General features: G+C 39.8%; 1 protein-coding gene across 1 annotated transcript; it reads left to right on the plus strand.

Annotated features, from left to right (window-relative positions):
- Positions 1 to 36,385: 36,385 nt before the first annotated feature.
- Positions 36,386 to 243,382, plus strand: lrp5 (low density lipoprotein receptor-related protein 5). Its single transcript, XM_072592257.1, has 23 exons — positions 36,386 to 36,597; positions 70,492 to 70,885; positions 90,098 to 90,295; positions 111,834 to 112,030; positions 136,994 to 137,125; positions 147,586 to 147,982; positions 148,241 to 148,412; positions 197,638 to 197,854; positions 198,401 to 198,690; positions 201,571 to 201,797; positions 204,298 to 204,482; positions 205,544 to 205,867; positions 206,929 to 207,131; positions 211,454 to 211,665; positions 212,231 to 212,421; positions 217,590 to 217,799; positions 219,109 to 219,234; positions 221,873 to 222,109; positions 226,023 to 226,133; positions 227,372 to 227,608; positions 228,606 to 228,745; positions 236,887 to 236,984; positions 241,268 to 243,382. Exons 1-23 carry the CDS (start codon positions 36,543 to 36,545, stop codon positions 241,536 to 241,538), a joined length of 4,824 nt encoding a protein of 1,607 aa, XP_072448358.1. The 5' UTR covers positions 36,386 to 36,542; the 3' UTR covers positions 241,539 to 243,382.
- The last annotated feature ends 411 nt before the right edge of the window (positions 243,383 to 243,793 follow it).

The raw sequence follows: 243,793 nt of genomic DNA on the forward strand, positions 1-243,793 counted from the left end.
GAAAGGACGAGATAAATTAAAACTGAACAACTGAGGTTGGATTTCATAGTCTGCAGATTGCAAAAGGTGTCACATGATTTCAAAGTTTAGGGAAAAAGTGGCTCAAAATCGAGGATGATTAATGAGTCTCAGGCTAGACCACTTTGAGGGCAACACAAGACCATAGGAACAGAACTAGGCCATTTGGCTCATTGGGTCTGCTCCGCCATTCCATGAGATCATGGATGATCTGATGATCCTCAATTCCATTTGCCTGCCTTATTCCCAGAAGCTTTGAATATCCTCCTAATTAAAAATCCATCTACTTCAGCCTTGAATATACTTAACGATGCAACCTCTGGAGCCCTCTGCAGTAAAGAATTCTGTAGCTTCATTACCCCTCCCGTTAAAATTCCTCCTCATTTCTGTTTTAAATGAGCGACCCCTTATACTGAGATTATAATCTCTGGGCCAAGACTCTCCCAAAAATGGAAACAAGCTCTTTGCATCAACTCCCTGCCCTAGAATCTTGTATGTTTCAGAAGGTCTTGCCTCATTCTCCTAAACTCTAATGAGTATCACCGCAATTTACCCAACCTCTCCTCATAAATAAATCTCTCCGTGCCAGTCATCAGTCTAGTGAACCTTCTCCAGATTGCCTGTAATATTGGTATATCCTTCCTTTGCAAAGTGTGTTGGCCTTGCCAATGGCACTGTCATCCCTCAAAACAATGATCACATTATTATTTTAACCACAAGTTTTCAGTGGTTTCAGAGTGGGAGAACAAAATGTAGTGGGAAATCTGTAAAGTTATATCCAACACCAACTGCACACACACACATACATATGAACAATGATGAGATTTAGAAAGCATTCATTCACATAGAAGACATATTAAAACTCAGTCTAAATTGTTTAATAAAGGCGGACAACTTGACTACCTACTCCTACCTTAACTCCTACTTAACTATCTACATATAAGAATTTCCTAGCATAATTAGGTGTCACTTAAAAGGCAGGACTCTGGTTAAAGGGATGTTGAAATCAGACATTGAAGAACTCTAACTTTCTGGCATTTCTAATATTCATAATAATTTTACTTACTTTCTAATGTTTTTGACCTCAATATCAGTCAAGGATTTTCTTTTCAACACTTGAAGTTATGCTTCACCTCAGAAAACAAAATTATCTTACATGCTTGAACCAGTTCAAGACACCACGTTTATTGTTGATGCTGTAGCTGTGAAGATCACTCACCATTGGTCTGGAGTTTTATGCTATAGGTTTAGGATGTCTCTGGCGACATTAGCAATTTTTTTTCATGTAAGTGAGTCACCTCAGCATTAACTGCCAGAGCTATCCTGAAGATCAACCCGAAAAAAGCACAGTAATTTTACCATGTGGCAGCATCCCTTGAAACCCAATGACTGGACCCATATAGTGAAGTGTGACTCTTACATAATTCTGCTACCAACATCAATAAAAAAGGCTACAAATCTTTCCATGTCCAGCTCATAACAGACCAACAGTGCTGGATTATTCCTGGATGCTGCCAGAAGTCCTAGAAGGAGGAATGCAACTGATTAACCTTTTTTGACGGTATACCATTATTCATGAACAATCTTCTCGCTGCTCTGTTGTCCCTTGCTTTACTAACTGATAGAAGATATCTTGAAGACTGAAAAATTCATGTTACGAAACTACAAGGAAATTATTTTCAAAAACAAAAACAGAAATTGCTCAAAAAGCTCAGCAGGTCTGGCAACATCTGTGGAAAGAAATCAGAGCTAGTGTTTCGGGTCCGATGACCTATTGTCAAAAGAAAATTACTTTGCTGGCCCCATAAGAATATCTGCATGCAGTCATAGACAAGTACACTTTGGAATCTCACAATAGATATTGCCAATTGGAGCATCCTGTGGAAAGCTAAAGAGAATTTGGCACAGCAATATTTTGTTACTCTTTGATCCACTGCTGTTACTACTTTGTCAGACATGTGCTGCAAAATGATTCCAGTCACAATGTTCCATATTTGTTGTTTAATGATCTTCAGACCAAATTCTGGGTACTTTTCATGGTAGTAGTGGAATACACCAATCTTGTTCAATACTCCAAGGGTCACCAAAATGGCCGACTAAATACATTATCTATATCAGATTTTATTTTTTTTTTAAATCAACTAGGTTTCTGATAAACATATTATTAAAACAGAACTTATTCAATGAAGAAAACTAACAGACACTGTTAGTAAAATAGAAGTATACACACTTATCCCTCTAAATATCCCCATAATATGCAAACACTTCAGGAAAAGAAGGAATAAAAATAGATTTCTCTGGAGAGAGTGGCTTTCTGAAAACAAATTGTTTGGCCAATGCATTCTTCTTGCAGGTGAAAAGATAAAGCATCCAATGTTATGGTGTCCATTGCTTTAATGTTCTTGCAAGTGTGGTCAAGTCACTTAGTCATGTATGTTCATCTCTTGGATCTTTTAGGAATGGCAAGTTGAAGAAATGCAACGTTGAGACATTCCTCAAAATCACTCTTTCAGAAGCGCCAAGAAAGGAATTTCCCTATGTGGGCAATGGCGAGAATGAAACAAAAGTAACTTTCAGATCAAGAAAAAAAAGGTCTGATTTCCGCTTCAAGGTTTTAACAGTGAGATGAGAATCTCACAAGTCAGTGGCGAAGGTCCTATGTGCATGCATTAACATCTCATTATTGCCTAATCTCACCGTATTTTTGTGCAGGTTGCTATTTTCCCCAAGTACTGGTGAGAAACTATACAGTGACAATTCTCGACATTAACTTGAAAGTCAGAACGATTACCAAGTGGCTGCAAATCTTCTCCAGGTCTCTGTCTTGGCCAGCATTCCCAAAACCATTTGTATCCTCTGTCCACTGCAGTTGGTATCAGCAAAGCACCAGCCTCAACACATCATCATGGCTCATTTGAGACTAACTTGGTACAGCACTTTAGTACTGCACTTTGGAGCTCACCGACATCCTACATTGCAATATTGTGCTTCCAGGCTGTTTTGTGCACAGGTTACAGGCACGCATTTCATGAATTGCAACAGGTTCCATCTCAGCATTGTTAGTTTGCTTTCTTATCGCTCATTCACTATGTGCTAACTTAGATGTTCACTGAATCTTGTCTTAGCACAGACAAAAAAAAAGCAGTTTTGATATATTCACCAGCACTAAACATCCAAAGGGCAGGACATGTTGGTATACAGAACCATGCCATATCCACCCACAGCACATGGTAGCAGCTCACACTGCACAGGCTTTAAGCAAATGAGCATGTTTGAAAGTCTAAGGTAGTAGTCCTTAGTTCTGTCAAATGGAACTATGGTCAGTTAGAGAATGCTGCCACACTCGGTCAAAAGCTTCAGCTACAGTCAGTCAGTCTGAACAGGGTCCAGGGATCCATGTCCTTACAGAATATAGGTAGGGCCACAGTCAGTCCTGCAAATCGAGGGCAAGGGATTACTTGAAAGTTGGTCAGGGAGCTGTAAAATGTCAGTTGGAGGCTGTCCATCTTCAGTCAGGAAAGGTGATGAAGTATTCTGAGTGAATAAATATGAAGTTCAGATGGCAGGAATGTTTAATAGTTTGGTAGTGTTGTGTGTTGCGGGGGGATTGATGAGAGCCAATGAGGAAATATGTAATCACGGCTGTGGTTGACCATGATCCTTAAGAGGTAGGTGCAGTAACAGAGTTAGAGGCAGTGCGAAGTAGCAGAGAAAAGATGCTGGCACTTCCCTTGTGGAACTCAGACAATCATTAACTCACTTGCAGCATTACTGTATGTATCTCCTTACCATGAACATTGCACTGAGCTGGGTGGCTTCGTCAGACCAGGCTCTCATTGTCTGGTGCCATAGTCTTCTGTGGTAGACCTGAGGTAAGAGGATAACCGTCCTCTCCACCAACCCCAACCAAAAGAACCTTCAAGGTGCTTTCTGCAAAATGAAGTGCCAACTTGCCTCCTTCTGCCAAGTAAGTTCCAGTTGTATACCAACTATGGGGAGCTCTGGCTTGGCAGCACTTGAACTCCTGTCAGTAAGGTTTATAAATAGCATCTGTAAGATCCATGCACCAGCAAGCACTTCTGTCTCTGCTGAGCACAAGATCCACAAGAGCGTTGCCATGAAGGCTAGATGCATAATTAATAAGGGAGCATCAGAGAATCACATGAGAAAAGTTCCCAGGGTTCACAAAGGGAAGCCGTCATGAAAATTGATATTTAGTTAAAATATGGAAGATTGAACCCAAATGGTTCACTCTGATCTCAATTAGAGGGCTCTTTCAGAAATAGGAAAGAATCAACTGTGCAGCTCTTCCTCATAGACTTCCCCTCACAAACTAAAGACCACTTACCAAAACACTCTCCATTGAATCACTGTTCCAACACACCCAACATGGATCTACAGCCAAACATGCAGTTATCCACCAGTCATATAATTTCTAGGAAGTCTTGTTAAAACAAATCTCCAATGAGCATGATGATCTTTCAATAAACTCATTTAAAGAAAGTGCTTCAGCTATTTCCACAAAACTTGAAATAAATTCATTTTTCTACAGTCCTTAAAAACTTAGGTCCTCCAAGAAATGTTAGACCGGAACCATTTTCTCTGCCTGCATGTTGCCCTATGGAAAGAGTATCTGGAGCTGCAACATGCTGTGGAAGGATTGTTATAAATTGTGTCAGCATATCTCAAAATCACAAACCAAGGTATTGTGCAGGCAAACCAAAACTAACAAGAGTAGGATGTAATGATTTTAACTGGCTGTTACTTACATAAAGGAAAACATTGTCTAGTCTGTTCCCGTCTCTTTGAAAATGTATGTCTCATGTTTTCTCTGCTTTATTTCCAAAGTTAACGCTCTCTTTAGACTCTTGGGGAATAAATTGGATAGCCCTGAGAACAGATGTGACGTATTGTAATGTGCAGTAACCAGCTTCCATTCAATGTAAAGCAGGCAGTAAACCAACTTAATGCTGCCTTCTCATTTGAATGATTACGACATGCAGCTTATGCCAATTACACTGTTTGATGGCTGCATGCATCAGAAGGGGACTCAAAATCAAATAGAGGTACAGCTAACGAATGAGGTGCTGAAGTGACTTATAAACAGATTTCACTTGTCACTTTATCCCTCCCAAAGAGGTATTCATTAAAATATCCACAAACAAAAGCAATAGCCAGGCACTCATTTCATTTTGCATTAATGCCTTAATGATGTGGCTGTAAATGTAATTGTGTTGTCCTTGCTGCACTGCATAACAATTTGTCTGAGCCCTGCCTAACGGCAATGTGACTTTATTATTGATGTCACAGCACCTCAGCACCGGCACTGTCATCACTAGTTATTCGATTCTGGTGAAAACTCTTCCTTGTTACATGCACCAATACCACTGTACATCCTTTGCAGTAAGCTTGATGTAAGGTTTACACTTTGATGACCAAATTAAGCAAGAGCTTAGCTAAATAGTTTTAAAAATCTAATGAATCATTGCAATGCTTTCATACTACATCTTTTCTACGGCTCTTAGGTTATCAGGATCCACGTGAAGTCCTTTTGCTCTCAGTTCTTGACTTATTTACTCGGCTTCAGGCATCTTCAACTTTCTATTCACTGGTTTAGATTCATCTGGCAAGCTTTTACAAGCAGTTGAAGTAGATTCTGATCATGGTCTTCCATTGTTTCTCTACATCCATGGACTAGCAGATCATTGAAAATAGTTTCCATTCCAGCTGATCAGAGATTATCTGTTGCTGTCTGTGTTGATTCTCTTCTGGAGCAGTGGAAATGCCAAACAACATGCTCAACCATCAATATCTTCACAATACATGGTCAGAGAACTATTGTTTTTATCCAGCTTCACTTGCTGGTAATCATATTAACCCTAACCATTCATATTAAGGGTAGGAGAGCTTCAATTTGATAAGTTGTGAAAAAATGTTTTCAACATTGGTATGGGATTCAAAACCTTGTTGAGATCCTTTGGATCAATTTTCCAGGTCTTTTCACTACTATCATGCTGCAAATCCAATCCACGGAGTTATCACTTCTTAAGATTCTTTAAATTTGCTTTATTTTCTCTTCTTTTCCAGCACTCAATCTTGTTGTTCAAGAGTGAGAGTCTGCCCTCACGTGGTGGACAGTGAGTCAGACTTCTGACCATATTTAGGCAACCTGGGGAACATCCCAATGACCAACTGTTTCCCAAAGAGTATGAATTCCTGAATTCCATTTCAGTTTGATAGAAGGATTCAGAAGAATGTCTCAAACTGAGCACTGCAGTAAAAACTCAGATTGTGTCATGCAGCATAAATTTCTGCAAGAGCAGATTATTGCCAACATAGTTGTGGACACCAGTGTTCCACAGGAGCTTTCAGGGTTTTAGAGCAGTCCAGCTGTCAGATTAATAGGTCTGGGGCACCTCCCTGGGGCACTAGCAATTACTCCATTAAACTTAAACTTACTGTCCTCTTTCTCAAACTTTAAAGCAATCCTACTTTCCCATTACCTTTGCTTGTTTTCTTTCAGATAGTCAGGCTATCCTTGCCAGCCATTTTGAGTACAGTCTGAAACCTGGCACTGAGCTGTTTGAGATCATCAGTAATTTTCCCCAGTGAAAGCCAGTTATCTTCACCAGCCATGTTGCAGCTGCTGCAGGATCATGACATGGGAGCTCTTGGACAGCAAAGGCACATACAAGGTTGATACTAAAGAAATGCACCAAAGATGAAAAATAATATTTAGGTTCAACATTAATTATTTTAGATATAATTTGTTTTAGAATGTTTATTTTCTGTAAGGTTTTACTTTGGCATTATAGGAGAAAGTGAGGACTGCAGATGCTGGAGATCAGAGCTAAAAATGTGTTGCTGGAAAAGCGCAGCAGGTCAGTCAGCATCCAAAGAGCAGGAGAATCGACGTTTCGGGCATGAGCCCTTCTTCAGGAATGAGGAAAGTGTGTCCAGCAGGCTAAGATAAAAGGTAGGGAGGAGGGACTTGGGGGAGGGGCATTGGAAATGCGATAGGAGGAAGGAGGTCAAAGTGAGGGTGATAGGCCAGAGTGGGGGTGGGGGGTGGAGAGGTCAGGAAGAAGATTGCAGGTTAGGAAGGTGGTGCTGAGTTCAAGGGATTTGACTGAGACAAGGTTGGGGGAGGGGAAATGAGGAAACTGGAGAAATCTGAGTTCATCCCTTGTGGTTGGAGGGTTCCTAGGCGGAAGATGAGGCGCTCTTCCTCCAACTGTCATGTTGCTATGGTCTGGCGATGGAGGAGTCCAAGGACCTGCATGTCCTTGGTGGAGTGGGAGGGGAAGTTGAAGTGTTGAGCCATGGGGTGGTTGGGTTGGTTGGTCCGGGTGTCCCAGAGGTGTTCAGAGAACCAACCAACCCAACCACCCTGGGCTCAACACTTCAACTCCCCCTCCCACTCCACCAAGGACATGCAGGTCCTTGGACTCCTCCATTGCCAGACCATAGCAACACGACAGTTGGAGGAAGAGCACCTCATCTTCCGCCTAGGAACCCTCCAACCACAAGGGATGAACTCAGATTTCTCCAGTTTCCTCACTTCCTCTCCCCCCACCTTGTCTCAGGCAAATCCCTCGAACTCAGCACCGTCTTCCTAACCTGCAATCTTCTTCCTGACCTCTCCATCCCCACCCCCACTCCGGCCTATCACCCTCACCTTGACCTCCTTCCACCTATCGCATCTCCAACGCCCCTCCCCCAAGTCCCTCCTCCCTACCTTTTATCTTAACCTGCTGGACACACTTTCCTCATTCCTGAAGAAGGGCTCATTCCCGAAACATCGATTGTCCTGCTCCTTGGATGCTGACTGACCTGCTGCGCTTTTCCAGCAACACATTTTCAGTTTTGGTATTGTAGCCAAGTGGAGAATGATGGTCAGTGACAGGCAGAATGCAAAGTGTGGAATTATTCGTTTATGAGGAATTTTAATTGCAGTTATTGGTAACATAGTCAGAAAGGGCCTGTACATAATGTTTTCTTCCTTATCCTTTTGACCCTTTTCTACTCACCACATAACTGGTCCCTTTACAATGACAAGGAATACAGCACATAGTATGTTCTCGCTGTTTGCATGTCTTTGGCAAAAGAGAAATGTTGTTAGCTTTCATTGATTAAACAGGTTCAGTGACCTCCCAAATGCAACATTAGAAGGAAGTTGTGAGGGTGTGTAAATTTCTCCAGCTCCAACCATGAAGGAACCAGATGCATTACCGTGATTACCTTCCCAGCCACTGGCCTTATCTCATTTATTCTCTGTGTAATAGTGTATTCCAAAGGGAATGAGTAATGTACTCATGTCTGGGAGGAATGAGTTTGTGCAGTAGCTTGAAGTCAACAAAATACCCTTAAGCAATGACCACTGTAGACTTTGGCATTGTTAAACAACTCTATAAACTAATATAAACATAGCTTTGGAGCAACACGTAAATTAAATCATCCAGTAAGTAATCTGTAAATGGCTGATGATTCCTTTGAATGTGCAAGTTTGGGAAAAGTGGAGATAGGGGAGGAGGGAGGCCTAGAATCACTGCTAGTTTGCTGAGAAAAAGAGTTAATAAGGAGAAGAGAACAGGAGTTTAGAAAGCTGGCTGAAAGGACTGAAATTTTAAAAAAAAACAATAAGTAACATTATAACAGGACATGTTCATCATCTATTTACAGTTAAGAACACAAAAATAAATTAAAGTTATGACAGGACAGTTGGCTATATGGAATATCAATCCTTTGGCCTGTGCCAATGGTGGCCACATCACATGACCTAGACCAGCTGCAGAAGCCAGAGCTCCAGCATTCAGAACTTGAGTAGATAGCGCATTCACTGTAATTATACTGCAGCATAGGGGCATGCAGGCAGATAGGGAATGGGTGACCAACAGTTGTGTTCCCTCTAACTTTCTTTCTGGCTGCACAGGCTTCAGAGGTCCATGTGTGGTATCTGGAACTGGATACCAATGTTGCAATTGGTGTGCTGACGATTAGTACAGTGTAGTAATGGGTTAATGCAGGAATATCGTGAGATCCTGCACAAGTATCCATTTTCTCTTTTGGATTCTGGTGAGGAGATTGCCTTTCATGTGATTGCAACAAGCTTCAGGCCCATAGCGGTATATGTGGGCCAGGAGAGAAGGAAGAAGAGAAGAACAGTACTGATAGGAGATTCATTAGTGAGGGGAACAGACAAATAGGTTGTAGAGTATTATATCTACAAAGAAATTATGGAGAGGTGCGAGCAATATAGTTGTAATGGGGAGATTTAATTACCAAAATGCAGAGGGGATTAACAGTAGTATTAAGAGCAAGCATTCTTAGGTTGTATTGAAGAGAATTCTTTGTGACAGTAGGTGTCTAATTCAAACAAGAAAGGAGGCACTGCTAGACCTAGTTTTTGGGAATGAGATGGGCCATGTAGATCAAGTGTTTGTGAAGGAATATGAAGTGGGAAGTGATCGTTGTATCAAAGTTTAGTAAAATGTAAATTTAGTAAAATTTAGTATCATAAAATGGTTACAAAGGACAATGGGCAATATAGAGCAAGAAAAACTTATTTTGCCAAGCACTGACTTCAATGGAACAAGGTGGAGTCTGGGCTGAACAAACCAAAACCAAAGGTTGGCAGGAAAATCTGTGGCTGAACAATGGCTACCTTTAAAGAGATGTTCAGATACAGTCAAACGATATTCCCTTAAAAGGGAAAGATGTGATAAGCAAATCCAGAGCTCCCTGAATAAAAGAGAGAAATTAAAATAAACAAGAAAAGGTATTAGATGCAATTGAGAACCAAGCTAAACACAAAATGTTCAGAAGTGAGTTGAAAAAGCAAATGAGAGGCAAAGAGGGTTTATGAAAATAAGACTTGTGGCTAACATAAAGGGAAACCCCAAAGTCTTCTAAAGGCACAAAGACTGGTAAAAGAGGGAATAGGGCAGTTTAGGAACAAAACAAAATACACATGGAAGCAGGATGCAAAGCGTTGGTATTAGATGAATACCAATAATAAGGAAGCAGACCATGGTGACAAAGGAGGAAACTCGTCATTAAAAAGGTTTAAAATTGGATAAGCTGTTGGTACTTAACAGTTGACAATGTCATATGATCAAATAAGATGCATTAAAGAATATTGAAGGAAACTGGATTGGAAACAGGCACTAGCCATAATCTTTCAGTCTTTCCTGACTTGGGGTTGGTGCCAGAAGACTGAAAAATTGGAAATATTTCGCCTTTATTCCAAAAATGTCATAAGGATAAGCCGAGCAATTCAGTCAGTTAAAGCCTAGACCAATCAGTTAACCTTCTGTGATGAGAAAACTTCGAGAAACAATAATTCAGGATAGAATTAATAATTGCATGGGCAAATATTGGTAAACTGGGGGAAGACAGAATGGAGTTTTAAGGGGAAGATCATGTTTAACTAATCTGCTGAAGTTCTTTGAAGAGGTCACATTGAGGGTAATGCTGTTGATGTACATGGATTTCCAAAAGGTATTCAATAAGCACCATACAACAGACTTATGAGAATAATGGAATAAAAGGGAGAGTAGCAATGTGGAAATATAATTGACTGAGGGATAGGGAACAGAGCAATGGTTATTGGATTTTTTTTGGACAGGAGAGAAGTTGTATTGAGATCCTTGTTTTTCCTGATTGATATGAATGATTGAGATCTTGGAGTGCAGGGGATAATTTTAAAGTTTGCAGTGATGCAAAATTCAGAGGCATTATAAATGGTGAGGAGAACAACATGGAATTTCAAGGGAATATTGACAATTTGGTGGAGTGGGTGGAAAAATGGTCGATGGAGTTCAACGTGAATAAGTGTGAGGTTATTCATTTTGGTAGAAAGCATATGGAGAGACAGTCCAAACTAAATGGTACTGATACAAAGGGGTTGCAGGAACAGAAAGACTTCAATGTATGTGTGCATAAGTCATTGAGGGCACAAGGTAGTATGACAGGTGGAGGGTAAGATTAATAAAGCATACAGTAGCCTCGGCTTTATTAATAGGGACATCAAGTTCGAGAACAGTGAGATTATGCTGAACCAATATAAATCACTAGTTATACTTTGGCTGGAACACTCTGTTCTGTTCTAGGGGCCATAATTTAGAAAGGAAGTGAACACATTTGCAAGACTGGAGAAGAGATTTAAGAGAATGGCATAGAAGTGGTATGGAACGGTATTCCAGGGATAAAAAATTTGCAGTTATGAAGATAGATTGGAGAAGATTGGGACTCCTTGGAGAGAAGTATATGAGGAGATTTGCCTGAAATTTTAAAAATAATGAGAGGTCTGGATAGAGTAGACAGAAATGATTCCCGCTCATAAAATAATTTAAACAAAAAGGCACAGATTTAAAGCGAATTTGCAAAAGAAGTGAAAGTAAAATAAAAACAAAACTTTTCATATAACAAGTGGTTTGGGTCTGGAATACACTGGCTGCAAGTGTGACCAAGGCAGGTTCTGTCAAGGGATTCACAAGGACATTATAAGATTGATTAAAACTGAAGTAATGTGCAGAATTACGGGGAAAGAGCCCTGAGCCTTGATGCTCATTCAGAGTAAATATAGACACAATGGATCAAATGGCATACTCCTGCATTGTAACATTCTATGATAAGATCCCTTCATTTTATGATGTAATTTTCTATTAGTTGTTCACTCCTTTAGAAAGAGGCATAGAAAGTTATAGAAATGTACAACACGGAAACAGACCCTTTGGTCCAACTCGTCCATGCCGACCAGATATCCCAACCTAATCTAATCCCATTTGCCAACACTTGGCCCACATCCCTCCTAATCCTTCGTATTCATATAACCATCCAGATGCCTTTTAAATGTTGTAATTGTACCAGCCTCCACCACATCCTCTGGCAGCTCATTCCATACACGCACCACCCTCTGTGTGAAAATGTTGCCCCAAGGTCCCTTTTAAATCTTTTCCCTCTCACCCTGACCCTATGCCCTCTAGTTCTGGACTCCTGCACCAAAGGGAAAAGGCCTTGTCTACCTATCATATCCATGCCCCTCATGATTTTATAAGCCTCTATAAGGTCACCCCTCAGCCTCCAACGTTCCAGGGAAAACAGCCCTAGCCTATTCAGCCTCTCCCTATAGCTCAAATCCTCCAACCCTGGCAACATCCCTGTAAATCTTTTCTGAACCCTTTCAAGTTTCACAACGTCCTTCCGAAAGGAAGGAGACCAGAATTGCACACAATATTCCAAACGTGGCCAAATCAACATCCTGTACAGCTGCAACATGACCTCCTAATTCCTATATTGAGTGCTCTGACAAATACCAAACGCTTTCTTCACTATCCTATCTACCTGTGACTCCACTTTCAAGGAACAATGAACCTGCACTCCAAGGTCTCTTTTTGTTCAGCAACACTCCCTAGGACCTTACTATTAAATGTAAAATGCTCTGATTTGCTTTCCCAAAATGCAGCACCTCTTTTTTTTGTTTGATGACATTGGGCACTTTAGCATCCTTTTACCATTTAAATTGAAAGAAACTAGAGAGAAAATTATGCATTAGTGCACACAATTGAAACTAAAGATAATTTGATGGCCTTTACTTTATTCTACAGGCTATCATACAAAGGTAGGAGATATCAGCAACAAGATGTAACCTAACTCTGATCCAAATTCCACACTCTGGAGAAGGAGGCTGCTGAGTTTGGGGACATGTTTGAGCTGCAGATGAGTCATGTTTAGCTTCTCTTCTTATCATACCCTCTTTCAACTCTCCATGAAATATATTATAAAACCATTGTGCCATTCCTGCACCAAGTGATTTATGAGCTACACTCCTCAGGAAACCATTCAGATCTCTTTTCATTAGCTTCTGTTGGATATATTCAGTGTGTTGGTTAGCTCAGTTGGCTGGACAGCCAGCTGACAATGCAGAACAATACCAACTATGTGGGTTCATTAACTTCTCTTGCATACTTTCAGTGTGTTGGTTAGCTCAGTTGGCTGTGCCAGCTGGCAATGCAGAGTAATACCAACTATGTGAGTTCAATTCCCACACAGGCTGAGGTTACCATGAAAGATTTTCTTTCTCAACCTCTTCCCTCATCTGAGGTTATGGTAACCCTAGGGTAAACCACTACCCATCGTGGCTCTCTCTAAGGAGAGAGCAGCTCTATGGTCTGGTAGGAGTATGGCAACTTACTAACCTTACTTATGTATTCAAGTCCAACTGAATCCAGCACTGTCTGCATTTCAAAGAATGCAGTGTTACTCACTGTCTCAGTCCCAAAATCCAGACACAATGGAAAAACGAATGTGTAAATTAGGACTAGGAGTAAACTGAGTGATACAATGAAAATGAGTGCATAGGAACAGTGGTCATAGTGCAAAACAAAGAAGATATTGCTATCTTAAGGGTCAGGAAACATTGTTCAAGAGTCTAGAATTCGAGATTTTACAGATGTTACTTATAAAAGAACAGGATATCTGTAGTTGACACAGATACAGGAGCAGATATAGGACACTGTCCTAAAGAGTATTGTCCAGATTAGACAATCCACGAGCAGCATTTGTACATTGCAAATGGTAAACAAAACTCAAACTAGCATGGAGAATGTGCATGCACCACAGAGGTAGAACAAAGAACAATGCAGCACAGGAACAGGCCCTTTGGCTGTCCAAGCCTGCGCCAACACATTTTGCCCTTCCACATTAAAACTATCTTCACTTACAGGCTCCAGATCTCTCTATTCCCTTCCTATTCATGTAGTCGTCCAGGTGCTTCTTGAATGCTGTTCTTGTGTCTACTCCCACCACCACCTCCTCTGGCAGCGTATTTCAGGCACTCACCATCCTTTGTGTGAAAAATGTGCCTTGCCCGTCTTTTTTAAACATCTCCTCTCATACCTGGAACCTGTGTTCCTTTGTAATTGACCCCTCCATCCTGGGAAAAAGCCTCTTACTCTCCATTCTATCCATGCCATTCACAAACTTATAAACTTCTGTCAGGTCGACCCTCCACCTCCTGCATTCCAGTGAAAACAAACTCAGTCTAACCAACCTTTCTTTGGAGCTAAAATCTCCCATACCAGGCAACACCCTGGGAAAACTTTTCTGTACCCTCTCCAAAATATCCAAGGTCCTGTGACAGAGGAGCCAAGAGTAAGCTGTCCTCTCATGCACATTCAAACTCTCACAGAGTTAGATGTAAGTTAAAAAGTTGGGTCTCAAAAAAATGTTGAGATTACATGGCAGTCAGAGTACGTGGCTGGAGGAATGATTTAGAAGGGAGGGATTCAGACTCCTTCAACATTGGGATCAGTTCTGAGAAAGTGGGACTGGTACAAGCAGGATGGCTTGCATCTGGGGTGGGGTGGCATTCGCTGGTGCGATGAGGATGAGGTTAAATTAGAACAGGAGAGGAGTTAGAACCTAAGCAGGGAGACAGAGGAGGAAGAAACAAGGCTAAATATCAAAGACAGAAAGTAAGAAGCACAAGTGGAAGGCAGAAAAAATACAAGGGAAATCATAGTATAAAATAAAGCTCAAATGACTAACAAAATTAAAATAAGTCCAAAGGCTTTGCGTGTTAATGCACAAATCAGTTGCAATAAGCTAGATGAATTAGCCGCACAAATAAATATAAATGATATATTTACAATTTCAGAGACATAGCTGGAAGGTGACCAAAGATGGGAATTGAACATCCAGGGATATTCATTATTTAGGAATGATGGACAAAAAAGGAGATGGAGCAGCATTGTTAGAAAAGGATGTTTAGTGCAATAGTGAAGAAGGATATTGGCTCAGAAAATCATGATGTGAAATCTGTATGGGTGGAGATGAGAAACACCAAGAAGCAGAAAGTGTTGTGAAGTTGTCTATAGGCCCCCAAACATTACTGGAGATGTTAGAGAAGGCATTAAACCTGAAACCACAGATGCATGCGATAAGGGTACAACAACAGTCATGGGTGACATTTAGTTTATATACAAATCAGATAAACTAAGCTAGCAAAGAGGAGGAGGATTTCCTGGAGTGTGAATGTAATTTTTTTTTAAGACTAATATAAGGAAATGACCTGACAACAGGTTATTTCAGTCTGGAGACTGTGTAATGTGCAAGGATTATGGCTAGGGTCTCATTGTCTGGAGTCCTTTGGGCAAGAGCAACCATAATATGGCAAAGTTCTTCATGAAACTGGAGAGAAGTAGTTGAATCAAAATCTGAAATCCTGAATATAAATAAAGGGAATGAAGAAGGTATCTGGTACAAATTGGCAAGGATCAATATTGGAATCTTACTGAAAGGGTTGACGGTGGATAGGCAATGGCTAATGTTGTAACAGCATAGGTATGAATTGCAATACTTATTCATTCCTGTCTGGCACATAAAGGAAACAGGAAAGGTGGCTCAATCATGGTTCATAAAATAAATTGGAGGTAATAATAAATCCTAAGAGGAGAAATATAATATTGTCAGAATAAAACAGCAAGCCTGAGGATTGGGAGCATTTTAGAATTCAGGAAAAGAGGGCAAAATGTTTGATCAAGAGGGGGAACATGCAGCATGAGACTAAAAACTGCAGGAAACATTAAAACTTACTGTAAAAGTTTTTATAAATATGTGTGAAGAAAAAAGTCAGTGAAGGCAACTGTTAGTCACTTCAAGATATAAACCAGGCAAATTATAATGAGGAACAAAGAAATGACAGAAGAGTTTAACATACTTTGGTTCTGTTTTCATAAGAGAGTACAAAAAAAAGTCACAGAAATTAATGAGGAACCAAGGGTCCAGTGAGAGGAAGAACTGGAGGAAATCAATATTGGTAAGAAAACAGTATGAAGGAAATTAAAAAGGTTAATAGCTGACAAATCACCAGGGCCTGATATTCTACATGCTAGTGTATCAAAGGAAGTGGCTCCAGAGATATTAGATGCATTTGCGATCATCTTCCAAAATGCTATAGAGTCTGGAACAGTTCCTAGACTGGAGATTGGCAAATATAGTTCCACTATTTAAAAAGAGAGAGGAAAAAAAGCATTACAGATCTACCATCAGTAGTGGTGAAAATGTTAAAATCTATTATGAAATACACAATAACTGTATATTTGATAAGCATTAACGGGATAGGTGAAAATCAGCATGGATTTATGAAAGGTAAAGCATGCTCAACTGGAGGATATAACCAGTAGAGTAGATAATGGAGAACCAGTTGATGTGATAGAACATACAGCAGTACAGCACAGTACAGGCCCTTCGGCCCACGATATTGTGCCGAGCAGTTAACTTGATAATGTTGGATTTTCAGAAGGCTTTTAATAAGGTCCACATAAGAGATTAACAGGAAAAATTAAAGTACATGGAATTGAAGAAAATACATTAGATGCGAATAAGTTGGGTTTTTTTCCCAGCTCGTAGGCAATGATTAGTGAAGTACCACAAGGATCAGTGCTTGGGCCCAGCTATTCACGACATATACAAATGGGAACCAAATGCAAAATTTCTAAGTTTGCTAATGACAAAACTGGGCAGGATTGAGAGTTATGAGGAGGTCCTGCAAGGAGGCTTAAGGGGAATTTAGACAAGTTGAGTGAGTGGGCAAACACATTGCAGAGGAGGTACACAATGGCTAAATGTAAAGTTATACACTTAGGTGAGAAAAACAAAAAGGAACAGTATTATTTAAATAGTGACATCCAGCAACATCAGGTGGTTACTTGCTTACCATTGTGACTGACTCTTGGGAATAAAAATTGCAAATATTCACACAATCAAAGGCCACTTGACCCTTCAGCCTGCTCTGTCTGATCTGATTTTTACCTCAGTTCTACATTCCTACATATTCCTGACATTCATTCACTCCCTTGAATCTATAACCAAGAATCTATCTATCTCTGCCTTCAAAATATTTAAAAGCTCAGCACCCGCTGCCTTTTCGGACAGGAACTCCAAAGACTCACAACCTTATCATTGAGCATATGGGGCTGATGCTGACAATTATAAGACTTGCCATGTTGGGGTGTGCTGGCAAACATTTGAGAGCGAACAACAGGGAGGAGTACATGTAAGAAATTTAAAGGTAAAATACAGGACTAGCAGCAAACAACCCAGAACATGGAACAACTGCCTCAAATAGAGCAGTCCCATAAAACCTGGGACTGTTAGTCACCCTGTCACCCACCTCTGCCTTCACCGGATCAGCACACAAACATCCTGTTCATGTTCAATACCTATGGACCCAAGTATTTTCTAAATTTCAGGGCTCACTTTCTGCCCCTTGTTGTTGGTTCAGGGCTATACCCACAGATCCTTCAGGACTAGGTGGTCTTCTCTCCAGTCACCATTGCTGCCCACGAAGAGGTGGATCTCAGGACCCAAAAGCTACCTTTCAGCTGGAAACATTTTGGATAACTAATTATTTCGATGTTTGGATTTCCAGACTGAGGAGGTCAGTGTAGTTTGTTTTCTTCTGCAAATTACAAGAGAACAAACTGATGACTCAATCAAAATGGTTGCTGTGCTTCATGGAGTTAGCTTATATCATACCAACAATTATACATCTGATATGGGCATAGATTTCAAAGAATTACAGATATATTAAAATCACTACATAGTTAACAGGTTAAGATGAGAAAAACAAAATAATAGACAAAAGTTACTTTATTACTGTCTCAAATGACTGCTCCACTGTTATCTAGCATCAGCTTTCTCACTTTAATTATTTTACTTCCAACAAATAAATGTTCCTTTAATATTTTGAATTATTGGTCACACAATCACAAGTCATACAATGAAAACACAATACATATTTATATTCTGCACTGATTATACAAGTCACAGTTTGAAGCTGCCCACACAGCTATCCATCTTTCTCCCATTTTCTCCAGTAATCTTCCATTGTGTAAAGGCCCTTTTAGCCAATTTTCCATAAAAACATGATTGTATGTTGTTGAAAGACTATGCTTCACCAGATCTAGGTTTAAGTCCTAGTCTTCACAATTTAAGGAACAAGGTGTCTCTTGCTTGCTTCTATTATGTGTTACTTTTCTCAAAAGCATCTGTTTTATTTGTTTCACGATCTCAGAGCATTTATTTCAGAGAAACACCACAAGAAATATTCTCTCAGGAGAGTTCGTTTCATTCCAAATTGTGACATGTAACTTAGCCACATTTTTGCCATCAACTTGTTTATTAAATTTGGTCTTTTCTGTCCCACCACCCACCACTTTAACAGCACATTTATTCTAGTTTTCTGGGGAGCCCGCCAGTCATGGGACACCTATATTAATGCATAAAAATTAACATTCTACAGCTTCATCAGGATCCCAACTATTTTAATGCAAAATGACACAAGCATCCTGCAGTACTGATGGTGATAGTGAAATTGAGCAGTGTTAGTAATACTATTTAGAAGAACACTAAGCTGCAAGTAACTCATGAAACCTGTGTACCATCGTGTGGTTTGGATTGTCAGTAGATCTGCCCACTCCAGGTCACTTCTTCCTGCAAGATTTTGTCCAGCTTATCCTCATTAATTTCTTATTGTGGATGCCTGTTACATCTTGTTGTATTGTTTGTAAAGAAGCAGGAACTAGTTATTGAGGAGCCATGTAATTTTCCAATGGCCAACATTCACCGCTGCACTGGAGCATCAGGTTGTCTGCAATGTGTGTGTGTGAGACAGAGAGAGAGAGAGAGAGAGAGAGAGAGAGATATGAGCAGTGGCACTCCAAAGCTTCCCTGCTCAATGATGGACAGAATCTGAACATAGTGGCGAAGGCGCTGTGATTCTCTGACAGGGACCTTGGAGATCCTGGTGTTGCAAAAGACTGGTGTCCTCCTCCCAGAAGACTGGTAGAAGAGGCAATATCACCAAACCCTGGTCAGAGGTTGCCACTCAAGTCAGTGCCATCTCAAAGATGTAGGGTCACAGCCAGCAGTGCTATAAGTCAATGACTTTCTCTGCTCCAGCAGAGGCCACACTCTCCCCTCTACTCACCGTACTCTGCTACTGCAGCCACCTCCCCCAAAAGGCTCATGGTCTACCACTCTCACTATTGCCTTCGACTCAAGCTGCCCACCTCCCAATACCATTAACCCTGCATGCCCTCTGCACTGCCAACTCATTCCCTCATAGCGCTTCACTAACCGTTTTGCCACCCACTTTCATCTCACTCATTTCCTCCCTCTCTCTGACTCTAGAAGACAATCCACAATAAGACAGAAGGGGACTGGATGGGCAGAGGGATTTACAACATTAGAATCCTCAGGCCTCATGAGGAGAAAATCCTGGCTCTCCCAGGGGGAAATGAGAATCATTTCTTTGGCAACGCCGCACAATTAATTTCCCTTTGAACACCAATTCTAACCAACTGCTGCGATAACGTCAGTCTCTCTTTTGTCTCATAGGCACCACTGACATGACAATCAAGTTGGCGAAAGTGGGTACTGCAGATGCTGGAGATTAGAGTCAAGGTCAGAGTGGTGCTGGAAAAGCACAGCATTAAGATGACAATCAAGTGGCCAACTCTGCCAGAAGCTACCTTCTTGTACTCTGAGGATGAGAATACCAAAACAATATCAATAAGGCTTCTTCCTACAGCCCCATCAGCTCAGGTGCTGACATCTTGTTGGGAATGTTAGCCTGAGAATGTTTGAGAGCTCAAGCTGGTGAGCACCTCACTGAGACAGCTCTGCACCTAGCTGTGAAAGAGATGTCCCAGTCCAATGCCACTCACAACACTGCCAGAAACCAGGCAACTACTCAGCCTCAGGCAGGAGTGATATCAGCAATCATCTACATACACAGGGAGGAACAGGAGCTGCAAACAAGTATGTGGGATGCAATGGCCTCTATTGCCCAGTAATTAGAGCATAGAATCATAGAGATGTACAGCACGGAAACAGACCCTTCGGTCCATCCTGTCCATGCCGACTAGATAACCCAAACCAATCTAGTCCCACCTGCCAGCACCAGGCCCATACCCCTCCAAACCCTTCCTATTCATATAACCATCCAAACGCCTCTTAAATGTTGCAATTGTACTAGCCTCCACCACATCCTCTGTCAGCTCACTCCATACACGTACCACCCTCTGCGTGTAAAAGTTGCCTGTAGGTCTCTTTTATATCTTTCCCCTCTCACCTGAAATCTATGCCCTTTAGTTCTGGACTCCCCCACCCCAGGGAAAAGACTTTGTCTATTTATCCTATCCATGCCCCTCATAATTTTGTAAACCTCTATAAGGTCACCCCTCAGGCTCCGACGCTCCAGGGAAAACAGCCCCAGCCTGTTCAGCCTCTCCCTATAGCTCAAACCTTCCAATCCTGACAACATCTTTGTAAATCTTTTCTGAACCCTTTCAAGTTTCACAACATCGTTACAATGGGAAGACCAGAATTGCACGCAATATTCCAACAGTTGCCTAACCAATGTCCTGTATAACCGCAACATGACCTCCCAACTCCTGCACTCAATACTCTGACCAATAAAGGAAAGCATACCAAACACCTTCTTCACTATCCTACCTACCTGCGACTCCACTTTCAAGGAGCTATGAACCTGCACTCCAAGGTCGCTTTGTTCAGCAACAGTCCCTAGGACCTTATCATTAAGTGTATAAGTCCTGCTAAGATTTGCTTTCCCAAAATGCAGCACCTCGCATTTATCTGCCACTTCTCAGCCCATTGGCCCAGCTGGTCAAGATCCTGTTGTAATCAGAGGTATCCCTCTTTGCTGTCCACTACACCTCCAATTTTGGCGTCATCTGCAAATTTACTAAACTAACTATACCTCTTATGCTCACATCCAAATCATTTATATGATTGACGAAAAATAGTGGACCCATCACCGATCCTTGTGGCACTCCACTGGTCACAGGCCTCTAGTCTAAAAAACAACCCTCCACCACTACCCTCTATCTTCCATGTTTGAGCCAGTTCTTAATCCAAATGGCTCGTTCTCCCTGTATTCCATGAGATCTAACCTCACTAATCAGTCTCCCATGGGGAAACTTGTCGAACGCCTTACTGAAGTCCATTTAGATCACACCTACCGCTCTGACCTCATCAATCCTCTTTGTTACTTCTACAAAAAACTCAATCAAGTTTGTGAGACATGATTTCCCACGCACAAAGCCATGTTGACTATCCCTAATCAGTCCTTGCCTTTCCAAATATATGTACACCCTGTCCCTCAGGACTCCCTCCAACAATTTGCCCACCACCGCCATCAGGCTCACTGGTCTATAGTTCCCTGGCTTGTCCTTACCACCTTTCTTAAACAGTGGCACCACGTTGGCTAACCTCCAGTCTTCCGGCATCTCAGCAAGAGGCCCAACAATCACTTCTCTAGCTTCCCACAGAGTTCTAGGGTACACCTGATCACGTCCTGGGGATTTATCCACCTTTATGCATTTCAATACATCCAGCACTGCCACCTCTGTAATATGGACATTTTTCAAGATGTATCCATCTATTTCGCTACTTTTTATATCTTCCATGCCCTTTTCAACAGTAAATACTGATGCAAAATACTTGTTTAGTATATCCCCCATTTTCTGCAGCTCTTCATGAAGGCCACCTTGCTGATCTTTGAGGGGTCCTATTCTCTGAGGAGAAGGTGAGGACTGCAGACGCTGGAGATCAGAGCTGAAAATGTGTTGCTGGAAAAGCGCAGCAGGTCAGGCAGCATCCAAGGAACAGGAGAATCGACGTTTCGGGCATCAGCCCTTCTTCAGGAATCAGGGTATTCTGTGTGTCTGATGCCCGAAATGTCGATTCTCCTGTTCCTTGGATGCTGCCTGACCTGCTGCGCTTTTCCAGCAACACATTTTCGGCTCCTATTCTCTCCCTAGTTACCCCTTTGTCCTTAATGTATTTGTAAAAACCCTTTGGATTCTCCTTAATTCTATTTGCCAAAGGCATCTCATGTCCCTGTTTTGCCCTCCTGATTTCCCTCTTAAGTATACTCCTACTGCCTTTATACTATTCTCAGGATTCACTCGATCTATCCTGTCTATATCTGACATATGCTTCCTTCTTTTTCTAACCAAACCCTCAATTTCTTTAGTCATCCAGCATTTCCTATATCTACCAGCCTTTCCTTTCACCCTGACAGGAATATACTTTCTATGGATTCTCATTATCTCATTTCTGAAGGATTCCCATTTTCCAGCCGTCCTTTTACCAGTGAACATCTGCACCCAATCAACTTTTGAAAGTTCTTGCCTCATACTGTCAAATTGGCCTTTCTCCAACTTAGCACTTCAACTTTTAGATCTGGCCTATCCTTTTCCACCACTATTTTAAAACTAATAGAATTATGGTTGCTGGCTCCAAAGTGCTCCCCCACTGATACCTCAGTCACCTGCCCTGCCTTATTTCCCAAGAGTAGGTCAAGTTTTGCACCTTCTCTAGTTGGTACATCCACATACTGAATCAGAAAATTTTCTTGTGCACACTTAACAAATTTCTCTCCATCTAAACCCTTAACACTCTGACAGTCCCAGTCTATGTTTGGAAAGTTAAAATCCCCTACCATAACCACCCTATTATTCTTCCAGATAGCTGAGATCTCCTTACAAATTTGTTTCTCAATTTCCCTCTGACTATTAGGGGGCCTGTAATACAATCCCTTTCTTATTTCTCAGTACGACCCAAATAACTTCCGGGAATATCCTCCCTTAGCACAGCTGTAATGCTATCCCTCATCAAAAACACCACTCCCCCTCCTGTCTTGCCTCCGTTTCTCTCATAGAACATAGAACATAGAAGAATACAGCGCAGTACAGGCCCTTTGGCCCTCGATGTTGCGACGATCCAAGCCCACCTAACCTACACTAGCCCACTATCCTCCATTTGCCTATCCAATGCCCGTTTAAATGCCCATAAAGAGAGAGAGTCCACCACTGCTACTGGCAGGGCATTCCATGAACTCACGACTCGCTGAGTAAAGAATCTACCCCTAACATCTGTCCTATACCTACCACCCCTTAATTTAAAGCTATGCCCCCTCGTAATAGCTGACTCCATACGTGGAAAAAGGTTCTCATGGTCAACCCTATCTAAACCCCTAATCATCTTGTACACCTCTATCAAATCACCACTAAACCTTCTTTTCTCCAATGAAAACAGCCCCAAGTGCCTCAGCCTTTCCTCATACGATCTTCCTACCATACCAGGCAACATCCTGGTAAACCTCCTCTGCACCAGTTCCAGTGCCTCCACATCCTTCTTATAGTATGGCGACCAAAACTGCACACAATACTCCAGATGCGGCCGCACCAGAGTCTTATACAACTGCAACATGACCTCAGGACTCCGGAACTCAATTCCTCTACCAATAAAAGCCAGTACACCATATGCCTTCTTCACTGCACTATTTACCTGGGTGGCAACTTTCAGAGATCTATGTACATGGACACCAAGATCCCTCTGCTCTTCCACACTACAAAGTATCCGACCATTAGCCCAGTACCCCATCTTTTTGTTACTCATACCAAAGTGAATCACCTCACACTTACATACATTGAACTCCATTTGCCACCTTTCTGCCCAGCTCTGCAGCTTATCTATATCCCGCTGTAACCTGCCACATCCTTCCTCACTGTCAACAACTCCACCGACTTTCGTATCATCCGCAAACTTGTTCACCCAACCTTCTAGCCCCTCCTCCAGGTCAATTATAAAAATAACAAACAGCAATGGTCCCAAAACAGATCCTTGCGGAACACCGCTAGTAACTGCACTCCAAGATGAACCTTTACCATCAACTACTACCCTCTGTCTTCTTCCAGCCAGCCAATTCCTAATCCAAACCTCCAATTCACCCTCAATGCCATACCTCCGTATTTTTTGCAGTAGCCTACCATGGGGAACCTTATCAAATCCCTTACTAAAATCCATATACACCGCATCTACCGCTTTACCCTCGTCCACCTCCTTAGTCACCTTCTCAAAGAATTCAATAAGGTATGTGAGGCACGACCTGCCCTTCACAAAACCATGCTGACTATCCTTGATCACATTATTCCTATCCAGATGTTCGTAAATCCTATCCCTTACAATTCTCTCTAAGATTTTGCCCACAACAAAAGTGAGACTCACCGGCCCATAGTTACTAGGGTTATCCTACTCTCCTTCTTGAACAAGAGAACTACATTTACTATCCTCCAGTCTTCTGGCACTATTCCTGTAGACAACGAGGACATAAAAATCAAGGCCAATGGCTCTGCAATCTCCTCCTTTGCTTCCCAGAGAATCCTAGGATAAATGCCATCAGGCCCAGGTGACTTATCTATTTTCACCCTTTCCAGAATTTCCAACACCTCTTCCCTACATACCTCAAAGCCGTCCATTCTAATTAATTGTGACTCAGTATTCACATCGGCAACAATGTCCTGTTCCTGAGTGAATACTGACGAAAAGTATTCATTCAGTGTCTCCCCAATCTCTTCAGCCTCCACACGCACCTTCCCACTACTATCCTTAACTGGACCTATTCCTACCTTAGTCATTCTTTTATTCCTGACATACCTATAGAAAGCCTTTGGGTTTTCCCTAATCCTTCCAACTAAGGACTTTTCATGCTGCTCTTAGCTCTCTCTTCAGATCCTTCCTGGCTACCTTATAACTCTCAATCGCCCCAATTGAACCTTCATGCCTCATCTTTACATAGGCCGCCCTCTTCCATTTAACAAGGGATTCCAATTCCTTATTAAACCACGGCTCCCTCACACGACCCTTTCCTCCCTGCCTGACAGGTACATACTTATCAAGGACACTCAATAGTTGCTCCTTGAACAAGCTCCACACATCAATTGCGCCCTTCCCTTGAAGCCTACTTTTCCAAGCCATGCATTCTAAGTCGTGCCTCACCACATCATAATTTCTCTGCCCCCAGCTATAACTCTTGTCCTGCAGTGCACACTTATCCCTCTCCATCACTAGAGTAAAAGTCACCGAATTGTGGTCACTGTCCCCAAAGTGCTCACCTACCTCCAATTCTAACACCTGGCCTGGTTCGTTACCCAGAACCAAATCCAGTATGGCCTCACCTCTTGTTGGCCTGTCTACATATTGTATCAGGAAACCCTCCTGCATACATTGGACAAACACCGACCTATCTAACGAACTCGAGCTATAGCTTTCCCAATCAATATCAGGAAAGTTAAAGACCCCATAACAACCACCCTATTACTTTCACTCTTCTCCTGAATCATCCTCGCAATCCTTTCTTCTAAGTCTTTAGGACTATTAGGAGGCCTGTAGAAAACTCCTAACAGGGTGAACCCACCTTTCCTATTCCTAACCTCAGCCCAAACAACCTCAGATGGCGAGTCTTCATCCATCGTCCTTTCCACCGCTGTAATACTATCTTTGACAAGCAATGACCTCCCCCTCTTTTACCCCCACCTCTGACCCTACTAAAACATTTAAACCCTGGAATGTGCAACAGCCAATCCTGTCCCTGTCTCCGTAATAGCCACAACATCGAAATCCCAGGTACCAACCCATGCTGCAAGTTCACCTACCTTATTTCGAATACTTCTTGCATTGAAGTATACACACTTCAAGCCACTTTCCTGTTTACAGGCACCCTCCTTTGAGATTGATGCCATGTTCCTAACCTCACTACACTCCAGGTCCTGCACCCTAAAGCTACAGTCTAGGTTCCCATGCCTCTGCAGAGTTAGTTTAAACCCCCCCCAAGAGCATAGGCAAACCTCCCCCCAAGGATACTGGTGCCCCTCAGGTTCAGGTGTACACCATCCTGTTTATAGAGGTCCCACCTTCCCCAGAAAGAACCCCAGTTATCCAGATACCGGAATCCCTCCCTCCTGCACCATCCCTGTAGCCACGCATTTAACTGTTCTCTCTCCCTATTCCTCGACTCTCTATCACGTGGCACAGGGAACAAACCAGAGACAACAACTCTGTTTGTTCTAACTCTGAGCTTCCAACCTAGCTCCCTGAAAGCCTGCCTAACATCCTTAGCCCTCCTCCTACCTATGCCGTTGGTGCCAATGTGGACCACGACTACGGGCTGCTCCCCCTCCCCCTTAAGGACCGGGAAAACACGATCAGAGATGTCACGTACCCTTGCACCTGGGAGGCAACATACCAAACGTGAGTCTCTCTCGCCCCCACAAAATCGCCTATCTGTACCCCGAACTATTGAGTCCCCTATTACTATTGCTCTGCTCTTCTCCACCCTTCCCTTCTGAGCAACGGGGACAGGCTCCGTGCCAGAGGCCTGAACCCCATTGCTTACCCCTGGTAAATTGTCCCCCCCACAAGTATCTAAAACGGTATACTTGTTCTTGAGGGGAACGGCCGCAGGGGGTCCCTGCACTGACTGCTTCCTCCCAGTCCCCCACACTGTCACTCATCTGTCTGCAATCTTTGGAGTTACTACTTCCCTAAAGCTCCGATCTATGACCCCCTCTGCCTCCCGAATGATCCGAAGTTCATCCAACTCCAGCTCCAGTTCCCTAACAAGGTCTTGGAGGAGCTGGAGATGGGTGCACTTCCTGCAAGTGTAATCAGCAGGGACGACCATGGCATCCCTCACTTCAAACATGTTGCACGAGGAACATTGCACTGCCTTCACTGCCATCCCTCTAAAAGTAACCTTTTTTTAAAAAAACTAGGTCTAAAGAATAGAACAAGCAAAATGCAGCACTTACCTACTTACTACAACGGGTCTTATTATTAGGTTAGAGGAGGAGGGCGGGCGGGAGGCACTACCTCTGTAGTGCCTCGGGTTCCTCTCCGGCGCGCTTTTATAGGAAAAAAAACCTATAAGCTCACGCTACACCTGCTTCCGTGTCCCGGCTGCCCCTCTGGTCGTCGTCACTTCCCCCTGCTGCTCCCGCTCTTTCTTAGCTGTAGCCTTCCGGGTTCGTTTAAACTCAGCTGCTGCTCGCACTCCTTCCTGTTGCATTTGTATCCTGGAACATTAAGCTGCCAGTCCTGTACATCCCTGAGCCATGTTTCTGTAATTGCTATGATATTCCAGTCCCATGTTTTTAACCATGCCCTGAGTTCATCTGGCTTCCCTGTTTGGCCTCTTGCATTGAAATAAATGCAGTTTATTAGTCTTACCTTGTCCCTGTCTGCCCTGACTGTTGGACTCGCTTCTGTTCTCAACTGTACCAGTCTCAGATTGATCTCTTTCCTCACTATCTCCTTCTTGTACAGGTTACTTCTACCCCAAAAGAAATTCCAATGATCCAAAAATATGAATCTTGCTCCCATACCCAGTTCCTCAGCCAGGCATTTATCTGCTCTTTGCGACAGTGCAGCAAGTCATTTGACCATTTATCTGTCTTGATAGACAGGTTGATGTCTGCCATGGACAGCCAGACCAAGCAACCTCAGGGTTTGCTCAAGGAACACACACCAATACTTGATCACCACAGCCACTACTCCTTAGGACTGAAGGCATGTTAATGGAGAGAATAGGGAGCCTGGTGCACACTCCAAAACTCAAAAGCTTTTATCATCATGCTGATTACATGTTAAATGTGGTAAATGTAAATAATTTAACAGAACACATAGTAATTGCCTTGAATTTACTTCTTACCCAAATAGGTGAAAGTGAGGACTGCAGGTGTTGGAGATTAGAGTCGAGAGTGTGGTGCTGGAAAAGCACTGCAGGTCAGGGAGCATCCAAGGAGCAGGAAAATTGCAGTTTCGGGCAAAAGCCCTTTATCTTCTTGACTTCTTACATAAATGTCAATGCATGGCGCCACTTTTAAAAAGGTTTAGAAAACTCTGCAAAACATTTCCCCAGTGATCTCCATAAACCTGGAGAAAAATCACTGTTGAGACCCTATATGTGGCTTGTAACTTCTAGGTGGTCAGGTTTGTGAGAGGCTTGCTGCAGATTTTAGACAGTCTTACACTACACCAACATCATCAACTCACATTTATATACTGCATTTAATGTACTAATCAGTCCCAAGGTATTGTGGCACACACCAGTTGAATGAATGGCAAAGTTAGACATGTGCTGACATCATCCTCTGCAATCACTGTCAGAAAGGCTCCATGCCAGGCACACAGGTTCAACTTATTTACTTTATTCTGTGCAAGCTAAGCTATACAATCTTAATGATTCTTGGTTTGTAAAGAAAGCTCTGCAGGGTGCAAATTACTCTCTGATTTAGGCCTTTTAAAATATTATATCGGGATTCCAAATCTAAAGGTTTTGTAATCTTGCAGCACTTTAAAAGAATATAATAAACCTGTCAGTGATTTTCAAATCTTCAATGAAACTGGGGGTTCCTTGCTGTGTCATAAACCACAAGAATGAAGTATAGTCACATTCTAAAATTAAAGGCACTCCCATATATTTTGCAACCATGTATATTACTTTTAAATTACTTTTGTTTCCTTCTGTGGTGCCTCACTGTACCAGGTACACCCTCAAAAATGGATTGGAAGCTTCCAATATTCTCATGGTCTCTGTCAAGTTAAAAAAAGTTTCTATATTCTAACTGTTCTCAGTGTTATTGCACATAGCACTCTGAACACTGTCACGATACACTTTTTAAGAATCAATTCAAAAACTAAAATTAATGGCTTCCTTTTTTTACTAGACCAACCACTAAACCATTTGACCAATTTGACAAATAAATGACAAAATTTGCCCACAAGGGACAGTGTAACAATTACATAAAATGGGAGGGAACTAAATCAAATAGTGTCAGCAGAGATAATACATACTAGCCCCCATGGTGCCCACCTTTTTTTGAAAGGTCTGTATTTTTTAAATATTTAACTTGTTTAGGGATGTTATGACACACCTCTGGAGCAGGTCAGACTTGAACCTGAGCCTCCTAGGTCAGTCAAGGACACAACCAGAGTGCCACAAGGGCCCCACCTTCTATTGTTATGCAGCAAGTGGATAAATAGGTGCTTGGAAATGAACTGAAATTGAACTAGGTTAATTTAGGATATCTGGTGGGCATGGGCGAGTTGAACCAAAGAGTCTGTTTCCATGCTGTACATCTCTATGAGTCAAATGACTGGCCAGATATAAAGGGGAATAAGGGGAAGCTGGTATATGTGAATTAGTATTTAATAAATATTAATAATTTTGGCTTGATGAAGCAAGTGAGGAATGAATTACGCTCTGCATGAGTGTGATATGTTGTGAAAGTTTTCTGACAGGAAGAAAGCTATGTGGCCCAAATCAAATGTGAGATCATTGATTTATGGTGGACATGAGGTAAAAGGCTTTTTGTAAAAGACAAATCAATGTTTTAAAATGGTTAATTGCATTCTGATAAATTGGGCCCAGTATTCACAAAAATATGATTTTGCATCCAGAAAGGATACCGGATAAGATGTTTGATTGGACATTTAAACCGGTTGCGACTAGGATTAGACCTGATGCCTGTTAATGAAGTATGGGAATACATAACTATGATTAAAAAAATCCTAATTTCAGGGAGCCTTAAGAGCAAACAAAATATCAAAGAAACAAAATCTAGAAAAATGGACAATCTTTCTTTGTAGACATCAGTTTTCCCAGAAGATATAAACCTTTTAAGTGTTGCTTCACATGGCAACTTTTTGGATAGCTATTTGAGTATAGCGAGGTTTAACATAGGCTTGGTGGAAAAAAATAGCAAATATTTGTTGGTCTGAGAAACCAAGAAACTAAAATGCCTGTTCAATGTAATTTAGTTGCTGAATTAGCAGAAACTACATATACACAGGTGTATCTAATATTTTAACAGAAATCACAGATAAGGGGCAATCTGAGAAAGCTTCACCCACAGAGTGTTAAGTGGAGAACCATTCTTTTTGAGATAATGAATATTTGACAAAAGCTGTTGCTGAGAAAAAGAGTTGAAGATTTACTTTGTTGTACTTCTTCTTATGACCATGAAGAAAAGGAGATTTCCAAAAAAAAAGTGGGTAATGCATCTCATCTGTTGTCAGACTGTTATACAAAAAAGGTGTTTGCTGCAAGAAATTATTGGAATCTTTGAAGAGGGTAGTATGAGGAATTACAAACACACGGAGAAACAAAAATCAATTTTTGTTTGGGTTACTTTGTGGTTAAAGATCTATTTCGTATATAAGGTGGATTATGGAAAGTTGGTGTATGGAATAATAAGGAAAGATATTTATTTGGTATCATTATTTTTGTTGAAGGAATGTCTTGATGTCTACAAAGGGTTTTAAATTTTTTTTCTCCTTCTGTTTCCTATCTCCTCTTCTTTTTCATTTTTCTATTATTTTCTTCTATTCTTCCAAATCACCAATGTCTTTAGTTAAAATAGCAATTTACAAACACCGCTTTCAAAGTTTTATAGTTAAATTGGAGCATTTGATCATATAGCTGATAGTAAAATAAATTACTGGGGCTAATTTTTTCATTAATGGCTTGGATACATGTAAATGAGGAATTTGGGCTCTCTAGGCACAGTGGTAGTGTGCCTACATCTGAGCCAAGAGACCAAGTTAAAGTCCCATCTGCTCCAGAGATGAGTAAAACATCTCTGAACAGGTAGATTAGAAAACACTAGCATATAGAACGAACTGTAGTGAGTAAACCGTATCCACAAAGAAATGTCTTGGTTTCTATAAATTTAATTATAAAACTTGATTCAATTTGTTTTCTCAAAAAAATTATTCATATTCTCACTTAGATGATATCATGTTGTTCCTCTGCTTCTGAGCCAAAGCAGTAGGTTACAGTTAGTCTTTGACCTGTCAGTATTTCTCTTCAAGCTCTTCAGCAGCTTAGCATTCCCTTCCAATCACTCTATGTGCTTTTTTTCCGACTATTTTCAGCTTCCTTCTGTGCATGTTCTGCTTGGTTCATGCATTCGTATTTCCTCTTTTAATGGCTTAAGCACATCTTATAGTTTGATACTAGTCTCCAATAAATCATTTTTCAACTGTGACATGCTTTTAAGTTGCATCTGCAGTTCACTAATTTGCTGTCTGAACATAACAATACTATTATTTACGTTTTTCAAATTGTTTTTTTACATACTATCTGTTGACCATTTTGGTCTGAGGTCCAAGATCTCCTTCCTGGATGCCTCTTCTGCTAACTGTACAGGAGGCATATTTCCAGGTCAGTGGCTATGATGTTGGGAGTCTCCGGAAATCTCCTTCTTTAGTGGCTTGACTTTCCGAATATGCTCCTTTTGATTATGTAGTCAGTTCTGACATAACGTAATAGTTCTGTTCTTGTGCGATCTCGCGTTATAAGAAAATCACGCAATTGTCGTACCATTTAAACGACAATTAATCACGTTGTCGTTTAATTGTGACAACCCTAATCACGTTGTAGCCAATACAGCTAAGGAAAGTTTGCATTCTAGAAATGAAAGTCTAAGTTCTTCAATTGCATGAAAGAAACACGCATTAAAGCAGATCCCACTGTATATCAGGAGTGTTTTGTGTCTTTCAACAACATTGAGGTTTCCAATATCTGACTTCAACCCATTTGTTTGGCTTTGCACATTATCTCTCATAACAATTGAAATGACCTAATCTGTAAATTCTGTGACTCAAGAATCACCTTTCTGTTTCTGATGAATGTGGTTTTCACTGGATGCATTATCTTCAACCTTCAGAGAGTTTCCTTCTTCTTGTGGTTTACTGAGATTAACGGCAGTCCTTTGCAACTGCTCAACTGTTGGAAAGTAGGACCATCTGTTTCTGTGATGTGAACATGCAGTCGAAGTGTTTTGTGATTCCTTCTTATTGGAATTGTTCCTGTCAAATCTCAAATTTCCTATTGGCTCTTTGCATGATGTTGCTTTGTTTCAAAGCATCTTCCCTTGGGTAACAAGTTTCTTTTAAAATTTTAGAAAAAATAATCTGGTGTAGTCTGACTGGGATGATGTATTCTTTGGTTCAGATTTATGGTTGTGAGTTTGTTTCTCACTCTCCTCCTGATCTGAATGGTTATGTACATTTAATTTCTCTCAGGACTGTTGCATTCAGACATTTCATGCATTCGTATGGTTCCTATGATTGTCTTCTCGAATTTATAGGCACCTTCTATAGTATTAGTGTTTTGGGTTTTTTTAGTCATTTATCCTGCGTCTGACAGTCCCACTATCATGATATTTGTTTTATACATCTTCCCTCAGTGATTGAATATTCCACACGCTCTGCAGATAGATCCCTCCATTAGACCTGTAAACTAGTGAACTCAATGGTCAACCACAGCTCTTACACATATTTAAGTCCAGTCACATTCTTTTATTGTTGTTCTATTGAATCAATATTACTCCCATTAAACAAATCTGAATCTTTCTCTGCTGGCCACAACATGATATAGCCAATCCTTTTATCTTCACTGTTACCTTTTGGTAAAAAAAAAGAATGTCAATCTGCACTTACAGTTAAACTTCTCAAATATTTCTCTGACATCACCAATGTCCCAATTCATCCCCTAAATCTGGAGCTGTAACTTTATTGCTGTGCTAGTGGCTATTCTATTTTAGTATAATTCACACTTCTTTCACATCCACATTTGAGTTTACTTTTCTAAATCTAATTCAGCATTTATTTCATACTCACAAACATCTGCTGCCAGCATGTGAATTGAATTGAATTGAATTTATTGTCACGTGTGCCGAGGCACAGTGAAAAGCTTTGATGTCTCATGATTCACAGAAATTTGAAATAATCACACATTTAAACTCAAATGTTGGAGCTTAGGTTAATCTTTTTCACAGCTTAAAATATAGGCAGGAGAATTGACCATTTAGCCTCTTGAACTTGCTCATCATTCAACGAGTTTACAATTCTGCAACCAAAGTTTGCATATTCATCTTTGCCTATGTTCCTCAATTCCTTCAGGCAACAAGAAGCTAGCTAACTCAAAAGTAAAAATTAATAATTGATCTAGCATCAAGTGAGCTGATCTGACCAGTCTTTTATCCATTTCTTTGAATATACGCTTGTTCACAATGTTTCTCAATCTCAAGACATCTCCAACAGATTCCCCAGGCAGATGTTTTGGGCTTTGAAATTCAGACGAACTATAACCTCATCGCATATCTCACTTAACTAGCACTTGAAGGGAGGACCTACAGTATTTTATGAAGTACAAAGTTATTAATTTTACAGCATTTGGAGCACAAATTTGTTCATTTACTGGGAGCATGGAAGCCTGAGGGTCAAGTATGCTTTGTGTACTTCGCATAAGTAGTTTTTCCTGGGATATTAAAGATGGCCAGGGAGAAGAAAGACTACTGTCTTTAAAAACAAAGCCCAGGGAGGCCATGAAACAAGAAACAAAGCAAAGAAGGATGTTCATATTTAATTTTGAAGAAAATATTGCAATATTTGTGGCTAAACTTTGATATTTTCTCAGGTTTAATGGCACTTGTCATTTTTCTGAGCAATGTGAGACTCTTACATTTATGTATGTGTCAAAACTGCCAAAATCAAATTAAAAATGAGTAACAATAGTATCCTTTTGTAATCAGAACTATTCACATCTTGATAATGCTCATGTAATATGCCTTAGGTGTTTTACTCTGTTAAAAACATTTTCTCAATAGAAGTAGTAATTGCATTCCCACATGCCTCTCCAAACTTTGAGAGTCAACTAGGAAAACACCTTGTGAAACAAAGCCCCATAGGAATTGCTAAGGTATCTTATTTAATTTTTTGAGAAACTTTTAACTAAGTGAATCTGCTCTATATAAAACCTTGCTGCAATAGTATAGGATTTGGAATTAATTTTATTTCAGCACAGTACCTGATCACCTTACTGTACTTGGGAACTATTGTAACAACTTCCCTTCATGTAGCCAAACTCTGCTCTTGCAAATTTTTCTTTTAAGACTTGACTAAGTCTATGACCCTGATGTTCATGAGATCTTGAAATAAGTAGGCTGCCACAATGATGTGGGAAGTGGGAGTACGGAGTGTCTTCCCTCACCATGTCACTTGTCACCGGTTGGAATTTTGGCAGATTGCTGGCACCCCAGCTGGGATGATCAAATAAGTCATTTGTCACCTTAAGGCCACATCATGTCTCTGTGGCCATTTTGCTTCTGTCAGTTGGGCCCACTGACAGAGGAAAAAGAGTTCCCTGCGGCAATAAGTATTCCTGAGCCAAACTTTCTGCCACTAGCACAGGTGTCATTTACCCCCACTACAATTTCTGGGGTCTTCATGCCTGTCTTTGGCTTTCCCAACAATGCCCAGCCCATTTCAAAGAGCCTGGTTGTTATGGTGCTGGAGCTGCAGCCTGAGTAATAGTCACAAGTGTTGTTGCTGCTAAGCTGCTAGCCTTCAAACTGGGCTCATAGCTCTTGGTGATTGAACGCCATCTTTAATTAAATGGTAACACCAATACCAGCAACTAAAAGCTAACTGCATATAGCTGATCCACAGCTTCATATGGCAACATATGAACGGCAGTACACATTAAGTCCCTCAAGCATGTTCTGCCTTATGTAAATCTCTTTCCACCTAAATCACATGTTTCAAGATACAGATCAGTTTTAAAGGAGTAGGAATGGGTAACCAATGCTGGCCTCGTTAACAATGCCTACAGGCGAAAGTGAGGACTGCAGATACTGGAGATTAGAGTCGATAGTGTAGTGATGGAAAGGCACAGCAGGTCAGGCAACATCTGAGGAGAAGGACAGTCGTCGTTCTGGGCAAAAGCTCTTCCTGAGGTGTCTTTTGCCCGAAACATCAACTCTCCTGCTCCTTGGATGCTGCCTGACCTGCTGTGCATTTCTGGCACCACACTCTCAACTAACAAAGTCTACATCGTCATAACAAATAACGTAATATATATTTTAAAACAAAGGTAAAAGTGCAGAAGGAGTCTGGCTCACTAACATTTTTCATGGCTAGATAAAAGCAACAGTGACATCACTGGTGATCATATTGTGCCAAGAATGGCTTATTTCCCTGATCACCATCCCAGGCTTCCCACACAGTTCAGGTCCCCAATATCAGAAGTGGAAGCACTAACGAGAGTTGAGATGCTTTCCTTGGTGAGAAGAAAATTGGATGGTGTCTACTAATGCTCACTTCAGAAGCTGCCTGAAGCAAGAAAGCAGGAGAAAAACAGCCTATGACACTACAAAAAAGGTTTTACATTTTCTGAGACAATATCTGATCTCACGTTGTTGAATCTCAGTGTCAATCAGAAGACACTGATGTAATTGGCATTCAAACATTGTACTGTTAAATGTTTTAAAAGAAAACATGATCGTTTAACTCTCTGTTTAACAGCATTGTGGGTCTATCTAAACCAAATAAATTGCAGTTCAAGAAGGCAGCTCACTATCACCTTCTCAAGGGTAACTAGGGATGGGCAATATGTGCTGGCCTAGCTAGCAAAACCACTTCCCTTGAATGAATCAAAAGAATGAAAATCCGATCGGCTCGTCAACGCTAAAACACGTAAAACAAGGGCGCCCAGACAGACATGACATTTAGTTCTTTGTGGACTGCACAGTTTCATGACTACGTATACAAATTAAATGCACGTTCCCATGAAGCCACGGATACCGATAGTTCTTGCTACTGGATTTAGACCCAATCAAACCGCTCTTTTCAAATCTTCAGGTCTCCAAAATCAAATACAATTAACACAAGTGCAAGTTGAGTTGCCTTGATTTGAACGTTTCGATTGGCAGAGTTTGGGATAATCTATGCTTCAGGTTTGTTTGGCAAAAGGTCGCTAGGCACAAAATGAACATTGTTTAAAGTTAGGAGTAGTCCACGAAAATAGCCATGTTTACTCTATTCCACGTTCAATGGAATTACAGGAAAAGGGAACCATGAATTAAGTCGTGAGGTGCAAGTCACATAAAAACAAAGATCATTTGCTGTTTCCTTCGACACCAATTGGTGGCAGTATTTTTTCCATTTCGAGGCGAATCCCAGAGTAACCTGACTCAGTTTTGGAAACGCGATTTTGTACAGAATGATACCTTTGCTGCTTGTAAAGAACTGGCGGCAATATTCACAGCAGCTGGATTTTTAGTGCATGCTTTCGGTCATCAGAGAAACCTGTTTACTCAGAGAGAAAATTAAACACTGTTGCAGCACGATTTTCAACACACGCCTGTAAGACTAAGGTTCTCAAAACCAGGTACAGGAAACTTAGCAACAATGTACTTGAAGCGACACATTTTCGAAAGTCCTATGGCACTGATCCAATGCAAGAATTCTTCAACTTAGCCTGACTTCCATTGTATGGGAAGATCCCACCCCCTCTCGCTTTCTATTGGTCTGAGGTTGCTTCCTAATTTGACAACATGAAAGCTTCATAGTGCAGAGGCGCTCTGTTGATTGGTTTTGGAGAGCTGTCAATCAGAAGGTGTCCCGGGGCTTCCGCTAGCGAGTTTTCGGTCGTGGTTGGGGGGAGGGAGAAAGAGATAGAGAGGAACCAGCCGGGAAAGTACTGGCAGACAGGCAGGCAGGAGGTGGATTATACTGTCTGTATGGCGATACATTGTAACTATGGGGCCTGAGTGAAACATTTTTACTTCTTCATTCAGCTACAAATGGAGACTTTGTTACTAACGTTGATCGCTTTTAGTCACTACATAGTTGCAACAGGTAGGTGTGGGTTGTGGAAGGTGGTGGGTGACTGAGTGTTTGTTATCCACGATCGGACCGTGGGATCCGCGCTGTTGGCTCGTGTCGTGTGACTTGTAGTAAATAGGGATTTGAAGACAACCCTCTGTCGGATGTGTTTTCTGACAGAATACTCTTCAGACGCCTGTCGTTGCAGAGGGATTCGGTTTGGGGGGGGGAGGCGAAGAGTCGTGTGTCCTACATAAAAGATCTTTTCAGTCTAGACGACACTTCTTCGGTAGGCTTTCTGGATTTTGGAGTTAAAAATGCAAAAGTGTGCCTTTCGCAAATTGAAATCGGATGGCAGTATGAAAAGTGTACTTGGAAAACAAATTACAATAAGGTCACAAAGGCAAGAGTTTAAGACATGGTGTCAGATGTCACTTCCCCGTGCACTGATAAGTTTGTCAAAATCGAAGACGCGACCTATATGAACTCGCAATAAGTGCAATACAACCGTCAGCCAAATGTTACTGCTAGCAAATTATTTGGTTTAGCGAAATCAACAAATTTGCTTGTTTAAACGTGTGCATGTAAATGTGATGCTTTTGTTCGAGAAATTGAGAAAATGTGCAAGCGTCAAGAAGTTGCACGTTTCAAACCGAACTAAATTGATTAATAGATATTACCTAAGACAGGGCTGACAACCTGCAGGTTTTTTTCCCCAAGAAATCCGGCGAGGTAGTGAACACGTCGATTTTTTTTTCACAAATAACAACAGATTTTGAAAAGTGCACATTCGAAGGGATACACTAAGTGACTCAAATCATAGTTTCGGTCAGAGTGAGTACAGTACAAGGAATTAATATACCACTATTTCCTATTATCAACCCCATGTACATGATCTACGATCCTTTATGTACCTTAGAAAATTTTAAAACAGATATTATAACATTTTTTCGATATTGGAAAGTGATGGCTAAGGGTAGTTGATAGGTTCACCTGACACACTGTTCAATTTTTCTGTTAAGCTTCTTCAAAGTATGTGTGCAAATTTAGTTGGTTAGTTTTTAAATTATTGTATGTTAAGCTTTTTTATATGTTCTTGTAAAGACTAAAAATTCAGAGTCAACTTATATAAAAAAAAGTAACTTTTATCCAAAAACAGTAAAGACCCATAAGAGTTCCATCGTACTTCCATGATATCTGGGATGCAGTTTCACAATAAGAAGCCTCACATTTAAGATGGAGAGGAGGAGAATTTAATTTCTTAGATCAAGAGTGGCCAACCTTTTCACAGGAGTGCATATTTAAAGTTTTCTATTCCTCCGAGAGGCTGGGGAGCAAATTTCCGAAAGATGAGTTGTCACAACAGTAAACAGGAGCTTCATCAAGAAAAATTAAAAGTGCTAAACTAATAACATAAACGTGTTAATAATAGAAATGACCATTGAAAAGTGCCAAGCAACAAAGCTTAATACAGCCACCTTTTGCCTTTTTGACTAAAGAAGCAGAGCTCAAGAAAGAAACAGATTTAGCCCCAATTTATGATCACCAAGACAGACGTGGTGACAGGGCCAGGCTTGGGAGTTAGGTTTAACTAATGCTACCCTCAGATTGGCTCTGGAGAGGCATGCTCCAAGCTGGCCCTGGTAGAATTGACATGAAAATAGTTTGGAAGTGAGTTGACATTCAGCTTAGGGTTTTTCTCTTCTAACAGTCTGCTTTCCTCCTCCCACATTCACCCCTTTCCCTCTTCTCTAACCCATTTCTCTCTTTCTCACCCCTGGCCCCTCACCCTGCTCTGTTACCCCTCTCACTATCTGTCTACTCTATCTCTTTTGAGAAATGAATCTATGGGGCTCTTGTGCTGCAAAGATTTCCACTAGCATGATTGCCTCACTGGAAAAATTCTGAGTGAAATGAAAGTGGCTAAATGTTTTTAAGCTTAAAAGCAATTTGGTGAAAACTGATCTATTTTCAAGAAATGAAATTAAAGAAAAATTAGTGGGAGCAATTCCCTAGCCTATCATTCCAATCCCCCTCATCATCATAGTCTGCCTTACAGTTCTCCTCTATCATCCTATTTTCAGTGCCTTCTCTCTGTGATGTAACTGTCCTCTCCTCTCCTTCCCCTCCGCCCCAAGCCAAAGTCTCCTATTCGCAGACCTGACCTCAGAATCATTGCCATGGCATCTGACCTTCAACTGCTTGTTGCTCACCTTCACTTGACACCATTTTCTTCCTGGTATGATTCTTCTCTTGCAAAGTTATGTAATTCTTAATTATGGGAACCCGATGAGTGGTCTATAAATCCTAGAAGATCTCAGGCCATACGTGGCATGCAATAGATTGAGGGTTGCAAATCTGTGAAAATTCCTACACTGAGAGCAGTGAAGGCTGTATCATTGTAGATATTCTAGCTTAGAAGGATACATCTTTTCACCTACAAGGGAGTTATGAGTGTTTGCTCATGTGGGTCAGAAAACATAGAGGTGAAAAGGGAATCCATGCGAGATTGGATGGGGGAACCTAAGTTTATGGAGACTGGAAGATGGAAGGTTGGCCGAGAGAGCATTGGATTGTTTAGTATGATAGTAATTAAAGCCTGGATAAGTGTCCATCAGTAGATAGGTAAAGATAAACAATATCACAAAGAAAGAAGTAGGTAGGGAGATTGCTGAGGCTGGGGACAGTCTGGTTTGGCAAACATGAGGCTTGGGAAAGGCTGGAAAAAATGGCGAGCAGATGAAGTTTGGAGCGGAAATGTCAGTAATAGCTTCAGCCTTCCAAATGTTTCATTAGACAAGAGTTTGATTCATCCTGGATTGATGGCTAGTGGTTTGACAGCATGGTGGCATTGGAAAAGTTGAAAAAGATATTGGTGAGGTAGTGCTGTAAAAGGACAAGAAGATAAATAATTGCAGGCCATTCTCCTGTCACGGCTTTACAGGATTGATTGGACCTAAGCAAAGGCAATTCCACTCACTTGGATAATGGAGACGTTGGAAGAGGACAATGTTTGTAACAGTTTGTGCACCCACCCATCACTCGGACCTGTTCACATTGTTACAATAGCATATTTGTAATTTGGATTAGAGCCATCTTGGTGCTGTGACAGAGGTGGAAAATTGAGATTTGAAGTAACAACTCTTTCAAAGAGTTTACAGAAGGGGGAGTGGTAAAAAATAGGTGTTTGTTGTAATGTCAAGAAAGTCATAGGTGGCTTTTTGAGAAGAGTGTTGAATGCTGTTTCCTCGGAACCAAATACAATGTCAAAGCATGTGGAGGCCAGGAATATGGGCTGTAGTCTAGTGGGATTGGATCAAAAGAATGGCAGTTGTCTCATAGACAATGGGTATTCAGAGAAGGCATGAAGAACTGGAAGGGAACTAGGGAAAGCTGCTAGTACTCATCCACAGAAGAGGGAAGCTTCAAGGAAGTATTGATTTGGTGAGGAAGGAAGGGAGGAAGAGATGTGACAGAGTAACTGAACTGGTAGTCTCACATTTCATGACAAAGATGGCCATGAACTTTTTCTGTTCTGTTGAAGTATACTATGCTCCTGCACCTCTTTTCTGCTTTTCATGTTCGATGAAATTTTACATAAAGGCCCTTTCTTCTGTTCACAATTGACTTGTTCTCACAGAATGTGTTATAAGGATACATGTAATTAGACATTACTATTTTAAAATTGTTCATTTTAAAAGATTTTTAATGCCTCAGAGATTTAAGTGTGAGTTTATAAAACTATGGAACAACAACTTGCATTTAAACAGTGCTTTTAACAAGGTAAACCTATACCTGGGTTTTTCAAAACTGTTTGATGTAAAATGTTTATAAGGAGAAATTAGTATTGACAACTAAAAGCTTGGCAGAACTGATTTTAAGCAATAAGTGGGAGAGAGAGAGAGAGGTTTGGATGTTTCTGGATGAATACTTTTGGGGCCTTTGAAAGAGTGGACACCTGTGGTGGAGTTTCTAAAATAGAGGGTGTGCTAAAGGCTGGAATTGGAGCAGCACAGAGTTTGAAAATAGAGCAAAGGTCTTTGCTGAGATCACTGCAAGAAGATTTTCCTACATGTCAGTTTAATAAAAACATTACTTAGAAATAGCATTCTGATTTTTTTAAATGAGCGACATAGGAAAAATTATCTAATGTTCTGTGCTTGTATATTAAAAAATGTTGAATATTCTTATTAAGTTCAAGACATAAAGGAATTGTCTAACCACCAAAGTAAAACAAAACTGGCATATCAGCTGACACAAAGGAGCATGATGTTTATGGCAGGAAGAGGCATTTATAACAATCATCCCCTGTTTTAAAACCCTGATAGGTCGTCTTATTTTTGTAACAAGAAAGATGTTTATACATGCGGATTTTTTTTTTCTTTTCAATTATAATACCTGTAAAATTATAGGCCCCTTGCACTTCAAATTATTTTGTGTAGCAGCTGCTTTGAACATTTTGCATCTGTTGGAGTCTGTTCAAAAGGTACACGATTGATTTATTGCACTTCAGAAATTTAAATTAAGGAAATCCAGAGGATAAAGGAATGCTGTTTCTTTCATTTTTTTTGTGACCACCTCAGATTTTGACTTTTTTTATTCTAAGTAGTTTTGATTACTTGTGGTTATGATTACTCCAGACAGATCAGCTGTTCATATTTTCCTTGCAAAAACATTTGACACCAGAATCTCTTATTGACAGATAGAGATAACAGCCCCTCCATCTGCACTTTATTTGTAGGTTTGTTTTACTTAGAGATGCTAGGAATATTGAAACACGTGCAGAATACTTCATGTAAAACCTTGACAGCACAAGTATTGCTTACAGCTTGCAGTTAAATATTGTCAATGCAAGATTTGCTGAAACTAATGCTTCTTGTATCAACAGCTGACAGATGTTTCTAACTGAAACTGATAAATGATTAGTACTTTAGTGGCTGATCTATTCAAGCTATTATAATTATATTTTCTAACATGTGCAAAATAAACTTAGTGTTATCTCTGTGCATGTTTAATGTACCGTTTTCAGTATGTTATAGAGTCATTGAGTCTTACAGCATGGAATGTGGGAAACTAAACCTAAATCAATATACCTCATGGACTGTACCTTAAATTATACTGATCATTGTAAACACTTAACTTCACACACCTGATTTGTATACCCTGATATACTGTCCAGCTACCTGCCGTATTTGAAAAGAAAAATTTTTTTTTGGTAAGAATAAGAAATGTGTCTATCTCTATAATATATGAAGTTTCCTGCTTTCTTTGATAAGCAGGTGTTGATATCTTAAGACAGATTTTACAGTAGCAAGGCAATAGTTGGACATTAAAGAAGCATGGTCAGCAGCATTCCTGCTAGTATTTTCTTTTTTTTCTGCACAGACCTCTGAGGTCAGTGTGCAGCAATAGCTTCCAGTCAATGTTGTGCTTAACGTACTGACACTCATCGCTGGTGTGCAGTCCCTCCAAAGTAACTTTGTGCACACACAGCCCTGATGGAGATGTGAGACAAAATCAAGTGGAGTGGAGTGGGGGGAAGCCCAAAGAAGAGCTGGAAATCCGAAACAAAAACAAAAATTGTTGGAAAAACTCAGGTCTAGCAGTATCTGTGCAGAGAAAGCAGAATTAAGCTTGTTTTGGGTCCAGTTACCCTTTTTCAGAACCAAGCAAGTTATCTGGGGATTTGGTTCTAAGTGGGAATCTTCTGCATGGGGGAAGAGATGTTTCATTTACAGTCTACTTCTAGAAGTGTGTCAAGTTAGGAGTTCAGTGGAGGATAGAAAAGAGGATTTCTTTTCTACTCTTTTTTTTCAGTTTCCAGCATTTGATTTTTAGTTTTGTGTAGCAGAACAAGCAGGTGAATCATTAACTGGCATTATAGAAACTGTTGAGTTTAATCAATATTGTATGCATTGAGTTGTAAAGTTTACTGGCATTGCTTTTGGGTGGCATTGGTTGTATTAATTATAAATTAATTTGTTAGCAACTCCTAATAATTTCACATTTGCAGTGCAGCTGAGATACTGAGATTGCAGAATTTTACAGCTTCTGGATGCCAGTGTGATCAAGGACAAATATATTTGCAGTAAGTCCTTGCGGTTTCAAAATCTTTGGCTCAGAGTTATTTAGTTGGAGGCTGAGCTGCAGACAATGAGGATCATCAGGGAGAGAGAGGTTACCTTTATTTCAGGAGGTGGTAACTTCTGTTGGATAAGGTCTTTTGTTTGAGTCCATTTACAGGCACAGGATTGTGTGACTAAGTGAAACAGTTATGGAAACTTGGTGGGCAGGAGTCTCAGCTTTTGCAATTGTTCAACAAGTCTGATGTTTTCTCTCCTTGTCTGGGGGAGAGTGGAGACTGCAAATTGGTTGAGGTAATGAGCCACGGTACAAGAAGTGATACATGGTATGGGGCGGGAGAGGGGGGGGGTATGTTAAATTGTCCATAGTCTTAGATGCATTAGTCAGAGGGAAATGGGTCTGGGTGGGTTACTCTTTGGAGGGTCAGTGTGGACTTGCTGGGCCAAAGGGCCTGTTTTCACACGTAGGGAATCTAATCTAATCTAAATCATTTAGGAGTGGGGAGGGTAAGAAGGATTGTAGTGGTCATAAGGAACATCAGAGTAAGGGGTATTGACAGTGTTCCCTGGAGCAAAGAGTGAGAGATAGTTATGTTGTTTTCCTGGTGCCAGTGTTTGAGATATCTGAGACTAACTTTAGTGGAAAGGGGAAGAATCGGTGTTCGGATTCTGCTGAGGAAGTGTGAGAAGGTTGGTAATAAATTGAAGAGCAGCACCTCAAAATTAATCTCTTGCAAATTGACAAGGGATGATTAAGATTAGAGAAGTGAATGTGTGGCTCAAAGACTGGTATGGTTGAAGTGAGTTCCAATTCTTGAGGCAGTGGCACCAGTATTGAGGACCTATACTAATGGAGTGGTCTAGATGTGAATGGTACTGGGAGTGATGTTCTCATGAGCTGCGTAGCTAAGGAAATAGAGAAGGTGTTGAGGGCTTAAACTTGGGTGACCATAATAAATCAAGGGTTGGAGTCAAGGAAGAAAAGCAAAATACTAAAGGAAAACGAAGGTCAGAGTATGGCAGGAAGGGACTGAAAGAACAAAACTTCAAAATATACTAGATGCTGCAAAGATTTAAAAAAACGTTCTGTATCTGAATGCATATAGCATTTATAATGAAGTAAATTAATAACTAGTGCATATTAAAATAAATAAATATGATCTGATAGCCAGTTCAGAGATGTAGCTGCAGCTAAGGATTAGGTTTGGAATACAGTTGACCCCCTCTACCCACAGGGTTTATGTTCCAAGACCTATCGTAGATACGACAGCACGGTGGCTCAGTGGTTAACACTGCTGCCTCTCAGCACCAGGGTCTCAGGTTCGATTCTAGCTTCAGGTGACTGTGCAAACTCCACACAGACATTCTCCCCGTGTCTGCATGGGTTTCCTCCGGGTACTCTGGTTTCCTCCCACAGTCACAAAGATGTGCAGGTCAGTTGAATTGGCCATGCTAAATTGCCCATAGTGTTAGGTGCATTAGTCAGAGGGAAATGGGTCTGGGTGGGTTACTCTTCAGAGGGTCGGTGTGGACTTGTTGGGCCGAAGGGCCTGTTTCCACGCTGTAGGGAATCTAATCTAATCTAAAAGATGCCCGAAACTGTGGATAGTAGTGAACTCATTCATTTAAATAGGAAATTTACCTTCCCAGCAGCCTCCTAGTCCTTGGTTCTGGAATGTTCCATGTAATATGTTCGGGCCGCAGTATACCATGGGTAAGTGAAATCATGGAAATTGACTCTGTAGATACGGCAGTTGCCCTGTATTAATGAATGTTGGAAGCTAGGTAAAGGCAGAAGGGTAGCAACTGTTAATCAAGTACAGTATTAGTGCATTAGTTTAGAACTCACCTTGGATTTGGATGAGGATGATAAATATTAGGGGAAATATATAATTTGGGAGATTGATCAATTGACCCCCAAACAGTAATACAAGTGTGCAATGCTGCAGATTTGGTTTTAACAATAAAACAAGTTAAGATAAAACAGAATAGACTCAACTTTTTTTTAAACATATAACACAAATGTAAAGGTATCAAAACGCATGGCAAAATATAATCCTTTAGAGCGCTCACACCAGAAAGAATTCCTTCTTTATCGCATCTATGAGGTTTAACTTAACAGATGTTTCATTTCCTGGTCCTAAGAATTGATAAACCTTGAGTTTGCGATTTTGGAGAAGATTTGTAGCTCAGGTTGAGGTTCAGATTGTAAGTTTGCTCATTGAGCTGGTAGATTTGTTCTCTGATGTTTTGTCACCATGCTAGGTAACATCATCAGTGAGCATCCGATGAAGCGCTGGTGTTCTGTCCCACTTGCTATTTGTGTCTTGGTCTGTTGTGGTGGGCGATATCACTTCCAGTTCTTTTTCTGAGAGATTGGTAAATGGGGTCCAAATCAATATGTTTGTTAATGGAGTTCCGCTTTGAATGCCAGGCCTCTAGGAATTCCATGCTTGTCTTTGTTTACCATATCCCAGGATTGATGTTTTGCCCCAGTCAAACTGGTGTCCCTCTTCATCTGTGTGTTTGGATACTTGTGATAATTGGTCGTGTCTTTTGGTGACAAGTTGGTGCTCGTGTATCCTGGTGGCTAGTTTCCTATCTGTCTGTCCAAGTAATGTTTGTTGCAGTCCTTGCAGGGTATTTTGTACGTGATGTTCATTCTGCTGGTTTTTAGTACGGGGTCTTTTAAATTCATTAAGAGCTATTTCAGCGTGGTGGTAGGTTTGTGTGCTCCCATGATGCCTAGGGGCCATAGTAGTCTGTCGTCATCTCTGAGATGTCTTTAATGTATGGCAGGGTGGCTAGAGTCTCTGGGCATGTTATGCCTTATTGTTTAGGTCTTTTGTGTAGGAATCAGCAGACTGAAATCAATTGGGTACCCGTTGTTCCTGAATAGATTGTATAGGTGTTTTTCCTCATCTTCTTGTAGTTTCTGGGTGCTGCAATGTGTTGTGCTTCATTTAAGTAATGCACTGATGCAACTCCATTTGTGGGTGGTTGCTCCTGTTGAGCATCTGGTCAGTGTGTATGGCTTTCCTGTAAACACTGGTCTGCAGCTCTCTACTGCCTTTTCGTTCGACTGTGATATCTAGGAAGGTGGGTCTGTTGTTGTTCTCTTCTTCTTTGGTGAACTTTATACTAGTGAGGATGTTGTTAATGTGTTTGTGTGTTTCTTCTAATTTGTTGTGTTTCATAATGTCAAAGGTGTCATCCACATAGTGGACCCAAAGCTTGGGCTGGATCATGGGAAGGACTATGCATTCTAATTTCTGCTGAGTCCTGATATTGGTGATCCCATAGGCATCCTGTTGATTTATTTGTAGATCTTGTCGTTGAAGGTGAAGTGGGTTGTGAGACACAGGTCTACGAATTTGAGGATGGAGTTGGTGCTGCCAGGTGTTTGTGTCCTTGGTTTGTCTAGCAGTGAGGCCAATGTTTCTTTGGCCAGGGTGATGTTCATTGATGTGAATAGGGCAATCACGTCGCAGGAAACCATGACTTCGTCGTCTTCTACCTTGATGGCTTTGATAATGTTAAGGAATTTCTGGATGGAGTGGCTTGAGTCTTCTGCTAGGTGTTTCAGTTTGTGTTGCAATTCCTTTGTTGGTCTATATGTGGATGTACCAGGAAGTGAGACTATGGGTCTGAGGGGGGCCCTTGTTTATGTACCTTTGGTAATCCGTAGAATTGGGATGTGTGGGATCCTTCAGGTTTTCATTCTTTGGAGGTCTGTCTTATTCATTTCACCTGTCTTGAGAAGTTTCCTCAGGGTTACTGTAATACGGTTTTCTAGCTGTGGAGTGAGGTCTATTTCTACCTGTTGGTAGGTATTGGTATCTGCGAGTAGTGTGTTCGCTTTTCAATATATTGTGTTCTGTTCAGGATGATGGTCATGCGTCCTTTGTCTGCCGGTAGGATTACAATATTTCTGTCTTTTTTGAGTCCTTTCAGGGTTTTCCTTTCCAGTGTGTTGAGGGTGTTCCTTTCTTTCTTTCTGCTTTGTGTTGGTGCTACTGTCTGTCTGGATTCTGTGCTGCTAGGAAATACTTCTTGTCCACGTCCCTGTGGTTGAAGTTCATCCCTCATACTGGGACAGTGTTTTCCAAGTCTGTGAGTGGTCAGTCTGACAGGTTCGTTATCCAAATCCCAGAATTATCTGTGTTATTGCTGTGCGTGAACTTGGCCAGTAGTTCACTGACAAAGGAGCAGCACTCCAAAAGCTTGTACTTCGAAATAAGCCTGTTGCAAAAAAACCTGGTGTCATGTGATTTTTAACTTTCTTTGTCTTGCATATTCAGATCAACTAAAACTTCTGTACAACCTGCCAATTTAAGAGGTTTTCTTCCAGCTATGGGCGTTACCCCTAAAGCAAGAAAGCAAATTCCAGAAAAATCCTAATTGAAGCTAAATACACAACTGTTTACTTTGGTTCTTCATAAAAACACACCATTATTCTCCAGGCAGTATCACTGTTTTACTGTGTTTGAAAATAAAACATTATGACTGTAGAAGTACTTTTAAGTTGACTTATTAAATTATTTAATTGCTATTAATTTTTAAACCCTTTCATAGATATAGACCAAAATGAAATGCCACTAATTCAAAAGCCAAACTATAATAAATGACATTAAAATACTATCTCATATATATCTCAAGGGCAACTTCTAGCAATATGCTGCTAATGATTGCTAGTCAGCCTCTCTGGCACTGAAAATTAACTATGACAAAAGTGAAATGCCATTCCTTCAGATTTTTAATGATGACTGTTCAGATCCCATATAAACAATGAGATTAAGAGGCGCTTGCAAGGAACTAACATCCAAATTGAAGTTATACCATTTGTAATTCGACCTTTGAATATGTTCCCCAGGAAGCCATTTAAGGATCATGTTTGTACAAATTAACTTGGACGGTTGAGGGAGAATAAACGTCCACTGTGAATACAAGTATGCGTGCTGCCCATTAATGCTTTTCTAGTGTCATCATCAAATCTTGGAATGCTATTAAAACATAAATTTTCCTGAAGTTATTAAAGAAAAGTGGAAGATCAACTCAGTGGATGAAAAATAAGATGTTGAGGGATAATTCTGAAACCAAAAGTGCTAAATATGATCTAGCATACGATTCTTATAGTTGTGGCATAACCAGTGACCTGGAATTAATTTAGTAAATTATTTGCGTTGGTTGTTGAAGATAATGAATTTGATGGGTTTTAAATGTTTTGCCTTTAGTTAATATTAGTCTTTAATTTATTCAGTAAAATTGCATCACTGATTTAATTGAAATTACCAGTGTTAATTTTTTTTTTCACGTTCCAAAATGGCAAGCACCATTGGTGACCGACACTGATTATGTAGATTTTATACTCTGCGTAGAAGTCAAATCCCATTTTTAGACAGATTTTTTTGAGGCTTAAAACGTCACCTTTATACTATGATCTTTGTTACATTCTTTGCTTTGCAAAGCTATTTCTGAATGCAGCCTGCTGCTTTCTTTGTGTTTTTATGGCTGTATTAACTTGCAAAATGAATGAGGAATCTGTACATCCTGAGACCTATGCAGAGCAGATATGGTTAATTTTTAATCCGTATAAATTTCAGATTAAAATGAGTCTAGAAATTTAATATAAATGAATGAATGCCAAGATTAATTGATTTATTGAATAAATCAATATCTGAATGCAAAGTTTGAATCAGAGGTAGTGAAAATTGGTTGTAAAGGATGCCATCAGAGATTCAGTAGCAGCCAGTTGGGTGAAACCCCAGAGCCAGTCTCGTTTGTGCAGCCATATTACTTTTGTTCTCATTCTGGATCAAGCCACAAAGAAGGAGATGATGAATATTGGTGAAGAAAAAAAAAGTTCAAACCTCAAACTATATGCCTTGGTTAAAATTTGTTGAACAACGTGGATGTATGTATGTAGATGCCAGCAAGACATGGTATGCTTTGATAACAATTAAAGGAATAACAGTTGTGGTTATATTGCCCTTCAAAGTGATCTAAATGGAGAATAGATGAGAATCATTTGGGTATGATCTTCTAATGGGTAGCTTTGTCAGATAGAGGACCAGTAAATATATACTTCAAATACATCCGTCACTCCGAAAGCTAGTGTGCTTCCAATTAAACCTGTTGGACTATAACCTGGTGTTGTGTGATTTTTAACATTGTACACCCCAGTCCAACACCAACATCTCCAAATCAGTAAATATATACTAAGACTGTTGGGTGAAAAATATTACTTTTGTTCTCATTCTGGATCAAGCCATAGCCTAGGTGGGTGTGGGGTGGTGTGTGGAGTTGCCTTTGTGTTGTTCCCAGACCTTAGAGTCAAGTTCTAATGCAACTTGATTCCAATTCATGCTTACTTTTCTCGGTGCTCTATCATTTTTGAATTTTTGTGGGTGAAGTTGGCAGTTAAACATTAACATCCAGCTTTTTTAATGTCAGCTGTTTCAAATGTAAACAAACTAATGAGAAAATTGCAGCTCCTGTATGGCCCATGAAGTATTAAACTAGCCCACAATATGAGTGAAACAGTAATCCCAAAAACCTGATAATAAATCTTCCTGTTAGCTGGTCTTGCTGAGTCTGACTTTTTTTTTTAAATGGAAGCTGCTGGACATACATTTGTGGAGGTCGCTTTCTCAGGTCATTTACGTTTCACCAGAATTTTATATTGGACTTGCTATTGGTTCTGCAGTGAAATCTGATGGTACTCGTATGAAGTTTGTGTAAAATCCTGGTTTGATTTTTAAAAAAATCTTGAACCTTTAGAACTTGGGATATAAACCAGTATTCCATTTACTCATTGAAGTTCTGATTATTAGTTTAGTTGAGTAACACACCATTGGCTGTATGACATATCTTATATACTGTTTAAGTCACATGCTAGTTGAGCAATTAAATTGAAAACATTAATTATAAATTTTGATTGAAAGAGTAAGTGATTCAGGTGATCTTACTGTGCAACATGCTTTTTTGTATCCCATCACCCCAAATTAGCATTCTGGCTCTCAATTCTGATTTTTTTTCATAAAAGCCGAAATACTTTTATGCAAACAATGACGTGGTTGGAATGTTGGATTATTGAAAGTGAAACAAGTAACAGATTTGTTTATTTTGTATTAAAATCCTTACATGGAAATTAGCTAGGTCAGGAGTTGCTTCAATTTCATTTATTCATACAGTTACTGGGCCAAAATGATGAGTTTACACGTCCTATTATTATGTTGTATAAATGAAGTGGTGTGCTATGAATTGTGAATCATCACAATTTGCTGAATGATTTGCAACTTACTATGAGTGTCAAGAAATTGTTTGATTTGTACTGCAAATCCAAATACTGTATATCTGCAAATACTGTTCATCATGAAGTGTAGAATTTGAAAGTATTTTTCATGACATCCTGACATCTAATGCACTTCAGAGTTAATGGAGAACTTTAAGTGTAGTCATTGTTGTAAGGTAGAAAATGTGACTGCAAATAATGGTTAATCTTGATTGGCCAGGACGTTGCAGAAAACTCCTGTGCTTTTCTTTAGAAACAGTATCACTGGGATTTTATCTCCATCTGAGAGGGCAGAAGACACTTTGCTTTAATATCTGGTTTGAAAGTTGCTCTCCCTGATGAGTTTGAAATCTCTCAGTTGTTCAAACATCAACTTGGAAAACTTTCACTACCTCATTTTAGGAACAATACCCTAGGCTTGGAAAAATTCCAGCAATGATTTAAAAGGTCAGCAGGCTTAACCAAGGTGAAAACCTGGGCAAGCTTGAGCATTGTATCCAGGAGAGAAGAGGCAATCAGATATTGCCTGTATTGTTTTATTATTTGTGTCTTTAGAAAGTGTCCTCTGTTTAGAGGGAGATCCAGTCTGAGAGTACATAATGTTAATTTTAAAATTCAAACGGAGGTGGTTCAAAGCAAATTCACACAAAAAAAGTCTTCACATAAGACCTTTTAAGGTCATGGAATTTGTTTTCCAGAAGATGAGATGTGCAAAATAGTTGAGATATTTTTGAAACAAAGAGATTGATGCTTACTTAAGAAGAAAGAAAACTGAAGGATGTAGAATGATAACATGGTTTTCGTAATTGCAAAGATAGATTGTCCATGCCAAGCTGAGCAGACTCAATGAGCTGAATGGTTGGCAGCTTGTGGGCATGAATGCCAATCACTGACAGCTTGCCCAATTTGTCTATTATTCATTTATGAGTATCAGCAGATAAGTTAACTAAGGGAGCTTCACCTCTGAACTTGATGCTGGAATGCTTATATGTTTGTGAGCAGAAGGCCGAGTAGATTTCCCTCCTCCCAAATGCGGGGACATTAAGGTCCATTGTACCCTTGCTGTTACTTTGGATGACGTATGCAGAGCGTGGAAATTGAAAGGGAGATCTTTTTGATGTATGTGGCCCTAATACGCACCAATTAAGTTTTATGGGAGGCATTACTTAATCTATTAAATCTCAGATGCTTCTAATGCAGTTATATCCTTCCTTAAAAGAGGAGACTAGAACTGTACAGTACTCTAGTTGTGTTTTCACCACTGCCCTGTGAAGCTGTAAAAAAGAACTAATGGATGAAGCGTTTGTATTCTGATATAGATTAAAGGCACAAGTTGATAAACATTTATCAATGGAACAATAGTGATTGCATGTTAAAAGTAATCCAATAGATGTAAATGTTTTAGGATATCCTGTGGATCTGATGAGGGCCTGTTTAAATGCAGACGAATGCTTTATGTTGTGCCATGGCTGTGTGCTTCTGACAGCCTCCTAGAACAATGCCAGATGGGTGTGTTCAGAGGTGCATTTAAAGGTATGACACAATGTTATTTGTGCAGCTGGGAAATTGTTGCAGCTATGGGAAAACTGAACTTTTTTTTGTGAACTTGAACCTTTAGTGAAGGATGTTGAGAAAACATACCAAAAGCATGCTGTTTAATTTAAGAAATAAAAACCCTAAATATTTGACATCAAGACTTCAATAGTGTAATCCTGTTTACTTTAATTTTTATTGATCACCTGAAATAATCTTTTACTTTTAACTGGGAATGTGAAAAGAAAGTACATTCTTTGTGAAAAATAGAGTAAACATTAACTTACATTCTGACAAAGTCTTCAACAAATTGCAGAGCTAGCCTATCTCTATTCAGATTTTTCTTCCTAAATTGCCACAGTTCAAAAAGCTATTTGTGGTGTTATTAATTTTGAAAGGTACTGAATAAATTCATTAGCAGAAATTTTTTTTTGTTTTTGATACTTTACAAGTGGCCAGCTAATGAAATAAATATGTGTACCGTGGAGAGTGCAGACTACAGAAACAGGAATGTCAAAGTTTTTAACTGTGGCTTTTCACTTTTGTATCTCTGGCCATTAATAAAGTGTTGTCAATACTGTCCTTTAATCTGAAAGCCTGGTTAACACTTTGGATGTTAAGAGTCAGGATATGTCCCATGTAAGGGGTGAGGAACCGAATGCTGGGCAGTCCACCATCCATCTTTACTCTTTCTGCCCTGTTGTTGGCTGTTCTCCTGCTGGAATGAGAGGCAGGTTTGAAGAGAGATGAAAATAATTGACACATCTTTATTTTTGGTGCGGGTAGGGATGTGTCCCAAGTGAGTAGATAGCGGAAAGACCGCACAGGGTTCAGGACTGAGTTGGGTTACAGCAAGTGAGGGAAGATGTTGTAGGCAATAGTGAGAGTCGGAGAGCATGAGTCTTATTGGGAGATGGGTACAGTAGCAGTGTTAGTGAGTGGGGGCGGTCTTGGAGAGAGGATATTAGCACTAAGGCTGGCTTAAGAATGGGAAACATTATTGACTTTCTTACATTGTTGGTTATTCTCTAGCTGGCTGTGACTGCACTGATTTGAGTAGCAACCTCAAACTGGGCTGGCATAGTGTCATCACCTTCAGTGACTGTCTTGGAGGACGAGAGTCATAAACCTTTCAGCGTGGCATCCAGGTCCCTGCCTGCAAAATGGAGCATCAAATTTCCCCTGCCAGCCATGTCCTGGTAAATGTCAGGAATCAGATGGGGCAGCTGTGGACTGATGGTCTCATCTGGTTGCACAATTGATCTTTAAATTGGCATCAATGCCAGTCAATTCTAGGATATCCCAGCAGGTTAGAGTTGTTCTGGGAATGGCATGTGGTAAGATGGACAAGAGGGCTTCCATAGGGGAAGGGCAGGTAGTTAATGAGGTGAGTTTTATAAGATGAGGCCTTGTAGTAAAAAACCTTCCAAAAAAAAGCAACCAATACTTAGCCAAAAGAAGTAAGATTCAGACTATTATCATAGTTTTATTTCTACAGATGTGTGCAGCCCATTCATTGTTTAGTATTTCTGCCAGTTGCATTGAATTTTCTTCTTAAGATTTTTGTTGGGAATTTACTTTAAACCCCCTTCAATAACATGACCACAATACATTGAGTGGTAGTAGGTTTTTCTGGTGGCAAAGTCAAAATTAATCACATTGTGATCTTGTCGGATTAGCCTTTATTTGATAACCTTCAGTAGTCTGCTAATTCAATCCTGATACTGTAAAGGCTACAAATATGTGTGTTTCCTTCTAACTGAGGACACACCAAAGGTTAGTCTCTAGAGAATATTAGCCAAACCTGCCATAGGTACTTCAAAAGTATTCAATTCTTTTTTATACAGTCATTGAAGTAAGTAAAATTTCTTAACAGTGTGAATCTTGTTTTTGTAACTTTCTCTTTTTAAAAGTTTTCAATAGCACCAAAAGGGATGTAGCTATTTTTGACAGAATAAGACAGTTAAATTCTGTATTTTTTTGGAATGTGGTTCTTTAATCATGTAGAGAAGTGTGTAATGGCACTTGCAGACAGGACGTAATATATTTTTGTTTTTAAAGTTAGTCTGCTTTCAATCCAGATAGCTGTCTGAGAGAAAGCGTTGCCCTAACTATGCCAAAAAAGTACATGGGGAGAGCAAGCTACGGGACTTGGAAAAAGAATAGGATAATTATACAGCATTTGCTTAAAGATTAGCAACCGCTGAACTTTGTAACTAACCTAGGATTGGGCATGACACGTGGAGAAATACTATTGTGAGATGCCTTTTGAGGAAGTTCTAGTGAGAAAGATTTGGCAAGTACTAGGCTCCAAATTAAATGCAGAACTAAGTCTAAGGGCAGACACAATTAATAGAGAAAATGGTATTGGAACCAGTCCAGATACAATCCCAAGTTAGTTTTCAGGAGGCAGTGAACAGTTGAGAAGACTTTGGTTGGTGCCAAAAGGGAAAACCACACACACAAAAAAATTGCTTGATGTTCTATGAGGTGGTATGGCTGTAGGAAACTAAGATTATTAGTTGCAGTGCAAATCTTGTATGCACTTCTGTTGACAGACAGGAAAGGCCTATCTTGCCCTGAATAGTATGGCATTCAGTTTGCAAATTGTCTCCCTGACATTTTTCAGTAGGAAAAGTAAGGATGATTTTTGGAAGGAAACTACCTGAATCCCCAAAAAAGCATGTTAACATTCATATGGTTTACAAAATAATATATTATTTTTTTAAAATTTCAGAAACAATTTTTTTTAACTTTTGGCAACAGGGGTTAAAATAACCTCTTTTCAAGATTTCCTCAGGGGTTACCTTTTGAATTTCAGGAGCTTTTATCTTGGTTTGCAAGACTTTTCATTCATAACTCCTTTACGAGGTAATACAGTTAAGGAGTAGCAATGCCATTAGTATTTGTGTTGATGCATAGGTTTTTGGACTCTAAAGAAGCCGAATTAGAAAAATTTATCAATCGATAATCTTTAGCCCTGCATTAAACTTGAAGCCATAACCCACAAACAAATTATTAATTTCTTGGACACCACAGCTTTTACACTGACATAAGATCACAGAGATAAGTCAGCAACAACTCTTTTTTTTCCCAAAGAAGCTGAAGCACAAAAAACCAACAGCTTAAACAAGTCTTCTGCAGACTCGTGCAGACATAGCAAATGTGTTTCCAACGTACATATGCAAAACTGGAACATTTGGAAGATTGGAAAGGCAGTTCTTACTTTCTATTTACTGCATTTCTGGTCTGAATTTCAAACTTAAATGAGACAGTTAACACAATATTCATTTCAATAACACTCACTACATTTCTTTCCCATACTGATCATGTGAAGTTTTAAACTAGAAATTCCACATTCATTTGCAAGACGTTAATTATCACAGTCACTTCAAGTTTTCCTGGCTTTCATTTAGCTATGTTATTCCTGTGATGACATGTTTAAAACTGTTCACTTTGTAGTCCCCTTTTCTTCACCCTCCCTTTTGCCATTCTTTTTTTTTGCTGCCTCTTCTTTCTTCTTCTCCTCCCTTTGCAGCCTCTTCATCTAGCACTTTTAGAAACCCTTTAAAACCAATCTCATTTTAGATTATGTTTTACACCTCCTTATGTTGCCTGGAGTTGTTTTTGGCTTGACAATTCTCTTGTGAAAAGCTTTGAAATATTTTGCCACAATTAAAGGTGCTATACAAATGTTACAAGCACATGGTATTGTATGTCTTAGCATTTTGTAATGGGAGTTTCCATTTGTCTGGAATAATGCTTGCATGACTATAATAATTCTTGCATATGAAACATTTTCTTATGCATATGTATCACAATGTAATACACAAACTGTTGTTCCTCAGTAAGAACTATTCAGCTAGTGCATGTTGTTGCACAGGCTTCATTATGCATTGAGTTTCTGAAATCAGTTTTGATATAAACATGTTTATTTTTCTGTTCTCATTTTTGACATTTTTATCTTCACTCCACAACACTAAATCATATGCTGAGCTAACTTGCTGTATGTTTGACACATGAGTTGATTATTTGGAAGAGGAGGATGGTCATCTGTCAGATAATTATATTCCCATATAATATTGCTGTGATTCTGTTTATTCTTGAGCTATTTGGTATAAATTTGTGAGTCTTTATTGTGGACTTCTGAACAAAATATAGTTTTTGCTTCTGCCAAAATAAGGTGTTCTGATGGAGTTTGTTTTGTTACAAAACATAATGGTCTCCAGATGGTTCATGTCTCTGCTTTTATTAGGTGATTTTGGGCTCCTATTGACCCCCTCGGAGTTGATGAAGAGTTGGCTCTGTAGGGATTGACTGTGGAGCTCTGGATTCCATGAGTAATCAAGTGCTGAGGGCGCAGGCCAGGTTTTACTGTATTCTTCATCAGACTTTGGCTGTTGCAGAACATATGTCTGGTAGTGTCTACTGAGTGACAACCTCCTATAAAATTTGATCTCTCACTGCTGTTAGCCTCTCCATTATTTTGACGAACATTCCTACTTAATCACTTCACTCCAAAAAATAGTTTTTGTACATTTTGTCACAAGAATACCTTAATGTGTGAAATGAGCAGACAAGACACCAGATAGTGACAGGCTATCGTTGGTTTGTGCTTCCATTAATGTAGACTTTCTGACAGATTATTATTGATGTTTGTCAGATTTTCTTCATCTTTTAAAAGGTTCTTTAACTGTCAAAATCCTACACTGTAACTTTGGATTTTAATGGATGGTATTGTAAGGTTAAGCACAGCACGTAAGGACTTTGCAACAACTGTAATCCTGGAAAGATTTACATTTAGTTACAAGTTTAAAACTTTGCTTTATTATGCAATATAAACATTGTTACACATAAATCTATATTTATTGGCTCATAATGAATTAATGCAACTGTCCACCATTTTAATAATGTTAAAATTTACTTTAAATGATAAAACCTCTGCCAATATAACTGTGAATGTTGCTCTGCTAATAACTGCAACATTGAACTTTAGCATATAACTCATCAAGATCACAGTATATTTAAAAAAAGATGAAACTAAATTATTTGATTATGAACCTACTGAATTTAGTTTACTAAATCTTCACCATTGGTTTGTATGTCAATCTATCTTGTTACCATGTACTTGGAACCATAATTTATTCAGCTTTACACTCCCTTGAACCTTTTAAATGTTAAAATCTATTATTGTTTAGTACTTATTATAAATGAAACTCTTTAATTTTAACATTAAATTAGATATGTGGGAGTACCTGATATTTCTACAAATGACATTCAATTAAAGTGTCTTGGTGACTTCCTTTAATGTTTAGGAATAGTAGAGTCCAGATTAGTTGATGGCCTTTAATTACTGTGTGTGCCGGTTTTGTTTAATATAGATTATTACAGCTTTTCATAGGGGTCTTGGACATGCAGCGACTACCAGTATTGATGCCAGCTGTTAGTGTGCATCATGACTTTGTCATCATAAAATGTATGAAAGAATTATTGAAAAATAATTTGCAGTTGCCCATGTCGGCAATTCACAGCAGTGCTGAATTTTTTTGTTCAAAATTTAAACTTCCCTTCAATAAAAGTATATATATTTTTTAAAATTGAAAATTCCCATGGTGGTCTTGATGGATGTGCAAATTATGTGAAACTACTTGTTGGGATATTCCCCATTTTCTGTTTTGTTTTCTGTGTAGGGAGAATTCAGTAATATTATTGTATAAGTTTAGGAAACTCAAAATGTTTGCTGATGCAGTATTGGAGAGAAAGTCTTTTGGCATACTTTCTGCTGAGAGTTTAATTCTCGTTTAACTTGGACAGTTCAGTTAGTGTAACATTTCTTCCGTCTGAAAGCTATACTCTCAAGATTGCAAACTCAGACAGTTTGTTTAGTTTTTACTAAACAAAAGTCCACATAACAAAAACATTCTGGCATTTTATTCTCAAACTTGATATTATCTAACAAATGCAAAGCAAAAAAAAAGTTAGCAATGTTTATGTTACTAAGGCCTGAAACTGAAATGGAGGAAAAATGCTAAATTAATTCAAGTTAGTTCCAGTATGTGATTCTCTTTATGATTTAAATTTTCAAAAATAACACTTTTGCACTATAGTGTATTCAATACTGCATTTTCTTCATTTTTAATGATATGAAATATTAACATTTTAATTGTGGCCCAACAAAAAAGTTCATGGTAAGTCTTTTTAAAAGTTTTGGATAACGTTGTAGTGAACCTGTTGCCCCCCTAAAACACCCCTGGATCATGAACTTTTGCATAATGTCTCATAGCTTGGAACTCTGGATTGGCAACTAGGTGATGAAATGCCTTTCGTTTAGCCCCTTTTTGTCTTGTTTTGGCGTTTTAGTGAGACGATAGCTGATTAAGTGGATTAACTCTGTATATCCACTTTTGCTCCATATCCCTTCAAACTGTTGGTGAACAGAAATCAATTGCTCTCATATTTAAAATGAACAACTGAGCCAATACCAACTGTTGCTTGTGAATAAGAGCTCTAAACTGTTATTACCCTTTTCACGCAGAAATGTTCCCAAAATTCTCTCTTGAAAAGCATGATTCCAATTTCTTTTAGATCATGTCAATTCCATCTATCCTCTCCACCTAGAAATCTGAAATTTCCATCAAATTATCCTTTATCCCTTTCAATTCCCGGAAATGCACATAAAGTTTGTGTCATCACTCCTCATGACCTAACTGTTGGAGTCCAGATATAATTTCTGGTAAAACTATGTTGGGCAGAATGTAATTCCAATATAACATTGCCCCGAACTGCTCACCATACTGCAGAATTATGGTTTTCTACAACCTGTAATGTGACTTGTCTCAAATTCTAATCCTTAAGGTGTAAAGACTCCTTTAGCCTTTTATATTTGAGTTTGTATCTGTCTGTAACACTTTAAAATCTATGTATATGGATGCTAAAGTCTCCTACATTCACTGGCTTGCTGTTCACCATTTCGAAAGTAGTCTGATCAATCTGTTTTGGGCCCAATATGGATAATTCCAAACTTGGAGGTTGAAATACATTTATTACAGCTTATTCCATGAATTTAGAATCTCTCTAAATGATTGCTTCCATTTATACGATTACAATGCTTCCTTTCTTTTCCAACAGGGCTATATAGTTCTCCATCCTGCCATTTAAATTATGAATAAATATATTAAATATTTGAGACTGCGATATACATTCCTGCAAGACACCAGTAGTCACATTTTTCCAATTCACATGTCTACCCATTACTCCTACTCTGTCTCTTATCGCCATGATCTATTTCCTGACTATGTCAAAAATGTGATTTCAATTCCACAAGTTACAATTGTAATTAAGGCTCTTATGAAAGACTTGATCAAATGCCTTTTGAAAGTCCATATAAATCACATCCTTGGACAATCCCTTGTGCACTCTTTCAATCACATCTTCAAAAAAGGCAGAGAGCTTCTTTCCATGCCAGACCTCTTCCTGATCAAAAGAAAGCCATTATATCCTTAATTGTGGACTTTAATGGCTTATTCTGATAATGGTCTGTATATCTTTGATTTTCTTTCCCACTTCTTTCTTAAATAGTAGAGTGTTTTATTCAAAATCTAAAACATTATAGTTTAATTCCAGTAACTTTTAAAAGGGCTGCAAACTGAGGAAATTGTAGAAAATTGTCATAGTGATTAGTTTGGTAGCCTAAAAAAAACAGGAAAATTTCCATTTTCAATGCAATTGTGATAACTTGCAAGATTGTAGTTAGGCCACCTGCAAAGTTCCCACTTACTCTGTTTAAAACCCTTGGGTAGAAGCCATCTAGTCCTGTGGATTTGTTCCTCTTTAATGCCTTTTTACTCAACACTGTTAATTTTCTTACATTTAGGTAAATTACTATCTTTGATTCAAACTTTGTTTCCTTACGGTGTTCAGCATGATGTCCTCTTCCTCTACTGAAATCCTTTATTTTTTCATTCTCCCTTGTTGTAAATCTATGTGTTTTATTACCATTTGCTGCTCCTTGTATTTTTCCCATTCACCAGGATCTGTTCTTTTTATTTGTGTTTTCTTTTTAGTTCTGTTATTCCTTACCTTTTCAATTATTAATGGCTGTATGTTTTGGCAGTAGGAGCTCTTGCTCTTGCAAGCTTAAATTGTTTTGATATTAAGACCCCGCCCACACCCCTTTGGTTTTTACCCATTGGCACATTTGCCTAATTTACTGTGGACATTCTTAGTTAGACTTGCCATGATCGAGAATCTTAGCTAGTGTGTGTTTCTCCCTTTCAAACATAATATTGAACTCTGTTCACTGTTGGATAAATGTACATATTCCAATGAGTTATTCACTACACGTAACTTGTTATTAGACTTGATGTGTTGGACTGGGGTGGACAAAGTCAGAAGTTGTATGACACTAGGTTATAATTCAACAAGTTATTTGAAATCACAGGCTTTCAGAGCACTGCTCCTTCACCTGACAACAGAACAGTGCTCTGAAAGCTTGTGATTTCAAGTAAGGCCGTTGGATATAACCTGATGTTGTATGACTTCTGACATTATTAGACTTGCTTCTACAAATCTATTGTTAGTGAACATATTCAGTCATTCTACAGCTGCTGGCTTAATTTAAAAAAGATCCACTACTTTGACGAAGTTTTCTTCTTAGACTCCATGAATTGAATTCAGAAGTTGTTACTTGTATTGGACAGTTGTAATGTTACAGTCATTTTGTGGCCACAGTCTGTTCCGAGGTGCAGGAAAGGACCTGTTTCAAAGCATTAATTCTTTCTTTTTGAAAAAGTTAATACTGTTGACATTTTGCTTCAACATTTCTGTGAATTTCCTAGGGGAACATGTCCTTGTAGTCCCAACTGGCCTGGTCTGAGTTTCCTGCTAAGTTGCAGTGCTTTTTTTTTTGTCAGCATAGTTTGTCCAAATGTTGCTAAGCCAGCACCAAAAGCAGAAAAATTCAAATGCGGATTATATCCATCACGGAACAAATCTCCTGATCGCATGGGCTGTTTTTATATAAAAAAACACATTGGAAACTGGCCCAGCCCACAGAATTTGCCATGCCCTCAGATTAAGTTAATCACCATGGTGACTTTTCACTAATTACCCCATCTGCTGCCCTAAACAAATATTTCTAACGCTTCACTTGGCGCAGGGCACTAACATGCACCTTTTCAAGAGCCTTCAGGTATTAAAAACATTTAATTTTCTCAAGCTGACCACAGTATAACAACACAACTTTTCATTGTTTTGTGGAGATTTTTGAAGTCAGTTTCTGTTACTTAACGGCTGTGTTGCCCATAGTGGTAGCCTATATACTCTGATGAAAAGTGCTTAGTTTTTGCGATTAAACCCATTTTCAACTTTATTAATAAGTCTGTATTAGTTGGCACTCAGACATGCTTTAAGGCAAACTTCTAGAAAATTGTTTTCTAAAATGCTGCCAAATTAAAAGAGTTCCTGACTAGAATCCATGTTAAAGAAAGCTTCAGGGTAATCAGTGACTCAATTTGTGGGATTTTCCAAGGCTGTCTCTCATTGGCAGATGCTTTGTTGAAACTGTCTTTTTAAAATAAAGCTCCCCTGCTGCAAGCAGGGGCTCTTGAACTGAGGAATAACTTTAAAGCAGTAACCATCTTGTTTCAAGTTGTAGATTACTTGTGGGTACTCGTCCTGTATTGATATTCCCTTTCAATATAAGTTGTTTCCTTACCTGGTTCCGCTCTCTGTTCCCTCCTCTCCACCCCCGCCTCCCTATCATTCAACTTTAGAGCACTTATTTTGCTCAGTCTTTTTAATTTAAAAAAAGTCTATCTTTCTCCTAGTTTTCTTTCTTCTGTTCTAATGTGGAACAGATGGCAATGGTCTACTAAGATCTAACATAGTCAACAAATATTGCTGTGTTTATTTGTATACTTATCTGTTCAGGGGTGAGTTTATAATTGGAAGCTCTTGATGAAAGCACTTATTTTATGCTTCATAATACTATTGCCAACAAGCTATGTGAAATAAGAATTTTGGAGAAAATACATAGATCACCTGTTAGAACTTTGCAAAAATAATTATCCATTTTGTGAGTTCTTTTCCAAACCAGAGAGAATGCTGATTTAGAGCATTTTTGTCACTCCTTCACAGTCGCTGAGTCACAATCCTGGAGCTCTCGACCAAACAGCGCTGGGAATGTACTTAACACCTAAGATTGCAGTAGTTCAAGAAGGCAGCTCATCATCACCTTATCAAAGGCAATTAGGGATGGGTGATAAATGTTGACCCAGTCAATGATGTTCATGGCTCATGAACAAATGTTTAAAAATTACCCAGGCTCTTGTATCAGGATTTTCTGGACAGTGGTTACTGCAGGTTGTCTGGAGAATTATGGAAAGTGTCCAATAGCTTGCAGCTTATAATGTAGGTTACAGTGGAGTGAAGTAGCCTGGTATTGCTGAAACTGAAGCATAAGCCCATCTATGTAGAATAAAAGACTTATTTTTAAATTCACACTGATCACTTCTCACTGATACTCCTTTTTAAATAGAAAGGATGCTACAATTTGTTTTGTCCCCCTCATTTCCTGAAATTTATGATTACATTCGGAGGTATAATTTCTAGCAGTTATAATTGTGTTCTGGTGCTTCATGTAATTAACCCATCATTCATATAGGTTTTGCTTGCAAATGTTGGTTATTTGATGCCCAATCTTGTTATTGACCTGAATAGCATCAATTCATACCCAGCAGGACCGATTAGTATATGATGTAGGGTTGGGATCCTGGACAGTTTTGCCCTTACTTAGCATTGGGACATATCTAGTTACAGTGACAATATTCTGTTTCAGTTTAGAGATCAAGTAATGATCCCTCTGGTTGTTTGTTGTTCATGAGAACATAAGAAATATGATTTGGAGTAGGGCTTACACCACTCCATATACCCACTAGTCAATCTATCAGCAACAATTGTGGGAGGGAAGCAACCTATGAGGGGAGGAGCAACCAAGGCCAGGATGAGAGGCTGCATACAGCTAAAGTGGAGATCAGAATTTTTACCAGATCCAGGAGTTCTGTCTACTGCATCTGGGGTGGGGACATATGCAATTTAGGATGCCTAGCATGGTTGGCCAGGTATGGGGGTAAAGGGTATTGTGCAGAGAGAATGAGGCTACAAAATGGGTGAAGGGGAAGTTCAGGAGCTTCTGTGCTTGGGAAGAAAAGGTGGTGGATCCCTATTAGAATAAATGCTTAGTTCATTGTTAAATTTCAATCTGAGATGCAGTAGAAAGGATAATATATGCCTGTTAAAAATGTTCCTACTTTGTGCATAAGTAATGAAAATGCATTAACTGTGACCTTTTCAGTCCATGGAAAGTGTGTTTCAGGTGCAGGCTTTTTTTGTTTAGAAGTATGTGTGAGTTATTTTGGGGGAAAAAAAATTGCAAACTTATGCCTGTTGTCTTCTACCAATTGAAATACTGCAGTATCAGTTCATGTTTTCCTTGTGTGTTGTGGCTGTAAGTTTAAGCGAGAGCTGATTATTATTGAGGGTATTGATTAAATCCTCTGATTCTGTTTCTGTGTGAGTACAAATACCCAGTATTACAATATGAATCAAGGAGTTAGCAAGAGTAGAAAAAGTAGCCTCCAAAAATCAAGAAGTAGCCCTTTAGAAAATCTCAAGAGGACTCCTCAGGAGAAAAAAGTTATACATTTTTATCCTTGGAAAAAGCCAGATTGTTACAGTTGCTGTTTTACTTTCTCAATACCAATGGCATTTTAACCTTTAGGCGGCACGGTGGCAGAATGGTTAGCACTGCTGCCTCACAGCGCCAGAGACCCGGCTTCAATTCCCGCCTCAGGCGACTGACTGTGTGGAGTTTGCACGTTCTCCCTGTGTCTGCGTGGGTTTCCTCCGGGTGCTCCGGTTTCCTCCCACAGTCCAAAGATGTGCAGGTCAGGTGAACTGGCCATGCTAAATTGCCCGTAGCGTTAGGTAAGGGGTAAATGTAGGGGTATGGGTGGGTTGCGCTTCGGCGGGGCGGTGTGGACTTGTTGGGCCAAAGGGCCTGTTTCCACACTGTAAGTAACCTAATCTAATTTTTAGATTTGAGCAATCTATGTGGGGCAACCCCAAGTTCAAAAATACCAAATTCAGAAATAAAGAAGAACAACTTCCAAAAAAATGAAACCAGATGGACCCAACACACCACACTTCTATGGACCCAACACACCACACTTCTATGGATTACTCAAAATTCACAAACCAGGAGCCCCCCTTAGACCCATAGTCTCACTACCTGGAACACCAACTTACAGAATGGCCAAAGAGCTACATCAAAGATGAAGACACTTAGTAAAAGACTCATGCCACTCCATCTACTCCACCCAATAATTCCTGAAGACCATCAAAGACACTAACATAGAAGAGGATGAAATAATGGTCTCCTTTGATGTAACAGCCCTGTTTACATCAATCAACATTAACCTGGCCAAGGAAACACTGATTATACCTATTAGAAGACCCAAAGACACATACAGCAAACACCACTAATTTCATCAGCAAGGACACTATCGTCAAGCTAGTGGACCTATGCCTTACCATGCACTTCACCTTCAACAACAAAACCTACAGACAAACCAACAGAATACCCATGGGATCTCTGATATCTGTGTTCTTAGTGGAGGCAGTAATGCAGAGACTCAAACAAACAACTCTGCTAACCATCCAACCCAAACTTTGGGTCCGCTACATGGATGACACTTGTGTCATCACTAAATGAAACAAATTAAAGGAAACCTTCAAGACCATCAATAATACCCTTACTGGCATAAAATTCACTAAAGAGGAGGAAGTCAACAGCAAACTGCCATTCCTAGATGTCACAGTAGAGCGAACAGCCAATGGGGAACTTTAAACCAGCGTCTATAGGAAAACAACACATACGGACCAAATATTGAACTACAGAAGCAATCACCCCAACATCCACAAATGAAGCTGCATCAGAACATTATTTCAATGAGCCACCACACACTGCAGCACAGAAGAACTACGCAGAGCAGAGGAAAATCACCTATATCGTGTATTCAAAAAGAGTGGGTACCCAATGAATGCAGTCTGCCGATTTCTCATCAACAAACCCAAACAAGCAGACAAAACACGTCCAAAAACCCTAGCAACTCTTCCCTACATAAAGGTATCTCAGAAATGACTGGTAGACTACTCCGACCCCTTGGCATCATGGTAGCCCACAAACCCACCAACTTACTAAAACAGCAGCTAATGAACTTGAAAGACCCACTACAGACAACAAGCAAAACTCATGTCATTTACAAAATACCATGCAAGGACTGTAACAAATACTACACTGGACAAACAGGTCGAACACTAGCCACCAGGATACATGAACACCAACTAGCCACGAAATGACATGACCCTCTCTCACTAGTATCCTTACATACAGATTAGGAAGGACACCACTTAGACTGGGATAGCACATCCATCCTAGGACACGCCAAACAAAGACATGCACGAGAATTCCTGGAAGCATGGCATTCCAACCAGAACTCTATCAACAAACACATCAAGTTAGACCCCATCTACCACAGGAAGAACAGGAAGTGACTTCAGCACAGGAAATATCATCACCACAGGAAGTAACATCACCAATCCAATCCAAAGAAACCCAAACATATAAATAGAAAGCAGAAATTTTCAGCAGTGCTTTGCCTGAGGCCCACTGAAGATGTGACTTAGTAGGATGATGAAACGTCTGGAAATGAACCTTCTAGCTCAGCGAGCAAACCTACATCCTGAACCTCAATCTGAACTACCAATCTTCTCAAAACCCACTCAAAAATACCATAATCAGGGAGGAGCCAGAAGAGATCAAAAAGTGTTTAAGAAGTGCATTTTCTTTTGTGAAATTCTTGGAGCGTGAAGGCATACAAATACTCTGACTCCATCGAGAGCACTGACCTTGTCTCCCTCTCCTGTATCAACTGCCAGTCCCTTTCCCCTTCTCTTGCTTTATGCCAGGGATCAGTCCTTCTCTTGAATCCTTGGGCTCCGAATACAACTTTTCCAACTCTGACACCACTCTCACCAATTAATAAATAAGGAACTATGTGCTTAATTCAAAGAAAGCCAAGCTTACACCAACATGCTCCCCTCCATGCCGCCTCCCACCCCCACCACCACCACCACCTTCAAAGTTATCTTTTCTTGGAAATGCAGTTCTATTCCTTTTCCTGCTGTAATAGAGAGTTGGAAATGAATTTCCCATAAGAGCCTTTGTAAACCAGTTCTAAAAATAGGCAAGGAGCATGTCTATCAATAAAACTAAATTGATTGGGCTGTACATTGTTAGATTTGCAGCTTTACGTGAGAATATCAGAAATAGGGGGCCATCCAGCCTGCTGTGCCATTCAGTGAGATCATGGCCAATCTGATGAAAAACCGATGCTAATTTTTATGTAGTGTCTGCTGAACGTGAGATCTTGTTGTACGTGTCAGCTGCTGCTTTTTTTAATAATTATTTTTATTGAAAATTTAACGTTTTTACAAGTTTACAAAAGAAAATTTTTAAAAATCCAAATATAAACATTGATATACAGTTAAATCTTAAATAAATAATAACCAAAATCTATCAAGCAAGAAAACAGAAATACCAAGAGAAAAAAAGACAAAACTCAACTAACTACTCATCTAACTTACAATTAACCAGAGTGTATGATTAAAATTCTTACATTATTCCAGAGGAAAAAAAAACAACGGATAACACATAAATTGAGCAGTGATATACATGCTCGGAATGTGTTAACATCAAATCACAACAAAACCCGTACTCATGCGGGATTCCTCTCCCTGGGGGCCCAGGACCAGTCAGGTTCATCCTCTCAGTTAAATAAAGGCCCTTGTAGGATGACCGAGATATCTGTATTTGTGTAATTCAAGAAGGGCTGCCAGATTTTTATGGAATAATTTGGTTTCTCTCCTGGTGCACCATATTTGTAAGGAAGTCAGGGGGAGTAAATTCCATAATTATTCTGTGCCAACTCGAAAGTCCATGAGGGCCCTCAACCACCCAGCTTACCGAAATGTTTTTCCCTGCACAGAAAGAGAGAACGGAAAACAATCTCTTCCCTGTCGTAATTTCAGGTGTTCTTTATCCAATAAATGCGTCTCCTGTAGGAGAGCTATATCGATCCTCTCTTTCTTGAGGTTTGATAATATTCTCCTCCTTTTGATTGGTGAATTACTCCCCGTGACATTCCAGGTGCACCATTTAACCGACTGATCATCCATAATCACTGGGCAAGATCAAGACCCCCCGGGAGAAGGAACCCGATCCAAAACATCCCGAGCAGAGAGCATATAAAATTCACAAAAATAAAACCTCTTTAATACATTCAGATCAATATAATAGAAAACTATTTCTAAATAACAAAAAAAAGTATAAAATTTTAATGGGGATCTTCCCCCTTATTCCCAGGGGGCATCACTTCCTTTCCAAAAAAACCCATCATAACCTCTCCCAACCAGTGCCCCACCCTTGACCCAGGCACCCCACGATAGGATAAAGAAAATTCAAGTATACTACTGAACTAGAACTAAGAGTGAGTACCCTATCCCCCACCCCACCCCCCACCCACACCAATACCTGGATATATTTGGTAATGTTAATACCATCTATGAACATATATGACTATAAAATTATAGTCTCAGCAAATAATAATTAAATATAGTAATACAAAATAACAGGAAAAAACCCCCGCTCCCAAGGACAAAGATAAAATAGGATAAGGTAGCCACCTTCCCCCTATCTACATTAACTACACCCCCTGGCCTATATATATATATAATTTTTAAAAAAGGGAACGAAAATCGCTAAGTAAAGAATGAATAAATAAACCCTTCCCATCCCCCGGAGATAATGTTAAACAGTAAGGTAATGAAAGGAAATAAAAGGGGGGTAAACCGGGGTGGGAGTAGGGCAAGACAACATCAGTTAACTCTTATAATTCATCTAAGAGAGTCCAAAAGTTCCTCGGCCTTCTCCGGTGATCCGAAGTTATACACGGACCCTTCATGGCTGAAGTGTAGTATAGCTGGATAGCGCAAGGAGTATTGAATGTTTAAATCCCTTAAACGTTTCTTTGCTTCATCAAACGCCTTCCTCTTTCAGACCAGAGCTGGGGAAATGTCCTGAAATAACATAATCTTGGATCCTTTATAAGTCCCAAGATTTCTGGAGGCTTCCAAGAGCATCTGCCTCACCTTATAGCTCTGCAGCCGGAACAGGACCGGGGTGGGGGTGCTGTTTTGAGCTGGGCCTGCGTATTGCAACCCGGTAAGCCCATTCCACCCTTACCTGGCCTGATCCAGCCTCCAGATCTAAAGGCTGTGGAAGCTACTGTTCAAGGAATCTTGTAAGCTGGCCTCCTCCTTCCCGTTCGGGAAGGCCCAGCAAACAAATATTTTTCGACGACCTCGATTCTCAAGGTTGTCAATGCGATCCTCTAAGGTCCGGAATTACTGCTCAAGAGTCCGGACCCGATCCACGACCAATTCTGCAATGGCCTTGGAGGTTGCGGCCTTTAACTCCGCCCCTCTGACTCGGAACTCAAATTCTTCACTGTCTCGGCCGTGCGTTTGTAGCGCGGCCGAGAATGAATTCCATCGACTTCTGGACTCTTCAATGAAAGCATCGATCTTCGCATCAAGTTTGGAGATTATTTTCGCCACCGTAGGTAAGTCCCCTGGGGCAGCTGCAACACCTCTGCTGCAGCTGGAGAGGGTGGGGGAGGGGTTCCTGCCTGCTGAGAACTGCGGGCTCCTTTCCCCCTAGTCATTTTTACAGGAGACCAAACTGTTTAAATTTAGTACTGAACCACTAATTACATTAAGTAAGAACTATTTTAAATGATTTGGTGAGTGTGGTGGAGGAGGGTGGCCCACTTTGCCTAGGTCTTGGGAGGAGCACTATAGACTCAGACTTGCTGAGTCACCGCCATCTTGGATCTCCCGCTTTTTTTTTAACAGTTCAGAATATCTGTAATTTGTCTATTAAGCCCTTCAGAAAATGTAAAAGGGTCTATTTAAATTTCTTTGACTTTTTTTTTCCCAGCTCATCTTATTCTGAGTAATTTCTTTCAACCAGCTTTCCTTTTTTAGTGTTCAATATATCACTATGTTTTACTTTGTACAAGTTGAGTAGGAATTCCCCTGATGGACACCAAGCTGGAGAAGACTTGGTGCCCCAATTTTCTAATCAATTACTTTTCTTTTTCCCCATTTCGCTTCCCTCCCCAATACATGGAAATCATGGAAGGAATAGTGGAACTAGAAGAAAGTTGCCGAAAGGCAAATGCTGCTTACGGTTTTATTTCTATAGAGAGTGCTATATGCTAAATTGTGAATTGTAGCAAAGATTTCTGGTAAGCTGAGGACTGATTTATTACAGTTTTGCAGAAGTCTATAGAGACAACTTGAAAACTATATTGTGCTGCAGTATCCACTTCCTTCTGAAATAATCCAAGAAACCTTTCAGGGGAAGTGGTGGTGTAATGGTAATGTCACTGGGCTAGTCACCAGAGCCCCAGACAAATGCTCTGGGGATACAAATTCAAACAAGTGGCATTGTCCCTACCTCTAAACCAGGAGACCCAGTTTCAAATCCCTCCTGTCCCAGAGGCATACAATAATATCTCCAAAAAAGGTTTATTAGAAAAGATATTCAAATTCCACCATAACAGCTAATAGAATTTGAATTAAGTTCATTAAGCTGGAATTAAAACCTAGTCATCAGTAAAGGTAACAATTGTCAGTTGTTATGAAAACCTATCTGGTTCACCAGTGCCCTTTTAAGGGCAGTTAGGGGTGTACAACAAATGCAATCTTATTAGCAACACTCACATTCCAGGAAATTAGAGTAAATTGAAAACACTTTAGTTATGCAAAAATGTAATTGAATTTTCCTAATTTTATGAATTAGGAAATTGATGTTTGCTGATTTGAGTTGATATGTGGAGACTAATGGTAAGTACATCAGTAGCTGCGCTTTTAGATATAATTGGTGTTGGTTCCATTGCCAAATTCTTGAGTGTATCCAGAGTGTCATCCCGGCATTACTCACATTTAATAACACATATGGGAAGAAATGAAAACCTGAAGGTGCACTGTTTGTAACCTTTTTCACTAAATTGGTTTCGGGAATAAGAGGCTGAGTAACTTGGATCTTAACTCTGGCATTTAGACTAATGTGAGGTGATCTCGTTGAAACCTATGAGATTCAGAAAGAGCTTGACAGATTAGTCAAGGAGAGTTTGTTTCCTGTGACTGGGTAATGTAGAACAGGAGGTATAGTCTTATTGTCAATGCATATCCTTTACAACAGAGATCAGCAGAAATTTGTTTACTCAAAGGGTTGTGAACCATTGGAATCCGCAACCCTTAATGTTTGTGGATGCTCCATTTTTGAATACAACTAAGGCTGAAATTGACAGATGTTGAGTGTCTGTCAGAGGGAGACAGGGTGAAGTTGAGGCCAAGAATCAATCATGATCACATTGAATGACCAAGCAGGATCAGGGGGCTTTATGTTCTGCTTCTGCTTCCAATTCTAATGTAGTTGATTTATTTGTTTTTCATGAAGAATTATTTTATTTCTTGATCACATTGTTTGAACTTTTTAACTAGTATTTATAGTTCCATGCATTAAAGATCAGTTTGTTTAGGATGTGTAAAAATAATTTCTTATGTTATAGGGTGTGAACATGATTTGATGTTGCTGTAAAATTATGTTGAGGGAAAGGCTACTGAACCTGAGCAAGTTACAACAGCAGCATGGAAAGAATGTCAGAGGCCGTGTAGCGGTACATTGTTTTTCCTTGCTCCTGGACTGAAAATTATCGTGATTTAATGTTAAAAGGGTAGGGCAGGGGAAAAAAAAATCAAGCCACAATGATAAAACTTATTTTTAAAAAGCCCGTGAATGACCTGTATTATTTTTTTGTTTCTCCATAGCATCACCTCTACTGCTTTTCGCTAATAGACGAGATGTCAGATTGGTCGATGCAGAAGCAGTGCGACCTGAATCTACTGTCGTAGTCAGTGGCCTGGAGGATGCAGCTGCAGTTGACTTTTTATACTCCGAAGGCACAATTTATTGGACTGACGTAAGTGAAGAAGCCATTAAACAAACGTATGTGAATCAAACTGGGAATGTGCAGAAAGTGATCATCTCTGGCCTTGTTTCACCTGATGGATTAGCTTGTGACTGGTTAGGTAAGAAGCTTTATTGGGCGGATTCGGAAACTAATCGAATAGAGGTTGCCAATCTCAATGGAATGTCTCGTAAGGTCCTTTTCTGGGAGGATCTTGATCAACCAAGAGCTATTGCACTTGATCCGCAACATGGGTAAGTGTTTCACTTTTCTGTTGTTCCTTCATTTTGATGGCAAAGAGTTCATGATTTCTGAATTTTGGCATTAAGTAGAAATTTGATACTTACTCCCTGTCACCACCCCCTCCCCGACTTCTCAAAGGTATTATTTAACTTCCTGCAACTGAACAGATGTTCAGACTTAGCCAGAAATACTTAGTATTCTCCATAGAGTAAATGACAAACTTTTATTAAAAACTAAGTTGATGGTAATTTGTTATTTCCCCCTCCCTTATGGAAGTCTGTTTTCCTGTCACTGAACTCTGTTTTGAATATGATTTATTGCAGTCATTTGACATTTAGATTCAGTTTATTTCTAGGACAAGGTGCATTTTGGAAGAGGAAATTTATTTTACAAGTCAATTATTAATTTGTATAGGATGTCACAAGTTTGACTATATCCTTTTGGTGATTTGATTGTCTTCCATGATTAAGTATGTATTTCCTTTTGCAAATTAATGAGGTGTGTGCTGGCAATACTGTAATCTGACTTGTTGCGGCCTCTGTTGTAAACAGAAGATGTAAGATGCATTTAGCAATCAGCCTGTAAATATGGTAGGGTTTTGGAAGGCAGTTGGCAATGCAGAACTCTCTTATATTAGAAAATTGAAATAACTCCACAGAGGCCATTATCCCATCATCAAGTCACCTTTCATTTACACGTGGAAAGTCCTAGACACTGATCCAACTCTGAGTATCAGGATATCTGACATTTTGTTTTTATCTAACAGCCAGGGCTCCTTGTTTGGACCAGATTAACAACCCCTCTTCGAAGTCAACCTGGCTGATGTCTTCACAATCATTACAGAAATATTTTAAAGAAGTGGTAATATGAGCAAAAATGTTTTTAAAGTAAACAGACTTTGTCTTAAGATGTACATTGCCAGTGAATTAAGTAGTTGATAATGGTGAAAGCCTGACTAAAGGAAGGCGTAGGGAACATCTAGAAAGAAAGAAACCTGGACTATTCAGCATAAATTTCAAAAGAAAAATCATGTTTGCTCAACTTTGATACATTCTTTGAGGAATTAACAAGTGAGTAGACTGTGGTAATGCAGCAGTTGTAATTTACCTGGATTCTCAAAAAATGCCATCAGTAAGTTATCTCATAATAGACTAAAAAGGAGAGAGAATGTGGAGACCATCTTGCAGAATGCATTGCAAAATAGCTTTAATATAGAAAGTAAACAGTGATAGTAAAGGTTAGCACTGTTCACAGTGGTGATGGTTGAACAGTGTTCTAAAAGTATCAATGCTGGGACCACTGCTGTTCTTAATTTTTGGTCATGATTTCCACATTTTTAAAATGGCATCAACCTGTTTGGGTGGTGATGTGCATGGTAGTCAGTACTGAGGAAGACTGCACTAAAAAGAAAGACATTAATACACTTGCCGAACGCACAAATGACTGCCAACTGATTTTCAGCACAAATAAATCTGTTTGGTTGGATGAATGGGGAGGTCAGTTATTACTTAGAAGGTGCCAGTCTGTATAGGGCACAGGAACAAGAGGAACTTGGATTGCAAGTACACAATAAAGTTGCCCTACAGGTTTGCAAGGCCATAACATAGCAAACCAAGCGCTAATGATTGGAGAGAGTAAGAATTGAAAGCCTTTGTTTATAACAGTGATTCCAGAAATGTATCAGTCAACTGGCTTTGACCCAGTGACAGTAAAGGAGTGGCATGATAGTTCCGTAATGTGATGTGTGATTTTAAAAACGTTTTGAAAAAGTCTTTCACACAATCCTTCCTGTATTTAAAAAAAAATTTACACTTCAAGAAAATAAAAATGTAAATCACTTAGACCTTTTGAAGTATCAATAGCAGACATTGCAAGAACCTGAACGTTCTTATCTTTATGTAAATAAACATTGTCAAATTAATAGCAATGATTAGAGATCCAGCACCATCAATAACTTCGGGTCTTAGGAAGTCTGGTCTGTCAGCCATGCTTGTAGCAAAAGGAGATTCTGTTTTAAGAAAATAAAATGTATTCAAACATTTTAATATAACACACTAAAATAAACTTTTATCAGTATAGTATCTGTTACAGTGTACAGTGAGTGAATGGCCAAAATAAGACCAGAATAGCTATGTGGGCTTATAAGAATGGGTGGGGGACATAACCTGGAAAGGGGGTATGAGCTGTCATGGGGTTTCAGAGAATGCTAGCTCCTGGCATTTTCAAAAAACATGTTTCTGGAATGAAGGCATTGTTGTCTAGACCAGCTTTCATAAGTGGCCTGGAGAACGTGGTCATGACCTGCTTTCTTGAACCTCTGCAATTGTTTTTGGTGCAGTGCTATTAGAGAGGGAGTTTCAGGAATTTGAGAAAGTGGGAATGAAAAGCTGATATAGGTCCAAGTCACAATGGTGTGTTGCTTGGAGGCTAACTTGCAGGTGGTAGTGTTTCCATGCATTTGCTGCCGTTATCCTTAAGATGTTTAATACAGCCCAGAGCACAATGACAGAAATTGCTAGAGTACTTTGCATAAATTGGCAGAATTAGATTTCTTAATCTATGTTTACTCAATGAAGGTCATTGAAGTTCTGTTACAGATGCCAGCAGAGACAATTTGGAGTGTTGAAATTCAAACTGGAAGGTCCAGCACATCCTTTCACACCTTAGTGGTTATCAGATCAGCTGTGAAGTTACTGCCAGTCCAGCGTATGATAGCAGAAAGGTGTTTTGGTAAATAGAATACCACAGGGTTCAATCCTTGTAAATCTCTTCTGCACCATTTCCAATTTCTCATAACCAAGCACAGTACTATCAGCATTTGTAAAACAGTGAATATTTGGTTATTGTGCTTGAGATTCCAACTGGTTTGTTAAAATTCTTAATGTTCTAAAATTTGGATCGTTCAAATAAATAAATAATGGAAATAATAGTTACAAGTTTGTATTTAACCAGAACTGTTCATGATGCACAAGTGTGCACAGAGTGATTTTTAAAAATCCTGTTATAAAATAAGCACTCCTTTCAAATAATGTTATGGTGTAATGATCTATGCCTCTAAACCCATATATAGTCATAGAGACTAACAGCACGGAAACAGACCCTTCAGTCCAATTCGTCCATGCCACCCAGATATCCTAACCTAAAATAGTCCTACTTGCCAGCACCTGGCCCATATCCCTCCAAACCCTTCCTTATTCATATACCTATCCAGATGCCTTTTAAATGTTGCACTTGTACTAGCCTCCACTACTTTCTCTGGCTGCTCATTCCATACATGTGCCACTCTCTGTGTGGAAAAGTTGCCTCTTAGGTCTCTTTTATATCTTTCCCCTCTCACCCTAAACTTATGCCCTCTAATTCTGGACTCCCCCACCGAGGAGAAAAAAAACTCTGTCCATTTGTCCTATCCATGCCCCTCATGATTTTATAAACCTCTATAAGGTCATCCCTCAGTCTCCGATGCTCCAGGGAAAACAGGCTTAGCCTATTCTACCTCTCCCTATAGCTCATATCCTCCAACCCTGGCAACATCCTTGTAAATCTTTTCTGAACTCTTTCAAGTTTCACAACATCCTTCCAATAGGACCTGAAGAAAATGTATAGATTTAACATCTGTTCCGTAATGCCGGTGAAATTGTACACTTCAAACAACAGTTATGGCGGTTTGTTCATTTTTCCGATCGCCTTGTAGGTAATAGAAAACACAATGCATCATCTGTACAAGTAATACATTTGAAAAAAGTTTTGAAATGTAGGTATTTTAATCAAATTCTTTCAAGTACAGAGTAGTGTTCAGATCTATACTAGATGTATGTGGTGTAAATCTGTGAATGTGAGCACTAAGTTAAATTGGCTATCCATGATCAAGTTCTGAAAGAGTAAATATTGACAGAACAAAACGGGTGATAATCTGGTCCATACTATCTGCGTCTCCAAATAAGAGTGACTGTTGTTGGAGGTTGCGTTTTTGAGTTTGGGTCAACTGCTACCTTAAGTACTGTACTGCATTCTAGATTTAAGGTGGCTTTGTAGCAACATTGAAGGATAAAGTTAGTGTTTAGACTGAATTACAAAAGAATTCCATATTTATCATTCCAAAGTAAAATGGGTCATCTACATTACAGTTGTCCAGTTCGTCCAAGTTGTTAAAATAGGAGGAGCACAATGACTACCTACATGCCTAATTTAGCAATACTTCATATTCTTTCCAAACCTAAAATGACCTTAACTTCAGTAAAAGAATGTTAGTATGCAGATGGTGCTTATGTCTGTGCTCACTCCGAAACTGAGGACCAAGTTATTGTCAACTCCTTCTCCACAGTATGTGAAGTCTCTGTATCAACCATTTCCTATGGCAAAACACTTCCCCATGAACTAAGATCAACAGCAAGATGTCTAAAAAAAATACCCAATTTCCAAATCTTGGGGGCATCCTCTCAACAGGGGTAGACCTAGACAAACAAAATTCTTCATTGCCTCCAATTGTGCAAGTTCAGCCTTCAGTAAACTAAGAAAATACATATTTGTGAATCAGAATGTTAAACCCAAGTAGTATATTGGGCAGCAGTGATCCCTTAACTCAATAATACTTCAGAAACTTAGATAACCTACAGCAGGCACCTCAAATCATTGGAGAAATGCCATTGGCAATATCTTCACAAGATCTTCAAAATCCAAAGGCAAGATAGGCAGTCCAAGAGGCATACTCCCCAGGACTGAAGCGCTAATCACTCATAACCAGTTCTGTTGGATGGGACAAGTCGTTTGTATGCCTGACACCAGACTCCTTCAGCAACTGCACGGATCTTGACTGTAGCAGGGAACACAGAGGGTGGTAGCAGAAATGCTTTAAGGATAAACTTGAAACATCCAAAACAATGTCAAATGCCCCCACTGTCACATGGAAATCCCTGGTTTGTGGCCAACCAAAATGGAGCGGGATCATTTGGGAATGCACCAATCATGCGAAGAGACTACTTCAGGAACATGTAGAGATGCGATTGAGGAATTGGACAGAGTCACAAACCTCCAAATCTCCATCTTCTCATCAAATACCACCAGTATCAAATGAGGCAGTCTCTGCAATCACACATTGAACTTCTCAACCATGCTTAAAGCTCATCGAACTAGAGAAGAGGCAAACTATCTTCAATTCCAGTATCGTACATCAAAGATAGGAAAAGAATGGTAGACCAAATATACATTTGATATAGTAATATTTGATGTTTTCTCTGGATGTCAAAACTAAATAAATATTCCATGCTGAAGCACTCAATGGCCTCACCTTGATGACAAAATTCAAATCTGCCAGTTTAGGAAAAAAATACAATATTGTATTTTATGTAGTGAAGATCCAGTGGTCATTGTTCACCACTAATAGTATATATCGGGAGAAGGAAGTTCTCATTAGCTTGGCCACTGTTTGTCCCTCAACCCTCCTCACTAAAATAAATGACCTGATAATTATCTCATTGCTGTTGAAGACCTTTGTCATGTGCAAAGTTTTGTACATTGTAATACTGGTTGCACATGCATCATGCAAAACACTATATACATGTGAATTTGTTTTTTCTCTTTGAGAGCTTCTCTAATGTGTTTTGTGACAAAAGTTGAAGGATAGTTGTAATTATGAATTGGCTTAGGTACTGGATGTGCAGTTTAAAATGGAAAGTCCCTAATGAAAACCAACTATGCAAATCCTTAGGCGGTGTGTCTCTGAGGCTGTATAGAAATAGGAAGCAGATCTAATGAAACTGTTGAACTTTTGCCATAATCACTGTTTTAGAAAATTTGTTAAAATCTCTTTTTTTTTAAGAAAAACCTCATTCTTCCTCATGACAGTCTCCTGAATGGAACCTGCAAAAAGAGGATTATTAGTATTTTTAAGTTCAACGTGCAACACAATTTGGTCTGGCAAAGGGCACAAATTCATTTCTTGCTCATTTTTAGACTTTCCTTTATATAAACTAGGAAACTTAATCAGTTATTGTATGTTTGGAGGAAAAAACTGTCCTGAAATCTAGAGTAACAGTGTCATCAGTGGCATCATGGAATGTTACATGACATTTTGACAACAGTACATACTGGTGTTTTTCTACACAGCCAGAAAATTTAACCTTCTTTTCCTACTCACTCCTATTCTGTTTAAAATTTCCCTCTCCCACTCATTTGTAGATTTTCCTTTAGCAATACTCTGTGGTGGAGAATTCTGAAATAATTTGTGTATGTGATACTGAAGGCAGTTTTTATTTAACTATATGGTTTTTCAACATTGCATGGCCTTTTCCATGAAGACTTTGGGCAATCTTCCCATGCTCTGAATGACATGGGTGATGGTGAGCTGTGTGACAGAATTAGGCAAGATGATCAAGAATTAGCATCTTGTACAGTTTTTTTCAAGCATCGTGGTAAGATTTTCATTAGCAGCAGCAGGTTCCCAATTGATGCTCATTCTTGGTTGTTAAAGGCTTTGTTAACAATTCTGTTTGCCTCAGGTTTTACCAAACTCTTCATAAAAACTAATATTGAGAAAACGTGACATGGAAAGCAGAGCAACTTATTGGCATGATAAACCCGCCAGCATCCCTGATCCAATTCTATCTTGCCTATAGCCAAACTAAAGAGTAGGGCATGATCCATGAGTACTAGCCACACATGCCCTTTCACCATGGACGTTGGCACTCCACTTTGAGGGAGCCATTGCCAACATCCTCCAGAGTACTGCCACTGTACCCTGCAAGGGCAGACTTGTATGACTGAGTATGCTGGCAACAAGCAGTATACAGGTACCACATAGGGAAAGTAACCCATTCCACAGTGTGGACCAGGCTGCTTACCAGAGGAGCCCCCTTGCTTTCTCAGTGCACTCTCACCTGATGCCAATCTACAATGCCACAGCATGCCTACCTTACCTTGCCCAGCTATACCTTGCATTGGCAATCAATGCAGTCATAATCAGACAGGTGGCTTTACCATACAGAAGTCAAGAATATGTGCAAATTGTTGTATGTCAGTATACCATGTCTGTCTAGCACCTGTACTACACAGCCTTGGCATTTGTGTCAAACACACAGCATCAGCAGCAAGCAGTCTCAAAGTCCAAGTGGGGTGGACCGCTGTGAAATCTGTGGGGGCGCCTGTCAGTCAGGGAGTCCAGTGTGGTTTGTCAAGATCAGCTCTTATACAAGCTTTGGCAAAGTCAGGAGTCTGGTCAGGTTGGCCTTGCATAAGGGATTCATGCCTCCATGCTACAGGGAATGGTTCGTGATCATTCCTTGATCTCCACAGGGGCCCGTCCATGGGATAGATATGACACTCTCTGGGAGGAGTTTGGGCTACCAGGAGCTGAGGGCAGTGCTGGCAGGTCAGGCACGTCAGTGTGAGCCACAGTTGTCCTGTCACCTCCATTCACCGGAATTAAGGAGGAAGGGGTCCAGGGGAACAGACTGAGAGAAAGGGAATTGAAAAAAATTGGCAGTTGTAGGTGCATATACATAGATTGGGTGATGACCTAGAGAAGTGTGATGTCTGTGGGGGTTGACAGACTGGGCATCGAGAAATAAGAGGGTTCTGTTGGCAGTCTCATCGGTATATGTTGAGGCCAAGAGTCACTGGCAGAGGTCTACTTGCTCTTGTTCCAATCATAAAGCACGTGGATAGCACAATGTTGAGGAGAACACCTGTGCAGGGATTCGCAAGAACAGATTTGTGACTGAGTGATTCTGCAACTGTGTGCTGGGTATTAATGTGGGAACAACATTGGCTGCCAGAATAGGATATCCTCACAACCTACGCATGGAGAATACCTACTTCCCAGTCATTCTGCACCATTTCAATGTCACTGTCACAGCTGGGGATCTCCATCCGATTTACACTCCTGCACACATTGCCTATTGTTTGTTTGGCTGTTGTGAAGCAGTGGGTGGGGCTTAAGATGTCAGGCTGAGCTGATGCCTTACACACATTGCAGTCCCTGATTCCATAGGATATTTGGTGTTCATCATACACCTTCAACCACTGGGTCTCATTAAAGCTGAAGGAATGATGATAGAGCGCACACTGGATATCTAGACCTTAAAGCGACAAAAACTTGAAGGGTGAAAAGCAAGGGTTTTTGAAATAAAAAAATACTTTTCCACAGAAGTTTATTTAAAAATGACATACATAACATTGCATGGAAAACAAATTATTTACATGATATTTTTAAGTATTGCCTCCACATGGCCCTAATACAATTTTCTGTTCCTTTCCCTCTTCCTGCTGTGAGACACTAGTGGTGGAGGGCTTGAACACCTCTGTCAACCAAGTGAAGGCCTGTGTGTAGATATTCCTCCAGTTAAGTGTCTTGTGATGTGGGGGGTTACCTGGACTAGGTTAGATGTATCCTATCCATTCTTACTTTGCCTTTATCTTGAGGTACAGTAAATAGGGTAATGGAGCAATGGTGTTGGCGGCTCTCATACAGCCCCTTCAGGCTCCCCGGGCCTGTCATGGAGTCATGCAGCACAGAAACAGACTCTTCAGTCCAACTTGTCCATACTGACCAGACATCCTGATATAACCTAGTCCTATTTGCCAGCTTTTGGCTGTCAACCCTTTCTATTCATATACTCATCCAGATGTCTTTTGAAGTGTTGTAATTGTACCCACCACTTCCTCTGGCAGCTCGTTCTATACAGACATCACACACACACTCTCTCTCTCTCTCTCTCTCTCTCTATTTGAAAAAGTTACCCATCAGGTCCTTTTTAAATCTTTTCCCTCTCACCTTAAACCTATGCTGTCTAATTTTGGACTCTCCCACTGTAGTTAAAAGACCTTAGCTATTCACCGTAACCGTGCCCCTCCTGATTTTAAAATCCTGTATAAGTTCACCCCTCAGCCTCCAAAACTCCAAGGGGAAAAAAGCCCCAGTCTATTCAGCCTATCCCTTTTAACTCAAACTCTCCAATCCTGGCAACATCCTTGTCAATCTTTTCTGCACCCTCTCAAGTTTAACAGCATCTTTCCTATAGAAGGTCGGCCTGAATTATCTGCAGAATTCTAGAAGTGGCCTGACCAATATGCAACGTGACATCCCAACTTCTATACTTAGTTGTTCTGATCAATGAATACAAGGGTGCCAAACACCACCTTCAGCATCCCGTCTCCCTGTGACCATTTTAAAAGAACAAAATACTTACATCCCTAGGTCTCTTTGTTTGGCAACACTCCTCAGAGCTTTACCATTACCTGTATAAAGCCTGTTCTGGTTTGCCTTACCAAAATGCAAGACCTCACATTTATCTAATTAACCTCCATCTGCCACTTCTTGGTCCGTTGGCCTTATCTGATCAAGGTCCCGTCGTACTCTGAGAAAGTCATCTTTATTGTCCATTACACCTATTTTGGTGTCATCTCCAAACTTACTAACCAGACCTCCTATATTCCGATCCAAATAATTTATAAAAATTATGAAAAGCAGTGGACCTAGCACCGATCCTTGTGGCACACCATTGGTCACTGGCCTCCAGAAACAGGCCAGAATGAACCTCTAAACACCAGACCCATTCCCTTACCCTATAACTCCACATTTACCCCTGAATAATGCACCTAACCTACTCATTCTTGAACACTATGGACAATTTAGCATGGCCAATCCACCTAACCTGCACATCTTTGGATTGTGGGAGGAAACTGGAGCACCTGGAGGAAACCCACGCTGACAGTGGGAGAAGGTGCAAACACCATACAGACAGTCACCTGAGGCTGGAATCGTACCTGGGTCCCTGGTACTGTGAGGCAGCAGTGCTAACCACTGAGCCACCAAGCCACCCGCGTTGACTCCATGGCAACTGCAAACCTGTGTGTGGAGGCACACTGACATTCTCTGAACTGGCTGCAGTGTTGCAGAGTCTGGGTGATGGCAGGCTGTGCATTGCTCTAGCTTCTCCACTATGAAGACCAGTGCCTCCTGTTCATCTGCCTGTCACTGTTGCTCCTTCTCCCTGTGTGCAAGAATGAAATCCCTCATCACTGAAACCGCAGGGTCATCATCTGTCAGGGTTCAGCAGGTGCTTGGACTCTAGCAGTCTTCTGACTGCCAGTGGTTAGAGTGTTGCCAAACAAAGAGACCTAGGGATGCAAGTATTTTGTTCTTTTAAAATGGTCACAATTCACTAGAGTGTGATTCCACATTGTGTATCATCCGTGCTGCCAGGAGTCCAGGAGACAGAATTGCTGAGGGACCATCCGATGTCTTGGCATCCTCATCTGAGGAGATCATGGATGTGTCATTTGGTGTGAGGTTGGGCCATTCCTTGTGGCAGGGGAGGGATCTGGCAAGACACAAGAGGCAGAAGGCGTTGCAGCCAACAGTTACTGGTGGTAATTCAATGTCTGTCCTGTTAATGTGAGCATTAGAGAAGAATGACAAGTTGCACTGACTAAGGTGTCAGGACACTGATGTCTCCACATCCCTGCAGCAGTGATTCCAGGCTTCTGTAAGACTAAGTATCTTTTCCTCAGGAGCTGAGGATACCAACATCCAGCACCGCATCACCTTTTCTGGTGTCAAATCCCTTTGTTATCAGCTGCTTTAGAACATTTTAAGGTATTAAAGTAGCCAGGAACATCCAAAATATGATGAAATTTGGATACAATATTTAATGATTCAGCACAAGAGTAGATTGCAGCTGGATTTATGATATGATTGACCAACCATGTTATAAGAATCAGGATACAAATAACAAGTCTTTGAAAATATAATTTGAATTCTTTCTTCCCCTTTCTTGTACATTCATGTGAGAGTCTCGGTAAGCCATAATGAATCAATGTTGGATTACTTTTCATGACTTATTCTGCAAAATGAGCACCCAGGATGGGGGAAAGACTTTGTATCCTTTAAAACTATTGTCCATGTTTAGTCTAACAGGAACAAGAACATTTCCAGTTGTCACGAGAAGCAGTTCATTTCCAAGTACAATGCAATAAAGAAAAAAACCTGTAGTGAAATTCTGAACTGTGATTGGTTGTGTTGGAAGCATTTAGGGCTCTAAAAGTTTCAATAACATAATAATTTGCTACCTATCTGTGCTGCACGTAGAGATTGAAGTTAATTCACATTAATGTGATATATAGAACTGGTTTAAACTTCAAAATGAAATGCGTGTTTGTACAAGAAATCGAGCTCAAAAGGATTCAGTGAAAGCTAATACTGCTGGATTTGCTTTTGTAGAGACATTGAATTTGGTTTCAGCCGGAAATCTGTCATTTAAAATCCTTTCTTATATTTAGCTTATGAGAGAAAACAGATTTAAGGTGCACAAAACTAAGTGAAATTACAGCACGTAAGTTAGTAGCAGAAAAATCCCTGCACCCTCCAGTTATATTTTCAGTTTAATAATAGTTATGGATCAAAAAATATGTGAATGATCAGGAGCTATCTGAAACTACTGTTCATTACTGTCACCATGTTTAAATCTTTCAACCAGTTACTGAGATAAGTACATGCCTCTGAGTAAAGCATACAGGAATGAATTAATAGATTAAGAAATGGCCTTGTAATTTGGGAGGATTTTGAGTAATGTTAATAGTCAAATATGATTTCACTCCCATGTAAAGTGTTAATCAATTATAACAGTGCTGCATTGCTCAATTATTTGACTGTGACAATACAAAAATTTGAGTTGGCAAGAGTGCTGCCATTTGACCCCTGAACCTCTATTTAATAAGATCACAGATGATCAGACTGTAATCTGAATTCTAGATTTCTGTAAACCCCGATAACCTTTCATCCAGTTGTTTACAAAGAATCTATCTACTTCTACATTAAATAATTAAAAACCATTTCCACCAACTTATTCAGAAGTGAGTTCCAAAAATTTATTGCCCTCAGAGAAAACCTGTTTTCCTCATCTGTATTAAATTGGTAAACCCCTTATTTTAAAATGCTGATCCCTGGTTCCACATTTTTCACAAAAGGAGGTATCCTTTCCACATCTGTCCAGTCAAGAGCCTTTGATCTTGTTTCAATCAAGTCGCCTCTTACTCTTTGAAACTTCAATGGATACAAGCCTAGCCTGTGCAATCTTTCCTCATACGATAGCCTTTCATTCCAGCTATTAGTCTCGTAAACTTCTGAACTGCTTCTGATACTTTTACATTCTTCTTTAAATAAAGTGACGAACACTGTACGCCGTCAAATGCGGTCTTAGCAGTGTCCTGTAAAACTGAAGCATAACCTCCCTACTTTTGTATTCAATTCCGCTTGCAATAAACAGTAATGTTCTTTTAGCTTTCTTAATTACATGCTCTCCCTCAATACTAATCTTTTGAGATTCGTGCACTTAGACACCTAGATATCTCTACGTCTCCAAGCTCTACCACTTCTCATCATTTAGATAATGTGCTGCTTCTTTTACTCTTCCTGCCAAAATGGCCAGTCTCGTTTTCACACCTTATATTACATTCTCCCAGATCTTTGGCCACTCACTTAACCTACCCGCATTCTTTATGGCCTCCTCCTATCCTCTTTATAGCATATTTTTCTAACTTTGTCTGGCATTATCAAATTTAGGTCTTTTAATCCAAATCATTTATGTGAACATTGAAATATCAAAAGCATAATGATATATAATCTGGTGAAGCTACAGAACAGGACTACTTGCATACCAATCATCATAAGCAGCAAGAGGTAGATAGAGCTAAGCAAATCCATAACCAATGGATCAGATATGAGCTCTACAGTCTTTCATATTCAGTTGTGAATGGTGGTGGACATTTAAATAACTCACTGGAGGAGGAGGATGCACATATATCCTGATCCTCGATCATCAGCACAAAAGTAAAGCGAAAGCATTCTCAACAATCTTTAGCCAGAAGTGGCAAGTAGATGATCCATCATGACCTTCTCCCAGCATTTATTCTAGCCATGATTCCGCCTATTTGATTTGCTCCACATGACATTAAGGAACAGGTGGAGACACTGGATACTGCAAAGGCTATGGGCCCCAACAAAATTCCAACAATAATACTGAAAACATGCTCCAGAACTTCCCGTGCCCCTAGCCAAGCTGTTCTAGTACAACTGTAGCATTGCATACAACTGACAATGTAGAAAATTGTTCAGGTGTGTCTGGTGTACACATAAAGGCAGAAAGATCCAACCCAGCCAACTTCTGTCCTATTAGTCAACTCTCAATCATTAGTAAAGTAACAGAGGGTGTCAGCAATAGTGCTATCAATACTCAGCAATAACCTGCTCACTGGCTCTGGCAGAATTCAAAATGAGAATCAATCAGCTCCTGATTTCATTACAACCTTGATTCAAACATGGACAATTGAGGTGAATTCTAGAGATGAGAGTGACAGCCCTTGACATCAAGGCTGCATTTGAATAAGTGTAGCATTAAGCAAAATTAGAAACAATGAGAACCAGGAGAAAAACTTCCACTATTTGGAGTGGCATCTGGCATAAAGGAAGATGGTTATGGTCACGGGAGGTCAGTCGACTCAACTTCAGGATTTCAGTGCAGGACTTCCTCAAGGTAGTGTCCTTGGCTCAACCATCTTCAGCTGCTTCGTCATTAACCTGTACTCCATCATAATGTTAGAAGTGAGGATGTTTGCTGATGGCTGATGACTGCACAATGATCAGTACAATTTGTGACTGAAGCAGTCCATGTCCAAATGCAGCACGACCTGGACAATATCCAATTTTGGGCTGACGTGATGCACTGATGTTTATGTAATAAAATGATAAACAGTGATCAATTCTAACAAGAAAGAATGTAACAGTTGAAATTCAATGGCCTTACCAACCCTGAATCACCCACTACCAACCTCCTCGGTTTGTCATTGGCTAGAAGCTGAACTGGACTAATTACTGTGGCTACAAAGACAGGTCAGAAGCTAAGTATCCTGCAAAGAGCAATTCACCTCCTGACTCATAGAGTCATAGAGATGTCCAGCATGGAAACAGACCCTTCAGTCTAACCCGTCCATGCCGACCAGATATCCCATTGGTTAAGCCACTGTTGGAATATTGCGTGCTATTCTGGTCTCCTTCCTATCGGAAAGATGTTGTGAAACTTGAAAGGGTTCAGAAAAGATTTACAAGGACACTGCCAGGGTTGGAGGACTTGAGCTATAAGGAGAGGCTGAACAGGCTGGGGCTGTTTTCCCTGGAGCATTGGAGGCTGAGGGGTGACCTTATAAAGGTTTAGAGAATTATGAGGGGCATGGATAGGATAAATAGGCAAAGGCTTTTCCCTGGGGTCGGGGAGTTCAGAATTAGTGGGCAAAGGTTTAGGGTGAGAGGGGAAAGATATAAAAGAGACCTATGGGGAAACTTTTTCACAAAGGGGGGTACGGGTATGGAATGAGCTGCAAGAGGAAGTGGTGGAGGCTGGTACAATTGCAACATTTAAGAGGCATTTGAGTGGGTATATGAATAGGAAGGGTTTGGAGGGATATGGGACGAGTGCTGGCAGGTCCTCAAAGCCTTTAACCAAATCAGCAAAAGATAAGTCAGGACTGTGATGAATATTCCCCACTTGAATTCAATTCCACCAAAATCCAAGAAATTGACACTGTCCAAGACAAAGCAACCTGCTAGATTGGCAGCACACCCCTAAACATTCAGTTCCTCTAATACCGATGCTTATGAGAACCATCAACATAAAACATTGTAGAAATTCACAAAAGATGTTTAAACAAAACCTTCCAAATTATGATACTACTATCAAGAAGAACAAGCGCAGCAGATACGTGGGAACACCACCACCTGCAAGGTCTGCTCCAAGCCACTCGTCATCCTAACATGGAAATATAATTCCATTTCTGTTGCTGGGTCAAAATCCTGGAGCTCCCATCTTAACAGCATTGTGAGTCTACCTACAACCAAATGAATTACGGAAATTCCAAGAAGGCAGTTCATCACCTCCTTAAGAACAAGTAGAGATGGGCAGTAAATGCTGGCTGGGCCAGTAATCTGTACATTCCATGGATGAATGAAAAGAAAATGTAAAACATTGTGACCCAGCACTGATCCCTGTGGCATGCCATTCATTACGTCGTGCTAATCAGAAAATAACCCATTGGTCCATGTCTGAAATGAGCTACCAGAGGAAGTGGTGAAGTCTGGTACAATTACGATACTTAAGGCATCTGGTGGATATATGAATAAGAAGAGTTTAGAGGGACATGGCCAATGCTGGCAAATAGGATTAGGTCATATTGAGATGTCTGGTCAGCATGGACGATTTGGACCAAAGGGTCTGTTTCTGTGCTGTATGATTCTTTAAACCTAACCTGTTTCCTGTTAGCTACCTAATCTTCCATCCATGCTAATATGTTACCTCAACACCATAAGCCTTTATTTTCCACAATGACCTTTGATATGTTACTTTTTTAAATGCCTTCTGAAAATCTAAGTAAAGTACATCCACTTGTTCCCCTTTATCCACAACATGTTACTTCTTCAAAGAACTCCAGCAAATTGGTTAAATATAATTTCCCTTTCTCGCAAAACTGCATTTGCTGACACTGAATAACATTCACTGTATGCTGTAGGGAAATGATTATGATTAATTGAAATGTGTCTGCATGCATGACTTTGTCATTTGGGCTGGGGAGGAGAAGAGATCGAGGGGAAGGGAGAGAATGGATCCACTAGACTAGAAATAGTGTATGTAAGGCTTTCATTCAAGAAAGAAGGGAGACAGAAGGCAAGAAACTACGCCCAGTTAACATAACATCTGTCAAAAGGATTAAGGTATTTTTAAATATTATTTCGTCATACAATTCACTTAGGAAAGTTTAATGTCATCAGTGAGATTGTGAGAAGGCAGTTTTTGGTGACACCAAAACTTTGGGTGGGCATTCATGCTCACATGTTAATGTGCATCTGCACAGTTCCAATCCCTAATGTCATGTACAGATGTCCACACTCTGCATGTGCACAGAACAGGCACACAATCTTGAAACTGGTGCTGTGGGGAGTGAGGGCCATTCTCTGTTTTTCACAACTCCCCTCACCCCAGACCCCAACACCTACCTGTTGTTTCCCTCTAACAGCCATTCTACCATCCCTATCCATTCTTTTGTTGCTCTCACTCCCCAAAACACCCTCTGCATTTCTCCCCATGTCTCCATTCAGTTCCTATTTCAAAACTGTATGCCTGTTCTGTGCACATGCACAGTGTGGACATCTGTACATGACATAAATACATATAGGGATTGGAACTGTGCAGATGCACATTAACATGTGAGCATGAATGCCCAATCACCCCAAAGTTCTGGTTTCACCAAACACTGCCTTCTCACAATCTCACTGATGACATTGAACTTTCCGAAGTGAATTGTATGACAAAACAATCTTTAAAAATACCCTTTACCCTTTGACAGGTGTTATGCTAACTGGGCGTAGTTTCTTGCTTTCTGTCTCCCTCCCTTCTTGAATGAAAGCCACAAATACACTATTTCTGGTCCAATGGATCTTTCCTTGAAACTTAATCTTCATTTAAACCCAAGGATGAAGTCCAGGAGGGCCCAGGGATTTGTCAACCCACAGTTCCAACGATTTGCTCACTATCTCTTCCTTGATGAGTATAACTTTCTTTAGTTCCTCTTTCTATTCTGTTTCCAGTTACAGCTATTTGTAGATATTAGTTGTACATTCCACAGTAAAGATTGACACAAAATATCTCTTTAGTTCAGCTGTCAACTCTGTAGTTTTGGTCGTGAATTCTTCAGACTTGCCTTCTTTAGGATCAGAGTTCATCTCTTTAACCCTCTCCCTTAATAGATATCATTTTTAAAAATTCTCAATATCTTATTTTATATTTCTAGCTAACTTTGTAATATATTTTAATTTTTCCCTCTGTATTAATCTTTTAGCCATTCTTTACAGTTTTTAATATTCTATCTGGTTTTCTGACCTGCTACCCACATTTGAACGATTAAATGATTTTTCTTTAAGTTTGATATTATTTTTAACTTTTTCCTTAAACATGGATACTGGGTCCTCCCCTAGGAATTTTTCTTTCTCATTGGAATGTCTCTATTCAATGCCTTCTACTTCATTTTAATTGGTCCATTCATCAACCTAATTTTCCAGTTCACTTCTCTGCTGTTGTGGTCTCGAAGAATGACCTTATTTAAGTTGAAAATACTAGTCTCAGACCCATTTTTCTCTTTGCAGAATGGTCTGCATTTTACAAATTCCTCAGCTTTTGCCTTTCTAATCGTTTTTCCCAGTCTTGACATGTGAGTCCCCATGATTAAATAAGCTTCCATTATTTATTCCTTGTACTTCATCCACTTGGTGATTGCTGTTAGAGGGCCTGTATGTCACTCCCACAAGCTTTATCATTTCTCATTTTGAATTAATCTACTTCTAATTCTTGTTTTCCTCCCATTTGTGTTTAGTATATTTTATTTTTAAAACAATATTTATACGCAGGGAGTTCTCCTTCACTGGCAAAAGGAAATGTCTGTGTATTATGCCTGTTGTGAATGAAACAAAAGCATTTTTGACATAACTCCCTGCTGCATTCACACATAGCAACACATTGATTAAGCAGAGTAGATTTTCCAACCAGTTCTCTTTTCTCGTGCAGTTTATAAATTGTTGCTCAGTTTGAAATTTGCTATTCTTGCATCTGTCCTGATGAGTGCAGGAAGAAAATCTTCAACAACCTGAATTTTTTTCTTTCAGTCATAATCAAAATTAAGATTTGTCCATAAAATGTATTTTAAGAAAAGCCAATGGATTTTCCAGTGTTTCAACATGCCAGAACATGAAGTATTGGGACATGATTTATTGGATTGTTTCCCATTTGCTCTGACCTTGGGCAAGCTACTTTTTTGAGGAGGTGTGTGTGGAAGCACCAATTTGAAGAAAGGTATTTTCCCAGTTGGAGAGAGAGGCAGATGGAAAACAAGTAACCCAAACATCTGTCCTGTAGGTCCAATTGTTTGATTATCAAAATTGTACAGAAATTGCTTGAAGTTGCCTGTTCATTTAATCAATCAATCAGTGACGATTAATATAGCACAGCAACAAATAGGAATTTAGAATAACTAGCAAAATTTGAACATTTGATTTATTTTGTTTTGAAAGTAGCCCTTTATAATTTGATAAGCATTGTCTACTTTCTGTGACCTTGACCAATCTACATAGTATCATTAAACAGTTATGCAGATATCAAAATCAAGTGCTGCTTTTTCTCTCTTGTTCTATTTATGCTGCTACCTGTCTGTCTGTCTCTCCACCCACCCATTTATCTATCCATCCACCCACCTATCTACCAAAATGTGCATCTTCCTGTCTACGTCAGGCTTGGAAGGGAGCTAAATATATCTCCACTGGATGGTTTGCTGGTTCCATCCACTACGGGGCCATTTTAGCTTCTGTCTGGCTCAGTTAGGGCTACATGAGGACAAATAAAAGAGGTCAACTGGCATTTTCCAATCGGCTTCCAGTTTCCTATAGATAGTAGGATCTGTTGGTACCTAAAGGCAGCATCTGAACATCACGCCTGAGGAATGGTGTCCCTGCTATGCCTGCAGCTCTCCCTGCTTGCCTGGCTGCTGTAGCAGGCACAAACCACACAGCAGATGAGCTTCCCCTACCCCAAATATAAGAGTTGAACATGCTGCTATGGGACTAGGTAAAGATGAAGGATTTCCTTCCCGAAAAGATATAATGGAACCATATGAGTTTTTAACAACAAGCGATGATAATTGACATGGTTACCAGAACCAAGATTAGCTTTATTCTCCAGATTTATTAACTGCTTTAAATTTTGACCAGCTGCTGTGGTAGGATTTGAAAGCAAAATTTTGGGCTTTTGGTTACTATGTTCACTGACATTAGCACGCGGCCACCTTCTCCATTAATTAGTGAACAATTTTTGGAAAAGAAAATGAGTGATCCAAACTTAATTCCAATACCATTACTGTTTAGAATATTTAGTATAAACTAGGTATGCAAATAGTTAGAACGTGTACTTTGTACAAGATAGCTTTTCACCATTTTTATGGATAAAGTTGGGTAACTACTAAATAAGAATTATTTTAATGACTGTAATTCTGTTGTACATAACTTGTAAAATACGCAGTGTCTTTTCATGATGCTTTTTATATCTTGTACACTGAACAGAAATTGAGTAAAATTTAAAGCAGAAGACAAGACCTTATCCATTTGCAAGTTCTTATTTCCATTCTGTATATTTTTACAGGTACATGTATTGGACAGACTGGGGAGAAATACCAAGAATTGAACGAGCTGGCATGGATGGTAGCAGTCGTTCTGTCATTGTGGACACTAATATTTACTGGCCAAATGGACTGACAATTGACATAGAGGAACAGAAACTTTACTGGGCAGATGCAAAACTGAGTTTTATTCATAGATCCAACTTGGATGGCTCTTTCAGGTAATAATTTATTAGAATGCAATCCTTTATTATATGAGGAATTAATAGTTTTATAAAGAGATTAAGCTCTTCACAACATTCCTGATGAAGAGCTTAAGATCGAAACATTAACTCTCCTGTTCCTTGGATGCTGCCTGACCTGTTGTGCTTTTCCAGCACCATACTTTTTGACTCTGATCTTCAGCATCTACATTCCTCACTTTCTCCCATATAAAGTAACGTTTCTACTCAGGCTGGCCAAACTTGTTGAGGGTTAAAAGGCACAATTTCTCCAAATGTTACGTTGTAATGCCTGAAAGGTTTACTTGGGAGCCACCCTTTTTTAAATTTAACTATTTGAGGAATATCATTTTTTTTTCTGAGATTATTACTGGTAATTGTAACCAGGCCAAGATATTTCTTGGAAAGTTTTCTTCTATTATGTTTGGATTTTCATAGGATAAGGGTTTTGTTGGGAAGACAGGTACAAATTGCCCATTCACTATTGCACTATAGGAGGTGTTTATGCGCTGCTACTTGAAAATGCTGCAGTCCGTCTGATGCTATTGAGACTGTCGGTTTGCAACTAGAAGAAAAGTCTATATTTCTTACTGAGACAATTGACTGACCTGTCCAGGTACAAAAAAAGCACAGCAAGCTATATAATACATAGCTCCCACATTTGGATAGACTTAAACATGATTCCTCCAAAATCAAACAGTTCAAGAATGATCTCAGGGTCACAGAATTGGATTGTCACAGAACAAAAGGAGGCCATTCAGCCTACAATACCTTCGCTGGCTCTTCCAATGAGCATCTTATCCAGTGGCATTCTTCCTGTAAGTCTCCCATTGTTCCCATCAAATAACCAAGTAATTCCCCTTTGAATGTCCTGACTGAATCAGTCTGCACCACATTCTCAGGCAGTGCATATCAGACCCTAACCATTTGCTCTGAAAAAGGTTTTTCCTCCTATCACTTCTGCTTCTTTTACTAATTATTTTAAATTTTTGCCCTCTTGTTTTTGTTTCACAAGTGGTGACATGTTTTTCCTATTTACTCTGACAAGACTAGATTAGATTTACATGATTTTTTTTTAGATTAGATTTACATTACAGTGTAAATCGGCCCAACAAGTCCACACTGACCCACCGAAGCGCAACCCACCCATACCCCTACATTTACTCCTTACCTAACACTACGGGCAATTTAGCATGGGCAATTCACCTGGCCTGCACATCTTTGGACTGTGGGAGGAAACCAGAGCACCCGGAGGAAACCCACGCAGACACGGGGAGAATGTGCAAACTTCACACAGTCAGTCGCCTGAGGCGGGAATTGAACCCGGGTCTCTGGCGCTGTGAGGCAGCAGTGCTAACCACTGTGCCACCTTGCCGCCCACAAAGACCTCTCATGATTTTGAATGCTTCAATCAGATCTCCTTTCAGCCTTCTCTTTTCTAAGGAGAGCAGTCATGGCTTCTCTAATCTAATCTCATTACTGAAATTCCTCATTCTTGAAACTATTCTCTCTCTGTTGCCTTCACATCCTTCCAAAAGTCCAACACCCAGAACTGGACACATTACTCTAGCTGAGGCCAACTAGTGTTTTAGGAGTTCAGCATAACCTTACTGTTATACTGTATGACTATATTAATAAAGCCAGGTTTATTGCAAGGGTTTGAAAAAAAATTTCATAAGATTAGGGTTTTGTTGGCAAAGCCAGTACAGTACATATTGCCCATTCCCTGTTGCACTTTAGGAGGTGGTTGTGAGCTGCTGTCTGCTCCTGCTGCAGTCCCTGGGATAAGACCGCATCATAATGCTCTAATGTAAGACGTTTCAGACAGTTGACCCAGTAATGAAGAAGGACTGACCATATACTTCGTTGTGAGGGTAGTGTGTGGTCTGGGTGGGAAATTACAAATTATGCTGTCCCACTGCGACTGCTGTTAAAGTTTGTCCAAGGGTGGAGAGGTCACAGGTTTGGGGTGTGCTATCAAAGAAGTCGTGGCAAATAGCTGTGCTGCAGTTTGCATAATGTATTGCAGCTACAGTGTGCTAGTAGTAGAGGGAGTAAGTATATTATACGTCAGTGGGTGGTATTAGTCAAGTTGGGGTTGCTTTGTCCTAGATATTGTCATATTGTACAATCTTAGAGCCACACTTCATGCATACAGAGAGTATTCTGCCAGATTCATGACTACTTCCTTGTAAGTGGAAGAAAGATGTTGAGGAGTCAGAAGGTGAGTTTACTGATTCTGGAATACCTCTGACCACCTCTTGTAGCCACAGAATTCATGGAAGCCTGTGACTAGTGGAGTGCCTCAGGGGTCAGTGCTGGGCCCATTGCTGCTTATTATCTGTATCAATGATTTGGATGGAAATATACAAGGCATGATTACAAGGCATGTTATCTCAGTTTACAGATCACACTAAAATAGGCAGTTTCATGGACAGTGAGGAAGGTTATCAGAAATTGCAGCAGGACCTCAGTCAGCTGGGGAAGTGGGTCGAGAAATGGCAAATGGAGTTTAATACAGAGAAGTGTGTGGTCTTGCATTTCGGAAAGTCAAATCAAGGTAGAAGTTTCATGGTGAATGGTAGTGCCTTAAGGAGTGTAGTGGAACAGAGGGATCTTGGAGTTCAGGTTCACAGTACTCTGAAAGTGGAGACACAGGTAGACAGGGCAGTGAAGAAGGCATTTGGCACACTGGCCTTTGGAGCACTAAGTATAGAAGTTGGGAAGTTATGTTGCAGTTATACAGGACGTTGGTGAAGCCGCACTTGAAGTATTGTGTTCAGTTTTGGTCACCTTGCTAGAGGAAGGATGTTATTAAACTGGAAAGAGTGCAGAAGAAATTTACAAGGATGTTGCCTGGACTGCAGGGTCTGAGTTATAGGGAGAGGTTGGACAAGCTAGGCCATTTCTCTTTAGAGCTTAGGAGACTGAAGGGGGGACGTTATACATGTATATAAGATCATGAGAGAGACGAATAGAGTGAATGCACTCAGTCTTTTTCGCATGGTTGGGAAATTGAGGACTAGAGGGCATCAGTTTAAGGCCAGAGAGGAAAGAATAAAAGGGAACCTGAGGGGCAACTTCTTTACACAGAGGGCGGTACACATATGGAATGAGCTGCCAACAGAAATGTTTGAGGCAAGTACATTAACAACATTTAGAAGGCGTTTGGACAAAAATACGGACAGGAAAGGTTTAGAAGAATATAGGCCAAGTGCAGAGGAAAGGGGTTGGTGTTGGTAGACATTTTGGTCTCATGGTCCAGTTTGGGCTGAAGGGCATGACTCCATGCTGTAGGACTCTATGACCATATGTGCCTTGGTGTTACAATCTCAGCAAAGGCCATGAACTCTAAAAATGAAATTCAGTTTTTATCTGAAGAACAGCAACACATCATTTCACATCATAAATAAAAACATTTACTGTGCAAGAGTCCAAGAAAGCAAGTACAGGTGCACAATCCTTTGTCTGAAATGCTTGGGACCAGCTGGTTTTTGGAATTTAGAATTTTTCAAATTTCAGAATAAGTGACAGTTTGATGGTAAAATTTTTTAAAATCTTACTAAAGAACAGACTCACTGTGAGTAAAACGGGCTTTGAGACAGAACTGGGCCACACCTCTCCACATTGCATCTGAGTGAAACGCATCGAATGGGTGTGAACTTGGGTTAACTGTTTACAAGCCAAGCAACATTGTTAATGAGAAAAAACTTCACAACAAAACCTTTGGACTTTGGAGCTTTTTGGATTGCAGGATTTTGGATAAAGGGTTGTCTACCTGTACTACTAACTTAACACTATATTTGTAAAATCATGCTTTAAGTGCAAACATCTCAACAGAACACTCCCTATTATTTTTGTTTCCATCCAAGAGTTTTTCTATACTTAACAAGATGTTGAGGATTCCTTCATTTCTACTGGAAACAAACTAAGGTATGCTACAGCTCTCAGGAATTATCTGAGAGTCTCTTAAGTGATCCTGCTTTCCCCTGAGGCATGAGGTTCTTTGTGGTCCTTTCACTCGCATCTGGCGAGGTAAATCATCCAACTCTCCAACCTCTCAATTGTGAACTTCCCAGCTCAAACAGGGGCCTTACTGCATTCCTGCTTAATGACATCAATCAGAAAATAAACTGGTGTCTAATAGCCCTCTGCTTCTAAATCTGGTTGTTTTATTACTCAGACAGATCTATTCTTCTTGCCTGTCCCAAACTACCCCAAAAGTAAGACTAAGCCAACAGTATCTGTGTGATTCCTCATAGAAGCACCCTCTCCAAAGAATCAAAAGAATTTATTTCTATGTAATCTATTCCAATACCTAAGTGGCATGCTTGGCATACCCAGATGTTGGTTTTAAGCTAATTATCCCCAAACCATCTCTTTGTTCTGGGAACCATAGAAGTAACTTCTGTCCTTATTGAGGCAGGTATACACATCCCATCTCCGCTAAGAAGGTCAGAGGGGTAATGTTACGAAGGTAAAGGCGTGTTCTGTACCTTCAAGAGAAAGTGAAAGCTGTTTTGCACTGAGAGCTTGCAGGCACCTGTCATGTGACTGACTAGCAGTCTGAGTGTACTGGAAAATTGAAAATTTCTTTTGGCTGTGAAACAAATACCTGAGTTTTAGTTGCTTTTTTTTATAACAATTCGAAATGAACCAGTTAGTTTAAATTATGCCTCCGAATACTAAAAACTAATCGATTTTGAATTTATTGTTTTGCCAACATTGAACTAATGAAATGACCCAATGCTGGGGGTATAAAGAAGCAGACATTTGACAGTTAGAGTGAGACCAACTGCCATCAACAGAGTAACTGCCAGCAATGTACTCTCTATCAAAAGGTACCCTTTTCACATGAAACATCTTTGCAGCAAATGACCAAAGATGACCCAGGGAGCTCTACAGCCAGAGGAAGACAGAAACTGATTACGACAGCCACTGTAGGGTTTTGAAATTAAATTGATGTAATTTTAATATGAGTTTTTATCAGAACAGTATGTTGTTATAGAGTGGGAGATAGTTTTTATTTAAATAGCGGAATTTGGGAGTTCTCTGTCACTCATACTTTAACAGGTTATGAGACGAGGTCAGCTTTTCTGCGTGTTTGGTTTAATTAGCAGAGGGGTCACTGCCGTGTTGTACCAGTTTTCTTTTGAAAGAATGTCAATTTAAACTGGTTCAATTCGAATTGTTGTATAAATAGCAAGCAAAACTCAGGTATTTGTTTCATAGCCACATGTTACGTATTTTCAATTTTCCAGTACACTCTGAGACTGCTAGTCAGTCATGTGACAGGTGTCTGCAAGCTGTCCATGCAAAACAGCTTTCACTCTCTCTAAAAGGTGCAGTAATTGCCTTCACCTTCGTGACAGTAGCCCTTTTAGTTTCAAGTAACATCCACTATGACCTTGTAAAATAAAGTAAACCCCTTGGTTTGAGAAGCTCAAAAGCAAATCTGATGGAATTTCAAATCAAGTGTTTTATCTTGCATTTAAAAATGTCAATTCCCCTAAACTAAAAGTCATGTGTCTTTGAGATGCGAGCCATAAAATTAGATGTAATTTTAATATGAGTTTTTATCAGAACAGTATGTTGTTATAGAGTGGGAGATAGTTTTTATTTAAATTTAATTAAGACAGGATTTGAGGAGCATACGTTGGGAGCATAGGCTGTCAGGGAAGGATGTGGTGGAAATGTGGGACTTTTTCAAGGAGCAGATACGACGTGTCCTTGATATGTATGTACCGATCAGGCAGGAAAGAAATGGTCGTGTGAGGGAGCCTTGGTTGACGAGGGAGGTTGAATGTCTAGTAAAGAGGAAGAAGGAGGCTTACATAAGGTTGAGGAAACAAGGTTCAGACAGAGCAGTGGAGGGATACAGGATAGCCAGAAGGGACCTGAAGAAAGGGATTAGGAGAGCTAAGAGAGGGCATGAAAAATCCCTGGCGGATAGGATCAAGGATAACCCCAAGGCATTCTATGCGTATGTGAGAAACCTGAGAATGACGAGAACGAGGGTAGGTCCGATCAAGGACAGTGGTGGGAGACTGTGTATTGAGTCGGAAGAGATAGGAGAGGTCTTGAACAAGTACTTCTCTTCAGTATTTACGAACGAGAGGGACTGTATTGTTGAAGAGGAGAGTGTGAAACGGACTGATAAGCTAGAAGAGATACCTGTTAGGAAGGAAGATGTGTTGGACATTTTGAACAACTTGAGGGTAGACAAGTCCCCCGGGCCTGACGGGATATATCCTAGGATTATGTGGGAAGCAAGAGAGGAAATTGCAGTACCGTTGGCAATGATCTTCTCGTCTTCACTGGCAACTGGGGTGGTACCAGGGGACTGGAGAGTAGCGAATGTTGTGCCCCTGTTCAAAAAAGGGAATAGGGATAACCCCTGGAATTACAGGCCAGTTAGTCTTACTTCTGTGGTAGGCAAAGTAATGGAAAGGGTACTGAGGGATAGGATTTACGAGTATCTGGAAAGACACTGCTTGATCAGGAACAGCCAGCACGGATTTGTGAAGGGTAGGTCTTGCCTTACAAGTCTTATTGAATTCTTCGAGGAGGTGACCAAGCATGTGGATGAGGGTAGAGCAGTGGATGTAGTGTACATGGATTTTAGTAAGGCATTTGATAAGGTTCCCCATGGTAGGCTTATGCGGAAAGTCAGGAGGCATGGGATAGAGGGAAATTTGGCCAATTGGATAGAAAACTGGCTAACCGGTCGAAGTCAGAGAGTGGTGGTAGATGGTAAATATTCAGCATGGAGTCCAGTTACAAGTGGAGTTCCGCAGGGATCAGTTCTGGGTCCTCTGCTGTTTGTAATTTTTATTAATGACTTAGAGGAGGGAGTCGAAGGGTGGGTCAGTAAATTTGCAGATGATACAAAGATAGGTGGAGTTGTGGACAGTGAGGAGGGCTGTTGTCGGCTGCAGAGGGACTTAGATATGATGCAGAGCTGGGCTGAGGAGTGGCAGATGGAGTTCAACCCTGCCAAGTGTGAGGTTGTCCATTTTGGAAGAACAAATAAGAATGCGGAATACAGGGTTAATGGTAGGGTTCTTGGTCAGGTGGAGGAACAGAGGGATCTTGGGGTCTATGTACATAGATCTTTGAAGGTTGCCACTCAGGTGGATAGAGTTTGTAAGAAGGCCTATGGAGTATTATCGTTCATTAGCAGAGGGATTGAATTCAAGAGTCGTGAGGTGATGTTGCAGCTGTACAGGACTTTGGTTAGGCCACATTTGGAGTACTGTGTGCAGTTCTGGTCGCCTCACTTTAGGAAAGATGTGGAAGCTTTGGAGAGGGTGCAGAGAAGATTTACCAGGATGTTGCCTGGAATGGAGAGTAGGTCGTACGAGGATAGGTTGAGAGTTCTCGGCCTTTTCTCGTTGGAACGGCGAAGGATGAGGGGTGACTTGATCGAGGTTTATAAGATGATCAGAGGAATAGATAGAGTAGACAGTCAGAAACTTTTTCCCCGGGTACAACAGAGTGTTAGAAGGGGACATAAATTTAAGGTGAAGGGTGGAAGGTATAGGGGAGATGTCAGGGGTGGGTTCTTTACCCAGAGAGTGGTGGGGGCATGGAATGCGCTGCCCGAGGGAGTGGTAGAGTCAGATTCATTGGCGACCTTTTAAGCGGCATTTGGATAGGTACATGGATGGGTGCTTAATCTAGGATAGAAGTTCGGCACAACATCGTGGGCCAAAGGGCCTGTTCTGTGCTGTATTGTTCTATGTTCTATGTTCTATATGTTTGCAACAACGGTCCAAATAAGTTTTGGTCAACAATGAGTCCCAGTATCTTGATTATAGAGGATTAGGCAATGATAATGCCATTAATTATCAAAAGGAGGATGGAATCTCTGCTGTTGGAAATGCCTACTCTTGTATGTTTGCCAATTATTGTGTTGTCCAGATCTTAACGCATGCGGCCTGGATGATTTCAATATCTAAGGAGTTATGAAAAGTACCAAACACACTGCAGTCTTCAGCAAAAATTGCCCACTTCTGACCTTATAATGAAGGAAAAATCACAGAATCAGGGGAAGATAAGATGCAGATGAGGATTTTGAGATTACGACACTCCCTAGAGTCAGTCCCGCAAGGATGTTCTTGGTCTGAGAAAATTTGCTTCCAACAGCCACAGTTGTAATCCTTGTACTAGGTATGACTCCAACTACTGGAGATTTTTCCCGTCAACTTAGATTTTACTGGGACAACTTAGTGTTACACTCAGTCATGGGTAGTGACTCTTTACTCTTTGCTCTGGAGTTCCATTTCTGATGGCGCAAGGCTATCAAGAAACCTGGAGCCGAGTGGCCCTGTCAGAACGCAAATTTCATATCAGTCAGCAGACTAATAATAAATATAAAATAACATGGTAACGTCTCATCATGTGAAGAAAGAAGCCATGTTAACTTTTTCCATCAGTGACACTTTGTCAGAATCCAGTAAATGTTCCTTATAGCACTGTAAACAATGCCTAGCATGACATTGCTGCTGACAGAGTAGACTGATGAAATTGTAATTGGCTAGGTTGGATTTATTCTGTTTTATATACAATTTCCACTTTTGTGTCAATGCTGTAGCAACGTTGGGAGAGCCTGTTGACGTGCACCTAGTTCAACACAGAAGCTGGGATGTTTTCACAATCTTTGCTGTATCAAGAAATTGCTAAGTGCATTTGATCAATTGGAGTGAATTGAATTGACTGAAAACTGGTAACTGTTAGGGCCTTCAGGAAGAGGCCAGTTTGGATCATCCACTTGGTACTAACAGCAGAAGATGGTTGTGAAATCTTCAACCTTATTTTGTGTACTAAAATGCTGAACTCCACATTGAGGATGCTCAGCCTGGATTCTGCCAGGTCACCCTGGCTCCAGACCTCATTATATCCTTGTTCCAAACATGGCAAAAACAGCGGAATTCCAGAGGTAAGATCAAGGTGTCTCCATTTGACATCAAGGCAACATTTGACCATATGTAGTATTAAGAGGCCCGAGTAATGTTGAAGCTATGAGATATGGAAAACTCTTCATTAGCTGCTAATGTATACCTAACTCCCCTTTACATTAGTTGTTTAATTCATAACTGGATGTAATAGAACTGTAGAGCTTTGATCTGATCCTGGTTGTGGGATCACTTAATTCTGGCTACAGTATGCTGATTTCACTCTTTAACATGTGTAGCTTCAGTAGATTGGCACTTCATTTTTAGGTATACCTGGAGTTGCTCTTGGCATTCTGTTTTGCAGTCTTCGTCGAAACCCGGTTGATCTTTTGGCATGATGGTTAAGTGCGTGATCTGCCATACCATGAGATTACAGATCTGCTGCAGGTGGCCTGAAACATCTCACAGTGCCCTGTTCTGAGTGCTAGATTGGTTTTGAGTTTATCCCATTTACTACAGTAATAATGCCACATGTGGAAGGATATATGGAAGGTATTGCTGGTTTGAATTTGAGCCCTTAACTCCACTGTGATGGTCACTCCTAACAATTCTATCAAGTATAGATCATTCATCCTGAACATTTGCGGATAGTAAAAATAATTTCAGGATCCTGGACAATACAAGGATTGACTATGCAGCTGAATGACTAGATGTGGGCATGTACCTTTGTTTCAGACACAAATCTCAACTCACCCATCTCAAGGTTTCATTTATCAAAGGAAGATAATACACAAAATTAGTAGCCTGGGATATCATGTCCTGATTTTTAATGGTAAGTATTGGTTAAGACTTGAATTACCACTTGCATTTCTGTTCCACCCCCTTTCCCATCTGTTGATGCTATGTGACTTGTGGAAAAAATGAAATAGTCCCTTTTCGGGATTTTAATTTATACCTACTAGTTAAGGTATGAAGGTGATTATTGAAACTAAATTCAAAATTCAGGGGCAAGTTAATGGTTCCTCAGGGAAAAATTCTGAAGTTACTTGTGTGAGATTGTTGATATTTTTGTAGTGATGGAAACAAATGATACAGCCTGGTCAGCAGGACACTTTTTGTGAGATTGAGGTATGTGCTAACTTCCACCACACTCCTTCCCAAAAACAAACTGATAATAATGATTTGGGTGATCCTTCCTTTATGATAACACAGGAAGTTAATTGCCCTGCATTGATCACAATGTCCTGAAGAATTTTTCTTCAAGTATCTGTGGTAATGGTTCTGATATCTGTTATTTGTCGTTAACATGCACCAAATGAATTCTCTTTAAATAATTTGGTTGCCCTCTTGTATTATTTACATTGAATGTATTGATTCCAATGTTTACATCTTAGTCACTTGAAATTTATCTTGATTGTTCCAGACCTTTAATGGAATTGCTTCATGCAGCAGTCACCTGGCTAATTCTGACTCAAGTGTGAAGTGAGCAGGAAGACTGTTTCTGCCTTGTTCTATGCAAGCACTGATTTGCGGTCAAGAATTAAAGTAGTTTCCTTTCCCCAAAACTGGCAAGCATGTTGTGAGTGCTGATGAAGACAAACCTTCTATTCAGCATGCTTTATCACTGCCACTGGGGTTTAAAAAAAAACAAGCATGATGTGAGGGGAGAGGTGCTGTGGTTGTGTGGAAAGTGCAGATGGGTGCAAGGTTTTGATCATCTCTGCTATACAACCAGTGTCTTTGAAAGCCTCTTCAAAGGCTATATTTCCGTGCATTGAAGGGGCTTTGAAATGAAGACTGTAAAATGGATTGTTGGATTTTTTTTAGTTCAGTGTAAAGATTTGTTTGTTATTTCAAAGTCCAGTGAAAAGATGACTCAGTTGTGAATAAACAAGTGAGATACGCTTATTTTGCATTATAAAATTTCTTTGCATGTGAAAGATAGTGTTCCTAAATCAGTTCTGATTTGTACTTCTGCTTTAAAGAAAATGAAATTTAGTAAAATAGTTTCTGTGAGCCTTCAACTTGATACTTCCTTCAGCAAGATAGTTTTCTTCAGGCAAGTACACAAGGCTACAGACTGCAAACAGCATGAAAACCTTGCGATTAAAACTATTAGTTATAACAACATATTGGTACACTTACACAAATTGTTGCCATATGCTAAAAGAGCTATAGGGATTTATGAAGACATTAAAAAGCATTAGCAAAAATTATTTTGATTTTGAACTTTACAGATCATATCAAGCACACAAAAGACTTTTTAAAACTCCATTAATTATCTGGTATACACACAAAAAAAATCATGTTTGAATCATGAATCAGGCAATTGAGAAGTCTACTCCTGAAGAATGACTGATATGGAATGCATCCTCCCTGCATGTAAGGATGAATCTTTCTCTAAATGTTGAGCAAAAGTTGGCAGCATCAAGAACCTTTAGTGTACACAGGGGCCTTAGGTTAATTTTACTGAAGCCATGTAGCACACCATTGCAAGGCACTATTAAGCTTTCCACTGATCTGCCAATGAGAATCATGCTACTGTTAGCAAAGCTGTATTGCACACAGATTGGCTGCAGCCCAAGTGGAAAGAATCTCAGCCAACCTCATCACCCACCCTGGCCTGTTGTGATACCACTCCAGGTTTTGTTAAAAGCCAAACTGACTGGATAGTTACCAAAGTTATCAGCAATTCCCTTGAGGTACTGCAATATCCCGGGTTCAGTTATCTACTTGTAAATCTGCACAATTGATTGGTCGATACTGGCAGCAGAAGAGGCATATACTTTGCAGTGACTGATATTAAACTTAGGCCTTGTCCGTCGATTTTTGTTGTCTGTAGCCATGGCTAGTTGCTGCAGTGCATTTTGTAAATGGTGCACACTGCCACCAATGTACATCATTGGAGGAAGGAGTGTATATTCAAGATAGAGGATGGAGTGCCAATCACATTCAGAGCTACATCTTCGCCGAGAGTTCCTCCAGCGTTTGGGACTTCATTCCCTACCCTGTGATCTCTCGACCCCCACCATCTTCCCCACCCAAAAAAAAGCCATATACACTGGATTCTGCAATTGAATCTCATCACTAAATGCTCAGGCTTTAATTCAGTAAAGGAGTAAAGGTCCAAACTAGAGAGCTTTTGCCACTGAGGCATGTCCTGGAAAAACTTATAGCCTAGCAACACAGTCAGAGAAATCTAACTACCTCAGAGAAATTGCTGAAATAGAAACACAGCTATTTGAAGTCACTTAGCATTATTAAGCCAGAGAGAGGGTGTCCTACATTTGAAATGGCACAACAAAAGCAAGTAAACATATTGCAGGACAGGAGTGTATCAAAGTTGTAGCACATCTAAAGACAAAAAGTGTTGGCTACAGAGCAGCTATCAGAAGAAGGATCAACATTGGCTTTCACCTTTTACCTAGTAAACAACATAGTGGAGGATGAAATTTAGAATTTAATGTTTGTCATCTTTCTCTGTGGGATTTATGACAGTTCAGGAACTGGATGTTTGACTGTTGTATCAGTTTTTTCTTAATTGGTCTTCACTGCCTTTACATCTGAGTGCATCTAGAGTCACAGCTCACGTACAGCAATTGTGACAGGCTGCTATCCTCCTTCAAAAATGTGTTTGCTTTCCTACACATTGTCGAAGGGAACCAAGAACCCTCTTCAAGATTGATGATTTTGGCGAAAGAAGAATGGAATTAGAATCAGAGATGGCCACTGTAACTTGTTTATGAAATTAATAGTTGTGAGACAAATGTAAATTAAAGGTTAACTGTACCAATACAGTGACAATAACTACTGAGAAAGTATGTGCATAACTATGACATGAGGATGTCAGATCAGATTGAGATCTGATGGAATAAGACATGAGGAAAGCCCTGCTGTACCATGCTTATATACCTAGTTTATGCATGATAAATATTAACAATTTACACTAACCTTGTGTTCAATTACTATGATCCTTTCACTACTTAGTTCTGTTATTGGCTGCATCTCTAAATCAGTTGTCAGGACTTAAGGTTTTTTGGATGATCTTCATTTCTGAAGTATCCAGTCCACAAATCTACAAGCAATATTTTGTATCTTTCAGGTCCTATCCATAAAAATATGTTGTGGGTAATTTGCTTCAAGTCTAGTATTTTTCTGCATTTTACTGCTTGAATTATAAATGAAAAATTGAGCTGTGATTTGTGTTACATCATTCTGCCTTTAACAATATCATACGTGTTTTCATTGTTATCTTTAAGTGAGATGAACAGTCAGAAAATCCCAAATAATAGAGGCTGAGCTAAAAATGGATTTAAACATCACATGACCTTAGCTTTCATTGTCTCTTTGTCATTTTGTCTTTGTCTATCAATGGTGAAGAAAGGCAATAAATAAGGACATTCTGGTTTCGAGGTGACTGCTTAGGTGTGAGTACATTTCAAAGGAAGTTACAAAGAATTTCTGAATCACGAAGTTGCTTCACAGTAGTCGTTTTGAGTTTTTTTTTAGTATTGTCATCAGAATCTTGCTATCAATATCCTGCCGTATGTTCCTCGTACTTCAATATCTTAAACCCTGGAACATTTAGAGCAGAGAAGGATGTAGGAGTGCTGATATTAACTTCACCATTTCTGTAATCTGCAAATTCCTATCACTGGCTGCATGACTAGGTGTTAGGCATGAACAGGATTTGACTTGTGATGTCTATTTGTCAGATGACTCTTACTATTTTGCTCACATTTTGAAATGGTCACTTTAGCAACATGCTAATGTCAGTGTCTTTAAAGTAGGCAGGGATAGTATTTATGATGAAAGAAAACTAGTAATGATGTTCTTCTCTCAACATTAGGAATCAATAATTTCTTTTTAAAAGCCATTGATAGGAGAAAATAGTTTTTTGGATTTGAAATGGAAATATTTTGTCAATTTTTTTGTACTTTTGGTTAAAGCATTTGTATGTTCTTTTGAGTAAATCATTATGGTGGAGGAAGAATGTAGAAGCTTCCTCTCTACCTTGGCAGAAATTTGAACAGAGCATGCTTGGCTTAATTTTGTTTAGTATTGAACTCTCTTATGGCCAGCAAGGTTGAGGTTTTATGAAGAATCCAGAATGTTCTGTGATTATTTTCTGGGTCTGTACGTGTATTTTTTATACAGTTAGTTTGCTCTACAATTTCTAAGACAAAGTTAGTGCTTCCAAACTATGGATTAAAATTCCACCTGTCTGTTTTTAGGATAGATGGTTTGGGCAGCAATTATTTAATTTCTGCAGGTGCAGTGAGCTTTGTGTCGGCCTACATCAGCTGCTTTAAAAGCCTTGAAAAGAGATTCCATGAAACCTCCTTGAACGCACCTCACAAGCACAATATTTGAGAAAGTGCCATCAAAAGAATAATCACAGATGATGTATTATTGGGTTTTGATTTCAAAGTTGCAACATTGTATTTTGCCCAGCTGATTTTTGAAAGAACGTGTGTTAAACTGTGCACTGGAGGATAGGTGTGATAGTGCTGTTAAAAATCTATTAAGGCTTAGTCTTGCCTCATTGATGGCATTTCTCCTTTGGAAGGTCACACATTCTATCCCTATCCAGGATCTTACCACATCATCATGGTCGTTACTTCAATAGGGCATTAAGGACGCTCCAGCTTCCAATTTGTTCTTTCCGCCTCACTTGGAAGTAAGTGGTCCCATAACACTACGCAAAATAGAGCAGGGAACTCTCCTGCAGTTCTGACCAACATGGTTCTTCAACCAGCAATGAAACGAATTATTCACTCATTTTATTATTGTCATTTATGAGTACTTACTGTATTTCCCTATGAAACAACAAGAAGAGTTCAAAACTAATTCATTGGCTGTGAAGCATTTTGGAAATGTTGTTAGGGTGTTGCAGGTGCAACCTAAATGAAAAAGCAGTTTTTTGTAAAAGATAGGATAATGATAAATGGAATCCTAGATCAGCTCTGAATTTATTTTAATTTTAATCATTTATTTGCTTATGTTCTTTTCCATAAGGTCTCTATCATTAAACAGCTTGACTTCAAAATTTCAACAGAAGCATAAGTCATGTCTGTACAAAATGTTTTGTTCTTTGACAGCCTGCCAAATCTTAATTGCTGTACGTCAAGATGGTGCCCTTATAACCTGGCAATTGTGATGCCCGGAGCGAGTGCTGTGTAGCGGAAACTTGAGGTTTATAGTTTTTGCCAAGGTGTAGTTAATGTATGAAACAACCTGGAGTCTTGGGTCATGTGGAAGGAAAGGGTTAAATCACTTTTAGTGGTTCAAACAATGTTGCATACCATGAAATCAAACATCAATCCTTTTTATACAAGTCTTTACAACTCAATGGGCGTTGCAAGCTCTATAACTCATTTGTAAATAGAAGAATAAGATCTATGGTTGTTAGACTTTGATTTTTTTCAAAGTTTGCCTTGTTTTTCAACATGTAGTTGTTATTATTTAAATGTTTCTTCTTACAAGCTGTATACTACCACAGCTTGTTGAAGTGTAGGGAAAAAGGTTGAAATTTTTTTAGGTTTCTGTACTCCAGGTTGGTTTGCTCTTTTGTTTTGCAAATTGTGTCAGTGATGACTCAGTTGCTGGACCTCCAACCTTTTGTCTCACAAGGTTATAGGTTCAAGTTCAACTCAAGCAGTGGAATGCAAAAATTAGCTTAGCACCCAGTGCAAGATTGTTACACTGTTAGAGGTACTGTATTTTAGATGAGTTATAAGCCAAGATTTTGTTTGTGATCTCAAATGAACTTAAAACAAAATGCTTTGGCACTATTTTGAAGAAAAACTGGAGGCAGGGAGCGGTGTTATCCTGCCTGATATTTATTATCAATTGACCTTACCAAAGCAGATTATATAGTCATTATCATGCTCCGAAACATGAAGAGGTTGCTGTGAGCAAATTGGCAGCCACTTTGCCTACATTACAGCACTGACTACAGTCCAAAGTACAGTAAACATTTTATGAACCGCTATTTGATCAGATATTCCAGATAATCAAGAGGTACGCATAAACATGTACCTCAGTAAACTGACCGAGCACAACATCATCATCCCTCATAAAATCTGTGTAAAAATATCAACACGCCTCTTAAAATCAATGTAAAACACAGTTAGTAATAGAGATATAATGCAGGGGGTACATGCATCACTGTTATACTTTATTTAAGGGGACATTATGGTAAATCGTGGTATTTGAGGTGTATAATTTTTGCCTGTTTATCAGGAATAACAGTTGATAAGGTGCTAGTTAAAACAAAGTTTGCTGAACTTCATTGGCTGTAAAGTACTTTGGTGATCCAGTGATCATGAAGGGCACTATAAGAATCAGGTTTTTTTTCATTTAATTTCTTCGTTCCTCTCTCTTCCCTTCCTGCTGTCTGTCTGTCTGTCTCTCTCTCTCTCTCTCTCTCTCTCTCTCTCTCTCTCTCTCTCTCTCTCTCTCTCTCTTATGTACATGTTCTCTCTCTCTCTCTCTCTCTCTCTCTCTCTCTCTCTCTCTTATGTACATGTTCTCTCTCTCTCTCTCTCTCTTTATCAGGTTGAGGTCTGTTGTTCGGACCTACTTCAGAGCAATTTATTATGCATATGGATCATAACATTTTGATAAAGTCTTGCACCAGTATCAGCTATTTCATATCTTCATAAGTGAGCACATGGCATAATAAAGCGTGAATCAGAAATTTATTCACAGAGATACTTGAATGAGAAAAGAACTAACAGGCTGTACTGGCCACCACAGCCTATGTGCACTGTAGTGTGAGAATCTGTGCTGGCAATGTTATTTTGTAAAATGTACTTCATAATATTTGATTAGAAAGATGTTCTTGTCTTGAGTGGAAATAAACATGTTGTGGTCTTGATTATTATGTTTTTCTAAGACCCACTTCTTAAATTTTATTTCAGCACATAACTGTAGCACTGTAGACTTTGCTTGTTTGAAAGGTTGTTGCTTTTGAAACCACTTGAGATATTTCATAAATTATAGCCAGACCATTGTGGCTAACTTGACAGTCTTAAATAGATTTAAATTAGTTAGAAAATAAGTTTGAAATATGTGCTAGAATAAATAACCTAGGTGTTTAAAAATGTTTGGGAATTCAGGGCTGAAGTTTGTAGAAAGAAATGAGATGGGAGTAAAATCCAATATGTAAATGCCAGTCTTCGGTGTGTTACAGACCGCGAGAGATGATAACTTCTTGAAAGAGATGAATGGCTCAGAAACTAATGGGGTGGCTAGCCAGAAGACCTATTAGGTTTTACTGCTGTTACTTGGCATGGCGGGTATTGTCCCAATGGCAGGTGGTGGAGGTTCCTAATTAGCCATTAATTGGCCCCTTGACAGTACTAAACGAACCATGGATAGGCAAAGATAAAATGTCTACAGGATGGATGGGATATGGTCAGAGTACTGATTTTATGAGAGTGCGACAGGCAATACATCGAACATAGAACATTGCAGCCTGTACTGCGCTGTAGGGAGAATATTGCAAACAGTCCCAAGAAAGGTGGAGCATGAGCCTTGGTTCAGGTGGGTACAATAGGAAATGGCTGTCAGGCTGGTGGAATTGCAAAGGTCACTGACCTTCACCCTGCAATGCTTCAGCCAGATCATGGCGAATCTGTGGGACACTTTGCCATGGAGTGCTGTGGAGGACAAGTTATTAGTAATTATCTCCATCTTAAATACAGATTCTTGATTACTGAGGAGATCAAGGGATATGGGAAGAAGGCAGGAAAATAGGTAGAACATAGAACATTGCAGAGCATTATAGGCTCTTCGGCCCTCGGTGTTGCACTGACCTATGAAACCAATCTGAAGCCCTTCTAACCTACAGTATTCCATTTTCGTCCATATGTCTATCCGATGAACATTTAAATGCTCTTAAAATTGGCGAGTCTACTACTGTCACAGGCAGTACATTCCATGCCCCTACTACTCTGAGCAAAGACATCATTTCTGACATCTGTCCTATATCACTACTCAATTTAAAGCTATGCCCCTTGTGCTAGCCATCGCCATCCGAGGAAAATGGCTCTCACTGTCCACCCTATCTAACCCTCTGATTACCTTATATGACTCAATTAAGTCACCTCTCAACCTCCTTCTCTCCAGCAAAAATGGCCTCAAGTCTCTCAGCCTTTCCTCATAAGACCTTCCCTCCATATCAGGCAACATCCTCGTAAATCTCCCCTGGACCCTTTCCAAAGTTTCCTCATCCTTCTGTAATGCAGTGACCAGAACTGTACAATACACCAAGTGCGGCTGCACCAGAGTCTTGTACAGCTGCAGCATGACCTCATGGTTCTGAAAATCAATCCCTGTCCCTGTCCCAGAAGCTAACACACTGTGTGCCTTCTTAACAACCCTGTCAACCAGAATGGCAACTTTCAGGGATCTATGTATATGGATACCGAGAGCGCTCAGTTCATCTACACTACCAAGAATCTTCCCATTAGCCTAGTATTCTGCATTCCTGTTGCTCCTTCCAAAGTGAATCACCTCACACTTTTCCACATAAAACTCCATTTGCGACCTCTCAACCCAGCTCTGCAGCTTATCTATATCTGTCTGTAACCTACAACATCCTTCTGCAGTATCCACAACTCTACCAACCTTACTGTCATCTGCAAATTTACAAACCCATCCTTCTATGCCCTCATCTTGGTCATTTATAAAAATGACCAACAGCAGTGGACCCAAAACAGATCCTTGTGGTAGACCACTAACAAACTGAACTCCAGGATGAACCTTTCCCATCACTCACCACCCTCTGTCTTCTTTCAGTTTGCCAATTTCTGATCCAAACTGCAAAATCACCCTCCATCCAATACCTCCATATTTTGTACAATAGCCTACTGTGGGGAACCTTATCAAATGCTTTACTGAAATCCATATACACCACATCAACCACTTTACTCTCATCCACCTGTTTGGTAACTTCTCAAAGAACTCAATGTTCGTGAGGCATGACCTACTTTTCACAAAACCATGTTGACTATCGCAAGTCAACTTATTCCTTTCTAGATGATTATAAATCTTATAACCTTTTCCAGCACTTTAACCACAACCGAAGTAAGCCTCACTGGTCTATAATCACCAGGGTTGTCTCTACTCCCCTTCTTGAACAAGGGAACAACATTTGCTAACCTTCAGTCTTCAGGCACTATTTCTGTAGACAATAACGACATAAAGATCAAAGCCAAAGGCTCAGCAATCTCTTCCCTGGCTTCCCAGAGAATCCTAGGATAAATCCAATCCAGCTCAGGGGACTTAAGTATTTTTACACTTTCCAGAATTGCTAACACCTTGTGAACCTCAATCTCATCTTGTCTAGTAGCCTGTATCTCAGTATTCACCTCGCCAACATTGTCTTTTTCCAGTGTGAATACTGACGAAAAATATTCATTTAACGCTTCCCCTATCACCTCTGACTCAACGCACAACTTCCCACGACAATCCTTAATTGGCCCTAATCTTACTCTAATTATTCTTTTATTCCTGATATACCTATAGAAAGCATTAGGGTTTTCCTTGATCTTATCTACCAATGACTTCTCATGTCCCCTCCTGGCTCTTCTTAACTGTTTCTTTAGGTCTTTGCTGGCTAAACTGTAAATCTCAACCACCCCAAATGAGCCTTCACATCTCATCCTAACGTGCGCCATCTTCTTCCGCTTGACAGATTCAACTTCCTTCGTAAACCACAGTTCCTGTGCTCAACAACTTCCTCCCTGCCTGACCAGTACGTACTTATCAAGGAACAGCACAATTCTGGTCCTGTGGTATATACCTATCCGGTTCCGTTGCTAAAGATTGGAGAAACAGAACAGCTGTGATCAAATGGCAGAGCAGACACAATGGACTGAATGGCCTAATTCTCTTCCTCTATCTTATGGTTGAGTTAGAGGGGCCAACTTTCTACTGGTTGGAATCATACCTGGCAGGCAGGAAGATAGTTGTGATTATTGCAGGTCAATTATCAGATTTCCAGGACATGTTTATAGGAGTTTGTGCAATCATCAGCAAACATACAATGTTCAGTGCCATTTGTAACTCTTCAGACACTGAAGCAGTCCCTGAGAGATGACCTTTATAAAATCATGAGGGCCATGGAAAAGATGAATTGCCAAGGTCTATTTCCCAGGGTAGGGGAGTACAAAACCAGATGACATAAGTTTAAGGTTAGAGCAGAGAAATTTAAAATGGCTCTGAGTGGTAACTTTTTCACATAGAGCATAGTGTTTGTATGGAACGAACTGCCAGAGAAAGTAGGGGAGGCTGGTACAATTACAACAATTAAAAAGCATCTGGATGAGTACATGAATAGAAACAGCTTGATGGATACATGTCAAATGCTGGCAAATAGGATGATGTCAGATTGGGATGTTTGGTTGGCACGGAAGAGTTGGGCTGAAGTGTCTGTTTCTGTGCTGTATGACTGTGTGTTCAAATACAAGATTTGGACAATATCCAGGCTTGGGCTAACAAGTGGCAAATGACATTCATACAACACAAATGCCAAGTATTGCCAATAAGAGACCTGTCCCTTGACATTCAGTGGTGTTACCATGACTGAATCTCCCACTTTAAAAATCCTGACCAGATTTATTGACCAGAAACTCAGCTGGATATGTCACATAAACACAGTGGCTACAAGAGCAGGTCAGAAGCTAGGAATACTACCACAAGTAATTTACCTCCTCCTGACTCCCTAAATTTTGTTTATCATCTACAGGACACAAGTCAGCAGTGTGATGGAATGCTCCCCACCTGCCTGGATGGGTGCAGCTCCAACACCATCCAGGACAAAGCAGCCCATTTGATTGGCACCACATCCATAAACTTTGATTCCTTCCACCATCAGTGCTCAGTAGCAGCAGTGTGTACTATCTACAAGATACACTGCATAAATTCACAAAGGCTCCTTAGACAGCACCCCTTCCAAATTTATGACCACTTCCATCTAGAAGGACAAGGGCAGCAGATACATGGGAACATCACCTGCAAATTCCCCTCCAAGCACTCACCAGCCGACTTGGATATGTATCACTGTTCCTTCATTGGGTCAAAATCCTGAAATTTCCTCCCTAAGGGCATTGTGGGTACTGCAGTTGACATAGACTGCACTGGTGGAAGAAGACCACTCGCACTACCTTCTCAACGACAACTAGGGATAGGCAATAAATTCTGGCCAGCCAGTGATGCGCACATCCATATATATATTTAAAAATATCTTCATTGTCTCCCTTTCCTTTTCCAAGCTACCTGTTCAAATCCACATACCTGTTTCTTCAATTCTAGGTTACAGTCTCTTGCTCAAGCCTTCAGCTACACCTCAAAATTTTCTTTGGCAGACTCCCAAAATAACAAATACTTGCTATACCCCTTCATGATTTACTTCTTTACTCCTGCCTTCCTGATACCCCCCTCCCCGCCGGCCCCCAATCTAACTTGGTTGTCCTTAATCCTCTGTAAAGTACTCTGAAGTGTTCTTCTATGTGTCAGCTGATGTTGAAATGCAGCTTATTTTTCTGGTTGAGCAAGAAGGATTGTGTATGATCTCAATGCCTTTTTTTTCCCTTTTAATGGATTTGTTTTCTTGTTTGTCCTTTTAACAGGCAAGAGGTTGTGCAAGGTACTCTGACTCATCCATTTGCCCTGACATTGTTTGGTGAAACCTTATACTGGACAGATTGGCAAACCCGCTCAATCCATGCTTGCAACAAGAGGACTGGGGCAAACAAACGGGACATACTTGTCAGTATTTACTCTCCCATGGATATCCAGGTTTACAGTCAAGAGAGACAACCACACAGTAAGTTTGAGGATGGAAGTTAAGAGTAAAATTACAATATAAACCTTTTTTAATAATATTTTGATCAAGTTCAATGTATAAGATCAAACAAGGAATACAATTTATTATTAAATTTATCCATTTCTTACACACGGCACTTACCCTCTTAAACTTTTAAGAAAATCAAATCAAGAATCTTGATATCTTGATACAGTCACATGCATATTAATGAAACCCTGCTCCAAACAAATTAGAGAAAATGTCTTAAATGGGTTAAAGTATGGCTGTCAAATTTTAATTTTAGTTGTCATGGTATATTTGTTGAATCTAAATATCTTCATATTTAACTTCTATCCTATGATTGGAATACAATTATTCTTTACTTAATACTGAATTCCAGAAAAGGGCAACTTCAAATGAAATAACATGATTTTCCCATTACAACCAGTGTTAAAGCTGTAGTCAGGTTCTGTCACTGTCACAAAAGAAAATTATAAACCATTATGGGCTGTATTTTCAATTTATTTTGGCTGTGTAATTTGCAGGACTTTCATGGCAGGTGCCCTATCATGGCTTATGGTAACTTTTCTTACATTGTCTTTTGCTTTTCGCCTCACTAATTATACAACCAGCCTCTTTGTTGTTTCTCGCACAGTCCTGACAGGAAAGGCAAAATTCTGTGACCTTCCATAAAAACCACTGGAACCATGTTTAATACCCAAGTGCATCCCATTTCAGATGCTGCAAGCCAGGAATTGTCACCTTGGGAAACTGAAATGTTTCAGAATGAGAAGCTGGCACTCTGCTTTTCAGAAGGGATCTGGAGGTCCTGGTGGGCAAGGGGGTCAAAAGGAGGACTGAACAGACCTTGACGTGGAGGTGCTGCTGTTGGACTGGAATGGACAAGGTCAGAAGTCACGTGACACCAGGTTATAGTCCAACAGGTTTATTTGAAATTATAAGCTTTCAGAACCCTGCACTTTGTCACTTTGCCTTATGAAGGAGCAGCGTGCTGAAAGCTTGTGATTTCAAATAAACAGGGGATGAAACGTCTGCAACACAAATTCCCAGCTCGGCGAACAGAACCACAACGAGCACCCGAGCTACAAATCTTCTCACAAACTTTGATCAAATAAACCTATTGAACTATAACCTGGTGTCATGGTGTGAATTCTGACCTTACCTTACAGAACGCCAGAGGACACCTGAACTAGGCAGAGATATAGTGTTGTGGGTTAGTGCTGTCTCCACAGTAAGATGGAATGCACTACAGTGTCAGAAACTGTTCAGTGATCTTCTGTGCTCTGCACCGTAAGCCCCACCATCTTCTGTCTGCTACTTCACACTCAGTCTGTTCTTCCACTCCACACAAACCTCATCTATGCTCATGTGCTAAGAGTCAGACTGCTCTGCACAGCATCTCCACCTGATTGCTCCATAGCTACTAACTCTTCTTGTCCTCTGGTTAAATATCGATGCAATCTGCCAAGATTGTGAGGCTCCAAGTCAGTGTGAGTCAAGATTTGAGTGGTGCTGGAAAAGCACAGCAGGTCAGGCAGCATCCGAGGAGCAGGAAAATAGACATTTTGGTCTCCAAGTCCATGTGACCTGAGTGAGCATTACAAATTAAGCCAAAAGGCATAAGATGTTTGTGTAGATGCATGAGTTGACTGTTTATCCAAATACACAAAGTGATCTGGCAGGAGCATATGAGTCAAATGTATCTCTGAGCTCCAAAGTGAAGGCTGGAAGGGCTGAAATAGATTCTGAATTGATCTGAAATTAACCCTTATAAAATGATGAGGCAAATGATTTTCTGAAATGAGTTTTGATAGATGAATGCTGGACGAGGACATTGCCTATTGAGCATTCAAAGACATGTCAGTGAAGCAAGTGGTGAGCTGCATTCTCTGGATAACTGCTCAGGAATTGTCGTTGTTTAATTTCTAGCAGAAGGAGGAATTGTGAGCTGTATATAAATGAGATAGGATTGACTACTAATGAGATATAAATATGTCACCGCGTATTAATGATATTCAGAACTCTTCATTGAAAACTTCAGGAGAAAACTGAACTTCATTTATTGATGTTGAGATTCAGATTTTTTTTAGATATTCTCCTATTTTCTCACATTTCTTGCCATTGCCCAGACTGCTTGAGGGCATAGAAAATTCCAGCCTATTACTGTCAGTTTAAAATGATTGCTATTGTTAAATTACTATATTTGCAAATTAATAAATTTTAAAATATTAAAAGAAATATGCTAACTCTCTCTTTCTACTTATCCTGTTGTCAGTCATGCTCCTTGCCCTCCTTGTTCACCGCCTCTTCCACCTTTTAGCATTTTTGATCGACCTTTCTGCTTCCCACTCCCAAACTGTCACAATGAGACAGGTTCTGAAGAGAAGTAGAGACAAGCAGGAAGCAACCTGTGAGGTGAGAGCAGCTTGGAATTTTGAGACCACAGATGTAAGCTGCAAGCTGGAGAGGCAGAGGTTGGGAGTGTGGTAGGGTCAGTGAGCGAGGAGTGTCCGGACCAAGGACCCTACACCTCTGAGGTCACAGCTAACTTGAAGCAACATCAATGCAACCTCACAAAACCAAGCATGAACACTGCCCCCATTAAAAGCACATCAGTTAAGATGAACAGGAGACCAATAATCAGAGGGTTGGCCTATATTTCACTTTGGCATCCATCCCCTGGCAGACCCTGATGGCCAACTTTCCAAGACCATACGACATAGGAACAGTTAGACCATTTGGCCCATCAAGTCTGCTCCTTCATTCAATCATGGCTGATCAGTTTCTCAACTCCATTCATTTGCCTTCCCCCTTTCACCTTTCATTCCCATACTAATCCTTTATATCTGTCTTAAGTACACCCAATGACTTGGACTCCACAGCCCTCATCGGCAATGAGTTCCACAGCTTCACCACCCTCTGGTTGAAGAAATTACTTGTCATCTGCATTGTAAAAGTTGTCCCTTCACCCTGAGGCTGTGCACGAGGGTCTTTGCCTCTCCTGCTAGTGGAAACATCTTTGAGTCTGCATACTGGCCGCAACTACAGTGGCTTGCCAGCCTGGATCCTGAAGAAAATTTTAACCGTTTGACTGAGGTTTGGTTTTGTTTTTGGATTTTGCTTTGGGCTGACATGGAATCCATCTGTTCAGGATATATCCTGAGTGTGGCGACACAGTTGCCTTCACTCAAGTGATGTCCGAAACTCAGTGAGAGTCTCCACTTCCATTATAATACCTGCAACTCCTGTCCCACTTGTTTCATTTTCTGATGGTAAAGCTAGTTGTAGTGCCTATTTAAAATCCAGTTGGGCTGCGGCTAGGAGGCACTTTTACATGGTTACATCATTAACCCCACATAACAACTGGTTTCTTAGCATCTCATTAAGGGTTAAACCAAAGTCACATGCCTCTGCCAGTCATTTTAATCGAGTCAAAAATCTCAAAATGGATTCCCCTACTTGCCAAGTAAAAATGATAGCATCTCAGAATTAGAGGAGGCATGGGGTCATAATATTCTGTAACTAAATCCATCAATTCTTGAAAGGATTTAGTATCTAGTGGTCAGGCAAAGTTAGTTTCCAAATAACTGAAAATGACACCATTCTTTCCTCATGCTGGGTCCAGTCTTCATCAAGGTCGAACAAGTCAAGTTTTCTAAATAGCGCATGATGCCTGAAATGCTTACGCCAACTCAAAGATGACTGTTTTGAGTTGGTATTTTCAGGAACGTGCTTCACTCTCATCGCCACTGAAATAACTCCACAGTGGCTGGTATCTCATCACCAGGTCACCCTTTATATCCAAGTGGAAAGTCATTGATGGTGTTCTAGCTCCTTCACAGCCAGTTCTGAGTGTCAGAATGTCTCACGTAGAAATGCACAGCACAGAAACAAACCCTTCAGTCCAACTCGTCTATGCCGACCAGATATTCAGCAATATTCCTCCAAACCCTTCCTATTTATATACCCATCCCAGATGCCTCTTAAATGCTGTAATTGTACTAGCCTCCACGACTTCCTCTGGCAGCTCATTCCATACATGCACCACCCTCTGCATGAAAAAGTTGCCCCTTAGGTCCCTTTCAATTCTTTCCCCTCTCACCTTAAACCTATACCCTCTAGTTCTGGACTCTCCCAGTGCAGGGAAGACAGCTTATCTGTGTATCCTGTCAATGCCCCTCATGGTTTTTTGTCAGCCAGGTCTCCTTGATTGCATCAAATTAACAGCCCCAGTCGAGGAACTCATATTCTATGAGGCCCACCTGGCTGACCTCAATAGAATCACTATGCGCACCATTGTCCTTGCCAATTTCAAACTGTGCTACCAAATCATTTACCTTGTTTTGTATGCAATATGCATTTACGTACAACATCCTCAAGCCTATGTTGATTTGTTTCCCCTTACCTGCTGTATCTAAATTTAGATTCCTGCCCCTTTCCATGCTCTTTCTCTTAATACTTGTGCTCGAATCTCTATTAACTTCTCCTGAGTTCCCTCCCCTTTTAACTTTTTTTTCCAAAGTTTGCCATGTAACTGAACCCCCCCGCCCCCACACCCCACCCCACAGCTATTTACTTTAAAGCCCTATCCATAGCCTTAGTTATATGATTAGCCAGGACCATGGTCCCAAATGATTCGGGTGCAGTCTATTCCAGCAGAAAAGCTCTCTCCTTCCCCAGTACTGGTGCCAATGTCCCATGAACTCAAACCCATTTCTCCCACACCATCGTTGAGCTACGTGGTTGCCTCTTTTTAATCTTCTTGACTCTGGGCCAATTTGCTTGTGGGTCATGTGGCAATCTGGAGATTTTTACTTTTTTGGTTCTTTTTAATTTTGTCTGTAACTGCTCATGTTCCCTCAGCAGAACCTCTTTTGTCATTGGTATCTACATGGACCGTAACGACTAGATCTTTCCCCTCCCACTCCAAGTTCCTCTGCAGCTCAGATGAGATATTCTGAACCTGGGCACTAGGCAGGTGACACAACCAGGATTGGGAGTACTGAATGCTATAGGGAACAGTGTCTATTCCCTGAATGTACTCTACCAGATTACAGCTACATTTCTCTTTTCTCTCCACTCTTGAAGGGCTCCCTGTACCATGGTGCTATGGTTAATTTGTTCATCCTTACCAACTAATGAAGTTGCAGTTTTTTTCTGTGATGTCACTCAGCAAGCAGCCTTTCAGACTTTCTACAATCATTGTCCAGCAATTGTGGTCATTTGTTTGCAAAATTTTCAAACTTGCTTCTATTGTCTCTCGAGCCTGGCTGATATCCTTAACTGGACAGTGATTTTCACATCTAGCCACTAATTGGCCAATTGCTAAATGATGCTACTGTCAGGTGACAACTCCTGTCTTAGATTGGGATCTTGATCCAAAACTATTTGCTTTTGAATATGACTTTGAGAAAAATCTTGCTGGCACAGTTTTTTTTTGCAATTCTTCCAGCCGTCTGAATTTTGCTGCACAATATAAATGGCCTTCACAATATTGGATCACCAATATAGGCAAAATATAGAAAATCCTGATGTGATTGAAAAAGTCTCAAAGGAAGAACCATTTCTAGCAGCTTTTTTCCTTCGAGATCGGTGCAGTAAAGGCTTCAATCCTGCGACTATTAATGGTGTTGTACCATTGCTTTCTTTGTAAGATGTCTTCCTGATGCTCTGTGAAACATTGACTCCAAAATGTCAGATTCTATTAGGTACAAAAAAGCCTGATGCTAATGGGGTTAAATGTCAACATGTCATGACTCGGAAATATACAGACTCAATGGGGTTTCTTATAGCAGCTTTTGCAGAACATCTGCATTTGCTATGTCTCTGCTCAGTCACAGTACTTGTTTCCTGAGTTAAATGTGTTGGGGGCACGGCTTGAGTTTGGAATTATGGCTTCAGAATTCGGCTGTCGTTAGTTATTTTGTAATTTTTCTATCTCCATCTGATATTTTTTTCTTAATTTACGGGGAGCATCAGTGAATTGGATTTAAATTAAACCACAGAATCTCTAGATTTTTCAACAAAACAAAGGTGAATAAGATTGAAGGGAATGAGATTTACGAACAATAAAATGTTCTAAACCTAAGCTGAGAGCTGAAAAAGCCTTAAAATATGCTCACTTTGCAATAATGTGCAAAAGATAAAACATGTACTGTACCCTAATACATGCTCCTGCCCCATAAAAGCATTGAGTTGTTTGGACAATACACTTGAGACGACAAATACTAAATATCTTTACTGATTCTGGGGCCAGAAGTTGGCTTTCTTACCCTCCTGCTTTTTCCAATCTCAAGGGAAGTGATATATATCATTTTATTTTAAAAAGTCTAAAGAACAGTAAATGTACCTTTTTCTGAATTGGAAATAAACAGCTGCTGAGTCTGGATATCTTGTCCCAGATTTACTGAGCAGCGGTGATTACACTGAGATTGCCACTCTGCTCTTTTTAAACATTGAGAGAGCTCTACATCTCTGACCGGGAATTCTGATTAGGGCTCTTTCAGAAATGCAGAGCTGTAATTTAAGTCTGGATCCCTCGTAATGCATGATAGTCGGGAATACAATTACCTCCCTTTCTCACAGCAGTCACTCACCATATTCCGTGAGTTAAAGGTCCAGCGTCCCAGCCATTTTACCCATGCCTGTGAAAAGTACATACGTGAGATAGATATGAGGTTAGAGTGTGGGTGGATAGGGGAGTAGGGTGCAAGGTGCTAGGTGGGAAGGGAGAATTGTCTTGCAAGGTTTGTGAAGGTTTGTAGCTCAGGTTGAGGTTTAGGGTGTAGGTTTGCTCGCTGAGCTGTAGGTTTGATATCCTGACGTTTCATTACCTGGCTAGGTAACATCATCAGTGGCGACCTCCAAGTGAAGCGAAGCTGTTGTCTCCTGCTTTCTATTTATATCTTTCTCCTGGATGGGGTTCCTGGGGTTTGTGGTGATGTCATTTCCTGTTCATTTTCTGAGGGGTTGATAGGTGGCATCTAGATCTATGCATTTGTTTATGGCGTTGTGGTTGGAGTGCCAGGCCTCTAGTATTGTCTTGATTAGGAGTTCTGTTGGGTGTGAGGTCTGATAGTAGGGCGGAGTTTCATCTTGGGCATAGAGTGTGTGTTAGGATCTCGGGGAAGTGCTTGGTGAGTTGTTTATGGTAATTTGGGGGTCAGTTGAATACCTATAATTGAGTTTGACTAGTATTTAATAGCCTAATTTTTGCTAAGTAAATAATTACTTAACTGCAGCGGAACCATCCAGGTTCTCTGATTTAAATGAATATGTTCAGAGGGTTGCTAGCGCAGGAAGCACCTCAGCGGAAACTTCAGTTTTCCAGGCAGTTCCCCTGACGTCTGCTACAGCAAGGATTCTAGAGGGTCTCCATGCTCTTAATGTATGCAGAAATGACTGTTCATTGGAAAGTCCAGGCACACATGTCACTGAACAAAATGGTAGCTTTCAGAATTTGAAGTGTGTTATGGAGAGCAGCTGGCATTGTTTCTTTAACTAGGTGAGGGGATTGCAACATTCATAGATGTAACACTGAAGAAAAGGTAATTTAAGGTAATGTCCACGATGGCACAAATTTGCAAGTTCCATACTTGTTTGTTTGTGGTATTTTCAAAGGTAAATGCCAGAGGGTATAAGTTGTTTTCTTTGTACCTTTTATTGCCCACACCCGGTAAAAAAAATTAATATGACATATGGGGAAAAAAAACCTTTGCAAAAATTGTTTATTTTCTTTTCATGTTGCTACCCAGTAATTTAGTTTTTTATGACATGTTGAAGAATAGGAGTTCGCCTCCTGGAAAAAATAAATGGCTCGTTTGACTAGTATAACTACCAGTGTGGTAGGATTGCTGTTGGAAATCATTCATCAAGGCCCTGTGGTTCCTACAGGCGAGCTTGTTGATTTAAGAATGACTCAGAGCAATAGGGTTCAAAGTAACTTTAATCAAATTGCTGTGAATGTGCTGGTGTGCCCCTCAGAGAACATGTCTGTAAACCTGAATAAGTGTGAAGAAGAAACAAGTACAACAATCTTAAAAATCTGTAGAGAAACAAATACAGAGAATCAGAATGGATTGTCAGATGCATGAGTTACCAGCAGTCCTGCATTTCAAGTGCATATTTTGTATTGGTTACGTACTCAGCATTCCTTTCAGCTTACCGAATGCCTTCTCTAGCTTGTAGTTTCTACTTCAGTAGCAATGAAAATATATAACATAACAAGACCCACTGGCACCAGCTTAAATACCTTTACATTTTCCTGGAACAACATGGCTAATTTCCTCTTCCACAATCATTTTCCTCCTTCAGAACTTCTAAACAAAAATAACTGCAACAGAGTTTGCTATATTTCTAGTTGTTAAAATAAATCAGCTAAATTTAAGCAGCAAATGTTAAATCATTCAACAAATGTTTTGCAATGCTTCATGCAATATTAAGAGCATTTAGTTAATTTATAAATTCTAAATTAGCTTTTCACTTAAACTCACCACATTTTGAATTATCTTGAGCTAATTTGAAAAAAAAAGTTTGCATTTCCTTGTGACATCATTCCTAGCCTAAGATCATCCTGAAGTACTTTGGACGCATTAATGTATTTTACGATATGCAGTCATGACTGTAATACAGGAAATTCAACTGCACGTTTGCATTCCCAAGCACACCCAATCAGCAATAACCAGGTATTTCAGAGACAAAAGTGAAATACTGTAGATGCTGGAAATTTACAATTAAAATGCCTGATGCTGCAAATGCACAGCAAGTCCAGAGAGAGAAACCAAACAAAAGGTCAGAATCTTGTGAAGACAGTGGGGGTCTTGATCCTTGGTAGGCGAATCTGTAAGACCCCATGTTGCCACTTTCCAAGAAAGCTTGCTACATCTTATGCCCTCAAACACTTAACAGGTCAGTGATGTGCCATCCTCCACAATCAAGCATTGTCGAGGCAGAAGCCCTGCTTACTGAGAACTGCTAAACACTCAGTGAATCTCACTATCCTATGCTCAGCAGCTGAACTGGATTAGCCATGTAGGTAATGTGGCTACAAAAGCAGGCCACAGGCTAGGTATCCTGCAGAGTGTAACTTACCTCCTGACTCCTGTCATCTACCTGATACAAGCCAGAAGGCGGCTGAAGCACTCTCCACTTGCTTGGATGAGTGCAGCTCCAATAACTCTAATGAATCTTGACACAATCCAGGGTAAGGCAGCACACTTGACTGGTGCCATGTTCACAAACATTCACTCCCTCCACCATCAATACTGCACAACAGCAATGTGTACCATCTACAAGATGCAATTCAACACTTCTTAGACAAACCCACGACTACAAATTAGAACATTACAGCGCAGTACAGGCCCTTCGGCCCTCGATGTTGCGGGGACCTGACATACCAATCTTAAGCCCATCTAACCTACACTATTCCATGTACGTCCATATGCTTGTCCAATGATGACTTAAATATACTTAAAGTTGACGAATCTACTACCATTGCAGGCAAAGCATTCCATACCCTTACTACTCTCTGAGTAAAGAAACTACCTCTGACATCTGTCCTATATCCATCACCCCTCAATTTAAAGCTTTGCCCCCTCGTGCTCGCCGTCACCATTCTTGGAAAAAGGCTCTCCCTGTCCACCCTATCTAACCCTCTGATTATCTTATATGTCTCTATTAAGTCACCTCTCAGCCCAGTTCTGCAGCTTATCTATGTCTCTGTGTAACCTACAACATCCTTCATCACTATCCACAACTCCACCGACCTTAGTGTCATCTGCAAATTCACTAACCCATCCTTCTACACCCTCATCCAGGTCATTTATAAAAATGACGAACAGCAGTGGACCCAACACTGACCCTTGTGGTACACCACTGGTAACTGGACTCCAGAATGAACATTTCCCATCAACCACCACCCTCTGTCTTCTTTCAGCAAGCCAATTACTGATCCAAACTGCTATATCTCCCACAGTCCCATTCCTCCGCATTTTGTACAGTAGCCTACTGTGGGGAACCTTATCAAACGCCTTGCTGAAATCCATATACACCACATTAACCGGCTTACTCTAATCTACCTCTTTGGTCACCTTCTCAAAGAACTCAATAAGGTTTGTGAGGCACGGCCTACCCTTCACAAAACTGTGCTGACTATCCCTAATCAAATTATTATTTTCTAGATTATTATAAATACTATCTCTTTAACCTTTTCCAACACTTCACCAACAACTGAAGTAAGGCTCACTGCTCTATAATTACCAGGATTGTCTCTACTCCCTTTCTTGAACAGGGGGAAATCACATTTGCTAGCCTCTAGTCTTCTGGCATTATTCCTGTAGACAATGACAATTTAAAGATCAATGCCAAAGGCTCGGCAATCTTCTCCCTGGCTTCCCAGAAGATCCTAGGATAAATCCCATCCGGCACAGGGGGCTTATCTATTTTCACACTCTGTAGGATTTCTAATACCTCTTCCTTGTGAACCTCAATCACACCTAGTCTAGTAGCCTGTATCTCAGTATTCTCCTTGATAACATTGTTTTTTTCTAGAGTGAATACTGTCGAAAAATATTCATTTAGTGCTTCTCCTATCTCCTCTGACTCCACACACAACTTCCCACTACTATCCTTGATTGGCCCTAATCTTACTCTTGTCATTCTTTTATTTCTTAAATACCTATAGAAAGCCTTAGGTTTTACTCTGATCCTATCTGCCAACAACTTTTCATGTCTCCTCCTGGCTCTTCTGAGCTCTCTCTTTAGGTCTTTCCTGGATACCTTGTAACCCTCAAGCACCCTAACTGAGCCTTCACATCTCATCCTAACATAAGCCGCCTTCTTCCTCTTGACCAGAGATTTCACTTCCTTCGTAAATCATGGCTCCCTCACTCTATAGCTTCCTCCCTGCCTGACAGGTGCATACTTATCTAGGACACACGGGAGCTTTTCTTTGAATAAGCTCCACATTTCTAATGTGTCTATTGCCTGCAGTTTCCTTCCCCATCCTATGCTTTCTAAATCTTGCCTAATCGCATCATAATTGCCTTTTCCCCAGCTGTAACTCTCGCTTTCTATCACTAAAGTAAACATAACAGAATTGTGATCGCTATCACAAAGTGCTCACCTACTTCCAAGTCTAACACCTGGCCAGGCTCATTACCCAGTACCAAATCTAATGTGGCTTCGCCCCTTGTTGGCCTGTCTACATACTGTGTCAGGAAGCCCTCCTGCACACACTGGACAAAAACTGACCCATCTATAGTATTCGTACTATAGTGTTCCCAGTCAATATTTGGAAAGTTGAAGTCCCCCATGACAACTACCCTGTCTCTCTCACTCCTATCGAGAATCATCTTTGCTATCCTTTCCTCTACATCTCTGGAACTACTCGGAGGCCTATAGAAAACTCCCAACAGGGTGACCTCTCCTTTCCTGTTTCTAGCTTCAGCCCATACTACCTCAGTTGACGAGTCCCCAAACATCCTTTCTGCAACTGTAATACTGTCCTTGACCAACAATGCCACACCTCCCCCTCTTTTACCATCTTCTCTGTTCTTACTGAAACATCTAAATCCTGGAACCTGCAACAACCATTCCTGTCCCTGCTCTAACCATGTCTCTGAAATGGCCACAACATCGAAGTCCCAGGTACCAATCCATGCTGCAAGTTCACCCACCTTATTCCGGACGCTCCTGGCGTTGAAGTAGACACACTTCAAACCAACTTCCTGCTTGCTGGTGCCATCTTGTGTCCCTGAAACTTGATTTGGACCTCCCTACTCTCAACCTTTTCTATACTTGAACTACAGTTTTGGTTCCTATCCCCCTGCTGGATTAGTTTAAACCCACCCCAATAGCCTTCGTGAATTTCCTCCCCAGGATATTGGTACCCTTCTCGTTCAGATGAAGACCATCCTGCTTGTAGAGGTACAACCTACCCCAGAAAGAGTCCCAATTATCCAAGAATCCAAAACCCTCCCTCCTGCACCATCCCTGTAGCCATGTGTTCAACTCCTCTCTCTCCCTATTCCTTGCCTCACTAGCACGTGGCACGGGCAACAAACCAGAGACAACAACTCTGTTCATCCTAGCTCTAAGCTTCCATCCTAGCTCCCTGAATTTCTGCCTTAATTCCCCATCTCTCTTCCTACCTATGTTGTTGGTGCCTATGTGGACCATGACTTAGGGCTGCTCCCCCTCCCCCTTAAGGATTCCAAAAACACGATCAGAGACCGCACGAACCCTGGCACCTGGGAGGCAACACACCAACCGTGAGTCCCTCTTGTCCCTACAGAACCTCCTATCTATCCCCCTAACTATGGAGTCCCCTTTCCCTTCTGAGCAGCAGGGACAGACTCTGTGCCAGAGCCCTGTATCTACTGCAAGAACAAGTGCAGTGGGTACAATGCCACCTAAATCTGCCTCTCCAAGCCACTCACCATCCTGCTTTGGAAATACATAAGTATTTTCAGTGTTTCTGCAACAAAAATCCAGGAACTCCCACAATGTTTTAGAGGGGGTCAAAAAGACAGCTCACCTTCTCATGGGCAACTAGGGATGGACAATAAATAATACCCGTATCCCATTGATGAATAAACGAAAAATTACTCATCCTTTTTTGGTAATTTTGGAAAGCCTGGTTTAATTGGATCCTTTTTGAAACATAAATTTATTTGGAACTGGAAGAAAGGTATCCACAAGAGAAGGCATGCTTTTTGAATTAACCTTATAGCGACCACCAAAGGGGTCGATGAAGGAGGGAAGCCAAGGGAAGTTCGTCCCTCCCAACACAGAAGCTAATGGTTTGGGATATCCCATTTTGGAACTGGATTAAAATTGGGGAACCTCAAGAGGTCTGCACATAACACTACCATACACTGGTTATATGACCTTTTATTTTTCATATCAGTGTCCTTAGTCTTTGATTCCCAAAAGTAGACACATTGCATAATGGCACTTCTGTTGCTGGAATGTTCAATTATCATTTGAGACTAAACATTTTCTCTTTATTCTAGCTGGGCCAGCTTTTATTGTCCACCCCATTAAAATTGTCCAAAATGTTAAGCTAAGTATACTGTAAAATTAGGGCTAGTCTGTAGCACAGGTTCCATTTGTATAAACACTGAAGAGTTATTAGCTGTGATCAGAATGTGAAAGAAATGCTCCCTACTTCCACTTGTGAGTTTTCAGCAAAGCTATAACCCATGGTCAGTAGAAATACCTTCTGCAAATCTCCTCCTGTGGTTTTATCCAAAGAAATGCTCTGCACTCATGCTTGCCTAATAATTTCAAAATTGTCTGGTGCATAAATTGAATTGTGGCAAGACAAATGTGGATGTTAGAAGGAGATTCATATCTGCTTGCATCGTGTTTGAAAATGCGTGATGTTTATATGCGTGTGTGTATATTTTATACACACACAAGTCATTTCAGGTTGCAGGGCAGGTTTGCAAAGTTTTTAATAAAGAACACTGGATCTTGTGTTTTATAAGTAGGGACAGAGAGTGCAAAAGCAATTGAGTAATGACAAACTCATAAGAAACTCTGGTTCAGCCTCAACTGGAACATTTTGTTTTCAGAAAGGGAATGATGACCTCTGAGAGAAAAGCAGAATGAAACTGGCTCCAGGGATGAGGAACTTCAGAAAATTGGATTGATTGGAGATTCTTGGGTTGGTTTTCAAGGAGAGGAGGAGACTGAGAGGAGATTTGATAGTGATGTCCAAGATCAAGTCTGGATAGGGAGAAACTGGTCTTGTCCGCAACAAGCAGGAGGGTCTGTAGCAGGTCACTGGAAATGTTGGTTGTATCAGGTGTTTGCATAATTGGCAGTCATGCAGATGTTTTCTACATTATACGAATATCCAAATTGCACGATGATGGATGGGGAAGTGCATCTTGAGAATTTTGCCATTCACACCAGAAGTCTAGCTGACATCAGTCTGAGGGTATTGGTTGCGTTGTGTGATCATACGTTTCTCAAGATAAAAGGTGTGTGAGGGAGCTGGCTGGAAAGGATGGCAACGTGAAGACATACCAGTTGTACATCTCCGCATCTCCGTTCTCATTGAACAACAGGGGCCGTATTAGTTGTATTTTGCATATCCTAACATGGTTGCCATCATACTCTCACAATGATCTCTCTCTCTCTCTCTCACTCACTCACTCACTCACTCACTCACAATGATCACACATACACACACACACACACAGATCAACGTATCCTTCTTGGGTGCAATGACTAGTCTGAATTGTCAAGATGTAACAAATTGCTACATGAGTTTTAAATTATTCTTAGATATTGACAACAAGGTCTTCGCTATGACCCCTGCCATCTGTCTGGTTGCTTTGAGGTTGTTGTCAGTACTCCATGTGAGTGAAGCTCATCCAGCGTGGCTCTCTTACAGCATGATCCCTGAGCTATAAGGCTAGAGACAGACCCTGTGTTTCCATCTATATTTAAATCAGCTGGTCCTTCAGTTTACGATGAGTTAAAAGTTGTGACCTGAGCTGTGCCATCAGAATTTGGGCTCATTTTTGTGCATGTCATTGTCCCTTCAATGCATTAAGTTTTGGTATAAGTAATACCAACTTGAAAATCATGCTTGGGTAACTTATGAAGGTTTGATGTTGATGAGTTAAGGTAAAAATTGGAAACCTCTAAAAGTCTTCCTGGCTCTCTCCCCGTCTTTCTCCTTTTTTTCTCTTTTTTTTTCTCCTTTTTTCTCCTTTTAGTCTCTCTTTTTCTCGGTCTCTCTTTTTCTCGTTCTCTCTTTCTTTCGTTCTCTCTCTCTCTGTTTTTCTTTCTCGAGTTCTCTCTCTGTTTTTCTTTCGTGTTCTCTCTCTGTTTTTCTTTCTCGCTCTTTCTCTTTTTCTCTTTCTGTTCCTCTCTTTCTCTTTTTCTCTTTTGCTTTCTCTCTCTCTCTCTCTCTATCTCTCTCTCTCTCTCTCTCTCTCTCTCTCTCTCTCTCTCTCTCTCTCTCTCTCTCTCTCTCTCTCTCTCTCTCTCTCTTTCTCTCTCTCTCTCTCTCCCTCTTTATCTCTTTCTGGCTTTCTATAGTTTTTTATTTCTCTCTCTCTCTTTCTTTCTGTCTCTCTCTCTTTCGCTCTCTTTTCACTTTCTCTTCTTTCGCTCTTCTCTTTGTCTTTCTCTTTTTCTGTCTCTCTATCTCCCTCTCTTTTTCTCTGTCTCTTTCTCTTTTTTGCCCTCCCTCTCTTTCCCTCTCTTTCCCTCTCTTTCCCTCTCTTTCCCTCTCCTTCCCTCTCTTCCCCTCTCTTCCCCTCTCTTCCCCTCTCTTCCCCTCTCTTCCCCTCTCTTCCCCTCTCTTCCCCTCTCTTCCCCTCTCTTCCCCTCTCTTCCCCTCTCTTCCCCTCTCTTCCCCTCTCTTCCCCTCTCTTCCCCTCTCTTCCCCACTCCTTCCCCTCTCCTTCCCCTCTCCTTCCCCTCTCCTTCCCCTCTCCTTCCCCTCTCCTTCCCCTCTCCTTCCCCTCTCCTTCCCCTCTCTTCCCCTCTCTTCCCCTCTCTTCCCCTCTCTTCCCCTCTCTTCCCCTCTCCTTCCCCTCTCCTTCCCCTCTCCTCCCCTCTCTTCCCCCTCTCTCTTTCTCTTTTTTCTATCTTTTTTTGCACTCACTCTCTCTTTCACTTTCTTTTTATTTCTCTTTCTCTCTTTTTCTCTTTCTCCCTTTTTCTCTCTCTCTCTCTCGTTCTTTCCCTTTCACTCTCTTTATCCTTCTTTCTCTCTCTCGCTCTCTCTCGTGCTTTCTGTCTCGCTCTTGCTTTCGCTCTCGCTTTCACTCTCTCGCTTTTTTTCTCTTTCATTTTTTTTTCTCTCACTTTCTCTTTTTCACACTCTCTCTCTTTTGCGCTCACACTCTATCTCTTTCACACTCTCTTTTTATTTCTTTTTCTCTTTCGCGTTCTCCCTTTCTTTTTCTCTTTTTTTTTCTCTCTCTCTCTTTCTGTTTCCCTTTCTCACTGTCTTTTTCTCTTTTCCCTTTCTTTCTCTCTCTCTCTCTCTCTCTCTCTCTCTCTTTTTCTCCTTCTCTTTCTCTCTTTCTTTCTCTCTCTTTCTTTCTCTCTCGCTTTCTGTCTCACTCACTCTCTTTTTGGCTCTCTTTCATAGAGTCATAGAGATGTACAGCATGAAAACAGACCCTTCAGTCCAACCCGTTCATGCCGACCGGATATCCCAACCCAATCTAGTCCCACCTGCCAGCACCCGGCCCATATCCCTCCAAACCCTTCCTATTCATATACCCATCCAAATGCCTCTTAAATGTTGCAATTGTACCAGCCTCCTCCACTTCCTCTGGCAGCTCATTCCATGCATGTACCACCCTCAGTGTGAAAAAGTTGCCTCTTAGGTCTTTTATATCTTTCCCCTCTCACCCTAAACCTATGCCCTTTAGTTCTGGACTCCCTGATCCCAGGAAAAAGACTTTGCTTATTTACTGTATCCATGCCCCTCATAATTTTGTAAACCTCTATGAGGTCACCCCTCAGCCTTTAACGCTCCAGGGAAATTAGCCCCAGCATGTTCAGCCTCTCCCTATAGCTCAAATCCTCCAACCCTGGCAATATCCTTGTAAGTCTTTTCTGAACCCTTTCAAGTTTCACAACATCCTTCTAATAGGAAGGAGACCAGAATTGCACAAAATATTCCAACAGTGGCCTAACCAATGTCCTGTACAGTCGCAAAGTGACCTCGCAACTCCTGTACAGCCGCAACGTGACCAATAAAAGAAAGCATACCAAACGCCTTCTTCACTATCCTTTCTACCTGCGACTCCATTTTCAAGGAGTTATGAACCTGTACTCCAAGGTCTCTTTGTTCAGCCACACTCCCTGGTACCTTACCATTAAGTGTATAAGTCCTGCTAAGATTTGCTTTCCCAAAATGCAGCACCTCATATTTATCTGAATTAAACTCCATCTGCCACTTCTCAGCCTATTGGCTCATTTGGTCAAGATCCTGTTGTAATCTGAGGTAACCCTCTTCGCTGTGTACTATACCTCCAATTTTGGTGTCATCTGCAAACTTACTAACTGTACCTCTTATGCTCACATCCAAATCATTTATGTAAATGACAAAAAGTAGAGGACCCAGCACCAATCTTTGTGGTACTCCACTGGTCACAGGCCTCCAGTCTGAAAAGCAACCCTCCACCATGACCCTCTGTCTTCTACCTTTCAGCCAGTTCTGTATCTAAATGGCTACTTCTCCCTGTATTCCGTGAGATCTAACCTTGCTAATCAGTCTGCTGTGGGGAACTTTGTCGAACACCTTACTGAAGTCCATATAGATCACATCTACCGCTCTGCCTTCATCAATCCTCTTTGTTACTTCTGCTCTCACTCTTTCGCGCTGTCTCTCTTTCGCGCTCTATTTCACTTTCTCTTTTCCATTTTTTTCTCTTTTTCTCTCTCTATCTTTCTGTCTCTTTTGCGCTCACTCTCTATCTCTCTTTCACTCTCTTTATTTCTCTCTCACTCTCGCTTTCTGTCTCTCACTCTCGCTTTCTGTCTCTCACTCTCGTTTTCTGTGTCTCTCCCTTTTTCTTTCTCTCTCTCTCTCCCCCTCTTTTTCTCTTTCACTTTCTCTCTCTCTCTTTCGCACTCGCTCTCTATCTCTCTCTTTTGCTCTCTCTTTTTATTTCTCTTTCTTTCTTTTCTCTCTCTTTCACTCCATCTTTCTCTGTCTCTGTCTCTCTCCCAGCTCTCTCTCCCCCGCGCTCTCTCCCCTGCTCCCTCCCCCACGTGCATGCTAGCTCTCTATCTCTCCTCGCTTTCCCTCTCTCGCTTTCTGTCTCACTTTTTTTTGGCTCTCTTTCGCTCTCTCTCTTGCACTTTCGCTTTCGCTCTCGCACGCTTTCTCTCTCTATCTCTTTGTCTCTTTTTCACTCTTTCATGCTCTCCTTTTAGTTCTCTTTCTCTCTCTTTCTCTCTCTTTGTCTATCTCTTTCACACTATCTTTATCTCTTTCTCTCTCTCTTTCTCTCTCTTTCGCTCTCTCTCTTTGTCACTCTCTTTTTCACCCCCTCTCTTTCCCGCTCTTTCTCTCTCTCTCTCTCTTTCTCTCTCTTTCTCTTTCCCCTCTGTTTCGTGCTCTCTTTTTGGCTTTCTTTCACTCTCGCTTTTGCTCCCTCTCTTATCTTTCTGTTTCTTTCTCTCTCTCTCTTTCTCTCCCTTTCCTTTTCTCTCTCTCTCTCTCTTGCTCTCTCTTTCTTGCTCCCTCTCTTTTTTTCTCTCTCGTTCTCACATTCTCTCTTTCTCTCGCTCTCTGTCTTTCTTTCTCTCTCTTTCCCTCTTTCTCTCTCTCTTTCTCTGTCTTTTTGTGTCTCGTTCTGTCTCTTTCACTCCCTCTCTCTTTCTCCCTCTCTCTGTCTTTTTCACTCTCTCTCTTTTGCGCTCTCTTTCCCCCTCTCTTAGTTTCTTGCTCCCTCTCTCTCTCTCTTTTGCTCTCTTCCTCTCTCTTCCTCTCTCTTGCTTTCTCTCCCCTTTTTCTCTCTCTCCCTCTCCCCCTTTCCCCCTCTCTCTCTCTCTCCCCTCTCCCTCTCCCCCTCCCCCTCCCCCTCTTCCCTCTCTCCCCTTCCCCCCTCCCCCTCCCCTCTCCCCCATCTCCCTCCCCCCGCTCTCCCTCCCCCCCCGCTCTCCCTCTCCCCCCCGCTCTCCCTCCCCCCCGCTCTCTTTCTTGCTTGCTTTCTCTTTTTCTCTCCCTCTCTTTCTGTCTCTCCCTCTGTCTTTCTGTCTCTCCCTCCTTCCCTTTCTGTCTCTCTCTTTTGCTCTCTGTCTTCTGCTCTCTTTCTCTCTATCTCTTTTGCTCTCTTTCTCTTTCTCTCTCCCACTTTCTCCCCCCTCTCTTTTGCGTTCCCTCTCTCTCTTTCGTGCTCCATCTCTCACTCTGTCTCTCTTGCTCTTTTTTTCTTTCTCTTCCTCTCTCTCCCTTTCTCTTGCTCTCTCTTTTTCTTCTCTCCCTTACTCTCTCTCTCGCTCTGTGCCTGTCTTGCTTTCCATGTCTCGCTGTCTTTCTGTCTCGTGCGTGCGCTGTCTTTTTCTCTTTCTCCTCTCTCTCTCTTTCTCCTTCTCTTGCTCTCCCTTTTTCTCTCGCTGTCTCTTGTCTCGCTCTGTCTCTTTCATGCTCTCTTTTTCTCTCTCTCTCTCTTTCTTGCTGTCTCTTTTTCTTTCTCTTTATTCTCTCTTTTGCGCTCTTTGTCTCGCGCACTTTTTCTCTCGCGCTGTCTTGCTCTTGTGCTGTCATTTCTTTTTTTCCTTCTCTCTCTTTTTCTCTTTCTCTCCCTGTCTCTTTCTCTGTCTGTCTCTTTCTCCCTCTCTCTCTCACTTCCTCCCGCTCTCTCTTTCTCTCACTTCCTCCTGCTCTCTCTTTTTCTCACTTCCTCCCTCTCTCTCTTTCTCTTTTTCTCTCTTCCTCCCTCTCTTTTTTTTCTCTGTCTGTCTGTCTCTTCTCTCTGTCTTTCTCTCTCTCTGTCTCTCTTGCTTTTTTCATTCTGTTTTCACTTTTTTTTCTTTCGTTCGTTCCTTTCTCTCTGTCTCTCCCGCCCCTACCTCCTCCCTGCATTAGCTACTATAGAGCAATGGCTACACCTTTACATTACAGTAATAGAACCTGATAATTCTTTCACCAGCAGTGGAGTATGTGACTGTAATGCCTTCTTTGAATTTGTGATTCAGTTATTGAGATTGTTCATTTCTTCCATGAGCTTTCTGAGTCAATTGAGTCTCACACTGGGGAATTCTTACTTTTACCATTGTGCCAAGGTATGTGCAGAATGCAGCTTTAGCTGTTTATGAATCGTCCGCCTTGAGTCTTCCATGAGATGTTGATAATTTCTTGTAAACTTTGGGTTCCAAGCCTCAGGACTGAAAGAGCAATGTTGAAGGTTAAATTTGGAAGTCTAAAAGGGCTTGTGCACTTGAATCTGTGTTGAAGGATGTTGGTGAGGTCCTGATGGATGAGAGAATATGTATTTTATCTGAATCACTGGACATTGCTAAGGGTTCTGACATTGTAGAGCATGGATGGGGAATATTTTGTAATGGTGATATAGCTTTACTTTTGAAATACTACAAAAAGATGATTTATATATTCTCTAATTACTTGATTTAGGTCACTATCAGGCTAAAGTCTTTCTGTGAACCCAAGAGAAACATACAAATAAAAACAACCAAGCAATTGTGACACTTTTCTTGGACAGTCTTCAGTGATTTGTTTAAGAACAATGATTGGTAAATTGATTTCCTGGCAAAACTCAGTGAAATTTGCAAGATTCACAGTGTGCCCATTAGTATCAGCATTTTGTCTGCTCCTACAACCTGTGTCCTACCTTGATTTGCCTGTTCCTGGCCAGGCCCATGCAACATTCATTGCAGTTCAGATTTAGCAGATGTGATAGATTGGAGGTTGAACACTGATTTAAAACCAAACAATGAGCACCCTTGAATTGACTTTTACTTCAGGGTATATTTAAAGTCTTCACTGCTAAAGTAATCTCAAATTCTTCCATTTCTACCACAACTGGAATGCTAATAAAAAGGCTTATTATCTAAATTATAAGCATTTAAGCTTGAAAACCTCTTCTAACTTTGGAATTTTTATTCCCTGTTCTGTTTCAGCCATCAGAACAGAACATGAGGGTTCAGTTTTCTCCTCCCTGAGGTGGCGAGGTGGGGAGACAATTATGTGAGTCGGCCATTCTTGCCTCCTCAACAATTAAGTTCTAAGGCGGCACGGTGGCTCAGTGGTGAGTAATGTTGCCCCGCAGCACCAGGGCCCCAGGTTCGTTTCCAGCCTCAGGTGCCTGACTTTGTGGAGTTTGCACATTCTCCCCATGTCTGCATGGGTTTGGTCCAGTTTCCTTCCACAATCCAAAGATGTGCGTGTCAGGTGAATTGGCCATGCTAAATTGCCCATAGTGTTAGGTGCATTAGTCAGAGGGAAATAGGTCTGGGTGGGTTACTCTCCGGAGGGTCGGTGTGGACTGGTTGGGCCGAAGGGCCTGTTTCCACACTGTAGGGAATCTAATCTAAAGTGAGAATGTTTTGCTCAATTCATCAACAAATAAGGCCATATGCTGGTCAATTTAGCGGTCACCTAAAGGCATCAGCTTGTCATTTCTCCAAATATCTGCCCTTCTGTCAAACGTGAAAGGTGACTTTTTTCCCTCTTTGTAAAGAGGGCAATCTACCTGTCAGTTTTGTAAGAGGAGGCGGAAATGACTCCATTTTCCCCAACTGGATACGAGAAGCCAAGCTTTGGAGAAAAGAGTGGCAGCCTTTGAAAGCCTTCCTCCCACAACCCATATGAAGCAAAGGAAAGTGACCTAACTTCTCATGGTTGGATCGCCTGAAGAGTAGGCTCTGATCACTGGTCTTTAGGACTTACCTATCCTGTAACTGACTGATAGCTTCTGGGAAGCTGGGATAACATTGTTGAGGCCTACTGAAAGTCAGCTTTTAACAAGATCCTAGGTGTACAGCACAATAAGCTTTCTTGGTGGTTGCGCCAGCAAATTAGTTGCCATCTGACATTCCCACTCCCAACACCTAGTCCTGAGAAAGAGAAAATGACAGTCTTAACATTCAATGCAACATTGCTCAGTTAGAATCTATAAACTGGATCAGACTGTGCTCAGAAACTGAAATAGCCAGTGTATTTTTTAAAATTTCCTTTAACTGGCCAATACAATTATTTGATCTAATCAAGATTGATTTTAAAACCCTAAGACACAGGAGCAGAAATTAGGCCATTTAGCCCATCGAGTCTGCTCTGCCATTCAATTATAGCTGATAAGTTTCTCAACCGCATTCTCCTGCTTTCTTCCTGTAACCCTTAATCCCCTTGACAGTCAAGAACCTACCTATCTACGTCTTAAATATACTCCATGACCTGGCCTCCACAGCCTTCTGTGGCAATGCATTCCATAGATTCACCACTCTCTGGCCTTGGAAGTCTCTCCTTCGTTCCGTTCTAAAAGGTCTTCCCTTTACTCTAAGGATCTGAGTGTCTGAAACCAATGGAAACATCTTCCCAACATCTACTCTGTCCAGGCCATTCAGTATTCCGTATATTTCAATTAGACCCTCCCACCTCCATCCTTCTAAACTCCATCGAGTATAAACCCAAAGTCCTCAAACATTCCTCAGATGTTAAGCCTTTCATTCCTGGGACTATTCTTGTGAACCTCGTCTGAACTTGCTCCAGGGCCAGTACATCCTTCCTGAGATATGGGGCACAAAACTGTGCACAATACTCCAAATGTTGCCTGACCAGAGTCTTACAGAGCCTCAGAAGTACATCCCTGCTTTTATATTCAAATCCTCTCAAAATAAATGCCATCATTGCATTTGCCTTCCTAACTACTGACTCAACCTGCAAGTTTACTTTGAGAGAATCCTGGACTAGAACTCCCAAGTCTCTTTGCGATTCAGACTTCTGAATCTTCTTCCCATTTAGAAAATAGTTCATGCCTCTATTCTTTCTACTAAAGTGCATTTTCCATTAAACGCATAAAAAACTAAAATTGTCTCTTGCAGAAGTTTTCAAATTTATCTTCAAGAGCAACAATGGAGCAAAGTGCAGGGATCATAAACTGTTAAAACTTTACTTTGCTTTATGTTTGTATTTTCACCCTCCCCCAGCCATTTATATTCCAATATCAAAATGTGTGCATGATGGCTAGTACGGAAAGCTAATTAAAAACCAAGAATTGTGCCAAGACTCTTGCTTCCCGTGCAAATCCTAGCACGATCAACCCCAAAAATCCCCTTCATTTTGTGCAGCATAACACTTTGGTGGTGAAATTCAAATTCCTCTTATAATGAAGTAACCAGAGAACTGTCTCTAATTAATGACCTGCCAATGAAAACTAACTCTTAGGAATCGTGTTTATTAATGATTCATTAATGTTCTGTTAATTGAGGAAAAACGCAACTCAACTTGTGTTAGATCTTGTGGACATGTTTCCTTTAAGAATGAATTTTAAATTCCCTTCAAAGCAGACTTTGTTTGTGATGTGGTGAAATTTTCAACGCCTATAAGCTGTTGTGTACGTCAAATAAATTCTCAGTTTAAAAAAATCATACTAAGATCTTTAAGTGAACATGAATGCAATCCAAATCCACTATAGAGAAAGCCGCGTCCAAAAAAATTCCAGCACTTCATTTCGTAATTTGGCAATTAAATGAAATTGTTCTTTGTCATGCCACATAAGTCTAATCTCTTTCATCATACAAGCCTTGAAAACTTTAAGTTTTCTGAGTCACTTGCACTCTTCCTGTTCTTAGGATATTTGAATCTTAATTAGGAAAGTATGGAATAATGGAGCAGAAAATCAAAAAATGCATATGAGTGCAAGCAACAAAGGAACTAAATTATATCTGTCTAATCCCATTTTATTTGTAGGATCTGTATAGGAGAATTATATATGTTAGATGCCTCTTCCATTGAAGTTGGGTGGAGGTAATATTTTGTCCTATGTTAGTTTGTTTGTCTGTTGGTCTGTAAACTACATGTATCATGGCCAGACTTCAACAAAACCTGGTTCGCACTGAGGCTGTGCTCCAGCAAAGAACTCATTAATTTTTGACAAGGATCTAAATCCTGAATTTTTTTAAAGGATTTGATAATATTGAAGCTGGGCAAATAGATACTTTTGTTATAATGGTATTGTTAGTTTATTTAGAATTGTTGATTGCTGTGGGCTGTCTCAACAATTGTGTGAAATTTGTCACAGCTGTAAAAATGTGAGTAGACTTTTCAGAGCAGGTTGTTAGATCTGGATTTGTCTGAAAATTGATCAGATGGAAGCTGTGAATAAAAGTTTCAGCTTTATAACTTTTTCCTTGGCGGTCCTATCTGTATAAACTGCATAATTGTAATAAAACTCAGTTAACATATTGTTATGCAGATGTACACTCTACTGAGTGCCCTCTTCACTTGTCTCATCTTGTTATGACATGATTATCATGTTTCCATTTTTTAAAACTTGAATACTTAGTCTGTATCGGAATTTTATGAACTTCTTTTCATTAAATGTGATTTAACCTTTAGGCTGCAAATGTGTTTCTTGAACAAAATAATGATCTATAAAGGCAGACTAGTGAATGGAGAAGGTCACGTCAAAAAGTTTGGACCAATTAAGTGAGTCAGTTTTTAATGAGTCACGCAAAGAAGTATATTCCAAACTTGTGATGGTGAAAGTCTACCATGTTAGATAGCTAAAAATCACACAACACCAGATTATAGTCCCAACAGGTTTAATTGGAAGCACGCTAGCTTTCGGAGCGACTCTCCTTCTTCAGGTGATAGTGGAGGGCTCGATCGTAACACAGATCGAGTTATAAATTCTGTGTTATGATCGAGCCCTCCACTATCACCTGATGAAGGACCATCGCTCCGAAAGCTAGTGTGCTTCCAATTAAACCTGTTGGACTATAACCTGGTGTTGTGTGAATTTTAACTTTGTACACCCCAGTCCAACACCAGCATCTCCAAATCATGTTAGATAGCATAAATATTGGCCTTAATTCTCCAGATGGTGGGAGAGTGAGAAATTAGCAAAGGTTTCCCATTACTGATCTCTAAGAAACTCAGAATGTGCAAGTGTATAAACAGGATGATGTTTGGGATGTTGCAAAAAAAATGTTTAGCAGTCCATTTGCATTTATTGCATTTGTTCATGAAAGAGGAGAGAGCCACTGAACAGTGAGTAGAATGAGAAGTTTGGCTGATTGGCCTGTGGTAAGGCCATTGCAGTTTCCTTGTCACTGTCATACACCAACAAAGACTTTGTGATCAGAAAAGAGTGGGAGTCCGAAATGGATGATAATGTGATTAATAGTCTCATTTTGTACAGGAGATATAGTTGACTCATCTTAATTTGGGTGTTATGACTGTTCATTGAATTTCATTCCACCAATGGAAATGATATTCATTTTTCCCCTTCACAGTTCATATCCCATGTGATGAAAGTAATGGAGGATGCTCTCATTTATGCCTGCTTTCCCCAAAAGAACCATTCTTCAAATGTGCCTGCCCAACTGGGGTCCAGCTGGAAAAAGATGGAAAAATTTGTAAAAAAGGTACGTGATCTGAATGTTATGACTAACTTAATTCTTGAAATTTGGGAGAACAGAAATGAACATATTTTCATTGCTTTGCTTTATTTTTGGATGGAACTCATCTTTGGAAATGAAATGACCTTCATCCAAGGTTTGTTTCTGACTTTATTACTTCCCACTTCCTGAGATGATTCTCACCAAATGGCTAAACATAGGATCTAATTTCTTCAAGGGGTCATTCAGAACTATTAAACTTTCTCAAAACCAGCTATCTAAAAAGCAGAGTTGCTTGAAGACTAAACGTTCTGGAATGTGTAGTGCACCTTTTAATTTTAACTGAGCAATTTTATTTGTGGAAAGACTTACCTGGACAATTTAGCTAAGTGTCACATGCTGTTGGACACCTGTGTTAACCATTTGAATATCAGTATATTCCCATGCTTAAAGTGACCCCTAATCCCAATTGGTCCAGATCAGCCTGAACTATCACAGCCCAATCTGAAATTCAAGTCTCTGCAGACTCTTGGTCTCGACACGGCTGGATTCAGGGGTTTTGTAGTAATTTCAAACATTGTTTTAGTGAAGATTCTAGAAACAAAACAGGACTTCTATAAAACCATTTGTCCAATCCAAGTAGTTTGTTTCAGTGAGACTTATCATGCCAACACTTTAGTTCTGTTACTTGCTCTGATACCTTTCCTAGCACTCATTATTATCCCTATAGTAACATAATTTTTTTTTCATACCTAAAATGGAACTTCAAAATATTGATGTATTCATAACAGACATGGTTTATGAACTAAATCTATTTTGTGGCTTTCTCCAGTTTTTCTTTTATTTTCCATAATATTTTGTAAAGTTTTCATGTTTTGATTCAATTTTTAAAACCTGATATTTTCTGAGAATATTCAAATTGACACCTTGGCAGTCTTGAATTTTATTGTATACATTGTTTGTGTCCTTATTATTTTTAGAAGTTTTTATTTTGCATTAATAGCTTTAATGCTGTAAATTTTGACTGAAAATGGATTCCTGTTTATGTGTGAAATACATTAACGTTATTGTTGCTGCTAAAGTATCAATAACAAAACTATCATCTGTTGGTAATCCTTGTGTAAATAAATAGAGTCATTGAGAAAAGCAATCACAGAAAGAATAGTATCAATATCGCTGAATAAAAACATGTTTTGTCGAAGCTTTCTGTACTCAACAGGATATTTTGCAAGAATACAAATTCAAAGGGAAAACCAACATTTATACTACATGAGAGGAAAGCGCTGCTTATTAGAGGCATTGCCATGGAGAATGCACCTATTAATTGACTGACAGTTCACAATCAGGGTTTGTTAAATTTTAGACCAGGCAGGTTGACTCCGATTGCCATGAGAAATGAGCCAGTGAATGGCTGTCATCTATTTTGTTGAGGCACAGTGCATGTACCTATTCTTTCTGACTTCTAAGAACAGGGCACTGTTTTTAACTGTTCCACACATACCATTGTTATATCCTATTTATTGGTTCTTAACAGTGTATACTGTGTAAATGGACATGAAGGTCCCATGGTTTGGCATGTGGTGTATCATGTGGAATTGGAAAGACTGGACATTTGTGGGTTGTCATGACAGTGACTTGGGGAGTGAGGGGAGGTGAAGTGTAGAGGTGTGGTAACGGCTCAAGAGCCTGTAAACCAACCAGACCACTTGTACAAAGCCTCATAAAACCAGAATGGCCTTTTAGACAAAGTGGCAGTATCCTGGCCTAGCGTGATAGTTTCTTGGCACTGCTTGGTGGTCTCTTGGCAGTTTCGACTTGGACTTCGGCCTTGAAAACTACAGAGAGGTCTCCCAGCCTCTAGGTGAAGCTAGGCACGGAATCGAGTTGCAGATGAGAGGCTAGGTGCCAGTTGGAAAAGTTGTTATTCTGAACTTCTTCTTTCTTTATTTTGCTGATTCATTTTTTCCTAACAATTTGTATTTAAGAATCTGCACCTAGATACCTTTGTACTGAAGATGGGACTGTAAGTGGCAACTTCTAAACTTTGCACTGTGCCCATTTGAGTACACGTGAAAATAAAGCTGTTCTAATTCTAAACTGGCAACCTCAGTGGACTTGTCCAAACTGTTTCTGTGCCAGTCGACTTGACTCCATTCTGCAGCTGTCCTTTCCTGCCTGCAGTAAAAATTGGATCTGACCAGGTATTTTCTCCTGAGTGAGGAAAAGTTATGTCTCAAGCTACCTATTGCAGTAGCAAACATCTGGCTTTGTTACCAAATAGATTTTACTAGTAGGGGAGGTGCCACGTATTTGAATCCAATTAGTTTTTTTTTGTGTGACGAGGTGATGGTGTAGTGGTATTATCACTAAACTATAAATCCAGAGACCCAGGTCATGTCTGGGGACCTGGGTTTGAATCCCATGACAGCAGAGAGAGAAATTGAATTAATGTTCCGGGTTCAGTATGATGATTTCAGAAGAACTGGACTAAGGATGTTATGTATGTTTCTCTCTCCGCAGATGCTGCCAGACCTCCTGAGTTTCTCCAACATTCTCTGTTTTTGTCCTAAATTTATCTAACTAGATATAAACCAGCATTGGTAAAAATTTGAAACCGTTCAATTGCAGGGTGTTGGAGGTACACAAAAATAGAAGGAAAACATTATTTTCTCACCTTTTTCTCAAAATATGTTGTCTCACCTTCCTATAGAAAAATAAATCTTGTAATAACAACAGTCCTTGTGTTTTAAGTTCAAAATGTTGCATGTTCCTTCAATTTATGAGTTAAATATCCTAACAAGAGATCAACATTGTTTGAAAACAAGCGTTCGTTATGATGAATGGTGGTTGTTGAGACTCAAGTTCATTGGTGCATCCACAGTCTTGAAACACTTAGCCTGCCTAATGATAAGTGCCAACATTGTGCATTCACTCTAACCTTAACAGCTTCCTGGCATATTAGTTGTAAGTTAAAACTAAATCACTGATTTTAAAATAAACAACCCCTTCTCAATGCATGCGTCACATTAGGTCCAAGCATAGCACAAATAAATGCTGGAAATTAGTTCCATTCAATCAGTAAGTATTACAAAGTTGACTTTTTTTCCTGCATTTAAATGACAGGAGGGAATATCTTTGGAACCATGTTGTTCACGGCCTATTTCATTACACAGTTGAGTGAGTGGAAAGGACAAGAGTTCCCAGCGGTGTTGACTGAGAATTTGGATGAAACAATGCCACATTGTACTAATCTGATTAACAGATAGACAAATGGGGCAGGAATAGCAAGGAGTTCTGGGAGTGCTTGGGAGGACTGAGACTGCGCTTTACGTTTATTTGCATTAGGTTGATAAATTGGCACATATTATAAACTGTCTTGTCACCTGTCAAATGTGAAGTGATGCAGAGGAAGATAAAAAAATCTTTGTCAACACGTGAGAAGTTCTCCTGTTTTTCTTGTCAATCTTGATGGAAATTTTACAAATGTAATTTAACAGGCATTTCAGCATTTCTGTGGAGCATGACTATTAATAAGGCAGCCTCAATCAATAATTTTTAAAAAAATAATTAAAATAAAGTGGGCAGCTTACATTGCTCACCCTTAACTGTCCAATCTATCAAGTAAAATTTACTCCAAAAAGCAATCAAGTAAAAAACAAAAAGTGAAAACTGTGTCACTTTCACAATATTAGGAATTCCAAAAAGATTTGTTATCTTGAATATTATCCTTCACAGCATTTGAAATAATATTTTTTTTTGCTCAAGTGGCTCTTTATTTTCCTCTCAGTTTTAAACGTGGATAATTATCTAAGGAATCTTATGTTTTGAAAATATAAAATTATTTTATTAATTATCTAAAAATGTAAATTGTTGTTTGTGTATATTCATGTTCTAATACATTTAAAGATTAAAGACTTCAGGAAGTATTTGGGTTATTTTTCCGTAGGTGCCATATAACCTGATGTTAACTTGTGTTGGTGCTAAAACCTTGAATTCAGTTTGAAGATGTTGCTGTACTGAATCGTGAACTTTAGTTTCTGTAATGAGCACTCCCATGCCATTGCATGAAAATGTGTTGAGGACCTTACTTTATTTGATCTATTGGAGAATTAAACAACAAAATAAAGGTCTCAGTTGATTCTAGACGCTCAGCAATACATTTTAAGTTCTTCTTTTAGCCTATATTAAAATACACTTCTAATTTTTTAATTAACTTTGCAAACAATAAACTTTGCTTTTTGTGCCTGAACTTTTACGTTATATGCAAGAATTTGATCCATGGTTTGTTCAAACTATTCATTTTGAAAATTTTGACTTTCTGTTCCTGTATGAAGATTGTACTTTAGTTTGAAGCAATTTTATTAGTAGCTTAAATTGTAGCTTCTCGTAGATTTTCGCCTTAATAATCCCTTTATTTAGACAGCATGCAAAACATTCTAGATTATACTTCAATACGAACCATTAGGGTATTTTAAAGATGAAGTAAAAGGAATTTAGTTTCAGTTATTTTTCCTCTGTCCTCACTTCTATCACTCCAATTCATTCAACACCAGTTTCCCTTTCCACAATTATATTGCCATGAAGCAGCCAAGATGGTGAAAATACTCTTCTATGTAGAACATCGAACAGTATAGCACAGGAACAGGCTTTTCTGCCCATCATGGTGTGCTGAACATCATGCCAAATTGTACTAATCCCTTCTGCATGCCCATGATTCACATCTCTCCATTCCTTGCTTATTCATGTGCCTATTTAAAAGCCCCTTAAATGGCCCTATCATATTTGCCTTCACCACGACTCCTAGCAGTGTGTTCCACGCACCTACCACTGTGTTTTAAAAATTAAACTTTCCCCTCTTACCTTAAATGCATGCCCACCAGTATTAGACATTTCAACTACAATGTTTTGACAAGCTAGAAAATGAGCTTCTTTTACTAGCCTTTGATTGGAAATTGCAGTCGAAATGCCTTCTGTAGCCAAAACAGGTAGCCTTTTCCTTTTGCTTGTATGATTAACACATTTGTGCTGTGCCTGATATTTTCTGATTATACGTAGCCAGTTGATTTCCCAGAAAACCTATAGTAATCTCTTCATATGAAATTATATAACTCATCAATGTAACTTTAAAACAAATGACTATTTTCATGTCGAGTTCTTTTGGTAGAAATGTATAGAGGTAGAATGCACAAAGGCTGTGATTTAATTTTTGAATTCAGCTTATAAATAAAATCTTTTTCTAATTAGATCACATTGAAAATCCACAAATGCCTGGCTTTATCTTTGTGATGTCTGTCACTGCTCTTCCATGGAACTCTCTTAACACTGTCCTAAAATTATTCATTTGTTTCTTGTTATTGTCTAAACAAATAATGTTTAGAACTATATACTTTAAAAAAATCTGTATCTTACTGTATTTCACATTTTAACTAATACTGTATAGTTCACTTGGAGAAAACCCAAGATTAGTAGCAGCCAAGTCCTTAGTGGTATTGATAGATTATCTGATCATTTCATTGCTGTTCATGTGGCTTGTTGAGCATTTATTGGCTGCTTTGTTTCCCAACACTGCAGCGGTGACTATATTTTATCTAAGAATTGTGTTGGCTTTGAAAATGATTTGGTACATCTTGAGATCTTGAAAGATGCTTGTTAATTTTTACAATGAAAGCATGCATTGTGGGGGGAAGGGTGGCTCAGTGGTTAGCACTGCTGCCTCTCAGCACCAGGGTCCCAGGTTCGATTCCAGACTCTGGCAACTGTCTATGTGGAGTTTGCACATTCTCCCTGTGACTGTGTGGGTTTCCTCCGGGTGCTCCGGTTTCCTCCCACAGTCACAAAGATGTGCAGGTCAGGTGAATTGGCCATGTTAAATTGCCCCGTTGTGTTAGGTGCCTTAGTCAGAGGGAAATAGATCTGGGCTGGTTACTCTTCGGAGGGTCAGTGTGGACTGGTTGAGCCAAAGGGCCTGTGTCCACACTGTAGGGGAATCTAATCTAAAAAATGGCACTTTTAAAACCAGCTAATAGTAATAAACATGGGTGAATTATTACTATTTCTCATCAGTGAGTCCATTGCATTATCATCGAATGTGTATGTTCTTGTGTTTTGCAATTTTTCAAAATCCCCTCAATGCCTCCAGCTAGCTAGTAGAGCATTCAACTGACAAAATGTTGCCAGAAAAAGTCACTTTAATCTTTTTCCAACAGAATAAATAATTGTCAAGATGAAAGAATGCTAGACTTGAGTATGGAGAATGTATGATCAAGCTGATGTGTGAAATGTCCAGGCACAAAATATTACAGATTTAAAATAGGTGTTTTACTCCTGATAAAACCTTTTGGTCAAATGTTATTTTTTGAAATAATATATTCAAATAAAACTTTTTGATAGTCTGGCTTCATTTATGAAAGGAGTCTCAGTATGTTTTTTAAAAAAGACTGATAAACAATGTCAATCTGACAAAATTACAAACTGTTCAATAAGCCTTTGCAAAATGTATCAAAAACTATGGCCTAAACTGTTCCAAAAATTGTCAATAAATATTAATTTTGGGAATTTCATGCAGGGTTTCCCTCTGCGAGCCCTGAGTTATCTCTCAGTTCTCCACAACTCACTTAATTAAAGATGTACCATGTCTCTATGTGCTGCTCTTGTATTATCTTGTTCACAAAAAGGACTTTCCAGGTGTCCCTCCATAGTAAGAAGGCCATTATTAAAGCCCAGCCCAGTGCACTAGGTCAAACAGTGTCAGCCAGGAATTATCCTTTACAATAGATGTCCTGGGAGCAAAACAAATGTAAACAGCTTCAAAATGCATGCAGATGGCATAAGTGATACTTCATTATAGATATGTTGGCATTTTTAATCATTAGCTGTCTGACTGTCCTTGTAGCTGCCATTACAAGAATAGCTATCTGGCCATTTCCCCCATCGTTCATCGCAACATAACATCTTGTCATTGTTCAAAGTGGGAGTATCACATGTTGTGAAGCCCTCACAGTTGTTAATGATAACTTTCATTGAACAGCAGGAAAAGGGAAGAAAGAGCAGACAAAATAAAGCTGCATTCGCTTCTGGGACTAAACTAGAGCTCCTTGCCTTTTGAGCAACAACTGATTTACAGTTAATAAATGTTCCATTCACCTAACTCAGATGTATTGCAACTAAAACATAAATTGCTGAAGAATCTCAGCAGGTCTGACAGCATCTGTGGGAAGAAAGCAGAGTTAACAATTCATGTCTGGTGACTCGTCATCAGAACAATTGAAACTGTCAACCAAGTCCTGTCTCGCTTCTTGTGCCCTTTGCTGTACTGCTGTATGATGATGATGGTGGTAGAAGACTGAAGACTGCAACCGTTCTCCCAGCTTTGCAGAGTCCATCACATTTCCTCTTTGCCTGCTCCAGTTTTGTAGGGCACAGCATGCAAGAATTCTGTGGCACACTCTGTCTGCACTCTACTGTAAGAACATTTCCACCTCCCCAACCCCCCCCCCCATCCCCCAAAATACCCTGAAACCAATCCAACCACCAGGACCTCATCTTCAAGAGGTCTACTGTCTGCTCCACAGTAGCCCTGATAGAGAATGAGCATTGTATCTATTCTCGGTGCCAGTCTGGGGGTTATGTAACAGAGCTATTCATACATGATTGCTGAGGTTAGTCTTTGTCTCCAAGTGACCATCCTTGTAAGGCATCCACCCTTCAAATGAAGTGGTTCTCAAGAATCTAGGTATCATGACCTTTCTCAGGCTACCTGGCATAGATATCCAAGATGTGGTAGCCATGATCTCAAATGACTTACATATTGACCAAATGGAGCACTTTACTATTGATGAAGTCATATATTGTGCTTGTAATATGACATGTGTAAAGTCTATAGCACCCTGCACCTGGGTGGAGCCAGCTGTATTAGCAAACTGTACGGTCCAGGCAACAGGACTGACTTCATCACAGAGGAAGTGCAATGTGGTAGTGTGATCTTGCACATATTGCATCTTGACAATTTTGATACATTCTGAGATCTCTCACCGCCTCAGTGGAACCTTGCTATTCATAAGCGTTATTGTCGAATTAGATGTAAGGATCAAATGTAGCAGTTCCAAAATTAGTGATACAAGACTCCTCCATTCTGAAGACCTCTTAGAGGTAGCCCTGAGAATGGCAAGGGAACTCAATGTACTTCAGGGGGCTTTAGTGTTCCGGACTTTAGGTGTGGCTAAACAGCACCACCACTGACCCAGATAACTGAGGCCTCGAGGAGACAACTACTAGACTGAGTCTACAGCATATGGTGAGGGAACACCAAGAACAAAAAACATACCTCTCATGAGTCTACCAGTTGCAGATGTACCTGTCCATGACCGTGTTGGGAAGAGTGACCACTTCACAGTGCTTGTGGAGCCGAAGTCCATCTTAACATTTCAGATGCCTCTATAGTGTTGCATGGCAGTACGGCTGTGTGACATGGGACAGTTATTAAACAGATTTATGAACTCAAGATGGACATCCATGAGGCATGTGAGCTATCAGCAGCAGCAGAATTAGATTAAACGTGATCTCGTATAACTTCAAGGTCCCACAAATCCCCAATTGCACCATCATCGTCAGAACAGGGGATCACCCATGGTTCAATAAGAGTACAGATGGACAAATCAGTACCAGCACCAGACATACTTAAATATGAGATGTCCATTGTGTCATCAACATGGATTACTTGTGTGCCCAACTGTATAAGCAGCAAGTGTTACACAGAACTAACCAATTTGACAACCAAAGTATCATATCTGAGCTATGCACTCCTGGTACATCCAGTTGTGAATGTGGTGGATAGCTAAACAACTTACTGGAGATAGAGGCGCCTTAAATATCTCCGTAACTGATTGGAGAGCCAAGCACATCAGTGCAAAAGATAAGGCTGACACATTCACATAATCTCCGGCCAGAAGTACCAAATGGAAGATCCATCTTGTCCTCTTCCTGAAGCCCACAGCATTACAGATGCCAGTTTTCAGCCAATTCAATTCACTCCACATGATCTCAAGAAACAGCTGGAGGCACTAGATACTACAAAGTCTTTGGGTCCTGACAATATGCCAGCAATAATGCTGAAGACACGCGTTCCAGAACTTGCCACACTCCTAGCCAAGCTGTTTCAATACAGCTATTGCACTGGCATCTGCCTGGCAGTATGGAAAATTGCCCAGGTTTGTCCTGAACCTTCAAATAACAAACCCAACCTAGTCAATTACTACCATATCACAGTATTCTTGATCATTTAATAAAGTGATGGAAAGGGTTATGAACAGTGCTATCAAGCAGCACTTGCTGAGCAATAACTCAAAGTTCCATCACTGCCATTCAGTTCCTGACCTTATTAGCCTTCGTTCAAACATGAACAAAAGAGCTGAATTCTGGAGGTGAGGTGAGATGAGAGTGACTTCCCTTAACAGTAGCTGCCATGTGTACCATCTACAACATGCACTGCAGAAATTCCTCTAGTCTCCTTACACAGTACATTCCAAATCCATGACCACTGCCAGCAGTTACATTGGACCACCACCATCTGTAAGTCCCAATCCAAGCCTGGTTTGGAAATATATCATTGTTCCTTCAGTGTTGCTGGGACAAAATTCTGAATCTTCCTCTCTCTAACGGCGTTGTGAGTGTACCACATGGACTTCAGAGTTTCAAGGAAACAGTTGACCACCACTTTCTCAACAGCAGTTAGGGAAGGGTAATAAATGTTGGCCCAGCCAACACTCTCCACATTCCTGAATGAATTAAAAAAGACTAGATGGCAGGATTACTCTGTAAGGAGAGATTGAGGCGACCGTGCTCCAAAGATTAGTAGAAGAAGAGATGATGCAATTGAAGCATCAAAAAATTCCTACAGGACACCAGAGTAGATACAGGAAAGATGTTTCACCTGGGTAGGGAAATGTTTAGAATTTTCCACTGCAGCAAGCTTTGTAAACTGTCTTTTAGTGTATTCAAAACAGTAGCATAGATTTCTAGCTGTTAATGGCATTAAAAAAGAGGATACTTATGAAAATGGCATTGAGTAAAAGTTGTGTCTTTATTTAGTTGAATAGCAAAGCAGATTTCATATTTCATGGAAGCTGGGAGAGAAGAATAAAAAGGGAAAAACTGGGATATGATGGATGGGAAAAGTAATTAAACAATAAAATTAAAGGAAGCTGCAAGGTAAAAAGAGGTAATGCAACAAGTGAAGCTGCAAAAGATGTGTTAAGTGGAGTTGGAAATGGCCATGGCAGAATTAGCTATTAATATTTTCTGTTAATTGTAGAATGTGCAGCTGCTGTTTCAAACATTTGGGGGCAGTGATCATGATCTGGAATTGTTGAAGCTCTGAGATTGAGTCTTGGAGGCTGTATATGTCTATCAGGTCCTTTTAACCTGCTTACTTAGGTGATAAGTGTTTAAAGGCAATCCTGGAATTAATGTTTATTCTGCCCTTACATTAGGTGCTGAAGAGGTCTTGCTGCTTGCCAGAAGAACAGACTTACGACTCATCTCCTTAGACATGCCAGATTTCACAGATATTATTCTTCAGCTTGATGATATTCGACATACAATAGCAATAGACTACGATCCAGTGGAGGGATATATTTACTGGACGGATGATGAAGTTAGAGCTATTCGTCGTGCGTTACTGGATGGCTCAGGGGCTCAGACATTGGTAACTACAGAAATTAACCACCCAGATGGAATAGCTGTTGATTGGATAGCAAGAAATCTTTATTGGACTGATACAGGAACTGACCGCATTGAAGTGACCAGACTTAATGGAACATCCAGAAAAATACTGATAGCAGAAGGTCTCGATGAACCTCGAGCTATTGTCCTTAATCCAGTGACTGGGTAGGTGTACAAACGTTTTTAGGGTAATTGCTATTTAAATATTACATCAGAGTAAAAAAATGATTTTTTGCATGCAGTGTTTTAAAGTATACAAGTGTAAAATTGTTTTGCTGTTTTTGAGTGCCAACTATTGCGAAGTTGTTCCATTCACAAAAATGCACCATCGGAACGTCTGGATCATTATTGTAAAGAAAGCAGTAATTTGTGTTGCTTTTAGTTTACTTCACAAAAGAATTAATTTTATCAATATTTTTGCAGCTACATGTACTGGACAGATTGGGGTGAAAAACCAAAGATGGAACGTGCAAACCTTGATGGCTCTGACCGAATAATTTTAGTAAATACCTCTCTGGGTTGGCCCAATGGCTTGGCATTGGACTATGCTGAAGGCAAACTTTACTGGGGTGATGCCAAAACAGACAAAATTGAAGTAAGTTTTGAAAGGAAACTTGAGCTGGTAATCAGATGCTATTGGAATAAAGTAACACAGGCATTTGGTATACATTTGGAGCCCTAAATGAAGCAGTGGCGTGCTATATTGTATTTAAAGTCAGGAACTATTTTTCATTTAGCTGGCAAGGATATCCTGGTATCATTACAAATGAGCTGCAGAGGTAGGGGCACCAGCTCCACAGGTGAGAATGGTACCAATACAGGAAGTGATGATGTCTTAATAAATATGAAATCTCACACTCTAAATGTAATTTAAACTGTTAATTAGTTTTTAATGTTGAGGACAATTATCGTACTTTTTTCTTGTATTGTTTTCATGGATTATATCGTTGACACAATTCAATTTGACCTGTCACGGTGATAGTAACATTACTGTTGCTGGCAGAATGTCAATTGTGATATTGTCTTTTTCAGATATCATCTTCTTTCAGAATTGTTCATTCTAATTACTGGATACTTCTTCGGTACTTTAGTGCAAAAATATATTGCAAGTGAATTAGACTGTAAGGTCTAACAATATAATACTAGTGGAATGAAAAGTAATCATTTGATTTACTTTGCACATTTATGCCTGTTTCAGAATATAATCTCACCATCCTTGACTGTTTTCTATCTCCCGTTCTTATCATTATATTCTTTATTGTATGAAGGATTTGTTTTAATTCCTTTATGAAAACTGTGTGAGCAGTTCTTAAGTTATTTGGTTTTGGAATTTGAGTGTTGCTGAGCAGCCATCATTTATTGTTCAAACCTAGTTGTTGTTGAGAAAGTGATAGTGAATCATGTTTTAATTTTTAATGTTTTAATTCAACATAGTGTAGATACACCCTATGTGGTATTAAGGAGGAGGTTCCAGAATTTTAACCCAGTGACAGTAAAGGAATGATGAAATAATACCAAATCAAGAAATTCTCTAACATGGAGGGGAACTGATAACTGTTGGTGTTTCCACTGCTGTTCCTGTTCTCCTAGATAATGGAGATTGCAGTATTAGAAGATGCTTTAAACTGGTAATTAGTATTTAACACGTTGTTGAAGACAATTATTGTACCTTTTTCTTGTGTTGTTTTCATGGATTATATCATCTACACAATTCAATTTGACCTGCCATGGTGATAGTAACATTACTGTTGCTGGCAGAATGTCAATTGTGATGTCAATTGAAGAACCTGAGTGAGTTGTTGCATTGCATGTTATGGCTGACTGACTCTGTTGCCACTGTGCTTCCATCATTGATGGATTGGGTGCCATACCAATCACAGTAAAAACAATGACTGCAGATACTGGAAACCAGATTCTGGATTAGTGGTGCTGGGAGAGCACAGCAGTTCAGGCAGCATCCAAGTAGCTTTGAAATCGACGTTTCGGGCAAAAGCCCTTCATCAGGAATAAAGGCAGTGAGCCTGAAGCGTGGAGAGATAAGCTAGAGGAGGGTGGGGCTGGGGAGAAAGTAGCATAGAGTACAATGGGTGAGTGGGGAAGGGGATGAAGGTGATAGGTCAGGGAGGAGAGGGTGGAGTGGATAGGTGGAAAAGAAGATAGGCAGGTAGGACAAGTCCGGACAAGCCATACCAATCAAATGAGCTACTTTGTCTTAAATGGGGCTGTGCTTCTTTAGTGTTAATGACTGCGCAAATTTTGTTTTGTGTCTTGTAGAAATTGATAGGTTTTGGGAGTAAGGAAATGAGTTACTCACCACAAACTTCCCAGCCTCTGAACATATCCTCCACACATCGTATTTCTGTGGCTTGTCAAGGTGACTCCAAGATATTGATAGTGGGGGCATTCAGCAATATAAATGCTACTAGACATCAAGAGGAAGTGGTTAGATTCTCTCTCATTGCACATGGGTACGGCTTGGTAAATCTGTAGCATAAGTTTTATTTGGTGATTACAAACCTCCATCCATAAGGTAGTAACATTTGTGCTATTAAATAAAATTAGAAGCATTAAAACATAATTGGGCCCAATAAACCCATTGTTTTTGCATTAGATTGATCCTGTTCAGCATATCATATAGCTGCCTTCCTTCATTTTCTCTCAAATCCATTTATGTATCTGCTTAGTGACTTTCCCGGCTAAGCTATTACACAAGTGGATAAGTCGTGTTTCATTTACTCTTATTCCTAATTTTTCAATTGTGCATATGTTCCTGCCAATTGTAAGCACCTCATTTGACATTTTTCACTTCAGCAATCTTTCCTGTCAGTTTTAGTGATTGATTTACCTTAAGTTGAAGGTCTTTCTACCAGTTAACACGATATACCACTGTTTTGTTTAACATATCTCTTGCTTAGAGTACCATATTTCCAAGCTATTTTGTGTATATTCTCAAAATTAAAACTTTCATCTAATGGCCAATTTACCAAATGATTGGCTATGGAGCAAGACGTATTTATTTCTTACATGGACAGTATCAAAAATGAAGAAACTATTAAAGTTAAGCTTGTGGAAACTGGAGTTTAAGGTTAGATTTTACTACCCTAGTTTAGAGAAAACGGTTTCCAGATTCACATTATATTTGTCCTTTTGCTATTCTATAGATCTGAGGCGAGTGTTTTGTGGAATTTATATATTGACAAATATGTGATGATCCATATTATCTGAGCATTGTAGTTAAGATAAACCTGTACCTATTGCAGAGTCTCAGCATTTATTGCATTCTGTTTCTTCTGCCTTGTATTAAGACAAAAAAAAAGAAAATAGTGACTGTTAAATCATTATCTTAAGTTTTATGCCTCAACTAGAAAATATCTTGACAGGAACGTTGAACTGTGCAAACATAGAATAGAGCAGAAGGACTCAAGTGATCAAACCCCAGCCCCCAATCCAGCAAACAGCTGGCATAATTGGGCACCACACAATTTAAGAAAATATTTTTTATGGTTTTGTGGTACTTCTGTCCTCTATAACTGAATTATGTGGCTTGCTTAACCTCTTAAAATTCTACATGCATTTCATCCATGTAATTTAATTTGGGAGGGAGGGAGGAATGTTGACAGCTGTAGTAACTTGTATAGGTTTTCAGTCTTTGTGACTGCACTGGTGGCACTTCCTTCAAATGTTACTTGACAAATTGTTTCAATATATATTTAATATATTAAAGCTGTTGGAAGAATTTGCTATGAATTGAAGATTTAAATGTAGGGCTATGTAGCAGGCAAGAGTATGTGTGAAATTTCATACAGCAAAACCAGCACTTACTTCTCTGCTGGCAGAAAGCTTTCCATCTGTGCTGTTCAGTTGCAGCACAAAGAAGCCAGTCACTTCATTAAAATCTTGCATTCTGAAGAAGCCATTTGGCACAGCTTGTCAAACCTTTCGTGACACCAGACTATATAGGGCTTTCCCTCAAGCTTTGGCACCCTGTGGTAACATTGTTTGCAACTAAAAAAACTTCTGAATTGGCAAAGATTGAAAAAAGTGTGATAAATGAAAGTATATTTAAATTTTGCATGCTTTAAGTAAATTGAATGATTTACAAGTTGAGCAAAATAGAGCTTCTGTGTAGTAGATATTTTTAAAGCAGATTTGCATTTGTTTTACACGGATTAAGGGACAGAAGCAGGGATAAAGAAAATGTTGTGTCCTGACTGACTCTGTATAACTAATTACTAGCAAAACATTTTTCGCTTCTAATAAGTTTAATTGTTGCTTAATAATAATGCGAGTAGACAAAAGAAAAAGTGTACAGCATCATGTAATGTCTTTTATTTTGTTCTTCTTTACTTGCATCATCTGCAACCTTTAAGAAAAGGAAACAAAAACTTCAGCTGTCTCTGAAATACCTAATGACTTATCTTACATTGTAAAAAGCACAATATTAGTCACTGCTAGAATTATTCCTGTGCAGACTACCTTGTTTAAAGTCCGTTCACCCAGAACATTTCATGGTGATCAGGTCAAAACCAGCAAAGTCACGGAGAGTTTGTAGAAAACAATTGTTTGATTAGCCACTGCAAATGAATTTATTCAGGAATTAACTAGAGTAGGTGAGTGTTATTCATCATTCTCTGGAATTGCATTTCCACATCAAAACACACATCAGGTCTTTGTTCAATGGAAATAAGTTACTCAGGTTTAATGAACAGTCAAGTCTCTGGTTAGATTCATAGCCTTCACCTAAGATAATTCACTTTGACCAAGAAGACAGGAGCAAGGTTAGTAAGGGAGTAGCTAATTTCAACCAGAGTTCCACCTGCATTTGAAGATTATCCACTGCTGGGCATACATAAATTTCAAATGATGGCAGAGTTGAATCTAGTGGTGTTCTTCTGTAATAGGCGTTATACCAAGACTTAGTTATAGAGTCATAGAGATGTACAGCACGGAAACAGACCCTTCGGTCCAACTCGTCCATGCCAACCCAATCTAGTCCCACTTAACAGCACCTGTAAGATATGGTGCACCAGCACCATATCTGTCCAAACCCTTCCTACTCCTATATCCATCCAGATGCTTTTAAGTGTTCCTTAGGACTTGTTTGTCATTTTGAGAGGGGAGCAAAGAGATCTTGTCGAATCTATTTTAGAATCAATACGTTCAAGAAAAGTGGAATAAAGTGAGAAAACTGATAGAAAAGCTACAAGACACAAGTTAGGAGTCTGATGGAATACTCTCATTTGCCTGGATTGTGCAACTGCAGTAACACTGAAGAAACTCTACGTCACCTGAGATAAAGCAGCTGAGTTAGGTCAACATTGGTCTGCTCTCTATTGGGGAGATGAAACACAGACCGTGTTTGCTTTGCAAAATACCTACCTTCCATTCATAATGATGACCCAGAGCTTCCAATTGTCTACCACTTCAACAAACCACCTCCCTCCCACACCAATATATTCTGTCCTGATTCTGTCATTCCATGTTTTATACCAACTACACAGCCAGTCCTATCATTGACACAGGTTGCTTATAGCACAACCTACCCATTTTCTCCTACTCGTAGTTCTCATTATCACTTCTGTCCTGGCCTACTATCAATGATCTCCTCAATTGTCTACACTTTTCATAGCTCTCTTTGGCTCTTTCTCCACTTATGTGCTAGACACCCCCCCCCCCCCCCCCCCCCCCCCCCATCCCCAAACCTTTTCCTACCTGTAATCTGTTTTGATGAATAGTCACTGGACTTGAAACATTAACTCTGCTTTCTTACCATAGATGCTGCCAGACCTTCTGAGCTTCGCCAGCAGTTTGTTTTTGTTTCAGATTTCCAGCATCCACAGTTGTTTGTTTTAAATTACTTGGATTAACATCCCATTCACATGCTTAACTATTCACTCCCTCCACTACCAATACCGCAGCAGAGTATACTATCGACAAGCTCAGAAGCAGCTCACCAAGGCTGTTCTCATAGCACCTTCCAAACTCTCAACCTCTACCACCTAAAAGGACAAGTGTAGCAGATATGTGGGAAAGCTTCTCACACACCATCTTGGAGTTATTTCACTGGGTCAAAATCCTGGAACTCCCTTCCTCAACATTGTAGGTCTAGCTATGCCAGGTGTACTGCAGCAGTTGAAGAAGGCAGCTCACCACCAGGTTCTTAGGAGCAATTAACAATAGCAATAATTGTTGATTTTTCTAGTGACCCTTCACATCCCATAAATTTTAAGAATGGGTAAATAAATCTCATATCAAACTCCGAGCTGAGTTCTATATAGTTCATGTTTCCAACATGATCTTGTGATGTATTTATTAATGGTTAACTTAATAGAATCTCATGAATAGATGGGATTTTGCAGTCTCCTTTTGCTGTTCCAACAATGCCTTTGGAAGTTCATTGGGGGAACTTGTAACCTCCAAAAACAGGAAAGGTTGTGTCAGAGGGATGTTTAAAAAATCTCAAATCTAAACTCAAGCCTGCCCACTTGCACTTTGAACAGGAATGTTGAGGTTGACCTTGAATCCTAGGAAAAGCTAACCCAGGGTTGTTGCAGCTGGCACAGCCACATAAAAAGTGGTGTTACCTCCCTCTAGAGCAAGTGTAAATCAATGACACAGAGGAAAGATATGATGGGGAAATCCCAAGACAGCAAATCATCCAAAACTCATTCATACGAGACATCCTGACTTGTTTGCAATAGAACCTTCTGAGTGCAGATCAACATTAATCACCTGCACGTCTACAAGAACCCTATCAAACACCCCTGATGATGAACATGGCCATCTTCAAAGAACAAACAAGAACAGAGGGGGATGATCAAACTGCACCCAAGTGGTGCATTGTTCATTTAAATATTTTAACATGGCTAAGTTACTTAGATTTTACCTTCCATTTTAAATTTTAGTTACTATTTCAGTGTGACTCTTTAATCTCCCTCTCCTCCTCTTCACCTTCTGGCTATTACTGGGTTGCCTAGCACCTTGGCAAGAATAAAATGTTCAAATAAGCCAAATTCACATTATTAAGTGATTTGTACAGGAGTCCCATTATTTGTTCCTTAGTTTTAAAGTCTGATGAACAGTTTGACATACAATAGATTCCTGTTCTTAGACACACTCATCACCTTGTATTACAGTCATAGAGATGTACAGCATGGAAACAGACCCTTCAGACAACCCATTCTGTGATTATGCAGTGATTATGACTGCTACTTGAGGAGAGTGATGTTTGCTTGTCTGAGTTATAATACTTGGATACTGAAATAATGATAGGAAAAGTACAGAAGTTAAACTTAAGTATTAAGGAGTATGTTTCAGCTTTAAATGAATATAAGAACTGCTATCGTTTTCTGCTGGTCTAAAATTGATTTCAAGCAGCAAGGATAATTAATTATTTAACTTGGTCTACCTTTCACTTCCAACAATTTTATTAGCATTAATCTCTTTATCGTGGAAGTTGTGAAGCAGTCTGTCATTGTCCATCTTCTAGATCTTTCTGTCACAATGGCCTTCTTTCTTAGACAGGAGTCGTGAGAAGGAAGTCTGTTTCAAAAGCCAAGTGAATATTGGGGTGACATCAATCAGGGGTTCAACAACCATTGAATTCTGTTAGGAAAAATGCTTATTCTTTTGTCAATCTTCAAGTGATTTGTTTTTATAGCAATGACTTCCCTCTTCACTTTCCATTTCTCAAGAACTTTATATTTAGATGTGAAAAAAGAAAACATAAACACTCCGTATAATGAACTGTACAAGACTGAAAAGAGGAATCCTGTTTGTGAAAAGGCTATGCTGAATTAGCTATCCAGTTATTCACCGATCATCTTGTAATGAGAATAATGGGTCAGAAAAAAGTGTATATTGTAACAGAATTCTTTTTACATGAGTGATCATATTCTAGACAGAAAGGTGACTTTTTAAATATAATTTACATTCTTATTTGAAATGTTATTGTCGTAGTAGCATCATTCTTGCTATTAATGGTGGGGTGGTGGAGGGGCAGTTTGGAAACCTTGACCATAAGCTTAAATTGTTCCTGAGCTGTTTTGCTTTGACTTTACAATTCTGGATGAGCTGCCATTCTATATGATTATAAATAGAGGAATAAGAAGTGCTTCCCTGTATGAAGATCTCTGCAGTTGATTTTCCTCTGTGTCAGTTACTTGTTTGCATATGTTCTGGACAGGAACATTCTGTTGACTTTGCGGATGGAAAGGCACAAACAAACATTTTGAAGCATTTTTTTCAGAATCACAAGGAAACACAGCACTCCAATGATTAAATTGCTACACAACATTATCAAAAGGAAAATGGTTTTATGAAAGCATATGTGCTTATGGATTTGAACAGACATCTGACTTTTAACATCCTGCATTTAAGAGCTTTAAATAATAATCTTCAATGGCTGTTTGTACTGAAGAGAGCCATTGGTAAATCAACTAAGTCAAACATCATTAAAACTACTGCAAGTACCATGTTACGGTGTTGCAATATTGAAGAAGTTTATTTTAAAGTGCTGACAAATCTGCTTGTATTTTTTCCCCACCCCCACCCAATCCTTTCTTCACAAAATAGCACTTTCCGTTTAATTGTCTTTTCTGAGGGTGACATTAGTAATGCACTTTTTTTTCTTTTTGGGCTTTTGTTGAATCTAAATGACATTAGTACTCAATCATGGTTGCAGAATAAGGCTCGTCTTTCAGGGTTTTTGATTGACTGGTGTGGTTCTGTGGGAAAGGAAGCTGTCCTTTACTTGATGGGAGGTGACCCTCACCTTCTACTCTAACAATGAAGACATAATGGGGACCTGATTGGGATGTATGAGAATCCCTACAGTCTGCACACACTCCTTTTAGCAGAAGTGTCTCACACTCGAACTTCCATTTGACAATCTTTCTTTCACCATTCCTTTCATAAATGCACTGCAGAGCCACTGAAATGCACTGATTTTATTCAAAATCTAATATATTGTTAAAATTTTAGACAAGTAAAGGCAATTAAGGTTAATATTTTTCTTACCAATTTTTTTTCCCAGTAAATTACCCAAATAAACATTGTGATTGAAAATGCTGGAGAATGTAATTAATGACAGTACACACATGTGTTTTTGCGATGAGTCTTTGTAGTGTTCGGTGTCAAAGATAAAATAAACATCAGGGTTGTTGATTGAAAGGACTTGAATATGCCTTGTGGCATTTGGAATGTGCCTATTCACTGCCCGAATGACTATAAATGGAAGACTTTGAGTCATGTCGCTCTCCTCTCAGGCTCCCTGTGTAGATATCCTTGTGTTTCTGAAAGCTGAATTCTGAAAAGAACCTTGTTCCTTCTGGCAAACTAAATTATTCCTGGAACAACTTTTCTTCTTTCAATCTTGAGAAAGGGACTGTGGCCATACATTTCTGACCAAGCTGTGCACCACCTTTATTTCTAAGGTTGTCGGATGATTCTTGTGCCATTAGTCACATGACAAAATAACCAGAGATGCATTTCTGTGTAACCTAATATACAAAAAGATATGTACGGCGCAGCACCAGCAATCTCCAAGCTTATCATTGAAACTTTGTTTCTAGTCTGCTTCCAAAGGTAGTATATTTTATCTTTCCTACCATATTTTGGAAATTAGGCTAAATTTTTGACACTTGATTCTTTTAAGTGTTTTAAAAATAACTATGTATATTAGTTGCTTTTTGTCATGCTTTTTTTTAATCCTCAGATACTTTCTGACTGCTATCAATGCAAATTTTAAAGATTTTTAAATGGAAATGTCTTTTGAGATCAATGTTCTTTAAACCCTACAGTAGAGTGTGTCACAATCTAAACCAATCTTAAAAGGAAAGATAAAGTTTACTAGGTGTGAGTAATACTTTAATACTTTAAAATACTGTAAGTGAAATCCCCCCACTTACCTGTTTAATGTGAAAGAGGTTCCTATTTGTACATCATGTTGAATCTCATGAAATTATAAATAACATTGTCACCACTGCTGACTTCAAATGAATGTTGTACATCGAAAACTTGCTGAAAAAGTTCTCATAATTTCTAAATTATATTTGTTGCCAGCATTGAGCAAGTTGTCTGTACCCTGGCTGAAGTTGCATCATCAATGATCTAGCTCCTCCCATGTGTAGTTTCATTACTCTGAAAATATTTTAAACAGCATTAACTCTTTAAAAAATAACAAAGAATTGAGTGAAAATTTCAAATATAATCAAGGTTTAGATATATCAGGTTAAAAATCACACAGCACCAGGTTATAGTCCAACAGGTTTAATTAGAAGCACTAACTTTCAGAGCACCGCTCCTTCATCAGGTGATTGTGGAGTACACAATTGTAAGACACAGAATTTATAGCAAAAGTTTACAGTGTGATGTAACTGAAATTACACTGTTTAAGTCTGTTAGAATCTGTTAGAATGACCATGATAGTTTCACTTCTTTCAGAAGTAAATCGCAAAACTTTTTTTAAAAAGTAACATTCTCAGGTTAACTGTAACAATTGGTGTTAGCCAGATAATATGTTGAAGGTGTTAGCCCCCTGTGTTCCCTGTCTGTGCCATAATGTTTAGACTGATTCTAATCTAAAAAGTGAGCTAACAGAGTCTTACATGGATTCATGCAGTTTTTGAGCAAAGTACAATGTAAATCTGCAAGGACAAATTCACCCCGCAAACACATATATGTAGGTGTGCATGTGGGTTTTTGTGTGTGTTTGTTTGTGTGTGTGTGTGTGTTTGGGATGGGGGGTTTGTGAGTGTCTGAGAGAGTGAGTGTAAAGTGGTCTAAGTCTGTGAGAGGGTGCATGTGAGAGTGTACTTTGCTCAAACACTTTACACTTACACACACATACTCACTCTCTCTCTCTCTCTCTCTCTCTCTCTCTCTCTCTCACACAGACACACACACACAGACACACACACACACAGACACTCTCAACCCCCTGCCCAGACACACACAAACACACTCCCACATGTATCCTCTCACAGACTTAGACACTTTACACTCACACACACATATATACACTCTCTCTCTCTCAGACACTCACAAACCCCCACCCCAGACACACACACACATGCACACATACACATATACGTTTGTGGGGTGAATTTGTACTCAGAGTTACATGGATTCATGCAGTTTTTGAGCAAAGTACAATGTAAGACTCTGTTGACTCACATTTTTAGATTAGAATCAGTCTAAACATTATGGCACAGACAGGGAACACAGGGGGCTAACACCTTCAACATATTATCTGGCTAACACCAATTGTTACAGTTAACCTGAGAATGTTACTTTTTTAAAAAAGTTTTGCGATTTACATATGAAAGAAGAGCAACTATCATGGTTAGTCTAATAGATGAGAGACTTGACAAACAGTCAAGATATTTTTCAATGTATAATTTCAGTTACATCACACTATAAACTTTTGCTATAAATTCTGTGTCTTACAATTGTGTACTCACAACCACCTGATGAAGGAACGGTGCTCCGAAAACTAGTGCTTCCAATTAAACCTGTTGGTCTATAACCTGGTGTTGCGTGATTTTTAACTTTGTACACCCCAGTCCAACACCGACATCTCCAAATCATAGATATATCAAGTACATCATATGGGGTTTACTTGGCTTTTCCCTATAATTTCTCGAGTTCTGTTGTAGAATTTTCCTACCTACAACTGTTTATCCTTTTACTTAAAATATCTCAAGATGTCTGTCAATAATTGAAGTGCAGATTGTTTTTGTGTGAGGTTTTATTGCCTATTTAATTGAATAAAATTTATTTTGTCAGTGATAAATTAAACTTTGTATCTGAAATCCATTTACAATACGTTTATATGACAACACCGGAAAACAAAATTTCTTGTACAGAAAAAATTATTTACTCAAAGTTATCAGCCTAAAGCTGTGAAAGAAATTGCAGCAGTGATCTTAATTTTATCTGTGTAATGAACCAGCTGTGTGGATAGTTGATTTATCAGATAAATAAGAATCTTTTTTGTTGTGGCAAAATCAAGCTTACTTTCACAATAGCTATCATGCACATGACAGGGCAATTTAGCATGGCCAATCCACCTAACCTGCATTATATTAGGAAATGGGGAGGAAATCCAAGTCAACACAGTGCAGACTTCTCACAGACAGTCACCCAAAGCTAGAATCGAACACGAGTTACTGGTGCTGTGAGGCAACAGTGCTAACCAATATTTCACCCCTTGTAGATCATGTTTGTATAACTTCTAGTTTGTACAATATGATTTATACATCATCTTATAATATGGAGGTTTACTGGTGACGAGCAACAAATTAGATCATGACACTAAGTAAAAAATGTAGTAAATTGGAGCACAAGTGTAATATGTGGCTGGGTGTCTGTTTATTTGCACAATCCTCAACAAAATGAGATTAAATTGAAATTGCCACTCCCCTCCAACAGAACAGGAATGGTCAGAAGAAATAAATTTGTAAAAATATGAAATGTGACCCCAGACCACTGACAGTGTGCATACTTATTGTTCATCTGCAGCAGATTTGAAGTCAGCCCTGAACAGTGATTGTAATATTTAAGTGAGACCTCAGTTCCTCCCGTTTTGGAAGTTATTTGTATTTAGCAGCTGGGAAACCTGAAGCTGAAGGAAGGCAATAGCTGCCTGAGACAACTGGAGTGTTCTGTCAGTATTAGAAATAAATGTCCCTTTAAGGGCCAACTAGAACAGCTCCAGAGTTGTCTGGAAGCAGGTGATGCTCATAGGACCGGGGGAAGTAATCTCATAAAAAGGGGCGGTATGTTTAAGGCAGAGATATGGCAGAATTCCTTCTCTGAGGGTAGAGAATCTGTGGAATTCTTTACCACAGAGGACTGTTGAGGCTGGGTTGTTAACTATATTCAAGGCTGAGATATATCCTCAAACATTAAGGAAATCAGTGGTTATTGGGAAAAGTTAGGAATGTAAATTTAAGGATTATCAGATTACCCATAATTTGATTTGAATGGTGGAACAAATTCAATGGGCTGGGTGGCCTACTCCTGCTCTTATGTCTTATGGTTTTATGGTCTTATTTCTTGTTTATGAAATTTTAGTGTGTCTTCAGTTCAACTTCTTTCATTTCATAAAAGTTGCATTGTAACATTCTTCATTATGTACATTGTCCATGTTCTCAGCATATTGCATGTTTTTGATATAATTTCATGAGATGTGGGCTTCACAGGTTAGGCTAGCACTCACTCTAATCTCTAATTGCCCTTGAATGATGTGTATTTTCAGGAATTTTCCGTTTGTCCCCATGTATTTCCATAGTTTTTTCCTCTAATACCATTATAGGTATTTCCGCATCTCATGACCATGGCCTGCTGTGATACAGAGGAAAGTCCACTTGGGAAATGACTTATGCAGTGATCCACTTAGTTGGGATCAATTTGTGCTTTTGTTCAACAGTTTGGGTTGAAATGTTACAAAGGGAAATCTCTGTTTACCTTTACTCAATTTGCCTTCTGTTGACATTTGAACTGGCTTTGTTGACTAAAACTCATTGCTGATATTGAGTTGGAGCAACCAGTTCATGGATCAAGTGTGTGTTGTATATACACATAGACATACTCACAAAGATGATGGAGTAATTCAGCTTATGACTTTTTCGAGGTGTTCCAGTCTTAGAAAGAAGTGTTTCCTAAGTCCGTATTTCTTGTTTGAATCGCTCGCTAGTTTGGTTACTGTGTACTCATGACCTCTCCATTTTAACTTACTTTAATATTTGCCTTACTACTAAAGTAAGCTCCTGAGGAGATAGGGACTAAAGGAATAGCAAAATATGCTTTGCGGAAGAAGTAAAGGAATATTATTGATTAGTTGAAATAAAGTTAATTATCAAAAAGAAAAGCTACAGTGGGGAACAACTTTTTGTAGCTTAATACAAATACTGGAAATCTGAAATAAAAACAGGCATTCTAAGGGTACTATGTAGGTGAGGTAGCATTTGTGGAGAGAGAAACAGAACATGTTTCAAGTTAGTTGAACCCTTGTCAAAACTAAGTCAGTTGTTTTTATTCACATAGTATTACATTTCTTTTTAAAGTAACTAATTTCAGAATTATTTTTATGGTGTAATAAAAAACGCATTTAAATAAATTTTTCATGTATTTGCCTTATCCGAACTGGGTAGAAGCTTTGAGGTTGATGTTGAATATCTAATATAATACTTTATCTTGTAAAACATGATCATCAAGCAAAAAAGATCCTGCACTGGCATGTTTTCATTGATACTGATCAGAAACAAACTCCTGTCAGTCTGTAATGTAATAGCAATTTGCTGTAAATATTCTGTGTTGAGAGAAAATTGCTTGCCATGCCTGTTGGCAAAGTTGGATTACTGAAATAATTTAATAAACTAGTATTAACTTGAAGAATTCATAAGTTAAACTGGATATTCTAGTCTGAATGTATTAATTGGCATTTCAATTTTTCTAAAATTTATGAACCTTGCTCCATTTATACCAGCATACTCAAATAAAAATAGAAAAAAACAGAAAGGATAAATCAGGTCAATGTATTTGAAAATGAAAGAATGATTTCAGATAAGGGTTCCATTATCTTTTAGATATTGCAAAATCTATGGAGAGCCAGCATTTTCTATCACTATTTCACACTTGCAGTGTTAAATTCTTTTTCTGTCCTTCTTCACAAAACTAGTTTGTTTTTAACTAAGGAATAGCACTGAAGAAACAAGATGAAGAAAATCTAGGATATTTGACAGTTGGCTGGGCGTGTCTATCATATTTTGCTCGTCTTCAGGATCTAAAGACAAGCTTTAGAAAAAAGTTTGCATTGTTTATAAAGTAATCAAAACCCAAATATCTTGTTGCAACATCCAGATTTCATGTGAACAAACTGTTATTGTTTAACACAAGTAAACCTTCCTTTATTGTAAATTTCTCATTTGTTTTAAATAAGAAGCCAACACTCGATTTATAGTTGGCTTGAACAGAGAAAAGGCTGAAATCTGATGAGAATGAGCTTGTTAATGACCAAACCTTTCTCCTGGCAAGGTTTCACAATTTTTTTGCTGGATGGATTCAACTGATTCTTTTGTTTGACACAACCACCAATGGTTAAAAATACAATCACCCATTTGTTACTGTCATTGTAATGAGCACTGTGATTTAATTCAAGTAAATTGTGAAATCAACATGTGGCAGCAACTATGGACTGAATCTTATGAAAGCAAACTTTTATAAGATGCTGGAAATCTGAAACAAACAAAATGTACTGGAGAAACTCAGCAGGTCTGGCAGATTCTGTGGAGAGAGAAACAGAGTTAATGTTTTGAGTCCAGTATCACTTCTTCAGAAATAGACTGTCACTTTTGTTGAACTTCATAGAGGAGTTCTCTTCTCAAGCCCTTTTATGCAAACTTGCCTCATTACAATACCCTTATGGTGCCTTGTTCATCATATTGTCCTCATTACAGGCTGAGATACTGGTCATTATTGGAACCTCCTGGGATTCTTGGCAGAGATGCCATTTTTACAGTCCAGCTCTGCATCTGGTCAAGCAATGGCAGTCCACAGTAGCTCTTTTCTTTGCCCAAACAGAAGGTAATTAGCTTCCCATTCTGCTATTGTGGTCCTAGAGGGCCTGCGGGAAAGGAAGAGCATGTAGTTGTTGCCCATGGAGCAAACACTGAGATGTTGTTGACCGATAGAGATCTAGTGATACAAGTTGGAATTGCTAGGTTATTGCTTTGATTTCTATACAGGGAATTGTTGCCATCTTGTATCTATCTGCCGGGTGGGAGAAAAGGAAACTGCAGATTACTGAGATGAGATGATATAATAATGAGGATGATGCTGCATGCTAACACATGTACATAGACCACTCACTGCTGGCTGGTGAGAGTTATTTCACTACTCAACAATTTGTTGGAACATGGAATTTATAGCTATTGAAATTGAGAGGTTCCTCACTGGTCACCTTAGCCGATTGTCCAAACTTTCTCACCATGTTCTGAATGTTCAGGAGCAGGGAAGATTCCATCCCTTTTTTAACAAAGGTTAATTATAAGAAAATGACAGACATCTTGACTTAAAAAAAATATTCAGATGTACTCACTGACCTTGTTCATCTATAAAACAATTTCATCTATTTCAGGTTGAAAAGGTCCATTCACTACAAGATGCTGCTTAAATGACTTCAACAATTTGCTAAAAGCCACAAATCATAGTTTCATGAAAGACATAGAACTGCTTATAGTAGAGCAGGCTGGTTTATCCTTTGAGTGTCAGAGGCTGAGAGGTAACTTTATAGAAGTTTATAAAGTTATGAGGGGCATAGATAGGGTGAAGGGCATAGACAAGGCCTTTTCCCCAGAGTAGGGGATTCCAAAACTAGAGGGCAAAGGATTAAGGTGAGAAGGGAAATATTTAAAAGGGACCTGAAGGGGAACTTGTTCACTCAGTGGACGGTGTGTATGCGGAATGAGCTGCCAGAGCAAGTGGTAACAGTGAGTACAATTACAACTTCTAAAAGGCATTTGGACAAGTACATCAATAGGAAGGTTTAAGAGGGATATGGGTCAAATGCAGGTAAATGGGAATAGTTCAGTTTAAACTGCCGCCACCATCAGTAACCCCAGCACTGACTGGCCTATAGTCCCCACAACAACATTTTTACTAAATCTCCTGGTATGATTCAGTTCCTCTGACCTATATAATCTGGAGCTTCTGTTACGCACAAAAGGTACCTTGTTTTGTTCCAGTAAAAGTGATGTACCACAAGGATCTGTTTTGGGTCCACTGCTGTTTGTCATTTTTTGTAAATGACCTGGATGACAGCGGAGAAGGATGGGTTAGTAAATTTGCGGAAGACGGTAAGGTCGGTGGAGTTGTGGATAGTGCCGAAGGATGTTGTAGGTTACACAGGGACATAGATAAGCCGCAGAGCAGGGCTGAGAGATGGCAAATGGAGGTTAATGTGAAAAAGTGTGAGGGATTCAGTTTAGAAGCAGTAACAGGAATGCAGAGTACTGGGCTAATGGTAAGCTTCTTGGTAGTGTAGATGAGCAGAGAGATCTCAGTGTCCATGTACATAGTTTCCCTAAAAGTTGCCCTCAGGTTGATCGGGTTGTTAAGATGGCATACAGTGTGAGGGCTTTTATTAGTAGAGGGATTGAGTTTCAGAACTATGAGGTCATGCTGCAGCAGTACAAAACTCTTGGTGCGGCCGCACTTGTACAGTTCTGGTCACTGCATTATAGGAAGGATAATGAAACTTTGGAAAGGGTGTAGAGGAGATTTACTGGAATTTTGCCTGGTATGGAGGAAAGGTCTTAGAGGAAAGGCTGAGGGAGTTGAGTCTGTTAGCATTAGAGAGAAGAAGGCCGAGAGGTGAATTAATTGAGACACACAAAATAATCAGAAGGTCAGATAGGAGGACAGTGACAGCCTTTTTCCTCAGATGGTGATGGCTAGTATGACGGGACATAACTTTAAATTGAGGGGTGATAGATATAGGACGGATATCAGAGGTAGTTTCTTTACTTAAAGTAGTAGGGGCATGGAATGCCCTGCCTGTAACAGTAGTAGACTTGCAAACTTTAAGGGCATTTAAATGGTCATTGGATAGACATATGGACAAAAATTGAATAGTGGAGGTTAGATGGGCTTCAGATTGGTTTTACAGGTTGGTGCAACTTCGAGGGCTGAAGGGCCTGTACTGCATTGTAATGATCTATGTACTAAAAAAAGTATGAATTTGTAATTGACATGTAGGAACAAAGCAACCCATTCAACTCCTTTCTTCTTTCTATTCAGTTAAGTGATGGCTGATAATCGATCATGATCTGCCTGTGGCAGCAGTGGATAGCAAGTTACATAGTCTTGCTTATGTCAGCCTGAATTGATGCTGGGGTTTAGAAGTCCAGGCCCCAGTCACTTTTATAGTCAAAGACAGCAATGGGTTGCATTTGATGCTGAAATAGATGAGTCCGACTCATCAGGCATCAGGAGGGAAAGGGAGGTGCATTTAGAGCCACCTCCCTCCCCTTTCCCTGTTTCCTCTTTTTGCCCACCCACCCTTCTCTTCTACCATTCAATACAACTGTGAGCAGGCAGGACTTTCACCCTCACAGACCTTCCTTGTTCTCAGAAAAGGCCTGCTGCTGTCAGTAAGTCCATGAGTGACATTTAACACAGTGGAGGCAGAATCAATCAACAGATTCAAGAAGAAAAGGATATATTTCTAATGAAAAGCAGGATAAAGTATTGAGGGAAGAAGGCAAGAAAGTGGAGTTGAGACCTGGATGAGATCAGTTATGATCATGTTAAATTGCAGAGTGGGCATCCTTCCTGATGCCAGGCCCTTTAAATAAGGCTTGCTGGCTCACAGGGTGAACTGTGAAAGAAGAAATTAAAATTTGATCAGAATAGAAATATTGGAGTTAGGAGAAGTAGGCAATTCAGCCCTTTGAGCCCACTCTGCCATTTAACATTATCATGGCTAATCTCATCCTGGCTTCCACTCCCATTTCTTGCCTTCTTCCCATAGCCCTTTATCCTGCTATTCAATAGCGACATATCTGTTTTTTGCCTTGAATCTCCAGCATCTGCAGTCCTCAGTTTCTCTAATTAACACAGTGGGACTTCCCTAAAAGTGGTAATGTGGAGTTCTTACAGTTCTTCACCTGATTCATCTCCATTAAGTACCACCCTGCATATCTTCTCTTATAATTGTGAATTGAAACTTGGCTGTCTATTTCTCAGTGTGTTTTAAAGGTTTAGATACAAGCTTCATGGTTAAACTAAAAGGTACCTAATTCATAACATTGGAAACACTGAAAAATACATATGGTAAGCCATGTATTGGTCTGTTCCACTGCATTCCCCTAGTCTCACTCAATAGGAAACATCTGTTTCTTTGCTTTGTACACTACACCAACTGAACAGTTCAAATCAACAGCTCAGTTTGTGGAATTGTAAATATTTTTAGCATCAATTTAATTGTATAAGACATTGTCAAATACTGGGATATATTCAAGAATATTTGCTTTTGACTGATTTTAGCTTTCTGTGAACCAAACATTGTAACAGGTCACAAAGACATCCTCTGTAACTGCCCCGAGCACAGTGTCCCTCCTTGCCATGCTTGACCTCTCTGCAGATTTTGATAAAGAGGACCCATATCACAGTTCTCCAGTGGCATTGATCATTGCATTGGGACTGCCTACTTTTTGTTCCCTGACTATTTTGTACTGTAGATACTGTACATCAGCTGCTGTTGACAAATTTAATTTTAAAAATGCCAACAATTTTATTTGTTTGTTGCAACCCTATTTATTTTTGTAATTTGAAATGAAAATGGATGACCAAAAACAGTACACTGAAATGTAGACAAATTTGAGTCAAGATTGTTTCTTTTTAAAAAAAGACTTTTTTGACTAAAAGATTTTGTTCAAGCATGTTTTCGAAAATCTCTAACTGATGATGATGGTGAAAATGAAGAGCTACTATTTCACCCTGCAACACCGTGTGGCAGTAACTTCTCTGGTTTGGAATGACTTGGACTGTGGCAAGACATGTGGCCGTCCAGGATGAGCATTCTGGTGAGGTCCATCTTAACAAGGGGAGCATCTCGCTCCATCTTTTTGGCTTTTGACAAGTGTCCTGGTGAATTTCTCATTGACAGTGAGTTGCCAATTAAGGAAGATTATTGCTTGTTAAACAACTTGATGGCCCAACTTGTGTTGTTAATATTGGTCGTTCTATCTTGCCAAGCTCATGAAACAATCCAGTTGTTGAGTAAACTCAACATGAAAACCAGACTTTTTATCCTTGCCATGCTTGAATTTACAAGGAGTTGCTCCTCCAGTCAGAGGCCCTTTCTCTCCTTGTATAGGGCTGTTGGCTTACTGGTGGGCCTTTCAGCAGGATACATTGGAGAACTGGTCATTGATTAGCGGAACCATGATCAGCCTGAGCCCTGGAGCCGTGGCATCTGGGGTCAGGACTAGGAAGAGGAGGCTCTCGAGGAGATTTTGGCTTGAGAAAGAGGAAAAGGAGATGAGTCACGTCACAGGGAGAGGGATGGGAAGGAGATTAGAGTAGGATCACGGTGAGAAAGCGTAGGAAGGAGCTGTGTGTTGCTGTAAGGAGAGAAGATAGTGATAGTCAGTTGGGGGGGGTGGAGGGAAACTGAGTCAGAGTGTGATGGTGAGAGGGGTAATGTAAGTTAAGCTGCTGGTTTGTTCCTGTTAAATTTTCTTTCTTTTAATTTTTCAAAAAAAAAATTACCTTTTTCACCAAGTTGCATTTAAGTCTCTCTGAAAAACCTTGGCCACTTTCATTTCAACACAAAATGTTTGTTGTTGGGGTTACAGTCAAAGTGGAAATATTTAGATTGCAAAACCCCATGAATTATTATCTTAAGTTAAAGTGGGCAGAGTAAGACAGTGAGAAGGGGTGAAAAAGAGGGAAAAGAATATGAGTGTGAGAGGGAGAGAAGGAAGCAAGGCTAAGTGAGGAGGAAACTGTAGGCTAAAAGTCAACTTGGTTCTAACTATGACTTTTGAAATTCTATCAAGGCCAGCTTGGAATGACCCCACAAGAGCCACCCCAAGGACAGTGTGAATTAAACCGAACTCCTAAGGTCACCATCCTCTATCCTGGTGATTGTGAATCGGGGTTGTTCTTTTTCTGTCTCTAGTTCTGCTTCTTAAGCAAAAAAGAGGCAAAATTGGTTGTTTTATTAAATTTTGCTGCTTTGCACTTTTCAGTGGTCATTTTTATTAATCGTTTAAAATAAATTATCAATTTATTGCTTTTGAAGAATTTCATGTTTTACTGTTGTGGCAATCCTTACCTTTTGAAATTTGCTCACTGGCCTCCCCATGGAAGAAATAAAGTTAAATGTGCCTTCCCCCTCATCAAAAAGGTTGATGACCCTTAGGGTAAAGGATAAGGTAAATACAGAATACCTATTTTCTCTGGCTAGGGAATCCTGAACAAGGGGACATGTGAGTAGCAATTACCTTGTGGAATTTAGGGTCATTATGTTTATTGCACACAGATGTTTACAAGCCAGAATGCCATGCTTTACTGATAGAAAACAATTTGCCAAGCAACCTGAAACTGAGAAGTACTTTGCAATGTGCAACATTTGCTCAGTAAACAATGGAATTCTGAATAACCTCAGACTAAGTTTATTGTAGAAGGTGTGCCTTGTGACTTTAGAAGGATAATCTATCTCAAGCATAATTTTACATGAGTAGAATAATGAATTGTGTGATACATTTTACAATAATCTTGTTATTATAAAACAGTAATGCATCAGATTAACAGCAAACCCATGATGAAATACTTACTATAGACATATTTTTCAATTATGGTGATTAGAACCAAGTCTAACACTATTCAGTACATGGTTTGTTTTGGGTACAATGAAAACTTAAAATATTTGTTTAAGAGTTGTAAGCTGAAACTAATGATACGTTGCAATCTGTAAAATTTCTCTGACTAAACAACAGGTTAGCTTCGACCTAGCCCTCTATATTCTTGACAAGTAAATTTTATGGCCCTAGAGAGATACACTTTCACTGAACCGAAACAGTAAATGTATATTGTACATGGTTTACGATTCTCTATAAAATAGATTGCCATCTGACTAGCTATGAACAGCATTCAAGGTTGATAGATCAGGTTCTCAAAGAGTTCCACAGAAGGAGGGGAGAAAAAAGAGCTGTCCCAATTTCTACAAAATTTGAAAAGGCGCCATACTCTGGATACAGAGTGCCTGCATCCCTGTGAGACCAGTGGTGTTTTACCTTCGGTTTCTATTCACAGTCTGTAACAATAAATGTTCTTTAATGGATGGAGTGGGATATCAGTCTGCCGTGTGTCTCCTTCCCACACAATCGGCTGTCTGTGCACTCTCTGGCTGTTGATGTTAGGTGCTGGGAGAAGAAGAGGAACAACCAGGGACTCTCTAACCACCACCAGCAGCAACCTCCTGCTGTGGCTGGCAATGATGAACATTAACAAAAAACACACCCAGAACAGACTTTGAGAAATTAACCTTGTTGTGAAGTTAAGATTACATTGAATCTGCTATAATTAGACTGAATCTGTGATAGCCAGGAATGAACCTTGTGTTGAAAAGGAACCCAAGCCTAAATAGAAAAGATGGAAGAGCACACTGTAGGGATTCTATGATTGCTTTGGTAAGCAGTAACATTATCAAATCCCATGGCACATTTCTTATGATGTATCACTGAAGCATGCAGTACCTGACTTTGACGGCACTAGAGCTTCCACAAACCCTTCATATTCTGTCACAGACAAGGTAGTAATAACTCAAACAATGCAAAAGTTACCAGAAAGATACTTGATGTATCACAGTCCGACATTAAGGAACCTGTTTTCCAGTTTGCCTTCTAGTGAAGCAATTATTTCTAGCTGGTCGTGGATGGCAGAGAGGGTGCATGCACCAGGTAAAATAACGCGAGGGAGAAAGACAGGATAGGCACCAGGAAAAAAAAGTATGAAGACATTAAAAAACTGAGTCAATTTCTAAATTAGCTATAATGAGAGTAAAGATTTATAGGCACAGAAGAGGGAGCTGATTTGTGGTTAAGGATGAAGAATTTCTACTTTCTACTAATCTTCAGTTGATTGTACATGATTAAGGTTAAAGTAAGCAAAAGTAACTAAAGTTACTGTAAGTAAAGGAACTTAAAAGTAATAAGGTGAAAGAATAGCTGGATGGCTCAACAAATTGGAATGCCTATCCTGTGGCATGTTGGCAGTTGTGAACATTTCTCATCACCTAGATGAGCCCATGTGCAGGATACTCCATCGCTGCACAAGCTTAAGCTCCAGGTTTCAGAGCTCAGTCAGGAGCTAGCATCATTTGAGGTACATTGTGAGGCAAAAAACTGCATGAATAGCATGTTCGGAGAGGTGGTCCAACAGCAACTTAGTGACAAGCAGACAGATAAGTAATGGGTGATTATCAGGAACTCTAAGAGAAGCAGGCAGTGACTCATGGATATTGGTGAGGCTGATGGATTTTTGAAGGGTATCGCAAGAGGCAAACCTATAGTGCCACAGGGCAGTATTGATTGGGATTCTTTAATTTAGGGGAATAGATGGGCATTTCTGCAGCTATCACCATGATTTCAGGATGGTTTGTTGCCTCCCTGGTGCTATAGTAAATGATGCCACAAAACAGCTCCAGTACATTCTTCTGGGGTTAGGTGAAGAGCCAGAGATTGGGTCCAACAACATAGGTAGAAATGGGGATGTTGTCCTGCAATCAGAATTGAGAGAGTTAGGCTAGAAAATTAGCAAGCAGGACCTTGAATGTAATAATCTTCGCATTATTCCCAATGCCACATGGAAGTGAATAGAGAAATATGAAGAAAAACATATGAATGTTTTGTTGCAAAAATATGTAAATATCATTGCATAGTTTGGATTAGATTAGATTCCCTACAGTGTGGAAACAGGCCCTTCGGCCCAACCAGTCCACACCGATCCTCAGAAGAGTAACCCACCCAAACCCATTTCCCTCTGACTAGTGCACTTAACACTATGGGCAATTTAGCATGGCCAATTCACCTGACCTGCGCATCTTTGGACTGCGGGAGGAAACCGGAGCACCTGGAGGAAACCCACACAGACACGGGGAGAACTTGCAAACTTCACACACACACAGTCACCCAAGGTTGGAATCGAACTTGGGACCCTGGTGCTGTGAGGCAGCAGTGCTTACCACTGAGCCGCCCCAGAGTTGCCAAGTTCTATAAAATGGAACAAAAACAGTGGGGGTGGGGAAAATCAGTGACAATATATTTTCATTTAGAACATCACCAAACAGACTTTATAAAATAAATCTCAAGGGTCTGTGAACAGCCTCCAGTGTACAGGATTTACAGACATCACTTTCACGGAATTCATAATCACCCTCAAAAAGAAACCAGTGTGCTAAGTGTCTGCAGTTTGCAGTCCTTGCTCCACATCAGAGTACAATTGGTGCAATATAACAAATAATTCTCACTGCAATTCGTCAGCAAGGTTTGAGATTTAACTTGGAAAAAAATATATAAATGTCACAGCCTCCATTTCTTTTCCTAACCAAAAGGAAAATACAGAAAGAACTCTATAGTCATTGCACATATGAATCCCTTAATCCAATAGTGAACATTTTCTAGAATTTTGCACAAATTCAGAAGGAGCCTTTTTTGTTTTAAAATCAAGCAATCACCTGAAATATAGATGGTGAAAATTGATGCATATGTTCAAGATGGAGATTGATACATTTTTGAACACCAAGATATATGGGATGGGAAAGAAGATTGGCCACAGTCATATTGAATGGTAGGAGAGCCATATACTCTAATCCTGCTTATAACGAGGAACATTAATTACCACATACAGACTGGGATAGTGGTCTTATAAGGGGCAGAAAATGTCAAGTATTCCAAACTTGTGTTCAGGAGATTTTCCTACAGCTGTCTGTGCCCAAACCAACCAGACACAGCTCAGGTTCTTGGAAATGTGGTAGGCCTAGCAGATCAAGTGATCATGGAGGAGCCTTGATCACTGTCTCAAAATGTGGGATAACAATGAAGATTGGTGAATCCACATCAAGAATAATTATCTGTTTTCCCTGGAGCATTGGAAGCTAAGGGGTGACCTTATAGAGTATTATAAAATAATGAGGAGTATGGATAGGGTAAATAGACAAGGTCTTTTCCCTGGGATGGGGGATACAGAATTAGAGGGCATAGGTTTTGGGTGAGAGGGGTAAGATTTAAAAGGGACTTAAAGGGCAACTTTTTCACACAGAGGGTGGTAAGTGTATGGAATGAGCTGCCAAAGGAAGTGGTGGAGACTGGTACAGTTGCAACATTTAAAAGGCATCCTGATAGTTATGTGAATTGGAATGGTTTACAGGGATATGGTCCAAGTGCTGGCAAATGGGACTAGGTTGAGTTGGGATATCTGGTTGGCATGGGCAGGTTGGACTTGAAGGGTCTGTTCCCATGCTGTACATCTCTATGTCTCTATAACTGGCAGACAAGAAGCTTCATTGAGACAAGTACTGAGCTCAGCTCGATAAATTAGAAACAAAGGTTAATAGGAAAACCAGAAGTCCAAAAGGCGATGATTCAATCACAGTTAGAGTATATTCCATCAAAAGAGAAAGGTGGGACAAACAAATTTAGAGCTGCTTGGATGGTAAAGGAGACAGAAATTATGTTGAAGGAAAAATGTCCTTATGGCCAGTGTCAGGTAATAAATAAAGTTGAGAACCAAGCGGAATACAGAAAAGTGAAATAGCAAATATGAGAAGCAGGAAGGGATTGTGAAAAAGTATTGGCTTTATGTATGTACATTAATAGTAAAAAGATGGTAAAGAGCAGGGGCAATTATGGGCCAAAAAGACAATGTACACGTAGAGCTAAGGGGGAATAATTCTTTGTTTTGTTTAACTTATTTTTTAAATTAACCTGTTTGGAGATATCATTACACACCTCTGGGGCAGGTGGGACTTAAACCCAGGTGTCCTGGTCCACAGATAAGAATACTGCCGCTATGCCACATGATGGCCCCCATAAGGGGCATGATTGAGGTGTGAAATGAATATTTTGCACTTGTATTTACCGATGAGGCAGGTGCTGTCCAGGCCTTATGATGCAGTCACTAGAAGAATTTAAAATTGATGTGAAGGTATTGGATGAGTTGTCTGTGGTTAAAGTTGATAAAGGACTGGGACTAGATGAGATATGTTCAAGGAAACTGATGGAAATCTAAGTAAAAAGTATAGAGACATTGACAATAATCTGTCATGCCACCTGAGATTCAGGGCTGTGCCAGAGGCCTGGAGAATTGCAAACATAATATCTTTGTTCAAAAAAAAGGGTTGTAAAGATTGGCCCCCAGTCAGTTTAATATCAATGGTAAGGAAATTTCTGGAAACAATTACTTAGACTAGAAAATAATAGTTATAATGAAAACGTATGGGTTCATTTGGAAGAGTCAGCATAAAATTATTAATGTTAAATCATATCAAACCAACTTGCTGGAGTTTTTGAAGAGGTAACAAGATTGATGGGGGCAAGGGTGATGTAATTCTACAGGAACTTCCAAGAGATCATGTGACAACTTGAGGAAAATAATAGGCCAGTGAAAAAAAGGGATAACATTAACAAGGATATAAAATTGGTTGAGAGACAGAAATCGGGAGTAATTGTTAATGAGCGATGTTTGTTTGGGCTTGTAGGGGATTTGTAATGAAGTTCCTCAGGGACCCTTGCTGATCCAAATATATGATCTAGATCTTGGTGTGTAGAAGATCATTTCAAAGTTTGCCGATGACACAAAACCTAACGGAACAGTAAATTTTGTGGAGTATAGAACTTCAAAAGGACATTGACAAGAAGGTACAGTAGGCAGCTGAATGGCAAGCAGTAGTTAAGGAAAATACATTTTAACACAGTAAGTAGTTAGCCTGGAGTGCACTGACTAGATATGTGGTGGAGACCAGTAGATCTGAGGTATTTATAAGGGCATTAGATATTAATTTAAATAGAAGGAATGTGCAGTGTTTTGGGGAAAAGGCAGGAGATTGACACTAAGTTAAGATGTTAATGCGGTGCTGAATGACCTCCTTCTGCACTGTAACAGTTCTGAGATTTTTCAACACTAGAAGTGTTGGTCTCATATAGTTTCATGTTGAGTACATATGTTCGATTGCATGGCTCATACTTATAAATGAAGAAAATATTTTGTTTGGGTGTGTGGGTTCTCCAGTGGAGATTTTATCATATGGAAGGGAATTGTATTCAGAAGCAAAAATGTTGAGAGCTCTTGTTGGAATACGCACATTTGTTTTTCTTATCTGAATGCAGATTTCCTCTCTACTCTCCAGAAAACACTGAATTTTGCAAAGCTAAATTTCTAAAATCTTAAGCCACGATCTTAAGTTTCAATTAAGCACCTGTGAGCCTGAACAATGTGTGTTGGAGAACTATTTGTATTCATAAGGTCATTATAATTTGGCTCCATAATGCCCAACAGAACACATTTACAGAAAAATCGAGATAAAGGATTAATAGTTTGATATTGTCCTCTATGATTCTGGATTAGTGGTGCTGGAAGAGCACAGCAGAACGGCTGTGCTCTTCCAGCACCACTAATCCAGAATCTGGTTTCCAGCATCTGCAGTCATTGTTTTTGCCTCATTGTCCTCGATGAGATGAGTTTGCTTAATTCAAACAATTGGTCAGTTTTAGAATGTTCTTCATCTGTATTGGCAATTCTAGATGGTTTTATTTACTTGAGGTTTGGGGGAAGCCTCATAATACCCACATGCACACAAGCAAACTTAAATTCAGAATTAGCCTATATTCCCCAATGGTATTTTTATAGTGCTTTGAAATTCCTTGCTTTAGAGTGTCCTTCTGTGTGTGTGACAAGAGAGCTCCACATAGTGATGATCTTTATTTAGGGTTTGGTTTTGGCTGTGGCTTATTAACACCATTTCTGTGAAACTGGCACAAACTCCACTTGTTTGTGGTCCATGGTCGCCACTGCAGCTGGTGGACAGTCTGCTCACAATAGGTTCCATATGTGCAGGGACCGCATTGTGTTGGAATTTACAGGGTACAAACCATTTAAATAATGGGCTTTGAAACACAACTCCACTTTCTCCTTGTCTTAAAATCCATTTATAGCAGACTAGATCTAACAGCAGGAGTAAGGATTTGCGTGTGAACTCTGTCTGTATTCAAATGCAATTTAGTATTGGCAGATGAATTTGAGTTTTGGCAAGATCTGTTTTGCCTGTATAACAAGTAAACTTTATAGTTTGGGTTATTAAATTTATCTTGAGAATTTTGTAGTACGCATCTGGAAAGTATAATAATTTCAAAATGTGTAGCAAGTTATATTTGCAACTGTGTACTTTTCTGTAGTCACTTGATATAAGAATGTCTTTTGCTTGAAGACTATACATATACTTTACAAGACCATTGCAGAAATAACTGTCCCTGGTGTAGATGAAGTACTGGAAAAATAACTGACCTACTTCCATATTTCTAAACTTGATGGAATGGTCTTCAACTGTTTTGTTATTGAAATTCATTACTGCCTTTTGAGAGAGTCTCTGCTGGGAATGTGAAAGTCTGCAAATGTCTAGAACACATGCAACATATGCAGTGTTGGCTACATTTCTCCTGTAATTATGTGAAGAACCTCCAGACTGTCTAGATAGTTACTTGAAGTGGCAGAAAGTTGCAAGGATGATCTTCTTTGTATGCTGTATCCAATTTTCTATTTCCGAGGCAAGGTTAGAAATACTTCTGTCTTCAATTGAGTGTGTTTGATCAGCCTTAACTGGGCTTGTTTATTTCCATCACTAATATTGGTATTTTACTTGGAAAATATTTGATGTAGAGACTGTACGGCTTTAATAACCTGAAGGTAAAAACATTGGCTTGTGAACTAAGTGGGTATTTAGGAAAATGGGGGTAATATAAATTTTGTACCATTATAATACCTGCTGTAAACCGATTCTGTTCTTCCTTGCTCTAAAATCTAATTTAGTTTATTTTAATATATTACTCCTGGAGGAAAAAGTTACTTTAATTGATGTAATGAACACGCCATAACCAAGTCATTCTTGGTAATTACTACAGAAACAGAACAATGCACAGGAGATCCATGGCACAATGGTAGTGTCCCTTCATGTGGGCCAGAGGATCAAGATCCAGTTCCCATGCTAGGACTTGTTGGCCATGGAAGATACTCTTGTAGCTCGGCCAAACAGATTGACTATCAACTTGGAAAAGTCATTTGAATCTGCCGATGGTAGGCAGTAACAGCACAAGAATTTCCTGGTTCTCTATCCTGCAGTTACTAACCACTGTTGTACTTTGCTGATAAGCATGAACCAATCCAGTGGAGGTCCATGGCCCAACCTTGGAGATGAGGACCAGAGAAAAAGTGAAATAATGAACAACACTGTATTTTGAATGAATTAATACAAGGAGGTCAAGTGTTGGGAAAAGGTGAAAGCGCCATGTTTAGCACAAAGAAATTTGTTTTGATTCTAACTTTCAGATTAACAGACTTTTTAAATAAAAAGCTTCTGAAGAAGAGACGTACTGGACTTTAAATGTTAACTGTTTCTGTCTTCACAGATGCTGCCAGACTTGCTGAGTTTCTCCAGCATTTTGTTTCAGATTTCCAACATTTGCAGTATTTTAATTCTTTATAAGAGTAACCATTTCATATGTGTGTCATGTAGCCAGATGGAACACTTTGTTGCCCAGCAAGGTCAGACCGAAAATAATGAGATTTTGAATTTAATAGGTCGAACCGGTATCGTGTGCAAGCTAAGGACTGCAGGAAAACTCCTTGCTGTATGACAAATGGAGTGACAGAATCAGATGAGGTCACATCTGAAAAATTGAAGCATCAAAAATTCAGTGCTTTGTTCCATACCACAGTTAAGGGTAAACCTAGATCATGCATTGATGGCAGGAATGCCATGACTGAGCTTCTTCTTGTTTGAAAATTGAAACTAATGTGAAATTTGTGAAAATTAGTTTGTATTGGTTCACAAAATTCAAGTTAAGGTTTTATACAGTTACCAATTGCAGGGCCTTTAAATTATTGTTGTGGTCTGTTCACCGAGCTGGGAATTTGTGTTGCAGACGTTTTGTCCCCTGTCTAGGTAACATCCTCAGTGCTTGGGAGCCTCCAGTGAAGAGCTTCTGTGATCTTTCCTCTGCCATTTGTAGTGGTTTGAATCTGCCGCTTCCAGTTGTCAGTTCCAGCTGTCCGTTGCAGTGGTCGGTATATATTGGGTCCAGGTCAATGTGCTTATTGATTGAATCTGTGGATGAGTGCCATACGTCTAGGAATTCCCTGGCTGTTCTCTGTTTGGCTTGTCCTTTAATAGTAGTGTTGTCCCAGTCGAACTCATGTTGCTTGTCATCTGCTACTAAGGATAGCTGGTCGTGTCGTTTCGTAGCTAGTTGGTGTTCATGGATGCGGATCATTAGTTGTCTTTCTATTTGTCCTATGTAGTATTTTGTGCAGTCCTTGCATGGGATTTTGTACACTACATTGGTTTTGCTCATGCTGGGTATCAGGTCCTTCGTTCTGGTGAGTTGTTGTCTGAGAGTGGCTGTTAGTTTGTGTGCTGTTATGAGTCCTAGTGATCATAGTAGTCTGGCTGTCAGTTCGGAAATGCTCTTGATGTATGGTAGTGTGGCTAGTCCTTTGGGTTGCGGCATGTCCTCGTTCCGTTGTCTTTCCCTTAGGCATCTGTTGATGAAATTGCGCAGGTATCCGTTTTTGGCGAATACATTGTATAGGTGTTCTTCTTCCTCTTTTTGCAGTTCTGGTGTGCTGCAGTGTGTTGTGGCCCTTGGGGTGGTTGCTTTCGTAGTTCAGGACTTGGTCTGTGTGTGTGGCTTTCCTGTATACCTTTGTGGTGAATTCTCCGTTAGGTGTTCTTTGTACCATCACGTCTAGGAATGGGAGTTGGTTGTCCTTTTCTTCCTCTCTAGTAAATCGGATTCCTGTGAGTGTGGCGTTGATGATCTGGTGTGTGTTCTCTATTTCTGTGTTTTTAATGATTACAAAGCTGTCATCTACATATCTGACCCAGAGTTTGGGTTGAATTTGCGATAAGACTGTTTGTTCTAATCTTTGCATTACCGCTTCTGCTATGAGTCCAGAGATGGGTGAGCCCATGGGTGTGCCGTTGATTTGTTCATATATTTGGCTATGAATTATGGCTGAAAATAACATTTTCTTTTGGGCAAATTTAATTTCATACAAATGTTATGCACAAACAAAAAACAGATGTGTCCTGAAAATGACAGGTAATGTTTTTGGCTCTTGAGCATGTTATAAAAGAAGCTTGCTCTGCTCAACCCTAAACTTGCATCTTCACTGCCTCTAAAAATCCTGAGCAGTGAATAACAATGAAACTGAAAAGGTTCACTGAAATTACACTTAATTATGATTTTCTATAAGTTATACAAAATATGTCATGCTCTTAAGGAAATTAAGCAACTAGAGCAGGTTTGTGTGCAGACAAGTTAAATTTGCATTGCAGTGAAATTTTGGCTGAACCAGTTTCAAAGTGATTTGACCAGAAGGGTTTTGGCACAATGATGAGTAGTCTTTGGATCAAAATGTTTGATTCAAATAATATGTTTAAGGGCTGCATCCTATCAGAGCTTCTCATAGGATTGAGGTAATTTTCCTTCTCCGAATGTAAGCATCACAACAGCATATGTGATTCTTCAGTTTTGCTGCAAGTTGTTGGCAAACTGTTGCAAGCTGTTTTATAAGTTCTGCGCTAGCCTTGTGTATTGAATGATTTTTGAATCTTGTACAGTAGCAAGCTGAAAGAAATGGAAGTTGAATGACAGGTGTTGGTGTGTTGCTGCGTGATCACAGCTGGTGATGTGATTGACAGTCACACGTGTTACAATGGATAAATCATTGCCTGTCAACATAAAGGTCTAGCTCTTCCAATGGGAAGATTGTCACTGCAGCAGCAAAAAAGGGGATTTTACATTAGGACCATGCAGGTGTCCTGATGCAGCTGACTACGTGGGGATTGCTGTGGAAATACTTCAGGAACGCTTCATAAAAGGTCCTCCATTCTGATTCTTCCATTCAGAGTCTTCCCAGGGTTTCAACTGACTGAAACAGCTACCTACAAATTTAGGAGCAGTTAAAACCTGTCATAATTCTTGGCTCCTAAGTAATGATTCACTCCACATGCCACTCACCTCTGACCTCTCCTTCAAAATCCCACAGATGAACAACTACTAAACCAGCCTTCCAGACCCAATGAACTCTGACCCCAACCCTCCTTATCCACCTGAGCTACCATATCTACCTGTGCCTGCCATCTGAGCTACTTACCAACCTCTTTCCACACAGCTGCCACCTTGTTCCCTTAATTACCTTACTTACTTCCCTTCTCTTATTATAAACGTGCTTTTAGGAACTTTATATCCTGGAGTGCAGCAGAAATTGCTGCGTAAAAGGCATATGGTTTTATTGTTGATCTGTTTCATTGCTGCCTGTGGGAATTCCTGGACTGCACGAACTGAGAAGGCTGTCAACCTGGAAGTTCGCATGGAGAACTTCTCTAAAGGATAAGTGTATTCTTTCTTTTGTCCAGTGAAGACTAGAAATAAGATTTCTGTTCCTTGTTGGAAGGTATAGGCCATAGCCACTCTAGAGTATCTTGTTTGAGATGATTAGCGACATGATTCTGAGGAAGATGTGATAGGTATATGATTTGTACACATTTGAACTTAGTAGAGAAACTTCTATGACAGTGAAATAATAGTGAAGGTTGTAATAAGACTGCAATATTTGGGATCCAATTTAAGATATTTCAGAGCCTTCAGTACATTATATTGTTCAAATACAGTATACAACAGAACGAAGAGCGGAGTAGGCAGTTCACCCCTCAATTTAATACAATCATGACTGATCTCATCTGGGTCTCAAGTCTACGTTCCAGCCTTCTCTCCATAACCCTTTAAGCCATTCCTTATTAAAATTCTATTTCTTGCTTCAATTATTCAGTGTCCAGGCATCCACCATACTCCCGGGTAGTGAATTCCACAGATTTGCAACTCTTTGAGAGAAGTAACTTCTCCTCTCTTGTTTTAAATCTGCCACCTTTTAGCTTAAAGCAAGACTTAAAGCTATGACACCCAGATCCCTCTGCACCAAAGTATTTTGAAGTTTTTCTGCGTTTGGATAGTAGATTATCTTTTTATTCTCCTGTCCAAAATGGATAACCTCACACTAATCCATGTTAAACTCCAGCTGCCAAATTTTGGCCAATTCATTTAACTTATCCATATCCATTTATAAATGTCTTATTTCTTTATTGCAACTTATTTTCTCACCTATATTAGTGTCACCTGGAAATTTGACTATAGTTCATCCTATCCCAGAATCCAAGTCATTAATATAGATTGTAATAGTTGGGGCCTGAGGACCAAAAAAATGACACCCCACTACTTAGAACTTTTCAACCAGAAAAAGACCCATTTATCCAGAGTTTCTGCTTGCTGTTGGTTAGCCAATCTTTATCTAAGCTAATCAATTGCCCCTAACCCCTGTTATCTTAAGTTGTGTATTGATATTTTGTGCAGTTCCTTATCAGATGCTTCTGGAAGTCCAGAAACCAAATTCCTTTTATCTACACGGTGGCTCAGTGGTTAGCACTGCTGCCTTGCAGCGCCAGGGACCCTGGTTCGATTCCAGCCTCGGGCAACTGTCTGCGTGGAGTTTGCATATTCTCCCCGTGTCTGTGTGGGTTTCCTCCGGATGCTCAGGTTTCCTCCCACAGTCCAAAGATGTGCAGGAATTGGCCATGTTAAATTGCCCATAGTGACAGGTGCATTAGTAGGGAGTAGGGGAATGGGTCTGGGTGGATTACTCTTCAGAGGGTCAGTGTGGACTTGTTGGGCCGAAGGGCCTGTTTCTGCACAGTAGGGAATCTAATCTAATCTCCCTTACTTGTTACAACTTCAAAACGTCTTGGACATTAGTCAAACATTTTTTTACCGTTCATAAAACTATACATTTGCATTTATTGCTGTAGACAGCTTGCCTCCAATTATTATTCTTCTGCCAATCCATAAAAAGTAAAAGCAGCCCTTTCAGTTTACAGATTTTGCCTTGCTATTCAGTAAGATGATGGTTAGTCGGATTATAACCTTAACTCTTACTTTATTGTCTGCTTACTCTCTCTCTCTCTCTCTCTCACTCTCACTCTCTTCCTTCCCCACCCAAAGCCTTGTCTCCTTTGTAGATTACAAATCATTGTCCATCAGCTTTTGAAGGTACCCCACTCACTTAACCTCCACCTCTCTCTGGAAGAGAATTTCATATACATTTTTGACAGAAGCAATTCTTCCTTGTCTCCATCTTAAATAGGAAACCCCTTATTTTTAATTTGTTCCCTCAAGTTCTAGATTCTCTCACAAGGGAGAAATCCTTTCAGTGTTCACCCTGTCAAAGTTCCCTCAGACTATTTTATGTTTCAATAAGATTACCCCTCATTCTTTTACACCCCAAAGAGTATAGTCCCAATCTGTTCAAAGTTTCCTCATAGACAGCCCCTTTATCACAAGAATCAGTCTAGTAATGTTCTATGGACTGCTTTCAGTACAAATAAATCCTTCCTTGAGTATGTATTACTCCAGGTGTGATCTCACCAATGTTCTGTACAGTTGCAGCATGAACTCCCTACTTTTACATTCCATTCCATCTTGCAATGAAAGCTGACATTCCATTTGCTTTCTTCGTTCTGTGCTGCACCTGCTAATGTTTTGTGATTCATGTAAAATGACATTCCAGATCCTCTCTACTGCTCTTCATTGAAGTCTCCATCCATTTTAATAACTTTATGTACTGTGTGAACATTTTTGAATATTGTATTCCATCAAATTTTCCCCACTCACTTAATATGTGTACATCTCTTTTTAGACTTTTGGTATTTGCCTCACAACTTGCTTTCCTATCTGTCTTTGTTTGCAAATTTATTGATGATACATTGCAGTTGGTCTGTTATCCAAATTATTAATCTGGATAGTAAAAAGCTGAAGGTCATTTTGGCATTCCTTTAATTACAGTTGCAACCTGAAGTTGATGTATTTAACCCAAACCCCTGCAACCTGTTCAGTAGCCAATCTTCTATCCATATCAACATCATCCCAGCACCATGAACTCTTAGTTTAGTGTGACAAAGGTTGTTGTACATGCTGAATGTCTTTTGGAAATCATCACACTATATTTACTGGTACTCCATTTTCCACCCTATCTGTTGCATCCTCAAAAGAAATTGTCAAACACCATTTCCGTCTCTCAAAAACGTGTTCGCTTTGTCTGATTGTACTGTAGTTTTCTAAACAGTTTGCAACTACTTCCTTAATGGATTCTAGAGTTTTCCTAATGACAGATATTAGACTAATTGGCTTAGAGTTCCCTGCTTTTTAACCTTCCTTTACATTTGTAATTTTTTAATCCAATGGGACATTCCCAGAATCAAGGGTATTATGGAAAATTACAACCAATGCAGCTACATTCACTGCAGTCATAATTGGCTGGAGAAGAGATTTGCATGTTTTCTTCATCCACCTCTCCCTCCTCAAAATTCCCATTTCCAACCAGAAATCCAGTACAAGAGCAATAATATTCCCAAACATAACTATACTAGGCATATAATTCTTGGCTGTTCTGCAGTCTACAATTTTTGATACTTAACTGCTTTTGATTTATTAAAAATTAAGCTGATCTTAGAAAACTCAACCTTGTGAGGCCAAGTTTTGCAGATTTAGAGTACTTCAACAGATGTCACCTTGGATCTTTTGTAAAAATATTTTGTATAATTAAATATATTTTCAAGTCAGAATGTGCATTATGTATTTTACTCTGTTTCCTTTAATCAAGACAGTACACATATTCATGTTACCAGTTCCCACTGTGTAAATAATTTTTAAAACTTTATGCTCAAGGTAATCAACTTCCTCGTATTTGTGAAGTGATCAGGTTGATATAGGTGTGTTTCCTCCAACTTACATGAATCCTGTCCTGGTCTGGTCAGGAAAGTGTGTGAGGTCAAAGATAATGGTTCTGAGGGAGAGACTGGATGCACTCATTTCTCTAAAGCTGGTTAGAGATCAATGGGCTAACTGGACTAGGATGTACCAACAATAATCATTTATCATTTTATAGTGGTACATTCTGTCCTTTAAAAGTCCTTTCTATATAACTCAGTTTCCATTTTAATTATGGACAAAGTAAATTGTTACCATGCAATTGCTCATTCTCCAAGTGACTTTATTGATGGCATTAAAGGAAATGGAGTTAACTTCACTATATTTGAATGGGATGGGAAATGCAATGTTATTTTTTCCCCATTTCTTGTTGAAAGCAGAACATTTGTTCTGAAATGCTTTTAAGCAGAAACTCAAAAGATTGTAAATAAAGTGGAAGGCAGTAGGGGATACTCGATGCAAATGAAGCTAAGGTAGAATCAGCGAACACAGCTGATAGCTGGATGTTAGTGATGATCGAATTTCAATGGTTTAACAAGAGTCCAGGGTAGTTCAGTTTTCTATTCTTCAGGACTCTATCCCTCTGAAGACTCCTAGATATTAATTTCACCTTCATTCTCACCACTGTTCTGAAATCCTAACAACCTCTTATACTGCCAAATCCTATTTCTTAGACTTCCTCAGCACATTCTCTGAACCCTAAAATCCTAGATTTCCATTTCCAAATCCCAGGAAACCTCTTGATATTCAGTACTTTCCAAACTAAATCTAGTCTGAATGATTCCATTGTCCGAACTCAAAGCTCCCAGGTTCCAGCTACTGCTAAAAAAACCTCCAGAATCTACTCGTTCTTAAAATGATTGGATATGTTCCCAATGTTCCTGCATCCTAAGAGAAATCTGAGTTTTGATAGGTCATTGTCTCTGATTCTTAGAAAAACTCTAATTTATCATACGTTATATCATAAAAGATCATTTGAAAATGTAGAGATATGCTATAGAAGCTAAGAATAGATTACTTTGGAAGCCAAGTTCTCAATTTCTCACCAACTGCATCCACTTAGATAAGCTTCAAAATAGAATGAATATAAAATTCTTGTGGACCTGTTCAATTACAATCAATACTGAGGACAATATCAGATCTGAACTCTCAAAGAAGGATATTTTTCAAAATCAACTTCAGTTCTTATGAAAATTTCTATACCAAAAGTTGAAATTTAATCCAGAATTACAAAAGGTGTCATAAATTCGGCCAAGTTTTAGGAAAATATAAAATGTTTACTAATGTAACAAAAATAATAAAGGTTGGCAAATAAAAGGAGGTGGGGGGTGTCAAAATGATATACATTCACTATTCATGGAAAATACTTGGTGTTGAGTAATCCAGGTCAGTTCACCACAACTTAAAAGATACGAAGAAGCACTTTGTAAATTGATGCTTGGCATTCTTCACAGTCTCAGGCAAAATGTAACTTTGACTTTTCAGCGGTGAGATAAACCCATTTGGATACTTTTATTGGTCGTTTTATTCTCTGGACTTTATTTAACTCACTTGGCCTGCTCCTAAATTCATCTTGTTTTATAGTTAAATGTCTCCATAGTTTTTGAAACATTTGTTTGTGCAAATGGTAGTTTGAGAATTCCTGGTTAAACAATTTGGTATTTGATTGTGCTGCAAGTTAGTTTCACTTGTGTTTTTTTGTCTGTCCCTTCCATTGATTACTTTTGAAATTACCAGGAAATGAAAGTAATAGAAGAAATGATAAGGAACAGTGGAGTAAATTAAAATTGAAAGGCTATTGAGAGACTCTAAAGTTGGGAATGCAGAAGAGGGAAAGGGGAATGCCTCGGCCAAGGGGAAATTTAGAGAAAATGATCAGTGGGATGGGGGGCATGAGAGGATGAAAGAGATACGGTTGTGAAGTCTTGATTCTGGAGGGGCTGAGCTATCCTCTATCTGGGATAGATTTGTGGTGAAGTTCTCTTCCATATACAAAACTGTCAAAATTTGCCTTCTTTCTCTCCGTGGATTTGGGCTGAACAAGGATGGATTTCATATTTTGATCGGAAGGGAAAATTACTAAAAGCTGAAGGTGACCAATTTTGATTATATTTCTCAGATGGTATTGGAGATTTAATTGTTTTCAATGTTTCAGTTTGAAGGATGACAGTGGTTACAGAGCCACCCAGTGGTGATATGTGCAAATTTGAGGCTGATTTGGTGCTTCAGGATATAAACTACGCCAAGTATCCTCTCCCCCCACGATGTCAATGGATATAGAGAACTTAAGATAGACCTAAAATGTCAATAAATGGATAAATGTAGTACTTTGAGCAGTAGTTCTATTTATTTATTTCTGCTGTAGTTATTTATATCTTTAGTTTCTCTCAATGGAGAGTTTTAGTATTCCTATTCCCATATTCTGGTCCCTATACATGGTAGTTATAGAAACCACTCTTATTTCTAAACTTGAAACCTTTTGAGAGGATGTTCTTCGTTTCTTAAAACAGAGTTAATCTTGCTTTCTTGTTTAATTTAACAATGGCATTTAAAAATACTGATCGTTCAATTATCTAATGAATGATTGCTTACTTAACCCCGTGTCTCAGGCTACCAATTACGAATGCACTTGCAAAAATTCTCATTTCATCACTTTGCTTGACTTGTCAAAAATACATGAATTACAAAGAACATTAGTTTCACTCCAGAAAACAGAAATCATGGAAATTTAGATAAGCAATGATACACTGACCCATGCAATTCACAATTTCAGATGATTAATTTGCAGTCATATGGCAGTGGAACCACAGTATTTGTTGTTGTATGTGTAATTTACCAAAAAATTCTAAATCAGATTCAAAAGGTTAAATAATATGGGCCCCTTTCTAGTGTTTTGAAAGTTATGTTGTAAATAATTACAATCTTCACTTGAGACTTTGTACCTGCAATCATTTGTTAAAACATCAAATCTAAGATTCTTAATTACGGAGGAACCTTGATTAGCTGAAGGACACGAGCGGAGAGTATTTTGTTCGGTTCATTGAATTCCTGGTAATCGAATGCTGGATAACATAGTTTAGCCAAGCATCAGGACCTTACGATCTTGCCAGATAATCTGAAATTCAGATGATCAAATGCTGGTTGGTCGAGGTTCCTTTGTATATAAAGTGGAGAATGAAATATACAATCAGGCAAATGGTACATTGAGATTTTAAAAGTGACATTTATTGAAAATGCTGCTGAATTGTCTCTACTCAGCAGGTTGAAATTATGGTAAACACTACAGAGGAACCTATTTGAGATCCCTGATCTTAGTTTATGAAGCCGAAATCTGTTAATCTCTGGGGAACCAATGCTGTTGTTAACTTTCTGCAGTGTGTTAGTACTGACCTAGTTACTGTAGCAAGATTGAGAGCACCTCAATTCTCTCCTTAACCAAAATTCACCTCCTCGCGCTTCTCAACAGCAACATTCCTTAAGCTGAGCAATGAGAGAGAAAGAGCTAAGGTAAGTTATACAAACTAAGGTCCTGTTTTGGCTCAGGTGACCTGCCAGCAATGCAAGAAAGTTTTGAATTCTGCAGAATAATGCTGTGCATTTACCTGCTAAGTCATTGAGAAATTTTTGCATTATGTAATCAAACTTGGAGTATTTTTCCATCTGGCATAGGCTGCTCTCATGGTTTTTCCTCTTAGACTCTGTAGAAACTTTCATCCTGTTCAAGAGCAGTGTTCTGATGTGCACGTACCTGCAAAGATCTTGAGGGTATTCTTCATTTTTTAAAAAATTATTTAATTTGCAAATCCAAAGAGAGTTGTTTTTTTCTTAAAATAGTTAATTAACCAATTGCATTTTCTTAAAGTAAAAGTATATTACAACTGGCTGTAATCTACAAGGATACAATTAACAACACAAGTGAATCTTGATAAACACAAATTGTTCACAGTGAGACGTGCCATTTGGCTCGAAAGATCTATACCAGAATATTAACCTCCACTCAAGTGGTCTTGTGATGCAATCATAATATGCCTACCTCTAGGCCAGAAAGCCTTGATTCAATTCCCACCTGTTCTAGAGATGGGTCATAACATGCGTGGTATGATTCAGCTCCTCTGACCTATATAACCTAGAGCTTCTGTTACACACAAAAAGTACCTTGTTTTGTTCCAATAAAAGTGACATACCAAAAGGATCTGTTTTGGGTCCACTGCTGTTTGTCATTTTTATAAATGACCTGGATGAGAGCGTAGAAGGATGCGTTAGTAAATTTGCGGATGATACGGAGGTCGGTGGAGTTGTGGATAGTGCCGAAGAATGTTGTAGGTTACACAGGGACATAGATAAGCTGCAGAGTTGGGCTGAGCGATGGCAAATGGAGTGTAATGCAGAAAAGTGTAAGGTGATTCAGTTTGGAAACTGTAACCGGAATGCAGAGTACTGGGCTAATGGTAAGATTCTTGGTAATGTAGATGAGCAGAGAGATCTCAGTGTCCATGTACATAGATTCCCTGAAAGCTGCCATTCAGGTTGATTGGGTTGTTAAAGAAGGCATACAGTGTGTTAGCTTTTATTAGTAGAGGGACTGAGTTTCAGAGCCATGAGGTCATGCTGCAGCTGTACAAAACTCTTGGTGCAGCCGCACTTGGAGTATTGCATACAGTTCTGGTCACTGCATTATCGGAAGGATGTGGAAGCTTGGAAAGGGTGGAGAGAAGATTTACTGGGATGTTGCCTGGTTTGGTGGGAAGGTCTTGTGAGGAAAGGCTGAGGGACTTGAGGCTGTTTTCGTTAGAGAAAGGCTGAGAGATGACTTAATTGAGACATAGAATAATCAGAGGGTTAGACAGGGTGGACAGTGACAGCCTTTTTCCTTGGATGTTGATGGCTAGTATGAGGGTCATAGCTTTAAATTAGGGGTTGATGGATATAGGACAGATGTCAGAGTATTAGGGGCATGGAATGCCCTGTCTGTAACAGTAGCAGACTTGTCAACTTTGAGGGCATTTAAATGGTCATTGGATAGACATATGGACAAAATGGAATAGTGGAGGTTAGATGGCCTTCAGATTGGTTTCACAGGTTGGTGCAACTTCAAGGGCCAAAGGGCCTTTACTGCGCTGAAATGTTTTGTGTTCTATGTCTGAACAGAATGATACATAATCTCCACTCAAGTTTCCTCTCAGTTTACCTCAGCAATGTCCTAAATGGCCTCAGTTCAAACATGGACAAAGAGCTGAATTCCAGAGGTGAGAATGATGGCCCTGAATAGCAAGGCTGCATTTGACCGAGTGTGGCACGAAGGGTCCCTAGCGAAACTGGAATCAATGGGTTTAAAGGGCTCGCGCTATAGGAAGATGGTCATGGTTATTGGAGGTCAGTCATCTCAGCTCCAGCACATCGCTGCAGGAGTTCCTCAAGACAGTGCCCTAGATCCAACCATCTGCAGCTGCTTCATCAATAATCTTCCCTCAATCATTGCATAACAGACAATAGACAATAGGTACAGGAGTAGGCCATTCTGCCCTTCGAGCCTGCACCACCATTCAATATGATCATGGCTGATCATCCTTGATCAGTATCCTGTTCCTGCCTTATCTCCATAACCCTTGATTCCACTATCCTTGAATGCTCTATCCAACTCTTTCTTAAATTAATCCAGGGACTGGGCTCCACTGCCCTCTGGGGCAGAGCATTCCACACAGCCACCACTTTCAGGATGAAGAAGTTTCTCCTCATCTCTGTCCTAAATGGTCTACCCCGTATTTTTAAGCTGTGTCCTCTGGTTCGGCACTCACCCATCAGCGGAAACATGTTTCCTGCCTTTAATAATCTTATATGTCTCAATCAGATCCCCTCTCAGTCTTCTAAACTCAAGGGTATACAAGCCCAGTCGCTCCAGTCTTTCAGCATAAGGTACTCCAGCCATTCCAGGAATTGACCTTGTGAACCTACGCTGTACTCCCTCAATAGCCAGAATGTCTTTCCTCAAATTTGGAGACCAGAACTGCACACAGTATTCCAGGTGTGGTCTCACCAGGGCCCTGTACAGCTGCAGAAGAACCTCTTTGCTTCTATACTCAATCCCTCTTGTTATGAAGGCCAGCATGCTATTAGCCTTCTTCACTACCTGCTGCACCTGCATGCTTACCTTCATTGACTGGTGTACAAGAATACCCAGATCTCTCTGTACTGCCCCTTTACCTAAATTGATTCCATTTAGGTAATAATCTGCCTTCCTGTTCTTGCCACCAAAGTGGATAACCATACATTTATCCACATTAAATTGCATCTGCCATGCATCTAACCTGTCCAGGTTACCCTGTAATCTCCTAACATCCTCTTCACATTTCACCCTGCCACCCAAATTTGGTAATGTTATTACTAATACTATCTTCTATATCATTAGCATATATTGTAAAAAGCTGCGGTCCCAGCACTGATCCCTGCGGTACCCCACTGGTCACTGCCTGCCATTCGAAATGGAGCCATTTATCTCTACTCTTTGTTTCCTATCAGCCAACCAACTTTCAATCCAAGTTAATACTTTACCCCCAATACCATGCGCCCTAATTTTGCTCACTAACCTCCGATGTGGGACTTTATCAAAAGCTTTCTGGAAGTCCAGGTACACTACATCTCCTGGATCTCCCTCATTCATCTTCAGAGTTACATCCTCAAAAAATTCAAGAAGATTAGTCAAGCATGATTTCCCCTTCATAAATCCATGCTGACTCTGACCTATCATGTAACTCCTATCATGTCCTAGATGTGTCGTAATTTCATCCTTTTATAATAGACTCCAGCATCTTTCCCACCACTGAGGTCAGACTAACTGGTCTATAATTTCCTGCTTTCTCTCTCCCACCTTTCTTAAAAAGTGGTACATTAGCCACCCTCCAATCCACAGGAACTGATCCTGAATCTATGTTTAGCACTATTCGCAACTCCTCAGATACTGAAGTAGGATTGTATTGTTCAAATGCAACAAGATCTGGACAATATCCAGGCTTCGGTGACAAGTAACATTTGTACCACACGATTGCCAGGCAATGACCATCACCAATACGAAACAAGCTAACCACCACCCCTTGACATTCAGTGATGACACCATAACTGAATCAGCATCCTGGGGGTTACAGTTGACCAGAAACTCAACTGGACTTGCCACATACACAGTGGTTACAAGAACAGGTCAGAAGCTGCAGCAAGTAACTCACCACCTGACTCCCCAAAGCCTACCATCTACAAGGCACAAGTCGGAAGTGTGTACTTCCCACTTACTTGGATGGGTGCAGCTCCAACTGCATTCAAGCAGCTCTACATCATCCAGGACACAGTAATCCACTTGACTGGCACCACATCCACAACACCTGCACCCCCCACCACCAACACACTGTAGCAGCATTGCATACTGTCTATGAAATGCAGCGCAGATATTCACTGAAGATCGTCAGACAGCAACTTCCAAACCCATGATCACTTCTGTTTAGAAATACTAAGGCAGCAGATACATGCTAGTTCCCCCTCCAAGCCACTCACCATCCTGATATGAAAGTATATCCCGTTCCTTTACTATCGGTGAGTCAAAATTCTGGAATTCCCTCCCTAATGGCATTCGAGGTCAACCCACAGTAGTTGAATTGCAGGTGTTAAAGAAAGCAGCTCACCATCGCCCTACCTTTTCAAGGGCCTTTAGGGACAGGCAATAAATGCTGGTCAGCCAGTAATGCCCAACTCCCATAAATGAATAAAAAAAAGCATTTCCTTCTTTTCTTTCTCATGTATTTATTTAGCTTCTTAAATGCACCCATCATTTTTTCCTCCAACCACCACATATTCCCACCATTGTCGAAAGAAGAGGTGTCTCCTGAAATTTTTAAATAGCAACTAATATTTATGTTCTCTGGTTTTATATTCCCTATTTTTTCTACCTCTGTCCTGTCAGAAAACTTCATGGTTTTTAAGCTATCTATTTATTCACCTTTATTTTTCTGGAGATAAGAATTCCATTGTATTGGTGGTTGGCACCTCTCCGTTCTGGTATCATTTTTGTAAAGCTCTTTTGACTTTCTCCAGGGTTTTTAGATCATTTTTTGTGATATAGAGACTAGAACTGTTCACATTATTCCCAACATGTTTTAAATAAGGTTCTACAAATGTTCACGTTTAGAATTCATTGTTTAATTCGATGATTTCAAATAATCAAAGTATCTGAAGGGGAGGGATATTTATATGCATACCCAATCTAACAAAAACATGCACTTACATAACGCCTTTTCTGCAGCAAAACATCCCACATATTTCACAGCAGCTCTATAATTCACAGTTTAGCAAAATCCAAAATATGAGTCATTACAAGTGAAGAAAATATGCTTGAAAAAATGCCTATTTTCCACAGCTTTTATACTGGCTGAGACACGAAGATTCAACTCCTGTTCCTTTTGGAGTCTCAGGATGGTACAATAAGCCCATCTAAACAGGTACAGTTTCAATAGTGGTACCTGAATTACATTCCTCAGAATTTGATGGTCTTTAAACAAAGTGGAATTTGCAACTGTTGCAGTCAAAGCAATTTACACATTCTTCCTCCAGGCTAGAACAATACTATGTATATACAAATTCCCTTAGCTGCAGTCAACAGATTAGCTCTTTTCCCTCTTACTAATGCGCTTTTGTGGCACGGTGGTAATGTCCCTACCTATGAGCCAAGAGGCCTGGATTCAAATCCCGCTTGCTTCAGATCTGTCGTAGCATTTCTGAACAGGTTGATCAGTAAATATATTATCCCACTTGCTAATGGGCTGTTAAGCCTGGGATCAGATCCAGTCTGCTCGAGGGATGCATCACATCTGAGCATGTTGATGGGAAAATATCTTCTCCCCCGTACTCCATGGAGATGTCGAACAAGGATAAACCTTTATTTGGAGTTACCATTCCTCCTGTTTGCAATGGGGAAATTGTATCCGATTTTTTAAAAAAATTGATTTGTGTGTTTAGATATTGTTCCCTGTGGGGGCAGACATTATAAAACAATCGACACTGGGAATAATCTGGATCAACTATGCCATTGCATTACAATGTATCGTTCAAAAGAAATGATAGCTTTTCCATGTAGTAAACATGACTTCTGTGATTATATATTGGAAGAGACTGGATTGAGTGTCGGCACACACAAGATTGGGTTGGATCAGGTCAGATATTAAAACACTAAAAATATTAAGCTCAGCCCTTATGGAGATAGGACAAAGGGTAAATGGGCAGCCAACCCCTTCTCAGTAAGGGGGTTGTCACGTTAAACATTTTAAGAAGCACGTCAGTTAAATGGATCCTGAAGCACCATGACAATTGCCAGCTGAAGTGAGGGAAGGACAACTTGGGAGGAGAAAGTAAACGTCACTGCTTGTGGGCCAGGAAGAGCAGGACTGTGGACTGTTGCAGTATGAAACCACTGACTGGAAGCCCAGCTTGTCAGGTAGGCAGACTTTTCGGCAGAGAAATTTGTTAAAACCCGACAGCATGAAAGAAAACCTGCATTTCTGGGATTCCTGTCACAAACTGTGTACTCCTTACATCCATCCCACAGTACCTGTGAATATCCAGACTATTGACTTTGGGACATCCACATGGCTACTTCCGTATATGGCAAACTTTCTATTACCTGGCACCTATGGAACCAGGTGTGTGCTAGTTGATCAAATATTCTGGATAATCAAGAGGTCCACAAAATAAAGGAAAAACACAGTAATTAATAGTAATGTAATGCAGAGATGTACACATCACTGTTATACTTTATTTCTAGCATAAATCATTTAAATAATAATGCAGTTTAGCCTTAAATAAAACTTACCAGCACAGAGCCCTCTCACTCACACCCTCAACTGACTACTTGGACATCGCTGTGTATCACATTATTTAAGGAAAAATTGAATCAACTGTTGATGCTTCGTGTGAGCAGCAAGTATACTTACATTAAGGTAAATAACTAAAACTAATAATTGGGCTGAATAATACAATAAATTTCAGTAAAAATATAGTAAACTACAGGTATTTAAATTTTTGCTGGTTTATCAAGAGTCCCTTTCCGTAAGGTGTCGGTTAAATTGAAGTTTGTATTACTTTTATAGCTTGCTTCACCTTTTCCATTTAGTGTCTTTCTCTATTCGCTTTCTCACGCATGCTCACCACCATGCCACACAATAATATCTATATTCCATTCCTGTGGTCACGTCTGACTAAAGCGATTAGTAGGCCCCAAGAAAAGTCTTGCTGTCAAAATAAATTCAAAACTCAACAATTTTTTAAAAACATGATCACACACAAACCCGAATTTTCAAGTCTTTTTCACATGTGCTCTGCATAAAAATACAGCTGGTCCCTTTTAGATTATGAATTTGTATCAACCCAGAACATACCGAGCATTCATTGGTCATCTTCTATAGCAAGACTGAGTACATTTACATTCCCAAGGAGAAATCTGGGAGTAGTGCCGGAGTTTGTTTCTATTACTGAAAAAAAAACTTGTATAAATAAATACTTTGATATCAAGATAGCAAAAAGTCAAGTTAAACACTCTTATAGTGCAGTCACTGTTGGAATATAGAGGAACACAGAAAACAATTTGCACAGTAAAGTCTCATGAATAGCTTTGAAGTCAATGTTTGCAATGTTGATCATTATACATTATACTAACTCTAATCCGATCACCACTATTGCTTATGAAAAGGATCATTTATGTTCACCTGAAAGGATAGGAGAGTTTTTTTGATGCCATTTTAAATCAGAAGCTCAAAGTTATATTCTGTAATTGATTGAGTTAATAGAAGTGCAACTAATACTCAGATAAAAGTATTTTATTGTATACCATGAGCGCAATTTACGGGTGAGAGAAAAAAAGACATGTAGAGACTTAGCATTGTTGTCACTTTTTAAATTTATAGTTTCTATCTTGGAACAGGAATCTTGGAAATTCTTCAGTTAGTTTCACATATCAGGAGTATTTTGGATGAGTAACATAGATATTTTATCAAAGCATTTGTAATATGTTATGGCTTGTACTACAGGACAGAACTCGTAGGTGCTGATTGAATGAAGGGAATGTGGCACCAAATGCTCTGTCTCCTGTACCACTGCTGAACTCTTCTCCAGCTGCCTTACCTTGTAATGCTCTCTACCCTTCACCTTACACTCCACTATTTCCTAGCCCAGTCTATAATTCTCAGCACACCATTGCCACTGTGTACTGCTTCATTCCCTTCCCTCAGTGCTCACCCCAATACACTATCAGCTTTACGATCTGGCTTTGTTACCTCTGTCTTTTCCTTGGTTTCTCTTCCAAAGTGTTATAGGAATAGTTTTCATTTGTGTAACACCTCTAATTTATTGAAGCTTACCAAGGTGCTTCATTTGAGCATAAAACAAGTTGACACCAAATCACCCAAAGTGGCTTATTTAATGAAATTTGGGAGCTATGCATTTCTGAAAGGAGAAATCACTCTAGGCTTCCTCAGAAATGCAGAGCCATATGTCCATTCTGATGATTCTTTCAGAGTGTAAATTCAACCTGAGCCCAGCACACCTGGAGCAATGGTAGTAGTGAGTCTGTTACAGATGTGGGGAATGGGGCACTGTGAAGCAGCTGTGAGGAAAAGGCTCCATTTCAGAGGGAACAGAAGGTGCCATCCCCAAAGAGACAGCCAAGGGCACACAAAGCTTCTGAGCTTTTCTTTCCCAAAAACCTTTTTACTTCCACAAAGACATTTGGCATGGCACAGCTTTTGGATACACTGGTTAGTATTCCAGCTTTTCTGATTGACCGTTCAATCAGGATGCTCCAATTGGCTAATCAGGGATTCTACAGAAGCACTCAAAGTTGCCTATTTGATGAAGAGCAATTAAGTCAAAAAATTGCCTGTCCATCTTGCACGCAATGTTTGCTGGTAGGATAAGGGTGGGTGGCGATAATATTTGGAGGGCAAAGCCCAATGAATTATTTTCATATTGATATAAGGTAAATGGTGAAAGAAAGAGGGAGGGGGGAAGAGAGAGGGAGTAAGGGGGGAATAAAAGAGGAAAAGAGATGAGAGAGTGGGAAGAGAGAGATATGCAGGGTTATGGGTATGGAATGGGTGAAAGGTAATGACTTATCTGATCAGCCATGATCGTATTTGGTGTAAGGCAGGTTCAGTGGGCAGAATGGCCTACTCCTGTTCCTGTTCTTTTGTCCCTAGGAAAGGGGTGTGCATTATGGGAGGAGGGGAGAGCGGAGAGTGTGTTGGTGAGGGGGGGGGGGGGAAGGGGGGGAGCGAGGGAGAATGTAGGGGCAGATATTCAGGTGCCACTGAACATGCCCTGGCCGCACTTAGACTGCAAACAGGAAAATCACAGCCATTGTGTCTTCATTTCAGCTTTAACATCACTATCTAGTGATGTTTCCATTTCCTCTGAATGAAATGGCCAATTAATGTCAAATTGCACACATTTTTTCTCTGTGAAAGAAAATGGGAATTTATCAAAGAGCTGGTCGGTGGCGCATGTTACATCACTGTTTAAAGAAGATGATTGGGTTAAGGAAGGAAACTGTCAAGCAACTAGCCTTGTGTCAGTGGTGAATAAAGTTGAATTTGTAACATGGACTGACATTATCAAGCACATTGTGAACCACGCACCACTGAATTTGTGTGAAACATCACATTTGACCAATTTCTATGCTTCTACAAATAAATACATTTTAGACGTCTTTCTTAATATTTTAATTTTCTCGTTTCAAATTGTTAAAGAGAGATTTCCATTTATGTGGTACTTTCACAATCTTTGAAGTACTTTTGAAATGTATTGTCATATTATAATGAAAATTTGCAGAAAACAGCAGAAAATTTGCAAACATGAAGTCCTGCAAATAGCATTCAAAATAAATAACCAGATCATCTGGTGGTGTCGGTTTCACAGGACATTGGGGGGACCTGTCCTGCTCTTTAACAAATGATGTCATGGTCTCCTTTACATCCACCTGTTAAAGCTGATGATGCCTTGGTTTAACATTTCACAGCAGATGAAACAGTGCAATATTGTCTCCCACATAAGAGCAAATGATCAACTAAGCTTACGCGCTCAAGACTTGAGTACAGCCTTCTGACTCCAAAGCAAGAGTGCTGCTACTCAGCAAATACTGATAACTTGGTGAGGTGATAATGGTGCAACTGACAGGGTTTTACTTTTTTGCATACTTTTTGAGAAGCAGTTAAGTGATATTCATGGTAAAGCAAGCCGAGCTGAAACTGAATCTCCTCATTTAACCTTTCTCTTTTTAATTCCTTTCAGTTGCCCCTTTATTTTGCATTGGGTTTTCAATTGTTTTAAATCAACAAAGCTCTCATGTTCTTGATCTGATGTAATATGAAAACATGTGTGCTATCATGGAATTATGAATTAACAAGTTTCAGTCCCTTGCACAGTTGGGGTTTAACAGTGGAAATTGCATTATTTTGTTTGTCACCTTAGTCAGAATTTGTCTTTACACCTCAAAGATTTTGTAGTGATATGCAAAATTAAATGGCTTTTGAGCAAATTACTTCTCCAACTCAGTTGGGAGCGGTCATTGGATTGGAACCTGTGCATCGAGATTAATGAGGTGCACTAGTTTTGCATTGGGCAACAGTGGGCCTTACCAAGTCAGTTGGTTTGGAAGGGCTGCTAATGAATAGAAAATTCTTTGCAGCCAACATTTTTTAATAAGTTGAAATATATTAAACAAGCATCTTCTCCAAAGGATTAAAGGTAATGGTTAGACATGTTCTAGTTAGAATTAATTTTATTCTCTTTGGTTGTGCTCTGTAATTCATGACATAAAGCATTTATTTTCCTCTGCTTCCATTCCACAGATCAGTTTTAAGTTTCTCCAGAAGATGTCACAATTTCTGGATTTTATTTATCTTTTCTTTACAAGGTGAAAATTACCACTTAAAAGAAGTTGTCCTCTTCTAAAGGTACAAGTCAGATGTGAGAGAACAAATCACTGCTCAGAATGTCATCAAAAAATAATTTGGCACAATAGACATGAGTGGTATTTGACTAACTGTAAGGCAGGACTTTTTTTGTTTGGAGTCAGTAGTCCATTATAGAGCAGAATGGGGAAAGTGACATCCCTGCACCAAAACATTGTTTCTTGACCAACTCCATCCACTTCTCTGAAATCGGCATTTTTTACTTTCTTTCAAACAGGTGATTAACGTAGATGGAACTGGTCGTAGGACACTTGTGGAAGATAAGCTTCCCCACATATTTGGATTCACTTTATTGGGGGACTACATCTACTGGACTGACTGGCAGAGAAGAAGCATTGAACGTGTTCATAAGCACCATGCAGAGAGAGAAATCATAATTGATCAGCTACCTGATCTTATGGGACTGAAAGCAACAAAAGTGACAGAAACATTTGGTATGTAATTTTGAAGGGTGTGCATCCACTCTAATCATTATTTGAGTTCATAAAAAAGGACAGTCAGTCAGGGTTCCCTTCATTGTTACTGACCACTTTTCCAAACAGCATGTGTACACATGTATTAGGTGAGGGTAGATCAGATTATACTTTGATGTATTGAAAGTTGAATGTTCTGCCAACAATTAATGTCTGGACTTGTATGAAAAAAATCCAATTAAGCAAGATGGTAGAAAACTTTTGGCCTCTGAAACAATGCTACAGTATGACTCACCGATTCAGGAATGGAGGAGAACCAAATACCTTACTTCTACCTAAACTGTTTTGTATGCAGTGTTCAATCTGTATAGTGCTTCACCATTTGCTAAATGAGTAGACTTCACACATAGAGAGAGGTTTAATTCTCACAACAGGGCTGCTAACATATATGCACTCGTGCCATTGCGATGTGCTGATAATATTTAATCTAGTGCTACAAAGTATTTTGCAATTTTTTAACTGTAATCTGTTGGTAAATGATGGTGATTTTATTTGTTGGTATTGCAGGAACGAACCCGTGTTCGAAAAATAATGGTGGCTGCAGTCACCTGTGTTTGTATGTACCTCAGGGTCCACGTTGTGCCTGTCCAATGGGCCTAGAGTTGATAAGGGACATGAAAACCTGCATTGTACCTGAAGCGTTCCTGCTATTCTCCAGTAGGGCAGACATCCGTAGAATTTCTTTGGAGACCAACAACAATGATGTGCCAATTCCATTAACTGGGGTGAAGGAAGCATCTGCACTTGACTTTGACATTTCTGACAACAGGATTTATTGGACAGACATCAGTTTAAAGGTACTGAACACTAATCAGTTCCAAAAATGAGTGGTAAATAATTTGTAATGCATTTAAAAAGAGACTTCTCTTTGAAATATGGATTATGCAGACATAAAACAGTACACAGACTTTGTAGCTGGACGGCCTGTCTTTTGGGTTATAGCATTCAATTATATTATCAGAAACATGAGTACAAATTTTGGTTTTGCTTGCAAGGTCACCCTTAATTAAATCAATAAATTATGTATGTGCAAAAGTTAAACTAAAAGTACTATTTTGTTGAAATAATAACGTTTTACTTCAGCTTTACAATTTGAGGAGTTTGTTTCTTCATGGAATATACCATGAATACCCATATAAAAGTTGAACTTTTATGACTACTCTTCAGGCAACAACGTAACGGTTGACTTTTACAAAAATTTCAGAGGTTGGCAAGCTTGCCTAATTTGGGTCCATACGGCATGAAACAGGAACAAAAACAAAATCCTGTGTGAAATCCAAAAAAGGTAATCGCTTTATCAACTAAAAAAGGAAGAACCCATGTACTTTCTTTCAACATATGCACCGAGCACGTGCAACTGGGGTAAACAAAAGAATCCACAAGCTAACAGTGGAAGAGCATCTAAACCCATCATTCATTACCTCTCTCTATGTTTTCATTTAGAAACCTCCTCTCCTATTCCCCACTTTCACCAGGCCTGGCAGATTAGCAACCAGATTATCCCCCTTCAACCCACTGTCTGGCTCAAGGCCAGCATTGAGTTCAGGAGGCCCTCGTATCTCTTAGCCTGATTCCCAAATCTAATATTAGATGACTGCTTTTTGTGTATATTTGAAGGTTATAGCCCATTATAGAGAAGACTGAGGAAAGCAGCATCCCATACCTGTGCCTAAAACATTGTTTCTCACCCAGCCCTCCCATTCACACTTTCCTTTTTCTGTTTCTCACACGCATGCGCACATGGATGGACAGAGTCACGCACACCTATATTTGGTAAATATCCATCAGATTTCCTGATGCCTTTTAGAGAAGGAATTCTGCCATCTTTACCTGGTCTGATCTATCTGTGACTCCATGTCCACAGCAATGTAGATGACTCTTATTTGCCCTCTGGATGACAAGGAATGGTCAATAAAAATGCTGGCTTAGCCAGTGGCACCTACATCCCAAGAACAAGCAGGAGAAAAGATCAACAAAAGGGAAAAACCAAGCTGTTAGAAAATATCACACTGATGGCCACTAGTCCTTGACCTCTGCGTTGGTGCAATGGATTGCACTTATTCGACACTTGCAAACGTTTGGGCAAGACACTGACTTGCCTCCACACTGCAAGGAGAACATTCATTTATTTGATATCTGAAATAACTCAACAGAGGCCGACATCCTGTCACCAAGTCATCCTTTATTAATACTGATCATTCTGCTATAACGCAACAGTTGTGTTCCTCCACAACCTTGTGCTATAAAAAATCACGCGATGGAAAACCACTGTAGGAAATTGTGCTGTAGAAGATCACTAATAGAAAATTGCTATATCCATTCAGTAGAAAGTTTGTATGGTCCAAATAATGTCCACAATTAGTCAGTTTCATTACAGCCAATTCGTGCTGACAAAACACGCATTATAATACAACGACCTGTACATAGAAAGCCAGCTCTGAGTGAAGAGAACCTCGTATACTCCTGTTTTTATCTGTTAGCCAGGGCTCCCTGATTGGGTTTATGAATCTGGTCTAAGAACTCCTATTCTATGATGTCCACCTGACTGACCTTGCTACAATCACTACAATATCTACTCTGGGAGTTGATCCCTAGATCCTACTTTTGATGAATAATAATACATTGAGGGTTTTGATGTGATTATAAGAGTTAACCTTTGGTTTTGAATTTTTTGTGCTCTGATCCATGAAAGTCTATTTTTTACGTGAGGAATATGGAAAATTAGAACTTGTTAAGCCAAATATTATATGTATCGATGTTCACATGGGATTGACTTTTACATGGGTATGTACAGTACATTGGCAGAAGAATACCTGAAGCAGCTTTATAAATCTGAATTTCGTGAGAACTATATAGTGCAGTAACTTTTTAAGCTAGTTCAAAAAAATTCTTGTGATGGTTACCTGAAAAAGCAAATTGAAAAATAAACCCAATTCTCCATGATTTAGAGCACTTTTTAATGGAGAATGTCTGATAATTGGTAAAAGTAAATAAATGTTTAATTTGTGCAATTTTATAATTGATAGGAAGTAATGAAACCTGCGAAGTAAAAATGCATAATTGAATGCAGTTTTTTGTAAAGAGAATAAAGTAGTCTTGACCTATTGCTTTCTCGTGAGCCTCTTCTGTTCAAAGAAATATTAGTGTGACTGTGTTTTAATTTCAATAGAATATAGGCAAAGATTTGAAACTTTTTGGAATGAATTACCCTGTTGTTGATTGTTGATACATGGGTGACAGTGGCATCATGGTAATGACACTGAACTAATAAACCACAGATCCAGGCTAATGCTCAGGGAGCATGGGTTCAAATCCAAAACAGAATTTCATCCCATTATTCTCATCAAATTTCAGTTCAACTAATAAATCTGGACTTGAAGCTGGTGTCAGAAATAAAACCTTCATCCATTATAACAAAGACCTATCTGTTCACTGATGTTCTTTAGGAAAGGAAATCTACCATCCTTACCTGATGTGGCCTAGCTGTGACTCCAGACCCACAGTAATGTAGTTGCCTCTTACCTTCCCTCTGCAATAGCCTAACAAGTCACTCAGTTCAAGGGTAATCAGAGTTAGGCAATGTTGACCAGAGGTGCCCACATTCTGAGAAAGAATAAAAAGAAAAGAATGTGCGATATGCAGTGTTGTATCACTTCTGCTGTTTTCTTTCACCATAGACCATTAGCCGTGCATTCATGAATGGAAGCTCTGTTGAGCACGTGATTGAGTTTGGTCTTGATTACCCAGAAGGAATGGCAGTAGACTGGTTGTCAAAAAATCTCTACTGGGCAGATACGGGCACCAATCGAATTGAAGTAGCACGACTGGATGGGCAATATCGGCAGGTTTTGGTGTGGAAAGATTTGGACAATCCACGTGCTTTGGCTCTTGATCCTTCTGATGGGTAAGGGAAGAGTGAGTATAATAAAGGTTGAAAAAAATTTAATGTTATCCAAGGGTATTGCAAACATAGTTGTAAGCTTGATGGGATTTCTTGGATTGTAGCAGTGATATTTCAATTACCTTTTAAACTAATTTGTTGATTATTAATCGTAACTTGTTATTAATTTTTATAAGGATTACAATGTTGAAAACGTCAAATGTGAACAGCAGTATTGTGGTTTTGATATGAATACTAGACAAATGTTTTAACGTACAGTTAAACTGTTTGTATACTACATATGGCATTATAAATGGCTTTTAATTTATGTCTCAAGGCACAGTTTATATAAAAACTTTAGTACTGGGTTCAGTCCATGTCCAAATGCTGCAAGACCTATAAAATATCAAGTGTAAGTTAGTCCTTTGGTTTGCGGCATGTCCTCCTAAGGGAAAGACAATGGAACGAGGACATGCCGCAACCCAAAGGACTAGCCACACTACCATACATCAAGAGCTCTTCTGAACTGACAGCCAGACTACTACGACCACTAGGACTCATAACAGCGCACAAACCAACAGCCACTCTCAGACAACAACTCACCAGAACAAAGGACCTGATACCCAGCATGAGCAAAACCAATGCAGTGTATAAATTCCCATGCAAGGACTGCACAAAACACTACATAGGACAAACAGGAAGACAGCTAACGCTCCGTATCCCCAAACACCAACTAGCCACGAAACAACACAGCCAGCTATCCTTAGTAGCCCCACACGCAGATGACAAGCAACATGAATTCGACTGGGAGAACACTACTATTATAGGACAAGCCAAACAGAGAACAGCCAGGAAGTTCCTAGAGGCATGGCACTCATCCACAGATTCAATCAATAAGCACATTGACCTGGACCCAATATACCGGCCACTGAAACGGACAGCTGGAACTGACAACCGGAAGCGGCAGATTCAAACCACTACAAATGCCGGAGGAAAGATCACAGAAGCGCTTCACAGGAGGCTCCCATGCACTGAGGATGTCACCTAGACAGGGGACAAAACGTCTGCAACACAAATTCCCAGCTCGGCGAACAGAACCACAACAATATCACTGTTCCTTTATTCTCCAGGTCAAATCCAGGAGCTCCCTCCCTCATTGTCTTGTAGGGGTAGCTACATTAAATGGACTGCAGCAGTTCATGAAGGCAGCCCACCATCACCTTTTTTGAGGACAGTTAGGGATGGGCAATGAAGGCTGGTCCAGCCAGTGATGCCCATATCCTATGGATGAATATTTTTTCAAAAAATTTAGTACCTGCTATCAGTTGACTACAGTATAGTTGCACATTACAGCCATATTGTAAGCAAATTTGTAATTAACTGTAGCATGCTTAGAAAACTTTCTGAATAAGGGCCAAGGATGTTAACCTGTGGTAAGCTGGGAGAATTCATTGATACAGCTCCTGCTTGCTTGACATTCTAGCATGCAGTGGTAATCTTGAACTCAGGTCTGTTCTTGATAGCAGAAATAAGTTAAATTTGAAAGAGGCAAACAATAAGTTAACTATTGAATATAATGGCCTCGGTTTGGACTTCAAGGTTTTATCTGTAAGTGACAGTTTATCATATCTAAGCCTGAAGAAAGTGTATCCAATTGTAATTTCTAACCTTATTCCTAAGATGTAGTAAAGTCAGGAGGACAACCAAACAGTTGTGATGAAAGCCGTTCTGGCGTAAAGTATTAGTAAATTCTAGAAGTAAGAATCTGTTCAAAATATTGGTTGCTGACTGGTGTACTTAAACTGTTGTAGAATCCTGATTATATAAAGTTGTTTGAAAATATTCTTTGAAATGGTTTGGACATTCCACTTCTTACTGAATGGAGGATGTACAAAACCTGTGGCAATCTGTCAGTAAATTGCCATTCTGTCAAGGTGCTAAATTTGACTCTGTGATATCACTCCTGGCTCAAGTTAAAAAGAAGCTCATAGGTTCAAGCCTATGACAGAGCCTTAGGTGTACCATTTAGACTTGTACTTCAATATGAAGACATGCTTCAGATGTTAAGGCAAGGCACTGACCTTTCGTTGTTCCCAGTGAACTTTTCAAAGAGCCAGCTGAAACTTAGAAGAATGGAATTATTTATCTCCTCTTGTTTTTGGATGTTTGTGTGGATAAATGGATGCCAAGGTTCCTTGTGTTACAATGGTGAACATATTGGGATGTGTAAGATGCTGTACATTCTTTTTACCTCATTTAGCAAGATTGAAAGGAAGTGGAAGCAATCATGTTGCTTCATCACAAGGAGCTCTGCTGAGAATGGATTTGAAGCAGAGTGTTGATAAATTAGTACTTAAACTTCGAAACAAAAGAAAGAAGAAAATTTTAACAGACTTTTTTTAGCGCTGTAGTCATATTCTCTGAGTTCAGCCATTAAAAGTCAGGCTGTTATGACAGTGCAGGATCTTTTGTTAAATGGTTTGTTCCCCTGCTAAGTGTTTTGATCGCTGTGTTCCTACATTAGATACATGTACTGGACTGAGTGGGGTGGTAAACCAAGAATTGTCCGCGCGCACATGGATGGTACAAATAGTGCTGCACTGGTGGACAGAGTGGGCCGTGCCAATGGACTTACAATTGACTATGTGGAGAAAAGACTCTACTGGACTGACCTGGATACATCAATGATTGAATCTTCAAATATGCTAGGTAAGGGAAAATGTCAGCCTTAGTAATGAAGTAATTTGTGATTAAAAGCTTTGATCTGTCACAGTTATTTATTGTTTAAATATGGAACATATGGCCTTAACAAAAAAAGATTTTGTGTGGATTTTGGCTGATGACAAGCCTTTTCATGATCTTTGAGTTTTTTAAATGAAATTTTGTGTTGAAAAAACAGCTGTACACCTCTAATTCAAAGCATTTCACATACCATATTGTCTGATGGGGCCAACTATTCACAGTAATGTTATTTTAAATTTGGTATTCATTCAATAACATGTGGAAGTTAAACACCATCTCCCAAAGAAAACCGCTCCTAAGTTTGGGGCCACAAGCTGCTGTTGCAGGTTTTCTGTGATTATGACTTTGACTTAAAGTACTTCATCTAGAGTTTCTTGGACAATTCCTTGGAAAATATCTTTAGTTTTCAAAAAACGTTCTGTCTTCTGTTCCAAGTATAAAGTTTAATTTTTTAGCACATTTTTGCTACTTTGTTCAGCCGACATTTTTCTTTTAAGATAACTAATAATATTGCTTGCATGCTTAATAATTGTGACAAATTGCAAATCTCAAAATCTCTCTGATTCCACTGAGGATATGAAATGCTATATTTATACATGTTACTTCTGTGTGTTACTGAGAGCGATAATATGAAAAGGAAACATTGGTCCCATGTCGACTCATACCAATGTTACACAGGAAATAGCAGAACTCAAATTTTAACCTTGTACCCTCCAAGTTAAATCTGTCTGTTGGAATTAAGAGGTGAAAAAACAATCGGCTGTTTTCATTGCATTGTAGCAGAATAAATTTTTTAAAAATCAATTCAATCTAAGTCATAGCTTTTGAGTAAATAGAAGCTGATACAAGACCAGTTAAAGAAGACTGTGACAAAATACAATGCTGTGTTGCCCTTCTGCCTGAAACTCTAAAGTGATACACGTGGAAGCGACAATAGCAGTTTATATATAAAATGTTACAAATTGTACTTTTTATGCATTCAGATAAATTGCTTGCAAAATAGAATCTTTTGTTGTTCACCAATTAAGGAAAACAGCGTGAAATCATAGCTGATGATCTGCCGCATCCCTTTGGACTGACACAATACAGAGATTACATTTATTGGACTGACTGGAATCTTCGCAGTATTGAGCGTGCTGACAAGATGAATGGCCAAAATCGTACTCGTATTCAGGGCCATTTAGACTACGTGATGGACATCTTAGTTTTTCATTCTTCACGACAAGATGGCTGGAATGAATGTGTGCAAACCAATGGTCATTGTTCTCATCTTTGCCTCGCTGTGCCAACTGGATACAGATGTAGATGCGCATCACATTACATTCTTGATGATAATAATAGAACTTGCAGTTGTAAGTATTTTATTTCTATTGCTTCAACATTATGTTTATTACATGTAGACTCTGAGCTACAAAACATCTTTTAAGCTGTTGCAATCAGTTACCCATAATAAAGAGGGGCTGTAGTTTACACGTACCATTAATAATAGTTTCAACTATATTAATGCTGCTGAAAAATGAGGCATAATTATTCAGGTTTGTTGAATATTAAACAAGACTTGCAGATTTATGAAGATATTTCAAAGAAATATTACCAGCATCTGTAAGGTTTAAATGATCGCCTTTATTTTAGTACAGGTATTGCTTTGTTGTGGATATTAATGTAAAGATACTCAACTTGTTACTGAACAAGTCTAAAATAGAACCTTATTCACTTTGATCATTTCTGTACCACACAAATGTCAACAATTTGTGAATGTGATATCCAAAATGTTGATTTAAAAGTTCATGTTTTAATTCTGGCTAAGTGTAACAATCCTATTTCACTACCATTGTTCTAATTTACTTATAAGACTTGTTTGGATTTTGTGGTTCATGGCAAACGAGTAACATTTTACCATAGGAACTCTTGAGAAATTTTGCACTGGAGCTTGGGATTAGAAATATGAAACCACTGGGTGTCCACTACAAATGTGTGTTTTGTTCATGTCTATCACAACTCAGCTCTGCCAAGCCTGTTGTTGTGGTTCTAGTATAGAAGCTTGTAAAGTAGAAGGATGAGTCTGGCAGCAACTTCTTTGAATTCACTGCAGAATGCAAGCCAGCAGTTTCAATACTGTTTTGCAACAAGACATTCTTTCAACAGTTCCTTTTTTTTAATGATGTGGAGGAGCTGTTGTTGGATTGGGGTGGACAAAGTTAAAAATCACACAACACCAGGTTATAGTCTAACAGGTGGTGAAGGAGCAGTGCTCCAAAAGCTAGTGCTTCCAAATAAACCTGTTGGTCTATAACCTGGTGTTGTGTGATTTTCTCACTTTAGGTTTATCCGATTTGCAGTTGCTTTCTATGAATCATTGTACAAATATTTGGAACTAATAATTTTTAATGATATGTTTGTTTTTGCCTTCTAGCACCCATTAATTTCTTGCTGTTCAGCCAGAAGACTGCAATTAGTCGTATGGTGTTGGATGAACACCAGAGTCCAGATATAATATTGCCTGTACATGGTTTACGTAATGTGAAGGCAGTAGAGTATGATGCTGTCGACAGATTAATATACTGGGTAGATGGACGACAAAACGTCATTAAAAGAGCGAGAGATGATGGCTCTCAGGCAAGTGACAGAAGGAATTTTTCAGAGTGCCTACTGCAACAGAATTATTGGTAGTTCGTTTGTTTCAATGGACATTTCATTTCTTTCCTCTATGTTCTCCTAGTTTCTTTTCTCATGTTATAGGATGATGTGGTAGGTATAAAGTATCTTTGTAGTAACTCATCCATGTTGCATTTATAGTGCCCAAATGAGCATATCTCTTCTTTAATAGAAGCTGGGTAAATATGAAAGTCTATCAAGGCTACAAGATATTGAGTCAATGATGATTTGTATCTTGCCATTGCTGTTTTCAAATTGAACATTCGGCATCTCAATGATGCTGAACTTAGCAGCAGTAAGTTAAAAAGAGGCAAATGCTGGCCAAAGGTACTTCCTTACTCATGTAAATTCCCAAGGTGTTGTGGAAGGTGAAGACCATCACTTCTTTATCTGTCATGTAAGTTTAACGATGGTGTGCTCCAAATGCAATGAAAAGTTGAATGGTTGTTGTGGTTCTTGGATGGGAAGCAGTCAAAATGCAGCAGGCACTCCCTTATGATGTAATGCATCGGTCATTCAGTGCAGTGTCTTCAAGTTGCTGTGAATTTTGAAGCAGAAGCTGAATGAATTATGGAACATGGCCCTCTCACTGTATGGGGGTGTATGAGCAGTGCTTCTCTGCAAGGTATATAATCACTGACTCTTCTCAGACCTAAGAACGTGCTTTGCTCTTTATGTTCCAAAAACAAGTCATTTCCAGTGTTGGTCTTGTCCCCAGCTACTAGTGGGATGTTGGTCGCCTTACTGAGAAGGTGAAAGTAAGTGCTGGAGGGCAAGGGCTGATGGTAAGCACAGGAGCACCCAGCACACAGACGTTTCAGCCACCCGGCCCCTCAGCGTGCACAAAGTCCACAGGAGACCCAGAGGTTTTCAGCCCCATTTTCTGGGATGAGCAAGGTGCAGTATCAATGCAGCCTCTGTGTGTCCCAAAACACTGGAACTGATGCTGGAGTGGGACCTACGGGCTCCAGGAATGGGAGGCTATCCTCTCCCAGTGGTTGTGGAGGTGACAACGCTTTGAACTTCTGTGAGTGGCTCATTCCAGGGAATGATGGGTGACCTGTGTGGGATCTCAGTCATGCACCCACAAATACATCAGCACAGTGATTGATACCATATGTACAAGGCCATGTTTTGTTTCCCTCATGACAAGGTCTGTGCTACACTCCAAAAGTAGATACAGGGTGCCCCAGATACAGAAGGCATCAACTGCATATAAATGGCATTGAGAAGGCTGTTTACAGGGGCGGGAAGCTTATGACACCATTGTGTAACCGCCTGACTGATGCAGAGCTGAGGTACAATGTTGGCCATGTCTCAACAGAGAAATAGTGAAGCAGACAATAGTGCTGTTGAAGTTGTGGTTTCACTGTTTTAGAGCTCTCCAGTATAGTGTGGACAGAATGTGCCATATCTTCCTGGTGTACCATGCTCTGCACAATTGGAGCACATAATGAAGTGATGGTCTGGTTGCTGAGAAACTGGGAGGACAGGAGCACTCTTCTGAGGAGGAGGAGGAGGAGGAGGAGGAGGATGTGCTCCTTGTCCATGGTAGAGCTTAGCTGTGTCAGGAACCACAAGCCTGACAGGACCTAATGGACACCCAGTTCCAGTAGATAGGAGCTGGGTGCAGCAGACCATCATCGACTGTTCAGTAATCTTTGATCGTGATGCCAGCATTTGATTTGCAATGTGGGAGACAAACTGCAGCTTATGTTCATTTTTCTGTGCTCACTTTTACTGTCTGTGAATAAAATTCCCATCTTTGGAATCATCTGAATTCTTGCCTGAATGTGATGATCCTCTATTGAACAGTGACAAGCTGTTAGATCCCCAATAGACATTGGGGACAGAGTAGCGATGATCTACAGAGGTTGTGTGGATGGAGTGTGATCAGGTAAAATGTGTGGCCTGGAGCAACTAGAGTGAGAGAGTGGAGATATATGTTCAAAGGAGTGTTGGCCATGTCTGCTGTGCCATCAGCAGCATGGCTTTCTGGCTGTTGTGCCTTTGGGTTGCTGGTGAGGGGAAAACTGGATTGGCAACACTTGTCTGGTTGAACAGCAGCATTTCATAGTTGGCATGGGTGCAAAGGATGCCAGTTGTTCAGGTATCCAAGTTGTTCTGACAATATCGACTGGTATGATGAGGATGCATTCACATTAAAGAAATGCGGTAAGTATTAATGAGGCGTAGAGTACAACACAAAACCTTGGTTTGCTCTCACAATGTAAAGCGCTGTAAAGATCATGATGCAAATTGCACTTAGCCTATAAGGTTTATTATCTTTGATTATTAAGCTGTAAATACAGTCCTCTATCTTCTGGGTTGTCACTCCAGGATTTGAGCAAAACAGTCAAGATTAGACCCCAGCATACTTAAGTGGATGTAAAAGATCCCATGCTATTATTTCAAAGAAGATCAGGGCAACTATCCCTCATACTTGAGTCAATATTTATCCCTTAAATAACCCAGCAAAAACAAATGATCTACTCAGAATCATATTGTTGTTTATGGGAGCTGGTTGTGTGCAACCTGGCTGCTATTTCCTACATGACAATAGGAATTATGTCAAAATGCACTTTGACCATGAAAACATTATAAAAATGCAAGTCTGTCTTCTCTTCTGTACACTCTCTTCCAGTCCCTTTCTTTATTTATATGTATCTATATTCTATGTATCTACCTTGATCATCTTTGCCTTTGATATTTTGTGAGCCTATCTGAGCTCTGGATATGTATTGCTGCTTTTCACGGGTCATTGAGGTGTTTATCCTGGAGATGGTAGTCAGAGTTCGTGTTTAAATTGGCCTTAGTCACACAATGTCTCTGTCTACCACTTTACAGTAGCATAACATGATATAATGTGAACAGCTGCCGACACACTCAATAAGGTAATTCTTCCTTGTTATGCTATTTGATAAAAGTAATTTTGGAATCAGGAGATTCCTTCGTGTTGACACATTTTGATTCTGAGACAGTCCAGCAAGCAAGTGGACAAGTTGGATTGGCGGGATGGGGGAGGTACACATGGACTTGTTTCCATATTCATTACTTAATAACATTTATTTAAATTGGCCTGACACTGAAGTCTTTTTATTATTCATTCATGTGATGTGGGCATTGTTGACTAGACCATTTATCACCCCTCTCTAGTTGCCCTGGAGCTGGGCAATAATGCTGACGTAACCAGCAACACCTCAATCTCCTGGCCAAATACAAAGAACACAGCAATTTTAGGCCAATTAAATCAAATATTATTAAGTGATTGAAGCATTAGTCAGCGATCTTTAAATCTGTTGCATTCATGATTGGATTTTGTGTTTTAAATATTGACACAAACGAGGAAGATATTCTGCCCAAAATATTATTGCCTAACTCTGTGTATCCTCCATTGTTAAGCTGTAATGATCCACATTTTCCATCAGAAAGACAATCCCTGCAGCAGCTTAGGCTAGAGGGAATTAAAACTTGCTCTGACACCTGAGCAAATGTTAAATTGACCACCCACTTATGCCCAACTCCTCCTCATCATTGATCCTCCCCTCCCCAAAAACTACCATTCTTGGGACCTTGACAACCCAGCACTCACCAGTCCCAACACCTCCACATTAACCCCAACACACAACACGATATTCTTCAACTCCTACCCCATCTCACAGGACAAGACACCACCAAATTCCAAATCTACCCTAAGTACACTTCCAATTATTTGTCATGCTGGCACCATAACTCCCTGTCCCCTCATCCACCTGCCATCCACTCTTATCCCAGCTATCACCCTTACACTAGATCCATTTGGTACCCTATATCCCCACGCATTTACCTTCTATCTATTTGGTTTTCAAAGTGGATACAGACTTTTAAATCACAGAAAATGACACTTGCTGCTGGAAGTGGTTTCAGTGTTGATTTTCTTCTCTTATTTACTTGTGTTCCTGGATTCATTCAGGCTTCTTAAGGTTAGAAATTTCCTGGTAAGAAAACTCATGGGAAGAATGTCTTGAACTTGTGTTTTATTTGTCTGACCAGGACCAGACATAGTGTTCCTAATCCTGTTCAGAAAAGTTAGGTCAATCTGTTTAAAGAAAGGACAACAAAAATGTGTGTGCAGAACATTGCTTGTGTTTCCATTGAATGATAAATGCTTCAAAACGAATGTAAGTCATGCATGTATATTGTTGCTGTGAGGATCTTATGGCTTTTTCCTAGTGTGCTGTACAATAAAGTTAACCAATAATTAAGAATTTTCCCCCACCTTAATTTGTTGCTCCTTTATCTAGGCATTTGGGGTTGTTTCTGGGCCAAATCAAAGCCAAAACCCAGATATACAGCCCCATGACTTGAGCCTTGATATCTACAGTCGAACTGTCTATTGGACTTGTGAAGCTTCCAACACCATAAATGTTAATAGACTTAATGGAAAGCCCATCGGAATAGTTCTTCGTGGAGAACATGACCGACCAAGAGCTATTGTTGTGAATGCAGAAAGAGGGTAACTCACTTTTATTTTGTGTTTAGTATGAAGTGAAACTGAGTGAGCAGTTATTAACCTGAATTAAGTTTTTCAAATTCATCCACCTGTCTACCAACTCTGTGCTATCAGACTGCCTGCCCAACATTCAGTTTTGAATAAGCCAGATGTTTCTCAATGTAAACGCTGAGAAGTACAAACCAAACTGGCTCCATCTCATTGCCTAGCCTCCTATCAAACATATTCTTCACAAATCAGGCATCTTTTGCAGCCATGAACTGTATTTCCAATCCTATCACCTCTCATTCACAAAGACCATTTATTTCAACCTTCATAATATCATGAGCATCTATCCCTCCTTCAGTTAATTTGCGGTGAAATATTCATTAATTTTCTTCATCACTTCCAAACTTGCTATCCTGATGCTCTCCTCGCTAACCTAGAATCATACTAGTGAAACTGTTCTACAGCGTTGATTTATTCCACTTCATTAAAGTATGCTGGTTTAATGTGTAGTACAAAGACTCCTAGCAACAGTATCCTTATTTTAATGCTCCTTTTGTTATTTATTTAAAATGCTATTTAGGTATATGTACTTCACAAATATGTTGGAGAGGTCCCCAAAGATAGAACGTGCAGCACTGGATGGCACTGAAAGAGAAGTAATATTTTCAACTGGATTGATTAGACCTGTTGATTTGGCAATTGATAATAAACTAGGGAAACTTTTCTGGGTCGATGCAGATCTAAAACGCATTGAAAGCAGTGATTTATCTGGTAAGTCTGAGATCTCCACAATGCTTTACAAATGTATTCACAGTTATTTATATAAGTTTGCTGTTTCACGATTGTCCTGTAAATATGCAGTAGAAGCTGGTTTCCAGCTTTGGGTTTCCACAGCTGTATCCATTGAAACCTTGAAATCCATCTTTAGTAATGTTTCTATCTGTCTTGGATCTTTCCAGCATAATTTGGCAGGACCAGTAGGTGTATTTCAAGCTGGAAAAATCTAGTATCATTTTGCTGTGATTTTGCCTGTCCATAACGATGTCTTAATTTTGAAGCATTGAATTTTCATGGATAGAGCAAAACAAAGAGGATCTTGAATAAAATATACAGCCAAATTAATAATGGCTCATACAACAAGGTCATATCCAAAAAAGAGTTACGGATTTTACTGTCCCAAAAGTGATCTGAGAGTAATGCTTAACATGCAGAGATCAAGTTGCTTTTTCTGCAATTTTATAGGTAACTTCAGTCATTTTTAAAAGGAGTAATGCCTGTATTATAATACAGAGAGAGGAATTTGATAAGACAATTTGGGCCATGTGTGCAATAACCTAACTCATGGTACTTTCAGACTATTATCTAAATTATAGCAAAAAATAGCTAACTTACCAGGGCATACTGGATTTAGTGTGGTGCTAATAGGGGTTCCAGGACAGAACCCCACTGGTCCTCACCTTCCACCCCACCAACCTCCGGATACATTGTATCATCCTCCGTCATTTCCGCCACCTCCAAACAGACCCCACCACCAGGGATATATTTCCCTCCCCACCCCTATCAGCATTCCGGAGAAACCACTCCCTCCGCGACTCCCTCGTCAGGTCCACAGCCCCCACTAACCCAACCTCCACTCCCGGCAGCTTCCCCTGCAACCGCAAGAAGTGCAAAACTTGTGCCCACACCTCCCCCCTCACCTCCCTGCAAGACCCCAATGGATCCTTCCATATCTGTCACAAATTCACCTGCACCTCCACACACATCATTTACTGTATCCGCTGCACCCGATGTCCTCTGCATTGGGGAGACAGGCCGCCTACTTGCGGAATGTTTCAGGGAACACTTCTGGGATACCCGCACCAACCAACCCAACCGTCCCGTGGCTGAACACTTTAACTCTCCTCTCCCACTCCGCCAAGGACATGCAGGTCCTTGGCCTCCATCATCGCCAGACCCTGGCCACACGACGTCTGGAGGAAGAGCGCCTCATCTTCCGCTTAGGAACCCTCCAACCACAAAGGATGAATGTAGATTTCTCCAGCTTCCTCATTTCCCCTCCCCCCACCTTATCTCAGTCCCAACCCCCGGATTCAGCACCGCCCTCTTGACCTGAAATCTTCTTCCTGACCTCTGCACCCCCACCCCCTCTCCGGCCTATCACCCTCACCCTCACCTCCTTCCACCTATCGTATTCCCAGCGTCCCTCCCCCAAATTCCCCCTCCCCCACCTTTTATCTCAGCCCACTTGGCACACCAGCCTCATTCCTGAAGAAGGGCTTATGCCCGAAACGTCGATTCTTCTGCTCCTCGGATGCTGCCTGGCCTGCTGCGCTGTTCCAGCACCACACTTTTCAACTCTAGTCTCCAGCATCTGCAGTCCTCACTTTCTCCTACTAATAGGCTTGACAATTAATAAGTAAGTAATGTCATACTTCACCAATTATACAAAGAAATGTAATCAGATTAAAGCCTGTTGGTTGCATGGATCATAAACATAATGACTTTGGTAACCTCAGCTCAGTTCCTTGTTGGTATGTGCCTGCAGTACTAAACTGTGCTTAATTTGACACTATATGGCACTAGTTTGGCCAAAAGTTTTACTCTGAGAGGAAACACAGTGGTTGAAGGTATGTTAGTAGGAGGTAGTTACCTGAAATTCAAGCCGAAGCAGATACCTGGTATTGAAAATGGTTTCTTTTATGTCTAATGTTGCATCCAACAGTTCTGTACCTGATATTTAATTGTTTGATGCTGCTGACATTAGATACCCCAGAACAGAAAATGTGCAAAGTTCTTTAAAACAGGCGGTGGTGATTGTGGAAAAAAACAATAGCAGCTTGTCATATACTTACCATAAAAATCCGTAGAGATATACAGAGACCAGGCCACTCAGCTGACCTCGCATTAAATTAGTAATAAGGACTCCTAAACCATAGTTTTGCTGAAAAACATTATTATTAAACAAACGTTTTACTTTCTTTTGTTAGTTGAATTTAGGTACTAATTGGTCAGATATAAAGACTTATTTAAAACTTAAGACTTATGTTTCTGCTGCAATGAAAAATGTCTTAAGACCTTTAATTACTCTGCACTGTGTCTATGTCAAAATCTTGCATTCAGTTAGCACCATTATCAGCCTTAGGATGTCAGATAGCACTTTAGAGTCATTTTTTTTAAATTTAGACCCTATTGTATTGCAAAACAATATGATGGTTAATTTTTACACAAACTCACATAAGCAGCAATATGATAATATCTACTAGATATTCTGGTTTGTTGATGTTTATTCAGGTACAAATATTGGCCAGGACATTGGGTGTAAATTTTTCCTTTTCAAAATAATGTCATGACATCTTTTACAAACGTCTGAGAGGAACCTAAGACCTCAGTTTTACATCTAATCCAAAATACTTCACTGAAGTATCAGTCTGGATATTTGTGGTCAAATGCCTGCAGTGGGACTTGAACCCACAAATTTCTGGCTCATGGTTGGCACCTTGGAAATATTTCCTTATTTATATTGATGTTGCTCGTCAAAAAGGGAGAGGGTTCCAGTGGAATGAAAGCTCCTTAAACATTCTCTAAAAATTCCTTTAATTGTATGACAATTTGTGATGAAGAATTCCTGGAACTGCATTCAGTTTGTTGATTTAGTATCAAAATGTGGTTTCCAGTACTTTTTCAGTATAATTCCACACCTGAAGGACTACACTTCTGACAATTTGAAAATGATGTTCAAAGCTGTCAATCAGGATTTATGTGGTCAGATTCTTTTAAAATAGAATTAAGAGAGAAATATCTTCACACTTTGGAAGGGAAAATCAAAATAAAGAAACAAAACCAAAAAAAGAGTTACTTTGTACAATATTTTGAAAATTAAAGTGACTCATTGGACACTGAGCAAAGGACCAAAGCAAATCTTTCAAACACAAGGACTGTTTTGACTGATTTCTTCTCTTTACTTGCCCTTTTCTTCTTTTTTAAATCCTGGAAGTATTATCAATGAAATGCAATGCCATGTACATTGTCAGTTCTATTGTGTCCAATCAGCCAAACGACTCTTGTGTTAACTTTGAATATGAGTACCGGCCATTTGGCTGTTCAATTCTGGGGTATCCCAAAAGAACAATTACTGTCTTTGTATGTAACAGCCACATGTGCAAGCTACCCAGCAAGGAATAATGTGATCAAGGATAGTCAGCATGGTTTTGTGAAGGGCAGGTCGTGCCTCACAAACCTTTATTGAATTCTTTGAGAAGGTGACCAAGGAAGTGGACGAGGGTAAAGCAGTAGATGTGGTGTATATGGATTTTATCAAGGCGTTCGATAAGGTACCCCATGGCAGGCTAATGCAAAAACTACGGAGGTATGGCATTGAGGGTGCATTAGAGGTTTGGATTAGGAATTGGCTGGCTGGAAGGAGACAGAGGGTAGTAGTTGATGGTATGGGTTCATCTTGGAGCGCAGTTACTAGCGGTGTTCCACAAGGATCTGTTTTGGGACCATTGCTGTTTGTCATTTTTATAAAAAACCTGGAGGAGGGGCTTGAAGGCTGGGTGAGCAAGTTTGCGGATGACACGAAAGTCGGCGGAGTTGTGGACAGCGAAGAAGGGTGTGGCAGGTTACAGCAGGATATAGATAAGTTGCAGAGGTGGGCAGTAAGGTGGCAAATGGAATTCAATGTAGCTAAGTGTGAAGTCATTCACTTTGGTAGGAGTAACAAGAAGATGGATTACTGGGCTAATGGTAGACTACTTGGTAGTGTGGGTGAGCAGAGGGATCTTGGCGTCCATGTACACAGATATTTGAAAGTTGCCACCCAGGTAAATAGTGCTGTGAAGAAGGCATATGGCGTACTGGGCTTTATTGGTAGAGGAATTGAGTTCCGGAGTCCTGAGGTCATGTTGCAATTGTATAAGACTCTGGTGTGGCCTCATCTGGAGTATTGTGTGCAGTTTTGGTCGCCATACTATAGGAAGGATGTGGAGGCATTGGAACGAGTGCAGAGGAGGTTTACCAGGATGTTGCCTGGCATGGTAGGAAGATCGTATGAGGAAAGGCTGAGGCACTTGGGTCTTTTCTCATTGGAGAAAAGAAGGTTTGGGGGAGATTTGATAGAGGTGTACAAGATGATTAGGGGTTTAGATAGGGTTGACAGTGAGAACCTTTTTCCGCTAATGAAGTCAGCTGTAACTAGGGGACACAGCTTTAAATTAAGGGGTGGTAGGTATAGGACAGATGTTAGGGGTAGATTTTTTTACTCAGCGGGTTGTGAGTTCATGGAATGCCCTGCCAGTAGCAGTGGTGGACTCTCCCTCTTTATGGACATTTAAGTGGGCATTGGACAACCATATGGAGGTTATTGGGCTAGTGTAGGTTAGGTAGGCTTCGGTCGGCGCAACATCAAGGGCCGAAGGGCCTGTACTGTGCTGTATTTTTCTATGTTCTATGTTCTATGTCACCCCTTAGCACTTAGGGTGATACTTTCTTTTCTCACGTCACCAGTTGTAGAACTATTGACACAAACTATAAATCACCATTTCCACTCTGGTTCAAATTATCTAATCCAGTTCTAACCAGAATAGAACCTGCACCTTTTCAGTAAATTTGCTTTGTTGCAAATATTTGTACTTAATCTCTTTCCAACTTGAGATGATCCTATATTTTAAAGTTGTATTACAAGCAGAAAATCTCTGACACTTTTCAGCCTAATCAGTTGTTCGGAGGGATGTGAAAGAAACCCTGTTTGACTTTTCGTCTGATTTTTCCTTTCCCATCATGCTGCTTCGGATTCTCCTCTCTCGCTCCTCTCTCGCTCCTCTCTTTTGGGTACTGTTCCTTTCCTGCAATACCTTTTTAAATGTAATTCATGCATTTTACATGCAAAGTTTTATGTACATATGATATTTTAAAAGGAAAAGTTTGGTTAATTTACTTAGGTGCCAATAGACTGACATTGCAGGATTCCAGCATCCTGCAGCCAATGGGGCTTGCAATACTTGGTGACTACATTTATTGGATTGACCGTCAGCAACAGATGATTGAGTGCATAGAAAAGACAACTGGAGACCATCGAACAAGAATTCAGGGTAGAATTGTTCACCTGACTAGTATCCATGCAGTAGAAGAGCTGGATGTGGCAGAGTTCAGTAGGTTTACTTTGTTTAATACTTTATTTTATATTTTATAAATTTATTTGATACTTAATATTTTATATCATAAAATATGGTGACGGTCATATACTGTAAATGACTGTATTCTAAAAGTTGCTAACAAATGTAATCAGATGTTAAGCTGCTTCCTTCAGGCTTTGCTTTTATCTCTAAAGGTGCAAAAAAGGGTCAAACTTACCAGCAGTGAAAGCAGTCAAAATGTAGTGAGACACATTGTTTTGTAAACACCTGTACAACTGGTATAATCCCATTTCTACATGGTTTTTCTGCTGTTTACATATACAGTCACAGTGCAAAAAGGTAAATTCTGGAGCTGAGGTGGAAGGGTCCAGATCGTCAAGTTCCTAGAAGTGACTGTAACCAACACTCTGTCCTGTAGCTCCCACGTAGATGCAACAGTTAAGAAGGCAGAACAACACCTGTTCTTCCTCAGAGGCTTGGGAAATTGGCATGTCCATAAGGATCCTCATCAACGTTTACAGATGCACCATAGAAAGCATTCTATCTGGGTGTATAATGGCTAGGGTATAGCAACTGCTCTACACAGGACCATAAGAAACTGCAGAAAGTTATGTACACAGCTCAGATAATCAAGAAAGGCAACCTCCCAACCATGGACTCCATCTGCATTCCTTGTTACTGCAGAAAGGCTGCCAACATCATCAAAAAGACCCTCCCACCCCAGTAATACTCTCTTCCAACCTCTTCTGTTAGGAAGAAAGTACAGAAGCCAAACACAACCCAACAGGTTCAAGAACAATTGCTTTCCTGCTGTTATTGGACAGTTGAATGGACCCCTCTAATTTCAAATCGAATGTTGATCTTGTTTCTGTGCACTTCCTGTGCAGCAATAATCTTGTATGCCTCACTCTGTCTAAACACCCTATTATCCTTGTATATTATGATCTGCCTGTACTGCTCACAAATCACAACTTTTCACTTGTACTTGGGCACATATGACAACAATAAACCAAATCCAAGTCTTCACATTTTGCAATTTAGACATGAAAATAGCAAAACAATTGGATGATGAAGTAGTTATTAAACAAATAATAAAATATATTTAGAGATTAACTACTCAGAATTAGATTTTGAAACAATGTACATTTTAAGTAAAAGTTATCAATGCTGAAGTTGCTTTCACCCTGCAGCTTGTTGTGTAGCCTTTTCAGTTCGACTTTAGAATGATTGCTTTGCTTTGTAAATATGATTCGATGGTATACTGCAGTAAAATGAGGATATAAACACTTATTCCTGGTTCTAAAATTCTGAGATTTCTTCATAGGTGCACACCCTTGTTCCCGTGATAATGGTGGCTGCTCACACATCTGCATTGCAAAAGGTGATGGGACACCACGATGCTCATGTCCCGTACACTTGGTGTTATTACAGAACCTACTGACATGTGGAGGTACTATACCCAAATTACAGTTTATCATTTTAAATCTGATATGAAAATAGAAATTGCTGGAAAAGCTCAGCAATCCAGGCACCTTTTGTGGAGAGAAATCAGAGTTAATGTTTTAGGTTGAGTGAGCCTTCCTCAGTTCTAACACAAAATGTTAACTCTCCACGGATGCTGCCAGACATGCTGAGCTTTTCCAGCAATTTCCATTTTTCTCTGATGTTCTCTGATTTACAGCGTCTGCAGTTCATTCAGTTTTTATCATTTTAGATCCCTTTCTTTGGTTTTTCATCTTTTTGTAGAACTTTTGGAAGTTAATGACCTTTCAGGCTATTTTAGGAACTGCTCTTTAATTGAGCTCACAAAATATTATCGAGATCTGATCATTTGAAAAACTAAATTGCACCGAACTAAGTAAAGGCACTGTTAGATGCAAAGGTATCTTTGACTTCAAATGTTGCTGTGAGACTTATAAATTCTGCCAGTTTTGCAGTGATAAATAAAGAATCTGACTTCTGATTAAACTTGAATTACATTATCCACTTCAATATCAGCCTCAAGGTTGTAAAATTTACTCCCTTCATAGGAGGAAAACAAAATTTAAACAGCAGACAATTCCCTTCCAATTGGCTATTTTACGACACATATTGAAAAGAAAACCAGCATGAGGATTGACTGTTGTCTGTTCCATGGTATAGAAGGCTGTTCATTATCTATTATCAGAAGAAGCAGACTGAAATTTACAATGCATCCCAAACAATGTGGTTAGTCAGCAGAAAGGGCAAAGTCAGTCTCCACACCAACATCACAATATCAAAACCTCAAATGATCTTCAATTATGGTCTAATTGATTGAAGGAGCTGACTCACTGGGCCAAATGGCCTCCTACTGCTTCTATCGAAAATAGTGGTAAATAATGAGGAGAATTACCATAAACTGCACAAGAACACCAGTGGTCTGCTTAGCTGGACAGAGCAGTCACAAATGGAGTTCATCCTGAGAAAGTGAGAGGTAATGCAATTGGAGAGGGCTAAAGATGCCAGCAGTTACACTGTGAATGGCAGGATTCTTGGAAGAATTAATGATCAGAAGAACCTCGGGGCGAATATCCACAAACTTGTGAAGTTAGCAGGGCAGAAAGATAAAACGTTTAAGAAGGGCCAGCGGATATTTGCTTTTATTAGCTGAGGCATACAACAGAACTTTAGGGAAGTTGTACTGGAACTGTATAAAATACTGGTAAGGCGCATTTGAAATACTGTGTGTACTTCTGTTCAATGCATTACAGGAAGGATGTGATTGTACTAGAGAGGGCATAGAGGAGATTTATCAGATACTGCTTGGTCTGGATGGTGTGAGTATGAGGAACAATTGGAGGCTGGGGTTGTTTTCCTTGAAGCAGCAACAGTTAAGACGGGACCTCATGGCGGTGTATAAGATTACAAAGGGAATAAATAGGGTGGTTTGGAAGGCACTTTGTCCATTAGTGGGGTGAATAATCAAGTGAATACAGATTTAATGCAATCTTTTTTTCATCCAGCCAGTGAGGAAAGTCTGGAATTCACTGCCTAAAAGCGTGGCTGAGTCAGAAACTCTTGTCACATTTAAGCAGTATTTAGATAGTCACTTGCAATGCAATAGCTTCCAGGACTGTGCACCAAGAGCTGGAAAATGGGACAAGTGTAGTCAGATCTTTGTTCACTGAAATAGACACAATAGACTGAATGGCCTCCTGAATTGTAAATTCCTTAATCTATAACCTCCTGTATGTGTTTGAAGCCCTCCAGCGATGCGGCATCTGTTTGTGAATGGAAAGTCTTGATTTTAAAATAATGTTAAAATTCCTTTCCTGGTATCACATCTGCCCTGACCCAGAAATTATTCCTGCCTAGTGCTTTCTGTAAGAGAACAACTTCCACCCATCATGTACCAAATTCCAAATATCCTGCCAGTACAACCTTGGCTGACTGCTGATGTCTGAAATTCAGTCATGTTAACAACAGATGAGGGTGCTTTAAAAGTTATTTGTATTGTTAGAGAATTTGAACTCAACCCATTCCCACACAGAGCATCTGCGCAATTTTTGTATCAGAGGCAGTTAACCCATTGGCTTATTGAAACTCAAGTTCTTGAGTTTGTGCTTAAAGAATGGCCAATGGTGTTTTATTACATGATTCCAAGGCTTCTTCCACAGCATCTCCCAGACGCACACACATCCTATATCAGTTATATGACCGTGGACTGCAGGCACATGGGAACTGTAACAACTCCAAGTTCCCATCCAAAATACACACTGTCCTATCTTGGCCAAAGATTATTATATCTTTTTTATCGCTGGATTGCTATTTTGTAATATTGCTTTGCCAGCAATACACACACCGCAACAAGAACAAAAATGTTCAAGCTTGTGTTGCATTTTCAGGCAAGATGAACAGCGAAGGAAGGAAGTAAACGTGACAAAGGGTTAAAGAAAGAAAAAAATTTACAGATTAAGATCTGAGCCCCATATCCTTTTGATATTCCGGTTAAAAATCCACATTAATTGGAATTTGGTGTGGAGGAGGGGGACAGAAAAAGCAGATAAAACAAAATATAAACATTAACAATCAAAGGCTTATTCTGAATAATGTCCATCTTCTTTCAGAACCACCAACCTGTTCACCAGAACAATTTACGTGTGCTACTGGAGAGATTGATTGTATTCCAATGGCATGGCGTTGTGATGGCTTTCCAGAATGTGATGATGATAGTGATGAAGAAAACTGTCCAATGTGTTCTGCCAATCATTTTCAGTGTGAAAAGGGCCAGTGCATTGATGGACGTTTACGATGTAATGGTGAAATAGATTGTCAAGATAAATCGGATGAGGAAAACTGTGCTGGTAATCATTTTTAAAAATCTTATTAACCAAATACATTGACTCAGATTGTGTTGATTAGACTCAAATTTTTAAACACCTGTTAAAATTGTTCTTCAAATTGAGTCCTTCATCAAAGAACAAATGGTGGTTGTAACTTTTTCATCTCTAAAGGCATTCCTGTCCAATCTCAGTGATAGTTAGAAAAGCATGTCATCAAGGTGACATGAGTAAGTTGCGGACGGATATAGATAGCTTGAGAGAGTGGGGGAATAAAAAAAATCTGGCAGATGCACAAGTACAGCATGGCAAAACATGAAGTTGTCCATTGTATTAAGGAGAATAAAAAAGCAGAATATTACTTAAACAGAGAATGACTGCAAAATTCTAAGGTGCTAATTTTAAGACTATAAACATTGGAGTAGAAGTAGACCATTCAGCCCATCAAGTCCAAACCAGCATTCAATGAGATCATGGCTGAACTGATGATCCTCAAATCTACTTTCTTGCCTTTTCCATGTAACCTTTGATTCCTCTCCCAATTAAAAATCTGTGTACCTCAGCCTTCATAAACTTGACAGCCCTCTGCAAGAAAGAATTCCATAGATTTTCTACTCTCTGAGAGAAGAAATACCTCCTCATATCTTAAATGTTTATCTGAGATTATAACCTTTGTTTTTACATTCCTACAAAGGGAAACAACCTCTCCATATCTATCGTGACAAGCCCTCTATCAATCGTATATATTGCAATAATATTATATTCCAGTAAGGTCATTCTTCTAAACTTGAATAAGTGTCCTCTATGCAACTTCTCCTTGTAAGACAGTACCTTTACATCTGGGATTGACCTAGTGAACCTTCTCTGAACTGCCTTCAGTGCCGTTTTATTTTCCCTCAAGCCAGGGGCACCAAACTGTTCACAGTATTCTAGGTGTGGTCTAACTCGTGCCTTGTGTAACTTTAGCAAGACTGAGGAAGGGTTTAGAAGGATATTAGCCAAGTACTAGAAAATGGGACAAGTTTAGGTTAGGATATCTGTTTGGCATGGGCGAGTTCGACCGAAGAGTCTGTTTCCATGCTGTACATCCCTATGACTCTACGACTTCCCTATTTTTGTACTTCATTCCATTTGAAATAAAGGCTAACATTCTATTTGTTTCCCTTATTGAACTTGAGGTTTTTGCTATTTACGCACAATGCCCAAAATGAAACAGCCCACTTGATTGTCACCACGTCCAAAAACAGTCACTCCTTCCACCATCAGCACTCAGTAGCAGCAAGTGTACCATTTGCAAGATGCACTACAGAAATTCACTGAAACTTTTTAGACAACACCTACCATCTAGAAGAATGAGGGCAGCAGATACATGGGAATGCAACAACCAGCAAGTTCCCCTCCAACCCATCCTGCCTTTGAAATATATCACTGTTTCTTCAGTGTCGCTGGGTCAAAATCTTGCAACTCCCTCTCAAACAGCATTGTGGGTCTACCCGCACAAAACTGACTCCAGCAGACCAAGAAAGCAGCTCACCACCTAGCGAGGAATGCTGGTCCAGCGAGGAATGCCCACAACCCATGAATGAATAAAATAAAACCCAAATTCCAGGGTTTTTACAAATATATTAGGACGAAAGGGTAACTAGGAAGAGAATAGGGCCCCTCAAAGATCAGCCTTTGTGTGGAGCCACGGAAAATGAGTGAGATACTAAATGAATATTTTGCATCAGTATTTACTGTGGAAAAGGATATGGAAGGTATAGACTGTAGGGAAGTAGATGGTGACATCTTGCAAAATGTCCAGATTACAGAGGAGGAAGTGCTGGATGTCTTGAAACTGGTAAAGGTGGATAAATCCCCAGGACCTGATCAGGTGTACCCAAGAACTCTGTGGGAAGCTAGAGAAGTGTTTGCTGGGCCTCTTGCTGAGATATTTGTATCATCGATAGTCACAGGTGAGGTGCTGGAAGACTGGAGGTTGGCAAAAGTGGTGCCACTGTTTAAGAAGGGTGGTAAAGACAAGCCAGGGAACTATAGACCAGTGAGCCTGACCTCAGTGGTGGGCAAGTTGTTGGAGGGAATCCTGGGGGACAGGCTGTATATGTATTTGGAAAGGCAAGGACTGATTAGGGATAGTCAACATGGATTTGTGCGTGGGAAATCATGTCTCACAAACTTGATTGCATTTTTTGAAGAAGTAACATAGAGGATTGATGAAGGCAGAGCAGTAGATGTGATCTATATGGTCTTCAGTAAAGCGTTCGACAAGGTTCCCCAAGGGAGACTGATTAGCAAGGTTAGATCTCACGGAATATCGGGAGAACTAGCCATTTGGATACAGAACTGGCTCAAAGGTAGAAGACAGAGGGTGGTGGTGGAGGGTTGATTTTCAGACTGGAGGCCTGCGACCAGTGGAGTGCCACAAGGATCGATGCTGGGTCCTCTACTTTTTGTCATTTACATAAATGATTTGGATGTGAGCATAAGAGGTATAGTTAGTAAGTTTGCAGATTACACCAATATTGGAGGTGTAGTGGACAGTGAAGATGGTTACCTCTGATTACAACAGGATCTGGACCAGATGGGCCAATGGGCTGAGAAGTGGCAGATGGAGTTTAATTCAGATAAATGCGAGGTGCTGCATTTTGGGAAAGTAAATCTTAGCAGGACTTATACACTTAATGGTAAGGTCCTAGGGAGTGTTGCTGAACAAAGAAATCTTGGAATGCATAGCTCTTTGAAAGTGGAGTCGCAGGTAGATAGGATAGTGAAGAAGGCATTTGGCATGCTTTTCTTTATTGGTCAGAGTATTGAGCACAGGAGTTGCGAGTTCATGTTGCAGCTGTACAGGACATTGGTTAGGCCACTGTTGGAATATTGCGTGCAGTTCTGATCTCCTTCCTATCGGAAAGATGTTATGAAATTTGAAAGGCTTCAGAAAAGATTTACAAAGATGTTGCCAGGATTGGAGGATTTGAGCTATAGGGAGAGGCTGAACAGGCTAGGGCTGTTTTCCCTGGAGCGTCGGAGGCTGAGGGGTGATCTTATAGAGGTTTACAAAATTATGAGGGGCATGGATAGGATAAATGGGGTCGGGGAGTCCAGAACTAGAGGGCATAGGTTTAGGGTGAGAGGGGAAAGATATAAACGAGACCAAAGGGGCAACTTTTTCACACCGAGGGTATTACGTGTATGGAATGAGCTGCCAGAGGAAGTGGTGGAGGCTGGTACAATTGCAACATTTAAGAGGCATTTGGATGGGTATTTGAATAGGAAGGGTTTGGAGGGATATGGGCCGGGTGCTGGCAGGTGGGACTAGATTGGGTTGGGATATCTGGTCGGTATGGACGGGTTGGACTGAAGGGTCTGTTTCCATGCTGTACATCTCTATGACTCTATGACTATGACTATCTGCTGTAGTTTTCTGCCTTTAGGAGGAGGATACTCTTAGGATAATTGCTTCACCTTATTTTGTCCAAATGAAGTAAGATCACAAGGCTATGTTTATGTTCAGAGTTATCACTGAGATGCTCACGTGATGACAGAGCAGATTGCAATTTTTTCCCTCCTGAAATATGTCAAATCTGGAGGTTAAGTGTTGGGTGACTATATAACGTAATTAAATTTCCCCAACTGAGACATCAAAGACAAGAATGATGCTTGTAATACTGTTCTTGTGAAGTTATTCACTTTTGGACTCATAGCTGACATTTTCGGACTGTCTCTCAAATGAGTTTTCAAATACGAAAGATCAAATTTCAGAAACTGCAAAACAAATGTAAAGTTTCTCGTAAATGGCAGGAATTTATTTTGGAAACACTTCATTCTCCATTTGAACTACAGAGAATGTCAAACTGACCAGTTTTCAGGATTTTGAAACATTTAATCACTTCATAAAAACTAGTTTGATAAATAACTCACTTTATCTTAATTGCAGTGATTTGCCGTTCTAACCAGTTCCGCTGTAGTAGTGGTCAATGCATTTTGAAGAAACAGCATTGCAACTCAGTTCCTGATTGCCATGATGGCTCAGATGAACGTCTTTGTGGTTAGTATCTGCTCATCCACCAGTGTGGGAGTTTTGAACTTTTTTGACTCTTGGGATACAGTGAGAAAGACATGGATTGATTCTTGAAGCAGAACATGTAAAAAAAATTCCTTTTGAAAGTGATCCAACATTTGTTTTTAAAAAATCGCTTTTATTATACTCTTGTGATCATTTAATGTGATGAATGGAAAGTTCCAATTTTTCTACACTATGTTTCTGCTTCACGTACACCCATGGTTAGGTACTGTTGGTTAAGGGCTTCAGGAGCCTGGGGCATCCTTGTGATGATGTCATAGGACACAGTTATAAATAGTAGTGTGTGCACAGAGTTTGCCCAGTCTACACCCTACACAAGCATGAGAGAAAGCCTTAAGACAAAATGGATATGTACAGACAAAAAATGATAAGATCAGAGCTGGATATTTCATGGCTACCATGTATAATAGTATTTAGTATTTATGTAAATAAATAGTGTTAATTTGAAGTTTAAGTCTGACTTAAATGTCAGACTTTTATGCATGTCAGGTTAATCTACGTGTGTAAATAAATGCACTGAGTGTCATGCTTTCTCCATTGGTAGTCTGCACATAAATATGCAGTTTTGAAGAGGTATAATGGCTCATTTTAATAATGCAGGTAATGATACTAAAAAGTACCAAAAATTTGGACTTAAATAAAGCCTTGGATTAGCTCACCCTCAGAACCTCCCAGTGATGCCTCAAATCCTTTTGATGTGCATTTACTTTTCTTAGGTTAGTAAACAAATTATTTCCGTTAAGTTTCCACAAGCAATAAATGAGATGGATGAAGTTAGTCTGTTACTGGTTCAGGAATCATGTTAGCCATAGCAGTGTTTCTGTTTTGAAAGATGCCACAGGGAGAATTCATCCACCAAAACTAGACAGGCTAGATATTGATTTAACATCTCATTTTCAAAAATGTAATGCTTCCACAGTGCTGCAGAAAAGTATGAATTTATGTACTAACTCATTAATTGATCTAGAACAGAGAGTGCTACCAATTGACCTAAATGGGCATTTTGCAATTTTAAAACTGACTTTTCATTTTTCTCAATGTTATTCAGAGTGCTACATTCCAGTTATTACACATGGAGACCTTCAATTGATTTTTTGATTGTATTTAAGTTAGGATTATATTTGTTATGTAAGTAGAATAGTTAGTGGAAAATTTTATTTTTGAATAACTCATGAGATAGTAATCTGCTTTCTTCCCATCAGAATTAACTGAAGCTTCAGTGAATGATTTCCAGTCTCACAGCAGTGCAATTGGACCTGTTATTGGTATAATCCTTTCACTCTTCGTAATGGGTGGAATGTACTTTGTCTGCCAGCGAGTTGTTTGTCGTCGTTACAAAGGACCTAATGGACCTTTTCCGCATGAATATATCAGTGGAGCCCCACATGTTCCCCTTAATTTCATTGCTCCCAGCAGTTCCCAGCATGGCACTTTCACTGGTGAGGACTTCTAAAGATTATCCCTCATCTTAATGATTTGATTATAGTGTTGTTTTAGGATGATTGTGAATGAGGTACAATTTTTGTGTTTCTGAACAATATTCCATACAGGAAAATCTAGGAGCTTAGAATATATATTGAGTATGAACACGAGAAAAGACAAAAACAACAGTAGCTAGATGGAATACATCAGAAGCTAGAGTGACAATTGAAGAGAGCAGTGTCATAGAGTAGAAAAGTTTGTCCATTTAGGATAAGTCCCAACAAAGGATGGCAGATGTAATGTAAGAGAAGAAGGATGTAGAGAGCCAAAAATTATTTGTGAAGTTGGCGATGTGTTAACAACCAGGAAAAACCAAGTTTGTAACAAGGAAAAGCTCAAAAATGTTACATTCTATCCATTTATTTTTATGCTTCAAAAATTGGGCGAAAGCAAATATTGGCAGAAGGAAATAGAAACCTTTGAAATGTGGATGCAAAGAAATATGCTAGAATTTCCAAAGATGAATGAAGAGATTCTTGAAATTGTAAGAACAAAACGACACTAGAAGTAACATGCAGATAAGTAGATTTTTGATAAGTTGATATTTCAGTCATTGGATCAGAGATGAAAAGTTACACAGATCTCATCTTAAGGACCAAGTGGAGGGTAGCAGGAAGGCAGCTTGACCTAGACTTTGTTGGATTATGCATGTGTTGGTAACAGGTGAGCATAACATACAATAAGAGCAGATCTCTTGACAAGGGTAGTTATACACAGCAGCAGTTATAATTACTATAATATTGATTTAAAATGTATAAATAATTAGATTTTATATTGCTAAAATAACAATATCAACAATTTTCAATGTATATGCATGTTTGTTAAGGTTTTATAAGTGTGAATTAATGCAATGTGATGAGCTTACAATGCTTATTTAATGATTTTTTAAAAAAACTGATTGCTCCTTGAGTGTTTTGTGAAGATATTGTAACATTTTTGTTTTATCCTGTATAGGTATGTCATGTAGCAAGTCCATGATCAGCTCCATGAGTCTAATGGGAGGAAGCAATGGGGCCCCACTATATGATAGAAATCACGTGACTGGGGCCTCCTCCAGCAGTTCTTCAAGTACAAAAGGAACTTTCTATCCACAGGTGCACTCTCATCTTGTGTTCACTATCCACATCAATTAGTGGAATGCACCTTCTCAAAGCTACAGTATTCGGCTCATACATTTAAATAGAGTGCATTCTTCAACAAAGATTCCTTGTAGATTGAAATGAAGTTCATTTTATTTTTAAAAAGTCAGTGTGATTGAGAACATTTAATGTGGATCTGGGTTCCTCCTCTGTCAATTTATAATGTAAGTCAGTGAGGAGGAAAGAATGTATCTGCAAAGGTATGTTTATAGGTTAAGTGAATGGACAAAAATTAGGCATGCGGAGTATAATGTGAGAAAAACAAGCAGTTTTTCACTTTGATGGGAAGAATAGGAAAAGCAAAATGCCACTTAAATGGAGAGAGACTTCAGTGTGCTTGCACATGAATCACAAAATGTTAACATGCAGGTTCAGCAAGTAAATAGGAAAGAAAATGGAATGGAATGTTGGACTTTGCATGGGGAAAATGGAATGTAAAAATAAAAAAATCTTACTGCAATTCTACAGAGGTTTGATGACACTATATCGAGCATACTGTGTGTCATTTCAGCCTTCACACTGAAGGAGGATATACTTGCATTGGAAGCAGTTCGGAAAAGTTTAATGAGTCTGATTTTCCTGAAATTAAAGAGTTGCCCTTTGAGATAGGTTAAGCAGGTTGGACCTATACCATTAAAGTCTCAAAGAATGAAATATGATTTTATTCAGTTCTAAGTGGCACAGTTTCAAAATTAAGGATCTTCCATTTAGGAAAAGGATGAATAGGACTTGGTGTGCAATACAAAGTCCCTAAAGGTAGCAGTATAGGTAGACAAGATTGTAAAGAAAGCACATGGAATGGTCTCTTTCACTGGAGGTATTGAATACAAAAGTAGAGGTATGATGCTGAAACTGTATGAGATAGTGGTGAGGCCACAACTGGTGCATTTCATGCAGTTCTGATCACCACATTACTGGAAGGATATAATTGCTCTGGAGAGAGTGTAGAAAAGGTTTACTGGAATGTATCCAGGGCTGGAGGAATCATACAATCCCGACAGTGTGGAAACAGGCCCTTCAGCCCAACAAGCCCACACCAACCCTCCAAAAAGTAATCCACTCTGACTCATTGCCCTACTGCTCCACATTTACTTCTGACTAATGCACCTAACCTACATACCCCTGAATACCATGGATAATTTAGCATGGCCAAATCACTTAAGTTTCCACCCACAATCCAACTTTGGCCATGCTAAATTATCCATGGTGTTCAGGGGTATGTAGGTTAGATGCAGTAGTCAGGAGTAAATGTAGAGCAGTAGGGCAATGAGTCCGGGTGGGTTACTCTTCGGAGGGTCAGTGTGGGCTTGTTGGGCCAGAGGGCCTGTTTCCACACTGTAGGGATTCTATGATCCTATGAATTGTCTTTCAATTGTGGGAGGAAACTGGAGCACCTGGAGGAAACCCATGCAGACACTGAGAATACACAAACTCCACACACACAGTTGCCCGAGATTGGAATTGAACCCAGATCCCTGGTGCTGTGAGGCAACAGCGCTAACCACTGACCCACTGTGCCTCCCAATTGTAGCTAAGAGAAGAGATTGGAGAGGTTAGGGTTGTTTTCCTGGAAACAGAAGGCTGCAGGGTGACCTGATTGAGGTATACTAAATTGTGAGGAGTAGAGATATTGTAGTTGGGTTTTCAAGGCTGAATTGGACTTAATTTTAGTCTTTAAAGGAGTTGAAGGGTATGGGAAGCAGAAAGAAAAATTGAGTTAATCCCTCCCCCAGTTGAATGGCACAGCAGGCTCAATAGGCTAAATAGTCTATATCTTATGACCTTATGTAATAATATCTAATCTTGGAACTTTTAAATGTCATGGCATGGTGAAAAAGGGAGTTTACATTGTTGAATTGTCAGTGTCCTCTGCTCCAACCACATTCATTCACTGTTTGTCTCTGTTCTCTTCTTTCTTGTCCTTCTCTCTATCCTCATTGTATTCCCTCTCCCTCTCAAACTCACTATTTGTTTGGTCACCATCCTTGTATCTCCATTCTCAATGTATGTTGCCCTCTGTCTCTTCTCATTGATACCCATGCCAAACCAATCAACAAATTTGTGATATTGTTTTTAATTAAGTATTATTTTGAAAAGTTCCTGAAAATAGAATAGAGAAACTCTGACTACTCAGCACATAAACCATTTTCACCACAAAATATACTTGAATAACCACCACAATTTTATATTACAGGTTTGTGTGGTTTCTAACTATCTTCCTGATGTTTACTATTCCTGGAAGGCGATACAAGTTCCACTACACGTTTTGTATTCTCTTAGAGTCATTGTCATACAACATGGAAACTGATCCTTCAGCCCAACCAGTTCATACTGACTATGCTCCCCAGCTAAACTAGTCCTACCTGCCTGTGCTTGGCCTATATTTCGTATTCATGAACTTATCCAAATGTTTTTTAAATGTTGTGATAAGACCTGTATCCACCACTTTCTCTGGCAGTTTACAACTACTCTCTGTAAAATAAAAGTTGGCCTTCATGTCCTTTTTATATCTTTCTCCTCTCATTTTTAAAATATGCCCCCTCGTTTTGAATTTCCTACCTGACTTTTTCTATGCCCCTCATGATTTTATAAATCTCAATAAGGTCAACACTCAACCTCCTATACCCCAGTGAAAAAAGTCCCAGTCTGTTTTTGTATCTCAACCCGCTATTCCCAGCAACATCCTAGTAAATCTTTTCTGAACCCTTTCAAGTTAAATAATACCCTTTCTGTAATAGGGACTGCTCAAAGTACTCCATAAGAGGCCTCACCAACATCCCATATAACCTCAGTGTAACATCCCAACTCCTATACTCCAGTGTTTGAAAAATGAAGGCAAGCATGCTAAATGCCTTCTTAATCATCCTTTCAATATGTGATGCAAATTTCAAAGAATTATGTACCTGAACCCCTAGGTGTCTCTGTTCTAAACCACCCAGATCCCTACATTCATTGTATAATTCCTTTCCTTTTTTTAATTACCAAAATGCAATATCTCACATGAACTCTATCTGCCAATCCTCAGCTCATTGACCTAATTGATCAAGATCCTTTTGTAATCTTAGATAACCTCCTTCACTGTACACGATACCAAGTTTGATGTCACCTGCAAACTTACTAACCAGAGCAAATTGTATGTTTGGATGACTGAGAGCTAAAGTGCCTTTTACTTTTAGCAAAAATGTTATATTCCAAGCCTTTGAAGTAGAAAAATTGCACTGAGTATCTACCCACACTGTCTTTTTGTTGTAGTGCCAAAGCATATCAGGTGTGTACAAGTGGTGTAAGATTCGTTTAAGATTTCTCACCTTCGAAAGGTTCTTCTCTTTGATTTTCTAATAGAATAGAAACCTATTTGATTCTATACCGCTGACAGTTAAGGTGCAGTACTTTATGCTGGCAAACTCACTTTTTGAGATGGAAGAATTTGAAAACAATTTTAACATTGAGATGTTGGCAAGCCAAGAGTTTATGTAAATTAGCAAGCACAGGGATGATGAGTAACAGAGACTTGACGCAAGTTGAAATGCAGGCAGTAGAGTTTTGGAGTGTGGAAGATGTGGAGCTAGTTTTGAAAGCATTTAAATAAAGCTAGATCCAGAGATAGATGACATGAGGACTGGCTGAGAGATTAATAGGACAGAAAAAGGTTTTGGTTACCAGGAAGATCAGTGGTAAATATCATTTAACCCTGAAATGTGGAAGGCAATGTACTTCAAAAGAAGTAACAAGATAGTAGAATACTTGGTGAATGGCAGGATACTAGGGAGCTCAGAGAAAGAGAGATCTTGGGGTGCTTGTCCATAGCTTCTTGAAGGCAGCAGGACAGGTTAATAGGGTAGTTAAGCATGCACGTGGGACATTTTTCCTTTTTTCAATCATGGCATAGATTATAAGAGCAAGAAGGCTATATCGGAGCTGTACAAAACTTTGGTAATCCACAGTTGGAAACAGTATGGAGTTCTGGTCACTGCAGTATAGGAAAGATATGATTGCACTGGAGGGGCTGTAGAGGAGATTTACAAGGATGTTGCTTGGGATGAAGCAATTTTAGCTATGAGGAGAGGCTGGAAAAGCTCAGATTGTTTCGTTTGGCGCGGAGAAGGATGAAAGGGGACCTGACTGAGATTATAAGATTGAGGGGCAAGAGGTAATTAGGAAGCAGCTGTTTCCCCTTAGTTGAAAGGTCAATAATGAGGGGGACATAATTAAGGTGAGAGGCAGGAGGTTTAGAGGGGATATGAAGAAAGAACTTTCACCCAGAGGATGGTAGGGATCTGAAAGCACGGCCTGGGAGTGTAGTAGTAGAGGCGGGAAACCTCACAACCTTTAAAATGTATGCAAATGAGTGCTTGAACAGTCATAATATTCAAGACAATGGGCCAAGTGCTGGAGAGTGGGATGCGTATTGATAGGTCAGTGCAGACTCTGGCCTGAAGGGCCTCTTCTGTAGCTGTACAACTCCATAATGAAGGCATGGATGAAGGTTTCAGCAGCATGTGGGCAAAAGTATGACTTTAGTGAGGTGATGATGACTTGACTATATGGCCTTCATATAATAGGTGTGTTGCAGATTTTATTTCTCTACCCTCCTCTCATTGCCTTCTGAATCATGCTTCTGAAATTCTGACTGTGTCACTCAAATGGCTAGTAATAGTGTATCACCAGACAACAAGGCAAAGTTCACTGGAAAAGATATTTGAAGAAAAGACACCTTCGTTCAGTTCCACTCCTCATGGCTAAGTTCAGTGTACCATTCACAGATGACTTGGCAAAGCTCATTTACTGAAGAATCAGCTCAGAAGCAGTAGAGGACAGGTTAAAGAAGTTATTTTAAGTTAAATTTAAAATAAATCTTATAATAATTTTAGTTGATTCATTATTTGGCCTTAAATAATAGCAACAACAAATGACATTTATGTAGCAATTTGCATCAGTATTTACTGTGGAAAAGGATATGGAAGATATAGACTATAGGGAAATAGATGGTGGCATCTTGCAAAATGTCCAGATTACAGAAGAGGAAGTGCTGGATGTCTTGAAACTGGTAAAGGCGGATAAATCCACAGGACCTGATCAGGTGTACCCGAGAACTCTGTGGGAAGCTAGAGAAGTGATTGCTGGGCCTCTTGCTGAGATATTTGTATCATCAATAGTCACAGGTGAGGTGCCGGAAGACTGGAGATTGGCTAACGTGGTGCAGTAAAGAAGGGCGGTAAAGACAAGCCAGGGAACTATAGATCAGTGAGCCTGACCTCGGTGGTGGGCATGTTGATGGAGGGAATCCTGAGGGACAGGATGTACATGTATTTGGAAAGGCAAGGACTGATTCAGGATAATCAACATGTCTTTAGATTAGATTACTTACAGTGTGGAAACAGGCCCTTCGGCCCAACAAGTCCACACCGCCCCGCCGAAGCGTAACCCACCCATACCCCTACATCTACATCTACATCTACCCCTGACCTAACACTATGGACAATTGAGCATAGCCAATTCACCTGGCCTGCACATCTTTGGACTGTGGGAGGAAACCAGAGCACCCGGAGGAAACCCACGCAGACACGGGGAGAACGTGCAAACTCCACACAGTCAGTCGCCTGAGGCGGGAATTGAACCCGGGTCTCAGGCGCTGTGAGGCAGCAGTGCTAACCACTGTGCCACCGTGCCGCCCACTTTATGCGTGGGAAATCATGTCTCACAAACTTGATTGAGTTTTTTGAAGAAATAACAAAGAAGATTGATGAGGGCACAGCGGTAGATGTGATCTATATGTACTTCAGTAAGGCGTTTGACAAGGTTCCCCATGGGAGACTGATTAGCAAGGTTAGATCTCATGGAATACAGGGAGAACTAGCCATTTGGATACAGAACTGGCTGAAAGGTGGAGGGTTGTTTTTCAGACTGGAGGCCTGTGACCAGTGAAGTGCCACAAGGATCGATGCTGGGTCCTCTACTTTTTGTCATTTACATAAATGATTTGGATGCAAGCACAAGAGATGCAGTTAGTAAGTTTGCAGATGACACCAAAACTGGAGGTGTAGTGGACAACGAAGACCGTTACCTCAGATTACAACAGGATCTGGACCAGATGGGTCAATTGGCTGAGAAGTGGCAGATGGAGTTTAATTCACATAAATGTGAGGTGCTGCATTTTTGGAAAGCAACTCTTAGCAGGACTTGTACACTTAATGGTAAGGTCCCAGGGAGTCTTGCTGAACAAAGAGTGCAGATTCATAGCTCCTTGAAAGTGGAGTCACAGGTAGATAGGATAGTGGAGAAGGCGTTTGGTATGCTTTCCTTTATTGGTCAGAGTATTGAGTACAGGAGTTGGGAGGTCATGTTGCGGCTGTACAGGATATTGGTTAGGCCACTGTTAGAATATTGCATGCAATTCTGGTCTCCTTCCTATCGGAAAGATGTTGCGAAACTTGAAAGGGTTCAAAAAAGATTTACAAGGATGTTGCCAGGGTTGGAGGATCTGAGCTGTAGGGAGAGGCTGAACAGACTGGGGCTGTTTTCCCTGGAGTTTCGGAGGCTGAGGGGTGACCTTACAGAGGTTTACAAAATTATGAGGGGCATGGATAGGATAAATAGGCAAAGTCTTTTCCCTGGGATCAGGGAGTCCAGAACTAAAGGGCATAGGTTTAGGGTGAGAGGGGAAAGATATAAAAGAGACCTAAGAGGCAACGTTTTCACGCAGAGGGTGGTACGGGTATGGAATGAGCTGCCAGAGGAACTGGTGGAAGCTAGTACAATTGCAACATTTAAGAGGCATTTGGATGGGTATATGAATAGGAAGGGTTTGGAGGGATATGGGCCGGGTGCTGGCAGGTGGGACTAAATTGGGTTGGGATATCTGGTCAGCATGGACGCGTTGGACCGAAGGGTCTGTTTCCATGCTGTACATCTCTATGACTCTATAACTGTAACTGCAGTCTAGAAAGAGTTCCTTGGCATTGAGAAAAAACACAAAGGGAGGATAAATAGGGGCCAAACCCAGAGAATAAAAGATTAAGAGGAACAAGCAAAAGCTTGTCGAAGGTTAGATTAAACAAGGAACTTAAAGGAACATAAAGACATAGGAACGTAGGTATATTTATGGAGAGAACTCCAAAGATTAGGACGTGTGTGGCTAAAAGTGCACTAAAAAATTGTGGTGGATGGAGCGGGGATGTGGGGTGTGAGTGAAGAGGACATGTTGTAGAACTGGCCTGATTCCAAGAATTGGAAAATTTGGGTGAGACGTGGAAAAGGTTACAGTGGTGCAGAGGTATACATTGGGCTGGGACAATGAGCACCTGCTCTGCTCACAAATGGCATCATTGAGAGCTGAACTGTTCGTGGCATTTAGAAGAATGAGCGGGGATAGTGGGGTTCTTCTACAATCATGAAGGGAATATGTAAGGTACAAGCAGAGACACTGTTTCCACTGGTAGGTGAAACTAGAACCGGGGGGCGTAGCCTCAAAATAAGGAGGAATAGTTCAGGAATGAGTTGAGGAGGGACTTCTTCACCTGAAGGGTTGTGAATCTGTGAAATTCCATGTCCTGTGAAGCAGTTGAGGCTACCTCATTGAATATTTTTAAGGCAAAGATAGATTTTTGAACATTAAAGGAATTCATGGTGAGTGGGTGGGTAAGTGGAGCTGAATTTACTAAAAGATCAGCCTTGGTCTTAGTGGATGGTGGAGCAGGCTCAAGGAGCCAGATGGCCTACTGCTCCTATTTCTTTTTTTCTTATGTTCTTGGTAATTGTGCTCCTTACAGAAGGTTTGCTGTGTGGAAATGCAACATGTCTAAACTACACTTTTTAAAGGTAGACGATGAAAAATATGTCACAGAAGCAGAAAGCAACATGAAGTTATTTTCTTCATTTTTGCGATTATCACTCATTATATGATGGCAACTTCCATCTGAAGTTTGGGGAGGAAGATATATGTTCGAAAGGTTCATTTTAATGATGCTTCAGTTTATTGATTCTTAGCCAGTAGTCTTGTGTAAAATTTACAACACAAATGCATGAAATGTTTACAAATGTTTAATTCTTTACAAACCGTTTTTAAAACTTTCTGATCAGTTATCATTTTTTAATAGATTTTGAACCCACCGCCATCCCCAGCGACTGATCGTTCTCTCTATAACACCGAAGTGTGCTACTCCTCTAACAGTCCTTCCACTACCAGGTCTTACAGGTGTGTGTATAAGGCACATGATTCCTACTTTTTGAAATCCTATTCTTTATTAATGGTTACAAGCACATTTAGAGGGTATGGTTGCAGTCAAGTAATGTAAGGGATGAAATGCTGAAGTTCTTAATGCTGAAAATAGCATGTGTTAGTTAAAGCCAATACAAAAGGTCACATCTTAGTTTGTGATAAGTACTTCATTCAATCATTTTTATTTTACCTCTGCAATTGCAAAGCCTAATGTCCATTATTTCCAAGTGTCTATCAACAAATAAATGTTCCAATGTCAGTTCCTTTGACCTCTAAACAGCCAATGACTTTTTTGCCCCCTATCTTTTGCGAACACAGAAAGTCCAGTCTGAATTTGGAACCATTTGATAAAGAAGATTTTTATGTTTGAAAAATGTGACCTCACAGGAACATATTCTTCTTTGTACTGTGAATTGCTGAGGGGAAAAAAAGTCAACTTTTGAATGAGTTCATTTGTCTATTCGTTTCAGGAACGTATCTTATTAAATTTCATGAGGATAAACTATGACCAATTTCATCAATGTAGCTGCAGTATAGAAAGTGAGGCCTTTGCCCCGTTCTGAGGCTTCACAATTAAAATGTGTATTTTATGAGAAATAATCAAGTTGATGTTCCAGCTAATTGTGGGACTTGACATAATGCCATTGTATTTTAGTATTGGAAATCTAGTACATTGAGTTTATAATAACCATAAAGTAAAGTGTGTGGTCAAACCAGGTGCATATTTATCCATATTTAACACCTTTAACAGCATAAACATCTAAAAATGCTTCACAGGAGGGTTACAAAACAAAGAATGACATCAAGACACATCAGGAGAATTCAGGTCAGGTGACTAAACTCTTTGTCAAAAAGGTAGATGTTAAGGAGTATCTTAAACAAGTAAAGCAAGATGAAAAGGTTGAGAGCTGTAGGGAGGGTATTCTAGCAACTCGGTACATAGACAACTGAAGACACAGCCACCAAATTAAAATTGCACATGTACCAAGAGGCCAAAACTGGAGAAGCACCAATATCGTAAAGGGTTGTGGGGTTGGAGGAGATGACAGAGAAAGGGAGGATTGAGTCAATGAGGGCTTTGAAAATAAGGAGAATTTTAAAATCAAGACATTGCTTGTAAACCAACATAGGTCAGTGAGCATAGAACCAATTGGGGAAATGGAATGCGCAAGTAAGTGTATTGGGCAGCAACAAAGTCAAGAAAGAAAGTATAAGTTTGAGGTCATGATTTTCTCAGTTTACATTTAGATTCTTCAATATGCCCTAACAAGAATAGAATATCCTTTATTGTCACGTGTACTTCAGTGCAGGAGTTTAAGAAAAGTTTTTACAATGGCTGCCTCTAATGGCGCCATCTTAGGTACAAGTACCTGGGTATAAATCTCGGATACAAACAGGAATAAAAGGAAAAGTAATGTTATTTAGTGTTTAAAAAATAAGTTAGAAGTAAGATAGTTATTACATAGTTAAAGGATTGACATTACAGTCCAGTATAAAAGATTACATGCAAAAGGTACTTGTTTCCTTGCAAGAAGGAAATGAAAATTAGAAAGCTAATCATAAGCCTCCCAGCAACTATATAATAATATTGGTGAGTTCTGACTGCAGCTTGAGATTTCAAAATAGACAGGCAGGAGGCTGGAAGAACACAGCAAGCCAGGCAGCATCAGGAGGTGGAGAAGTCAACATTTCGGGTTTAACCCTTCTTCAGGACTGGGGATGGATTTAGGGGATGGTGAAGTGGGGATAAATGAAGACAGGTAGAGGATCCGACCTCTATGGTCAATGGTCAATGGGAGGAGTGAGTCCGGTTGGAGAAGTGGAAGGGGGTATAAGGGCTGGGAAGGGAGTTGTTTGAAATTGGAGAACTCAATGTTGAGTCCTCCAAGCTGTAGGTTGCCCAGGCAGAAGATGAGGTGTTGTTCCTCCAACTTGCGGTGTGCTTCATTGCAGCAATGGGGGAGGCTAAGGATGATCATGTCTGAAAGGAGAATTAAAATGGGCAGTGACTGGAAGGTCCAGTCCGTCCATGTGGGCCCGGCTGAGATGCTTGCTGAACCATTCCCTAAGTTTGGGTTTAGTCTCCCCGACGTGGAGAAGACCATGTCAGGAGCAACTGATGCAGTAAACTAGGTTAGAAGAGAGGCAGGTGAAGCTCTGCCTCACCTGGAAGGACTATTTGGGCCCTGGGATGGAGGTGAGGGGGTGATGTGCTGACAGGTTTTGCAACTTTTCCGGGGAAGGTACCCGGGGGTTTGGGTAGGGGGAGGGGGTGGGCGGGGGGGAAGGTCAGTGAGAAGATAGACGCAAACAAAGAACTGCTGACGGGAACGGTCCTTGCAGAAGGCAGAGAGGGGTGAGGACAGGAAGATGTTCTTGATGGTGGCTCTAGTTAGATTTGGTGAAAGTGTTTAAGGATGATGCATTGGATGTGGAGACTGGTGGATGACAGATGAGGACAATGGGGACTCTGTTGGTCTGGGGGGGTGAAGGGGGGGTGGTTTAGAGCAGTGGAATGGGGGAATGGAAGTGGTACCATGGAGGTTTGTCTGAATGACGGAGGAAAAGCATGTTGCTGGAAATAGGTGGACATCTGGGTTGCTCGTGAGTGGAAAGTCTCGTCATCAGAGCAGATGCAGAGGAGGTGGAGGAATTGGGAGAATGGGATGGAGTTCTTGCAGGATACTGAGTGGGAGGAGGTGTAGTCCAGGTAATTGGGTTTATAGTAAACATCCGTTTGGAGATTGTCACCAGAAATGGAGGTGGGAGGTCCAGAAAAGGGAGGGAGGTGTCAGAGATGGTCAAAGTGAATTTGAGGGTGGGGTGGAAGTTGTGAGCGAAGTTGATGAACTGCTCCAGTTCAGCCTGAGTACAGGACGCAGCACTGATGCAGTCATCAATGTAACGGTGGAATAGTTGGGGCACAGTGTCTGTGTAGGTACTGAAGAGGGATTGATTGACATAACCGACAAAGAGGCTTGCGTAGCTGGGGCCCATCCAGGTGACCATGGCCACCCTCTGGATTTGGAGGAAATGGGAGGAGTTAAAGGAAAAGTTGTCAAGAGTGTGTTGCTGGAAAAGCACAGCAGATCAGATAGCATCCGAAGAGCAGGAGAGTCGACACTTTGGGTATGAGCCCTTCAACAGGAATACATTCCTGATGAAGGGCTTATGCCCGAACTTCGACTTTTCTGCTCCTTGGTTGCTGCCTGACCTGCTGTGTTTTTCCAGCACCACACTCTTGACTCTGAGCACCAACATCTGCAGTCCTCACTTTCTCCTCCTTAAAGGAAAAGTTGTTGAGGGTGAGGACCAGTTCAGCGAGGCAGAGGAGGGTATTGGTGGAAGGGGACTGGATGAGTCTGTTGGAGAGGAAGAAGCAGAGGGCCTGGATGCATCCTTGTGGGGTATCAACGTGTATAAGGACTGCACATCCATTGTGAAGATAAAGCACGGGGGGCCGGGGAACTGGAAGTTGCTGAAGAGATGGAGAGGTGGTTGGTGTGGCGGATGTAGGTGGGATGTGCCTGAATTAAGGGGGAAGAGGATGGAGTTTAAGTAGGACGAGATGAGTTTGGTGGGGCAGGAGCATGCCGAGACCATGGGTTGGCTGGAGTAGTTGGGCTTGTGGATCTTGGGGAGCAGGTACAACCGGGCAGTGTGGGGCTAGGGGACTGAGTTTGGAGGCAGTGGGGGGTAGGGGGGTGGGGGGGAAATCACTGGAGGCAATGAGGACATGGATAATGCAGGTGATTTTGGCCTGATGGGTCACAGTGGGGTCGCAGGCAAGGGAGAAGTAATATGTAGTGTCAGAGATTTTAAGCAAAAAAATTGGTTGTTGTGAGACAGCAGGTGGAAGGGGGGGATAAATGACTTCAATTGAACCACCTTGGTAGAGTTTTTTAATCTCGGCAACAATAAGCTGCTGAATATAAATAAATTGTCCTATGAATTTAATTGCAATTTGTGTAATGTTGCAAGCCTGTGTCATAGCTGATGAAACTGCATTTACACAATTAACTCAATCTGTAGCTGGTACAAGATACAGTAACAGTCATTGGTCTGCTGGCACATCTGTCACTTTCTAACCTGGCAGCAAGAAGTAGACCACTTAATCTTTTGTAGTAATGAGCAATTCAGTTGGATGTGATTTACAAATGTAGGCAAAAATATAAACCTTAAATGTTGGCTTTGACTATAGTTTTTGACTACTGAAATGAATTGGAGAAAAACTCAACAATTATTTTTCAATTTTACAGACATTACATTATGCAGAGTGTGGCACCACCTACAACTCCATGCAGCACTGATGTATGTGACAGTGATTATACCACAAGCCGATGGAAGAGTCCCAAATACTATGTGGATCTGAACTCTGATTCAGATCCTTATCCACCACCCCCTACCCCTCGAAGTCCATACATGTCAGCAGAGGAGAACTGTGAAAGTTGTCCACCGTCACCCTCCACAGAACGAAGTTACTTTCATCTCTGTCCTCCCCCACCCTCTCCCTGTACAGATTCCTCATGATTCTAACAGAAGAAACATTTTTTATAATTCTGTACATAGCTTTAAATACAAACAGAGAGAAAGTATATTTTATGAATTAAAAGTACTAGATGGATGAGATTATCCAAAGGACAGTGTACAGAGAATGTGAGAAGGTCGATAGGGACAATGGAATTTTGTACAGATGGAAAGAAAAATATTTATAATTTTGTTTTTTTTCTTAAGTAAATACACCACTTGCATCTTTGTGCCATATGCTAATTTTACAGAACAAATTGGGAAGTAAAAGTATAAAACGTTCACAGATGCAGATACAGACACGATGGGCCAAATAGCCTATTTCTGAGCTGTATACTTTTATTTAGGTGAAACCATTTTAGAAATGAAATTTTTGAATTTTATATTCATGGACATAAATGGACAATCGCTTATTTTGTACTTTTTCTACCTTATCAAAATTACACTTGTTCTATGGGATTTAAATTTTTCATTAATTATATTTCTAATCAGAATGTTCTGTTCTGAAAAGACATATTATTGAATTATAAGCACAGTACACAACCTTCAGTGTCAATTACATGATATTAAAAATAAACCACTAGCTAGAATTGTTTTTTATTGTCATTGTGGGTCTGCATACTATCCTTTTCATATCAAGGACTTGTGTTTGTTTTAATTTGGCCCAAATTGGTTGCATTAAAATCTGTACATTCATTAATTACAAGGATACTGCTGAAATTCATTTCATATTGTATCGCAGCAGTTCCTCAAGGTTCCAAGTTCAAGAGAGAATAGTAATTCACAATCCCGTTGTAGATTCATACTGCTACCCTGTGGATTCTTGGTGTGGAAAAAATAGTATCACCCTGGTACCTTTTAAAGAGTGCACTTCTTAAATTCGGATAAAATTATATTGAACAAAATAGAAGGATTTTACTTTATACCTGACCGAGGGGTACTTTTTAATACCTCTAGTTGTCATGTTTTTTTAAAAAATGAATGTTCCATTTTAACACAAACACTCCTCATTTTGTTGAGCACAAGATTCTCCGACAAAAGATTACAAGACAAAGTTCTAGTTGATTGTTGTGTGATTTGTATTTTAACATTAAATTATTTATCATGGATATTAAACCAATTTTCTTCAATAGAAATTATTTTAATGTTTGGCTTTTGTTTCCTTGGCTTGTATGTACAGAAAGTTGTAGCTATCACTACTGAAAAATTTTGAAGAGTGCCCATTGTAAACCATTTAAAGAACTTGCACACTAATAATAAATATCGAAGATTTTGTTGGATCACCAAGCTGCCTTATTTATCATTAGCATGATTGTGCATGCTTGTACCACTAATTTGCTGCGGCAGCATAAACTTAAGAGGAGGGACTGTTGACCAACTGCCTTTTGATATCATTATGGTATGCTTTTAATTCCAAAAAAGAGCCTTTTGTGGAAAGTTGTCATAATACCAATTTACTTTTTAAACAGTTACAAAGCTTTCCATTCTTAAAATTTACCTCTTAGCACTATAGAAGTTAAAAAGTATATTTTATCTAATTTCATTGTGTTATTTATAAAATGCTATTATTCACAGATTATATGTATAATTTTCAGCAGCACTCTGTATACCGTGAAATGACTGTTTCTATGACAATGTCATTAACTTTAGCTATAAAAAAAGCAGATGTTTGACAGAACTTTATATTCATTTTTTTCTTCTATTGTCTGTTATAATTACTGTGGTCATAAGTTCGGTTAAGTCCCATAAAATGTGTAGAGCCCAGTTTGCTGCATTTGTATTGAGTGCTTGATTCTTGTCTATGATTGAATGTTTAATCATTAAAGTAAGGACATTTTTTTTTCACATTTCAAATTGTGCTTGGCTGTGTGGGTGAAATGCTGATGGGTGAAAACCTGTCTCCAAAACATTGTTTGCTAGAGCAAAGAGATAAACTTCAGATTGTTCTCTTTTCCAATTTTAACCTTTTTCTGCTTCTCTTGTGCATAACATATTTTAAACTTATACTTTGGAAAATGAAACCTCAGTAAGTAGAAATGCTGTTTGTTCAGTACATTTTTGTTTATCATGGATTTTGGAGCACAGTCTTTTCAAATCTAACACCAATGCAAGTATCTAAGGATGAGATGGAAATAGTATAGATTTCTTTTTAAGTGTAGAAAAGACTTCATACTTAATTGCCACATTCCTTGATTTTGTTTTATATTTACCTCGTCATATACCAAATTTCAGATATTAATTGCCACCTTTTCATTATT

Source organism: Chiloscyllium punctatum, chromosome 22 (assembly GCF_047496795.1).
Source record: "Chiloscyllium punctatum isolate Juve2018m chromosome 22, sChiPun1.3, whole genome shotgun sequence".
Lineage (NCBI taxonomy): Eukaryota > Metazoa > Chordata > Chondrichthyes > Orectolobiformes > Hemiscylliidae > Chiloscyllium > Chiloscyllium punctatum.

Excerpts from the sequence above, each read along its gene's own strand:
- lrp5 (XM_072592257.1), top strand. The coding sequence starts at position 36,543 with ATGGAGACTTTGTTACTAACGTTGATCGCTTTTAGTCACTACATAGTT. Across the intron at positions 212,422-217,589 it reads TGAAAGCAGTGATTTATCTG|GTGCCAATAGACTGACATTG; the intron begins GTAAGTCTGAGA and ends TAATTTACTTAG. Across the intron at positions 222,110-226,022 it reads GGATGAGGAAAACTGTGCTG|TGATTTGCCGTTCTAACCAG; the intron begins GTAATCATTTTT and ends TCTTAATTGCAG.